This window comes from Podarcis liolepis (genome assembly GCF_965112155.1).
Source record: "Podarcis liolepis genome assembly, chromosome: 3".
In the NCBI taxonomy this organism is placed as follows: Eukaryota; Metazoa; Chordata; class Lepidosauria; order Squamata; family Lacertidae; genus Podarcis; species Podarcis liolepis.
The window spans coordinates 125,252,914-125,531,270 of record NC_139557.1 but is presented as its reverse complement, the minus strand read 5'-3'; the positions used below and the strand labels follow the sequence as shown (position 1 = coordinate 125,531,270).

General features: G+C 52.7%; 10 protein-coding genes and 1 long non-coding RNA gene across 25 annotated transcripts in view; 4 read left to right on the top strand and 7 right to left on the bottom strand.

Annotated features, from left to right (window-relative positions):
• Positions 1-3,620, top strand: part of GTF3C2 (general transcription factor IIIC subunit 2) — a 17,189-nt gene extending 13,569 nt beyond the window's left edge. For all 4 annotated transcript variants that reach the window (XM_083494249.1, XM_083494247.1, XM_083494246.1 and 1 more), the window contains exons 16-19: positions 123-251; positions 1,312-1,464; positions 1,762-1,872; positions 2,830-3,620. In XM_083494249.1, the coding sequence (XP_083350375.1) occupies positions 123-251; positions 1,312-1,464; positions 1,762-1,872; positions 2,830-3,045 (609 nt within the window). In that variant the 3' untranslated portion in view covers positions 3,046-3,620. The remainder of the gene's footprint in view (positions 1-122; positions 252-1,311; positions 1,465-1,761; positions 1,873-2,829) is intronic.
• Positions 3,621-3,922: 302 nt separating this feature from the next.
• On the bottom strand, positions 3,923-22,321 carry SLC30A3 (solute carrier family 30 member 3). Its single transcript, XM_083495014.1, has 8 exons — positions 19,880-22,321; positions 12,966-13,180; positions 11,672-11,818; positions 10,240-10,393; positions 9,068-9,275; positions 8,242-8,347; positions 6,033-6,167; positions 3,923-4,964 (listed from the first exon to the last, which is right to left on the bottom strand). Exons 1-8 carry the CDS (start codon positions 20,830-20,832, stop codon positions 4,819-4,821), a joined length of 2,064 nt encoding a protein of 687 aa, XP_083351140.1. The 5' UTR covers positions 20,833-22,321; the 3' UTR covers positions 3,923-4,818.
• Positions 22,322-22,334: 13 nt separating this feature from the next.
• Positions 22,335-24,740, bottom strand: LOC310703056. The gene is made up of 2 exons (XR_014523927.1): positions 23,595-24,740; positions 22,335-23,019 (listed from the first exon to the last, which is right to left on the bottom strand). It is a non-coding gene; the product is annotated as an uncharacterized lncRNA (long non-coding RNA).
• A 1,242-nt stretch (positions 24,741-25,982) lies between these two features.
• On the top strand, positions 25,983-37,578 carry LOC310702638 (uridine-cytidine kinase-like 1). Its single transcript, XM_083494517.1, has 15 exons — positions 25,983-26,083; positions 26,261-26,454; positions 27,070-27,176; positions 27,267-27,437; positions 28,966-29,037; positions 29,232-29,421; positions 30,564-30,625; positions 31,010-31,026; positions 32,794-32,892; positions 34,919-35,012; positions 35,280-35,342; positions 35,577-35,699; positions 35,793-35,900; positions 36,268-36,424; positions 36,897-37,578. Exons 1-15 carry the CDS (start codon positions 26,034-26,036, stop codon positions 36,971-36,973), a joined length of 1,584 nt encoding a protein of 527 aa, XP_083350643.1. The 5' UTR covers positions 25,983-26,033; the 3' UTR covers positions 36,974-37,578.
• Positions 37,579-40,586: 3,008 nt separating this feature from the next.
• DNAJC5G (DnaJ heat shock protein family (Hsp40) member C5 gamma) lies at positions 40,587-49,900 on the top strand. 3 transcript variants are annotated; one of them, XM_083494893.1, is made up of 6 exons: positions 40,587-40,695; positions 42,861-42,979; positions 43,946-44,159; positions 46,936-47,089; positions 47,984-48,075; positions 49,122-49,900. In XM_083494893.1, the coding sequence occupies exons 2-5, from the start codon at positions 42,867-42,869 to the stop codon at positions 48,070-48,072; spliced, it is 570 nt and encodes a 189-aa protein (XP_083351019.1). In that variant the 5' UTR covers positions 40,587-40,695; positions 42,861-42,866; the 3' UTR covers positions 48,073-48,075; positions 49,122-49,900. The 3 variants fall into 3 exon arrangements, with proteins under 3 accessions (XP_083351019.1, XP_083351020.1, XP_083351021.1); XM_083494894.1 differs by having other exon boundaries at positions 40,591-40,695; positions 47,987-48,075; XM_083494895.1 differs by lacking the exon at positions 40,587-40,695.
• Positions 49,901-56,428: 6,528 nt separating this feature from the next.
• Positions 56,429-72,881, top strand: TRIM54 (tripartite motif containing 54). 2 transcript variants are annotated; one of them, XM_083494683.1, is made up of 10 exons: positions 56,429-56,873; positions 63,117-63,289; positions 63,887-64,058; positions 65,775-65,870; positions 67,712-67,945; positions 68,143-68,165; positions 69,031-69,155; positions 70,596-70,703; positions 72,062-72,112; positions 72,751-72,881. In XM_083494683.1, the coding sequence occupies exons 1-10, from the start codon at positions 56,706-56,708 to the stop codon at positions 72,759-72,761; spliced, it is 1,161 nt and encodes a 386-aa protein (XP_083350809.1). In that variant the 5' UTR covers positions 56,429-56,705; the 3' UTR covers positions 72,762-72,881. The 2 variants fall into 2 exon arrangements, with proteins under 2 accessions (XP_083350809.1, XP_083350810.1); XM_083494684.1 differs by having other exon boundaries at positions 56,434-56,873; positions 72,748-72,881.
• A 2,002-nt stretch (positions 72,882-74,883) lies between these two features.
• On the bottom strand, positions 74,884-78,192 carry UCN (urocortin; the record flags this gene model as incomplete). The annotated part of the gene is made up of 2 exons (XM_083493939.1): positions 74,884-75,504; positions 77,835-78,192. The coding sequence occupies 2 exons, from the start codon at positions 78,190-78,192 to the stop codon at positions 75,065-75,067; spliced, it is 798 nt and encodes a 265-aa protein (XP_083350065.1). The 3' UTR covers positions 74,884-75,064.
• A 1,594-nt stretch (positions 78,193-79,786) lies between these two features.
• On the bottom strand, positions 79,787-91,028 carry MPV17 (mitochondrial inner membrane protein MPV17). 2 transcript variants are annotated; one of them, XM_083494905.1, is made up of 7 exons: positions 90,914-91,027; positions 84,536-84,651; positions 84,217-84,309; positions 83,618-83,713; positions 81,460-81,492; positions 81,061-81,113; positions 79,787-80,967 (listed from the first exon to the last, which is right to left on the bottom strand). In XM_083494905.1, the coding sequence occupies exons 1-7, from the start codon at positions 90,987-90,989 to the stop codon at positions 80,898-80,900; spliced, it is 537 nt and encodes a 178-aa protein (XP_083351031.1). In that variant the 5' UTR covers positions 90,990-91,027; the 3' UTR covers positions 79,787-80,897. The 2 variants fall into 2 exon arrangements, with proteins under 2 accessions (XP_083351031.1, XP_083351030.1); XM_083494904.1 differs by lacking the exons at positions 79,787-80,967; positions 81,061-81,113; positions 81,460-81,492; positions 83,618-83,713 and having other exon boundaries at positions 83,784-84,309; positions 90,914-91,028.
• Positions 91,029-96,248: 5,220 nt separating this feature from the next.
• On the bottom strand, positions 96,249-182,651 carry LOC310702553 (uncharacterized protein). Of its 7 annotated transcripts, none has more exons than XM_083494291.1 (6): positions 182,634-182,651; positions 179,022-179,526; positions 178,744-178,825; positions 100,443-100,522; positions 100,083-100,209; positions 96,249-99,596 (listed from the first exon to the last, which is right to left on the bottom strand). In XM_083494291.1, exons 2-6 carry the CDS (start codon positions 179,445-179,447, stop codon positions 97,633-97,635), a joined length of 2,679 nt encoding a protein of 892 aa, XP_083350417.1. In that variant the 5' UTR covers positions 179,448-179,526; positions 182,634-182,651; the 3' UTR covers positions 96,249-97,632. The 7 variants fall into 7 exon arrangements, with proteins under 7 accessions (XP_083350417.1, XP_083350418.1, XP_083350419.1 ...); XM_083494292.1 differs by lacking the exons at positions 178,744-178,825; positions 179,022-179,526; positions 182,634-182,651 and adding exons at positions 157,179-157,260; positions 157,456-159,129; positions 159,164-159,502; XM_083494293.1 differs by lacking the exons at positions 178,744-178,825; positions 179,022-179,526; positions 182,634-182,651 and adding exons at positions 100,758-100,839; positions 157,456-159,503.
• LOC310702585 (uncharacterized protein) lies at positions 168,457-277,735 on the bottom strand. Its single transcript, XM_083494383.1, has 6 exons — positions 277,494-277,735; positions 240,782-241,286; positions 240,505-240,586; positions 236,498-236,580; positions 177,183-177,309; positions 168,457-171,546 (listed from the first exon to the last, which is right to left on the bottom strand). The coding sequence occupies exons 2-6, from the start codon at positions 241,205-241,207 to the stop codon at positions 170,129-170,131; spliced, it is 2,136 nt and encodes a 711-aa protein (XP_083350509.1). The 5' UTR covers positions 241,208-241,286; positions 277,494-277,735; the 3' UTR covers positions 168,457-170,128.
• Positions 269,371-275,894, bottom strand: LOC310702577 (uncharacterized protein). Of its 2 annotated transcripts, none has more exons than XM_083494359.1 (6): positions 275,836-275,894; positions 274,060-274,564; positions 273,783-273,864; positions 273,245-273,327; positions 271,790-271,916; positions 269,371-271,028 (listed from the first exon to the last, which is right to left on the bottom strand). In XM_083494359.1, exons 2-6 carry the CDS (start codon positions 274,483-274,485, stop codon positions 269,503-269,505), a joined length of 2,244 nt encoding a protein of 747 aa, XP_083350485.1. In that variant the 5' UTR covers positions 274,486-274,564; positions 275,836-275,894; the 3' UTR covers positions 269,371-269,502. The 2 variants fall into 2 exon arrangements, with proteins under 2 accessions (XP_083350485.1, XP_083350486.1); XM_083494360.1 differs by lacking the exon at positions 275,836-275,894 and adding an exon at positions 275,090-275,114.
• Positions 277,736-278,357: the final 622 nt, after the last annotated feature.

Sequence of the window (278,357 nt, the reverse complement as noted above, 5' to 3'; positions counted from 1 at the left end):
CGTGCGTTGGAGGGCAACACGGGGGCAACCTTGGGGCGCTGGGGGCCCTCTTATTTCTGGGGAGGGGGGAATGAAGAAGGGGGTGGGCCCGGGTGACGTCCCTCCCTCCCTCCCTCTTCCAGAGCATCTCTGGATCCGACTGGCTCAACACGGTGGCTGCTGGAGACGTCACGGGGGAGCTGGTGGCGGCCATGATGCCTGACCTGTCTGTCAACCCGCACAACGTCAAGCGTCCGTCGGAGCGCCGATTTGTAGGTGTCGCTGCCGCTGAGCGGGAGGGAGGGAGGGAGGGGGGTCCGCAAGGGACTCACAAGCTTTGCCTTCGGTCCGGCAGGGGAGATAGCGAGGCCTGCCCCACCCGTCCATCCTCTAGATCCAGGGTGGGGGTCCCTGGGGATGAAGGGAGCAGCAGCCCCATGGGTGTAGCCACAGAATAGTCCAGGTTGGATCCAGTGGGTGGAGACCCTCTAGGCAGGTGGGTGCTTTCAGCCCCAATGCCCCCCCCCCCTCTTGAGCATCACAGGGCATCCCCTTCAAAGGTGGGCTTCTGTGCCCTCTGAGAGAAGGGCTGAGGTCCAAAGGAGCTCCGAGCCTTCATGACGTCCCTTTCCCCTCAGACGGGTTTGGGTGCAGGGGCTGCTCAGTTGGTAGACCAGGAGACTCTCTGTCTCGGCCGTGGGTCCAAGCCCCACACTGAGTGAAAGCCTCTGGCATTGCAGGGAGCTAGACTAGATGGCCCTTGAGGTCCCTTCCAGGGATGATTCCATGAGGCGCTTTGAGTTGGGACCAAAAAGGTCTCCTTCCCCTCCAGGCAGCAAAGGTGTCATCAGGAAAGGGGACTCCTTTGGGGTGGGTGGGAAGACTCTGGAGCTGGAAAATGTGGGGTGCCTGACGTGGGGCTTCTGGCTCCTGCTGCCTGCGGGGACATGAAACCTCCCACTTGGGGGGAGCCTTGCCTCTTAACAGCCCACCCGTAAGAACGTCAGGGGAGGCAGCTGGATCAGGCCCAAGGGTCCATCTGGGCCAGGCGGCTCTTCCCCACATGGCAAAATTCCCCAAAGACTCTAGGAATGTAGATGGACTGCCTTGGGACCTGGAGGCTCCACAGAAACAGAAGAAGAGCCCTGCTGGATCAGGCCAGTGGGAGTCCCGTCTAGTCCGGCGCCCTGTTCTCACGGTGGCCAACCTGGTGCCCACAGTGGGAAAGCTGCGCCAGGGATCTCCTTTGATTCTGAAGCTGGGCTGCCTTTGGGCAGGGCTGTTGTGCCTGGCCGTGCCCCCATGCCCTCCCCTCCTTCTCATCTTCCGCAGCCCGTCTACAAGGCCAGCCTGCTCCCCTGCGGCCTCCACAACCAGGAGGCGTCGACAGGAGCCCCCGGCGGAAGGCTCGTGGCCCCCGTGGAGGGCAGGACGTACCAGGAGTCCGTGGCCCAGAACTACATCCTCTTCCGAGACACAGACCTGGTGAGGCCTCGGAGGAAGCGGGGGGCAAGGGGCTGCTTGAACCCCTTATGTCTTCCTGGAGGGGCAACCTGGGTGTGCTGGGGGGTGGCAGGGTGTCCCCTCCCCAAGTGTCCAGGCTTCGTATCACTGATCCCCAGTGCGCTGCTGTTCTGTGGTGTGTTCCTGGCTGATAAGGCTCCTTCCCAAGCCCATCAATCGCCGGCTGTCAGCAGGAGGCCCCATGGGATGTAGCTGCAGCCCCCCCCCCCACTTGGCCTGGCCCCACCAACTCTCTCAGCCCCCCCCTTCCCTCTCCAGAGGAGCTTCAAGAACATCTTCAGGCGGAAAGGGAGGAAGAAGCCCCTCCCGGCGGAAGAGGAGAAGGAGGGGGACGGATTGGGGCGCCTGCAGCTGGAGGCCGTGCACAAGGTGAGCGGGGGGGGGGCTCTACCCCTGTGAACTCCAGAGTGGATTACAGTGGTACCTCGGGTTACAGACGCTTCAGGTTACAGACTCCACTTACCTAGAAATAGTGCTTCAGGTTAAGAACTTGGCTTCAGGATAAGAACAGAAATCGTGCTCCGGCGGCAGCGGGAGGCCCCATTAGCTAAAGTGGTGCTTCAGGTTAAGAACGGTTTCAGGTTAAGAACGGACCTCCAGAACAAATTAAGTACGTAACCAGAGGTACCACTGTAGTGAGATCAAGCCGTTGGGGGCCCTGTGAGTCCAGCCTCCTGTTCTCCCCGTGCCCCCAAGGGAAACCCACAAACGGAATCTGGCACAAGAGCAGTTCTGGCTTGTTTCCAACAACAGACATTTGGAAGCATCATGTACTGTCTCTGGCTTGCGGGGTCCCAGAGCAGCATCAGAGGAACCAGCTAGCGCAGCTTCCTGTCCTCCCAGTGCCCAGCCCAAGGCCTGGGGGGATCCCAAAGGCAGGGTCCAGGCAAGAGAGCGCTCTCCCGTCTTGGGGGTTCCAGCCACGGGGATTGGGGAGCCTTGCTGCCCTCAGCCCTGGAGGCAGAGCTGAGCCATCCTGGCCAGGAGCCCCCAGAACCCTCTCCTCCATGAATGGCAGCCGTTGCTGCCTCCTGTGGCAGGGAGTTCCACAGTTTAACTGCGCTGCGTGAAGAAGTTCTTTCTTTTATCTGTTTTGTATCCTCCAACCTTCTTCATGGGGAAACCCAGCCAGGTGGGTGGGGTGTAAATAATAATAAAATGATTGTGATGGCGCCCCTGCAAGTTCTCGCGTGGGGGGAGAGAGAGGAGAGTTTTCCCTTGGCCGCTTTCCTCAGGCCTCCCAGAGCTCAGGCTCTTGCTCTCTCTCAGCCCCCTGGATCTGTCCCCCTTTGCACTTCCCTGCCTGACGCCCTTCCTCTCCCGCAGGTGCGCTTCAGCCCCAACCTGGCCTGCCACACCTGGCTGCTGTCGGGGGGCCAGTCCGGCCTGGTGCGTCTGCACTGCCTCCAGGCCCTGGCCTCCCCCCCCAGCCGCAAGCTCCTCCGGGAGTGCCAGGCTCAGTTCAGCGCCATGTTCGACACGGAGGAGCAGGCGGGCAGCCCTGCAGCAGAGCCCCCGGGGGCACACCCCGCCGTCAGCTGAGCAACCCCCCCCCCAGCACCGGCAGAAATCGAGGAGGAGGAGGAGGCGGGGATCTCGTTCGAGGCGCCCAGAGCCAAGAGGGCATCTTGCAGGGCACTGACGGACTGGCTGGATCCTGGTTGCATTGTGAGGACGGACACGGAGGAGCCCAAGGGGGCCAGATCCCCAGGGAGCTTGTGGGTGCCTCCTTTCCCCTTGGGTGGGGCTGGGAGCGAGAAGCAGCCCCTGCCCCCCAACTGGACATCTCCCCATGACTGTGTGCTTTTGCCTCTGGGGCAGGAGGTGGGTGAGGGGTCTCTCCCAGCCTGCCCTATGTGTGACACACAGCTCCTGGGCAGGGAGGGGGTTTCTGCCTCCCTTTGGCTGGCCCAGTGGAAAACCCTTTGCTGCCCCCCCCCAATGGGCCGGCTGGGGTTGGCTAGCCACGTGGGGCCCAGACCAGCTCCCTGCTAGATGCATTTGGGGCATTTTGCCCCCGCCAGCTCTCGGGGGGGGGCACAGCAGCCTTGCTCACATTGAGCTCATTCCTTGTCTTTAACTGTTGTTCTTATTAAAGTGACTTGTTTTGTTTCAAAGGCCGGCTCTTTCTTCTGAGGACCCCCCCCCCCAAATCCCACAGCAGCTGCTGATTCTCCTGCCAGGAATCTGTCTTGGCATCTGCGCTGGTCAGTGCCAAGCTGGGGGAGAAGGTGGCGACCCCTCCTCCATTTTTAGGCAAGGGGTATCGGGGTTCCTGAGCTGGCATTCCTGCGCTGCAGGGGGCTGGGCTAGAGGACACTTGGGGATCCCTTCCGACTGGATGTAGGGGTTGCAGGCACAGCTCCCACCCCCACCCCCTTCCTCCTCTGCCCCAAGGACTGGCAGGCAGACTGGCAGGTTGGGCTGAGGCAGCTCACTTTATTGGAATCTCTGGGCACTCAGTTAAGACAACACTTGGACACTCGACACAGTCGAAACACACACACACAGACGTGAACTCCACAAGGTCACAGACACAAGGACACGTGAGTGTGGGGAGGGCGGGGCTGGCCCCCTCCATGGGGGGGATCTCCCAGCAGCAGCGCTTCCTAGTTGTCACTGGGGCTGGGGGGCTGACCTCTCCATGTGGGCCCCTCGCAGTGGAGGCATTCCTGATCAGGAGGGCTGGGGAACTGGTTTCTGCCCCCCAGGGCTCCCCCCTCCAGGGCTTGGTCCCCACTGATGAGCAAGGAGTTTGCTTCCCTGCCATGGCGTCCTTTTTGACCTCCTGGCCAGACCACTTTGCTTTCGGCCAAGCCGGGGAAGGCTCTGGCCTCGTCTGTCATGGCTGCTTCAGTTGGGATTCCTGCACTGCAGGGGGTTGGACTGGATGACCCTGGGGGGGGGAACCCTCCCAATTCTGTACAGCTGTTTAAACTCATAGGCTGCCTTGCAGACTCGACTCCAGGGCAGGGAGCTTGCTGGAAAGGGAACACACTCGTGCAAACACCGACAAATGGCAGGCCTCGCCTGGGGGGCTGGGTTGCATTGCACACCAAAGACACTGAGGCAGGCAATGGGGTGGGCAGTAGCAGAGGGGCCCCCGTGCCTGCCTGGAATGTGACACGAAGAAGAACAGGAAGCGCAGGGCCAGGGGCTCAGCCTCCTCCTCTGGCTGGGCAGCTGAGGCGGCCCTGGCGGTGGAGGTGGGCAGAAGAGACGCACACACCCCCGCCACCCCTGCTGGCCCCGGGATTCCCAGCGCCTCCCGGCTGAGGTTGGCAGTTGGAGGGCACCAAGGGGGCAGCGCTGGGCTCAGTCCTGCGGGTCCTGGCACTGGCGGCAGCTGGCCATGTCGTCCAGGTAGCGCTCCACCTGGATGGTGCAGGAGACGAAGCCAAACTTGCTCTGCAGGACGGCGGTGGCCTCTTGCAGCACCGCCTCCATGTCGGCACCAGAGTCTGCAAGGGGGAGAGACCCAGAAAGGGGTCAGCTGGGCAAAGGCTGCACACCCAAGGAGAGGCAGGAAGTCCCAGGTCCACAGCAAGAGCGGCAGGGAAGGGACTCTTCTCTGAGACCCAGAAGCAGTGCTGGGTAGCTTGGCCACAGAAGAGTTTGCAGGATCATCTAGCCCAGCATCCTCTTTGAACCAGCCAAATGCCTCTGAACCTGGGAGTCGAGATAGACTGCCTCTGCACCTGGAGGCTCCATGAGAACGAAAGAAGAGCTTCCTGGATCAGGCCAGTGGCCAGCCTCCTGTTCCCACAGTGACCAACCAGATGGCCATCAGGGGAAACCAGCAAACAGGATCTGAGCGCAAGAGCAACTCCTACAGTTTCCAGCCTGCGTCCAACTGCGGAGACAGCATAGCCATTGTGGCTGCAGCCATTGCTAGCCCTCTCCTCCTTGGATGGGTCTGATCCTCTCTACAGGGAGGGGCAGGAGCCGGGGGGGCGAGTATTGCTCACTTTTAAAGCAACTCTTGTCTCCCCAAAGGCCAGCTGCCCCCTTAGAGACCTGCTAAGCTCACTTCCATCCCCTGGGGGAAATTGTACAGAACATCATAGGGGGGTGACCTGAAAACAGGCATTTTCCACCATTGCCCCTGTATTATGGGATGCCCTTTGCTGTAGAGATCTTCTAAAGACATCCTCCCCACCCCCTAGGCTTTTCCTGATCCATAAGATTGGGCCCTGTTATTTGTTTATGTCAGTTCCCCAGATTCCTGATTTTATGCTGCTGTTTTACTGGTTCCGTGATGCATTTTTCTTTTAATGAAACTTTTTTAAGTGGTGCACCACTTTGAGTTTTTAAAATATCAAGTGGCTTATGAAATGCCTTTAAGTGAATAGATAACATTCCCAGCTATACCAACTGATTTTTGTCCTGGATAGATGTGTTTTGCTCTTGAGGCATTTTAAACTCAGGGTAGCATCCTGAAATGCAGTCCCCTCCCCCATCGCCTGGGGCTTTTGCCCTCTCAGGGGGTCCCGGGCACTCAGAGCCAGGGTGGGGTGGGGGTTGCTCACCAATTGCCAGGTGCACAGCCACCACGTGATGGCTGAGGGTCAAGGCCCAGAGGTGGAGGCTGTGAGCCCCCTTCACGCCCTTGACGGACAGCAGCACTTCCTTCACGGCTTTGAACTCCACACCCCGCGGAGATCCTGGAAGAGAGGGAGGCAGGGGGGTAACAGACTTGCCTGGGGTCCCTCCAAGCCCCCAGCTCCCACCCTCGGAGGAGCAGATGTGGTGCCATCTCCTTTCCTGACTGGCATACCTTGGAGCAGAGCAAGGGAGGGGCACCTCCTGCTGGAGATGGTCACTCAGTAGTGTAGTGGGGTGGGGGGCCACCAGGGCAGTTGCCCCGGGCAAAAAATGGTTAGGGAGTGAAAAATTTCAACACCCAGTGCAGCCTTAAAACAGCCATGGGCTTCCACAAGTGGACTCAGATGAAGACGGCTTCTCCATGCGAACCAGGAAGTGAGCTCTCTAGACAACGCAAAACCCTGGGCCCTGGCAACCCATGCTATGCCATGCGGCCACTGGCAGACAAGGCGGGTGTAGGGGTGCAAATATCCAGAGTGTGGGGGTCAGGTGGGATTGCTATGAGGAATTGTGAAAAATGGAGCAAGCCATTGTGTCCGCGATGAAAGCGTTGCGTTGACTGGGTTGGATTCATTGTCAATAGTTTCTGATCGAATCCCACAAGCCTCTGCACCTTTGCCATTTGCTTTCTCTACGCCTGACAGGCACATATAAGCATTCTAGGACACAGGCCAGTTGCTGCATCAGGCATCCTCAGTACATAAGGATAGTAGGTTACTCCGACATAGTTTGTGAATCTTTAGGTAGATCTTAAGGGCCAGGAAGAGAGTTCACAAGGAGGTGGTAAATACTGCCATCCTTCCACTCCTGTTTATGACCTCCAGGGTTTCCTAAAAACATTCCTCCTTGTTTCCTATTTTCTTTACTCTGAACTACGTATGCATGCTCACATTAGCTCTTTGTAGTTTTAACTTTAACTTTGTCCGCACGTTGGGTTTTTTGAAATGCTCAGAGGAAATCTGATTGGTTCTTACGAACACTGTGTAAAAAGTTCTTTTGTGAATAAAATGACCCGGGCCAAGGGGTGGAGAGGAATTATTATGCGCATCCCTCCCAGAGTCTTGCTGGTCAAGCCTTGTGTGTATTCTATTAATCAGAGTCCAATCCTTCCTTGCTTTGGGAACGCTACAGCGGGTGCCAGGAGAGGTAAGCTGGGCTGCCAGTTGCAGGCTCCAGACCAGTGGTGGACCAACATTTTGGGGGGCCCTGAAGATGAAACTGTCCTGGGGACCCCTTTGCAACCAGCAACAAGGTCTGGGTAGCCCCTATCCTCTTCAGTGGGTCTGTTCCACAACTGATCACCCCACCTTTGAAAGATCGGTGCTACTGACTCTTTGGACTTGTTGAAATGCATGCAACAAAAAGTAATCAAATTAGGTGAATCCAATTGTGTCTACAAGACCCAAGGTTTTTAAGCCATGTGGACTCAAGCCACTTCTGGGGCTCCTCTGGGACGAGGGGCCCTGAAGCTCCTTAGTTTCACAGCAGATCCGCCCCTGAGCAAGGCTGTCCATCAGGAACCCTGACCAGGAGTACGCCTGTTTGGAGTGGAGGATGTGCCGCAAGGCCTTCTTGGAGGGACATCTTGGAAGATGCAGCCCTGCATCCATGGCAGATCAGCAGCAGGATGACTTGGCTTGGCAAGCAGTGCCCTCTGGAGATTGCTGGAATACAACTCCCATCATCCCTGATGGGCTGATGGAAGTTGGAGTTCAGCCATACCCAGAGGGTCAGGTGAGCCGCCCCAGTGCCAGCCTTGGCTGTGTGAGTCTCCTGTTGCAGAATCTTGGAGACGGATGCTCCCTGGGCGATTTGTCTTTATGTCTGGAGTCTAAAGGTGCCTCGTGCCAAGGCTGTGCCAGTCCCTTGCCGAGGGACGTGGCCCCTGCCTCTTCCCCTCTGCCTTTTCCTGCCCCTTCCTGCTCCTCCTGCTTCCCTGATGGCTTTTGGGTTGTCTTGGGCACCCTTTGATGTTGGCGTTGCAACCAGTGCCCTGAGCATCCCCAGGCCTGGGGCAGGAAAGGGACAAGGAGCTCCGGCTGGAATTGCACCAGGATTTTATTCCTCAGACTTCCCTTAGCCGGCTAACGAGGTGGCCTCCTTTGACCCGAGAGGGTCGGGGTTGGAACTCACCTTCCATGAGCACCCGAAAGACATCACGGAGGATGGTCACAGTGGAGCCCACCACAAAGACCGAGAAGAGGAAAGTGCTGATGGGGTCTGCAATCTTGTACTGGGGCTGCAAAGCAGAGGAGGAGGAGAGGCAGGGATAGACACAGACAAGATCCCTGCACTGACACAGAGGACCCCCAGGACAGATTTAGGGGGCAGCCCCATTCCCCAGGCAGAAATCCTTGCACGGATGTGACACGCTCCTCAGCGCTACTTTGGATCCAACCCGATAGTTGCTTTGGTATGTATATTTTGTTAATTAATTAAGTCTAATAAGGGGAGGGGGACTAGCCTTCCAAGATCTCTGGCGTCAGAGATGCATCTGCCTTGCTCTCTGTGGTTCCAGCAGGGGGAACTGGACCCAGCGAGCGGAAGCTGCAGGGAAGCCAGTTTGCCTGGACATTCAGGGGAAGAGGCCCTCTTGGGCTGCAGACAGGCAGGGGAGTTGGCAGGGTGAACGTTAAGGGTTGGCTCCACCACCATTTGGCAGGACCAGGAAATGTCTAAATAAGAACCCCCATGGTGCTCTGATTCTTAATTTGTGCTGCTTTTTTAATTTGGCAATTTAAACTGATCTTCTGCATCGTTTGTATTTGATGCACTGTCCCTCTTAATTGCAAGGGGTGCTGGTCAATGCAAAAAAAGGAAAATCTCTTCAGGGTTGGACTAGATGACCCTCGGAGGTCCCTTCCTGCTCTACCATTCTATGATTCCATGGGAACAAGACAGTGCTTCAAGGAGGGAGGCTCTGGGTCCCTATCCAGAGCAGGAGGCCTGGTCCCCCTACCTTGAAGTAGATGACGGTTGCAGCCACAAAGACCCCGATGCTCTGGAGCAGATCCCCCACCACGTGCACAAAGGCGGCCCGGACGCTGGTGTTGCTGTGGGTGGGCACCGCAGGCGCACCGCAGGGGCTCTCCCCAATCCGCTCGTAGCCCCCCGTGCTCACCCCGTGGCTGTGGGGGGAGCCCGACTGGTGCAGAAGGTAGGCCATGCTGCAGAGAGGGGTGGCAAGAGCTATGAGCCAAGGCTTTGGGGGTGGGGACACACCCTTCCCCTCCCAGGGCAAGGCAGCCATTGGGGTCCCCCCCAGACCCTTCAAGTGTTTTTCAGGGACATCCCTGATTTAGAGAAGCCGTCCTGGTTTCTGATTTGATCCTGGAATGGCTCACTTTTCCTTAGGATCCCTATTTCCATTCCATTATGGAGTTATCTGACCCCCAAGCCGTCTGAAGGCAATCCTGTACAGGGAAGGGTCTTTTTAATGGTTAATGTTCTATTATGATTTTATATATGTTGGAAGCTGCCCAGAGTGGCTGGGGCAACCCAGTAAGATGTGTGGCGTACAAAGACTAAAATGATCATTATGGAATGGGGCGCCCTATTTTCATCCACCTCAGCAGCCTCTTGCCCACCACAGCTCTTGGGCCCTGCTTGGGGGCAGAATCCTGCCTTCTACAAAGATCTTAAGGGCTGCCGTGTGGACAACGGAGCGAGCGTGTTTCCCCTGCGCCAGAGGGGAGGACTCGAACCCATGGCTTCAAGTGACAAGAAAGGAGATTCCGACTAAACATTAGGAAGAACTTTCGGACAGTAAGAGCTGTTCAATAGTGGAATGGTCTCCCTCAGGAGATGGCGGACTCTCCTTCCTTGGAGGTTTCTAAGCAGAGGTTGGAGGCCATCTGTCAGGGATGCTTTAGCGGAGAGTCCTGCATTGCAGGGGGCTGGACTAGATGACCCCTGGGGTCCCTTCCAACTCTCCCATTCTGTAATACTATGGAGGTTTGTGAGCAGCGGTTGGCTGGCTACCTGGCAGGGATTCCTTAGCTGTGATTCCTGCGTGGTGTGGGGTTGGGCTGTAATTAAATGAACTGACCAGAGGCAGCCCCTGACAATGGGAGTGTGTTGTGCCTGAGAATCCGCCCTCCGCCTCCCTCAATGCCCCGCGCCAGGCCTCACATGATGTTCACGCCCACAGCGCAGGCCGAGGTGCCCAGCATGGCAGAGGCTTCGATCTCGTAGTCGTTGCTGATGATGCGGGCCGAGGCCAGGTAGACCAGCACTCCTGTGACGATCCAGATGGAGAGGACCGAGGCCAAGGCACCCAGTGTCTCTGGGGGGGGGAGTTGGGGGGAGAGAGGGAGATGCCAGTCAGGGGTGCCTTGCCAAAGTAGCCCTGTGCCCTCCCTCCAAGTTGGGGAGCACCAAGGCCAGCTCTGGGCCTTTTCCCTGAGGCTGCCTGGAACCCGAACCCGGATCGCAGGTTGGGAGATGTTCCTGGGTCTCTCAGACCTGCCTGCTTGTCCCCAAGGCCAGTTCCCAGAGGAGTCCTTTGCCCTGTCCCGAGAGGACAAGAAGGCTGGCATTGGGCCAGGAAGACCTGCTGCTGCCAGGTTCATGACTTAGCCCACCTCCCATTCTCACCCTAGCCTGCCTCACGAGGCTGGCGGGAAGCTGAAGCACCGCTCCAAGCTCTGTCGAATAAAGAGCAGGGTGGGGAATGTTTGGCCCGACAGGTGTTCCTGAACTACAACTCCCATCAGCCCCAGCAAGCAGGGCTGGTAGCCAGAGGTGGGTGGGATTTGTAGTTTGGCAATGCCTGGATGGTGCCCTGCAGCCAGAATAGGACATGATTGACTCCTGCAGGGAGTTCTTTCAGCTCCCCACAAAATGGGCAGCAGGGAGGAAGAAGATGGGTGGGGGGCAGAAGGGGAAATGGACCCCCCAGCAGGATCAGAGAAGAGGCGCAGAAAGGCTATGGGGCAGCCAAATCAAGCACTGGGAGCAGGGAAGGCCCCTTGGAGAGTCTGGGGGTCTTTCACTTTGTGGGGAAGGCATCAAAAAAGCCCTTTGATCTCTTTCAAGTGCTGAAGAGGCCAATTGAATCCATTTCTTCTTCTCTTTCATCCTCCATCAGTCTTCCCTCCACCCATTTGCCTTCTGCCTTTTTCAGAGAACAATTTGTGAGCCTCTCTGGCTCCTTGGCTGCCTGGCTCTATTCTCTCACCACTTCAGAGGGAAGCAAGAAGGGAAGGAGGGAGGGAGGGAGTCACCCCCCCACCAGCCTTTGAACTGTAATGGCAGAAGCATCTCGCTGCTGCTGCTGCTGCCGCCGCGCCCCAAATGGGGCACCCAGAGGCCAGTTGGCTTGGCAGGCCCTCCAAAGGCTTCCTTTCCGCACTGCCTGATGAAGGCTTTCCTGCTTTTTCTGGGACACAGTGCAATTGCTGCGAGCCACCAGGTGGCCTCTTGGGCTGAAGACTGTGGTGGCGAAGGGACAGTGGGAGAAGCGGGTAAGGCAGAAGCAGCAGCAGTGACCCTCGGCTGCCCCTTGGGAGAGCCCCCTCATGCCCCTGGCGAGGTTGGAACTGGGTGGAGGATCTGGAGGTACCTGAGCGGTGCCAGCCGAAGCTCATGATCTTGGTGGCCGGGCGCGTGGAGACCCAGAGGGAGAAGAGGCTGACGCCCATGCTGCCCATGTCTGTCAGCAGGTGGGCTGCGTCTGTCATGATGGCCAGGCTGTGAGCCAAGTACCCACCTGAAAGGCAAGCAGAGCTGTGTTGTGGAAGGAGGGGTGAAGGACTGTGGGGGGGGGAGGCCCTGACTCTAACCAGGATACCCTCTCAGCCCCTCTCAGGCAGACTTCCTGGGTCTTTGTAAGGATGAGCTGAGTCTAGTGCTGCTGCCGTGATTTATCTTCTCTGCCCTTTGAGGGTGTTTTTGCCATGTCAAGCGCTTTGCTGTCAACTGATTCCTGCTCATTGTCTTAATGAACACCTTGAAAGAGACCCCGGAAAGTCAGCAAAGAACTGCAAAACAGATAACATAAATGTGAATCAAATGGAAATTGAAGCATCCTCTCTCAGCCACAAAGTGGATTCAGGCACCAGGAGAGGGTGTATATATATATTTAGTTATTTTTCTTCTTTGCTCACATGAGCGAGATCAGCAGAGTACCACCCTTTGCAGCTTTAAACATGGAAGCTAAGGCAGGTATGATTTCTAGAAACAATAATCCAGGATGCTTTAAGACAGGCTCGATTTTCCTGGTCTTACCCCCTGAAAAACAACAATCACACCAACATTGTTTTGTGAAGAAGTAAAAGTAGTATTTACTTACATAATCTAAGTCTTGAGGCAGCCATTACAGTAGCAAAATGAAGGCAGGTTTATAACTACTATCTAAGTTACAAAAGTATAAAATGTAAATTCAAAAATGGTGTGTGTGTGTGTGTGTGTGTGTGTGTGGTCAGCTTGAAGAAAGAGAGGGCTTCCCAGGCAGGAAAGAAGCATGCCAAGACAACAAGGGAAGTGATCTCACAGAGTTCTCTCTAGCAAATTTTACGGGAAAAAGCTCTGTGAGCCTCAGCCCCTTCACGTGCCCATCTGACGAAACATGACTTGTTGGCTTGACTGCAATAATATCCCAGAGGGAGCTCCCTGGGTGCCTGGTCCTTTGTCTCTCAGATGACCCCCTCCACCTGGAAGGAGAGAAGCAGGTGGCCATCTGCGCTCCCACTCAACAGGTGTGTCGTCCTTGTTCCTTGAAGAAAGAAGAGAACCCCCGTGGCACCCCAGAGAGCTTTTCTGTGGCTCTGAGCCTCTCTCGGGTCCATGGAGGTGCCTGCCACTGGCTTGGTGATCCATGAACCTCCCTCCCAGAACCGCTTCCCAGCCCCACTGACCTATGACCTCTCCGATCATGAAGAGGAAGCAGACCCCGCAGGCGATGGTGAGCTTCCTCTGAGCCTGGAGCTTCAGCTGGCTCTGGCTGGGGGAGCAGGGCCCCTGGTGGCAGTGGGGGGCCAGGCGGCGCTCCATCTCCAGGCCCCCGGGCACTTCCGCATGCCCGTTCTCCAGGGGGAGGCTGGGGAAGGCATCCTTGGGGCCTGCAAACAGACTGGGAGAAGGCCGGAACATGAGGGAGGGGCAGCCCCTCAGTCCTGCTCAACCCCCACAGAATACACACGCAGAGAATTAGCCCCCTCCTTCCTCACGCCACCCACGGCTGCCTTGTGGAGTCACTCCCCCCCCCATTTAACATCTTTAATTTTTATGTAAAGCATGCAACCCAATAAAATATGAAACCAACGGGAACAAACACCCGACACGAACCAGAACAAATCACAGATTGGGTGTCTACCCACAAACTAAAGCGAAGGATTTAGAAGTAATTTTGCAGATTCAGGATAAAAATTAATAGCAGTGTAGAGTTGGGAATGTTTAGCCGGGGAAAGAGGAGGCTAGGAGGTGACCTGAGCCATCTTCAGATATCTAAAGATGGAGCGAGTTTGTTTTCTCCTGCTCTGGAAGGGACAACCCATGTCAAGGGAGTCCAATTTCAAGAAAGCCATTTCCGACTGAACGGTAGGAAGAACTTTCTAACGGTCAGAGCTGTTTGACGAGGGCTTGGAAGGCGGTGGACTCTCCCTTCTTGGCTGCCGGTCAGGGAGTCTTTTGCTGTGATTCTTGCATTGCAGCTGATTGGACTAGATGACCTGTCAAACTATACAATTCTATGATCCTATGATATCCTATGATAAAGCCCTAGTTTTCCCAGTCGTGATGTATGGAAGTGAGAGCTGGACCATCAAGAAGGCTGATCGCCGAAGAATGGATGCTTTTGAATTCTGGTGCTGGAGGAGACTCTTGAGAGTCCCATGGACTGCAAGAAGATCCAACCTCTCCATTCTGAAGGAAATCAGCCCTGAGTGCTCACTGGAAGGACAGATCCTGAAGCTGAGGCTCCAAGACTTTGGCCACCTCGTGAGAAGAGAAGACTCCCTGGAAAAGACCCTGATGTTGGGAAAGATGGAGGGCACAAGGAGAAGGGGATGACAGAGGACGAGATGGTGGGACAGTGTTCTCGAAGCTACCAGCATGAGTTCGACCAAACTACGGGAGGCAGTGGAAGACAGGAGGGCCTGGCGTGCTCTGGTCCAGGGGGTCACCAAGAGGCGGACACGACTAAATGGCTAAACAACAACAACAATGATATCAGTAAGTGGCGGACTCTCCTTCCTTGAAGGGCCATCTGCCTGAGACTCTCTAGCTGTGATTCCTACATTGCAATGCAGAGTCACTAGGAAAGGGATGTTAAAAAGACACCCAGATGCCAATGCTGGTCTCCTGGCTTGCCTAAGGGAGCAAATGCATCTTGATCTGTCAAGGTCTCTGTTTTAATCCACCCAGGGGATCCTGGGCAGTGGGCGCATTCCAGGCTGCACAGGGAAGCCACACAGGTCAATACCAAGCCCTGAATGAAGGGCGCTTTCTTGCAGAAGAATGCTCCTCTTCTGGGTTTGGCCGCCCCTGTCATGCCCCCCACACCCCCTTGGAGCAAGGCGAGGTCTTTTGTCAGCGCCTGGCCTGGTCAGACAGATGCCTGTCAAGTGCTCCCAAGAGCCTCGCTGGGGAGGGAATGAATAGCCAAGCCGGCTCCGTGACTGGGGCTCGTCTCCTGGGGCTGCGGGGAGATTTAATCATCTTCCGCCTGGCAGGAACCGGAGAACTGTGATGATGCCCCTGGACAGGTTGGCCACGGTGGCTGCCTTGCTGCCAGAAGGACCCATTCGGGGAGGCAGCTGGGCCCAGGAGCCGAGCTCGCGGGTGCTGGGCTGGCAGGAAGGAGGCAGCCCAGAAAGCCAGAGGCTGAATCCTGGAATGGGAGAGGATCGGCTGGGCCATATTCTTATGAAAACCTGCTTTTCTCCAAATAAGGAGACTAAAAAGAGGAAGGTCAGAAGTGCTGATCTGTTAGCAAGAGGTCTCAGTGTAGAGAAGCCATGGCCGGCCGGCCGAGAATCTCCCCCTCTTCTGGATGGCCTGGAAACCTGCACTTGAGTCGTCCTTTGAAATATCTCAAGGGTCCCCCAGTGGGGTTCAGGCCGAGGGCGTTCAGTTCAGTGGGTGGGGGCGCACGCCAGACACAAACGTGACTGGTACAGCGTCCATTTCTCCCACTGCACCTGATGACTTTCTGTCTGCTGCACCAAAGGAGTTCCCTTTGCTCGTCCCGATTTCCCAGGAACAGTCCTAGATTTACACAAGCTGCCCCGGTTTCTGATTTGATTCTGGAATGTCTTACTTTCCCTTAGGACATCCCTATTTTCATCAGAGAAATGTGGAGGATATGGAGTTCTGCTGCCCGAAAGCCAAGGAGAGAAGTAACTATAAAGTTGTTTTTTAAAAAATGGTTAATTATGTTTTACTATGTTTTTACATATGTTGGAATCCACCCAGAATGGCTGGGGCAAGCCAGTCAGATGGGCAGCGATTATTATTATTATTATTATTATTATTATTATTAGTCCCTATGTTGGTGGATATGGAATGGCTGCCATGAAAAACTCAGGAAGAATTATCCTCCATTCGTGTCCGTCCGTCCCCCCCCCCCCGAGTTTGCAGGCCTTTCTCTCCTCGATTATCTCACGCCTGGGAGCCTCCCAAGCGGCTCCCCCCCCCCTGCAGAGCAGTATCACGTGGTCCCCTCCGCCCCCTCCCACCCACGGACGGCTGCTGCTGCTCTTCTCTCCATCACTTGCCCCCGCAAAATCCTTTCTCCTTCTCCCGCCTCCCCCCGCAAAGACTGGCTCCCGCAGGCGGGAGAGAGAGAGAAAGGAGCCGTCGAGGGGCGCTGCGCCTCGTCTGAGCAGGGCCCCGATCCAGGGAGCGTAGCTCCTGCAGTCCAGACATTGGGGAGGGGCCTTTTCCTTCTCGTCTGGAGCAAGAGACAAGCTGGAGCAAGAGACCCCCATCAAGAACATGCGTGTCCGTGTTTCGAGTTTGTGTGAACGCGCGTGTTTTCCTTTTTGCGGCTCAGACGCCCCCTTGCTGAATTCAGACCGGCCCGACGGGACCCTGGGCTGAGACAGGAGCTCCAGAGCCGGGGCTGGAGCCATTGGCGGGGCCGCCCCGCTGCTCTTCCGGGGCAACCCCCAGGACGTCGCAGCCGGACTTGGAGGGAGGAAGCCGCGCTGGAGCAAAGAGTCCGTGGCGGAGCCCTCGAGGCTGCGGGGGGAACAGGGAGGGAAAAGGGCGGGGATCCCGTCGAGGCCTCGAGAGGAAAAAGCGATGGGGAGCGAGAGAGCGGTGCCCCCCATCCCACTCGAAGTTGGGGGTGCCCCCAGCCAGGAAAAGCGGAGGAGGCGCAGGCAGACCAAAGGAAGCCTAGGGCACGCGGAAGCACGACCTCCGAAGGCCAGAAATTGGGGGGGGGGGAGAGAGACATAATAAGAGCCTGGATCAGACCAACGGCCCATGAACCTCTTCTCACAGTGGCTCCCCAGGTAAGAAAGGGAGGATGGGAAACCCGCAAGCGGGCCCCGGCCGGGCCCCAAAGCAGCGCTCTCCTGTCCTGCAGCGGGTATTCAGAAGCCCCGCTGCCTCCAAGTCTAACCCGGCAACTTCTCCTCGCTCCAGATCCTGGATAACTGGGGCTGCCCTCTTCTGAACCTTCTCCAGCTCTGCAATGTCCCTTTTGAGGGGAGGCAGCCAGAGCAGGACCCCAGTCTTCCCACTTGCCTTTTTCAGCACCTTGGACTGGCATCTTCACTGAGCTCTCTGCATTGTTGTTTCGTCGTTGAGTCGTGTCCGCCTCTTCGTGACCCCCTGGACCAGAGCACGCCAGGCCCTCCTGTCTTCCACTGCCTCCCGCAGTTGGGTCTAACTCATGCTGGTAGCTTCGAGAACACTGTCCCACCATCTCGTCCTCTGTTTCCCCTTCTCCTTGTGCCCTCCATCTTTCCCAGCATCAGGGTCTTTTCCAGGGAGTCTTCTCTTCTCACGAGGTGGCCAAAGTCTTGGAGCCTCAGCTTCAGGATCTGTCCTTCCAGTGAGCACTCAGGGCTGTTTTCCTCCAGAATGGAGAGGTTTGATCTTCTTGCAGTCCATGGGAGCTCTCCTAGGACCCCAAAATCTCCTCACCAGTGTGTGTGAAATCATCATCATTTATTTTGTCCTGACATACATCATTTTACACTTGTTTCCACTGAAATGCATTTGACATTTTAACGCCCACTCGCTTTGTTGGGAGAAATCCTTTTAGAGCTCTTCACAATCTCTTTTGGTTTTGGTAATTTGGTATCCTCAGCGAAGGGAACATGCAGAGGTCCCAAGAGGATCCGGAGGTGGGTGGGACGACTCCACTTTCTCCATCCCTTCATTGTTCCTGCTCTCTGCTTCCTGCTATTGAATCCATTTCTGATCTACACGAGGAATATCCTCTTACTCCCTGACTGTTGAGCTTACTCACGAGTCACGGGCCAGGTATAGTGCTGAGATCCCACGTGCACTTTGTCAACTGGATCACCTCTATCAGCTTCTTGTCACTCTCAACCAATAGGTTGGTGAGATCGGGCTCGTCCTTGCGGAAGCCCTGCTGACTCGGCCTCAGCAGGGCTTGTTCTTCTCTTTGTGTGGTCATTTCATCTTTAACAATAGAATTCATCCCCTGCGCACTCCAAGTATTGGCCCTATCCGCCCACAAAAGACAGAGGCTGGGAATACCCAGAGAGATCAGGGAGGGAGAGGAGAGAAGGTAGAAAGGTTTTGCTTGTACCCCATCCGCCTCCGTCCTGTTCAGCTATGTCTCCCCACCCCCCACGACTCCCTCTTACTCAGTTTCCCCGTTGGAGGATATTTCACATTTTCCCCTGGATTTACTCACACTGAGGAAATGAGTTTAGGGATACAAGAACTCTCGATTTATGGTGGGAAATGCTAACTTGTCAGGAAAAACTCTCATTTTAACTAAGGAGAAGCAAGGAGGCCGGCTCCCTCTTGCATCTCAGAGGCTGAGAGATCCATCCTAGAGGTTTCCTCTCAGGATGGAGAAGGAGAACATGAGGCCGGAGACCTGAGGAGTCGCGGTCTAGCACAAGTTCAAAGGCAGTCTTGGAAGCAGGGCAGTTCCCCTCTCGAACTGTTCCTCCCCATGGCAGCCCCAGTGCAAGGCGAGTCCTGCGCCCCAGCCCTTCCCACAGGCAGCCAACCTCGCAGGGCAGAATGTCAACATTCCCACACAAAATAGCAGCTCCGAGCGTCTTGGCTGAAACCGTGACAGGCAGGCATTCGTCAGGGGTTGCTCCCCCGTTGCCGCAACGCTTCCAGGGCTCCAGACAGGCTGGGCTGGATTCCAGGGGAGGCGGCCTCCCCCCCTCCCCCCAGGCAGCATCTCAGCCTCCAGGCACTGTCCTTGCCGTTGACCTCGGTGACCTTCAAGGCGCCTTTCCTTTTCCAGGCTGCTCTGGAGGGCGGGGGGAAGCTGGGTTAGGGGCTGTCTGCACAGGGATGGGGAGCCTGCCCTCCATGTGTGCGCCCCCCCCATCTCCTCAAATGCAAGCCCCGGAAAACGAGGCAGCCACGCTCCCCCAGCGCAGATTTCGCCAGCCCACCGCTCAGCTGTCCCTCCCTGGCACCCGGCAGAGCCTTCTGGAGGCAGATGGGGGCACAGAAAACAAGCTGGCGCGTGCCAAGGAGGCAAGCTCGACGGCACAGGAAGCGCCTCGTGGGCTGGCAGCGAGGGCCAGGCACCCCCACCCCCTCCTCGGGGGGCTCTTTCCAGCCACAGCTGCCCTGCTCCCCCCAAGATGCAACGCCATCACTAGCGGCTGACCGCCGGCCCGTCCATGAGGCGCCCTCCCGGACAGGCGAAAGGCCGACGGGCCTCCTCAGCGATGCTTGGAGAGCCCGTTTCTCCCCCTCGGGCAGTGAGGCTTGGCTGACTGGTTGCCCCCTGAGCGGGCCCTGGAGCTGCGAGGTTTCCAACATGTTGCGCAGGCAAGGCGACCCCGACGTGGGTCTTGGGGGGGGGCAGAGAGGGGTTCTCCGGCTGCTAATTCTATTGAGAGACTCCCTGCCTTTGGTGCAGCAGCCCAGACGTGACGGATGAGGGAGGGGTGTCAATGCAGACGCCGCAAGGAAAGGCTCCTGGGGGCTCTCTGGGAGCAGGGAGCGCCCACCTCCGGCCAGGGGCGAGAGGGACCCCCGCCTCTCCCCCCCCCCAGTAAGAACTGAAACGCTCGACACCGGCAGCAGAGCGAAGGCAGAAGCGAAAGATGCCCCGCAAGGAACTGGGAAGGAGACCCCCCCCACCTCCACGATTCCCGCTTCCCCCCCTTTTGCGCCTCCCCCTCCCGCCGCTCACGTCCCACTGCCGTGAAATTCCCCATGAGCCGTGGGGGGGGGGGCAGGAATCCAAGGATGCCCCGGAAGGAGGAGGTGGAGGAGCGGCACAAGGGGACCCCCTCTGGCCGACCCCCTCGCAACGAACACAGGAAGTTCCCCAGAAAATGCGGGGATTCCCGAGCGGGGGGGGGTGCTGGGGGGAGGCAAGGCGGGGAACCTGCCGGGTGGGGCCCCGGGGACTGGGCAGGGAGGGGGCAAGAGGCGGCGGGGGTCCCTGGCTGTCCGGGGAGTGCGCTCGGCAGGAGCGTGGAAGATTAAAAACCTCAGGCCGCTTGTGCGGAAAAAGGCAGCCAGGGGGCATCTCAGAGGGGTCTTCGAGTGGGTCAGGGGGGCACCTGGCGGCGTCTCCGGAGGATTCCGGTGGAGGAGAGGAAGGGGCTTCTGCGCGTGGGGAGGCGGGGGACCCCCTTACCTCTTGAGGCGGACGCTGCTGGAGCTGCTGCTACTGCGGCTGCCCACCAGGCGAGCGCTCTCCGAGGGGTCCCTGCCGTCCCCCGAGGGGGGCTCCATCGCGTCCAGAAAAGGAGAAACCCCTGGCTGCGGCGCTCTGGGCCTCGGCCTCAGACAGAGGCGCGCCGGGCACTCTCCATGTGCTCTCCGGAGACTCCTCGTCCTGTTGCTGCAGCCGCCGCTGCCGGCGCCGTCGAGAGGTCCAAGCAGAGGCAACCCCCGGTGGGCGGGCAGGCGGAGGAAGGCCCCGCCCCCTTGCCACAGGCCCCGCCCCCTGCGGGCCGCGGGAAGATGCGCCTTCAGGCGCCCCTGCCTCGCCTCTTCACTGCCGCGCCGTCGTGGCGCCCGGGAAGGAGGCAGGCGCAGCGCCGAGCGCAGGAGATGTCCGATGGCGCCGGGCCTCCCGAGACGCTGCTCCCTGCTGCTTCGCCCGCATCCCCGGAGGTGCGAAGGCGCCTGGGCGGTCCTCTGGCTCGGCGCTCCGCTGTGGCCGGGCGTCGAACCCGGGGAGAGCTCGCCAGGCCCGAGGGGGTGGCCCGCAGCTCGGCTCCGGGCTGGGAGGCCAGGAAAGGCGCTTCGCTGGCGACGTCTCCCCAGCCCAGCCAAGAGGAACGGGGCCGGACCGCAGCCCCCGTCCGTCGGCGGGGCGGAGCTGCGGGAAGAGACCGGCCAGAGACGCCGCGCGCGGAGCGAGCCGGTTCCGCCTGGACGGGCGCGCGGGAGGCGCCGCGGGGCTGAGTCGGAGCGCCTTCTTCGCCTCGCGGGATCGATATTGATGGCAATCCAATGAAACGGTGATGGAGGTGATGATGGGGGGCCAAAGGAAAGGGTCTCTCCTCCCAAGGGGACAGGCAGGGACCATCGGCGATCTTCTGCCGGAGAAGGGATCTCAGGAGAGCCCCGCGGCAGATCCATTGTGCGGCAGGCGGGATTGCTCCCTCCAGCGCAGGGGGAAGAGGCAGCCGGATTTGGGCCTAACTGGGTCCCCCAATCCGGGGCCCGGCAGCCCCCCCCCGCACAGTGACCCCCCCAACAGAGAGTCTCAGCCCGTGGACCGGCGGGGCCCGTCAGGCTCCCCCACTTTCTTCTATCTTACCTGACAAGGAGGCGGCGGCTGCCTAGATCCAGGCACGGCTTGGATCGTTTTCGCTCGATCCCCGGCGCGCCTCTTCCCGCCCAGGAAACGGAGCTGGCTCTGCCCTCTGCCAGCCTCGCCCCTCTCCTCCCGAGGGGGCTCCGAGGTTGGAAAAATGCGGTCGCCCGTCGGAATCCATTTCTCCGGGGCCAAACCCTCTGCGCGGCCCAATTTCGTTTCTTTGTTTTTCCCTGTGAGGCGTCAGGGAAGCCGGAGGGAGGAAGGGATGGGAGACCGCAGGGGAGGCGCGTCCTTTGGACGCCTGCACACCTGAAGCCCCTCACCGGGATGGGGCAAAGGAAATCTGCAGTCCAGAGCCCGAGCGGGGGGGGGCACTGCGGCTGCCCCCCAAATCTCCCCGTCCGTCTTGAGGCTCCGCAGAAATGAGGGCGCCTCTCGACATCTTTCCGTGGGGCTCGGGGGACGGGACGGGGAGGCGGACTTTTCTAAGGGGGCGACTGGATTTTTTATTGGAACCGGCGCTGGGGTTTTGCCCAAGGAGGGGCGAACGAGGCGCCTCCTTCCCGGCCTTCCTTTATGGGGCCGGTGTGCGTTTTGCCCCAAAGGAGGCGCCGCGGGACGTTTTTACCGGCGCCGTTGGCCGGCTGGACGCCTTCCTGGAGAAGAAAGGCCGCGGGGAAAAGCCCCGAGAGGCGGGTTCCCGGCGCTGCTAGACGGTGCCGCGGACTCCCAGGCTCCTTTCCAGTTCGGTGCGCGGAAAGTCGCTGCGGCGCCCCGCAGGGCGCAAAAGAAAGAGATTGGGGGGCTGCGAACCGGTGCCAAGGCCCTGGCGGGGGTCTCTCTCTCCGCCCCTCCGTCGGGGAGACCTGGCAGTCCTGAGGAGGAGCAGGGCAGGAAGGACGGGTCGCCGCCGGTGGGCAGAGAGAGGCGGAGGGCTGGCCTTGCCTTTGTCTTCTGAAGCCGTAATGTCCCTGATTTAAAAACAAGAGTCCGCTCTGCCACGAGAAACTGTCCTTGTCGCAAATGAAAACCCCAGTTGGTGTTCAATATTATTTTTTGTTGGGGTGCCACACCCGGGGAGCGAGACTCCGAGAGGCCGTGCGGTGCTTGCTTGGCGCTGCCCCCAGTTACACTTTCCACCCGTCTCGATTGTGGACCCTCGGATAATGCGCTTGAGGTTTCCCTGCGAATGTGAGGAAATTGGCGCAACGGATGGGAAGCTGGTCCCTGGTGCCCTTCAGAATCGACCCCCCCCCCTTATCTCACACAAACCTTCTCACCTTCAAGCCCCTTCGCTACATTGATACAATGCGCATCACTATTAACATTTTGGTTTCGTTTTATAGTTTTTGTAAAAGGCTCTGCGGTTTGCTCTTTAAACAGTCAAGCGGTATATAAATCTTAGGAAAGAAATAAGAGGGCTTTCAAAATGCGAGGAGACGGGGAGAGATGCTTCTCCGTGGGCCGCGGAAGCGGGAAGAGCCTGCACCTGGCGCAGGAACCCCGAAAGCGAGGGGACTCTCCTGCCGCCCAGATTCTTCCCGAAGTCTCCGGGCTGCTGCTCCGCCTTTTTATTCGGAGTTGATAGTATTAATATTTCCAGATGGGAAGTAACCATTTCTATTTGGCTGAAGCGCCGTCTATTAAGAAAACCCAGGGATCCAATGTATCTGTGGAGTTTTTCATTGATGCTGAAAAACAATAAAATTCGATTATATCTAGATATCTCTATCGAGTGATTCTGTCGTCCCAGTCGCGAGTCTCCGGTCTTTGAGTCCCAGGCCGGACGTCCGCTCTCGGAGGGCTCCTCTCCAGATCCAAACCCACCAACATGGGGGCATCTGCCCCCCCCCAGATCATGTAAAACAATAGAAATACTTGACTAACTGACCAATCAAACCGGTTCTGCTCCCCCTAACAAAAATCCTGGCTACACGCTCTCTCCTCTTTCTCACACTGCAGGATCTAATAAACTCCTATCATGTCGCCTCTGACACCGCTTTTCCCTAAGCTAAAAAGTCCCAGTTACAGATAGGTAGCCGTGTTGGTCTGCCATAGTCAAAATAAAAAAAATTCCTTCCAGTAGCACCTTAAAGACCAACTAAGTTTTGGCTAAAAAGTCCCATCACCTTGCCAACAAAGGTCCATATAGTTAAAGCCATGGTTTTCCCAGTAGTGATGTATGGAAGTGAGAGCTGGACCATAAAGAAGGCTGATCGCCGAAGAATGGATGCTTTTGAATTCTGGTGCTGGAGGAGACTCTTGAGAGTCCCATGGACTGCAAGAAGATCCAACCAATCCATTCTGAAGGAAATCAGCCCCGAGTGCTCACTGGAAGGACAGATCCTGAAGCTGAGGCTCCAAGACTTTGGCCACCTCATGAGAAGAGAAGACTCCCTGGAAAAGACCCTGATGTTGGGGAAGATGGAGGTCACAAGGAGAAGGGGACGACAGAGGACGAGATGGTGGGACAGTGTTCTCGAAGCTACCAGGATGAGTTTGACCAAACTGCGGGAGGCAGTGGAAGACAGGAGGGCCTGGCGTGCTCTGGTCCAGGGGGTCACGAAGAGGAGGACACGACTAACAACAAAAAGTCCCAAACGCGGCAAATCTCTCCGTGACCCCCTGGAACATTTTGATTGCTGAGTCTTTTCCGTGTCTCCGATATCCTCTTTGAAGTGAGGCGACCAGAACCGCCCACAGCACCCCAATGTGTCCACACCACAGACTGGTATAAACGGCACTGTTAGCACAATATCTGATTTCCAATTCCTTTCCTCGTGATTCCGAGCGGGGCGCTGGCCTTTTTCACAGCTGTTAAGCAAGTGTCCTTCCTCTCCACCCACCGCCAGGTCAGACTCTGAATAGGTGAAATTAAGCACATTACATTTAATTAATAAAAAAAATTTACTCCGACATGCATCACTTTACACTTGTTTGTACTGCATTGCTTTGGACTTTTTACGCCCGTTCGCTCAGTTTGAAAAGGTCCTTTCGGAGCTCTCTTTTTCAGGACCCTGAACAATCTGGTAATTTCAGCAACGTTAAAATGTGCAGGTCCCTATAGCGTTGCCCTTTCTCCATCGCATTCTCCATTTATTTCTGCTCGCTTGCTCCTGCGACTTAACCCATTCCTGGCCCGCACGAGGAGGAGCTCTCCCCTGCGCTTGCCGGGGGGGGGGCACTTTAAGGAGACGCCCATGCGCTGCAAAGGGAGCTGTGTTTCGGGCGGCTTTCTTTGTGGCGGGAGAGTCTAACGCCCCCGCCGAACTGCAATGCTGTCAGCGGACTACCTTGCAGGCCTGTCCTGGGGCAAGATTTCCCAGCCACACACCCTCAACCTGCCATTTCTCCCAGCCGGCAATGTCCCTCCTCCGCTGCGCCAACGCGTAAAACCAAAACGCAGACCAAGAAAAAGGCACTAGAAATCATTTCATCATATACTTACCTGTATGCACACTTTGCCTTCACAACAGCCTTGCGAGGTAGGCGAGGCCAAGGCCTCCTTCGGCCACGAAGCACGCGCCCCCTCGCGAAAGAGGAAGGGAGGGAGAGGAATGGCCAAAAGAGAAAGGGGGGGTCTCTGCCCCCGTCCAGGGTGATGCCTGGCGCAAAAGGCGGCTTGTTCCCCCCCAAAAAAGTATCCAATTACAAACCATCTGATCAAAGATGAAACATTATGATAAGAAATTTAATTAAATATGATGCACGCTTCCAGAGAAAAAACCCGAAATGATCGTACAATGAAGTTATGCTACATGATACATACCAAATACGTGGATACATGACGATACCTGTCTTTTATTTATCTAGATGCGGTTTTGTTTTAATTGGTTTTAGTCTTTCTGTGGTATCTGCGCGTCGCTCTAAGTCATTTCCACAAGTAAAGCCACGAGGACTTTTAAATAATAATAAAAACAGCAACTATACATGAGATAGATAGATAGATATTATAAGGATCACATAGGAGGGTTTAAGGAGATCCCTGGGTTTGGCACCGCACACCCCAGAGGGTCGCCAGATGCGCCCCCCCCCAGCCTTGGAGCAGGGGATCGCTCTGCGTCAGCGCCGGAGGAACGAGAAGGTCGTGCGGGAGATACAAGGAAGTGAGCGAGCAGCGGAGAGGCGCCACCGCCAAGAAGGCCTTGCTGCGAGGCGGAGACAGCCTTCCTTCCAGGGCGGGAAGCAGCGTCGCCCTACAAAGGAACAAAGAAGTCCAATGCCAGGCAGACTTCCTGGACGCGCCTTGAAGAAGGACTTTTTGCGGGGAGGGGGAGGTTGTAAGCAGGAGGCCGATTTTCCTCCCCTGGGTCGGGAATCGCAGGAAGGGGCTCCTCTCCCGGCAGCTTCATTCATTTATTCATTCCTTCCTTTTATGTCCCTGGAGCTGGAGGTGGTGCACACGGTTCCCCCTCTCCTCAATTAATCCCTACAGCGGCCCTGTGAAGAATTATTATTATTATTAATAATTTTCTATTCCGTCCTCGCGGTATAGCATGCATTCCAGGATAACCAACAAGTGAGAACTCGCCTGCCCAGTTTGAAAGGCCAGGTCTCTCTCTCAGTGAGCGGGGATTCGAGCCCGCCCTCTTCTCCCAGGGCCTCGCCCCCCTGCAAAGGGAGCTCAGGCTGAGAGACAAGACGAGGACGGGCCTGTTGTGAGCCGCCCTGGGATCTTCGAGGGAAGGGCGGCATACAAATTAAATCAATAAGAGAATAACAATAATGGCCGAGGGGGGGATTCGAACCCTGATTTCCCCCAGACCGAGTCCGGCACTCTAACCATTAGGCCACACTCCCCCCCCCGGAATCGGATCCCCCGCAGGGAGCCCGGAATTGCCCCATGCGGTCCACGCGAGGGCCGCTCTATATCTCCGCGCGCGCGGTGCCTGCCGGGAATGGTAGTTTCGCGGAGGGAGGGAGAGCGGGCGCCGCCGATGACGTCCGCTACGTCGCCCTGCGCGCCTCCCGGCAGGCTTTGCGGCTGCCGGCGCTGGAAGAGCGGCGCGAGGCGGCCAAGATGGCGGCTGAGGAGGCGGCGGCTCGGGCGGGAGGGCGGCGAGGCAGCAGGTGAGGCGGGCGGGGGAGGGCGGCAGGTGAGGCGGGCGGGCGGGGGGCGGGCGGGGGAGGGCGGCAGGGGCCCGGGGCGCTCTGCCCGTGCTCAAAGGCACGCCGCCTGCTGCTCTGGCGAGGGAGGCGCTCTGCCCGTGCTCAGAGGCGGCCTTCTTCTCCTCCTTCCCGGCGCAGCGGAGCCCCCGCCCTGGACAGCCTGGGGTGCCGCCCGCCGCTGACGCCGTCGCTCTCGCCGCGGAAGCGGACCACGAGCCAGTCCAAGACGGAGCCGCCGCTGCTGCGGACCAGCAAGCGCACCATCTACACGGCCGGCCGCCCGCCCTGGTACAACGAGACCGGCACCCCCTTCAAGGAGGCCTTCGTCATCGGTGAGCGGGGGGGGGGGGCGCCCACGGAGACGGCGGGAGGGGGCTGCTGCCAAGCCCAAGCGGGCCGCCTGCTCCTCGGGCCGCCCTCGCAACTGCAGCACCTGCTGGGCTTTGGGCGCCGACTGTTGCGGGGGCGCCTTCCGCAGGGGGAGGGGGGCTGGGGCCGGCTGAGGACAAGGAGGCAGGCGGGGGACAAGCTGGAGGGATGGGGGACCCCACCCAGCGCTTCCTGCATTTGCCTGCAGGGTGCGGGGAAGGGGGGAGATCTTTTGGGGGGTCTCCCCCCTCCCTTTGTTCCCTCTTGCCTGCTGAGTCACCCGATTGCTTCCTGGCACAGACGACTTCAGACCGCCCTTTCCTTGGGTGGGAAAGATGCCTCCTGCATTGCAGAGAGTTGGGCGAGATGACCCTGGGGGGGGGGTCCTTCTAACACTACAGTTCTGTGATTCTGTGGGTGCAGCTCTCTCCCTCTTGCCTTGGGCTGAGATGTGGCTCTTGTGCCGCGGAAGAGCTGGCCTTGGAGCCTCTTGGCTTGCCCTCTGCAGGTGGGCCCCTCGGCTGAAGGGTCCCGGTATCTGGGGGATGGGTTGCCTCACGGTCCTCCCTCTCTCTCAGGCTTGTGTGGTGGAAGTGCCTCGGGCAAGACCACGGTGGCCAACAAGATCATCGAAGCCCTGGATGTGCCTTGGGTGGTGCTGCTCTCCATGGACAGCTTCTACAAGGTGGGTGGGGTCTCCTGCCCAGATCTGATGGGGGGGGGGGTTCCCCTCTGCCTCTCTGATCCGCCCCTCCCGCCCCCTGCGCTCTCCCAGGTGCTGAACAAGGACCAGCAGCAGCAGGCTGCCTGCAACGAGTACAACTTTGACCACCCCGATGCCTTTGACTTTGACCTGCTGATCAGCGTCTTACGGAAGCTCAAGGAGGGCAAAAGCGTCAAAGTGCCCGTCTACGACTTCACCACGCACAGCCGGAGCAAGGAGTGGGTATGTGGGGCGAGACTGGGAAGAGGGAACTGAGACCCCCGCCCTCAGTCTTTGCTGTGTCATTCCCTCAACGCCCAAAGGAGCCGTCCTCCGTGAGGCTGGGCGGGAGCCACAAAGGGACCTGCGCTGTATTCCTCAGCTGCAAGGAGTGGCGCAGTTTGCTTGCGTTTACCTGAGTCTGAAGTCAGTTTGCGAGGGGAAGCCGGGAGCAGAAGCAGCGTTTCTGCAGTCAGGGCTGTTTTGAACCAGAAGCCAGCTCTGCAGGTGGGTGGTGTCCCCGAGGCGCTGCCAAGGTGTGCTGCTGCCTTCCTGCTGCTCTGGTCCCTTACAGCCGTGTCCCCCGTCTGTGTCTGTCTGCTGTCACCTCTCTCAGCCTGTGAAAGAGACGCTGAAATGCATTTGTTAAAAACAGGCCACTGCTGCAGCCCTGCTTGGGCCCAGCTACAAAACGCTGAATTCCTAGACTTTGTGTTGCTTCTGAAGCCCACTTGGGGGGAGGAAGGGAGCTCTTCTTCTGGGCTGCGGCCTCTGGGAAGGCTCCTCTATGTGTGATCGTCATCCTGGCATTGCCCCTCACTCCTTTCACTGATCTGTGGTAATTTATTTATTTCCTGCCTTTGAGGATACAAATCTTTCCAAGGTGGCATATGTCTAAAGTGAAAATACGATGATAAAATCAAAGTGGCTGTCTTGAATTATAGTTCATTGTGGTCCCAAAGGAGTGTGGGTGTCTGTAGATCCTGGCTGGAGCTGGAGGTGTGTGTGTTAAACTGGTAGAAGAGGAGATTCTGGTCTGCAGAAAGTTGCTTTTTTGGTTGGATGGACAGCATATTATTGCGTGCTCAGCGGGAGGGTAAATGCTCAGCACCCAGAGATCCCTGAGGAGAACACAAAACAGGCCTTGTCTGTTGGTGTTGTAGGGACATCTTCTGGGGGTTTGAGAGCAGAGGACGGATCTGTCAGGCCTACGGAGGGAAGACATGCCAGGCAGAGCTGCTTTTGTTTTGAAGTCAGTAGCAGAGGCTGCCCACCCCTTTCAGTGAATATCTCCCCAAGGATGGTGCGCCAACTCTTTTTGTGTGTGTGTCTGTAGGGGTGAAGGAATGTGCACACTCCCATGTGCGGCTTTCCCGGGGGGGGGGGCTCTTTGGGACCCAGGTGTATGTGGGACGGCTAGGCCCAGGAGGCAGGCTGGTGGGACTGAGTCTGGGCTCTCTTGGGAATGAGAGGTTGCCTTCCAGCCTGGAAGAGGCCAGCTGACCATCTCCTGGGCAGGACAAATTCACGGAGGGGAGGGCTGTCCATGGCCACTAGCCAGGATGGAGGCGGCCGGCTTCTCAGTGGAAACCACAGGAGGGCCGTGTGCTGCTTGTGGGTTTCCCTCAGGCAGCTGTTGAGCCACAGTGAGAACCGGATGCTGCAGTCAATGGGCCCCCATTTGGTCTGATTCAGCAGGCTCTTCCGAGGTTCGTAGGGGTGCTGGGTGCTTCCCGGTTAGTCTGATGCATCCTTCCTCCTTCCTCTGCAGAAAACCATCTATGGGGCCAATGTGATTGTGTTTGAAGGGATCCTGGCCTTTGCCAATAAGGAGCTCCTACAGGTATGGAAAGAGGGGCTGTTCCAGGCAGGGGCTACCTTACAGGCCCTGCGGTGGCGGGAGAGGAGCTGGGTGGGGGTCTCTTCGGGTGTTTCGTGTGTGGGAGCCCCATGCAGGAGGCTGCCTCCCCAGGACCCACATTTGGGCTGGTCCACAGAGGCCTGAGCCTCCCGCCCTCTTCCTCGCGACTCCTGCAGCTCCTGGACATGAAGGTGTTTGTGGACACCGACTCGGACATTCGGCTGGTGCGGCGCCTGAAGAGGGACATCATGGAGCGCGGGCGAGAAGTGGCCGGCGTCATCAAGCAGTACAGCAAGTTTGTGAAGCCGGCCTTTGAGCAGTACATTGAGCCCACCATGCAGGCGGCGGACATTGTGGTGCCGCGAGGTGAGGAGGGGAGGCCCACAGGGTCTGCGCAGGAGGCGGCTCTGTTCCCTGTGTCCCGGGAGAGTGTTGGGGGATGCTGGGAGATTCCTCTGGAAAGGGGGGAGGTCTGGGTGGGCAGGATCCCTCTGTGTTCAGGCTGGCTGCTGCACTCCTTCCTGCTCTTGGTTCTTTGCACAGGAGTCACCAATCCCAGTTTGCAGCTGCCACCACTCAAACCTTAAAGGTGGAATTCAGAATTAAACCTCTGCTAGGTTTCTGCAAGGCGCGTTGAGGCCTCCAACTGGGGTGGCTCTAGATGAGGATCAAGCAAAGGCATGGGGGGGCAGGGCAGGCTCTCCGTGGCACCTAGATGAGTTGGCTGTGGAACAGAGGCCCCCTGCCCCTGAATACACCTTGGCTGGAGATCCGGGGGGGGGGGGTCATTCTCATCTCCTGCATGTGGGCGTCTCAAAGGCCCCTGGGAGAACAGAATGGGCCCCTGGCCCACTCTCTGTACCTGCAGGGTGGAGATAACTGCTGTAAAGGAGAGAGCTCTCAACTGCATTATATAAAGTATCTGCCAGTTGGGTACCGCAATACTTTACAAAACCATCCCCCCCCCCCCAATCATAGGAGACCTGAAAAATCTCTGGGAGCTTCACCAAGGATTGATCTAATATCTGAGCCAAACAGAATCGGTTCATGTACTGGGCAGGACCCTCTGGTGCGGCCAGCAGGTCTGGTGCGGCCAGAAGGTCACTGTAGGCATTTCAGAATATTTAGGAGCCCATCTGCAAAGCACCTTGGGATTGTGGAAGCAGGAACTCAAGATGTCCTGGTATCCCGGGGAGGAGAAGGGGCCGGGCCAAGATGCCACGTGGGCAAAGGAGCCGACCTCTCTCCCCTTTAGCCATTTCTCCATTGCTTCACACCACTTGGAAGCATGGGCTAAGCTGGTGCCCAAGGCCTCTCCTCTTTGAAAGCTGTCTAGGTTGGTAGCCATCGCTGCCTCCTGTGGAAGGGAGTTCCATGGTCTACTGTGCCCTGTGGGAAGGAGTCCTTTTCTTTTATCTGCCTTGGATCTCAGCGTCCCAGAGGAGGAAGGGCCAGAGCCAAAGTCTTTCTGACGGGCTCCTCCCCCCCCCCCCCCGCTCTTTCTCCAGGTGGGGAGAACTTCGTGGCCCTGGAGCTGATTGTCCAGCATGTCCACAGCCAGCTGGAGAAGGTGAGGAGGTCGGGGGGGGGCCTTTGGGGCAGCATGGGGGGGGGACCTGTCTCCACTGCTGCAGGGTGGTCCACAGCCCCGTGCAGTCACTCTTCCTTCTTCTCATCACCCGCTTCTTGGCACCTCGGTCTGCCCTGCTCTCCTCACCGGGTGACCCTCTGGTCTCGGCCTGGTCCCGAAACCCTGGGCAGGTGCCCCCTGGACGAGGCTCAGTCCCGCGCTGGGCTGCCCCCAGTGACTGGGCCTGGGAGGTGGGAAGCCTGGGGGGGGCAGAGCTGGGGGTGTGCAGTGACGGTTGTTCTGTGTTTCTCTCCACCTCCCCCCCGCCCCCCCCTGTAATGACTCTGCTGCCTCCCGCCGTGGGCCACTCCTGCCACCGCTCAGCGCGAAATCACGGTCAGGTATGACGGCGGCCCTGAAGGAGCAGAGCTTGGACCCTCGCCTCCCCCCCCCAAACCCCCCTTCCTGGTGCTTTCCCAGCCACTCAGCAAGCCAGCCAGCGAGGAAGCAGGGGGGAGGGCTGGGCCCTGCAGCTGGGGGGGGGAGAAGGCAAGGAGGGGGTGCAGGTTGTCTGGGGAGGGGGCTAGACCACTTACTGGGGCTGCCTTGTGCTGCCAGGCCTTTCTGGCTGGCTCCTGGGTTGAGCTGCCACCTCTGGCAAGTCCCCTCCGCCTGCTTGTCTTTGGTGGGGCTGCTGATAGGGGCAGGAGGGGCCCAGCAGCCCTTCTGCTTCCCCCTTGCATTCCTGGGGGAGCTCCAGCCCTCTTTGGGGCTTCACCAACCCCCTCCCTGCTTTTTGAACCCTGCTTGCTGGTGGCAGCATCTGTGTGGACCCTGCATTGCAGGGGACTGGGCTAGATTCTACGTTCGATTACCTGTTTGTTGGCTAAATTTCTTAGTCGCTTTATCTCGCCCAAGGCAACCCCAAGCGACCGGCAACCACCAGAGCAACGTTCTCCCCGGCCTTGCCTTGTCCTTCCTGGCTGCTGGAGGGGGGAGAGAGGGGGAGGAGCTGCTCTGGGCCTTCCTTCAGTGGGGGGCAGGGGGAGATGTCAGCTGCCCCCTCGCCCGCCTGGGCCCTGTGGGGCACTCCTCCTCCTCTCCCCCTCCTGCCACCCCCCTGCACCTGGCAGGAAGCCGCTGCCCTCGTTGCCCTCCTCCCTAACACCCTGTCTGTCTGTCTGTCTGTCTGTCTGTCTCTCTTCCTTCCCTCCCTGCTGGGCCGGGGCGTCTTCACCAGAGGAAGCTGCGCTGGCATATGTGAGGACACTTGGTCTCCTTTGGCTCTTCCCCGCTGCCCCTCCCGCCCCTCCCCTGTGTCTTGTGCTCGGTTTTGAGTGGGGTGGGGTGTGGGGAGAGGAGGGGCAGGGCAGAGCGGAGCTGGTGGAGAGGAAGAGGGACAAAGTGCGCCTGACTCTTCTGGGTGAGGACCCCAGGGATGGGGGGCAAGCGGGAGCCTTCACCCTCTGGCAGAGTAGTGCAGAGTGGCAAGGAGCCCCCTCCCTGCTGGGAGACGAGGGCAGCCCCCTTGGCCTGCTTGGGAGTGGGGGGGGGCAGTGCTGGAAACGCAAGATACATAAGCTAGGCGCTAAAAGGCTCCGTAAACTATATTGCAGTTGCCAAAACTGAATGTCTAGTTGCCATTTGGGGACCAGGCAGCTTGAAAGTTGTCTTTTTCAATATGTCTTTGGTTCCTGAAATTCATTCTCATTGTGCAGATAAAATATAGCTGGTAGAATTCTGCAGGATGTGTTGCTGGAGTGTGAAAGCAGTCCATAGCCAAGATTCCCCAGGGAGGCACCTCCGGGCAGTGGGGATGTCAGGCGGCATCCTGGTGCCCGGGCATCTTCACTTGGTCGCAGGTGGCCGACAGCCAGGTGCAAAATGCGCCTAGAGAAATTCTAGCGCTGGCACGGGGTGGAGGGGCTGGGAATTTGGACTTCCAGTGGTAGGGGGATTATCCAAGAACTCTCTAGAGTGGGACCAGTAAGGGGGGTTTCTTTGAGGCGCATTGGGGTGGCCCCACTTCCCCCCCTAGTCACGGCATTGAGGGATGTGAGCCAGGCGAGGCAGAACTGCATGGGGAGCAGCTACCCCTGTCCTGTAGCCAGCCAGCCGACCCCTTGCAGGTGAGCTCTCAACTTCCTCCTCCTCCTCCTCCTGCACAGAGCAGCCTTGGCGTCGGCCCACCAGGGACAGCCCTTGCCAAAGACCCTCAGTGTCCTGGACAGCACACCCCAGGTCCGCGGGATGCACACCATCATCAGGTACGGGGGGGGGGGCAAGGTCTGAGAGGGCTGGGGAATCTGCGCTTGCTCCTTCGATGGAGTTTTTGAAGCAGAGGTTGGATGTCATAGAATCATAGAGTTGGAAGAGACCACAAGGGCCATCGAGTCCAACCCCCTGCCAAGCAGGAAACACCATCAGAGCACTACTGACATATGGTTGTCCAGCCTCTGCTTAAAGACCTCCAAAGAAGGAGACTCCACCACACTCCTTGGCAGCAAATTCCACTGTCCAACAGCTCTTACTGTCAGGAAGTTCTTCCTAATGTTTAGGTGGAATCTTCTTTCTTGTAGTTTGGATCCATTGCTCCGTGTCCGCTTCTCTGGAGCAGCAGAAAACAACCTTTCTCCCTCCTCTATGTGGCATCCTTTTATATATTTGAACATGGCTATCATATCACTCCTTAACCTCCTCTTCTCCAGGCTAAACATGCCCAGCTCCCTTAGCCGTTCCTCATAAGGCATCGTTTCCAGGCCTTTGACCATTTTGGTTGCCCTCCTCTGGACACGTTCCAGTTTGTCAGTGTCCTTCTTGAACTGTGGTGCCCAGAACTGGACACAGTACTCCAGGTGAGGTCTGACCAGAGCAGAATACAGTGGCACTATTACTTCCCTTGATCTAGATGCTATGCTCCTATTGATGCAGCCCAGAATTGCATTGGCTTTTTTAGCTGCCGCGTCACACTGTTGGCTCATGTCAAGTTTGTGGTCAACCAAGACTCCTAGATCCTTTTCACATGTACTGCTCTCAAGCCAGGTGTCTCCCATCTTGTATTTGTGCCTCTCATTTTTTTTGCCCAAGTGCAATACTTTACATTTCTCCCTGTTAAAATTCATCTTGTTTGTTTTTGCCCAGTTCTCTAATCTGTCAAGGTCGTTTTGAAGTGTGATCCTGTCCTCTGGGGTGTTAGCCACCCCTCCCAGTTTGGTGTCATCTGCAAATTTGATCAGGATGCCCTTGAGTCCATCATCCAAGTCGTTGATAAGGATGTTGAATAAGACCGGGCCCAAGACAGAACCCTGTGGCACCCCACTAGTCACTCTTCTCCAGGATGAAGAGGAACCATTGATGAGCACCCTTTGGGTTCGGTCATCCACCCTTTGGGGTGGATGAGTAGGAGAGGATCTTTTATCTAGTAATGATCCTTTCACTTGTGAGAACACAAATACCTATTTCAGTAGAATTGAAAATCGCTATCTATCCGCCTCTGAAAACTATTAGAACACGCTTGCATAACTTTGTAGAACAACTATGATATCCAAGGATGCTTTAGGCAGATTTGGGTTATATTCTCCCTCTTAACAAAAAAAGAGTCACTCAGACTAAGTAAGAAAAAAATAAGGTTTACTCACATCATAGTCTTGCCAGGATTCAACAATTACAGTGACGAAAATCAGGCAGGGAGTAATCCTTAGACGCCTCAAATATCCAGATCCAACTGGAGGAGAGCAAAGAAACGTCATTGTGGTGTGGTGGTTAAGAGCGGTAGTCTCGTAATCTGGGGAACCGGGTTCGCTTCCCCGCTCCTCCACATGCAGCTGCTGGGTGACCTTGGGCCAGTCACACTTCTCTGAAGTCTCTCAGCCCCACTCACCTCACAGAGTGTTTGTTGTGGGGGAGGAAGGGAAAGGAGATTGTTAGCCGCTTTGAGACTCCTGAAAGGGAGTGAAAGGCGGGATATCAAATCCAAACTCTTCTTCTTCTTCTTCGTCCTTCTTCATCACAGGCAGGAAAAAGGGCACGTAGTGGAGATGGTTTCTATGGTTCCCCTTCCTGCCAGAAAGGTTTAGAGGAGATGCCCCCATAGAGACCCCTGTCTTGGACTATCTAGCCGTCATGAAACTTGCGATTTGATCCTCCCGCAAGATGGAAGCTTCAGCTGCCACTCTTAGCATTGTGGGGGGCTGGACTAGAGGATCTTTGGGGGTCCCTTACAGTTCTCTGATTCTGACGCTGTGCCAGTCCTGCCTTCTCCCCCCGCTGCCCCTTCCTCTGCTTCCCCCTCAGGAACAAGGAGACCACCCGGGACGAGTTCATCTTCTACTCCAAGCGCCTCATGCGCCTGCTGATTGAGCATGCCCTCTCCTTCCTGCCCCTCAAGGTGCGTACGCCTCCTGCTCCCATTGTGGCATGGCAGGGGTGGACTACATGGCCCTTGGGGGAACCCGTCCACTTCCGGTTCTGGCATTCAGCATGCCACAGGAGCCCCTGGAGGCGGTACAGCCACTCCCAGGGTGGGTGGGCCCGATGGCTGGCTGGCAGGTTGGCAGCTCCCCGGCGGGCAAAGCCCAAGAGCCCTGGTGCTCCTGCAGTGCCCGCCGGGCTCTCCTGCCTCCCGCCCACCCTTGTCTTCCGTGGCCTTTTGCAGCCGGTGACGGTCGAGACGCCGCAGGGGACGGTCTACGAGGGGAAGCGGTTCCATCGGCAGCGGGTGAGTCACGCTCTGCGCACGGAAGGGTCTCGGGCTCCGCTGGGTGGGAGATGACTCTGGCCGGCAGCCAATGCGCAGGGCCTTTCCGCAGGAGCTGCTGCTGCTGGGTCTTTGGCCCGAGCCCTTGCGCTGCCGAGCTGTGGGCTTCTCCCCATTGGACGTAGGGCAGGGGCAATCCTGTCCCGGGCGCTGAGGGCTGCCAGAGACGAGTTCCTCTGCTTCCTCCTCTCCCAGATCACAGGCGTCTCCATCCTGCGGGCGGGAGAGACGATGGAGCAGGCTCTGACGGCCGTCTGCAAGGACATTCGCCTGGGCAAAATCCTCATCCAGACCAACCACAACACGGGGGAGCCAGAGGTAGCGAAGGGGAGGGGGCTGGCGGGAGGGCAGGGGCCGCCTCTCCCCACGGCTAAGACTGACCTGCACCCCCTTCCCCCCCGCCTCTTGCAGCTGCACTACCTCCGGCTCCCCAAGGAGATCAGCGAGGACTACGTCATCCTGATGGACAGCACGGTCTCCACGGGGGCAGCAGCCATGATGGCCATCCGAGTGCTGCTGGTGTGTGGGGAGACCCTAGCGCAGGGGGGAGCTTGTGGGGTCGGGACCCCTGCGTGGGGCTACTCGGGGCCCAGGAACAAGCAGGCCTTGGTGTTTGCCTGTGTTGTTGTGGGAGGGCAGGCAGGCGACAGGGAGAGCGTTATGAATGCCAGCCTAGAATCAGAGTTGGCAGGGGCCCCCTTGAGGCATCTAGTCCAGCCCCCTGCCTTGCAGGACAGAGGTGTGCCTGTGGAAAGCAGTGGCTGCCAGACGCAGTTTGGGGCCCGCTTGGCTGCTGGCACTGCCCTCCAAGTGATGTTTGCACTGGAGGCAGCAGGTCTAGAGGACCCCTGGGGGTCCCTTTCAACTCGGTGTCTCTCTGCCTCAGGACCACGACGTCCAGGAGGACCGGATCTTCCTGCTCTCCCTACTGATGGCCGAGATGGGGGTCCACTCGGTCGCCTACGCCTTCCCCCGGGTGCGCATCATCACCACCGCCGTGGACAAGAGGGTCAGCGAGGAGTTCCACATCATTCCAGGCATTGGTGAGCAAGAGCTCTGCGGGGGGGGGGCAGGGGCATCACCTGCTGCTGAGCGGCCCCCACTTCCCGTGGAGGGGCAGAACCAGCTCAAGGTGGGGGGCTCTGTTCCCTGTCAGAGAAAGAAGCTGCTGCCCTGGGAGGGAGGTCTACAGTTCCCCGATGGACGGTGTTGCCAGATCCCTTGTGGGCTGGGAGGGGAGAGAACTCTTGTGCTCAGATCCTACTGGCTGGTTTGCTCCCATAACGGGTGTCTGGCCGGCTGCTGTAAGAACAGGATGTGGGACTGGTCTGATCCCAGCAGACTTCTCTTACGTTCTCATGGAACCTCCACATCGAGATTCCTTGGTTCTTGGGTGGCGTTTGGTGAGAACAAGAGGCTGGACTCGATGCCCCCCTTGGGCCTGATCCAGCAGCCTCTGCTGACGTTCTCCTCCCTTGCCTGCCTCTGTGACCCCTGCGGCTTGCCTTTCCTCAGGGAACTTCGGCGACAGATACTTTGGCACCGACAGCGCCCAGCCCTCCTGGTACGAGGGAGACTGCATGGATTGCTGAGCTGGCCTCGCTTTTCGACAGGGCTGGGGGGCGTGGAGGAAGCTGGGCCCCCTGCGCCGCCAGACCTTGTGGCCGCTGCTGTGACTGCATGCCTTTCTCCCGGGGAGGGGAGAGTGCTGCTGCCGCCGCCACTGCCCTCCATCTCCATATTTATTGGGGTCCTTTCTTCCTCGCCAGTGCTCTGGCTGCTGGCCCACCCGGGGCTAAAGTGGCTGCAGTGAGGTCCGCTGCGCTCCTCGGCAGGGACGCTCCCAGCTCGAAGGGACCCCCCCTGCTATACCCTGTCCTCGGGACAACACCCCCCCGCCCCGCCGTGACTCCCCCTGTGCTGCCGGGGCTCAGGGCCAGCCGGGCTGTGCAGGAAACATCCTTGGCCGCCTCTTGCCCTCGGAGCCAGCGGGCCATGGCGCCAGCCGCCCCCCTCCCTTTCTCATGCCTCCGCAGGCAGGTGGACCTGCACTCCAGAGGCCGGGGGGGGGGGTCCTCCTCTCCCACCTTTGCCTAAGGCCAGCCGGCCAGCCTTCCTGGACCTCCTTCTCCAAGTACTGTACGGATCTGCCTTCTTTGCTTTTGTACGTGATAATAAAGACCAAGAGTGGCTCCTGCTTCTCCCCTGTTTCCTTGGGGGAAGGGGGGTCTGTACAGGGGAACACACTGGGGGGTGGGGGACTCTGGGCTTGTTCAGATTTGCCCCGGCTGGGCAGATGGCGAGGGGGTCACTTCCTTCAGCACAGCATGTTCAAGGTGCCACTCTCAGCTTGAATGGCAGACTTCCCATTTAGAAGACCATGTCATAAAACAGGCGACTCCGGTATAGTATTATGGGATACCATATAATAATACAAGTGTGAAAATCGGAGAAGGGGGGGAGCACCCTTTGAATGCTCTCTCTGCCGCTCTCTCCAAGGATACACAGTACCAAAATTATCCACAACTCGAACTGAGGCTCGGGGGCTGGCTGGACTCTTCTTCCCTCACTGAAATCCCCTTCAGACTCTGGGGAGGGTCTCCTCAAGAGCCAAGAAGACTTTCTAGCTCTCTCCCTCCATTCTGGGTATGGATTATATTATTTAGTGATTTCCCAGTGCCGTGCATATCTTCTTCTTTGGCGATCCCTCGTAGCCGAGTAAGATTGGCTTCCATAAACATGGTTTTAACAAGGAGTCCGTAAGTGACTGGGGAGGCCAAGTCTGGATCCACATGTCCTTCCACAGTGGGGACATTGGTTTCTGGGCGGGAGTTGACCACGGTGAGGGATTGCCAAGCGTGCCTTCCTCTTAGCATGTTTCTCCCTTGCGTCCTGAGTTCGAGCATCTGCAAAGCCCATGGCCCCTTTGGTCAAGGCTGTTCTCCAACTGGAGCGCTTGCAGGCCACTGTTTCCCAATTGTTGGCGTTTATACTACATTTTTTAAAGATTTCCCTTGAGAGAGTCTTTAAACCTCTTTTGTTGACCACCAGCATTACGCTTCCCATTTTTAAGTTCAGAATAGAGTTGTTGCTTTGGAAGACGATAATCGGGCATCCGCACAACGTGACCAGTCCAACAAAGTTGATGTTGAAGAATCATTGCTTTGACACTGGTGATCTTTGCTTCTTCCAGGACACTGGTATGTTCATAGATGCAGCTGCACACAAGTGGGCAGACACCTGTGTACCAAAATCTGCAATGGGAAAATACCTTTTATTACAAGGAAGCTCAGCCTCCAGCCTGACGGAAGAGAAGAGCTTTTCTGGTGAAGGACTTGGATGATGCAGTCCTAAAAAAAACTTAAGTGCCCCATTGAAGTCAGGAAATCCCCCTGGTGGTGCTAGACTCCCACGGCCCCTGAGGACTGAGCAGATGGGAGTCCAGTAACCTCAGGCTCCACCCCGACCCCTGCATTAAAGACGGATTGGGCAAATGGGTGAAAGTGAATGTCCAGCAATGGTGGAGGGAAACCTCCAGGCGACCATTTCAATGTGTTGGGGCTGCCCTTGAAGACAACTCGGAAGATTCCTGCCTGGGGTTCCCTGCAGAGAGCCAGTGTGGTGTAGTGGTTAAGAGTGGTAGTCTCGTAATCTGAGGAATCAGGTTCGCGTCTCCGCTCCTCCACATGCAGCTGCTGGGTGACCTTGGGCCAGTCACACTTCTTTGAAGTCTCTCAGCCCCACTCACCTCACAGAGTGTTTGTTGTCGGGGAGGAAGGGAAAGGAGAATGTTAGCCGCTTTGAGACTCCTTAAAGGGCGTGAAAGGCGGGATATCAAATCCAAACTCTTCTTCTTCTTCTTCTTCAGAGCTCTCAGGACCCGTTTCAGTTCAAGGCCCAGTTCAAGGTGCTCAGTTTTAAAAAAGACATAATGCAAAAAACATCAGTCATACCAATACAAAAGGAAAACTATAATAGATTGGAGGGGAAGGAAAGACCCAACATTAATTCCTGGGGTTTTTATACTCACAATCGAAGGCATTGAGAAACTGCTTTATTATACAGTCGTATTTTCAAAGTCGAACGGAATCTTGTCCCAGAAGTCCATTTGACTTCCAAAACATTCAGAAACCAAAGTGCAGCTTCCGATTGGCTGCAAGAAGCTCCTGCAGCCACCTGGAAGCCCCGTCGGATGTTAGGCTTCCAAAAGAATGCAAATCAGAACACACTTCCGGGATTGTGGCGTTTAGGAGCAAAAACGTTTGAGAACTAGGCTGTTTGGCTTCCTATACCCATAGATCTTAGGGTGGTTAACAACACAAAATCACAATATAAAATACAGAAAATACTTTATGCTAATCTTGTAAAATATATCGTCTCCACGAACTTAATTGAACCCTATTTTTAAGGAGTGGGGAGTCTTATGTTCTATTTCTGTTCTGCTGACGTATAGCAAAAACAGAACAAATAGTGTAACAATTGTCTGCCTTAGGGTCCTCTACGCCAACCCCTTGCAATGCAAGAATCACAGCTAAAGAATCTCAGACAGGTGTCCTTCCAGCCTCTGCTGAAACATCTCCAGTGAAGCCCACCCCTCTCTCAGGTTGCTGGTTATCACTGCCGCTTGTGGGAGGGAGTTCCATAGTTCCTTCTTTTTGCCCTGAATCTCTCAATCTTTGGCTTTCCCCATTGCATCTGGCTGCAGCTGCCCCATAATATTCCATTTGTAAGAACTCTCTGGAACCCCCTGCCTGCTGAGATCAAGCAAGCACCTTCACGGCCCTCTCTTCAGCACCTGCTAAAAACGTTCTTGCTTGGCTAGGCCCACCCAGGTGCTTAGCAAGATGAGGTACTTTTCATCCGTTTTAGTATTTCAACTTTTGCATGTTTTCGCTTAAAGTAGCCAAATCTTTGAGTTAGGGATGCCTGGTGGTGAGTTTCTTGGCTTACCAAGAACTTGGGTAAACCAAAATACAAAATCGGTGTATAAATTTCATGACTCAAGAGTTTCATGACTCAAAAGTTTCATGACTCAAGGGAGCTCTTTCTCTTCTTCTTCTTCTTCCTCCTCCCTCCTCCTCCCCTTTCCTCGGCTGCTCCCCCCTCGCTCGGGCTCCTCCCCTCGGCGTCCGGCGCCGGCGAGGAAGGCGGGCCGCTCTCTCTTCGGGCCTGCCCTGAGTGCGCATGCTCGCTGGCGGCTTCCGGGCCTGCGCAGTGCGGGCGGGCGCCTGGTCCTGCTCGCTCGGGCGCCGACCGGGAAGAGGCGGAGGAGGAGGAGGAGGAAGCAGAGGCCGCGGCCCCGGAGAGCCGCCTGGTGAGCCCGGGGGGGGGGGCGGGCGGGGGGGGGACCCGGGCCTCGCCTCGCGCGCCTTCCTCGTGACGTCACGCCCCGGGCATTGCGTCACGCGGGGGCTTCCCGGGGGGGCCCGGGCGGGGAGGGGGCAGCCGGGGCAGAGGGGTCTCTCCCTCTCCCTCCCCGCTTGGAGGGCGGCCTGGCAGGGCAGGCAGGGGGGAGGGGGAGGGAGGGGTGGGGGGGTCCTCCCCTCCCCCCCCCGTGGCCTCGTTTCGGGCTAATCCGGCTCAGCCCTTCGGCCTCGCAAAGCCAGATCAGGCGGGCTTAGCCTGGCGGGGGAAAGGGGGGGGAGAGGGGGGGGAAAGGGCTCCTTCTCCCCTTCTGGGGGGCACAAGAGCCCCTAGGGAGGCCTAATGGGGGTTCCCTTGAGAAGCCAAGCAGCTCGGAAGCCGGATCTTTATGAAGTGCTGCAAGAGGGTCCTCAGGAGGGAGCAGGAACCCACAACATGGGTGGGCGAGGCCTTCCATAATAGACATTTGAAATTGCCCACCCTGAAGCTCAAGACCACCCCCAAAACAGCACCCGTACGTCACAGAAAGAGGGGGTCGCCAGCAGAAGTTGGCACAGCGGTCAACGTTTCCCTTTTTGAAAGGGGAATTTCCTTATTCTGAATAGGATTCCTGGCAAGAGAAGGGAAAAGTTGACAGCCATGGAACTTGGAGTGTGTTGCTTCTCTCCCATCTGGCAGGATACCGGATCCTGCCTTCCTTGGTTGCCTTTTCTGGGGAGCCTGGCCAGTTCTTGGGGACGGTCAAGACTTAGTTCCTGAAACTATACTGAGAGAGTGCTCAGCTTCACAGATGCTGCCAGGCTGCATTTGCAGAGAGAGAGGTGCAGGCCCAAAGTCCAAAGGCAGTCAGAAAGCTTTCCCCATTTCCTTCCTCCTGGCAGAGAAATACTTGCGGTCTCTTTCAGGCACATGGTTTATATGCTTATCTATGTGTTTGCCTTGTACATTTCTGAACATTTAATTTATATATATAAGACCTTAGTTGCCTGGCTGGAGGCAGCTGGGCTTGGCATGGGGGGAGCTTGGCATGGGGGGAGCTTGGCATGGGGGGAGCTTGGCATGGGGGGAGCTGCCCTTCTCCTCCCCCTCCACCCACACTTTAAAACCTCTTCAGGAAGAAGGCTTTCCGCCTGTGTCATCTCTGTTTATGGCACTTTTTCTCCAAGGAGCTCCAGGTGGGGGCGTGGTCAGTCTTCACGACAGCCCTGTGAGGTGGGCAAGACTGGGAGAGAGAAGGAAACTGGCCCCCCAGGGAGCTTTGCGGCTGAGTTGGGCCCTGGGCCCCAGTGACTCCTCCCCAGCCCCATTCTCTAACCACTACATCGCCAGAAAATGCTCCAACAGGGGTTGGAAGTTGTATATTATTACAAAGGCGCATGTAAACACAGAATGGTTTCTCAGTTCCTTTTTCATAGATTCACAGAGCTGGAAGGGATCCCAAGGGTCATCTAGCCCACCCCGTCCCCCAGCACAGGTGTTTTTTCACCCGATGTGGGGCTTGAACCCGTGACCCTTAGATCAAGAGTCCGATGCTCCACCAACTGAGCTGGTCTTGATTTTACCATCTTAAGCTTATCATCTTATACCACCACACTCCCTTTTTTATCCTCCTGTAACGGGGGAGTGTTTGATCTGCTGGCTGGGTGCCCCCCCCCGATCCTGCCCAGCCCCTTTTCCATGCCAGGGGCCCTTTCCAGAGCAACCAAGGCTCTGCCAGGCAGAGGGCATTTGCCAGCTTTCTGTCTGTCTGTCTGTCCTCATGCCTCACCCCAGACTGGGCCTGAGGTCTGCTCTTTTGGGGGGAGTGGGCAGGAACCCCCCTGCTCTTGAGAATTGGAGGGAGACCTGGCTGGGCATGCTTCCTGGGGGGGGGGTTAGGGTCTCTTCCTCACACCCCACCCAGAGCGAGGTGATGCTGTTTGTTGAGGTCACTTGGGCCCCACTGCCTCCCACCCCAGTGTGATCTCTGGAGCTTGTTGGGCCTTGGCCAGGGGTCTCCTGAGACCTGGGGCCAAGCCCAGCCCCTCGCTTGGGGAGTCAGAAGGGACCCCCGAGGGCAATCCAGTCCACTCCCTCGCAATCCCTGACCCAGTTCTTTTGTGCTACTCAATCTAGAGCAAGATGGCGGACGCCGGTCGGCCGCAGCGGAAGATGTCACGGGCCGGAGAGAGTTTGTACTGCATCCTGGGCCTGGAGAAAGGGGCTTCCTCCGAGGACATCAAGAAGGCGTACAGGTGGGCTTCTCTCCTCTGTGAGAACAGACTAACGGGGGTCTAGATGGTCCCCCTTTGACCCAACCCAGCGACAGGGCTCTCCACATGGATAGGCTAGCAGAGCCTCCACGCCCAGGGGCAGTCCACCCCGGAATACCAGGTGTGGGGGAACCGTAGAGTTGCAAGCAGGTCCTGCTTGGGGGGGGGGGCTTAGCCCTTGCCAGCACCTGCCCCCTTGCTTCCTGGTCACATCGGTGCAAACGTCCCAGTCATTGGGAGCACAGGATGAGGCCTTCCATTTCCCAGTTCCTTTTTTTCTAAAAAGGCAAACAGCCTTTGTGCATGTGCAGAGTGGGGGCCTTGGGAGGCGTCTGGTGACATCTCAGAAACGGAAGGGGGCGTCTTCTGCCCTCTCAGTGCTTAATTTGTGTGGGGCGTCCATTGGCCTCAGCACCCGGGTTTCCTTGACCTGGAAGCCTTCCGTCCCCCTGGGCATTGGGTCTCTTCTCCCTCCACCCCCTGAGCGCATCTGCTCCGAGTTCAAGGCAGCCTGTTGCTCCTTTCCAGCCCGGAGAGGTGAGGGGGACCCCAGAGGTGGGTTTCTTCCTGCCCCTTAGATTTGGACATCCAGGCTTTCTCTAGCCAGCTCTCTCCATGCCTCCGAGTTTCTGCAACCTTGTGAAGCTTTGTATTAGAATTCTAGAATTGTGGAGTTGGAAGGGACCCCCCCCCCAGGGTAGGGGCATCTAGTCCAACCCCCTGCAAGGCAGGAATCTCGGCCAAAGAATCCAGGACAGAGGGCCATCTGACCTCTGCACAAAAACCAAGGAAGGACAGTCTGTTCAACGATCACACGGCTCTTAATGTCAGAAAGTTATTCCTGGTGTGGAGTCGGAATTCCTGTTCTTGAATGGATTTGAACCGTTAATGCTTTTTATTTCCCCTCGGGCTCCGCTTGCCCCCAACCATGCCGCCTTCCCCTTTCAGGAAACTGGCTTTGAAGTACCACCCGGACAAGAACCCGGAGAATCCCGAAGCCGCGGAGAAGTTCAAGGAGATCAACAACGCCAACACCACCCTCAGCGACGAGAACAAGCGGCGGATCTACGACGAGTACGGCTCCATGGGGCTCTACGTCTCGGAGCAGTTCGGGGAGGAGAGCGTCAAGTACTACTTCCTCATGTCCAAATGGTGGTTCAAGGTGGGTGGCTGTACTCTGGGGGGGGGAACCAACCCCCCCCCCCGGGAAATGCAGCCGAGTGTGTGTGCGCGAGAGAGTGAGAGACTACCTCTATGGGTCCCCCCTCCATGTATTCCCACACACACCAGCCAGACGTTTAGGACCTTTTGCTGGAGTTCTGATGTGCGCTTGTTATGAATTTGTGCTTGCCTTATGCCCACTGGCCTGCGCGATCCTTTATTTCCCCTGCTCCTGATCACAGATTCATCTCTGCTTATAGGATTAATCTTAATGCCACTTCGTTTTAAACGCCCTTGCAATTGTTCCCTCTTGCTTGTTACTATCTGTCAGGGGTTCAGGAGCAGAGGCAAGGGCAAGGGAGGAAACAGAGAGCGAGGGGGAGGAGGCAGAAGAAAAGATGAGTGATGACGACGACCCGAGATCTCCGAGTCTTTCCAGTGAATCAGAAGAGTCACAGAAAGGAGCACCAGTGCCCAGGGCAAGGGGGGAGCCTAGGGGGACACCCCAGGAAGATAGAGCCAGAGGGGACTCAGAGGGGAGCAGTTGGAAATTGGGACCAGCGTCACCGCCAGAGAGCAGGGAAGAGGAAGGGCGCCATGGATCAAGCGCTGGCAGCTCACAACAGGGGGGAGGGCACGAGTCAGGAGTGGCCACACCTCCATCGGGGAGCGAAGAAACGGTCAGACGGAAAGTGGAAGGTTGGGCGCTATGGGTCGCGCGCCAAGTTCAAATGCACAGGAAAGTGACGCAGTAGGCAGCCCGGAAAGGGAGCCAGGTCCTAAAGCCCGGCGCAAGGAGACAGGAGGGTCCGGGGGGTCGGCGTCAGAAGAATCCCGGAAGGAAGAGACCCCGGGGGGCAGAGGGACCCAGAGGAGAACAGTCAGGCGGAAAAGGTGGAGCAGGGCTAGGATATTAAGTTGGTGTACAAGGGGCGGAGACTCAGACGGAGCTTCGCCGATCTAACGCATAAGACGTAGAGCTGCACGCAGCAGCTTGAGAATGGAAACTGTAACTCAATAAAGACTTTTACTTAATGATCGCTGGCTAGCGTGATCCTCTGTGAGCTAGGATCTGGGAGCAGCTCTGACACTATCTTTCAATCTATACAGTGGTACCTCGCAAGACGAATGCCTCGGAAGACGAAAAACTCGCAAGACGAAAGAGTTTTTCGTTTTTTGAGTTGCTCCGCAAGACAAATTTCCCTATGGGCTTGCTTCGCAAGACGAAAACGTCTTGCAAGTTTGTTTCCTTTTTCTTAAAGCCGCTTGAAGAGGTGCAGTTGCGACTTGACCGTGCTTCGCAAGACGAAAAATTCGCAAGACGAAAAAACTCGCAGAACGAATTAATTTCGCCTTGCGAGGCACCACTGTATTTCATCTTTTGGCCATCATACCTGCTAGTTCAAAGTATTCTATTAGCTTAAAGAGCCGTTGGTCCTTTGTCAGGAAGGATTTCTCTTCCCACATTTTGCTTATAGTATTTTTGTGGCTTCTATACGCAAGTATAGAAATAGGTTTTGAACTTTGTCTGATATTTCCTGACCTACTATTGCTAACAGGAATGCTTCTGGGTTGGTTTTTTGGGGGGGACGGACGGACATGTACTTAAGCATCTTTTAAAATTTGTCAGATACAGTGGAACCTCAGTGGAACATACAGTGGTACCTCGGGTTAAGTACTTAATTCGTTCCGGAGGTCCGTTCTTAACCTGAAACTGTTCTTAACTTGAAGCACCACTTTAGCTAATGGGGCCTCCTGCTGCTGCTGCGCCGCCGGAGGACAATTTCTGTTCTTATCCTGAAGCAAAGTTCTTAACCCGAGGTACTATTTCTTGGTTAGCGGATTACCACTGTAATCCATTCCGGAAGTCCATTCCAAAACATTCAAAAACCAAGGACCAAAGGGCTGGCAACAAAATCCATTGAAAAAATGGAGAAACGCGCCTCAGAAGCCATTCGACTTCCAAGGTCCGTTCGAAAACTGAAGCATTCACTTCTGGGTTTTCGGTGTTCGGCTTCTAAAACGTTTGGCAGCCGAGATGTTTGAAAACGAGATTTGACTGTACCATTTCCCATATTTTTTTGCGAATTTGCATTGCTGCCACATGTGAATTAAACAGCTCTCTGTATCTGAACATATCCAACATAAATTTGATCCTCTTTTATACATTTTGGTGAGTTTTTTGGGTATCAGATATCATTTTTACTGGGTGTCATGTACATAATTTTTTGAATGCTGAAAGTTCTATATTGTCCCTGAAATCTGATGCCCAGTGAATCATCGCTGCCCTCACAATTTCATCCTCAGTTTCCCTTTGCTTTGTCGTTTCTTTCCTAATATGGAAAGAGAATCCACCACCTTCTGAGGTTAGGGAATCGGGGAGTGGGAGCCGTCCGGGAAACTTTCATGATAAGGGTCTGTGCCAGGGTCCAGAAAGTTCACTGAGGGGTATAGATTATATACAGTGGTACCTCAGGTTACAGACGCTTCAGGTTAGACTCCGCTAACCCAGAAATAGCACCTCGGGTTAAGAACTTTGGTTCAGAATGAGAACGGAAATCACGCAGCAGGAGGCCCCATTAGCTAAAGTGGTACCTCAGGTTGAGGCTAGTTTCAGGTTAAGAACGGACCTCCAAAACGAATTAAGTTCTTAACCCGAGGTACCGCTATATTATGGTTGTGCCAACTGTATCGATGCCATGCTGTTTAGTAATAAGCCACGGGGCAAGTTCTGGTTGCCCTGCTCTCCTGACCGGCCGCTCTGCCCCTCTCCGCAGCCCCTGATGGTCTGCTGCAGTTTGATCACCTGTTGCTGCTGCTGCTGCTGCTGTTGCTTCTGCTGTGGGAAGTGCCGCCCCCCAGAGGAGGAGGAGCCCTACAAGTATGTCAACCCCGAAGACCTGGAGGCCCAGATCCGTGCTGAGAACGAAGGTATGACTTTGAAGGAGGGGTGGGCTTTCTTTTTCGCTGGCTATGGGTGCTGACCCTTTGAAGCTACAGCTAATCCAGAATGCGGCAGCCAGACTGGTGACTTGGAGCAGCCGCCGAGACCATATAACACCTGTCTTGAAAGACCTACATTGGCTCCCAGTATGTTTCCGAGCACAATTCAAAGTTGGTGCTGACCTTGAAAGCCCTAAACGGCCTCGGTCCAGTATACCTGAAGGAGCGTCTCCACCCCCATCATTCAGCCTGGACACTGAGGTCCAGCGCCGAAGGCCTTCTGGCGGTTCCCTCATTGCGAGAAGCCAAGTACAGGGAACCAGGCAGAGGGCCTTCTTGGTGGTGGCGCCCGCCCCGTGGAACACCCTCCCATCAGATGTCAAAGAGAAAAACAACTATCTGACTTTTAGAAGACATCTGAAGGCAGCCCTCTTTAGGGAAGCTTTTAAGTGTGGTGTAGTGGTTAAGAGCAGTAGACTCGTAATCTGGTGAACCGGGTTCGCGTCTCCACTCCTCCACCTGCAACTGCTGGGTGACCTTGGGCCAGTCACACCTCTGAAGTCTCTCAGCCCCACTCACCTCACGGAGTGTTTGTTATGGGGGAGGAAGGGAAAGGAGAATGTGAGCCGCTTTGAGACTACTGAAGGGGAGTGAAAGGCGGGATATCAAATCCAAACTCCTCTTATTCTTCTAATGTTTGATATTACTGCTTTTTTATTATTGTTCTTGGTGTTCTGTTGGGAACCACCCAGAGTGGTTTTATTTTACGGAGCAGAGTCTGTGGGGTCTGCATCTCTGCCGAGGGCCTGGAGGGGGAATTGCCTGCTCCTGGGCCAGCCTTTGGGGGTCTCTTGACGGCAGCTGTGCTTGTTTTCTTCCCAGCAGGCGGCGGAGAGGCCATCCGCATGCAGCCCACAGCCAGCGCCTCCTTGCACACCACAGACGAGACACAGCGGCCACACAAGCCCTGACCCGTAAGCAGAGCGGGCGCCCTTGCCGGGGGGGGGGCAGCTGCAGGGGGAGGCACTTCCTGGGAGGGGAGGTGGGTCACGTTGGAAAGGGACCCCAAGGGTCATCCATTCCAGCCCCCAGCAATGGCGGCAACCACAGCCGAAGGTGGCTTTTCCTGCAATCCCCGCTCAAGCTGCTACTTCCCAGGACTTGTGGGCAGAAACACCCCACACAGAAAGAGGCCTGACTTCGCCTGGCTCTAAGGGCAGAAGCCTCTGAAGCAGCTTTGAGAGGCGTGGGGTGGGGAGACGAGGAGAAGCCCCTGCCCAGCAAGAGGCTTGTCGGTGGGTCTCAGTTGGCCATTTCATGCCCAGCTCACATGGTTGGCATGCCTGGCACAGATCCTGGCGAATGACGCAGCCAAACTGGGTGGGCCAGTTGGGAATCTGCAGCAGGGGCTCCATAGTTTCGTAGGGACCCCAAAAGTCCTCTCAGCTAAAGACTCCCGAGCTTGCAGCCCCCTTCCTCCCCCACCAGGAGGGCTTGGGGGGCTGCTGGGGAGGGTGGTCTCTTGCCCGCTGCTTGGCAGGGGTTGCTGTGCCAGACAAGGCCTTCTCAGGTCCTGAGGGGTCCCTTGGGGTTGGCAGGCTCTCTGGGGTATGCCAGCCGTGGCTGGGAGCGTCAGAGGGCACCCCGGCCTCTCTCTGTGTGTCTCCTGCTCCCCCTCTTTTGCTTGCAGAGGAGAGGACTCGGGGGGACGCTGGGCTTTGGGGCTCCTGGGCAGGATGGCTCTTCTCTGGCTCGGCCTCCTCAGGCGGAGGAAGCGGCGCTTGTGCCACCAGTTACTGGAAACTGCAGGAGAGGAGAGTCTCTCTTGCGCCCAGATACTGCTTTGGGGCTTCCCAATGGGGCATCTGGGGGGGGCCCTGTGAGAACAGGGGACTCAGGGAGCCCTTTGGGCCTGATCCAGCCTCCAGGCTCCCCGCAGGTTCTGAGATCCAAGCTGCTTCTCCAGTCATTCTGCCAGGTGCCCCCCACCCCTCACCCCCCTCTTCTCTCTTCCCTGCAGAGTTCAGCTGACGGTCAGAGCACAGCCCCCCCTTTTCTGCAGCCATTCCAGAGACCACCCCCAGGCCCACATGGCTGAGTCAGGCCTGCCGCTGCACTCTGGGGCAGAGAGACCCCCACCCCCCACCCCGGGGGTCCTTGCCAAAGGCAGGGGGGCCACACGCCTGGCCGACCGCCCCACCGTCATTGGGAGTCTTCTCAAGGAATGCGGCTGAGGGCACAGCGGAGGAGGAGGAGGAGGAGGAGGAGAGCAACTTCCGGCCTCGCAGGCAGCTGGCGGGACCAGAGAAGTGGCCCCCCCTCCAGTTTAGGGCTGGCGGAAGATGTCGCCCGCTGCCAGCCCACCCGCTTTTCCCGGACGCTTTCTGACCCCCGGTTCTCTCCTTGGCCAACGGCTCCTGCTTCCCAAGGCAGCCAGGCAGCCCCTGTGGGCACGGCCGGGGGTTCCCTGTCGAAGTGGGGGGATTGTGGGGCTCGCCGGCCCTGCCCCCCTTCTGCCCCGTGCATCGGTGCCAAAGTGCATTTGTGGGGGCCAATGCAAGCGAGTCCCTGCCCCCCTCCCTGGCTGGTGGGTTGGGGGGCTCCCTCCCCCTCTGCCCTGAGCTGCAGCTGCTCTGGGTGGATTCAATCACTGTGCGGAGGGAGCCTGGTCCCCCCCCCAGCTCCCTCCCTGGCCCTGCTGTGGGGCAGCACCCTCTTGGGCAGGGCCCCTCTCTCCACACTGTGACAAGGAACTTCTCTAGGGTTTACGGACACAATTAAATGTTTCTGAAGGAAGAAGCTGCTCTTTCTATGCTGTCAGTCTGCCTCTGGGGCGCCTCACTCAAGGGCCCCCCCAGGGTCACCGAGCCCCCCCCCCACAACGCAGGAATCCCAGCTGAAGCAACCCCCACGGACCTCTGCTTGAAAACCTCCAAGGAGGGACAGCCTGCCGTCTCCTGAGGGAGCTGTGGCCGTCAGGAAGTCCTCCCTCAGAGCGCAGGGCTCCTCGAAAAGCCCAGGAAGAGGGGAAACGCAGGCGAGAGAGAAGGGACGCCTTCTCCACAGAGCCCACTTCCCCAGGAGGCTGGGGGACAGACGGGGTCGCAGGGCAGCAACTGCCCCCCTGGGGGCGCCTCTCTCCCAGCCTGCCAAATCCAGCTGTTGCCCCCCCCCATCCATCCCAGGAGGGCCGGGAGGCAAGGGCGGGAGTGGAAGGCGCTTGTGGAGCAGGGACAGGGGGAGGGCGGGGGGAGGCTTGGCAGCCCTGTCGTTGCCAAGGCTGAGCGTTCGACCCGTGAAGTCCTTTTGGAACCTTGAGTTAATGAGGAGAAGCGAGGACGGCCCTGGCAGCGATGCCGAGCGGGTGACTTGTCAGGGGCCCACGGCGTCTGGATGGCCTTGGTGGCCACCCAAGGGTGTCGCTGGTGGTGACAGCGGCCTGCAGGCCTTTCCCTGGACCAGGGAGAGGCCTCTTTCCCCTGGCCACCCTTCCCTGCAGCAGCCATACTTTTTAAAATTAAAAATAATAATACATAAATGCACAGTATTTAATTTCCAGCATCTCTGGCCTGGTTGTGGGGAGAGGTCCTCCAGCTGCTGTCTAGGCGGACGAGAGCCCCTCCCCCCCCCGCCGGCAGTTGGGGGAATTGCAAGGAGCCCCCCTTGCTGGCCACAAGCCCTCCTCTTGTGGGGTGGGGGGGAGCGGCCTTTCCTGAGGGTCCAGAAAGCGCAGGGAACCCCCAGAGGAATAGCAAAGTGAGCTGCGGGGGGGGGGGGGGCCTCTGGGGGAGCGCGTTGCATTGTCATTTTCACTTGACCCTGCCTGCTCCTCCAGCAGATGCCCAAGGCCGGTCTCATAGCCTCAATATAGAGGGAGCAGCCAAGGGGGCAGGGGGGGGGGGTCCCAGCCCCCTTGGAGCCAGGAGCTGCTTCTCCTGGGACAGACCAATACAGAGCAAGCTGCTGCCTGCAGTGTCGCCTTGGGGCTGCCTTGCACTCATTCACACGTACGCAGAATCCCAGCCCTCCTCCATGTTTCTTGCTCTAAACTGACTGGGATCCATTGGGTTTTGCCACTGGGTATCTTGTGCGGAAAGTTTGCCGTGTTTTGGACTTTTAGAGAAAAGGCAAGGAAGAGGTGACACAGTCGCAGCTTATAAAATTCTGTTCAGCTTGGAGAAAACGGTAAGAGAAAAATTATCATAACAGTAGGAACTCGTCAGCACCCAGTGAAGCCTTGTTACGGAAGAATTAAAGAAAGTCCGTCTACATGCAATTAACCTGTGGAACTCCCTCCCACAGTGGCTGGAAACCTTAGGAGGGGAGAGTTGCTCTTCTGGATGGATCCTGCTTACGGGTTTCCCCTTAAAGGCATCTGGTCAGCCACTGTGAGGCTGGACTCGATTGGCCTCCTGTGGCCGATCTGCCAGGACTCACCTTGCACTCTCATTAGGACTGGGTGATATATTGACATACCACCCCAAACCAGTTTGAAGCTCCTGTCATGATACCAGTTTCATACTTTTAGACCTGGCAATATATCACAAATCATGGTGTCCGTGTGCTGTGCAAAAATCACTGGGAGAAACTGAAGGCAGCCAGGGCTTCTCTCCATTCCTGCAGCCCTTGTTAGAGAGCAGGCACTGGCAGAAATCACGCTGTGGGGAGAACTGAAGGCAGCCAATATCTCTCCGTGGCTCCATCCTTCAGACGTCGTCACATATCAAGGTATCACAATGTTTAGCTGGTGATAAGTCTCAGTGTTGGGATCCAGACACGGGAGGAATCCTGTTGCTCCAGGGTGAGGCTTCCCCTGCAGACGACCCCCTGGATCAAAGGGTCTCGGGCAGCCGAGCTGGGAAAAGACCCCCTTCTGCCCAGTGCCCAGAAGCGTCGATGGCCTGAGTCTGTGGGAGGCGCCTCCTGCCGTGTCTGCAATGGCTTTCCCTTCCAGATGTTTTGGATCACAGCCCCCACCAACCTCAGGTAGGAGATGCAGGGGCTCCTGGGAGTTTTTTTTTAAAGTAATATTTATTGAAATTTTACAAACATTAAAAAATTTCAAAGTTTAAACTTAAAAAATAAGAACAAAGAATAACCCTAATAAAAGAAAAAAAAAACTACAAAAATACAAAGACAAAACACATGAAAAATACAAAATAGAGAACAGTTAACAAAAAGAAAAAAAGAAAAGAAAAAGATCAATAATTTCATATCTTATACTTCATTTACTAGTTTCCTGACCTCCTCACACCTCCCTTTTTGTATTCCAGTTCAGATATTTAATTCAGCAAGTCCTTACCCTCTATCATTTGTCCTTGCTCAGCATCTTAACCTATTATAAATATATATTTTCCACCATTGTCAAACCATATTTACATATTCTTGTTAATCTTTTTACCAATACCGCTTGTTTTCAATCCAACATCCCTTTAACATTCATTAATTTTACAGTATTTCTGCAAGTAGTCTTTAAATTTTTTCCAATCTTCTTCCACCGCCTCTTCTCCCTGATCTCGGATTCTGCCAGTCATTTCCGCCAATTCCATGTAGTCCATCACCTTCATCTGCCATTCTTCCAGGGTGGGTAAATCTTGTGTCTTCCAATACTTTGCGATGAGTAATCTTGCTGCTGTTGTGGCATACATAAAGAAAATTCTATCCTTCTTTGGCACCAATTGGCCGACTATGCCCAGGAGAAAGGCCTCTGGTTTCTTCAAGAAGGTATATTTAAATACCCTTTTCGTTTCATTATATATCATCTCCCAGAAAGCCTTAATCCTTGGGCACGTCCACCAAAGGTGAAAGAATGTACCTTCAGTTTCTTTACATTTCCAACATTTATTATCTGGCAAGTGATATATTTTTGCAAGCTTGACTGGTGTCATGTACCACCTGTATATCATTTTCATAATATTCTCTCTTAGGGCATTACATGCCGTAAATTTCATACCTGTGGTACACAACTGTTCTGCTCCTGGGAGTTTTAATTCAAAAAATCCGGAGGGCGCAGGATGGCAAAGGCAGGCTTAGCTAGTTCTCACCTATTGACATGATTCTCCCCTGAGGTTCAGGGTGGCGGGCGGTGACTCTCCTCGGCTGCTGCTCACAAAGCGGGACAATCAGTTGCATGGCAGCGACTCGGGGAGCTGTAGAGCTGGAAGGGGCTCCCGGGGTCATCTAGTCCAACCCCCTGCAATGCGGGAATCACATTGAACGCAACCGTTTGCTTTTGCAAAGTGTGGGGTGATCTCTGCATTCTCCACATCGATGTGTTGTTGTTTTTAGCTTTCCCGCCTTTGGATTATTCATTCTGGATCTGGGCCCACTGAGCTGCTCCTTCAGGTGAGCGTCAGCCTGAGCCCAGCAGGCTGTTGAGGCAGCCTGGAATCCCAGCTGCTGACTGAGCCTCCGCATCCCAGCACTGACTCACGCTTAGCCTGCGGTCGGTCGGCTGGAGATCTGTGGCTCCTCCTCACAAGCTCTGCTGCCGAGGCACAGGTGTCGCCCATCCCTCATTTGCACGTTGGATTCATCGTACCCAAATGCAGAACTTGGGAAATGCTTTATTCATTGCTGACACTGGTGGCTGTAGAGATGTGATGCCATGGCCTCCCCCGCACCTTGAGAGTATTATGGTGTAGCTGAGCAGTTGGGGGAGTGAGTGGGGCTGGCTTCCAGGGGCCCAGTTTCAAGTCAGCCTTAAGGAGCACAAGACAAAGGGGGGGCAGGGAGAGGAATAAAAGCGCAGCATTTTCCAACTTAAACCGAGGCTGGCATAGGAGTTGAGCTGGTGTGATGATGCCTGGAAGAGAAGGACCCTCAGCTCACCCGATTCTTCCACGATGGGGCTTGTCTTGGAGGAGAAACAGCCGAAATCCCCCCAGGTCAGTGAAGAGGGAAACCAAACATATTTGCAGGATGGCAGCATGATTTTCATGATGTTATTTATGGATAGGTGGAGAGGCAAGAATCCAGTTGGAGAGGATACACACACAACACAATGCTGAGCACATTGTTAAATTTGTGGAAGTGGCTTTAAGAGGCGTCTGCCTGCCTGCCTGTCCGTCCGTCCGTCCCTCTCTGGACCTGCTGCAAAAGCCCTGTCATGGGAGTGGGGTTTGTTGAACATTATGGGTGGAAGCAGAAAGAGGGGCACCGAAGGGAAGCTAGAGGGCTCATGACAGGGACAGATCACAGGGCAAAACGTTGGGCTGCAAAGGACTTGCTCTGATCAGACCCACAAGATCTTGGCAGGGGGCACCCCTTGCACCACACCTCTGATGCGTCTTTGCTTTAAAGCATTTCTAAACTCAATATTAAAAGGTGTCTTGAGCGCTGTACCAATATGCATATATGAAATCAGGGGGAAATATGATAAAAAAGATAAGAACAAACCACCTCTGAATAACAGGAGTCCAATTTTATGGGCCGGGGAAAACTGTGGGGTGGGTGGCTTAAATCCCTGCCTCCACAAGATGCCCGAAGTGACTGGCAGAGGGTGCTTCGCCTGCAGCAGGGGAAAGGGCGTTCCGTAATGCAGGAGCAATCGTGGGAAATGCCCATTTACAGGTCACAGTCCAGCCATGCCAGGAGTGACATTTCCCCAGATGGTCCTAAGTTCATAGAATCATATAATTGTAGAGTTGGAAGGAACCCCAGGGGTCATCCAGTCGTACCCCAGGCAAGGCAAGAATCTCAGCTAAAGCAGGTGGACAGCTAACCTCTGTTTAAGAACCTCCACGGAAGGAGAGTCCACAGCTTCCCGAGGGAGACCGTTCCACTGCCAAGCAGCTCTGACTGTCAGAAAGTTCAGCATTTGATGTAGCATGACTTTGTCCATGGTCTGATGGACAGCCAGTGCCGGTTCCCTCAGCACAGGTGGGATACCTGCAAGCCCAGGTGCTCCTCTCAGCAACCTGTTGTGAACAGCTCTGTGATCTTCAGATGAAGGGTGGGGCATATGAATTTAATTATTATTATTAATGATAACCTGACTGCCACATTCTGCATCTGATGCAGCTTCCAGACCAACCCTCAGGGAAGCCCCACACTGCGTGCATTGCAGTAGTCCAGCCATGAGGTTACCAACATGGGAATTGTGGCATTTCCCAGACAGGAAAGGGCATACTTGGGATACCAGCATGTTGCCACTCAGCACTTCTTACTGGAGATGTTACCTGGGCACCCCTAAACTACTTCCTGTTCCCTCTGAGGTGCCACAACCCTTTTTAGAACTGGTAAACTCTCCAGCACCTCACCCACAGAGTCTACAGAAATTCAGTTTACTCGCCCATATCCAGCCCCGCACTGCATTCAAGCCCCAGTTCAAAACAGTCACAGCCTCCTTTGTTTCAGACGTAACAAAGAAAGAGATCTCCTAATGACTGCTCCTTCTAGGGATGGCATGCTCCATTCAGGGACTGTGCCCCCACCCAGAGGCTGCCTGGCACCTCCCTGGTAACACTGGAGGAGGAGGAGATCTTCCTCTCACAAGGCACAAGGACAGGGACTTCTCCAAGCTGGCCCCTTTCCAATTCCCTCCAAAAGAGCTTGCTGGAACCTGGCTCCATGTCCCTGCCCTCAGACAGACATGCAAGATCTCCCTTTTCACAAAACTTTTAAAATAACTCAGTGGTACTTCCTCCACAAACTATATTTTTGCTATATATATATGTTCAATCCAGATTTCCTAACATTTTAAAAATAAGTGGATGGAATGCCCACAGAATTCTTGAGTGATCAAGCTCCACCACAAACTCTCTGCCGACGTTTACTGCTTGGATGCTTTCAAAGGTTTTGTGCAAAAGAATCTGAGCTGAAATCCAAAGGGATTTTGGGGTGGCGGATTGAATCGGTGTGTGTGTGTGTGTGTGTGTGTGTGTGTGTGTGTGTGTGTGTGTACGTACCCTGTGCGGTTTATGACAAAAGCCCATCTTCTGGCTCTGCTTGAGAGAAGCAGGCGGAGTCAAGGTTTTGATCTTGCCTGATACACAAACATGGACTCCACTAAATGTCACTATTTCAGTCTCTGAATGCAACCCCTGCTTTTCTCGCTACTATAAGGGAAAGAGGGGCGTTTCCAGGGCTGAACCCTGAGATGGAAAACATGGCCTGTATCAGAGGAGACCCCCTCTGGCCACCCCCCCCACCTCCGAGGCCAAAGATGTCATTGCCCTGTTGAGGAACAGTGACTAAGTGTCACCTGATGCCACTGACAGCTGCTGTTGCTTCTCCCCTCTCTGACCCCCCCCCCCAATTGCTGGGACAAAAATGGCAGCTGGGATGCCATTGGGATCATGTGACCCCCTAAAAATAGCCTGGTAGGCCCAGGACAGGGGTGGGTGGCCAGAAGCAGCTCCAGAGCGAGGCAGAGAGGACTTCCAGGAGCGAGGGCAGCCAGGCGGAGGCCCAAGGACCAGGCCAGGCGAGAGGGAGCCAGGCAGGGGCCAAGGGAGGAAGGGGCCAAGGCCGTCAGGCCGGCAGGGAGACGTGTGAGGGGCAGATAGGGGGCAGGGAGAGGAAGAGGGCAGAGGGAGGCCCGGGGTGTCTGTCCACAGTTGCCCACCGAGCCCCTTGGAGTGCGCAGGGGGCCACTGCGGGGATGAACTTTGCCGTGGGCTTCAAGCCGCTGTTGGGGACTTCGCAGAGCATGGACAACCTGGAGAAGCAGCTCATCTGCCCCATCTGCCTGGAGATGTTCACCAAGCCGGTGGTCATCCTGCCCTGCCAGCACAACCTCTGCCGCAAGTGCGCCAACGACATCTTCCAGGTGAGGGCCAGCGGCGTCTCCACACCTGCCCGGCCAGCTCTCGGCTCTGGGGTGGAAGTGGGTGGGTTTGGAGGGCACCCGAATTATCCAGCAGGGAGGGCGTCAGGGCCAGCGACTCTCCTCCTCTGCTCTTTGCTGTGAATCTGCCTGAGGTATCTCAGAACAACTTGAGCCAAACAAAAGTGGAACCGCCTGCCCCAAAGAAGACTTTGAGGTGTGGGGAGAGAGCAGGGGGGCAGGAGGATGAGTGGGCTAAGGAGGGTGGGGGGCTCTAGGAAGGGGGACATGATCAGGAGAGCAGCACTGGCTGGCGTTGCACAGAAGCAGGGTGGTGCAGTGGTCAGAGTGTCGGACTCGGACCTGGGAGAGACTCGGGTTCGAATCTCCCCCTGGCCATGAAGCTCAGTGGGTGGTCAGTCGTGGCCTAGCCTGCCCGGCAAGGGTGTTGGGCAGATTAAATGATGTCCTGGGAGAAAAAGGTGGGATAAAATGACAATAATTAAATAGCAAGCCACCTTCCCTTTTCCCTCAGGTGATCCTCAGGCATGAGGTGACTGCTTCCTATCTCCGTTGTGGTCCATCCCTGGTCCCCTAATGAGGAAAGGAGGGGAAATGGAGTTGAGGGGGAGGAGCAGCCAGGTGCAGGAAGGCAGATGGCCCTCCGGCAGATATTCTTGAGCTGTGATTCCTGTGTTGGGGGGGCTGGACTAGATGACCCTTGGGGGTCCCTTCCAACTCTACTGTTCTATGATTCTATATATGCAACCTGCATTGGGCTTCCTCCATCTTCAGCTGCTCTGATGCGTGTGTTCAGGCATTCGCACATCGACATCGTTGCTTCCTGCAAGTAATGAGGTCAGAGGAAAATGAAATGCAGGGCAGATTACGTTAACTAAGAACAAGTCATCAATAGCACAGACATTATTCAAAGCCTGGCTGCTGGATCAGGCCCACGTAGCTCAGCATCCTGTTTCCACAGATGCCCAAATGGGAAACCACCAGGCAGGATCTGAGCCCAGGAGCCCCCTCCCCGCTTGTGGAGTCCAGCAACTAGGATTTCTGTGGAAGCAGAGCCACCGAGAGCCTCTCCTCCCCCCTGAATTTGCCCAGTTCAAGTTGGTGTCCCTGGCTGTCTCCTGTGGGAGGGAGTTCCGTAGTTTAACTACACACGGCGGGAAGAAACTCTTTCACCCATTCTGAATCTTCCAATATTCAGCTTCCTTGGATATCCACATCTCCTAGCGTGATGAGAGAGGAAGAGAAACTTTTATTCATTCTCTTTCTCCAGGCCAGGCATCATTTTCTAAATTTCAGTGTCCTGATCCAATGCACACGGCTTTTAGCCTCTTGATAAATTGCAATTCTGTGGTTTCCTCTTGCAGCCTCCCTTCTGAAGTTCTTTTGTTCCAGGATCTGGTCACGTAAGGTCAGCTCCACTCTCCTGGGCGGTCAAAATGTTCCCTTGCGCTTCTTTTAATATTGCCATTTCTGATGACGGATTTGTATCCATTTATATTTTTGGGTTTGCAATGTGCAGAAGGCGAAGGCAGGCATTGCAATGCATGAATCCCAGATGCTGTAGGTGGCAGGATTAGGCCCTGTACAGTGTCTCTACTCTGGAGATACTAGTACAGGACCTAATCCCGCCAGGATGAGGACAAAGGGGGTCTCTGGGTCTCTGTTGTGTGGCCTGTTGTTAGCAGGAATTGTCCGTAAGAAAGTGGACTCCTACAGCCCAAGGCCTGTCAGAAGAGAGCGTCTGTCGTTGCCCAGGATGGTTTTAAATGGGACCTTTGGAAGACCCATGGAGCAACCTTCTTTTCTGCTGCTCCAGAGAGGAGGACCCAGGCCAAGAGATTCAAACGACAAGATGGGAGATTCCACCTAAACATTTGGAAGAACGTCTTGATGGAAAGAGCTGTTCAAGAGTAGAACGGTCTCCCTTGGAAGGTGGTGGACTCTCCTTCCTTGGCGGTTTTCAAGCAGATGTTGGAGGGCCATCTGTCAGGGATGCTTTAACTTAGACTCCTGCATCTCAGGGGGTTGGGCTGGATGACCCTTGAGGTCCCTTCCTACTCTATGACTCTTGAAGTGGGGGCAAGTGGCGACCTGTCATTCTCCTTCCACCTCTGCCCTGTGGTGCAACTGATTCTCCCTTCCTGGGACCCCCCTGTTCTGGAGTTCCCTCCACTTGTCGGGTGGGTATTCCAGTCTAAGGAATGCCTGGCGTACATTTTTTCGTTGTGAGCTTTCTGACGAGTCTGAACAGATGCCGTTCCCTGGGAGGGCTTGGCTGTGGACAATGGATTTTGGGATGTGCTTTGGGTGGGAGCCAAAAGCAGGTCAGCAGGCAGAGCAGGCAGCAGGTTTCCTATTTAAGGTGAGGTTTATTTGTCCATTATGTAGGCGGAGAAGAGTGGACCTCTTTTGTGGGACAGTCTAGGGAAGTAGTTCCCAAACCTTTTTCTTTTTGGAGGGGGCACCCCCTTGGTTCCATAGACCCCCTCCCCAGTGCTCCCCACCCTACCCTTGACTGGTTGATTGGAGGAGTAGGCCTTTGTGGTGAAGACAAAATGTTGGGAGGTTGCAGAGCCTGTTTTGGCTCTAGAGACCGATGCAGGAGAGACATATTTTGTTGCAGCTGAGGCAAGCCACTAAGGAAGATAATAACTTGAGGAAATTCAAAACAGGAAGAATTAATTGTATTCAAAATCCAGTATATCTGAAGGAGCGTCTCCACCCCCATCATTCTGCCCAGACGCTGAGGTCCAGCTCCGAGGGCCTTCAGGTGGTTCCCTCCCTGCAAGAAGCCAAGTTACAGGGAACCAGGCAGAGGGCCTTCTCAGTGGTGGCACCCGCCCTGTGGGACGCCCTCCCATCAGATGTCAGGGAGATAAAGAATCACACCACACAACTTTTAGGAAACATCTGAAGGCAGCCCTGTATTGGGAAGTTTTTAATGTCTGATGTTTTATCACATTATTATTATTATTATTATTATTATTATTATTATTATTATTATTATTATTCTGCAAGATGGATGAACTTGATCCAGTGATACTGGCTTTCCAAATTCTGATATTGACACTTCCAGAGACCCCTGCTGCCCCCTTGCCTCTTGGGGCCTTCCTAGTTAATCCCCCAGGAGGGGCAGCACTACCCACTTTGGACACCACCAGTTCAGGGGCTCAAGCCCCTCCTGCCTGTGAGTCCAGCTGATGGAAGACACGGTCAGTTTCTCCCAAGAGCAGGTCAGGAGCGGATTGTTCTGAGCCAGGCACTGAGATGCTGCCATTCAGCGGAAGATGCATGTTTCCCCCCAAAGCTGAAGTATTTCTGGGTTTCATAGCGCAAGGAGGAATTGTTTCAAGGATGCTCTGATGACCCTCCATATGGTGGGTGGGTGTTAAGGATGTCTTAATATCCACAGCAGGAAGGATGGCGTTTTCTGAGAGGCTGCCAATGGACTGTAGTTTTCTCAGAAAGTTAGTGGTGCTCCTCAAGGATCAGAGAGTCTGAGAAGGGGAGCCCATAGAACCAAGCACCCCAAATGTGATGGTACTGACCCCCAGAATCACGGGGCACCAAACGTTGTCTCCTTTGTATGTATTGTATCTATCCCATGCAGTAATTGATTTTACCAGAGATTGGCTGATTGACCTTTTAAATGTGTTGTGGGAGTATTGGATTGCCTTTGTTTTTATTATGCATTTTTTTATATTATGATTTTATGTTGAGAATATGGGTATAGGGTGGCATGCAAATTAATTAAATCATCTCCAGCCCAGATTTGCCTTCATGTGGCATAAGAACATTCAAAGAGCCCTGCAGGATCCAGCCATCTCACCCAGGACCCTGTTCCAGCAGTGGTCAGCCAGATGCCCATTATGGGGAACCCACAAGCAGGATCTGACCGCAAGAGCAACCCTCTCCCCCCCCCCTCCCCTCCAGGGCCTTCCAGCAAATTCGGAGGCATTTTCTGCCTTGGGCTGCGGAGGCAGAACAATGCCACCTATCAAATCATGATGTGAAATTTGGGGCCTTTGCCTCCTTGGCTTTCTCTCTCTCTGCCTTCCTCCCACCTTAACCTGCCGATGCCCCTTTCCCGAGACTCCAGGTTCAGGGAGCTGATAGAGGGGTCTGTGCAGGGCTATTTTTCTGGAAACTGAGATGCCTAAACTCACCATGAACACCTCCCTCATTCTCTGTGAATGGCAATGGCACTCACCTGAGAGGGGCTGGTCAGCAGTGGCATAGCAGGGACGGATGGACAGCTCTCCTCAGTCCCCCCCCCCGTCCCCCCTAAATCAAGCAAATAAATAAAAATACGTAACTAACTCGCCAATTGTGTCACAGATAACTCGGTTCTCTCCCCCCCCCCACGCATAGTGCCTGCCCCACCCAAAATAAATCCTGGCTACACCCGCGAGCTCTGGCTGAAAAAACCCCTTGTTCTACAGTCAGGTAACACAACACCCCCCAAAAAACACATTCATCCTTACAGGAAACTTAAACCGTCCAAGCATACCCAAGATTCAGATCTGGGGACCAGTCAAGAAGAGGTGCCACCCAGACCCCATGACGCAAATTGTGGGGGAAGAAGGCCTCTGAAGCGGAAGACATCTCTGTCCACCTGTGACCCCAAAAAACCCAGAGGGGTCATTTTGGAACACGCTGGCAAATCCTGCAACGAAACCCACAGTTGCAGGAGGGATTCATTTTGGTTTGGTGTGGAGCAGGGGTCAGCAAACTTTTTCAGCAGGGGGCCGGTCCACTGTCCCTCAGACCTTGTGGGGGGCCGGACTATATTTTGAAGGGAAGAAAGGAACAAATTCCTATGCCCCACAAATAACCCAGAGATGCATTTTAAATAAAAGGACACATTCTACTCATGTAAAAACACGCTGATTTCTGGATTGAGAAGGCGATTGGGCCGGATCCGGCCCTCGGGCCTTGGTTTGCCTGCCCATGGTGTGGAGGCTGCTGTTTCCAAGGGAGCAACTGTGTTCTCTGGAGGCTGGTCCTGGGGTGGGATGAGGGGGGGGGGCCGTTTTCCCAGGGGGGGCGGTGTCTCTCTATCCTCAGCAGCACCACCTTGTGGTCAAAGGAAAAACCATGAATGGAGAAAGACAGCGTGTCCCTTGTCACACCCACCCCAGATTCAAAATGTGGGGCTTTGCACACTCGGCTGGGTTGTGCTCCCTCGGCTCCTGAGGAGGGAAGTGAAGCTGCTTCTCTTCCAGCTATTTAACCAGGCAGGACAGACGTGTCTGAACTTGCTGCAAAGTACAGACCGCATGCTTAAGACTATAATCTATATTTTGCACACAAGACTATCCTACCTGGGTTCTCCTTGCTGCTGCATGGAATAATGCACGACTCCAATCTTGGAATTTAGTAAGTAAAGCTTTTAAAGTTACTTAAGAGTGGTCTGTTGCTGGAGGGGTAGAGAGAAGGGGCCATGAGCTTGAAAGCAGATTAAACAGGATATTCAAAAGGGTTTTCCAATCTACATTCCCACATTACACTGCTGCTTAATTTTGGGACTGTTTTAAACTTTGATGGGGGCTCTCTCCTGTTGGAGAGGGTGAAAAGCCCCATGTTTTGAATCTAGGCACCCCGTCAACTATTTTTTTTTTGTTGTTTAGTCGTTTAGTCGTGTCCGCCTCTTTGTGACCCCTTGGCCAGAGACCAGAAGAAGCCAGGCCTGGGCTGGGGAGGATGTGGCTTGGCAGAAATGGAGGCAGCCCTGCACCCCCTTTCCTCCTCCTTCCAACCCAGCAGTCTATAGTTTGCTTCTATTTTTGTTGTTGTTTAGTCGTGTCCGCCTCTTCGTGACCCCCTGGACCAGAGCACGCCAGGCCCTCCTGTCTTCCACTGCCTCCCTCATGCTGGTAGCTTCCAGAACACTGTCCCACCATCTCGTCCTCTGTCTCCCCTTCTCCTTGTGCCCTCCATCTTCCCCAGCATCAGGGTCTTTTCCAGGGAGTCTTCTCTTCTCATGAGGTGGCCAAAGTCTTGGAGCCTCAGCTTCAGGATCTGTCCTTCCAGTGAGCACTCAGGGTTGATTTCTTTCAGAATGGAGAGGTTGGATCTTCTTGCAGTCCATGGGACTCTCAAGAGTCTCCTCCAGCACCAGAATTCAAAAGCATCCATTCTTCGACTATTTTTTTAATTACCCACATGTGGGTCAGATCTATTTTCCGCCCCCCCCCACAGTGACCCCTCCTGCCTCCCCCACAGGCCTCCAACCCTCTCTGGCAGTCGCGCGGCTCCACGTCAGTGTCCTCAGGAGGTCGGTTCCGGTGCCCATCCTGCCGGCATGAAGTGGTGCTGGACCGGCACGGCGTTTATGGGCTGCAGCGCAACCTCCTTGTGGAAAACATCATTGACATCTACAAGCAGGAATCCTCTCGGTAAGCAGGGGGCAGGGAGGGGCGCTCAGCCCTCCCAGGGGCCCCCACCTCTGCTCACAGGCATGTCCACCCTGAAGCTTCCCTTCCGGCCAAATGAGGGAGCAGCTCTCAGATTTTGGCTGTATTATTTTACTGTTGTTAGCCGCTCTGAGCCCGGCTTCGGCTGAGGAAGGCGAGATATAAATAAAATTTTATTATTATTATTATTATCTCAAGGGAGCTCCAGGTGCTGCAACCTGGTTCTCCCTCTCCTCGTTTAACCCCCACAACACCCCTGCGAGGCGGGTTAGGCAGAGAGAGGCATTGACTGGCTGAAGGCCATGCCCAGTGGAGATGTTTAAAGCGTGGTCTCCCAGGTCCCAGTCTGACCCTCTGACCACTGGGCCACACTGCCTCTGAGGGTCGGGCACTTTGGCCTGCTGCCTCCCGGGTGAAGGCGGTGCCCCAGTTCTATTTGGTTTGAGGTGACCATGGCAAAAAACACCCTGCTCAGGTCCTTTCCTTTCGGGAACGTTTGTCTCAGGGGTGGGTTGAGGAGGAGGGGCAATGTCTGGGGGGCTCACCCAGCCTTTCCTTCTCCCTGCTGTGCCCCCCCAGACCCCTCCACGCCAAGGCGGAGCAGCAGCTGATGTGTGAGGAGCACGAGGACGAGAAGATCAACATCTACTGCCTCACCTGCGAGGTCCCCACCTGCTCCATGTGCAAGGTCTTTGGGGCCCACAAGGACTGCGAAGTGGCCCCTCTGACCAACATCTACAAGCGCCAGAAGGTACCAAGCAGCCCCACTGGCAATCTCTGCCCTGGGCAGGCAGGGGTGGGGCGGAGGGGGCAGGAGCTGCCTTTGGCTTTGGAGCCCTGGACACGGTGGTCCCTGAAGGAGACTCCAGGGGTCCCAGTCGCTGACGCAGGTTCTGTTTCCTTGGAATGAAGGTCAGCGGAGACTGTGTTGCCTTGAGGGTTTCATTTACCCATGTAACGGTAAAATCTGGGTCCCATATATACAAAGGATGGGACTTGGGTGGCGCTGTGGGTTAAACTACAGAGCCTAGGACTTGCCAATCAGAAGGTCGGTAGTTCAAATCCCCGCAACGGGGTGAGCTCCCATTGCTCAGTCCCTGCTCCTGCCAACCTAGCAGTTCGAAAGCACATCAAAGTGCAAGTAGATAAATAGGTACCACTCTGGTGGGAAGGTAAACGGCGTTTCCGTGCGCTGCTCTGGTTCGCCAGAAGCGGCTTAGTCATGCTGGCCACATGACCCGGAAGCTGTATGCCAGCTCCCTTGACCAGTAAAGCAAGATGAGCGCCAGAACCCCAGAGTCGGCCACGACTGGACCTAATGGTCAGGGGTCCCTTTACCTTTACAAAGGATGAGCGCAGGATGGAGGGGCTCCCAGCATCAGCACCCGGACAGGTCTTGCTTCCTCACTAGCTGTAGCTTTGGATTCAGCACAGAACAAGCGGGTCTCTGTGTCTCCAACTTCCAGCCTTCTCCCAACTCAGCTCAGCTCACCCACTTCACGCTGGTATCTGGGGGGGGGGTGCAGGAGAGGTCTCCCCCCATTAGCCTGGAGGGCCCCCTCACAGATCTTGCAACATGACGAGGACACTGGTGTGGTCAGCTGAGGTTGTCTTTGTGGGAATGTTCAGGGTGGCAGGAGAGGATATATTGTTTATTTATATCCTTCCAAACTTGTGCTAGCAAGTTTCTTTAAGTAGCAGAGTTACATTCCCCTTTCTTACATGCACAGTAGATAGCTGGTTGCAGGCTCGTGTGAGTATACAATTCAGTCTGTCTCAGATTGAAATGTAAATTCCTGGTAAGTTCTCTTAAAAGGATAAAGACATGGCAATCTTATTGTCAGCTGGATTCCTGAAGGCAGACTTAGTTACAAATATGTACATGTGGATCTACCCCACATGGGGGAATAATCCCAGTGCCTCTGCTGGCTGGCAGCTAGCAGAACATTCCTAGCTGAGAAGCGGGTTGAATGAAGAAGTGAAAGAGAGAGTCCTGCGTGATTCATCCTTTTGTTACCTGGACAGGTAAGGTCATGCCCACCTTCTATCACATGCAAAGGAAGAATGCTCCAGCCCAGGAGGAACAGGAAGTTTTGACTGGCTGGACCAAGGGTCAGCAAACTTTTTCAGCAGGGGGTCGGTCCACTGTCCCTCAGACCTTGTGGGGGGCCGGACTATATTTTGAAAAAAGATAATGAATCTTTTGCCCCACAAATAACCCAGAGATGCATTTTAAATAAAAGGACACATTCTACTCATATAAAAACACGCTGATTCCTGGACTGTCCACGGGCCGGATTTAGAAGGCAATTGGGCCGGATCCGGCCCCCAGGCCTTAATTTGCCTACCCATGGGCTGGACCAAACATCCCCTTGTATGTCCGCTCTAGGAAAACAAGGAATGTTGTATTTGACTGCTCCCAGTGGATTACATCCCACAGTCTTCCTCCCTCTTTCTGACTGGGCAGGGGGAGCTGAGCGATGGCATCGCCATGCTGGTGGCTGGGAACGACCGGATCCAGGCCATCATCACCCAGATGGAGGAGATCTGCAAAACCATTGAGGTGAGTGGGGAGGAGGCTCCATGCTCCCCCTGGGCGCCCGGCTGGGGCTCGTTTCTTCTAGTGGATCCCCTCCCCAAGTGTAATCTGGGGAGAAGAGCCCCCCCCCCCCGTAGAATTTGCAGGGAATTCTGAAGCCCCAGGAGATCTCTGAGCCGATTTAAAAACCTGCCATTATATAGCCTTAAACCTTCAAAGTTGCAGTTGCCTTCGAAACCCCCCCCCCGGGGCCAAAAGGTGACTCACAAATAAAGGAGACGGGTGAGTCCTGCTAAGGGGCCAACTGAGCCCTGGCCAGATGGTGGCAAGAAGCCTTTTCAAAACTTGGCAGGCTGGTGGTTTCTAAAGTGGGTGGTAGTGTCCCCTGGGGGGCAGTGGGATTACCTGGGGGGGGGGGCTAAGATGCAGTGGGGTGCTGGAGGTTCAAATTAATCTCTGGCTTCAGGGTCACTGGGTCAAGTTCATCCAATTTGGCATAATAATTAAACTTAATAGTTTTAATTGCATTTTGAATAAATGTGTGATTCATTGTTTTGAATTTTATTGTGCTGCTGTTGAACGATCCTTTCTATAGGGTGGGGCCTCTGGGTTCATGCGTTTATGGGGCCAAAGGGGCAGAGGCCCAGAAAGGTTTGGGAGCCCACCATTGTGGTAAACAAAATCTGCCCTTTTCCCCTTATGGGGTATCCAAGAGCCCATACAGAGTCCTTACATGGGTTCCCTATTGGTAGGAGAAAAGAACAGAGGCCAAGCAGAGAATATTGAGAAGCAAAGCAGCTAGTGAGCCTGATCTTTATTGATCTGTTGAAACAGGGTCCTCATTCACCACACGCAGGAGAGAGGAGGAACCCAGAACAATGGCACACAAGGCCTTATATGGACATTTTAAGTTCCCTGCCCTGGAGCTCGAGACCACCCCTCCATACATCATACATACATAACAGAAGGGGTGTAACCCAAGACTGCCCCCCAGATACATCATACCTACATCACAGAAAAGGCAGTTTACAGAAGAAATCTGAGTGGTTTGTTTACCTCCTGTCTGGCAGGTTACCTGTTAATGCTCACTTGACTGGATACCCTGGGGAGCCTGGCCAGTCTTTTGTAATGATAAATACTTAGTTCCTGAGCCAGGTCACAGGCTCACATCCTATTCAGATCTTAAATGTGCCCTTAAGACAGGATTTGTGAAGGAAAAGACAACGGGGAGGCTTTTCCATTTTCCTTTGACCTTGCAGAGAAAACATTTGCTCAGTTTGAGAATCAAAATGGTTTCATGTCAGTCTTCCTGTGCTGCAGTGGCGTAGCGTGGGGGGTGCCAGGGGGGCCGGCCGCACCGGGCGCAACATCTGGGGGGGGCGCGCTCGCTGCCTCCGGAGTCGCCGAAGAGCCTTGGGAGCAGGCTGTAGCGGAGCCGCATGTCTCGCGGAACCGACGAGCTGTGCGCGCGTCCAGGCTGAAGGCGCCCGGCAGGCAGCGGCTCTCAGCGCTCGCCGCGGAGGAGGCGCCAGGCAGCCCCTCCTCACAGCCCCACCTCCGCCGGTGCTGCTGCAGCTGCTGGGCCGTTGCATTTTCCTCGCCTCTCTGCCCCCCTCCTCCTCCGGGCAAGCGGCGTCGTTTGGGCAGCAGCGCCAGCGGCAACTCGCAGGTTAGGGGTTAGGGGGGGCGCAAATTACTTGCCTTGCCCCGGGTTGGGGGGGCGCAAATTACTTGCCTTGCCCCGGGTGCTGACAACTCACGCTGCTGTGCTCATGCTTGGTTGGTACACTTATGAACATTTAAGATATCTAAGACCTCAGAATTCCCATCACACGGTGCTAACCTGCTTCCCGCCTCCCTGGCAGGACAACGCCCGGCGGCAGAAGCAACACCTCTGCCTGCGCTTTGACTCCTTGTACAGCATCCTGGAAGAGCGCAAGAAGGAGCTTCTGCTGGAGATCGGGCGGGAGCAGGACGACAAGCTCCAGCGGGTGCGGGGCCTGATCCGCCAGTATGGGGACCACCTTGAGGTCTCCTCCAAGCTGGTGGAGTCGGCCATCCAGTCCATGGAGGAGCCCCAAATGGCCGTCTACCTCCAGGTACATGCAGGTGGGAGGGGGGACTGGGCAGGGCAGGATGCTTGAGGTGGGTGGGGGGCAGGGACCCACAGAAAATAGTGGGAGGGGCTGTGCAACCCTAGGAAAACCAGTGGTCCCCTTTTGGTTTGTGAAGGGGGTTGTTCAAAGGTTCTACCTGCCAGGGCTGGTGCTGAAACGCTCTCTTTCTTTTCCTGCAGCAGGCCAAGGAGCTGATCAAAAAGTGAGTAGCATGAGATGGGAAGCAACGAGCAGAGCCTCTCGCATCTTTCCCGGGGGGCCAGGGGCTCAGCACCACCCCACAGACCAGGGGCACAACGGTGGGCCAAGCCAACAATAGGGGGCAGCCCTCACCCAGGCACCAAAGTTTCACCCCCTGACTCAGCCACGTATTGGCTCTCCTGGATCCTCTTGACCTTGAGGGAGCCCCCCCCCCGACTCCACCCCCCCCAAGCAGCTGGGTCTCTCTCTGGGTTCAGAGTCATCCTTAGTGCAAGTCCAGCTGTGGAATCAGCTGGCTCTCCTTCATAAATAGTCTGGCAACAGCTAGGGAAGTAAGTTTAAAAATAACATTTACTTGGTTTATATTCATGCGTTGGATCACAGCAATGGCAGCAGTAAAAGCTTTGCAGGCAAAATACTTCCATGCCCAGGATAATAATAATAATAATAATAATAATAATAATAATAATAATAATAATAATAATAATAATAATATCTTTATTGTCATTGCCCCCTCTCGGGGACAACGAAATTACTTGCAGGATAACCTGCATCCAAAGCCCGTCAAAGGAAGAGGGGCAGGGACAGGAAGTGTCCTCCAGGAATGCAGGGGAAATGACCTCACACAGAGCCCTCTCTACCAATCGTACCTCTATGGTCTGAGTATCTGCCTACCGGCAAGACAGCCCTGTGTTGTGAGTCCCAGGAATATGCATTTGTTAAATTTGGCTGCTAATCTCCCACGCTATGGAAGGGAAGGGATATCGTGCTTCTTCACACACTTTGTGCTGCAACACAGGTGTAAAGTGGGCCTGCCTGCCTGGTGAATGAGCTCAGTCCCACCTCTCCCCTCCTTTTCCCCGCAGAATCACAGACATGTCCAAAGTCTCCATGAGCAGCCACCCAGAGCCTGGCTATGAAAGCATGGACCACTTCACGGTCAACATCGACCACGTGGCGGAAATGCTGAGGACAATTGAATTCCAGACAGGTGAGACTCACACCTGGACCAGAAGGGGGTGGGAAGAAGGGAAGGCTGCTGGCCATCTCCTTCCCTGGGCAGAGCTCAGGATCGCTGGCCTGCTGGGCTGAGCCACAGTCAGGGAAGGAAGTGGCATCACCTGGGACACAAGGAAGAGGGAGCCCCACTGAGCCCCCCCCCAATATCCTGGCAGACAGCGATGAAAAGCTGGCAGTTTTAGTCTGAAGAGCGTTTGCAGAATCCTAGAACTGTAAAGCCAGAAGAGACTCCAAGGGTCATCTAGTCCAGCCCCTGTGTTGCAGGTATGATTGTGTCTGTGTCTGCACAGAAGACGCCTAGAACCCTGCTTGCACCTGCCAGCACAGCAGACACTTGGGCTTCCAGAAAACCTTTGACAACAAATTATGCACGATTGATGCAGAGAGAGAAAATGTCCTATCCCCATCTCCATGGGATCCTGCAACTTTCCCTGAAGTGGTGGGTGGGCAACAGTGTGGGATGTGACATCACAGAAAGCAGTCAAGTACAACATTTCAACATTTCAAGTACATCACAAGAGACTAGGGCCCTGCGGGACCTGACATCTTTCCGCAGGGCCTGCAAGACAGAGTTGTTCCGCCTGGCCTTTTGTCAGGGCACAGCCTGACTCCCTCCTCTGGCAACCTGCACAGAATTTTGCTTAATTGGTTGCCTTCAATTTGATTTAATTAATTTTATAATGAAATATTTTTAGATTGTGTAACTATTTTACTGTTTTGAGTATTTGATTGTTGTTAGCCGCCCTGAGCCCGGCTTTGGCTGGGGAGGGCGGGATATAAATAAAATTTATTATTATTATTATTATTATTATTTCCTGTTTGGCCAGAGTGGACACACAGGGGGATGTTGCTCCAGCCAGGAGGACTTCCTGTCACACCTGGTCTGGAGCATCCTCCCCCTGCGTGTGACCAGGTAGATGGATGTGACCCTGGGAGACCCCCCACAAAGGGGCTGGTCACCCAGCCATCTTCCCTTTCCCACCTTATTCCATCCTGGTGTCTTTTGCTGTCTGCTGGCCCTCAGCCAGCAGCACGTAAGGGATGAACCCACACTCTCTTCTGTAACTACAAGCTAAAGCCTGCCTTCAGGATCATACTGTCAACTGGATGTAAGTAAACTTCTTATTACTTTAAGAGAAGACTGTTGTGTTTTTATTCTTTTTAAGAGGGAACAAAGGGGAATTTGCCAGGAACAACCCAATCTGGACAAGCCAGACTGGATTGCTTAACTCAAGAGATTCTAACGAATCTACCAACTAGTTTCCTGCAATATACAGGGGAATGTGCTCTGCTAGCATGAGTGCAGAAGGATAATATTCAATTAATATATCCTCTCCTACTATCCACAACATTTCCAGCTGAAGGAAGGGCTTTCTACACAAGCTGCCCCTTTCTCTCCTCTCCCTTTCAGATGCTGCTGGAGAAGACGCGGAGCAGGAGGGTCTTGGCCCAGAGGGGGGCCTGGAGGCAGAAGAGGGAGAACATCTGGAGGGGACAGATGCCCCCGAGGGGACAGAAGGTGAGCTGGGACTGGAAGGGAGAGGGGGCAAGGGGGGCTGGGCTGGGGCTGCTTGGTGGTGGGGCTGGGGTTGGCACAGCCATCAGGCACTGTGAGTTCTGGGTGGGTCCACAAGATCTGGGCTCCAGAAGAGTCCATCAATCTCACACCTGCAATTTACTCGGGAAGCCAGGAATGGATCTGTTGGAAGATGCATGGCGGATAAGAGAAAGAACTTCTTCATGCAGTCGAACTGTGGAACTCCCCTCCTCATGGGAATATCAAATTCATGGAGGAGGAGGAGGAGGAGGGGGCTATCAAGGGAAGCCGCAGGAGGGGAGGGGGCTCTTGGGATCAGATCCTGCTTGCTGGTTTCTTTGTGGAGCATCCAGCTCTGGCAGAGTTTGGGCTCTCAAATGTCAGCAGCACCCTGTGGGACACGAGAATTGCCCCCCTCCTCGTTCTCCATTCTACAGCATTGCTGTGGGGCCGTGGGGCCGCCAGTATGACTGCGCTGCGAAACTGCCTCTGCACCCAGGTGGCCCCCGTGAGAGAGGAGGCTGGGCTGGAGGGGACAATGGCTGCCGGACCCAGTCGGTTACTCTTCCGTTCTGAAAGCAAATCTGGTGGTGGTGGTGGGAGAGCTCTTCCTGCCCCTCTTCCAGCGATGGGTCTCTGTGGAACTGACTGCCTTTGCTGTTGTAGAAGCTTCTGTGTAGAACCATAGAATGGTAGAACTGGGAGGGACCCAAAGGCCATCTAGACCAACCCCAGAGGCGGATTTAGGGTGGCATGACTGGTTTGGCCACAATGGGCTCCTAGCTGCAGGGGGCAGCACCATGATGTTGTAGAGTGCGAGGGGGAGGGGGCATCAAATTTTAGCACCACACAGGGCACTGCTGAAATCGGAGAGCCCCAGATTGACCACTGCTAACCCCCTGAAATGCACGCGTCGCAGGTGAAGAAGACTGCTCAGCCGGCTTTGGCCGGAAGCATTCTCACTCCAGCAGGGTCCAGGCAGGCAGCAGCATAGGCCAGAGGTCACATCCCATAATAGAGGGAAGGGCCATTATGCTCTGCTTGCAGGTACGCTCCCCCATCCACCCCAGGGGCTTCCCAAGGTAGGGCTTCAGAGACCTTGGGGGGGGGCACTGTCCCCTAAGCTCAATGGACCAAGCAAGGGCCTCACTCTGCGCCAGGCAGCTGCTTCCTCTCTTTCTCTGAGCTTGGGCTCAGACACGGGGCCTCCCCACTGGCAGAGCCTGACGTGTGAACCAGAGAGTTGTTGTAGAGTTGAATGGGATCCACAGGGTCATCTAGTCCACCCCGGACAACGCCATGGGCTTCAGGGCTCTTGGGTCTCTCTTTTCTCTGCCTAGATGGAGAGAACCTGCCCCGCCTGAGGCCAAAGCCAGCGAGTGCCTCTCATGGTAAGTGCATCCTGGATGTGACCCTGGGAGACCCCATAAAAGGGCTGGTCACCCAGCCACCTTCCCTTTTCCGCCTTATTCCATCCTGGTGTCTTTTGCTGTCTGCTGGCCCTCAGCCAGCAGCACGTGGGCTCAACCCCCATAAGGGATGAACCCACACTCTCTTCTGTAACTACAAGCTCAAGCCTGCCTTCAGGATCATACTGTGAACTGAATGTAAGTAAACTTCCCCAGCACACCTGCCTCAGCCCAAATGAGGCTCCTGGGGGGGGGGGGGAGTCAGGAATGTGGATGTGGCTCCAGCTCCTCCCACCCCCACCCCCATTGTGGATCACCCTGGCTATGAGCTCCGTTGAGCATCCGCAGCCCATTGGTTCAGCACTGAGTGGGGCACAGTCTCCCCCTCCCCCTGCCTCCAGAAGTTTAAAAATCTGAGGTTTTTAAAGAAAACCTGGGGATTCCCAGATGTACAGTTTTCAGGGCTCCCACACCTTGCTTTTCTGCTCCGAGCTGGACGTCAAAGAGAAATTCTGCCTTCTTCTGCTGGGGGGGCGGGGGGCTGCCCTCTCTCTTCCCGGCCGATGAGCCCAGGCACCCCCTCCCCCAATGCTGACTGTGGCTCTTTCCCCCTCAAGCAGGTCAGCACTGAGGAGTCAAAGCAGCAGCGTCCCCCCCCCGCCGCCCCCGCCGAAGGACTCCCTCGCTTTCGCCTGCACTTGGCCGAGTTTTTAATCTGCCGAGAGAATAAAGTTGTGTCGCGTTTGCTAAAGCCGCCGGTTCCAGATCCCGTTTTCCTTTCGGTGGGAGGGGGCGCGCTCTCGGCCTGAGGCAGCGAAGCCACTTCGGAAGAAAGTGGAAGTGGTATTGGGGGGGGGGCAGGGAGGCCAAGGATCACCCGGAACTGTAGCCTTGGAAGGTAGCCCCAGGGGTCATCTAGTCCAACCCCGCTGCCGTGCCGGAATCGCCGCTAAAGAACCCCTTTAAAACTGCCCTGCGGCAGAGTCCGTCCCCAGGGTCTCTGGCCGCGAGGGGACGGCATGGCAGTCGCTTTGCTGGTCGAGGAGCCGAAGAGGCGGACTGAGACGGGGCGAATGGAAGAGGCTGGGCGAGGGCAGCGGGGAATCCGGAGGCAAGCGCTCCCGTTTCTCCAGCGCCCCAGCCGGGCTGCCGAGGAGGAGGAGGAGGAGAGGCGGGGAGGAGCCCCCAGCGTGGACCACCCGGAGACCCCGGGGGGAGGGGGGAGGGGCTGGAACAAGGGCAGAAACCCCCCCTTTCCCCCAAAGATAAAAAGATCCGAAAACTTTTCCAAATAGGCGAATCGCTCCAACCCCTTGAAGGACCTTTTCCAGCTCCACAAAATCATTTTTGCTCTGAGAGGAGGAAAACTTTCCCACGCCATGCGTCGTGTCATAAGCCTGGACTGCGTCGCCTCTTCCTCCCTTTTCCCTAAACTCAAAGGTCCCAAATGCTGCCGTCTTTCTACTCAGGGCAGCAGCCGCTCCACCCCCACCCCCCCGACCCTTTTGGTTGCGCTTTTCTGAACTCTGCAATATCCCTTTCGAGGCGAGGCGGCCAGAACTGCAGACAGTTAAATGTCGCCACACCACAGATTTGCATTTCTATAATCACGATACTGGCAGCTTTATTTCCAACGCCTTTCCTAAGGATCCCTCGCGTGAAATCTGCCTTTCCCGCACCTGCCGCGCGTGGCGTCCCCCTCCTCACTCAGCCTCCCCCTCCTCGGATCCCGGATCCTGTCGCTCCTGGCCCCTCAGCTCCAGTTCAGACCCCACAAAAGTCTATGTGAAATTAAGATTTTCCGCCCCAAAATATTGCATATCTTGACACTTGTTAACATTTGCGTTTGCCATTTTATTGCCCGTTCACTCAGTTCGGAGAGATCCCTTCGGAGCTACTAATATTAATACCGTCAACAACAACAGTAGTAGTCAATAGTGGAAAAGCATAAATCCATATATGTTCAGAGTGATGGCTGCCGCGTAATAACCAAAGTGGCGGCGAGAAGGGACGTGTCTCCATTTCCTCCTCTCAATGCAGCTCTTGTGGGGGGGGGGCGGGGGGGCGAGGGCGCTGTCCTTTGTGCTAATGGTCGCGGCCAAAGCCGGGATGGGCAGGAGCCTCCTTCGTTTGGGGAGGGAGCAATTTGGGTGGGATAATCCTGCACCGTCCCAGGACCAGGATCGGGGAGCCGCGTCTGCACGGACAACCCTGAGAGGTTCGAAAAGGTCTCTTCCTCCATCCCCCCTTGAGTTGGGCTATGGGGGGGGCAGGATTTCAGGAGAGGAGAGCCGCAACTTCTATCACCACCTCCCGCTGCGCTTGCCCGCCCCGTGACACGCTTCCTTGGAAGGAAGCCCCGCGGAAGGACCGTGGGACTGACTCCCGAAGACACAGAAGGAGCGGGATGAGAGCGCTTCAAGTTCGCCAGCCTCTCTCGGAGCGGCTTAGCGTGGTTGGGGGGGGTGTGTAACTTCAAGGGAGGAGAGAACTGCCTCTTCCCCCTCCATCCCACTGAGATTCTTCCCCCCCCGCAAAAAAATTCCCTCCCTTCTCAGCGCCCCCCGCAAGAGCATAAAGGGAGCGCATCCCGCTGGGCAGTTCAGTGGCCAATCCTCGGGGCGAATGGTTGCACTTCCACCCAGCGCTTCTCCTGGACTTCTGCGCTTCTCCCGCCGGGCAGCCTCCCCTCCCCAGGTTCACAGAGGAGGGATCCCCCCTCCAGCCTCCGTCCTCCCTTCCCGGTTCTCCCGGCCCTCCTCCTCCCCTCGCACGCCGAAAAAGGACCTCCGTCTCCCCCTTCAGCGCACCAAGAGCGCCCCGGTGTCTGCGCCTTCTCCTCCCGGGGCGGCTGGTCTGGGGCGGCCTCCTTCTGCGGGCGGGCCGGGCGGAGGAGACCGAAGACGGTCCGGGGCCGGCCGGCCTGTCCGGGTCTCACTTGCCCACCGAGTCGAAGAGGAGGCGGTTCTGCTCGGCCTGGGCTTGCTGGCTCTGCGCCCGGGAGATCTCCATCATCTGGCGGAGGAGGTGGAAAGTCAAGTCGATGGAGAGCGGCGGGTCGCGGCGCTTCAGGCGCTCGGCCAGGCGGCGGCGCAGCAGCTCCCCGTCGGGGCCCGAGCGCGGCAGCGAGCGCACCAGCAAGGCCACCCCGTCGGGCCCCGGAGCCGGCAGCGGGGGCGGGAGAGGCCAGGCGGCGGCGGCACGGTCTTCCCCCCGGAGCAGCAGCAGCAGCCGCAGCCGCAGGCTCAAGCCGCGCTCGGCGCTGCCGTCGAGGGCCGGCGCTGGCCTGACTCCGAGAGCCGCGTGTGACACCAGCAGGAGCGAGGCCACGACGATGGGCAGCGGCGCCCGCCTCAGGCTGGGGCGGTCCAGGCCTAGAGGGGGAGAGGAACAGAACGTCAGGAGGGCCCCGGAGCCGTCGGATCAGGCCCAAGGGGGCCCGTCGGGGCCCGCAGCCGCTTCTCGCAGCGAGAGAGCAACAGGGCTCAGTCGCAGCGCGCGAGGCAGAGGCTGAAGCAGCCCCCACGCCCACCTGTAGCGCAGCTCTTCAGCCCCCCACCGCCCCGTCCCTCCTCCAGCTCTTCTCCCCCCAGGTCCCCCGGGCAAACTCTAGGGCAGAGAAGACTACGCCCCCACCCACGTCCCTCACCAGCCATCTCTCGGCCGCTCCGGGTGTCCGATGCCAACAGGGGGCGGCACGGGGCAGCCCCGGACCAGGCTCCCTCCGCAGGAAAGAGGTTTTTCTCCGCCTCGGCGTGAGGAGATATTCCTCTTCCTCCTCCTCCTCTTCTTCCTCCTCCTCCTCCTCTTCTTCTTCCTCTTCTTCTTCTTCCTCTTCTTCTTCTTCTCTCTCTCTTTCTCCTTTTTTCCGCCCTGCGACGCCGGGGACTCTCTCCCCACGGTGTCCTTGCTAAGCCGGGAAGAAGGGTGCGCGAAGCCGCGGGAGGAATCTTTATATAGAGCAGGCCGGGAGATCCATTGACGTCAGCTCGGGACATGGACTGATTGCCGATGGAGCGGGCGGCGGCGGCCCCCGAAGGACCCTCCTGGCACCGGGCGGAGAAGAAGGAGTCGCGGCTCCCCCTGCGCGCGCCCCCGCCCCCGCCGGGAAGCGGGAGGGATTCTCGGCGCTTCTGCAGCTGAGCCCCGAGGCTGCGGGCAGGAACTCTGGACGTCTGTCCTGGACTCCACGGCACTCGCCCCCCCGCCCCGCTTGGCCTTCTCGCGCCCCCCGGTTACCCCTCCAGGCTCCGGGCTGCAGGACTCTGGCGGAGGGGCTGCGCCGACTGAGAGCGATAGACTGGAGAGGAGGGGCTGTGGGTGCGGGACAGCGATATCCCCCCGCCCCAATAAAACCACAGAATGAATGAATTCCAGGGTTGGAAGGGACCCCAAGGGTCATCTAGTCCAGCCCCCAGCTATGCAGGAATCACAGTTCAAGAATCACTGACATAGAACGGAATAGTTGCAAGGGACCCCGAGGGTCATCTAGCGCAACCCCGTCCAACGCAGGGAGGTGATGGCTGGGTGGAGCTCGGGCTGGAAGCGTCTGTGTCCGGAAAGGGGAGCAGAAGCAAGGCCGCGGGGTTTGTGTCTAGTGCACCGCGCTTCCCTGCGCATAAGGGTAAGAAAGTTGAAAGTGCAGGCGGCACACTGACCCTTCGGATGCCACAGAAGTCGTAGGCTGTTTCCCTAAGGAACCTGATCCTCAGGTAGTGTGGTGGGGTACGCGCCAGGATGGGGGGGGGGGAGTAGCACCTAGCAGTCGGCGCCCTCAAGGGAGAGTTCCGGGGGATTTATTGCCAGTTCGCCACTTGAAGGGGGTTTCTGCCCTCGAGGCAATATCTAATTTACTTTAGTTATTAATTAAAATAAACAACCACCACAAAACAACACAGCTGAAGAGGAGGACCATTTTGTCCCATCTCCGCCTTCCTTCACTAGGTGCCGTTTGGAGGGTGAGGTTCTGAAGTGTTGCTTCGGGCTCGAGCACGCAGAGGCCAAGAGGAAATCCAGACCTGGGCTGCGGGGAGCCCCAAAGTGAGGCTGTCAAAACTGGGCTCAAGGCCAGAGGGGGAAATCCCCGCAGGCAGAGCCAGGAAGCAGAGGCCGGCAGCCGAGCTGACCCAAGAGACTGGCCCTCCGGCCGCTGTCACGGTGGAGTGGGGGGGGGGGACTTGGCGGTGGGAGGGGGCGGAGGAAGCTGTGGTTTGGGAGAACCTCGGCTCCCCGCTCAGGCGAAATCTCCTCACAGGGCACAGACTGCCTTCCACGCCCACCGGGGAGAGACATGGCCACATGCTCAGGAACAGGGGGCTTCGGCGGGTTGGGCTAGATGGCCCTTTGAGGGCCCGGCAACTCTACAATTCGAAGATTCCAAGCGCGCCGAATTCGGCCGGGAGAAGCCGCTCTCCGTGGTGCTGAACAGGCGCGACCGCGACCGCTCTCCCTGCCTCCGGGTCCGGAGACGCGCCTCGCTCCCGCAGAGCGCAGCCCCGGGCGGTTGTCCTCTGCTACCCCGACTCCTCCTTGCTGGGATGTTGCCCAAACTGGCGCCCGCGAGCACTTCCGCCCAGTGCGCTCGGGCTCCCCAACCATCAATCCTATAGCCATTAAGGTCTCCCTCGAGGCCAGGGGCTGGGTTAAGGGAGGGGGCCAGGGAGGGGGCCTGCTTCCCGACCTCCACAGCGGAAGGAGGGCTCACAGTGGCTGGGCTCAGGGTGGGGGGGGGGAGAGAAGCAGATGCTCGGAGTGCAGAAGGGCCCAGGTCCAATCTTTGGGTCCTCAGTGAGGCTGGCAAAGACTTTGGAAACGCTGGAGAGCCTCTGCCGGGGAAGCGGACTGTCTGGGGTCAGAGGGGTCGCTTCGAAATGCCCTTTCCCTCCCCGTGGGATTTCAGCGTCCGGGGTTTCGGGAAGGGCTGGATAGGCTGCCACGGAAGGCTCGGCCCGGCTAACCTCACCGCGAGGCCCGCGAGCGCCTTTCTTCCCCCAGCCTCTTAGTGCGGCAGCCTGCTCCTCGCCTCGCAGCCGGAGCCCCGGAGGCCATTGCACTGACCGCATCCAAGTGCCTTTTAATTGAGCATTATTAGGGCTCCCGCTTCTGGAATGAGGGAGCGCAGGGGAGCGAGGCAGACTTTGAGCTGGGGGTGTCCCTGTAGGACAGGTCCTTGCAAATCGTGAGCCACGATGGGAAGCGGGACTCTGCGTGGCTCTCCAGGGAGGAAAGGCCCGAGGGGAGCTCACTCGCGCTTCGGAGAACTGGGTTTGGGGGTCTCTTAGCCAAGGATGGATGGGGAGCAGGCCGGCACGGGCTTGGGCCGCAGCGGGACTTGGAGCTGGAAGGGGGGGGTGCTGCCGCCCTTCTTGGGGTGTCCCCCCCAACGACGAGCTGTCTACCTTGCTGGGCCAAAGAGAGCGCCTGGGGGCTCTGGCTGACTGACAGGTTTATTTCCGACCGTCGCGCTGCCCGCCACCCACGCCCACCTTTTGGCCAAGCCGAGTGGAGAGCGGGCCTTGCGCCTGAAGCCCCCCTGGCCGGGGAGGGGGGTCCGGCCTCTGCGTCGCCTGGGGCTGAGGCTGCCTCGCTCACGAGGGAAGACGGCGCAGCGCGGGGCTCAGCTGGCGCGCTCGGCCGGCGGGAGACAAAGCAAACACCCCCGGCAATTGCTTGGCCTCTTGGCAAACACGCGCCGAGCGGGAGGCGAGCGAACAAGACCGGCCCGCAGGAAGGAGGCCGCGTCCCGCCATCGCAGGCAGGAGCCGAAGGAGCGGGCGGAGCAGGATCGGCCCTCGGAGCCGTCCTGACACCTTCGCCGGCAGGACGCTTTGCGTCCTTCTGCAGATGCCCGATTCCACTTTCCCGCAAGGCAGCAGTGCTTTAGGAGCCTGTAAGCGCACCAGTAGTGATGTATGGAAGTGAGAGCTGGACCATCAAGAAGGCTGGTCGCCGAAGAATGGATGCTTTTGAATTCTGGTGCTGGAGGAGACTCTGGAGAGTCCCATGGACTGCAAGAAGATCCAACCTCTCCATTCTGAAGGAAATCAGCCCTGAGTGCTCACTGGAAGGACAGATCCTGAAGCTGAGGCTCCAATACTTTGGCCACCTCATGAGAAGACTCCCTGGAAAAGACCCTGATGTTGGGAAAGATGGAGGGCACAAGGAGAAGGGGACGACAGAGGACGAGATGGTGGGACAGTGTTCTCGAAGCTACCAGCATGAGTTTGACCAAACTGGGGGAGGCAGTGGAAGACAGGAGTGCCTGGCGTGCTCTGGTCCAGGGGGTCCCGAGGAGTCGAACACGACTAAGCGACTAAAGAACAACAACAAAGCGCACCAGCTCAGGTGCACCCATCATGTCCACCCCCCCTCCCACCTGAAGGTAGACCCCTCCTGCCCACAGAGGCTCAATTTAGCCACGGATAGACATTTCCGCCACGTTTGCCTATTCCCCTTTCAAAGCCACCTTTGCAGCTTTCACCTTCGCCTGTTCCTCACTTCCTCTGGGGGCCACACAAACACCCTCCCCGTAGATCCTGCTGGGCACGTTGTCCACCTTTTCATCCAGAGGCTGAGTGGCACCTCCTGGGCCTGAGAGACCTTCGCCCCGAGACTCACGTTGAGTCTGTGTGCCGCCATCAAAGACAGAAGACACTGTTTTTCACAATGGATTTATTCGGCTCAGTAGCCTCCTTCACAGGAAGATCAGAGAAAGCCACAAAGGGGGCCCTTGCAGTCTGTCACAGTGGTATGCCAGATGCCCTCCCTTGCTTCCCTTCCCTAGCAATTAGGACTGTCCCTGTACATGGAAGCTCCATGCAGCCACCCCAACATGGCCCCCAATAGACCTTTCTCCTTCATACAGTTGCTGAATACTTTTTGGAAGCCACGTAAAGTGATGAGTGCAGTGAGGGTTGTGCCCAGTTGATAAAATCCTGGTCTCTCACGGGCTGCCCCCTCACTTGGCACGAGAGGCTGCCATGCATTCTGCCAGGGGAAAGAGCCAAGAGATGGGCTAGGTCATGGGTAGCCAAACTAAGCCCAAGGGCCGGATCCAGCTCAATCTCAGTCTGGCCCACGGACGGTCCTGGAATCAGCATGTTTTTACATGAGCAGAATGTGTCCTTTTATTTAAAATGCATCTCTGGGTTATTTGTGGGAGATAGGAATTCGTTCATTCTCCCCCCCCCCCCAAAAAAAATACAGTCCGCCCCCCCCCCAGGTCTGATGGACAGTGGACCGGCCCCCTGCTGAAAAAGTTTGCTGACCCCTGGGCTAGAGTCTGCCTGTTTCTCCCCACTGTGCTCTGACAAAGGAGGCAGGTGAGGAGCTTCCTGTGGGGCGCAGGGGTCACAGCACCCCTGGGGCCTCCCAATGACACAGAATGATGCCCTCAACCCTCGTGTGGGGCTGGCAAGCTGGGTGTCGAGGCAGAGGGGGCTTCCCTTGCCAGAGACCATCCAAAAGAGACACAGCAAGGAGCTCCAGGCGATACGGTCCATCAGGGGTTAACCTGTGGCTGGACTCCAGCTCCCACCATCCCTGACAACTGGGAGCAACTGGGGCCTGGAGCCCAACCATATCTCAGGTCTTCCGGGCTTCTCTCTGCCACTGGGGGGCCAGTATTGGGGAGGGGGTGCATGGAGCAGCCTGGCCTCTTGGTTGTGGGGCAGGCGGGTGCCCAGGGCCCAGATTGCCAGGCAGGCCGTAGTGGATGACAAGAGTCGGGAGCAGAGGGGCTGGAGTCAGGATGAGTCTCCTCCACCGGTCACAGCTGGTTGGCCTTCCAGGAGAGATAGGCGTTCCAGACAATGGCAACACACTGGACCACGGCCAGCCTGGGGGGGGGGGCAGAGAAAGAGCTGAGGGGCAGCGACTCTGCCAAGGGGGGCCGGGGGGGGGTCCCTGCAGGCAGGAAAGGGAGGTCTTACCTGTAGTTCAGGGGGACAAAGTAGAAGTTGGCCACTTGCACAGCCGGCCAGATCTGAAAGGGAGAGGGAGCGAGAGATGCGCCACTGGGGAAGCAGCGTGGCCGCCAAGCGCAGGGCCCCAGGAAGACCCCTCCCCAAACCCCCAGGCCCAAACATCTCAGGGGAAGGGGAGCTGCGATTCCTGCGTGACAATTGGGGGCCCCATCCAACTCCTGATGTGCTGAGCTTGGAGGCTGCCAGAGAGATGCTGCCGACCGACTGACCAGGCGATCCTGTAGGGCCTCTGGAAGGGCAGCCAAGGAGCCCCCTTTGCCAGGCAGGGCTGTGCGGGGGGGGGGGGGGGAGATGGCAGGTGGCACAGGGAGGCAGGTCCTGCCAGGGGGCAGCCGGAGGACTCACGTAATAGTTGGTGATCAGGGCATCCGTGTAGTCCTGCAAGAGAGCAACACAGAGAGGAAGCGGGGGTGAGGGCTGGCAGGGCCCCCCCATGGCTCAGTCAAACCCCCCCCCCCCGCCCTGAGAGGGACTTCTCCATGCCAGGCACCTCCTGGTGACTTCTGGGGAGGCTCAGAGCCAGGGAGCGTCTCCAGAAGTTTATCCCAGACTCCTCTCTCTCAGACAGAAACAGGTTCCCCTCCTTGCGCCTTGATCTTGTAACTGCCCTGAGATCTTGTGATCAAGGGTGGAATATAAATCTAACAAAGAATAACAACAACAATGTTGTTGGTCTCCCTTTCACAGACTTCGCCTCACCCCCTCCTCTTAGAAAACAACCCCCATTCCTTCCAAAACTTCCCCCTCCCAGGTCACCTTCACAGCACTCCTTGGAGGAGTTTTTTATTATTATTATTATTATTATTATTATTATTATTATTATTATTATTATTATTATTATTATTATAAAACCACCCTATACTCGGAGGTCCCACCTCCCTGAGGGACCCAGGGGGGGAGGGCCCCCTTCACAAAGGCTCAGCCACGCCCACCCCCCTGTACAGACCTGCCCTTGGGGCACCTGAAGCCAGCTGGGGCTCGCTCCTGGAAGAGTCCTGGTGGGGTGGGGGGAGCAGAAACCCTTCTGGTCCAGGGAACCCCACCATGGGGCCTCCCTCTATACTTCTGGCCCATGGGACCCCCAATTCTCTACTCCTGAGTGGGGCTCAGGCAAAGGCACAAGGGTGCTGGTGTGTTGATCCTGCTTGGCTCTCTCCCCCCCCCCCCCTTCTCTGAGACTTGGTGGCACATCCAGCTCCTCAGGAAGGAGGGGGTCACTGTGACATTTATCCTCCTGTGACTCATCTCTGGTGAGTAAAGCAGCCGACTCTTTCAGTCCACACTGAGATGAGATGGGAAGAAGAGGCTCTTGAAAGAGATGGGGAGGGGGCTGTGCGTGTGTCAGGCGGGCCAGATCCCTGCACCAGGCTGTCCAGGTGACGCGAGAGACATTGGCAGGGGTCATGCAGGGCCCTCGCAGGACAGAAGGCAGCAGAACGGCAGCCGGGGGGGGGGCGGATGCTGCAGCTCAAAGGGCAGAGGGGCTGGAGGGACGGGCAGGGGGCCTCTGTGGCAGGCCAGGACATCGGAGGGGGAGCAGGGCCAGAGCAAGGGGGACGGCCACCTCGTCCAGTGGCCCCTCCCCCCACCAGGCGAGGGCTCAAGCACTCAGATCCTGCTTGGCGGCACCTGGCCGGCCGCTGTGAGAAGAGGAGGCTGCCCCAGAAGGGCCACTGGCCTCATCCAGCAGGGGAAGAGCAGCAGCAGCAGCTTGCCTGTGACACCCCTCCCCAGCCTCTCCTTCGGCCATGAGGACTAGCAACTTCATCCTGGAGGAATTTCCCTTATCTAAAAGGGTAAAAGGGGTAAAGGGACCCCTGACCGTTAGGTCCAGTCGAGACCGACTCTGGGGTTGCGGCGCTCATCTCGCTTTATTGGCCGAGGGAGCCGGCATACAGCTTCCAGGTCATGTGGCCAACATGACTTAGCCGCTTCTGGCAAACCAGAGCAGCGCACGGAAACGCCATTCACCTTCCCGCCAGAGCAGTACCTATTTATCTACTTGCACTTCGTGCTTTCAAACTGCTAGGTGGGCAGGAGCAGGGACCAAGCAACAGGAGCTCACCCCGTCGCGGGGATTCGAACCACTGACCTTCTGATCGGCAAGTCCTAGGCTCTGTGGTTTAACCCACAGTGCCACCCGCGTCCCTTCCCTTATCTAAGAGCCATCCAAATGGGTGGCCGTGGCTGTCCCTTGTGGAAGGGAGTTCTGCTGCTTAACTAAGTGTTCTTGGGCCGAGAAGTCCTTCCTTTTGTCAGACCTGGATCCGGCCATGGAAGACGTCCCCAAACGCCTCTCCGAAGGCGGAATGGAAACCTCCAAGGAATAACTCTCTGGCACAGCAATCGCCTACAAGCACAGAGGCAGAGGGACCCCCAATACTGGCAGCATCAAGGAGGGAAATCAGGGATTCTTCAATGCGGGGGGGGGGTCCCCTTGCAACTCTGCCGCTCCAGAGATGGCTACACCCCTTCCCTGCCAGCTGCCCTGCGGCCAACTCACCCGCTTGATCTTGCCCCAGTTCTCCTCCAGGGACAGGCCGTTGAGCGCTCCTGCCACAGCCAGGAAAGAGCCCAGGAAGCAGGGGGCGAAGCCGGCCTGTGGGAGAGAAGAGAGGGGATCCATGGGGAGAAGGTGAAGACTTCAAGCAAGGAGCTGGGAAGGAAGAAGAGCTCCCTGGCCCCCAGGAACCAGGGTCCCCCAGGAAGCCCCCTCCCCACCCGCCCCGTGCAGCTGACGAAGAGAGGGGCCAAACCAAGCATCAGAACAAGTTGTCCTGGGGGCTGGAGCAGGGACAGGTGATATGGCAGCCTTCTTCAAATGCCCAAAGGAGAAGCCAGCTTCTTTTCTGCTGCTTCTCCAGAGGGGAGGACCCAAAACAACGGATTTAAATGCAAGAAAGGAGATGAACCACTAGGAAAAGCTTTGCTGTTTGACGGCGGAACAGAGACCCCTGTGAGGCGGTGGACTCTCCTTCCCGAGAGGTTTTTGAGTTGAGGTCGGATGCCCGCCTGCCAGGGATTCCTTAGCTGTGGAAGAGGAGGCTGCAAAGCCCTGGCCGGCCGGTTGGCTTGGGGATCCCACGGAGACAGCCCCCTGACCTGATCCAGCAGCATCTTCTGGAACGCAGCCACCCTGGTGGTGCCGGGCACCAGACGGTCAAGGACGTGGTACCAGCCTCCAATGACCGGACCCTGCAAGGGAGAGGGACAGTCGGGGTCACAACACAGCAACTGAGGCAGAGCCTCCCCCTACAGCCACAGAGGACCAGGGAGACCCAGCCCTGCCAGGTCAAGGCAGCCCCCCCCCGGCCCAGCCCCCTTGGTGAAGCAGTCTCCCCAGGAGCCAAGAGGAACGTCTCCCAGCCCGGAGGCCCTTCTGGCTTGGTGCTCCTGTGCCACCCAGTTTGCCCTGGCTCACCACAAAGCAGAAACCGATGGCCATCATCTTCAGGGTCCGCCGGCTGCTGTGCCCAGCCAGCCCCCTCCTCTCCACTGCCTGCTGGGAGATCACATCTCCCACGCCCACCAGGGTCCCTGTGCAAAAGCAACATCATCTTGTGGGTGGGGTGCAATGTCTGCCCAGCCCCAGAGGACAAGTCAAATGACTCACTTCCTGGCTTGGGCCAAAGCACAGTTGGCTCCTTGTTGCCTTGAAGATCCAGACTGAAAACTGGAATTAAACCTGAGTGTTTTGATCCTGGTTGGCAGGGCAAGCTCAACCCCCAGTTTGCCAGCCTGAAGGCAGCTCTGAGCTCGTTTGCTCCAGGCAGAAAAGGAGGGAGGGCTGTGCACGACCCCCCAGAGCCGAACCATGTTTGGCCTTACGGCGTGGAAAACCTCATGCACACACAAAACAATGTATTTCTTTCCTAAAATCCATACACCGCTTGATGGGGGGGGGGGAATCCCTCAAAGTGGTTTACAAAAAGAGAAAAGTTTGGGTGGCCGTCAGTCAGGGATCTTTTAGTTGTGATCTCTGTGTTGCAGAGGGTTGGACTAGATGACTCTCAGGGTCCCTTCCAACTCCACAATTTATGATGCTCCCTATAGAAGCAACCAATAGTGATGTGTGGAAGTGAGAGCTGGACCATCAAGAAGGCTGATCGCCAAAGAATTTTGAATTATGGTGCTGGAGGAGACTCTTGAGAGTCCCATGGACTCCAAGAAGATCCAACTTCTCCACTCTGAAGGAAATCAGCCCTGAGTGCTCACTGGAAGGACAGATCCTGAAGCTGAGGCTCCAAGACTTTGGCCATGAGAAGAGAAGACTCCCTGGAAAAGACCCTGATGTTGGGAAAGATGGAGGGCACAAGGAGAAGGGGATGACAGAGGATGAGATGGTGGGACAGTGTTCTCGAAGCTACCAGCATGAGTTTGACCAAACTGCGGGAGGCAGTGGAAGACAGGAGGGCCTGGCGTGCTCTGGTCCAGGGGGTCACCAAGAGGCAGACACGACTAAACAACAACAAAAATAGAAGCAAACTATAGACTGCTGGGTTGGAAGGAGGAGGAAAGGGGGTGCAGGGCTGCCTCCATTTCTGCCAAGCCACATCTTCCCCAGCCCAGGCCTGGCTTCTTCTGGTCTCTGGCCAAGGGGGCAGAGCCTCTGAGCCACTGCCTCCCCCAAAGTCCCTGCCAGCTATCTGTTGACGTCAAGCCTCCCTCCTTGGAGCGGATCCAGTGAGCTGGCAAAGGGAGAAGACTCAGCCCTGTGCCCAGAAGAAGAGAAGCCGCGTCTCTTCCCCCAGAGAGGGGGGACGGAAGGGGGCCATGGCCAAGCGAGGGAGGGGGCTCAGCCAGGGTCTCCAGAGCACCAAAGCTGCCTCCATTTCCTCTGCATGCTCTGACCTCCAGGTCCCAAGAAGGGGAGGGGCTCCCCTTCCTGGGAGGTTTTTACGCAGACTCTATGATTCCTGCACTGAAGGGGGTTAGACTGGATGGGCTTAGGGGGTCCCTTCCAATTCTACCATTCTAAGAATCTGCCAGAAATGCCAAATGTGACCCCTGTCTCAGTGACTGCTCTGCCCACCAGCTGTTTAACAGCCCCTGGCAGGAAGGCAAAAGAAAAGGAGTTGGGAAAGGGAAATCCAACGAGATGGCAAAGCGGAATGAACATCAAGATTTCACTCCGGCCTTGAGCATGAAATTGGGGCCCTGCAAAAGTATGCGCCAGCCCCGTGACTGGAAGGCGCCCCCCAGGGAGGGTCACAGAATCCTCCCTTCCTGAAGAACACCAGAGTCCCCAGGAAACAGGGGTGTTCCAGATCTGCAGCGGAGGAGGAAGAAGAGGAGAGTTTCTGTGAATCTGAAGGTTTGAAAAGAAGCAGCACACAGAACTGAGTTGAGATCAGGTCATGCTCTGGGCAAGGGGGGGGGCCTGTCATTCACTTGGGGGCACCTGGCTGGTCACTGTGAGAAGAGGACGTTTGGCTCTTCTCATGCAAGGGTCCCTTCCAAAACTAGTCCCAATGCCTGCTATCTAATGCCTCCCCCCTCCCAGCCCTTGCCTGTGCAGACTTTCCTTGGGTGGGATGTTCAGCCCCGAAGAGACAGGGACCCCCCCCTTTGGATTCCGTGTCAGAAACAGCGTGGTGTTGGCTCAGCTTCTCCACTTGCTCATTGACAAACTCACAGCTTCTGTCGCCAAAGGCTCCCTCCCAGCTCCATTCATTCATTCATTCATTCATTCATTCGCTCACCCAGATTGGCGGGAAGGGGAGAGGTGGCACCTGTATGACGCAGCTGGCAGCCGGGCCAAGTGTAATGGGATGAGAGTCGCTCTGTGCCAGCCGCACCACAGAGATTGACGACTCCCCGAGCGATGACTTCACCCGCAAGGAGCCTTGGGAGGCTGCCAGCGCCACTCCCCCCCCCAACACACACAGCAGACGGGCAGTTCCATGGCACCTGGTGGAAGGATGGACCCCCCCCCCAGGAGAAGTGAAGCAGGGGGAGGAGGAAGGAGATAAGAGAAGCCCTGCTGGATCTAGGCCAAGGCCCACCCTTTTACTTTATATTTCAGACTTTCATTTTTATACATTTCAATAATTTTACAATCATGTTAACATTTCAAAACTTGACTTCCTTCCCCCTCTTTCTGTGGCTCCTTAAATTTATTTTTAACATTTTTTGCATATACAAATTAACTTAATTTGCTCGTTTACTCATCTACTTTAAAAATATACTCTTATAAAACTGCAGATTACAACAACCCTGTCAATGTTCCTATCTGTTTACAGTTTGTTTGTAAATATTCCCTAAACCATTTCCATTCTTTTATAGAAAGTTTGCTATCTTGATTTCTTATTTTTCAAATATGTTTCGCCATTTCTGCATATTCCATAAGTTTTCGTATCTATTCTTCTTCTTCTGGGACTTCTTCTAGGCCAAGGGTCCACCTTGTTCAGCTTCCTGTCTCGCCCCCCCCCCTGCCCCCAGCCAGATGCCACAATGGGAAGCCCCCAAAATGGGCAGAAGCAAGAGAGCAGCAACTCTCCCCACTTGCAATGCCTGGAAACCCCTATCAGAAATGAACCAAATTAAAAGCTATGTTCAAGCTCTGGTTTTCCCAGGGGTGATGTATGGAAGTGAGAGCTGGACCATAAAGAAGGCTGATCGCCGAAGAATGGATGCTTTTGAATTCTGGTTTTAGAGGTGACTCTTGAGAGTCCCACGGACTGCAAGAAGATCAAACCTCTCCATTCTGAAGGAAATCAGCCCTGAGTGCTCACTGGAAGGACAGATCGTGAAGCTGAGGCTCCAAGACTTTGGCCACCTCCTGAGAAGAGAAGACTCCCTGGAAAAGACCCTGATGTTGGGAAAGATGGAGGGCACAAGGAGAAGGGGACGACGGAGGACGAGATGGTGGGACAGTGTTCTCGAAGCTACCAGCATGAGGTTGACGAAACTGCAGGAGGCAGTGGAAGACAGAAGTGCCTGGTGTGCTCTGGTCCAGGGGGTCACAAAGAGGCGGACATGACTAAAAGACTAAATAACAACAAGAAGAACCCAATAAGAAGCAACTGGATCAGGCCGATGGTGCCTCTAGCCCAGCATCCTGTTCTCACAGAGGTCAAAATAAAAAAATTCCTTCCAATAGCACCTTAAAGACCAACTAAGTAAGTTCTTGGTATGAGCTTTCGTGTGCATGCACACTTCTTCAGATGCACTGAAACAGAAGTTACCAGATCCTTCTATATAGTGAGAAGGTGGGGAGGGGTATTACTCAGAAGGGTGGTGGGAATGGGAGATAGGCAGATAGCTGAGATGAGCCTGTTGACGACTCTTAACGACTGTAATAGGTCTTACAGGAAAAGGCAAGGGGTGAGAAGGTGAAAAATGGCTTAGTCATGTATAATGAGATAAGAATCCAATGTCCCTGTTCAGACCCGGTCTCTCCATGGTTTTAAGTTTGATAATGAGTTGCAATTCAGCAGCTTCTCTTTCCAGTCTATTTCTGAAATTCCTTTGTAGTAAAACAGCTACTTTGAGATCTTGTATAGAATGTCCTGGGAGATTGAAGTGTACTCCTACTGGTTTCTCTGTTTTGTGATTCTTGATGTCAGATTTATGTCCGTTTATTCTTTGGCGTAAGGTCAGAGGTCAGTCAGAGGCCTGTGGGAACCCTGCAAGCAGGATCTGAGCACAAGAGCAACTCTCCCTTCTTGCGGTTCCCAGCACTATGCAGATATTCAGAAGATTGATATTCAGAAGCATTGCTGCCATCATGGCTAATATCCTTCCCTAGCCCCACCCCCAGGAATTTGTCTCATCCTCTTTTGAAGCCACCCAGGTTGGTGGCCAGGAGCTGGGGAGTCCGGGGTGGGAAGGACTGCTGCTTCAGAACTTGTCTGGGGCACAGAATCCAGAGTGGCAGCTGCTGCAGGGAGGGTCTGGCCCCATCCCAGGCAGAGGGTGCTATCCTGGCTGCACAAGGGGACTCAGCCCTCCTAAGCTACCAGGCGGGTCTTTCCTGGTTTGCAGGTGAGGCCTTCACCATTCACAGCTCAGGTAAAGGCAAAGTCGTCCCCCCCCCCCATATGGGCTGTGCATGGTCTGAGCTACAGCTAGACAGGCTTGTCACACTTACAGTCACATACAACATTCCACCCCCTTTGCTGTGGGGCAGGCATGAAGACGTTGGGGCGAGGGAGGGCTTTTGGACAGCGCTCTTTTATTTTTAAGTGCACTTATAAGCCATGAACTTGTAAAATATAGCAGTCTACACTAAAATCATTTTTGAAAACTATAAAAATGCAGAGCAATGACCAAGAGGGAATAAAATGAATTAGCTAAAAGCACTTGGCAAAACAAAAACATTTTCATCAGGCGGCCAAACATCGGCACTGTGGGCACCCGTCTGATTTCAAGAGAAATGGAATTCCTATTTCGTGGAGCCTGTGTGCAAAAGGCATTTGCTTGCGGATGAACTTGAAGGATAAAAGACGACCGTGAGGCACCTCAGGGAAAGACCTAAGGATGCTCCCATCTGGGCTTGGTCTCTGGCTGCTGCCCCCGTGATGGTGGACGGAAGGAGCCCACTTCCCTAGCTCCTGACTGGGGGGGGGGGGTCCTCCTCCCACCTGGGAAGAGCTGGGCAGCCCAACGTCCTTCAGGCAGGGGGGCGGCTAGTCAGAGCCATCTGCGGCCCCCCAACAATTCAGCAGAGCTCCCTGCACCACCCGCTCTCCAGGAGCCAGCCCAGCCGAGGGTCAAACAGTGGGCTTGTGACCCCCACTCAGCCACTGGGGGACTAGCCTACCTCACAGGGTTGTGGTGAAGATGGAGACTGGGCTGGATGAATCCCTTAGTGGAATCAAGATTGCCAGAAGAAATATCAACAACCTCAGATATGCAGATGACACAACCTTGATGGCAGAAAGTGAGGAGGAATTAAAGAACCTTTTAATGAGGGTGAAAGAGGAGAGCGCAAAATATGGTCTGAAGCTCAACATCAAAAAAACGAAGATCTTGGCCACTGGTCCCATCACCTCCTGGCAAATAGAAGGCGAAGAAATGGAGGTAGTGAGAGATTTTACTTCCTTGGGCTCCATGATCACTGCAGATGGTGACAGCAGCCACGAAATTAAAAGACGCCTGCTTCTTGGGAGAAAAGCAATGACAAACCTAGACAGCATCTTAAAAAGCAGAGACATCACCTTGACAACAAAGGTCCGCATAGTTAAAGCTCTGGTTTTCCCAGTAGCGATGTATGGAAGTGAGAGCTGGACCATAAAGAAGGCTGATCGCCGAAGAATTGATGCTTTTGAATTCTGGTGCTGGAGGAGACTCTTGAGAGTCCCATGGACTGCAAGAAGATCAAACCGATCCATTCTTAAGGAAATCAGCCCTGAGTGCTCACTAGAAGGACAGATTGTGAAGCTGAGGCTCCAGTACTTTGGCCACCTCATGAGAAGACAAGACTCCCTGGAAAAGACCCTGATGTTGGGAGAGATGGAGGGCACAAGGAGAAGGGGACGACAGAGGACGAGATGGTTGGACGGTGTTCAGCATGAGGGAGGCAGTGGAAGACAGGAGGGCCTGGCCTGCTCTGGTCCAGGGGGGCACAAAGAGGCGGACACGACTCAACAACAAGAACGCCTACACCGGCTACTTTGAGGCGGGAACAAATGCAACGAGGAGAGGAGGTTAGCTTCCCCTTTCCCGGAAAGGAGATTCCTGCCCTGGAGGAGGCCGCCCCGGAGCCATCCCTCTCCAAGCCCCGAGCCCTCCCCGCCCCGCCGGGGTGAATCCGGAGCAGGCGAGGGAAGCAGGGCGGGCGCGGCCTCCCTCTTACCGGCGGTGCCGATCTGCACCTTCCAGGGGTGCCGGGCCATCAGTCTCTGGTAGCCTCTCCACAGGGCCGCCGCCATGCCGCCAAAGGGACTTCCGGCGCCCGGAGATGACGTGGCAGGCGCCTCCGAAGCCGCGCACGCCGATTGGCAGGGAGGGAGGCGCCAAGGATTACGTGAGCCATAGACGACGGGTAGAGGTGCACGTGGGAGTCCGCTGCCTGCTCTTCTGAGAAAGGAGAAAACACGGCGGGGTCCGGAGCTGCGCGTGCAGGTGGAGGGGGGTTGTGGTTTAGTCGTGTCCGCCTCTTCGTGACCCCCTGGACCAGAGCATGCCAGGCACTCCTGTCTTCCACTGCTTCCCGCAGTTTGGTCAAACTCACGCTGGTAGCTTCGAGAACACTGTCCAACCATCTCGTCCTCTGTCGTCCCCTTCTCCTTGTGCCCTCCATCTTTCCCAACATCAGGGTCTTTTCCAGGGAGTCTTCTCTTCTCAGGAGGTGGCCAAAGTCTTGGAGCCTCAGCTTCAGGATCTGTCCTTCCAGGGAGCACTCTGCAATGAAATGGAAAACTGCAGCCCAGACATAAATCGCAGGTCTTTCCCCAAATGCTCACATCTGCAACCACCAGACTGAAGAGGAAGCCTTGGGGAGAAGCCTAAAATCGTAGCCTTGGAAGGTGCCCAAGGGACATTTAGTCCTGTCCTTTAGTCCTTTAGTCGTGTCCGCCTCTTGGTGACCCCCTGGACCAGAGCATGCCAGGCCCTCCTGTCTTCCACTGCCTCCCATACTTTGGTCAAACTCATGCTGGTAGCTTCGAGAACACTGTCCCTCCATCTCGTCCCCTGTCATCCCCTTCTCCTTGTGCCCTCCATCTTCCCCAACATCAAGGTCTTTTCCAGGGAGTCTTCTCTTCTCAGGAGGTGGCCAAAGTCTTGGAGCCTCAGCTTCAGGATCTGTCCTTCCAGGGAGCACTCAGCATCCATTCTTCGGATATCAGCCTTCTTTATGGTCCAGCTCTCACTTCCATACATCACTACTGGGAAAACCATAGCTTTAACTATACGGACCTTTGTTGGCAAGGTGATGTCTCTGCTTTTTAAGATGCTTTCTAGGTTTGTCATTGCTTTTCTCCCAAGAACCAGGCATCTTTTTAATTTCGTGGCTGCTGTCACCATCTGCAGTGAGGAGATGGAGGGAGGGAGCCCCAAGTTCAGCTCTGTTTCTGGCGCCCCGAAGCCAAGCGAAGCTCCTTCTGTCATTCTACAAACTGCTCAGGATCCTTGTGGGCGTCCGCATTAAAAAAACCCCGCTAGGCATGGAGGATGTGGACCATTTGTTGTGTTGTTTTAAGGGGATTCTTTCTGGAGGAAGGAATTGAGGGGATGCTTCTCCAATTTGCGGATGACACCAAACTGGGAGGGGTGGCTGATGCCGCAGAAGACAGAATCAGGATTCAAAATGATCTTAACGGGTGCAAGCTAACAAAATGAATTGCAATAGGGACAGATGTAAGGCTGTGCACTTAGGCAGGAACAACCAGGTTGGCAAAGGGGCCTCTTAGTAGTTTCCCCACCCTCAGAGTTTTGGGTGGAGGCCATCCTGGGGGCGGTTCCTCAACTGGGGGAATGCCCTCCCCACAGAAGCACACCTGGGCCTCTTGTCCATGCTTCAGGCATCAAGAGATTTGTGTTTTGCGCCGCCACCCCCTTCCTGTGACATCTGAAATAATGAATTACAGATGTAGTAGTAATCATAGTAAAAAGGCTTAACACTCAGAACAACAGTCACATAAAGTGTCAAACGTGGTGGTGGAGGGGAATTAAGCCTCAGGATACACATGGAGCCTGTTGGAATTTGCAGAGGCTTCCTTCCCCCTGAGATTTTGGCCTAACTAGGTGCACCCACACTAGAGCATCACGTGGAGGTGAAAGCAAAGCCTCCAGAAAACATGCTCATCCCCATCAGCATATGGCTCAGTTGGGTTGTTCCAAGTTTAAATTTAAAGACAGTATCTTCATTTTGGGAAAACGCCCCCCACCCCGCGTTCATCCATAGACCAACACTTCATGCTGTTTCACTGGTAGTGTTACTGGAATTTATAGAAAGGTGTTGGGGGGTTGGCCCTTCAGCGGACATCATACACCCCCCCAACTACCAAAATCAACACAATCACTCCTGCAAATGTCCCCACAAAACACTTCATCACAGTTTTTTCCTATTGCTATTCAAAAGGGCCTCCGCTGCTCATTACCAAATGTAACAATTCACTGATAAATGTATCTATGTGCTGGCTCAATGGGAAAGCTTTAGAAAGTCATATAAAATCAATAGTGTACTCAAAATCAAGAGAGTGTACAGTGGTACCTTTGGTTCACAAACCAAAACCTACTTCCAGGTTTGCAGTGTTCTTAATCCAAGTTATTCATAAACGAAGCTGTTCTTAAACCAAGGTACCACTGTTCTCAACATGGCTGAGAAACAGGATCATGTATATACCGGTATTTCCTTTTGTTTTTACTTAAGGGGTGTGAGGTGGAGGTCAGGGGAGGGATAGGGGCAAACTGCTGGAAAACCCTCCCAGATTGTGACATAACTTGTGTCTTTGAGGTGGCCTCTTGCCTGGCACTCTGGGGCCAGGGTGCCAGCAATTAACACCTGGGAAAAGGGTTGCTGGGTACGTGAATTGTAGCATGGGTGGAGAGGGCTGGTGGAAGAGGGTTTCCCAACTATTCCGAGCACTGGGGAGGGGGGACTCTTTCAGGGAGCCCCCCGAGGAAGTGGGGAAGGGGGCTGGGTACATGCTGTTCTCTGGGGCCGCAGGAGCCAGGTGCCCAGGCTAAGGGACGAGTTTTGCCCGTGTGGTGGCTGCCTGGTTGGTGTTTATTCTCTTGGAGGGAGGAGAACTGGTCTTGGGTCTGTTGAGGGAGGGGGGGCCAGGGGTCCCGCTTTTTTGCCCACCTTTCTTCCATTTCTTATACATGCCCTTCTTAACTCTCAGCTCATCTGTAAGCTCCTTATGCAGCCACAACAGTTTCCTTAGATGTACTTTTGGGTGGCACTTTTTCTTTTATGAGCCAACCCCCCCTTTAATACTGATACTTTACTGAAGGTTTCGGTAGAGAAATGAAGTTAAAAAGGTGGAGAAAGGTCACAACAAAGCAAAATGAACTGCTTGAAACACGATACAATACAATATAGGGGTAAATAAGTAGACCGGTTATTTTTATAAATGCATTCAAGATATTATATTTGCCATAGGCAAATATAGACGAGAACATGGTTGTTCTAGTCGTACTGCCAGTGAAGAAGAGGACTGCCATGAGGCACATCAGAACAAAGCTCAAACAAGAGTTTCAAACACAGCACACACAGAGCCATAAAATACAGGATCATAAACATCAAAACATCCTACTACGCACATTGGAAAGACTGCAGGTCATGGGATGTAAACACGCATGGCTCTATACTGATATCATTTCCCTTATTTATCTGGCATCCTGACGGTCCGTTAGGTCTTAACTTACAACTCATCATAGAGTTTTCTTAGCAACCAGACCATCTGTGAGAAGGGACGAGGGCCAGAATTTTCTCTCCTCTTTCTGGGCCTCACATAGCTTCCAGGAGAAATACTAGTTCTTCCCCGGATGCTAACTCCACACGTAACCCTTTGGCAAAACATCCATTTCCCTCCTAGAAGCCCATGCAATGTTCACACAGCATAGGTAGAAAGCACGAGGGTTACAAAATACAGGCACACAGGAATCATTCACTGATGCATTCTATCGGAAGGTTAAATGCAATTACTACAGTGGTGCCTCGCAAGACGAAATTAATTCGTTCCGCAATTCTCTTCGTCTTGCGGTTTTTTCGTCTTGCGATGCACGGTTTCCCATAGGAATGCATTGAAAATCAATTAATGCGTTCCTAGGGAAACCGCCTTCAGACCAGGTCCGGGGACAGTCTGTCCCCGGACCTCTTCTGAAGGCTGGGGGGGGGGGGACAAGGGCTTTTCTTCCCACCCCCAGCATTTTAAAAAACCCCGGGACAGCGGAGGGCTTCTCCGCTGTCCGGGCGATCTTAAAATGCTGGCGGGCGGCATTTTAAAATCGCCCCGGACAGCGGAGGACTTCTCCGCTGTCCGGGGCGATTTAAAAGCCCCTGGGAAGGCAGGCAGGGGGGACAAAGACTTTTGCCCCCCGCCAGCCTTCAGAAGAGGTCCTGGACCTCTTCTGAAGGCGGGCGGGGGGCCAAAGTCTTTGCTCCCCCCGCCTGCCTTCAAAAGGTGTCCCCGCAGCGGCGGGAGGTGTCCCCTGCCCCCCGCCCGGCTTCGGAGCACCGGGAGAAGCGATCTCCCCGCAGCCCCTTGCTGCAAAAGACGTCGGGGGAAGCGGGGAAGCGAAGCGCTTCGCTTCCCGCTTCCCCTGACCTCTTTTGAAGCAAGGGGCTGGGGGGAGATAGCGATCTCCCTGCAGCCCCTTGCTGCAAAAGACGTCCGGGGGAAGCGGGGAAGCGAAGCGCTTCGCTTCCCGCTTCCCCCGGACCTCTTCTGAAGCAAGGGGCTGGGGGGAGATAGCGATCTCCCTGCAGCCCCTTGCCGCAAAAGACGTCCGGGGGAAGCGGGGAAGCGAAGCGCTTCGCTTCCCGCTTCCCCCGGACCTCTTCTGAAGCAAGGGGCTGGGGGGAGATAGCGATCTCCCTGCAGCCCCTTGCCGCAAAAGACGTCCGGGGGAAGCGGGGAAGCGAAGCGCTTCGCTTCCCGCTTCCCCCGGACCTCTTCTGAAGCAAGGGGCTGGGGGGAGATAGCGATCTCCCTGCAGCCCCTTGCCGCAAAAGACGTCCGGGGGAAGCGGGGAAGCGAAGCGCTTCGCTTCCCGCTTCCCCCGGACCTCTTCTGAAGCAAGGGGCTGGGGGGAGATAGCGATTTCCCTGCAGCCCCTTGCTGCAAAAGATGTCGGGGGAAGCGGGGAAGCGAAGCGCTTCGCTTCCCCGCTTCCCCCGGATGTCTTTTGCGGCAAGGGGCTGCAGGGAGATCGCTATCTCCCCCCAGCCCCTTGCTTCAGAAGAGGTCCGGGGGAAGCGAAGCGCTTCGCTTCCCCGCTTCCCCCGGACGTCTTTTGCGGCAAGGGGCTGCAGGGAGATCGCTATCTCCCCCCAGCCCCTTGCTTCAAAAGAGAAGACCCGCTGTCCCCGGGGCAAGCTTCGTTTTGCGAAGCAAGCCCATAGGGAAATTCGTCTTGCGAGGCAACTCGAAAACGAAAAAACCTTTCGTTTTGCGAGTTTTTCGTCTCGCGAGGCGTTCGTCTTGCGGGGTACCACTGTACTGGAACAGTTAGAACAAAGTCAAACGTTATATCTAATCTCTAATTAAATATCCACATTTAATCCACATTAGAATCAATTTCAGTCTTTCAGCAGAAGGAAGGGCGTTAGTCGTCCACATATAGTTGTTGGTATGTGGTTTAGGGTAATATTATCCCCTGACAATTTCAATTCCCTGCCCCAAAGTAGTATTTATACAGCATAATACTTCCCTCCCAAAATGTGCAAGTGTCAGACATTGCATCCAATAAATTATAAACATTATTTTTTTGTTGTATAAGACATGATTCATAATCTAATGAAACATGAGCTACTGAAGTTAAAACTTTGTCCCACTGATGGGGCGAGACAGGAACCTCCAGTTCTTTATTCTGTTCGTTTCTCAGGTTTTGTATGTCAAATTGAATGACTGAAACCAGGTATCTATAGAAAACAATCCCTTGCTTTTTAGTCTCAAAGGATTTAGCCAATTGTTCTAATATCTCAGGTGTCTTAGATTCTGTAAAAGCTGCTGGTCCAAATAAAGATGTTACAGCGTGTTGCAGCTGCAAGTATTGCCATTGATCCAGCCTCTCTCCTAAACCATGGTGGACACCTGGTTGGCCAATGTGGAAACAGCGGGGCCCTTCTGATGTTCTCAGCCTCCTCTGGATTGGTACTTCCTTTCATAAAACACCCTCCTGCCTGCTGAGTCTGTTCTCTATTCCTGCATTTCAAGGGATTGGGCTGGATGCGCCTTGGGGTCCCTTACAATTCTACTGTTCTATGATCCAATGAAGATGATCTCCTCAGCTCCCACCTTTGGGTGCAAGATCACCTGAGGCTGCTGGCAAGCTGTCTTACATTCAACAGGGATCCAAGGCTCTTACTCAACATCACCCTGGGCTCCCACATCCAAGACAGATCGTTCAACAGCACAACGACTTCTGGTGTCATGCTACTGGTGGAGAAGACAACATTCCGGACTACACTGGTGGAGAATGGAATAAACTGTTGGCTGTTCCTGAAGGAGCCAATCCTGAATTCTCCAACCAGATATCAAGCACATAGAGCATGCTGACTGGGGTCCTCCTCTGAGGGTCTTCTGCTGGTTCCCTCACAGCAAGAGGGAAATTACAGGGAACCTGGCAGAACGCTTTCTTGGTAGTGGTGCCCACCCTGTGGAACGCCCTCCCTTCAGATCTCAAGGAGATAAAGAACTACATAACTTTTAGAAGACATTGGAAAGTCTTTAATGTTTGATATTTTACTATGGTATATATGCTGTAAGCTGCCAAGAGTATTTGGGGAAACCCAGTCAGATGGGTGGGCTATAAATATTATTATTTTTAATCCTAGATGTTCCTTATGAGGAATGTTTGAGGGATTTCCATATGTTTAGCCTGGAAATTCAAAGGATATGTTCAAATAATATGATCTTCCTTGCTGTGAGTTCCTTGATGGAAACTGAGACTTTTTTTCCATTTGAAGCTCTTTTCACATTCCAAGCACTGGTATGGTCTCTCCTCACTGTGAATTCTTTGATGGGAAATAAGATGTTCCTTTCTACTGAAGCAATTTCCACATTCCAAGCACTCATATGGTTTCTCCCCTGTATGTATTCTTTGATGGGAAGTGAGTGTAGCCCTCCAAATGAAGCTCTTCCCACATTCCAAGCACTTATGTGGTTTCTCTCCTGTATGAATCGTTTGATGGGTTGTGAGCTTAGATTTCTGACTGAAGCTCTTCCCACATTCTAAGCACTGATATGGTTTCTCCCCTGTATGAATTCTTTGATGATCTGTGAGCTTAGCTTTCTGACTGAAGCTCTTTCCACATTCCAAGCACTTATAGGGTTTCTCTCCTGTATGAATTATTTGGTGGGCTGTGAGCTTAGCCCTCTGACCAAAGCTCTTTCCACATTCCAAGCATTCATAAGGTTTCTCCCCTGTATGAATTCTTTGATGGGCTGTGAGCTTAGCCTTTTGAATGAAGCCTTTCCCACATTCAAGGCATTTATGGGGTTTCTCCCCGCTGTGAGTTATTTGATGGGAAGTGAGACGTTCCTTCCTAGTGAAGCACTTTCCACATTCCAGGCATGGGTATGGTTTCTCCCCTGTATGAATTCTTTGATGGAAAAAGAGAGAGCTGCTGTGACTGAAGCTCTTTCCACACTCTAAGCACTTATGGGGTTTCTCCCCGCTGTGAGTTCTTAGATGGCAACTGAGATTGGAGCTGTGATTGAAGCCCTTTCCACATTCGGGGCACGGATATGGTTTCTCCCCTGTATGAACACTTAGATGAGCTGTGAGCTTGGCTTTCTGACTGAAGTTCTTTCCACATTCAAAGCACTGATAAGGTTTCACCCCTGTATGAATTCTTTGATGGGAAGTGAGACTTTCCTTATGGGTGAATCTCTTCCCACATTCCAAGCACTGATATGGTTTCTCCCCTGTGTGAATTCTTAGATGGGAAGTGAGACTTTCCTTATGGGTGAATCTCTTTCCACATTCCAAGCACTGATATGGTTTCTCCCCTGTATGAATTCTTTGATGGGATGCAAGACTTTCCTTATGGGTGAATCTCTTCCCACATTCCAAGCACTGATATGGTTTCTCCCCTGTATGAATTCTTTGATGAGAAGTGAGCTTAGCCCTTTGACAGAAGCTCTTTTCACATTCCAAGCACTGATAGGGTTTCTTACTTGTATGAATTTTCTGATGGGAAGTGAGATGGGACCTCCGACTGAAGCTCTTTTCACATTCCAAGCACTGATATGGTTTCTCCCCTTTATGAATTATTTGATGAGATGTGAGTTTAGCCTTTTGAGAGAAGCTCACTCCACATTCCAAGCACTCATATGGTTTCTCCCTTGTATGAATTCTTTGATGGGCCATGAGGTTAGAACTTTGCCTGAAGCTCTTTCCACATTCCAAGCACTGATATGGTTTTTCTCCTGTATGTATTCTTTGATGGAGAGTGAGCGAGCCGCTGAAACGGAATCTCTTCCCACATTCCAAGCACTGATATGGTTTCTCCCCACTGTGAGTTCTTCGATGAGAACTGAGATTGAAGCTGTGACTGAAGCTCTTTCCACATTCCAAGCACTGATATGGTCTCTCCCTTGTATGAATTTTCTGATGCGACGCCAGATTGCACCTCTGACTGAAGCTTTTTCCACATTCCAAGCATTGATGGGGTTTTTCCCCACTGTGTGTTCTTTGATGGGATGTGAGACTATCCTTCCGACTAAAAGTCTTTCCACATTCCAAGCACTGATAGTGATTCTTCCCAATGGGATTTACTTGATGGGATGTGGAATAGGAGTTATCTCCTGTGTCAATTTTGTAATGGTCTCCTTTGCTCATGATTTCCAATCCATCAGCACCTGCATCAAAGAGAGAAATGGATTAGAACCTCAGGAAGAAATGGAGCCCCAAATTATTGAACAATATCATTACTACAAGCTTTACTGCCTTTGTTTATGCTCATTAACATACACACTGATGGGGACCAGAGCCTGGCACCTTCCAGGATAGATTATGTTTGCCCCAATCATGGAATCCCTGCCATCTGCAAAGTCAGTTGTCAAAAAAGCCAACAGAAGCAGAGACAAAAAACCTGATAGAAGCTATTTTAACTTCCCTCACCACTGTGAAGACCAGCATGAACATGGTTTAAGAAGAATATTGGAAGAAGAATATTGTCAGACCAAATGGTAGATAGCGCTCCATTCAAGGTGAGCTGTGGGGGAATTAGAATCCCAGATGTTGGTGGTGGTGCTGTTGTGCTCCATCAAAATATTGAAAATTCCTCACATATAGATATGTATTGGATTTCAAAACAGATACTATGATCCATCAGGAATCCTTACTGAGAGAGTCCACAATCCTACGATTCTCCTCCATGACTTCCTTATGCAGAGCTCTCTGGTCAGGATCCAGCAACGCCCACTCCTCCTCTGTGAAATACACAGCGACATCTTCAAAGCACAGAGGACCCTGAAGGAAAAGGAAAAAGGTCCTCTTCTGAGACAGCATAAAGATTATCTACTATACATTGCTCAGTTGTTTTTTGTGCGCTAATTGTTGTGTTGTTACAATGGGATTATTTTCCTACATATTTTAATTATGTATGCTTCTTATAATGTTTTTTATGGAATTCTTTTATTGTGCATTTTAATGGGCCCAGAGGCTCCCTGATTCTTTCCCCACAAAGCTCCTGATCACAATACCTGATCGGTTTCCACAGTTGCTGCTTTTCCTCCACTACCATGAAAAGATGGATGAGATCTTGGGGGCATCCTTCTGTCACCTGAGAGAGACAAAAGTCAATGGGAAGCACTTCATCTCTAACTACAGATAGGCCTTATTAAAAGTTTTCCTTGCTGAGTGCATTTAGACATTTGTACCCATTTCAAATTTTAGTTGTGTCAAAATACATCTCCCCCCCCCCCTCTTGGGGCTTTCAGCCTCCCCTCAAAAGATGAACACAACCCACAGATTAGTTTCAAAATCCACAGAATGAGAAAAAACTCCTTCCTCCTTACCCAGCGGCCTCCCTCTGGCATCCAACGGAGTCTTCTCTGCCTCACAGGAATCAGGGCCCATTTCTGCAAATAGATCCTTTGCCTGAAATAGGATTCAAACAGAGAATGGGGATAAGAGTTGGAAAAGAAATGGCAGAGGCAAAACCTTTGGGCGTATCAGATCTAACTCACTGAATGTTTTCCAAAAAATGATGAGCCATTAATAGAGAATTTGGGAATACTCTCCCTCATGTTGGGAGCCCCTTGGGAGTTTCCAGAGGAAAGTCTCTCTCACCTGCTGCTCTGCTTGCTTTCTCTCCTCTGCCTGACTCAGGAGGAAACCTTCGACCAGGGATACAGCCTGCGAACTGTTCTCTGCTCCACATTCCCTCACCCAGCTCTCCATCTCCAGCGGAAGGACAGCCAGGAACTGCTCCAAGATCACCAGGTCCAGCATCTGAGCTTTCGTATGACTTTCTGGCTTCAGCCACCGACAGTCAAGGTGGTGGAGTCGGCCGCAAGCCTCTCGGGGTCCTTTGGCTTCCTGAGAGCAGAACTGCGTCAACTGCTGGCTCTGCACCTCTGAGCAGAGGGTGTCCTCCTCACCCGGGATCTTTTGCACTGAGTTTTCCCATAATCCCCCACTGCTCCCAGTTTGGAGGGCAGGGCCTCCTCCTGCCTCAGGGCCAGCTGAGTCTTGCTCATGCATTGATGTTCTCAGGAAGCCTCCAAGAGATCGGAAGGAATCCTTTAGTTTTCTGCCAAGTTCTGATTGTCCAATTTAGCAGATCCTACAAAGCAGATCCTACAAAGCAAACATATTGGTCTGTCAGGAGAAGAGAAATGTTTCCTGAGCAAGCGTGGCTGAGTCTTGCTAGGAACCAGGGCTGGACTGCACCACTGCCCTGACTCTGAACCTTCATTAACAGGAAAAAAGGAAGAAGAAAGAGAAGGAAGCCTCTAGCCCTGGTCTAAGGAAAGCGACCATGGAGAATTGCCTCACTGACAATTTCATGACCCAGAAGGTGGAAGCAGCAGCAAGGGGAACATCTATCTTGGACCTGAGACAGGGACAAAGTGATTGACACAGTGGAAGTACAGTGGTACCTCGGGTTGAGAACTTAATTCGTTCTGGAGGTCCGTTCTTAACCTGAAACTGTTCTTAACCTGAAGCACCACTTTAGCTAATGGGGTCTCCTGGTGCCGCTGGAGCACGATTTCTGTTCTCATCCTGAAGCAAAGTTTTTATCCCGAGGTACTATTTCTGGGTTACCGGAGTCTGTAACCTGAAGTATCTGTAACCCGAGGTACCACTGTACTGTGAAACATGGGAGGAACCAAGCCAGATGGGTGGTGTATAAATAATAAATCATCATCATCATCATCATCATCATGTCCCCCTGGGTTTCATGATTCACAGGCATGGGGAAGCTGAGTACAGTCAGACTCACACTCTGGACTTTAAAAAGGCCAATTTCAGAAAGCTTAAGGAGCTACTGGGTGAGGTCCCAGGGTCAGAATTACTGAATGAGTCCAAGATGGTTGGGACTTTCTTAAAGGTGAAATATTGCAGGCCCAAATGCAGACAGTTGTAACAGGAAAGGAAAGTGGGAGGCATCTCTGGAAAAGTGTGGATGCCCAACAAGGTAATAAAATAATAAATGATGTGAGGAGGAGCAGCACTTCTTCCCCTGGCCAGAGACCAGCTTCTCCTCCGAGAGGCTCCATCCAGAGCCACTTCTCCCTCCGTCCAGGCCTGGGTCCCGATCCCTCTTTCTGCCTCTCTCTCTCCCAAGGAGCCCTGTCTCACTTGAAGGCCCTCTTTGGGGAAGCTTCGCTTTTCAGGCTCGACGCTTTATTATGGCTTTATATGAGCTGGAAGCTGCCCAGAGTGGCTGGGGGAGCCCAGCCAGACAGGAGGGGTAGAAATGACAATCACAATCATCATCATCATCATCATCATCATCCCTGACTAAAAACTCCCTCAGAAACGGCTCCTTTTCTTTTCCCGCCCAAAGTGCTGGCTCCGCCCCCCTCTGGCTGGCTGGGGAGCCAATCAGAGAGAGAGGCCCCGGCCCCCTGGTGGCCTTTCGGGGGAACTGCACCCCCACTCCGGCCTGGCTGGGCTGTCAATCACCGGCTCCTCCCGCCTTCCCCCAGAGACTTCAGAGGCAGAGGAGGAAAATGACTCTCGAGGAGGCTGCATCTCCGCCCAGCCAGAGGCGCTCCTGACCTGGCGCTTGGGGGGCCTTCCCCTTTGTTCCTGGCTTGGTTTCAACCGATTCACACAAACCCAGAGCCCCCATCCTGACCCCGGGCTGCGGAGATCTCTGCCCATTTTGTGCACGTCTGAATGGGGGGCGAAAGGCAGCTGAGGCGTCGCCTGCATCCGGAGGAGCTCTGCGCCAGAGGCGAGGGAAGTTCTCACTCTCGGGGGTTTTGTGGATTTCTGAAAATATGTTCTGGAAGGCGCCCAGAGTGGCTGGGGAAAGCCGGCCAGGGGGGCGGGGGTGAAGAAAGAAATTATTATTATTATTATTATTATTATTATTTACAGTGGTCCCTCGGGTTAAGAGCTTAATTCGTTGCGGAGGTCCGTTCTGAACCTGAACCTGTTCTGAACCTGAAGCACGATTTCTGTTCTCCTCCTGAAGCCGAGTTCTGAACCCGAGGTACCATTTCTGGGTTAGCGGAAGGGGTTCTGGAAGACCCGCCCCTTCCTGTCCTGTCCTCTCTAGGCGTGCGGCTCAGCTGCTCTTAACCCTTGGCCCGCGGGCGCGCCCAGCTGGTCTCCTTTGGGGGGGCCGGAGGGGGAGAAGGTCCCACTGTCTTCTTGGGAGCCGCTCTGAGCCCGGCTTTGGCTCCCTCCTGTCCTGCCGAGGGCCAAGCAGGGCTGCCTCCCCTCGGCCTCCTTCCCCCTGATACGGACCGGGAAGGGGGGGTACCTCCTTTCCCCTTCTCCTTTGAACAACCGAGGCGATGACCTCAAGGGTACCCACAGTACACCCACCCTCAGTCCCCCCACCATTGCACAAGCACCACACTTCTCCCGTAACCCCCCTTTTTACTCCTTCCTTTCACGAGCGAAATAAGCTCGCTTATAAATATATGCTCCTATCTTTCCCTATACCTGTTTGCGCTCTATACTTAGAACGAATAGACCGGGTGTCCCTGTATCCCCGTCTATTCCTATGCCTGCGTTTTAGCCAATCACAGCCATGCATTCATCCTGCAGAGGCGAGCTCAGGGAGCTCTTGCACGCCTCATTTAACCTCCTGACGAGCTGCTGACGGCCCCCCACGGCGAGAACAATGGAACTGAAACTCCTGACCTCGTAAAACTGTCAAACCCTTGTTACAATGTATCCATTTTTACAAGAATGGATACATTCTGTTTCCGCTTTTGATCTAAGCTACGGAATAGGTTGGAAGTCATCGGAACCTTTCAAAAATCATATAAAATCAACCACAACTCCGATTTTCTTGCTCTTGGTGTCATTCGGCTCAGTTTCCCCAGGACTCCATGGTGCTACCCGGACTCCATAATCCCCGAGACGGCAAGTCACGTACACAGGAACTCCTTAATCCCGTCAGATCGTTCTGCCCAGCCCTTCCTCCGGGCAATGCCAGGTGGCAGACGGTGCATATCAGTAACCCATTGTCCCACCGCCACCGGTACTCAGGAAATGTATATTTGTGTACAACCCTCACTCTGCATATTCCACCCCTCCCTTGCCTCAAATGTAAATTAGTGTAACCCCACCTTTCTCTGAGATATTCATGACGTGTGTAATGTATTCATGATGTAATCCATGAAACCCAACCTTCCCATAATGTATTCATGACGTTTCGTGCACTGTATTCTGGGACTTGGAGGGAACTTTTAAAAGTTTATGTCGCCCCATTCTCGGGGTTCAATCCCACTTTGAACCTGTTGCGCAATAAACTTGGATCTTCGTATTTTGCTCCTGCGTCCGGCTGAGCTTCCTTTTCTTCCGCTAGAATCCACGGACTTGGTCCGATTGGCTGGGTGGCAGGGTAAATACGCACCCAGATTTTCCGTAACACCCTGAATGGGGGGTCCCTCCTTGACCCAGCCCCACCCGGCATCCCGGGGACCCCGAGACGAGAGAGGAGACTCACCGGAGGAGACAAGAGGGGGGCCAGGGAGGGGACCGGAAGATCCGCCCCGCCATTTCCTGTCCTCTCTAGGAAAGGGGCTCAGCTGCTCTTAACCCTTGCCTAGCCTGGCGCACCCAGCTGGTCTCCTTTGGGGGGCCGGAGAGGGAAAAGGAGCCGAGAAGGAGAAAGAGGAGCCCCCTCCCCCCCCCGGGATGGGCAGGGCAGAAGAAAGGGCGGGGGGGCCTGGAGGGGATGCAGTTTCCGGCCTCTGGGGCCAGGGCTCAAGTCAGGCAGGGCCAGAGCGGACAAGGGACCAGCAGCCTCCCCGGTCCCAGGGACAGTCTAGGGGATGTCTAACAATCCGGCACCCAGGCAGGAGGAGAGCGCCTTGTGCCCGCTAAGGTAGACTGGCTCTGGCCCTGAAGAGCTCTGAGGCAGGGGCATTGCGCCAAAGGGGACCCATCCGGCCCAGGACCCTGCGCCCCCAAGCAGGAAGAGAGCATCTTCCTCCCTGCCTTGTGCTCTGCCACTCTAAGGTAGACTGGCTCTGTCCATGGAGGCTCCATGCAAGAAGAGCCCAGGGGCAGGTGCATCGCGCCAAAGGGGACCCATCCGGCCCAGGATCCTGCGCCCAGAGTGGCACCCAGGAGGAGAGCGCCTTGTGCCCTCTAAGGTAGACTGGCTCTGGCCCTGGAGGCTCCATGCAAGAAGAGCCCTGAGGCAGGTACATCACACCAAAGGGGACCCATCCGGCCCAGGATCCTGCCATAGCTGTCCACTTTCAGATTTGAAAATGAGGGATCAGCAGCCTCCCCTGTCCCGGGGACAGTCTAGGGGATGTCTAGGAATCCGGCACTCAGGCGCCTCAAGCAGGAGGAGAGCGCCTTGTGCCCTCTAAGGTAGACTGGCTCTGGCCCTGGAGGCTCCATGCAGGACTCCTCAGAAACCAGGAAGAGCCCTGGGGCAGCTGCCTCGCACCAAAGGGGACCCATCCGGCCCAGGATCCTGCCATAGCTGTCCACTTTCAGATTTGAAAAGAAGGGATCAGCAGTCTATGGGAGATCTAACAATCCGAGATAGTAGTGGGAAGTGGCGCTGGAATAGGGGAATTTCCTGCAAAAAAGGGAAGGTTGACAACTATGGACAGGTTGTGGGGTGCAGCGGGTTCTGTGGTCTATAAGCCACTGAGACTTGGGCTGCCCAGTGGAAGGTCTGTGGTTCCAGTCCCCATGACTGAGCTCCCCTTGCTCTGTCCCAGCTCCTGCCAACCTAGCAGTTCAAAAGCACACCAGTGCAAGAAGAGAAATAGGTACCACTGTGGTGTTTCTGTGCGCTCTGGCCAGAAGCGGTTTAGTTCCTGCTGCCTAAATCACCCGGAAAGCTGTCTGCAGACCAACATGGGCTCCCTCAGCCCAAAGCGAGATGAGCTCTGCGCCCCAGTCGCCTTTGACGGGACTTGACCGTCCAGCGGCCCTTCCTCACCCAACAGAGGAAGGGAAGGTCCACGTGTTGGACTGAGCAGGAAAGGGGGGGCTGCCTTGGCATCCCCTTCCCCTTCAGAGCAAGCGCCTCTGGGGCGCAAGAGGGGGGTGCTGGGTCTGCTACTGCCGCTCTCGCTGCCCCCCTGCAACTTCAGCAGGAGCTGTTTATCCAGAGGGGGAAACAAGCCTGGGAGGAGACATTCTACTTATTTGCAGTGGTACCTCAGGTTAAGAACTTAATTCGTTCTGGAGGTCCGTTCTTAACCTGAGGTACCACTTTAGCTAATGGGGCCTCCTGCTGCTGCCGCGCCACCAGAACACGATTTCTGTTCTCATCCTGAAACAAAGTTCTTAACCCAAGGTACTTGTCAGGGGTTCAGGAGCAGAGGCGAGGGCAAGGGAGGAAACAGAGAGCGAGGGGGAGGAGTTCGAAGAAAAGATGAGTGATGACGACGACCCGAGATCTCCGAGTCTTTCCAGTGAATCGGAAGATTCACAGAAAGGAGCGCCAGTGGCCAGAGCAAGGGGGGAGCCTAGGGGGACACCCCAGGAAGAAGGGTCCAGAGGGGGTTCAGAGGGCAGCAGTTGGAAATCGGGGCCAGCGTCCCAAATAGAGCACAGTGAACGCTGGCTAGCGTGATCCTCTGTGAGCTAGGATCTGGGAGCAGCTACTACACGTCAACCCCAGCAGACCGATGAGGGTGGAGACGGACGCCTCGGACAGAGCCGTGGGAGCAGTTCTCTTGCAGCAAGACCCGCAGGGGGCTTGGAGACCGGGAGCGTTCTACTCCAGGAAGCTCACCAAGTCAGAACAGAACTACACCATCTGGGACAGGGAGTTGTTGGCCATTCATGCAGCCTTCAAGGCGTGGAGGCACTTCCTGATCGGAGCCAAGCACACAGTGCAGGTCCGCACGGACCACAAGAATCTGGAGCACTGGCGCACGGCGCGGTTCCTGAACCAGAGGCAGATACGTTGGGCAGAGTTCTTTGCGGACTTCGACTTCCGTATAGAGTATGTCCCGGGGGACACCAACATCATGGCGGACGCCCTCTCCCGTAAACCACAGTACCTGGAGGAGGCGACGCCAGCGGCGGCCATGCACATCTTCGCACCGACAGCGTGGGCATGCGCTTCGGCGACTGTTGACTTGGAGGCGGTACGTTGCAGGACGACTCCTTCGCGCGAGCCAAGATGGCAGAGGCGCACAGGGGCACGACGGCGACCGGCGAGTTCCAGGTTCGCGATGGGTTACTCCTCCGTAAAGGGGCCATCTACGTGCCGGGGGACGATCTTCGCGCCAAGGTACTGCAGCAGTTGCACGACGCGCCCACTGCCGGGCACTTTGGCACAGAGAAGACGATGGAATTAGTCGCCAGAGACTTCTGGTGGCCCAGAATGAGAGGGGAAGTCGCGGACTACGTGGCGAGGTGCGACACCTGCCAGAGGGCCAAACCAGTACACAGACCGCCGGCGGGACTCCTGGAACCGCTGCAAACCCCGTTCGAACCATGGGAGAGAGTGGCCCTGGACTTTGTCACGGATCTGCCCAGCTCGAGGGGCAAGACGGCAGTGCTAGTGGTGGTGGACTTGTTCTCCAAGATGGCGCATTTCATTCCGTGTGCGAAGGTGGCCACGGCGGAACAAACCGCCAAACTGTTCATAAATCACGTGTTCAAGGTTCACGGTCTGCCGCGGTCTATACTGTCTGACCGGGGGCGGCAGTTCATCTCGAACTTCTGGCAGAAGCTGATGGGCTTCCTGAACGTCAAGATCAACCTGGCTTCGGCTAGACACCCGCAGACCAACGGGCAAGCGGAGCGGGTCAATGCCATCATGCAGCAGTACCTGAGATGTTATGCGAATCAACAGCCTGCGACGTGGGTGGATTACCTGCCTCTCGCCGAGTTCGCCTACAACAACACGAAGCACGTGTCCACGGGGGTCACGCCGTTCTTCGCCAACAACGGGAGGCACCCCAGAACCTTCCCGGGACTGGAAAGAATGGGGGAGGGGGAGCCGCAGACAGCAGATGCATTCGCGTCGGAGTTGCAGGAGGTCCACGATCAGCTTCGGCGGCACCTGGAGCTGGCTAAACACGCATACAAGGTGCAAGCGGACAAACACAGGAGGGTTGGCGAAGAGATCCATGTGGGAGACTGGGTCTGGTTGGCAGCCCACGCAGTGCCGGCGAGGTCGTTAGCGAAGAAGAAACTAGGGCATAAACAACTAGGGCCCTACCAAGTCGAAGAGCAGGTCAACCCGGTGGCCTTCAGGCTGACGCTTCCGGAGGGCTCCAGGATGCATCCGGTATTCCACAGATTGGTGCTCACTCCCTACAAGGCACCGCACAGATTTCAGGAACCAGGAACGGCACCGAGTCCGCTCCGAGAGGGAACCGAGCAAGGGGGAGTGCCACAGGAGGAGCCCATCAATGAGGTCACAGAGATTTTGGACTCTAGATGGGGAGAAGAAGGAGTAGAATACCTTCTCGCCAAGGAGGGCACCCCGGCCAGTGCCAACAGCTGGGTGCCGGGCTACGCTTTGGAGGAACCTCTGCTCAAGGACGAGTTTCATGCCCTCTTCCCACACAGGCCCGTGCCAGCGGACTTTTTCGACGATTGGCTTTTCACACCGACGCTTTCAGCCAGCACGTTCCACGGGTTTGACTCGGACGAGGAACCGACACTGGACACGCGTTCCCCGGAGGGGTCACCCTCGGGATCTGCCTCAGAACCCTCGTATTGGTGAGATGATCGACCAGAGGAGCAGTGGCGCAGGAAGTGGCTGGAGGTTCCAGGTCGAGCGACGGACCCGGGAACGACTGAGGCGGAGACGGACGTGGACATGTACGGGGAGGATCTTGGGTTCGAGCACGGAGGCACAGAGATGGAAGCGGAGGTGACCGTTGTCGACGAGCGCAGGGAGGAAGAACCGGAAGTCTTCAGATGGAGGCCCGCCACGGGAAGCGAACTGTATCCGACATTCGTCCCCCTGACACGGCAGCACCCAGCTCCCGCACTGGAAGGAGGGGAGGGGGGAAGAGGGGGCTTCGAGGGGGGGATGGATGTCAGGGGTTCAGGAGCAGAGGCAAGGGCAAGGGAGGAAACAGAGAGCGAGGGGGAGGAGGCAGAAGAAAAGATGAGTGATGACGACGACCCGAGATCTCCGAGTCTTTCCAGTGAATCAGAAGATTCACAGGAAGGAGCACCAGTGGCCAGGGCAAGGGGGGAGCCTAGGGAGACACCCCAGGAAGAAGGGTCCAGAGGGGGTTCAGAGGGCAGCAGTTGGAAATCGGGGCCAGCGTCCCCAATAGAGCGCAGTGGAGACGAAGGGCGCCAGGTATCGAGCTCTGGCAGCTCGCAGCAGGGGGGAGGACATGAGTCAGGAGTGGCCACACCTCCATCGGGGAGCGAAGAAACGGTCAAGCGGAAAGTGGAAGGTTGGGCGCGCGCGCCAAGTTCAAATGCACAGGAAGGTGGCGCAGTAAGCAGCCCGGAAAGGGAACCAGGTCCTAAAGCCCGACGCAAGGAGACAGAAGGGTCCGGGGGGTCGGCGTCAGAAGAGTCCAGGAAGGAAGAGACCACGGGGGGCAGAGGGACCCAGAGAAGAACAGTCAGGCGGAAAAGGTGGAGTAAGGCTAGGGTATTAAGTTGGTGTACAGGGGGCGGAGATTCAGACGGAGCTTCGCCGGTCTAGCTTATAAGACGTAGAGCTGCATGCGGCAACTTGGAAATGGAAACTGTAACTCAATAAAGACTTTTATAAAGTGAACGCTGGCTAGCGTGATCCTCTGTGAGCTAGGATCTGGGAGCAGCTCTGACAGTACTATTTCTGGGTTGGCGGAGTCTGTAACCTGAAGCGTATGTAACCCGAAGTGAGGTACCACTGAATTAAATTTATATACCGCCCTATGCCTGCAGGCTTTCAGGGCAATTCACAGAATAAAACCAGAATATAAAACCACAGAATAATCAAAATAAAAACAACAACCACCACCTGATAAACCCTCCCCCCCCAAACACATTTTAAAAGGCCATAGGATGTCAGTCAAATCAACCAAAGGCCTGGTTAAAAAGGAACATTTTTGCCCGGTGCCTAAAGGTGTATATCGAAGGCGCTTGGGGGAACCTCCCTGGGGAGAGCATTCTTCACATGGGGAGCCACTGCAGAGAAGGCCCCGTTCCTGTGCTGCCACCCTCCGGACCTCTCAAGGAGGAGGGACACGAAGAGGGGCCTCAGAAGATGATCTCAGGGTCCGGGGAGGTTCATAGGGAGAGAGCCGGTCCTTGAGGAATTGCGGTCCTGAGCTGTTTAAGGCTTTATAGGTCAAAACCAGCACACTGAATGGGCACCCAGTGCAGTCGGACCAGGATTGTTATAATATGTTCAAACCGTCTTGCTCCGGTGAGCAACCTGGCCGCTGAATTCTTCACCAGCTGAAGTTTCCGAACCGTCTTCAGAGGCAGCCCTACGTAGAACGCATTGCAGTAATCTAACCTTGAGGTTGCCAGAGCATAAACAGCAGTAGTTAGGTGATCCCTGTCCAGACTGGGGCGTAGTTGGGCCACCAGCCGAAGCTGATGGAAGGCACTCTGGGCCACGGAGGCCACCTGAGCCTGGAGCGACAGGAAAGGATCCAGGAAGACCCCCAAGCTATGAAGTGTAACCCCATCAAGAGCAGGCGATCTCCCTAGAATGGTATACTAAAAATGATGAAGTTAAAGCAGTGATGGGCAAGAGACTTTGGTTGGGATACTGCCAGGGAGATAACGTCCATCTGAGCCCCCAAGCCGGCTGCCAGACGATCCATCGACCTCCCATAGTCACGTAGTCACGCAGTATCAGCAATTAGCGGCACGAAGCCTTAGAAATAGATTTCCACATTCCTAGGCTGGTGCACACTCTTTCAGCAGAATCCACACAGCAAAAGATGCACAGCAGGAGAGCATATTTACAGTTTATTCAACGTTGGTCAGAACAAAGAAAAGACATGACCGTCTGCTTCAGCGTTCAAGCACAGACAGAGAAAACGAAAGCAATAGCAAACATAAACATCCTGTGACAGGAAATACGCAGACTCTGTGACTCACAGCTTGCTCCCTTTTAAGATGGAATGGAAATATCCTAACATCCTCCCCCTTTCCGTGTAACCTGTAGTACCTGTGGTTCAACCCAATTGCAACCTTTGTACGTAAACCTTAAGTTCTCTGTTAACAACCTTAGACAACAGATCAGCAGGAATTTCATTTCCTGGCATGTAGGACACCTGAATGAGTCCTTTCTGAATACACTCTCTTGCACGATGTAGCTTAATCTGCAAGTACTTGGTCCTTTGCTTGCAACCCTCCAAGTTCAGCAAAGTCAAACAGGATCTATTGTCTTGATACACTTGTATAGGACATTTCACAGAAACCCCGATGTCCTTAAACAGTTGCATCAACCATTCACAATCCATGAGTGAAAATGACAGAGCATTGAGTTCTGCTTCACAGGAACTTAGGCTCACTGTCGTCTGCTTCTTGCACAACCAGTCAAACAGGCAGTGGTTGTACATGTAGCATACTCCAGAAGTGCTCGTACCATCCGTGGTGTCACTTCCAAAACTTGCATCTGCAAAGATTTCAAGACCTCCAGTCTTCTGACTGGTGAACCTCAGCCTGTAGTGCATAGTCCCTTTCAAATAGCGGGCTATGCGCTTCAGAGCTTTTCAATCCTGAACAGTAGGATTGTTAGCATGTCTGCTAATCAGGTTAGTGCTTACAGCAATGTCAGGTCTTGAGCATCTAGCAATGAAATTCAACTTGCCTAGAATGCATCTGTACAGCGTTGCGTCAGAAAACACTTCAGCAGTACTGTCTACCTGGTAACCTGTCACCATCGGTGTGTCTGCTGGGTTTGCATCAACCAAATTCAACCTGGTTAATACATCAGCAGTTTTCTGTGTTTGGTGTACCAGAAAATTACCTGCTTGGTCCCTCTCCACCTGCAGAGAAAGATAGTTGGATACCTCACCAAGATCCTTCATGTCAAAGTGCTCCTTCAGCTGAGCTAGGGTGCTTTGGTAAAAAGCCTGATTCTTCTAAAACATCAGAAGATCATCAACAAAACATAAACAATACAGTTTGTTTTGCCTCTCCTCCTTGACAAACACACACGGATCAGCTTTGCCCTGGTGAAAACCTAGAGAAAGCAATGTCTCAGTGAGCTTTGTGTTCCAACACCTGGCACTCTGCTTGAGACCATATAAGGATTTCCGCAGTTTACAGACCATTCCCTTCTGTATCTGCATCCCATCAGGTGGAAGCATAAACAGCTCCTCGTTCAAAATCCCGTACAAAAAAGCTGTATTAATGTCATGATGGGAAACATGCAGTTTCTCCTCCGCAGCGATCTTGAGCATCAGCCGAATGCTCTCATATTTGACGGTGGGTGAGTAGGTCTCGTGGTAATCCTGTCCTGGTACCTGTGAAAAACCTCTGGCAACCAATCTGGCTTTGTGTCTGACAACCTTGTCAGAAGACCCATTTGCTGCCAACCAGTCTCATTCCTGGGACTACCAGTACCAGTTCCCAAGTTTGGTTCCTGTTCAAGGAATCAACTTCAGCCTTCATGGCATTAAGCCAAGGCTCAGCATCTTTTGAGGTTAACTCCTGAACCTCTTTGAAGCTTGAAGGTTCCCACACCTTCTCTGAGCTACTAAGAACAGCAGTTGCCGTCTTAGCAAACTCATCAGCAAATCTCTTTGGAGGTCTGCCTTTGGTCGCCCTTTCAGACCTACGTACTAGACGCAAGTCTTCTGGACTCATCTCCTCTTTCTTAGGAGAAAAGTGACCAATGGTGAGCAGTGGTTCTTCCAGTCCATTGTCAGACGCATCAGATGGTCTGACTGAGGCCTTTGCGCTCTTGTAGTCTGCTGTGTCATCACTGTCACTGACACCAGCAGCAGCACCGCCCACTGAACTGGAATCCGAACTCTGATCATCATCATCCTCAGTTTCCTCAGCTTTCTCAGCATGATCTGCTTTCTTCACATCACCTTCATCCTCCTCTGGGTAACTCTGGAAAATTCCCACATTTCCCCCCCACTTAGGATTATACTCAACACTCCTTGTGAACTTTATGGATTTAGAGTCAGTCATCCATACCCTGTATGCACCTTTTTCGTACCCCATGAACAAACCATGTGCCCCACGGTTCCCAAGCTTGTTGCTCTGTGGGGTGTGTACCCACATGTCAGAACCAAAGATTCTCATGTGCTTGACGTTCAGTTTCTTACCAAACATATTCTCGTACGGAGTACAACCAATAGGTGATGACAGTCTGCGATTAACGGTATAAACTACCGTTGACAGTGCTTCCCCCCAAAACTTCTCAGGGAGGTTGGCATCATGCAACAAGGTTTTCATTCCTTGCAGCAACGTTTGATTTGCTCGCTCCGCAAGCCCATTCATCCATGGCGATCTAGGCGTTGTCAAGTCATGCTGGATTCCCTTCTCAGTCAGGAAAGCTTCAAACTGCTGAGAAATGAACTCCCCGCCTCGATCAGTAAACAGACAGCCAATACGTTTACTGTGAGCATTCTCCAGCCAAGCACAGAATGCTTTGAACCTAGGAAACGCTTGCAATTTTTGCTCGAGCATAAATACATGAATGTACCTGGAAAAAGAATCAATTAGAACCATGAAGTACCTTGCTCCTCCCAAAGAGGGCGCAAGAGGACCAACCAGGTCTGCATGAACTAGCTGGTAGGGTTTGGAAGCCTCCCTGCTAGACTCCTTGCCTTTTGGAGCAACCTTCACCTTGTTCTCTGCACAAGATACACATTTCATGTGAAATTTGATTTATTAATAGCAGTCTGTTGCAGTCTTACTCTCCTGTAAGTGCCGTGAATCTGGGCCCGAAACCCGTTGTTGGGATACTGCCAGGGAGATAACGTCCATCTGAGCCCCAAGCCGGCTGCCGGACGATCCATCGACCTCCCGTAGTCACGCAGTCACGCAGTATCAGCAATTAGGGAAGCTTTTAATGTTTGATGTATCACAGTATTTTAATATTCTTTTGGAAGCCGCCCAGAGTGGCTGGGGAAACCCAGCCAGATGGGCGGGGTATACATAATAAATTAAAATCAAATTTCACATGATTAATACGCAGACTCTGTGACTCACAGCCTGCTCCCTTTTAAGGTGGAACGGAAATATCCTAACAATAATATACAATTTTTATCATGGGAAAAGTTATGGAATGAGGATATGAAGTTTACGGCTTGCGGTTCTGTTGAAAGAAACCTATATTGTCAGGGGTTTAGGAGCAGAGGCAAGGGCAAGGGAGGAAACAGAGAGCGAAGGGGAGGAGGCAGAAGAAAAGATGAGTGATGACGACGACCCGAGATCTCCGAGTCTCTCCAGTGAATCAGAGGATTCACAGAAAGGAGCACCAGTGGCCAGGGCAAGGGGGGAGTCTAGGGGGGCACCCCAGGAAGATAGAGCCACAGGGGACTCAGAGGAGAGCAGTTGGAAATCGGGACCAGCGTCACCGCCAGAGAGCAGGGAAGAGGAAGGGAGCCAGGGGGCAAGCGCCGGCAGCTCACAACAGGAGGGAGGGCACGAGTCAGGAGTGGCCACACCTCCATCGGGGAGCGAAGAGACGGTTAAACGGAAGGTGGAGGGTTGGGCGCGCGCGCCAAGTTCAAATGCACAGGAAGGCGGCGCAGGAGGCAGCCCGGAAAGGGAGCCAGGTCCTAAAGCCCGGCGCAAGGAGACAGGAGGGTCCGGGGGGTCAGCGTCAGAAGAATCCCGGAGGGAGGAGACCCCGGGGGGCAGAGGGACCCAGAGGAGAATAGTCAGGCGGAAAAGGTGGAGCAGGGCGAGGATATTAAGTTGGTGTACAAGGGGCGGAGATTCAGACGGAGTTTCGCCGATCTAGCTACTAGACGTAGAGTTGCACGCAGCAGCTTGGGAATGGAAACTGTAACCCAATAAAGACTTTTACTTAATGATCGCTGGCTAGCGTGATCCTCTGTGAGCTGGGATCTTGAAGTAACTCTGACATATATGAAAATGATGTACTGTTGGTACCTAACACTGAGTAAAATTGCACAAATGTATAGAACCAGCTCAAATTTGTGCTGGAAATGTAAAAGGAAAGAAGGTACCTGTCAGAGCTGCTTGAAGATCCTAGCTCACAGAGGATCACGCTAGCCAGCGATCATTAAGTAAAAGTCTTTATTGAACTACAGTTTCCATTCTCACGCTGCTGCGCGCAACTCTACGTCTAGTAGCTAGATCGGCGAAGCTCCGTCTGAGTCTCCGCCCCGTGTGCACCAACTTAATATCCTAGCCCGGCTCCACCTTTTCCGCCTGACTGTCCTCCTCTGGGTCCCTCTACCCCCCGGGGCTTCTTCCTTCCGGGATTCTTCTGACGCTGACCCGGACCCTCCTGCCTCCTTGCGCCGGGCTTTAGGACCTGGCTCCCTTTCGGGGCTGCTTACTGCGCCGCCTTCCTCTGCATTTGAACTTGGCGCGCGCGCCCAACCTTCCACTTTCCTCTTAACCGTTTCTTCGCTCCCCGATGGAGGTGTGGCCACTCCTGACTCATGCCCTCCCTCCTGTGGTGAGCTGCCAGCGCTTCCCCCCTGGCTCCCTTCCTCTTCCCTGCTTCCTGGCGGTGACGCTGGTCCCGATTTCCAGCTGCTCCCCCCTGAGTCCCCTCTGGCTCTATCTTCCTGGGGTGCCCCCCTAGACTCCCCCCTTGCCCTGGCCACTGGTGCTCCTTTCTGTGAATCCTCTGATTCACTGGAAAGACTGGGAGATCTCGGGTCGTCGTCATCACTCATCTTTTCTTCTGCCTCCTCCCCTTCGCTCTCTGTTTCCTCCCTTGCCCGTGCCTCTGCTCCTAAACCCCTGACATCCATCCCCCCCTCGAAGCCCCCCATTCCCCCCTCCCCTCCTTCCGGTGCTGGAGCTGGGGGCTGCTGTTGCAAAGGGACGAACGTCGGATATCGGTCGCTTCCCGTGGCGGGTCTCCATCTGAAGTCTCGCGGGTCTTCCTCCCTGCTCTCGTCGACAACGGTCACCTCCGCTTCCATCTCTGTGCCGCCGTGCTCGAAACCAGGGTCGTCCCCGAAAACGTCCATGTCCGTCTCTCCCTCACTTCCTCCTGGCGGTGTTGCTCGTCCTGGGCCTTCCAGCCACCGTCTGCGGAACTGCTCCTCTGGTCTATCGTCCCACCAATACGAGGGTTCTGATGCAGATCCCGAGGGTGACCCCTCCGGGGAACGGACGTCTTGTGTCGGGTCCTCGTCCGAGTCGAACCCCCGGAAAGTGCTGGCCGAAAGCGTGGGCGTGAAAAGCCAGTCGTCGAAAAAGTCTGCTGGCATAGGTCTATGGGGGAAGAGGGCATGAAACTCGTCTTTGAGGAGAGGTTCGTCCAAGGCGTAGCCCGGCACCCAGCTGTTCGCACTGGCCGGGGTGCCCTCCTTGGCGAGAAAGTATTCTACCCCCTCTTCCCCCCATCTGGAGTCCAAAATCTCCGTGACTTCGTTGATGCGCTCCCTCTGTGCCACTCCCGCGTGCCCTGTTCTGTCTCTGACCGGACTCAGCGCCGTTCCGGGTTCCTGGAACCTGTGCGGTGCCTTGTAGGGAGTGAGCACCGATCTGTGGAATACCGGATGCATTCTGGAACCCTCCGGAAGTGCCAGTCTGAAAGCTACCGGGTTGACCTGCTCTTCGACTTGGTAGGGCCCCAGTTGTTTATGCCCTAGTTTCTTCTTGGCCAACGACCTGGCCGGCACTGCGTGGGCTGCTAACCAAACCCAGTCTCCCACGTGGAGCTCTTCGCCAACCCTTCTGTGCTTGTCCGCTTGTACCTTGTATGCGTGCTTGGCCAGCTCCAGGTGGCGCCTCAGCTGATCGTGGACTTCCTGCAGCTCCGACGCGAACGCATCTGCTGTCTGCGGCTCCCCCTCCCCCATTCTTTCCAGTCCCGGGAAGGTTCTGGGGTGCCTCCCGTTGTTGGCGAAGAACGGCGTGACCCCCGTGGACACGTGGTTCGTGTTGTTGTAGGCGAACTCGGCAAGCGGCAGGTAATCCACCCACGTCGCAGGCTGTTGATTTGCATAACATCTCAGGTACTGCTGCATGATGGCATTGACCCGCTCCGCTTGCCCGTTGGTCTGCGGGTGTCTCGCCGACGCCAGGTTGATCTTGACGTTCAGGAAGCCCATCAGCTTCTGCCAGAAATTCGAGATGAACTGCCGCCCCCGGTCGGACAGAATAGACCGTGGCAGACCGTGAACCTTGAACACGTGGTCTATGAACAGTTTGGCGGTTTGCTCCGCCGTGGCCACCTTAGCACACGGAATGAAATGCGCCATCTTGGAAAACAGGTCCACCACCACCAGCACTGCCGTCTTGCCCCTCGAGCTGGGCAGATCCGTGACAAAGTCCAGGGCCACCCTTTCCCAAGGTTTGACTGGAGTTTGCAGCGGTTCCAACAGTCCGGCCGGCGGTTTGTGCACTGGTTTGGCCCTCTGGCAGGTGTCACACCTCGCCACGTAGTCTGCGACCTCCCCTCTCATTCCAGGCCACCAGAAATCCCTGGCTACTAATTCCACCGTCTTCTCCTTGCCAAAGTGCCCGGCCGTGGGCGCGTCGTGCAGCTGCTGCAGCACCTTGGCGCGAAGGTCGTCTCCCGGCACGTAGATGGCCCCTTTACGGATGAGCAATCCATCTCGTAGCTGGAAACCGTCGGCCGCAGCCGTGCCCCTTTGCACCTCTGCCATCTTTGCTTGCACGAAGGAGTCATCCTGCAACGCTCGTCGCACCGCCTCCAGGTCCACGGTGGCCGCGGCGCACGCCCATACTGTTGGTGCGAAGATGTGCATGGCGCCCGCTGGCGTTGCGTCCTCCAGATACTGTGGCTTACGGGAGAGGGCGTCCGCCATGATGTTAGTGTCCCCCGGGACATACTCTATGCGGAAGTCGAAGTTCGCAAAAAACTCAGCCCAACGTATCTGCCTCTGGTTTAGGAACTGTGCCGTGCGCCAGTGCTCCAGATTCTTGTGGTCCGTGCAAACCTGCACCGTGTGCTTGGCGCCGATCAGGAAGTGCCTCCACGCTTTGAACGCTGCATGAATGGCCAGCAACTCCCTGTCCCAGATGGTGTAGTTCTGCTCGGACTTGCTGAGCTTCCTGGAGTAAAACGCTGCCGGTCGCCACACCCCCTGCTGGTCCTTTTGCAGCAGGACCGCCCCCACGGCTCTGTCCGAGGCGTCTGTCTCCACCCTCATCGGCCTGCTGGGGTTGACGTGAAGCAGCTGCTCTTCCGACGCGAAGAGACGCTTGAGTGCCTGAAAGGACTGCTCCGCCTCCTCTGTCCAAACGAACTTCTTTTTCTTGGAGCTAAGCGTGTCTGTGATGGCCGCTGTCTGCATAGCGAAGCCCTTGATAAACTTGCGATAGAAGTTCGCAAAGCCGACAAACCTCTGGACCTCCTTCCGGTTGCGTGGACTCTTCCAATCCAATACCGCGCGAACCTTGGCGCTGTCCATGGCGAGCCCCTTGTCAGACAACTTGTAGCCCAGAAAATCCACCTCCGTCACGTCAAATTGGCACTTCTCCAGCTTGGCGTAGAGCCTATGTTGCTTTAGTCTGGTCAGCACTTCCTTGACGTGTCTGTCATGCTCCTGCTGCGATTCCGAAAAGATCAGGATGTCATCTAAGAAACAGACGCACGTCTTGTAGAGAAGTCCCGCCAACACGTGATGCATGAAAGCTTGAAAAACGTGGGAGCCATTTTGCAATCCAAAGGGCATAACTCTGTATTCGTAGGTACCCAGTGGCGTCAACATGGCCGTCTTCCACTCATCTCCCTCCCGCATACGAATGAGGTTGTACGCCCCTCGCAGGTCTAACTTGGTGAACACTTTCCCCTTCCGCACCTTCACCAGGAGGTCGTCGATTCGGGGCATGGGGAAGTCCGACGGCTTGGTCCCATTGTTTAAAATGCGATAGTCCACGACCAGTCTTTTTGGGGGCGTGTCTCGCTTTTTAACAAAGAATACTGGACTGCCCCCCGCTGCCTTGGACTCTCGGATGAAACCGCGCTCCAAATTATGATCTATGAACTGTTTGAGTTCCTGCAGCTCGTCCTCTGACATGGAATACAGTTTCCCCTTAGGCAGCGCCACCCCCGGCAGCAGGTCAATCTTGCAGTCATATGGTCTGTGAGGGGGCAGCCTGTCCGCCTCCTTCTCGCAGAAAACTTCCAAAAATTCTGCGTACTTGTGGGGAATCGCTTGCAGCGTGCCTAGCAGCAGCTGTGACTCCTCTTCCTCTCCTTCCTGCCGGGGCACGATGCAGTGTTCAGCACAAAAGGAAGAGCCGAAGATCAGCTGCCTCTGGTACCAAGCCAGCGTTGGGCTGTGCTTGTCCAGCCAACTCATTCCCAATACAATGGGCGTATCCGATAGTTGAGTGACATTGAAGCTGATGATTTCTTTGTGATTTCCAAGTCGCATCGCCATGGGCGGCGTCTGCTTCACCACTTGCCCCCCTAGCAACTCCCTGCCATCCACCGTGACAACCTGCAGGGGCAGTGTGGCCGGCAGCAACTGTATAGCGTGCTTGTCGACAAAGTCCTGCCCTATAAAGTCCGCGTTGCTGCCCGAGTCAACTGTGATGGGCACGTCAGTGGTGATTACATTGGGCAGCTGGAGAGATGCGGTGAGCCTCACCACTGGTTTGGGCGGGAGGGGGTTCACGGGCTGTAAAACCTCTGGGGACTTCTTCACTGACACGTCTGGCTGGGCCCCAGGGCCTCTTCCTCCAGCCAGACTGCGTCGTTTCCCTGCTGTGGTCCCCCTTGCTGCGTTGCTGCAGTCACCATTGCCGAGGCTGCAGTAAGCTTGTGGAGCCTCTGGGGACACTCTTTTGCCATATGCCCTGGCTCCTCACAGACGTAACACTTCCTGTTCCCTCTAGGAGGCTTCGCTTTCACTGCTGCCGGTGCTAGGGCTCTGGTTGCTGACTGAGCCCTTGCACCTCCAACCTCCATAGGTTCGACTCCTCCTCCTGGCGGAGGCGTGGATTGCGCCCGCGCTGCTTCTCTGGGAAGGAAGGAGGGGCCCCTGGCTGGCTCGCGTCCTCCACGCCCTTCGTCCCTGCACCACGGACGTTCTTCCAGCCTCACCCCCACTGCCAGTGCCCTCTGAACGACCTCCTGGGTGGTTCGGGGTCTCTCCCCCCTGGCGATCTCATCTTTAATCGAGTTATGCAGCCCCTCCCAAAAGAGGTCTCTTACAGGAGCCGAATCTCTGTCCCATTCCAGGGCACTGACCAAGGCGAAAAAGCGGGCATGATACTGCCTGACGCTGGCCCTCCCTTGTCTCAGCCCATGCACCTCCTTCCGTGCAAGATCCACGTCAATACTTGATAAAAAACACCCATCCATCGCTTTGATAAAGGCATCTGCATTCTGGAGCGCCGGATCCTTATCTCTCCATAAATTGCGTAGCCATGCTTTAGCATCCCCATGCAAATGGGACATGATGAATCCCACTCTCTCTTGCTCATCTCTAAAGTCTTTATGCAGCAGTTGCAGTGCGCACAGTACGTCTGCTCTAAAGTTGGGATACTGTTGCAGGTTCCCATCGAAGTGAGAGACCAGCCCGCCTGTCCGTCTCGCCAACCCAATTCCCTCCTGCCGGGGTGTCTGCTTTGTCAGCACGTCTAACCTGACCTGGAGATCCCTGCAGGCGGCAGCTGCCTCCTCCTCTCTCTTCCTGGATGCGAGAGCCTCGGCATTCAGTTGTGACACTGCTTCTCTGAGTTCCTCTAACTGCTGCTCAGCCGTCATGTCGTCTGCCGTTCGTGAGCTCGCTAGTAGGCACCTGTTTCTCTCCCCTCCTCGAGGCTGTAGATGCCCACAATCGAGAGATGGAGCTTACTGTCAGAGCTGCTTGAAGATCCTAGCTCACAGAGGATCACGCTAGCCAGCGATCATTAAATAAAAGTCTTTATTGAACTACAGTTTCCATTCTCACGCTGCTGCGCGCAACTCTACGTCTAGTAGCTAGATCGGCGAAGCTCCGTCTGAGTCTCCGCCCCGTGTGCACCAACTTAATATCCTAGCCTTGTTCCACCTTTTCCGCCTGACTGTCCTCCTCTGGGTCCCTCTACCCCCCGGGGCTTCTTCCTTCCGGGATTCTTCTGACGCTGACCCGGACCCTCCTGCCTCCTTGCGCCGGGCTTTAGGACCTGGCTCCCTTTCGGGGCTGCTTACTGCGCCGCCTTCCTCTGCATTTGAACTTGGCGCGCGCGCCCAACCTTCCACTTTCCTCTTAACCGTTTCTTCGCTCCCCGATGGAGGTGTGGCCACTCCTGACTCATGCCCTCCCTCCTGTGGTGAGCTGCCAGCGCTTCCCCCCTGGCTCCCTTCCTCTTCCCTGCTTCCTGGCGGTGACGCTGGTCCCGATTTCCAGCTGCTCCCCCCTGAGTCCCCTCTGGCTCTATCTTCCTGGGGTGCCCCCCTAGACTCCCCCCTTGCCCTGGCCACTGGTGCTCCTTTCTGTGAATCCTCTGATTCACTGGAAAGACTGGGAGATCTCGGGTTGTCGTCATCACTCATCTTTTCTTCTGCCTCCTCCCCTTCGCTCTCTGTTTCCTCCCTTGCCCGTGCCTCTGCTCCTAAACCCCTGACAGTACCTGTCAGAGCTGCTCTCAGATCCTAGCTCACAGAGGATCACGCTAGCCAGCGTTCACTTTATAAAAGTCTTTATTGAGTTACAGTTTCCATTTCCAAGCTGCTGCGTGCAGCTCTACGTCTTATAGCTAGACCGGCGAAGCTCCGTCTGAGTCTCCGCCCCCTGTACACCAACTTAATACCCTAGCCTTACTCCACCTTTTCCGCCTGACTGTTCTTCTCTGGGTCCCTCTGCCCCCCGGGGTCTCTTCCTTCCGGGATTCTTCTGACGCCGACTCCCCGGACCCTCCTGTCTCCTTGCGCCGGGCTTTAGGACCTGGCTCCCTTTCCGGGCTGCCTACTGCGCCACTTTCCTGTGCATTTGAACTTGGCGCGCGCGCCCAACCTTCCACTTTCCGTCTGACCATTTCTTCGCTCCCCGATGGAGGTGTGGCCACTCCTGACTCGTGCCCTCCCTCCTGTTGTGAGCTTCCAGCGCTTGATACCTGGCGCCCTTCCTCTCCCCTGCTCTCTGTTGGTGACGCTGGTCCCGATTTCCAACTGCTCCCCTCTGAGCCCCCTCTGGCCCTTTCTTCCTGGGGTGTCTCCCTAGGCTCCCCCCTTGCCCTGGCCACTGGTGCTCCTTCCTGTGAATCTTCTGATTCACTGGAAAGACTCGGGGATCTCGGGTCGCCGTCATCACTCATCTTTTCTTCTGCCTCCTCCCCCTCGCTCTCTGTTTCCTCCCTTGCCCTTGCCTCTGCTCCTGAACCCCTGACATCCATCCCCCCCTCGAAGCCCCCTCTTCCCCCCTCCCCTCCTTCCAGTGCGGGAGCTGGGTGCTGCCGTGTCAGGGGGACGAATGTCGGATACAGTTCGCTTCCCGTGGCGGGCCTCCATCTGAAGGCTTCCGGTTCTTCCTCCCTGCTCTCGTCGACGACGGTCACCTCCGCTTCCATCTCTGTGCCGCCGTGCTCGAAACCCGGGTCGTCCCCGAATACGTCCATGTCCGTCTCTCCCTCGTTTCCTTCTGGGGACGTTGCTCGTCCTGGACCCTCCAGCCACTTTCTGCGCCACTGCTCCTCTGGTCTATCGTCCCACCAATACGAGGGTTCTGAGGCAGATCCCGAGGGTGACCCCTCCGGGGAACGGGCGTCTCGTGTCGGTTCATCGTCCGAGTCGAACCCCTGGAACGTGCTGGCTGAAAGCGTGGGCGTGAAAAGCCAGTCGTCGAAAAAGTCTGCTGGCATTGGCCTATGTGGGAAGAGGGCATGAAACTCTTCTTTGAGCAGAGGTTCGTCTAAAGTGTAGCCCGGCACCCAGCTGTTGGCACTGGCCGGGGTGCCCTCCTTGGCGAGAAGGTATTCTACCCCCTCTTCCCCCCATCTGGAGTCCAAAATCTCTGTGACTTCGTTGATGGGCTCCTCCTGTGGCACTCCCCCTTGCTCGGTTCTCCCTCGGAGTGGACTCGGTGCCGTTCCTGGTTCCTGAAACCTGTGAGGTGCCTTGTAGGGAGTGAGCACCGATCTGTGGAACACCGGATGCATCCTGGAGCCCTCCGGAAGCGCCAGCCTGAAAGCCACCGGGTTGACCTGCTCTTCGACTTGGTAGGGCCCCAGTTGTTTATGCCCTAGTTTCTTCTTCGCCAATGACCTGGCTGGCACTGCGTGGGCTGCTAACCAGACCCAGTCTCCTACATGGATCTCTTCGCCAACCCTCCTGTGTTTGTCCGCTTGTACCTTGTATGCGTGTTTAGCCAGCTCCAGGTGCCGCCGAAGCTGATCGTGGACTTCCTGCAACTCCGACGCAAACGCATCTGCTGTCTGCGGCTCCCCCTCCCCCATTCTTTCCAGTCCCGGGAAGGTTCTGGGGTGCCTCCCGTTGTTGGCGAAGAACGGCGTGACCCCCGTGGACACGTGCTTCGTGTTGTTGTAGGCGAACTCGGCGAGAGGCAGGTAATCCACCCACGTCGCAGGCTGTTGATTCGCATAACATCTCAGGTACTGCTGCATGATGGCATTGACCCGCTCCGCTTGCCCGTTGGTCTGCGGGTGTCTAGCCGAAGCCAGGTTGATCTTGACGTTCAGGAAGCCCATCAGCTTCTGCCAGAAGTTCGAGATGAACTGCCGCCCCCGGTCGGACAGTATAGACCGCGGCAGACCGTGAACCCTGAACACGTGATCTATGAACAGTTTGGCGGTTTGTTCTGTCGTGGCCACCTTCGCACACGGAATGAAATGTGCCATCTTGGAGAACAAGTCCACCACCACTAGCACTGCCGTCTTGCCCCTCGAGCTGGGCAGATCCGTGACAAAGTCCAGGGCCACTCTCTCCCAAGGTTCGAACGGGGTTTGCAGCGGTTCCAGCAGTCCCGCCGGCGGTCTGTGTACTGGTTTGGCCCTTTGGCAGGTGTCGCACCTCACCACGTAGTCCGCGACCTCCCCTCTCATTCTGGGCCACCAGAAGTCCCTGGCGACTAATTCCATCGTCTTCTCTGTGCCAAAGTGCCCGGCAGTGGGTGCGTCGTGCAGCTGCTGCAGTACCTTGGCGCGAAGATCGTCCCCCGGCACGTAGATGGCCCCTTTACGGAGGAGTAATCCATCGCAAACGTGGAACTCGCCGGTCGCTGCCGTACCCCTTTGCGCCTCTGCCATCTTGGCTCGCGCGAAGGTGTCATCCTGCAGCGCTCTCCTCACCGCATCCAGGTCAACTGTCGCCGAAGCGCACGCCCACACCGTCGGTGTGAAGATGTGCATGGCAGCCGCTGGCGTCGCCTCCTCCAGGTACTGTGGTTTACGGGATAGGGCATCCGCCATGACGTTGGTGTCCCCCGGGACATACTCTATTCGGAAGTCGAAGTTCGCAAAGAACTCTGCCCAACGTATCTGCCTCTGGTTCAGGAACCGCGCCGTGCGCCAGTGCTCCAGATTCTTGTGGTCCGTGCAGACCTGCACCGTGTGCTTGGCGCCGATCAGGAAGTGCCTACACGCCTTGAAAGCTGCATGAATGGCAAGCAACTCCCTGTCCCAGATGGTGTAGTTCTGTCCAGACTTGCTGAGCTTCCTGGAGTAAAACGCTCCTGGCCTCCAGCCCCCCTGCGGGTCTTGCTGCAACAGGACTGCTCCCACGGCTCTGTCTGAAGCGTCCGTCTCCACCCTCATAGGCCTGCTGGGGTTGACATGCAACAGCTGCTCTTCCGACGCGAAGAGACGCTTGAGTGCCTGAAAAGACTGCTCCGCCTGCTCCGTCCAGATGAACTTCTTCTTCTTGGAACTGAGCGTGTCTGTGATGGCCGCTGTTTGCATAGTGAACCCCTTGATAAACTTGCGATAGAAGTTCGCAAAGCCAACAAACCTCTGGACCTCCTTCCGGTTGCGCGGGCTCTTCCAGTCCAACACGGCACGAACCTTGGCGCTGTCCATGGCGAGCCCCTTGTCTGACAACCTGTAGCCCAGGAAATCCACCTCCGTCACGTCGAACTGGCACTTTTCCAGCTTGGCGTAAAGCCTATGCTGCTGTAGTCTGCTCAGCACTTCCTTGACGTGTCTGTCGTGATCCTGCTGCGATTCAGAAAATATCAGGATGTCATCCAAGAAGCAGACGCACGTCTTGTAGAGGAGCCCCGCCAGCACGTGATGCATGAAAGCTTGAAAACAGTGGGAGCCATTTTGCAATCCAAAAGGCATAACTCTGTATTCGTAGGTGCCCAGGGGCGTGAACATGGCTGTCTTCCACTCATCACCCTCCCGCATGCGAATGAGGTTGTACGCCCCACGCAGGTCCAACTTGGTGAACACGCGGCCCTTGCGTACCGTCGCGAGGAGGTCGTCGATCCTGGGCATGGGGAAGTCCGATGGCTTGGTCACACTGTTCAAGATCCGGTAGTCCACTACAAGTCTTTTTTGGGGCGTGTCCTTCTTCTTAACAAAGAATACAGGACTGCCTCCCACCGCCTTGGACTCTCGGATGAAACCGCGCTCCAAATTATGATCTATGAACTCCTTGAGTTCCTGTAGTTCATCCTCAGACATGGAATACAGCTTCCCCTTGGGCAGCGCCGCCCCTGGCAGTAGGTCAATCTTGCAGTCATATGATCTGTGGGGGGGTAGCTTATCCGCTTCCTTCTCGCAGAAGACCTCCAAAAATCCCACGTATTTGTGGGGGATTGCTTGCAGCGTCCCCAGCTGCAGCTGCGCTTCCTCCTCCTCTCCCTCCTACCGGGGCAGAATGCAGTGTTCAGTGCAGTATGATGAGCCAAAGACTAGCTGCTGCTGGTACCAAGCCAACGTCGGACTGTGTCTGTCCAGCCAACTCATGCCCAAGACAATAGGCATGTCCGACAGTCTGGTGACATTAAAACTGATGATTTCCCTGTGATTTCCAAGTCGCATCACCATTGGTGGCGTTTGCTTCACCACCTGCCCCCCTAGCAGCTCCCTGCCATCCACCGTGACGACCTGCAGGGGCAGCGTGGCAGGCAGCAGCTGTATAGCGTGTTTATCGACAAAGTCCTGCCCTATAAAGTCCGCATTGCTTCCTGAGTCAATGGTGATTGGCACGTCCATGGTGAGTCCATCGGGTAGCTGGAGCGATGCGGTGAGCCTCACCACTGGTTTGGGTGGGAGGGGGTCTGTGGGCTGCAAAATCTCTGGGGACTGCTTCACTGACACGTCTGGCTGGGCCCCAGTGCCTCTCTCTCCAGCCAGACTCCGTTGTTTCCCTGCTGTGGTTCCCCTTGCTGAGTTGCTGCAGTTACCATTGCTGAGGCTGCAGTGTGCTTGTGGAGCCTCTGGGGACACTCTTTCGCCATGTGCTGCGGACTTTCGCAGATGTAACACTTCCTGTTCCCTCTAGGAGGCTTCGCTTTGACTGCTCCCGGTGCTGTGGCTCTGGTTGCTGACTGAGCCCTGGCACCGCCAACCTCCATCGGTTCCGCTCCCCCTCCTGGCGGAGGCGTGGATTGCGCACGCGCAGCTTCCCTGGGAACGAAGGAGAACCCTCACGCTGGTTCGCGCCCTCCACGCCCTTCGTCCCTGCTCCACGGACGTTCCTCCAGCCGCACTCCCACCGCCAGCGCCCTCTGAATGACCTCCTGCGTGGTCCGGGGTCTCTCCCCCCTTGCAATTTCGTCTTTAACCGGACTGTTCAAGCCTTCCCAAAAAAGATCTCTGACTGGAGCTGAATCTCTGTCCCATTCCAAGGCACTGACTAATGCAAAAAAGCGGGCATGGTACTGTCTTACGCTGGCCCTCCCTTGCTTCAGCCCATGCACCTCCTTCCGGGCAAGATCCACGTCTATGCTAGATAAAAAGCAGCCATCCATCGCTTTAATAAAGGCATCCGCGGTTTGGAGCGCTGGATCCTTATCTCTCCACAAATTGCGCAGCCATGCTTTAGCATCTCCATGCAAATGGGAAATGATAAATCCCACCTTCTCTTGCTCATCTCTAAAGTCTTTGTCCAGCAGTTGCAGTGCACACTGTACATCTGCTCTAAAGTTGGGGTACAGTTGTAAATTCCCATCGAAGTGAGAGACTAGACCGCCTGTTCTTCTCCCCAACCCAATCCCCTCCGGTTTGGGTGTCAGTTGCCCTTGCTTCGTAAGCACTTCCAACCTGACCTGGAGATCCCTGTAGGCGGCAGCTGCGTCCTCCTCTCTCTTCCTGGATGCAAGTATTTCGGCATTCAGACGTGTCACTGCTTCTCTGAGTTCTCCTATCTGCTGTTCGGCCGTCATATTGTCTGCCGTTCGTGAGCTGAGTCGTAGGCACCCTCCTTCTCCTCTGTCCACGAGGCTGTAGATGCCCACAACGTGTGACGGAGCTTACTGTCAGAGCTGCTTCCAGATCCTAGCTCACAGAGGATCACGCTAGCCAGCGGTCACTTGTAAAAGTCTTTTATTGAGTTAGTTTCCATTCTCAAGCTGCTGCGCGCAACTCTACGTCTTAAGGGTTAGACCGGCGAAGCTCCGTCTGAGTCTCCGCCCCCTGTACACCAACTTAATACCCTAGCCTTACTCCACCTTTTCCGCCTGTTCTTCTCTGGGTCCCTCTGCCCCCCGGGGTCTCTTCCTTCCGGGATTCTTCTGACGCTGACCCCCCGGACCCTCCTGTCTCCTTGCGCCGGGCTTTAGGACCTGGCTCCCTTTCCGGGCTGCTTACTGCGCCACTTTCCTGTGCATTTGAACTTGGCGCGCGCGCCCAACCTTCCACTTTCCGTCTGACCGTTTCTTCGCTCCCCGATGGAGGTGTGGCCACTCCTGACTCGTGCCCTCCCTCCTGTTGTGAGCTTCCAGCGCTTGATACCTGGCGCCCTTCCTCTCCCCTGCTCTCTGTTGGTGACACTGGTCCCGATTTCCAACTGCTCCCCTCTGAGCCCCCTCTGGCCCTTTCTTCCTGGGGTGTCTCCCTAGGCTCCCCCCTTGCCCTGGCCACTGGTGCTCCTTCCTGTGAATCTTCTGATTCACTGGAAAGACTCGGGGATCTCGGGTCGTCGTCATCACTCATCTTTTCTTCTGCCTCCTCCCCCTCGCTCTCTGTTTCCTCCCTTGCCCTTGCCTCTGCTCCTGAACCCCTGACAGTACCTTTTATCATATGTGGTGGTCCTGTGGAGTGGTAAAAGCGTTCTGGGAAATGATATATACTGAATTAAAGAAAGCGTTTAAGAAAACTTTTGTCATCATCAACATCATCAAGGAGTGTGGTGGAGTCTCCTTCTTTGGAGGTCTTTAAGCAGAGGCTTGACAACCATATGTCAGGAGTGCTCTGATGGTGTTTCCTGCTTGGCAGGGGGTTGGACTCGATGGCCCTTGTGGTCTATTCCAACTCTAGGATTCTAGGATTCTATGATCATCAATTTTAATTTGTATACTGCCTTTCTATCTTACAATACTCAAGGCGGTTTACAAGCTGAAGAAACAGAAAATGTACATCTTCTAACAATCTAATGCAATACAAAGCATAACTTTAAAATAGGCAGCCTACATCAAAATAGCAACATTCAACCGTTACTTAGAATAGTATAACATAATAATAACATATAAAAGTTAAACAGAAATCCACTCAACAGATACAATAATATCTAAAGTATAACACTGGGCAACAATTTTTTACTTTTTGAATGTTGTCTAGATTTCTACAACTGATTTAGGGTATTTTTGCACTGCTGAATCAGGAAATGGCAGCCGTTTCTCTCCATCAGGTCAGGTTTTTGTGCTACATTGATTTGAAAAAAAATCAGATCTTGTGACAAAATCGATTACATTTTTGTGGCATTATCAGCTGATTTTTGTCAACACATATCATCCTAAATATGTTTTTAAGAGAAAAAAATGTTTTTTCCAACAACATATATTGATTACCTGATAGAAACATCAATTACTGTAAACTGAATGGTGGGCATTGATAAAGGTAAGTACACATAAATTGCATGTTGCTTCACCATTTTTCAAACTTGAGGGCTTGAACTTCCGTTTCTTGGAACTCCTGGAATGCTCAGCGGCAGGGAGGTCTCTCTTCAGAGTCCAACAGTAGTCAGCCATCATGACTGCATCCCAGCGACCCTGATACCTGGTCTCCATCTCTTTCATGTCCTGATGGAATCTCTCCCCCTGCTCGTCACTCATTGAACCCAGGTTCTCAGGAAACCGGTCCATATGTGAAAATAGGTAGTGCATCTTGACGCTCATGTTGCAGCCCAGGTTTCTGAAAGCAGTCAGCATGTTGTTGACAAGTTCTGCGTAGTTTCTGGCCTTATTGTTGCCAAGAAAGTTCTTCACTGCCAGAACAAATGCCTTTGACGCTTCCAGTTCCATTTCGTTCATTGAGTTTCCGAACTCTGGATCTCTGATGAGCTGACGGATCTGAGGACCGTCAAAGATGCCAGCTTTCAAGTTCTCCATGGTCAATCCTGGAAAAGCCTGGCACAAGTAAGTGAAGCAGTCACCATCCTTGTCCAGAGCCTTGGTGAACTGCTTGATTAAGCCGAGCTTGATGTGCAGCGGTGGGAAGAGTATTCTGTCTCTGTCCACCAGAGGGTTGTTGATGACGTTCCTTTTGCTGCAAGGCACCAATTCCTCCCGCACAGGCCAGTCCTTCTTCGTGTAATGCTGAGCACGGTCCCTACTATCCCACATGCACAGAAAACATGGGAACTTGGTGAAGCCAGACTGTTGTCCCAACAGTTCACCATCTTCAGGTCAACACAAATAAACTACCTATGCTGATCATAACCAATTTTCTCCAGCACATACTTCACCCCTTCATAGTTCTCCTTCAATGTACTCGAGTGAGCCAGGGGTTTTGATCCCCCAACTTTATGCTTTGCCGCACCAATTTATGGTAGATTTCGAGGCTTTATGACTTCAAACTGATCCCTTTTCGACATAATCACCCAGAACTATTGGACCTGAATACTTCTTGTCATTAAAATAATCATTTCCAATCAAAACAATTATTCGACATGGCATTTTACCCCCAGCAACTTCTTCTAAAATGCTCCACACAAGCATACATGTGAACAAAAACGTAAAAAAACGACATGTGGCCATAGCTCAAAAACCTGACCTGATTGAGCAAAACCAATGTGATTTTTGGATTCGGTGCATCAGATTCATCCTAAATCAGCTGAAAAAACGCAGACAACAAATTTGTTGTTGACCAGTGTAATCAATAAAACAACGACAAGCCACAGTACATACAATACACATTGAGAAGCAGAGGGTGGGGCAAGGCAGGTGGAAGGAGGCCTTGCCTGATGGAGTCTCTCCCCTCACCCTTTGTCAGAAAACCAGAGGCTTCTCTGTTATAATATAATATATGTGATGAATTACCAAAGAAAATAAGAGACTGTTTACGTATGGAATGACGGCAGCGGGAATGTTTTTGGCCCAGAGATGGAAAGAAGGTGAAGTACCGACTAAGGAAGAGCGGCAGACCAAACTGATGGAATGCGCAGAAATGGCGAGACTAAGGGGAAAGATCAGAAACCAGGAAGAACAAGTATTTTTAAAAGACTAGAATAATTTTATTGTATACTTGACAGTATACTTGACAGATACTGTAGACAGTTAAAATCACGGGCAGGGATGCAATGACACTTGCAATGTGAACTGAACTTTGGTTACTATAGTTACATAAGAGATGGATAATGGTAAAAGATGCAGGAAAAAGGGAAAACATCTTTAGAACTGGAACCCATGTGGGGGAAGGTCTGAAAGAACCTTGTTACTGTTTATGTTTTGGAAAGGTTACAGGTATCGTGTATAACTTTATGTAAAACCAATTTAATTTTTTTTAAGAGCAGGCCATCTCCCACCCATCTGGTCTAGGGCACCACCCACTAACTGCCTCAGTCTTATCTGGATTGAGTTTCAGTTTGACATTGAGTTTCAGACATCCACTCAGCCTTCCTCCCAGGGAAGGCAAAAAGAGCAGAGACTGCTATAGACTACTAAAAATGCTGAAAAACGGAGGCACACCTTCCATGCTGGATGCCATCAGACGGTTGACTCATGCTCAGCTTGTGGTCCACTAAGACCATTAGACCTCTACAATTCTATGATTCTATGGGAAACACCACATGTAAAAGGATCTAAGGGTCTTAGGACACCAAAAGCTTAACATGAGTCAACAAGGTGAGTCAGTAGAAAAATAAGCTAATGCTATTTCAGGGTATCTCAACAGATGTCTAATGTCCAGGTCATGGGAAGTAATACTATGTTCCCTTCTGCCTTGGTCAGACCACACCTGGAGTCCTGTGCTCAATTCTGGATGTCACAATCAAAGGAGGATATTGAGAAGTTGGAATCTGTGCAGAGAATGGTGACCAATATAATCAAGCATTTGGAAACCAAGCCTTTTAAGGAATGATAGAAGGAGTTGGGTAGGCTTAGCCTGCCAAAGAGGAGATTGAGAGGACATATGAGACCCATCTTCAAATACCATGATTCTCCTTGCTGTGAGTTCCTTGATGGTAAGTGAGACTTTTCTTCCATTTGAAGCTCTTTCCACATTCCAAGCACTGATATGGTCTCTCCTAACGGTGATTTGTTTGATGGGAAGTAAGTTGTCCCTTCTGACTGAAGTTCTTTCCACATTCTAAGCACTGATATGGTTTCTCCACTCGGTGAATTCTCTCATGTGAAGTAAGGTTATCCTTCCGACTATAATTCTTCCCACACTCCAAGCACTGATATGGTCTCTCCCCTGTATGAATTCTTTGATGGGATATGAGACGGTCCTTCCGATTGAAGCTCTTGCCACATTCTAAACACTGATATGGTTTCTCCTCTATATGAATTCTTTGATGGGAAGTGAGTTTATCCTTGCGACTAAAGCTCTTCCCACATTCCAAGCACTGATATGGTTTCTCCCCTGTATGAATACTTTGATGAGCTGTGAGCTTAGCTTTCTGCCTGAAGCTCTTCCCACACTCCAAGCACTGATATGGTTTCTCCCCTGTATGAATACTTTGATCGGATATGAGATGGTCCTTCCGACTGAAGCTCTTCCCACATTCTAAGCACTGATATGGTTTCTCCTCTATATGAATTCTTTGATGGGAAGTGAGTCTATCCTTGCGACTAAAGCTCTTCCCACATTCCAAGCACTGGTATGGTTTCTCCCCTGTATGAATTCTTTGATGATCTGTGAGCTTAGCTTTCCGCCTGAAGCTCTTCCCACATTCCAAGCACTGATAGGGTTTCTCTCCTGTATGAATTCTTTGATGGGCCTTGAGCACAGCCCTGTGACTGAAGCTCTTTCCACATTCCAAGCACTTATGTGGTTTCTCCCCTGTATGAATTCTTTGATGGAAAGTGAGACTATTCTTTTGACTGAAGCTCTTCCCACACTCCAAGCACTGATATGGTTTCTCCCCTATATGAATGCTTTGATGAGCTGTGAGATTAGCTTTCTGCCTGAAGCTCTTCCCACATTCCAAGCACTGATATGGTTTCTCTCCTGTATGAATTCTTTGATGATCTGTGAGCTTAGCTTTCCGCCTGAAGCTCTTCCCACATTCCAAGCACTGATATGGTTTCTCTCCTGTATGAATTCTTTGATGATCTGTAAGCTTAGCTTTCTGCCTGAAGCTCTTTCCACATTCCAAGCACTTATAGGGTTTCTCCCCTGTATGAATTCTTTGATGGGCTTTGAGCACAGCCCTGTGACTGAACCTCTTCCCACATTCCAAACACTGATGGGGTTTCTCCCTGCTGTGAGTTCTTTTGGGGAAAGTGAGAAATGTCTTCTGACGAAACGTCTTACCATCTTTCAAGTACCGATAACGATTTTTCCCAATAGGATATATTTTATGGGAAGTAGAATGGGAGCTCAGACTATAACTCTTTCCACACTCCAAATATTTATACAACTTCCCCACTGTGTGAATGTTGTCACGGTTCCCCTTGTTCATAATTTCCAATCCATCACCACCTGCATCAAAGAGAGAAACACATTAGAGCCTCAGGAAGAAATGGAGCCCCAAATTATGGAAGTCTGCTAATTAAAATTTGTGATAGATGAAGAACGGAAGGGAGTTAGATCTGAGGCCTTACTACAGGGTTCACTGCCTTTGTTGACTCTCATTGACGCACAGATTGATGGGAACCTGAGATTCAAACAGACTGGCATCTTCCGGGAAGGATCTTGTTTGGCCTAATCATGGAATCTCCTCCATCTGCAAGGCCAGTTGTCTCTTTGGTCAACCAGAAAGTGACCAAAGCAAAAACAGAAAACCTCACAGAAGCTGCTACTTCTTCAGCCACCACACAGAAAGTTACATTCAAGAAGGTCTGGGCAGCTCAGACCAGCCTGGTCATGGTTTAAAAAGGCATATGTGGGGCAAGAATATTCGCAGACAGAACAGTAGATTCAAGGTGAGCTGTGGGGAAGGAGAATCCCAGATGCTGTCAAGCGCCATCAAAATATGGCAGGATTCTCACAGGTGGAGGTAGGGGTGTGTGGGTATGGGTGGGTGGGTGGGTGTATTTCAAAACATATATTATGGTCCAGCAGGAATCCTTACTGAGAGAGTCCACAATCCTACGATTCTCCTCCATGACTTCCTTATGCAGAGCTCTCTGGTCAGGATCCAGCAACGCCCACTCCTCCTCTGTGAAATACACAGCGACATCTTCAAAGCACAGAGGACCCTGAAGGAAAAGGAAAAAGGTCCTCTTCTGAGACAGCATAAAGATTATCCACTATACATTGCTTGGTTGTTTTCTGCCCATTCCTTGTTGTGTTCTTTTCATGGGATTATTTGGCTGCACGTTTTAGGTCTGGATGCCTATTTTAGCATTTCAACTGATTTATTTTACTGTGCATTCTAATGATGGGTATTAATCTTTGTGTGAATGGGTGGAACTCTGCATGCTGTTCTTCAAATTATTCTGTCTGTGGAAGTATTCCTGTCTGCCAGACAGAACGATCCCTTCTCTACTCCCGCTGTGCGATGCTTGGGGGGCGATGGGACCCTCCCTCTGCCCTACAGCCAACTTCAAGGGGCTCATGGGGGCACAAAGAGGGGGAGGAGGGGATTCCCCTTCTTCAGCTGATGGGGCTGCTGAGGTGAATCCCGGCCACGGTTTGTTATGGCTTCTCAACTTCTTGGAAGCTTCTCAACTGCTTAGAAGCCGGATTAGATCAATATAGAAATATAACTGCAGCTACTGATAAATCATAATAATAAAAGTGACATTCCGAATCCCAGTTAAGGAGAGATGGCTGTTCATTCCTGTCAGCACATAAACCTTCTTGAATGGCATTGTCCATCTTTGTTCAGGACAGAGGCTTTGACAGAAGCCAAGAGGAGGAGAAATTCTTTCCGGCCCAGAGGCTCCCTGGCTGCCCCACTCCTCTGACTCTTTCCCCACAAAGCTCTTTCCCCATACCAGATCTGTTTCCACAGCTGCTGCTTCTCCTCCGTTCTCATGAAAAGATGGATGAGGAGGTCTGGGGGGCATCCGTCTGTCACCTGCGAGAGACAAAAGTCAAAGGGAAGCCATCAGCTCCTGCGTCTCTCACTTCTTCAGACACACTGAAACAGAAGTCTCTTTCAGAAACCTGTTTCAGTGTATCTAAAGAAGTGTGCATGCACACGAAAGCTCATACCAATAACAAACTGGTCTCTAAGGTGCTACAGGAAGGATTTTTTTAATATTGTTTCGCCTATGGCAGACCAACACGTCTACCTACCTGTAACTAGAGGTTCAGCACTTAGAGATAAGTGCCATAGATGTGTCAGGGAGAGGCAAACGGGAAAAGAGGAAAGGACAGAAATCAGCAGTTACAGGGAGCCTAGAGAGATTATCAGCAGCCAGTCGTCAGAGAGTCAGTCTGAAGAAGAGGGGGAGGAGGAGTGTGAGCCTGGGACAAGTCATGCTGTACACAGAGGAAGTAAGGGGAGGAGTCTTCGCAGGTTTGCATGCTGGGTAAAGAAAAGAAGGAAATAACTTTAGTGGGAGCAACTGCGCTCAAGGGGAAGGAGGTTGATGGAAACGCTGGAGATGTACGTTTGAACTTTGTCAAATAAATCAATTGTTTGGAACTGGACTTCCGGAGGCGGCGCGAAACAGCAATGGCGGTCCTCTTCGGTCTCTGAAGAGGGGCTCCGCGGAAAAGGGACGTTCGCTGCGGCACAGCGACGACCCATTAAGAAGAACCACGGGTAGAGTGAGCCCGTGGCCGTGGGACCCGGCGGGCACCAGGAGCGACCCCAGAAGCGGGGAAGGAGCCTCGTAAGAGGTGCCGGAACGTGAAAGGGGAAGCGGTGCTGTGGGTTCATCGCTCTTTCTGCGGATGTGAAGCCGCGCGGCTGCTGCTGATGAGCGCTGTCCTTTCTTCCTGAAACATTCGGCGACAGAACTTAACACTCGTGAGTAAGGATTTACAAATGTTTATTTGAGCCTAAATTTTAAAAGAAAAATCGGCTGAAAACGGGAGGTGAAAACAGGAAGTCCGCCTTCCGACTTTGCTAAGATCAAAGCAAAAACTTTTGCAAGCTGGGAGCGCTGTGAAAAGGATGTTAAAAGGAAGCTGCTAAGACTGTGCAAATTGGAATTTACCTATCTGAAAGGGGACAAAGATTAGGAGGCTGGGAAGTGATTGATTTGAACGGAAACCTTTCCTCCTTTTGACTAAGTGGATTACAAAGCAACCAAATGCTGGGGTTGCCAGGACAATAGGAACTGTCAAACTGCAGAAACTGTAACTAAAAGTGGACTTGTCACTGTTAAGCATTATTGGATACAAATAAGAAAGAAACTGTTTCTTGCACCTACTATTGAAACTTTGTTGGCATTTCGGAAAAGCTCTTCAAGTATAAAGGACACTGAAGGTAACTCTTTAAATTTTTCCATTTTGGACTTCTGCTTAAGGGTGGAAAATTTTATTTTCCCATTGAGCTACAGGGAAGCTCCCCCTAGTGGATTCAGGGTTAACTAATCTCTGGGAACTGCTTTTTATTTGGTCTATCTTCTTGGTGTGTGTTTTCTTTTTCCTGGATTATTTTTCCCATGGGACTTACAATTTGACCTTGACGCCTAGACAGCTGTGGAATGAGTGGCACAAGGAAAAGGGCAGCTAAAACAAAAGCAGAACAGCTACTGCTACAAACAACATTGCCTGTACAATCTGTACAGCTACGCAGATCATCTGTCCCTACGGTTTTAACACTGAAAGAAGGACAAGGCCCTCAACCAGCTCAACCAGCCCAAGAGCCAGCTTTAAAAGATATGGCTTCAGGAGGGATTGACCCAGTTTCACAGAAAATTCTGGACCAACTTGCTGCTTTAAGCACAAAGTTTGACCAAGTTACAACTACTATTAACAAGCTGACTGACCAAGTTTCTCAAAACACACAAGCAATTGGGAACCTCCAAACAACAACTCAAGAAAGTCGGAAACTGGCTGAACAAGCCAATCAGAAAGCAGAGGAGGCCAATAAGAAGGTGGAGGAAGTAAGAAGGGAAGTAAGGCCACTTTGCAGACAACTCACTGAACAGCAGGCCTATCTGTCTATGGTGGAACTGAAAAATAGGGAAAATAATCTTCGGTTACGCTCAATTCCAGAACTTGAACAAGACAATTTGATTGGCTTTCTGACTTCAGAATTATCAAAGTTCTGGGCCATAGAAGAAGATAAGGAATTTAAAATTGTCACCGCTTTTAGACTGGGAAGAGTGGTGAGAAAGGACAGAGCTAGAGATTGCCTGATCATTTTGAGATCTAGGCAAGAAAGTGACAAAATACTCGGCCTACATTTCAAAAAAGCATTGGTGATCCAGGGTAAAAAAGCAGAAATCTACAGAGATATTCCGAAACAATTATTGGACTTAAGAGCTACATATAAGGATTTAACAGGACTACTGAGGAACAATACAATCCCTTACAGGTGGGAATTCCCTCAAGGATTATCTTTTACTATCAAAGGGAAAAAAATAAAAATCAGATCAGCAGAAGACCAACTAAAATTCTTGAATGACTACGGAGAGGACCTTCGGAAGGGAGTAGCAGGAGCCGGACCAGCACCTCTATCTGAACCAACACCTGATCTACCACCGGGTCTGAACGAAGAAGACGCACCCCAAGAGGACCCTTAAATTGATCCAGGATGTCTCTGCAACTTCTAAGCTGGAACATAAATGGCGGGAATTCCCCGGAAAAAAGAAGGAGGATCTTTCATATATTGAAAAAAGAAAAATTGGACATTATCTGTTTGCAGGAAACTCATGTGACTAGGCTCCATAGAAAAGTATTAATTAACAAAAGATTAGGTCAAGAATTTATTTCATCAGATAAAGTTAAGAAAAGAGGCGTTGTGATCTACGCAAAGGAGAACCTGTCACCGAAATTGTTATTTAAAGATGAGCATGGAAGAATTTTGGCAATTGAGATACAAACACAAGGAGAAAAGTTTTTAATAGTAGGAATTTATGCTCCAAATGAAGGGAAATCAGAATTCTACAAGAAGCTGCATGAGACACTGTTGGATTACCTGGACTACTCTAACGTCTTTTTGATGGGAGATATGAATGGGGTGGTTTCTACCTACATGGATAAGTCGCAAAACCAAAATCTAACCAAAGATGGCAGACTACCTAAAACCTTTTTTGAACTGACTGACAATATGGACTTGATTGACATTTGGAGGACAAAGAACCCTCTAGGTAAAGAAGGAACATTCTTTTCCGAAGCTCATTTGTCATGGACAAGAATAGAGCAAATTTGGACATCTAGAGGACTGGCACCTAAGACCATGAAAGTGGAAATCTGCCCAAAAACCTGCTCCGACCATAACGCTTTGAAAGTGGAATTGAGACTTACTTCAGCCAGTTCCTTCAGATGGAGAATGAATGACACTCTGTTAAGAGACCAAGAGATTGTTAAAAAGGCCCAAAAAGCTTTAAAGGACTACTTTGAAATAAATTTGAACACTTCGGTGGAAAAGAGAATAATCTGGGACGCAAGCAAAGCTGTAATGAGAGGGTTTCTGATACAACAGAATACGATCAAGAAAAAACTCTGGAATGGAAAAAAGGACAAGATATTAGAGAAGATAAGAGATGGAGAGGAAAAATTGAGATCAAAACCAAAATCTAAAGAGATTCTCAGAGAAATTAAGTTTTACCAAGCACAATATGCGAAATTAATAAATCAAGAAGTGGAATGGAAAATCAAACAAATGAAACAAAGATCTTTTGAATCGGCCAATAAATGTGGAAAACTGCTAGCGTGGCAGTTGAAAAGGAGACAAAAATTGAACTTTGTAACCAATCTGGAGGTGGAGGGTAAAAACATACAGAAACCGGAAGAAATAAGAAAGTGTTTCCAGAAATACTTCAAAAAACTCTACACGCAAGGGCCCCAGGAAATGACTGAGATAGAACAATTTCTAAAAGCTAAGGGATTACCAAAACTATCTCAAGAAAAGAGGACAATCTTAAACCACCAAATAACACAACAGGAAATTGAGAGTGCCATCCAGAATATGCAACTTGGTAAATCTCCAGGCCCAGATGGACTTACCTCCAAGTATTATAAGACTTTAAAAGACTACTTGATACAGCCATTAATGGAGGTTTGTAACCAGATTATGGAGGGGAAGAAGACACCGGAAACGTGGAAAGAAGCTTTCATCACATTGATTCCCAAATTGGAAGCTGAAAAGACTCAACTAAAGAACTACCGTCCCATCTCTCTTCTAAATGTGGATTATAAAATCTTTGCAGACATTTTGGCAAGTAGGTTTAAAAGAGTGCTAAATGAAGTAATTCACAAGGACCAGGCAGGCTTTCTCCCAGGCAGACATCTGTTTGATAACACTAGGAACATTGTTGATATTTTGGAACTTTTGCAAACAAATATCAATACAAAAGCAGTGTTAATTTTTATTGATGCGGAGAAAGCCTTTGACAATATTTCTTGGAAGTTTATGAAGAAAAATTTGGAAGGGTTGGGAGTGGGACAGGGGTTCGAAAATGGTATAGATGCAATTTACTCAGAACAAAAAGCTAAACTGATAGTGAACAATGTGGTGACGGATGAGTTTAAAATTGAAAAAGGAACACGACAGGGGTGTCCCCTATCCCCTCTTTTATTTATCTCAGTCCTGGAGGTGTTTTTGAATATGATAAGGGAGGACCGGTTGATAAAAGGAATACAGGTCGGAGAGAAACAATATAAACTGAAAGCTTTTGCAGATGACTTGGTTTTAACATTACAGGAGCCAGAATCTAGCACAAAAAGAGTTTTAGAATTGATCCAAGAGTTTGGTCGGGTGGCGGGATTCAAGCTGAATAAGCAAAAAACCAAGGTCCTGGTTAAAAACTTGACACCCTTAGAAACAGATGAATTTCGGAAGGAAACAGAATTATCTGTGGTTAAAAAAGTGAAATACCTGGGAATTAATTTGTCTTCCAGAAACTTGAATTTGTTTAAGGACAATTATGAAAAAAGTTGGTTAGAAGTTAAAAAAGACCTAGAAATTTGGTCAAGATTGAAACTTTCCTTGTTGGGCAGAATTGCAGCAGTAAAAATGAATGTATTGCCAAAGATGTTGTTTTTGTTCCAAGCCCTTCAGATTGTGGACAGACCTGAATGTTTTGGCAAATGGCAGAAGGACATTTCGAAGTTTGTTTGGCAGGGCAAAAAGCCCCGAATAAAATTTAAAATACTAACTGATGCAAAAGAAAGAGGGGGGTTTGCCCTGCCAGACTTAAGGTTATATTATGAAGCTGCAGCCTTCTGCTGGTTGAAAGATTGGTTGCTTTTAGAAAATACCGATGTCCTGGATCTAGAAGGGTTTGACAACGCTTTTGGGTGGCATGCATATTTGTGGTACGACAAGGTTAAGATTCATAAAACATTCAAAAACCATATTGTCAGAAAAGCAATATTTATGGTCTGGATAAAATACAAAGACTTATTGGAAAGTAAGACCCCGAGGTGGCTATCACCAGTGGAGGCCAAGGCCCGAAAAAAACCCAATATGGAGACCGGCTGGTTGAAATATTGGGAAATGCTAGAAAAAATAGGTGATAATTGGAGGTTACAGAGCTATGAAAAAGTAAAGCATAAGGTGCAAGACTGGTTTCATTATGCTCAAATTCAAGAGATTTTTAAATTGGATAAAAAAACAGGATTCCAGGTGGAAAAATCGAAATTAGAGACAGAACTGTTAGAACCAAAGACAAAGGTACTTTCGAGAATGTACAACTTGCTGCTCAAATGGAACACTCAGGATGAGACAGTCAAATCCGCCATGATAAAATGGGCTCAAGACATTGGGCACAACATCATGTTTGATGACTGGGAAAGGTTATGGACCACCGGTATGAAATTTACGGCATGTAGTGCATTGAAAGAAAATATTTTGAAAATGACATACAGGTGGTACATGACCCCAGTTAAACTTGCTAAAATATACCATTTGTCTGATAACAGATGTTGGAAATGTAAGGAGGCGGAAGGGACATTCTTTCACCTCTGGTGGACATGCCCAAGGGTAAAGGCCTTCTGGGAAATAATTTACAATGAGTTAAAAAAGGTATTTAAGTATACCTTTCTCAAGAAACCAGAGGCATTCCTTTTGGGCATTGTCGGCCAGAATGTGTTAAAGAACGACAGAACTTTTTTTATGTATGCAACAACAGCAGCAAGAATACTTATTGCAAAGCACTGGAAGACACAAGATTTGCCCACACTGGAAGAGTGGCAGACGCAATTGATGGACTATATGGAACTGGACGAAATGACTGGCAGAATCCGAGATTTGGGAGAAGAGACAACGGAGGAGAACTGGAAAAAATTTAAGGACTATTTACAAAAACATTACAAGTTATATGATTGTCAATAATTTGCATAAATTGAAAAACCAAGCTTCCGCAATAAGATTTTCTATATTGGAAATTAAGATATGACTAAGAGAGGACTAAAGTTTAAAACAAATATTGTGTTTAGATTAAAGTAAAAGTAAATTGATATTAAGTATTTTGAACTTAAAAGATAATTATTCGAAAGTATTAATAACACACGAAACAAGATGCTAATTTGCTGACATTTTATTGTTAAGAAAGCAGAGTGAGGGAGGCGTGGGGAAGTCCGACAAGTTAAGGGAAAATGTAATTGAAAGGTGGATTCTATTTGTTTTTTTTCCTGTTCTTCTTTTTTTTGTGTGTTTTTCTTTTGTTGTTTGATATGATACCTGGAAAAAAGCAATAAAAACATATTAAAAAAAAAACAATTGTTTGGAACTGGCTGGGAGCCCGGAGTCTTATCTATGGCCAGCTGGACAGCACAAAGCCTCTGACAGCTTGCTCCCACTCAACTATTTTTTCTGCTGGAAAGCTGGTGGAATAAGGGAACAGCTTCGACATGGAGAAGGAGCTGTTGGAATTGAAAAAGCGAAATGTCGCTCTGGAACAAAGATCCCAAGACCTGCAGAGCCGTTTGGAGGAAGCCCGTACTGCTCAGAGAGGAACCCAAGGTGGGCTATCGGCAGATGGGGGCGGGTGCGTGTGGGTGGAAAGGTTCCAGGGAGACACGGAAAGTTACTTGGATTTCAAGACTGAGATGAAATATTTTCTGGAACTGGAAGGAGATAAGTTTCAGAACAATGCAGCAAAGGTTGCTCACATCATTAGACATCTGGGAGGAGGGGCTCGAAGCTGGATCAGGCCGTTAATAGCCTCGGGGAATGAAGCCCTCAGAAATGAAGCCAAATTTTGGCAAGCAATGGATTTTATCTATGCAGATCAGAGTTTAATTGACAGAATGCAGGAGGAGCTGCTGGCTTTGAGACAAGGCAAATCCACCGTACGCAGTTACTGGTCTGAGTTTGCTAGGCTGGTTCAGAAACTGGGGTGGGATTTAGAGGCGGACCCAGTACAAGCAATATTTAAAAATGGACTTAATCCAGAAATTAAGGACGAGCTGGCAAGGGGGCCACGGCCTAAAAATATGGACGAATTAACAAAGGCGGCTCTTGGGCGGGGTTTGAGACAAGAAGCCAGATGGCGGGAAAGGAAGCAAGGCAGAGAGCGGAGTTTCCATGGTGACCGCATTCCTGAGATGCCTGCAGCTGCCTCGGAATGTCAACAAGCGCCGGAGCCTATGGAGATAGGCACAGCCAGGGCACGGGAGAGTTTGAAAGCCCAACGGTCTGGCGGGAAGGAAAAAAAAGACTGGCAAGCAGGAAAAAGATGTTTTGTGTGTCAGAAGACTGGGCACTTTGCCAGAGTGTGCCCAGAGCGTCATAACTGGCAGGGAATGGTGGGGGCCACCCAGCAGGCAGAGGGAGAGGAGCCCCAGCATTCGGGAAACGAAGAGGCCTGGCTGGTGGGGAACCGGGGCAACAGCCAGGCGGGAGCAGCACAGAAAGTCCCCGGCTTGGACCCCCCAAAGGAAGCCTAGTGGTGGACTATAGAATTTTGAACAGCCAGGCGGAACCGGTGGCCTTCCCGGTGCCGAGGATCGACGAGGTTTTGGCACGGGTGCGGAAGGGGAAGATTTTCACCAAACTGGATCTCCGAGGGGCTTACAACCTGATCAGAGTAAGAGAAGGCGATGAGTGGAAGACCACCATGTTCACCCCGATGGGGGCGTTTGAGTATTTAGTCATGTCCTCCGGTTTGCAGTGCGGAAGCCACTGTTTCCAAGCCTTCATGCACCACGTGTTAGGACCCTTGCTCTACAAGAACTGTGTCTGTTTTTTACATGATCTCCTTGTGTTCTCGGAAGACGAAAAACAGCACGTGAAGGATGTACGTCAAGTCCTGAGCAAACTCAAGGAGAACCGCTTGTGGGTCAAGCTGGAGAAGTGTCAGTTCCACGCAAAGCAAGTCGAATTCCTGGGGTACAGGCTGTCGGACCAGGGGTTGGCTATGGACCCGGGGAAGGTGAAGGCAGTGGTGGAATGGGAGTGTCCCAAAACCAGGAAAGATGTTCAGCGTTTCCTGGGTTTCAGCAATTTCTACAGGAAATTCATAAAGAATTTTGCAGAATTGACCGCACCAATCACGGACTGTCTCAGTGTTAAGAAAAAGTTTCAGTGGACGCAGGCGGCCCAAGAGGGGTTTGAGAAACTAAAGAGGGCTTTCGCTTCCGAGGAGCAGCTGATTCACGTCGACCCGGCTCAACCACTACGGGTGGAAACAGATGCATCAGATCGAGCGATAGGGGCGGTGCTGCTGCAGCCAGATCGAAAAGGGGAATGGCGTCCGTGTGCTTTCTTTTCGCGGAAGCTCAACAAATCAGAGCAGAACTACACCATCTATGATAAGGAATTGCTTTCGATCGTGGCTGCTTTTAAACAATGGCGGCACTTCCTGGTTGGGGCAAAGCACCAAATTTTGGTGTGCACTGACCATAAAAACTTGGAGTATTGGTGCACGGCACGGGTGTTGTGCCAGAGACAGATAAGGTGGGCAGAGTTCTTTGCCAACTTCAACTTCAAGATCCAATACGTGCCGGGAGAGCAGAATGTGAGGGCGGATGCACTCTCCCGGAAACCTGAGTATATGTTGGGGGAAGGGCCACCTGTAGCAAGACTGATGTTCCCGGAGAGCAAATGTGCTGGTCCCGGGGGTAAGGTACCTTGGGTGTAGCAGAGTCCACACGAAGAGGGGCAAGGTCCGAGGCAGAGAGCCGGGCGGGGAACAGGTACGCTGGAACAGGAGGCTGTGCAGGGAACAGGAACACCGGATGGTCGGGAACAGGAGGCCGAGCAGGGAACAGGAGTACCGGATAGTCAGGAACAGGAAGCCGAGCAGGGAACAGGAGTACCGGATAGTCAGGAACAGGAGGCCGAGCAGGGATCAGGAACACAGGAAGGTCCGAAGCCAACAACGACGTTGCTCCCGCAACCTGGGGCCGGGCTGACTGGGCTTTTATCCTCTTCTAAGGCCAGGGGCGGTCCCGGCCCCCAGGAGCCCCGCCTCCTCTGGCCTTAAGGCGAGCACTCCTCCTGGGGGCAACCAGTTCCCTTCGCCTCTCTGCCCTAAGCCTCTGCAGATCAGGAGAGGCCGAAGGGTTACTGGGCCCTGGAGGAGGCTCACCTGTGGCCACTGAGTCGTCAAGCCTCTCTGGGGCCAGAAGGGTTTCACCTGGGGCCAGCTCCTGATGCACTGCCACAGGTGCAGGTTCTTCAGCATCTAGGCCTTGCCCCAGTTCAGCCGGCCCTGGAGGCAGGGACTCTTGTGCAGGCTGGGATTCCTCTGTTTCATCCTCCGAATCGGAATCCCAGGCCATCACACCATCCCCCCTCCCAGGCCCCCCCCTCAACCGAGGGTCCGGACCCGGCTTGCCGGGGTACGTCGCATGGAACTCTCGGAGGCAGGCAGGTGCGTGGACGTTGGCTGCTGGTTCCCAGGAACGGTCCTCCGGTCCGTACCCCTTCCAGTCAATGAGATACTGCAGCTTTCCCCTGCGGTATCGGGAGTCCAGGATGCGTTCCACCTCGTACTCAGGCTCTCCCTGAACCAACACTGGCTGCGGTCGGGGACGGTTCGGGTGGAACTCGTCGGGTGGGGCCACCGGACTCAAAAGGGACCTGTGGAAGACCGGGTGAACCTTCAGGGTTGCGGGTAACCGGAGACGAAATGCCACAGGAGAGACTTGGTCTACGATAGGGAACGGGCCGGTGAAGCGGGCGTCCAACTTCCGCGAAGGTCGAGAGGGGTGGAGGTGGCGAGTGGAGAGCCAAACCAGGTCACCGACGCGAAGTTCCGGCCCCACCTGGCGGTGGCGGTCGGCCTGGGCTTTGTACGCTTCCTTGGCCTGGTGCAGTTGCTCCACCAAAAGCTGTTGCTGGGACTGGAGCTCTTGAAGCCACTCCGTCACCGCCGGGACCGCGGACGCCGGCAGCACCTCTGGAAACAGCCGTGGATGATAACCATAACTGGCCTGGAACGGGGTCTGCTGGGTGGACGCATTCACCGCGTTGTTATAGGCGAACTCTGCCAATGCCAGGTGGTCGACCCAGTCATCCTGCTGGTAGCTGCAGTAACACCGGAGGTACTGCTCCAGCACCGCGTTCGCCCGTTCCGTCTGGCCATCGGTCTGTGGGTGGTAGGCTGACGAGAGGCAGACCTCTGTCCCGAGGGTCTGGTGTAATGCTCGCCAGAACCGGGATGTGAACTGAACGCCCCGGTCGGACACCACACGCTCAGGTAGGCCATGCAAGCGGAAGACATGCTGAAGGTACAGCTGAGCAGTTTCCTTGGCTGTGGGTACAGATGGACAGGGAGCGCAGTGCACCATCTTGGTGAAATGGTCGGAGAAAACCAGAAGCCACGAGACGAGGGTAAGTCCACTATAAAGTCCAATGAAACCGTGTGCCAAGGACGCGGTGGAACTGGCAATGGCTGAAGTAGGCCGGGGGGTCGCCCGGTAGGTCCCTTGGCGCGCCGGCAGACATCACAACCAGCAACGTAGCGAGCCACGTCAGCCTTCAGGCGGGGCCACCAAAACTCTCGACTGACCAGATGGGTGGTCCGATACCGTCCAAAGTGCCCCGCTGCTGGGGCATCATGGGCCATCTGGAGAACCTCCAGCCGTAGTGGCCCTGGCGGGATGTACAGACGACCGTGATGTAGCAGAAGGCCCTGATGCAGGACCAGTCCCGGATACTGTGGGCTGGACCCTTCAGCCAGCTCCCGGAGCCGATCCTGGGCCCAAGCGTCGACCCGCTGCTGTTCCCGCACCCGAACCTGCAGTGGCTGCGCCTCCTGGGTGGCCAGGAATGCAGCCGGAGGTAGGATCGTGGTGGGTTCTGCTTGCTGTACTGTGTCTGCGTTGTCTTCAGGTTTCCGGGACAGGGCATCCGCCTTCTGATTCTGAGAGCTAGGGATGTAGCGGATCCGGAACTGGAACCGGGAAAAGAACAACGCCCACCGGATCTGTCTTTGGTTCAGCTTGCGGGTGGTCTGGAGGTACTCCAGGTTCCGGTGGTCGGTTCTCACCTCCACCGGATGTCGTGCCCCCTCAAGATGGTGGCGCCAGACCTCAAAGGCTACCTTGATGGCCAGTAGTTCCCGCTCCCACACAGTATAGTTACGCTCCGCTGGTAGGAGCTGGCGGGAATAGAAGGCACAGGGTAAGAGTGGCGCTTCAGGCCCAATCTGTTGAGACAAGACGGCACCGAGAGCCGTACTGGAGGCGTCGGTCTCCACCACAAAAGGTCGAGAGGGGTCAGGATGTTGTAAGATTGGTGCCCTCTGGAAACAGACCTTCAACCCCTGAAACGCCTCCTCTGCCTCCTTGTCCCAGGAAAACGGCGTCTTTGGGCGCAGTAGCCGGGTCAACGGGGTGGTGCGATGAGCATAATCAGCGATGAAGGTCCGGTAGTAATTGGCGAACCCCAGGAAACGCTGTAGGTCCTTGCGGTTCCGGGGTGCCGCCCATTCTCGAACCGCTGTCACCTTCCCCGGGTCCATTTGCACCCCATCTGGAGAGAGCCGGTGACCAAGGAAGTCCACAGTCCGCTGATGGAACTCGCACTTGCTGAGCTTTGCGTACAAACGGTGCTCACGCAAGCGCTGCAGCACGGTCCGGACATGTCCCTCATGGTGAGCTGGGTCACGGGAGTAAATCAGTATGTCGTCCAAATACACCACCACGTACTTGTCTAACAAGTCCTGAAACACGTGGTTGATGTAGCGTTGGAACACAGCAGGCGCGTTGCACAAACCGAAAGGCATAACCAAATATTCGAACTGCCCGTACCGGGTCCCAAACGCTGTCTTCCACTCATCCCCGGCTCGGATCCGAATCAAGTTGTAGGCCCCTCGGAGGTCCAGCTTGGTGAACACCTGTGCCCCTTGCACCCGCTCCAGCAGCTCCGAGATAAGGGGTAAGGGGTACCGGTCTGGGACGGTAATTTTGTTCAGGGCTCGGTAATCATGGCAAGGGCGGAGTTCCCCACATTTCTTCTTAACGAAAAGCACTGGTGCCGCGGTAGGCGAGGTGGAAGGCCTAATGAACCCACGCTCCAGGTTCTTGCGCAAGAAGTCCTGCAAAGCCTCGCGCTCTGGCTCTGTTAGGGAATATAAGCGACTCACTGGTAAAGGCGCTCCGGGTTGGAGGTCTATGCCGCAGTCAAAAGGCCGATGCGGCGGCAGCTGGTCTGCCCCCCGTTCCTCGAACACGTCCTGGTAGTCCTGGTACACGGCTGGGAGCGTGGGTGCTGCCTCCTCTGAGGGCGCGGCCGCCAGCGTTCCGGATTGAGCATGGGAACATGGGTCTGGGAAGTGCACGGTCCGTTTGACCCAGTCAATCTGAACGTTGTGGGCTTCCAGCCAGTCCATCCCGAGCACCAGGGGGAAGCGGGGCATAGAAGCAATGTCCAAAGTTCGCAACTCCCGGTGCTGCTGGAGACACAGGACCAGGGGCTGGGTCTCCTGAGTAACAGCACCTGAACGCAGAAGTCGTCCGTCAATCGCTTCCACCTGGATTGGTACTGGCTTGTTCCGAAGTGGCACCTGATGATGGGTGGCAAAAGCAGCGTCCATATAGGAGCGGGTTGCCCCTGAATCTACCAAAGCATGGGTGAGGATCCAGGGCCCCCCTGGAGGGTATAAACGTACCGAAACCATAAGATGTTGCAAGTCCATTGGTGCGGGCCCATTCTGTACGGTTTGGGACCCCCGGTAGCTAGGGCCATCAGCTACTGGGGTTGGCGGTTTCCCTGCGGCTGGCGTTTCTCAGGGCAGGACCGAGCGAAGTGTCCACTTCCGCCACAGTAAAGACAGAGATTTCCCTCCCGACGCCGCGCCTTCTCTGCGGGGGAAAGGCGTGGCCGCACTGCCCCGAGCTGCATAGGCTCCTCTGTTAAATCAGTTGTGACCGTGGGGCTGCCGGAAAAAGCTGGTGCCGTGAACTGGGAGTGTCGGCGACCCCGGGCCTGACGACGATCCTCCAACCGGTCGTCTATTTGTAGACTCCGTTGAATGAGAGTGTCCAGCGTGGTGGGGCGTTCCATTGTGGCCAACTGGTCCAGTACCTCGTCCGAAAGCCCTTCGAGATACTGGTCCCGCAGTGCCGAGTCATTCCAGGTCAAGTCCTGTGCCAACAGCCGAAACTCCGTGGTATATGTGGCCACCGTGGACTTGCCCTGTTTCAAACGCCGAATCGCCCGGTTGGCTTGACTCTCTTTCTGGGGGTTGCCGAACGCGGCCTCCAAACGATTGCAAAACCCCGTATAGTCTGCCAGCAAGGGGGAGTCTTGCCTGAGTAGCGGCAACGCCCACTTGGCCGCCTGGTCCTTTAACAAACTAATCAAAAAGTGCACCTTGGTGCGGTCGTCAGGAAAGTTCCGGGCTCGCCCCTGAATATACAGCTTGGCCTGGGCCAGGAACATGGGAAAGCTGGCCGGGGCTCCATCAAATTTCTCAGGCAAAGCCACTGGGTACTTGCCCGGAGCCGGGGCGTCGGCCCCAGGAGCCGGTAGGGCTTCCAAGCGTTGCTGAAGTGCCACAACCGCGTCGCTGAGCTGCTGCACGGTGTGAGTCAAGGCCTGGTTCTCCTGGGCCAAAGCCACCAGTGCAGCCGCCTGTTCAGCCATGGCCTCTGGCTCTTCCCGAACGCACCCCTACGAAGGGGGAGTGCGGGTGGGGCGGGAGCAAACTGTGCTGGTCCCGGGGGTAAGGTACCTTGGGTGTAGCAGAGTCCACACGAAGAGGGGCAAGGTCCGAGGCAGAGAGCCGGGCGGGGAACAGGTACGCTGGAACAGGAGGCTGTGCAGGGAACAGGAACACCGGATGGTCGGGAACAGGAGGCCGAGCAGGGAACAGGAGTACCGGATAGTCAGGAACAGGAAGCCGAGCAGGGAACAGGAGTACCGGATAGTCAGGAACAGGAGGCCGAGCAGGGATCAGGAACACAGGAAGGTCCGAAGCCAACAACGACGTTGCTCCCGCAACCTGGGGCCGGGCTGACTGGGCTTTTATCCTCTTCTAAGGCCAGGGGCGGTCCCGGCCCCCAGGAGCCCCGCCTCCTCTGGCCTTAAGGCGAGCACTCCTCCTGGGGGCAACCAGTTCCCTTCGCCTCTCTGCCCTAAGCCTCTGCAGATCAGGAGAGGCCGAAGGGTTACTGGGCCCTGGAGGAGGCTCACCTGTGGCCACTGAGTCGTCAAGCCTCTCTGGGGCCAGAAGGGTTTCACCTGGGGCCAGCTCCTGATGCACTGCCACAGGTGCAGGTTCTTCAGCATCTAGGCCTTGCCCCAGTTCAGCCGGCCCTGGAGGCAGGGACTCTTGTGCAGGCTGGGATTCCTCTGTTTCATCCTCCGAATCGGAATCCCAGGCCATCACACCATCCCCCCTCCCAGGCCCCCCCTCAACCGAGGGTCCGGACCCGGCTTGCCGGGGTACGTCGCATGGAACTCTCGGAGGCAGGCAGGTGCGTGGACGTTGGCTGCTGGTTCCCAGGAACGGTCCTCCGGTCCGTACCCCTTCCAGTCAATGAGATACTGCAGCTTTCCCCTGCGGTATCGGGAGTCCAGGATGCGTTCCACCTCGTACTCAGGCTCTCCCTGAACCAACACTGGCTGCGGTCGGGGACGGTTCGGGTGGAACTCGTCGGGTGGGGCCACCGGACTCAAAAGGGACCTGTGGAAGACCGGGTGAACCTTCAGGGTTGCGGGTAACCGGAGACGAAATGCCACAGGAGAGACTTGGTCTACGATAGGGAACGGGCCGGTGAAGCGGGCGTCCAACTTCCGCGAAGGTCGAGAGGGGTGGAGGTGGCGAGTGGAGAGCCAAACCAGGTCACCGACGCGAAGTTCCGGCCCCACCTGGCGGTGGCGGTCGGCCTGGGCTTTGTACGCTTCCTTGGCCTGGTGCAGTTGCTCCACCAAAAGCTGTTGCTGGGACTGGAGCTCTTGAAGCCACTCCGTCACCGCCGGGACCGCGGACGCCGGCAGCACCTCTGGAAACAGCCGTGGATGATAACCATAACTGGCCTGGAACGGGGTCTGCTGGGTGGACGCATTCACCGCGTTGTTATAGGCGAACTCTGCCAATGCCAGGTGGTCGACCCAGTTATCCTGCTGGTAGCTGCAGTAACACCGGAGGTACTGCTCCAGCACCGCGTTCGCCCGTTCCGTCTGGCCATCGGTCTGTGGGTGGTAGGCTGACGAGAGGCAGACCTCTGTCCCGAGGGTCTGGTGTAATGCTCGCCAGAACCGGGATGTGAACTGAACGCCCCGGTCGGACACCACACGCTCAGGTAGGCCATGCAAGCGGAAGACATGCTGAAGGTACAGCTGAGCAGTTTCCTTGGCTGTGGGTACAGATGGACAGGGAGCGCAGTGCACCATCTTGGTGAAATGGTCGGAGAAAACCAGAAGGCAGGTACAGCCACGAGACGAGGGTAAGTCCACTATAAAGTCCAATGAAACCGTGTGCCAAGGACGCGGTGGAACTGGCAATGGCTGAAGTAGGCCGGGGGGTCGCCCGGTAGGTCCCTTGGCGCGCCGGCAGACATCACAACCAGCAACGTAGCGAGCCACGTCAGCCTTCAGGCGGGGCCACCAAAACTCTCGACTGACCAGATGGGTGGTCCGATACCGTCCAAAGTGCCCCGCTGCTGGGGCATCATGGGCCATCTGGAGAACCTCCAGCCGTAGTGGCCCTGGCGGGATGTACAGACGACCGTGATGTAGCAGAAGGCCCTGATGCAGGACCAGTCCCGGATACTGTGGGCTGGACCCTTCAGCCAGCTCCCGGAGCCGATCCTGGGCCCAAGCGTCGACCCGCTGCTGTTCCCGCACCCGAACCTGCAGTGGCTGCGCCTCCTGGGTGGCCAGGAATGCAGCCGGAGGTAGGATCGTGGTGGGTTCTGCTTGCTGTACTGTGTCTGCGTTGTCTTCAGGTTTCCGGGACAGGGCATCCGCCTTCTGATTCTGAGAGCTAGGGATGTAGCGGATCCGGAACTGGAACCGGGAAAAGAACAACGCCCACCGGATCTGTCTTTGGTTCAGCTTGCGGGTGGTCTGGAGGTACTCCAGGTTCCGGTGGTCGGTTCTCACCTCCACCGGATGTCGTGCCCCCTCAAGATGGTGGCGCCAGACCTCAAAGGCTACCTTGATGGCCAGTAGTTCCCGCTCCCACACAGTATAGTTACGCTCCGCTGGTAGGAGCTGGCGGGAATAGAAGGCACAGGGTAAGAGTGGCGCTTCAGGCCCAATCTGTTGAGACAAGACGGCACCGAGAGCCGTACTGGAGGCGTCGGTCTCCACCACAAAAGGTCGAGAGGGGTCAGGATGTTGTAAGATTGGTGCCCTCTGGAAACAGACCTTCAACCCCTGAAACGCCTCCTCTGCCTCCTTGTCCCAGGAAAACGGCGTCTTTGGGCGCAGTAGCCGGGTCAACGGGGTGGTGCGATGAGCATAATCAGCGATGAAGGTCCGGTAGTAATTGGCGAACCCCAGGAAACGCTGTAGGTCCTTGCGGTTCCGGGGTGCCGCCCATTCTCGAACCGCTGTCACCTTCCCCGGGTCCATTTGCACCCCATCTGGAGAGAGCCGGTGACCAAGGAAGTCCACAGTCCGCTGATGGAACTCGCACTTGCTGAGCTTTGCGTACAAACGGTGCTCACGCAAGCGCTGCAGCACGGTCCGGACATGTCCCTCATGGTGAGCTGGGTCACGGGAGTAAATCAGTATGTCGTCCAAATACACCACCACGTACTTGTCTAACAAGTCCTGAAACACGTGGTTGATGTAGCGTTGGAACACAGCAGGCGCGTTGCACAAACCGAAAGGCATAGCCAAATATTCGAACTGCCCGTACCGGGTCCCAAACGCTGTCTTCCACTCATCCCCGGCTCGGATCCGAATCAAGTTGTAGGCCCCTCGGAGGTCCAGCTTGGTGAACACCTGTGCCCCTTGCACCCGCTCCAGCAGCTCCGAGATAAGGGGTAAGGGGTACCGGTCTGGGACGGTAATTTTGTTCAGGGCTCGGTAATCATGGCAAGGGCGGAGTTCCCCACATTTCTTCTTAACGAAAAGCACTGGTGCCGCGGTAGGCGAGGTGGAAGGCCTAATGAACCCACGCTCCAGGTTCTTGCGCAAGAAGTCCTGCAAAGCCTCGCGCTCTGGCTCTGTTAGGGAATATAAGCGACTCACTGGTAAAGGCGCTCCGGGTTGGAGGTCTATGCCGCAGTCAAAAGGCCGATGCGGCGGCAGCTGGTCTGCCCCCCGTTCCTCGAACACGTCCTGGTAGTCCTGGTACACGGCTGGGAGCGTGGGTGCTGCCTCCTCTGAGGGCGCGGCCGCCAGCGTTCCGGATTGAGCATGGGAACATGGGTCTGGGAAGTGCACGGTCCGTTTGACCCAGTCAATCTGAACGTTGTGGGCTTCCAGCCAGTCCATCCCGAGCACCAGGGGGAAGCGGGGCATAGAAGCAATGTCCAAAGTTCGCAACTCCCGGTGCTGCTGGAGACACAGGACCAGGGGCTGGGTCTCCTGAGTAACAGCACCTGAACGCAGAAGTCGTCCGTCAATCGCTTCCACCTGGATTGGTACTGGCTTGTTCCGAAGTGGCACCTGATGATGGGTGGCAAAAGCAGCGTCCATATAGGAGCGGGTTGCCCCTGAATCTACCAAAGCATGGGTGAGGATCCAGGGCCCCCCTGGAGGGTATAAACGTACCGAAACCATAAGATGTTGCAAGTCCATTGGTGCGGGCCCATTCTGTACGGTTTGGGACCCCCGGTAGCTAGGGCCATCAGCTACTGGGGTTGGCGGTTTCCCTGCGGCTGGCGTTTCTCAGGGCAGGACCGAGCGAAGTGTCCACTTCCGCCACAGTAAAGACAGAGATTTCCCTCCCGACGCCGCGCCTTCTCTGCGGGGGAAAGGCGTGGCCGCACTGCCCCGAGCTGCATAGGCTCCTCCGTTAAATCAGTTGTGACCGTGGGGCTGCCGGAAAAAGCTGGTGCCGTGAACTGGGAGTGTCGGCGACCCCGGGCCTGACGACGATCCTCCAACCGGTCGTCTATTTGTAGACTCCGTTGAATGAGAGTGTCCAGCGTGGTGGGGCGTTCCATTGTGGCCAACTGGTCCAGTACCTCGTCCGAAAGCCCTTCGAGATACTGGTCCCGCAGTGCCGAGTCATTCCAGGTCAAGTCCTGTGCCAACAGCCGAAACTCCGTGGTATATGTGGCCACCGTGGACTTGCCCTGTTTCAAACGCCGAATCGCCCGGTTGGCTTGACTCTCTTTCTGGGGGTTGCCGAACGCGGCCTCCAAACGATTGCAAAACCCCGTATAGTCTGCCAGCAAGGGGGAGTCTTGCCTGAGTAGCGGCAACGCCCACTTGGCCGCCTGGTCCTTTAACAAACTAATCAAAAAGTGCACCTTGGTGCGGTCGTCAGGAAAGTTCTGGGCTCGCCCCTGAATATACAGCTTGGCCTGGGCCAGGAACATGGGAAAGCTGGCCGGGGCTCCATCAAATTTCTCAGGCAAAGCCACTGGGTACTTGCCCGGAGCCGGGGCGTCGGCCCCAGGAGCCGGTAGGGCGTCCAAACGCTGCTGCAGTGCCGTAATCGCGTTACTGAGCTGCTGCACGGTGTGCCTCAAAGCCTGGTTCTCCTGGGCCAAAGCCACCAGTGCAGCCGCCTGTTCAGCCATGGCCTCTGGCTCTTCCCGAACGCACCCCTACGAAGGGGGAGTGCGGGTGGGGCGGGAGCAAACTGTGCTGGTCCCGGGGGTAAGGTACCTTGGGTGTAGCAGAGTCCACACGAAGAGGGGCAAGGTCCGAGGCAGAGAGCCGGGCGGGGAACAGGTACGCTGGAACAGGAGGCTGTGCAGGGAACAGGAACACCGGATGGTCGGGAACAGGAGGCCGAGCAGGGAACAGGAGTACCGGATAGTCAGGAACAGGAAGCCGAGCAGGGAACAGGAGTACCGGATAGTCAGGAACAGGAGGCCGAGCAGGGATCAGGAACACAGGAAGGTCCGAAGCCAACAACGACGTTGCTCCCGCAACCTGGGGCCGGGCTGACTGGGCTTTTATCCTCTTCTAAGGCCAGGGGCGGTCCCGGCCCCCAGGAGCCCCGCCTCCTCTGGCCTTAAGGCGAGCACTCCTCCTGGGGGCAACCAGTTCCCTTCGCCTCTCTGCCCTAAGCCTCTGCAGATCAGGAGAGGCCGAAGGGTTACTGGGCCCTGGAGGAGGCTCACCTGTGGCCACTGAGTCGTCAAGCCTCTCTGGGGCCAGAAGGGTTTCACCTGGGGCCAGCTCCTGATGCACTGCCACAGGTGCAGGTTCTTCAGCATCTAGGCCTTGCCCCAGTTCAGCCGGCCCTGGAGGCGGGGACTCTTGTGCAGGCTGGGATTCCTCTGTTTCATCCTCCGAATCGGAATCCCAGGCCATCACAGCAAATGGTTATGCGGGGAGACGTTGGTCAAGGACGACGAACTGATGCAAATGGTCAGAGACGATGCCTTTGCCAGACAAAAGATGGAGGAGTTAAGAGGAAGAGGGGGTGCCGAGGGTGCTTTTGAGGTGAAAGGGGGGTTACTGTACCACAAAGGGGCCTTGTATGTTCCAGGAGAAGACCTTCGGGGACGAATACTCAAGCAACTCCATGACAGTTGTACGGCGGGGCATTTTGGACAGCATAAGGCCATGCTACTGGTCACGAGGGAATTTTGGTGGCCAAGGGTGAGAGAGGATGTAAAGGAATATGTGCGAGGTTGTGACACATGTCAGAGGGCCAAAGGGGAAAGGGCGGCACCAGCGGGATTGCTGGAACCATTGCCTACACCTGAGAAGCCGTGGGAGGTGGTGGGTGTAGATTTTATCACTGATCTGCCCAGATGTAAGGGGAAGACAGCGGTCATGGTTGATCACTTAACCAAAATGTGCCATTTTGTGCCCTGTTCGCACGCCGTAGCGGCGGAGGAAACAGCTAGGCTCTTTGTAGAGCACGTGTTTAGGTTACATGGGGTACCTGCAAGGGTGGTGTCGGACCGGGGGGCTCAATTTACCTCACGATTTTGGCGCAAGCTCATGGGGCTGCTCCAGGTGGAAGTGAGCTTTACAACGGCAAGACACCTCGAGACCAATGGGCAAGCGGAGAGGGCGAATGCTGTTTTACAACAGTATTTGAGGTGTTACGTAAGTCAGAAGCAGAACGATTGGGTGGACAAACTAGCCCTAGCAGAGTTTGCTTATAACAATGCGGAGAATGTATCCACAGGGATGACACCGTTCTTTGCCAATCATGGGCGCCATCCAAGGGCCTTCCCCGGGAGGGGGGAGGAGTCGTGGAGTGTTCCAGCGGCCGAACAGTTTGTGGAGGAAATGGAAGCGATCCACAGACAGCTGCAGTTAAATTTGGAAAGGGCTAAGGAGTTATACAAGAAGGAAGCCGACAAACATCGGCGATCAGGGGAGGTCATCAAGATTGGGGACAAGGTGTGGTTGTCCACGCAAGGATTGCCTTGGAAAGGGGGCTGTAAGAAACTCAAGCCCAGGAAGGTGGGGCCCTTTGAGGTTATCCAGCAAATAAATCCGGTGGCGTTTAAGCTCAGGTTGCCGGAAAGCATGAGAATCCATCCGATGTTCCATAGGTCACTGCTGTTCCCCTACAGGGAGGGGGGGAAGGAGAGCGGGTAGTGGGGGAGTGGAAGGCTCACCACCCGAAATGGAGGAAAGGGAGCAGTGCAACGAGGTCACGGAAATACTGGACTCTCGTTGGAGAGGGGGGAATGTGGAATATTTGGTGGCTTGGGAAGGGGCCCCGGCATCAGAGAATAACTGGGTCCCGGAAGATAGTATGTCTAACAATGAGCTGGTAGAGGAGTTCCACAATTTCTTTCCGGACAAACCAAAAAGCAAGGTGAGGTCCTTACAAGAGGTGTTCGAAACAACAGATGACGAAGAGGAATTCGAAGGTTTCCCAGCGTCGGATGAGGAGGAAGAAGAAGACAAAGACGTAGACTGGGGAACACCCGGACTTGAGGGTTGGATGAGTGTTTGAAGAGACAGATGAGGAAGAGGGTAGTTTTGAGGGGTTCTCCCCGACCACCTCTGAGGAAAGAGAAGGGGACGTAGTCGGGTCTCCTGAGTGGGAGGGGGCCTTTGAGGAGGGGGTGGATGTCAGGGAGAGGCAAACGGGGAAAGAGGAAAGGACAGAAATCAGCAGTTACAGGGAGCCTAGAGAGATTATCAGCAGCCAGTCGTCAGAGAGTCAGTCTGAAGAAGAGGGGGAGGAGGAGTGTGAGCCTGGGACAAGTCATGCTGTACACAGAGGAAGTAAGGGGAGGAGTCTTCGCAGGTTTGCATGCTGGGTAAAGAAAAGAAGGAAATAACTTTAGTGGGAGCAACTGCGCTCAAGGGGAAGGAGGTTGATGGAAATGCTGGAGATGTACGTTTGAACTTTGTCAAATAAATCAATTGTTTGGAACTGGCTGGGAGCCCGGAGTCTTATCTATGGCCAGCTGGACAGCACAAAGCCTCTGACAAGATGTGCCATGGAAAAGGTCTTGCTTGTTGAGTGCATTTTGACATTGTACCCATTTCAATTTTGTGTTCTTCAAAATACATCTGCCCTCCTTTGGGCTCTTGGCCCCAAGTGCCTCCCCCCCTAAAGATGAACAGAACCCAAAGATTAGTTTCAAGATCCACAGAATGAGAAGAAAGACGAGTTCCTCCTTACCCAGTGGCCTCCCTCTGGCGTCCAACGGAGTCTTCTCTGCCTCACAGGAATCTAGGCCCATTTCCGCAAAGAGATCCTTTCTCTGAAAGAGTAACAAGGGTTCAAAACAGAGAATGGGGAGAAGGATTAGAAAAGGAATGATCGGAGCAAACACTTTAGGGGAGCAGATCTCATGCCTTGCTTCTCCAAAGAGGGCGAGCCGTTAGGAGAGCATCTTGGAAGGCTCCCTGTCTTGCTTGGAGCCCCTTGGGAGTTTCCAGAGGAAAGTCTCTCTCACCTGCTGCTCTGCCTGCTTTCTCTCCTCTGCCTGACTCAGGAGGAAACCTTCGGCCAGGGCTACAGCCTGGGAACTGGTCTCTGCTCCACATTCCCTCACCCAGCTCTCCATCTCCAGCGGAAGGACAGCCAGGAACTGCTCCAAGATCACCAGGTCCAACATCTGAGCTTTCGTATGACTTTCTGGCTTCAGCCACTGACAGTCAAGGTGGTGGAGTCGGCCGCAAGCCTCTCGGGGTCCTTTGGCCTCCTGAGAGCCGGACTGCGTCAACTGCTGGCTCTGCACCTCTGAGCAGAGGGTGTCCTCCTCACCCGGGATCTTCTGCACTGAGTTTTCCCATAATCTCCCGCTGCTCCCAGTTTGGAGGGCAGGGCCTCCTCCTGCTTCAGGGCCAGCTGAGTCTTGCTCATCCATCTGGGCTCTCATGAAGCCTCCAAGAGATGGAAAGTGATCCTTTAGTTTTCTGCCAAGTTCTGATTGTCCAATTTAGAGGTGCTAGCAGATCCTACAAAGCAAACATATTGGTCTGTTATCAGACTGATACATGGTCAGGAGAAGAGAAATGTTTCCTGAGCAAGCGTGGCTGAGTCTTGCTAGGAGCCAGGGCTGGACTGCACCACTGCCCTGACTCTGAACCTTCATTAACAGGAAAAAAGGAAGAAGAGAGAGAAGGAAGCGTCTAGCCCTGGTCTAAGGAAAGCGACCATGCAGAATTGCCTCACTGACAATTTCATGACCCAGAAGGTGGAAGAAACAAGAAGGGGATCATCTGTCTTGGACCTAGTCCTCAACAACAGATGGGAACTGATCAACCAAGTGGAAGTACTGGGAAACTTGGGAGGAAGTGATCATGTCTTCCCCTGAGACAGAGGGAAACAAAAGCTGAGTGTAGTCAGGAATTCACTTTAAGGCGGCCAATTAAAAGAAACTTAAGGAGATACTGGGCGAGATCCTATGTTCTGAAATACTGAAAGAAATGGGAGCTTCTTCAAGGTGAAATATTGAAGGCCCAAATGCAGGCAGTCCCAACCGGAAAGAAAAGTGAGAGGCATCTAAGGAAAACAGTGTGGCTGCATAAGGAAAGTGATGCCCAGCCTAGTAATCAAAGAAGAAATGATGTAAGGAGGGAGCTGCAGTCCAGGATCGGAAAAGAGGGAGGAACTGGACACCTGGCTTCTTCAAGTGAATTCAGATCTCCAGGACCGGCTGAGCTGCATCCAAGGGACTGAAGGAGCTTGGGGATGTAATCTCAGAGCCTTCATCTAGAGCTCTGAGGATTCTTGGAGAACAGGAGAGGCTCCTGCAGACTGGAGGGGGGCAAATGTTGTCCCCATCTTCAAAAACAGGAAAAACTACCGACCGGTGAGCTTGAGATTGATACCAGGCAACCAGGGAAGGTCCTAGAACAGATCATTAAACCGTCAGTCTGTGAGGACTGAGAAAAGGATGCTGTGATTACTAAGACCCAGCAGGGGTTTCTCGAAAACACGTCATGCCAGACCCACCTGGCAGCTCCCAGGTGATTGGCTGGGCTCCCTTTATTAATGGCATTTCTACCCCTCCTCACTGAGTCCCCACAACAATGGGGCTCCGTTCAAGGTGCTGACATGAGGGGTTCACTGGGACCCCAATCTTTGAGGAGCCTCTGGAGCAGAGCCCACCGCTAAGCACCAACTCATATGTCGCAGACTCACTCATTATCGTTGACCCACCAAATTTCTACCCTTTGCCACAGGATGCTGGGGGGGGGGGTCTTGCGTGAGGGAAGACCTAGTGATTTGCAGTCTCAGGCTGAAAGAAAGTTGGGTCAGGAGAGGCATTCTTTCAGGTAGAATAAACGGAAATATGTCACAGGCCTAAACACAGTAGTACAGGCACAGCGTCTCTCCAAATCGGTTCTTCCACTTGAGGGAGATGTTGGGGGGGGGGGGGCAAAGAGGGGGCCAAATGCTTCCCGGCCTTGCTGCTCCTTTCCCTAGTAATGAAGGGGAACAGTTAGGGTTACTCCAAAAAGCCCTAAAACTGTCTGTGAATATCCCCCCCCCCAGCCAGGCCTCAAGAGCCTCGCCTCTAGCATTTTAAAAAACTGCATTTTCCTCTAAGACAAAAAGCCTTAGCTAAGCATTCCGCTTGCTGGAACTGAAAAAGATGGCAACCAGGGAGAGAACAGAGTCCCTTGTCTGAAACCCTTTCACCCCCTTTCTGGGAAAAGTCCAAAAATGGTCCCAAGACAGGAGCTTTCTGTTCATGCTCAGAGGAACTCATGGGCAGGACTCTTGAAGAAGGAGGAGGAAAGGGGAGGGAACTGGAAGGGGATATAAAAACTATGTGCAATGGCTGTGAACTTTGGGCTTGTTTTGTGACTTATCACACTTGCTCCTCTGCCCACCCGGGTTGGCAGAATTAAAACTCTTTCCCTTGGTGTCCTTTGGCTCCTTTTCGTCCCGGCTCGGGTGCAACATTTTCCTACCCATGGTTTAAAAGGCCTAGAAAGGCTACAGTAATGGCAAGCATTTCCGTGAAAAGCTTTGGGCGCCGCCTCTTTCTTTGCCTCCAGAGAAGGAAGCTTTTCGTCCTTGACCCGACTCTCTTAGCAATGCCACTGCGGAGCTGTTTCCCAATAAGATCACCGACCTCGGGGTCCCCTTCTCCTTCGGGATCCCCTTCTCCCCTCCTGACGGGAAGAAGGAGACCCCGGTCAGACCATAGCTGCCAACCTCCCCCTTTTTTGCAGGAAATTCCCTTATTCCAGCGCCGCTTCCCGCTGCCATCCTGGATTGTTAGATCTCCCGTCGACCGTCCCTGGGACAGGGGAGGCTGCGGATCCCTTCTTTTCGAGGCTGCAGATCCCTTCTTTTCCCATCTGAAAGTGGGCAGCTCTGGTTCAGAGGCTCTTCCCCCGGCTTCTCCTCTCCTGCCCCAGACTCAGCCCCCCATGGGACGCCCGTCCGTCCATCCGCCTGCCTGCCTGCCTGCCTTCCCCACAGGCTCCACCAGCTCTTTCTCTGGCCAGAGACCAGCTTCTCCTCCGAGAGGCTCCATCCAGAGCCACTTCTCCCTCCGTCCAGGCCTGGGTCCCAATCCCTCTTTCTGCCTCTCTCTCTCTCTCCCAAGGAGCCCTGTCTCACTTGAAGGCCCTCTTTGGGGAAGCTTCGCTTTTCAGGCTCGACGCTTTATTATGGCTTTATATGAGCTGGAAGCTGCCCAGAGTGGCTGGGGGAGCCCAGCCAGACAAGAGGGGGAGAAATGACCAAATAATAGCCATAATAATCCCTGACTCAAAACTCCCTCAGAAACGGCTCCTTTTCTTTTCCCGCCCAAGGTGCTGGCTCCGCCCCTTTGACTGGCTGGGCAGCCAATCAGAGAGAGAGGCTCCGGCCCCCTGGTGGCCTTTCGGGGGAACTGCACCCCCACTCCGGCCTGGCTGGGCTGTCAATCACCGGCTCCTCCCGCCTTCCCCCAGAGGAGGAAAATGACTCTCGAGGAGGCTGCATCTCCGCCCAGCCAGAGGCGCTCCTGACCTGGCGCTTGGGGGGTCACAGGGACTGCTCTCACTCCCTTCTGGCCTCTTTCCCCTTTGTTCCTGGCTTGGTTTGAACCCATTCACACGAACCAAGAGCCCCCATCCTGACCCCGGGCTGCGGAGATCTCGGCCCATCTTGTGCACGTCTGAATGGGGGGCGAAAGGCAGCTGAGGCGTCGCCTGCATCCGGAGGAGCTCTGCGCGAGAGGCGAGGGAAGTTTTGTGGATTTCTGAAACTATGTTCTGGAAGGCGCCCAGAGTGGCTGGGGAAAGCCGGCCAGGGGGGCGGGGGGTGAAGAAAGAAATGATGATGATGATGATGATGATTTACAGTGGTCCCTCGGGTTAAGAGTTCCGGAGGTCCGTTCTGAACCTGAACCTGTTCTGAACCTGAAGCACGATTTCTGTTCTCCTCCTGAAGCCGAGTTCTGAACCCGAGGTACAGCTGGTCTCCTTTGGGGGGAGCCGGGGGGGGCCGGAGGGGGAGAAGGAGCCTGGGCAGGAGCCGAGAGGGGGAAAGAGGAGCCCCCTGCCCCCCCGGGATGGGCAGGGTGTTGCAGGAATTTAGGTATAGGTGGGGGGGGGGTTTGCCCCTCCAGCAGATATCATGCACATGCAGCCCACTACCAAAACCAGCACAATCACTTTTGTGACTTGTCCCCGCAAAACACTTCATCACAGTTTCTTCCTGTCTCTTCAAAGGGCCTTTGCTGCACAATACCAAATGTAGGAATCCACTGATAAATGGATCTCTGTACTGGCTCACTGGGGAAACTTCAGAAATTCCTATAGACCTGTGAGCTCAGCTCCTCAGCAGCCCCTCTGCCTGAGGGATAATCCCTGGCATCCTGAGACCTGAGTGCCAGACAGGTAGCCATTCCAGGAATAACAAACCCAGGTGAAGACAAAAGGGTGGGATGAACTTGGCTGGGAAACAGGGAAATAAAATATCTTTTTTTTGTTCCACTTGATGGGTGTTTGGTGGAGGGCAATGGGAACCATGGGGCAGGGTCCAGGATGCTCAGATACTGCCACCAGACCTCCCCTTTCATGATGTACCCATGATGGAGTTTGGGAGGTGTAACATGGGGATTAGTGGCTAATAAAAGTTTGGGGTCTTTTTTTGTTCTGGGCTTCCATCTTGTTCCACCTGGTGGCAGGTGGGAGTCCTGTGGCAACAGTCTTCAGTCAAGACCAAGCCTGCTGTGGTGGCTCCCTGTCTGTGGTATGCTCACCCCAGGTAGCCTGGCTTGTTAGGCGACCAGAGCAGCACCACAAATATATCCTAATATCCTTACCTTCTAAAGTCTCTCTCTCTGTCTCTTACTCTTTCTCCTCTTTCTCTCTTACTAGTCGTGGCTGACTCTGGGGTTGCAGCGCTCATCTCGCTTTATTGGCCGAGGGAGCCGGCACACAGCTTCTGGGTCATGTGGCCAGCAGGAGTAAGCCGCTTCTGGCAAACCAGAGCAGCGCAGGGAAACGCCTTTTACCTTCCCGCCGGAGTGGTAGCTATTTATCTACTTGCACTTTGACGTGCTTTTGAACTGCTAGGTTGGCAGGAGCTGGGACTGAGCAACGGGAGCTCACCCCGTCGCGGGGATTCGAACCGCCAACCTTCTCATTGGCAGAAGAAGAAGAGTTTGGATTTGATATCCCGCCTTTCACTCCCTTTAAGGAGTCTCAAAGCGGTTCACAATCTCCTTTCCCTTCCTCCCCCACAACAAACACTCTGTGAGGTGAGTGGGGCTGATCAGCAGCCTCCCCTGTCCCAGGGACAGTCTATGGGATGTCTAACAATCCGGGATAGCAGCGGGAAACGGCGCTGGAATAAGGGAATTTCCCGCAAAAAAAGGGAAGGTTGTGGGGCACAGGGTCTATAAGCCACTGAGACTTGGGCTGCCCAGCAGGTCTGTGGTTCCAGTCCCCATGACTGAGCTCCCCTTCCTCTGTCCCAGCTCCTGCCAACCTAGCAGTTCAAAAGCACACCAGCGCAAGTAGAGAAATAGGTACCACTGTGGTGTTTCTGTGCGCTCTGGCACTTCTCACAGTGTCCCGTTGCTCCAGAAGCGGTTCAGTCCTGCTGCCCATATGACCCGGAAAGCTGTCTGCGGACCAACATGGGCTCCCTCAGCCCAAAGCGAGATGAGCTCTGCGCCCCAGTCGCCTTTGACGGGACTTGACCGTCCAGCGGCCCTTGCTCACCCAACAGAGGAAGGGAAGGTCCACGTGTTGGACTGAGCAGGAAAAGGGGGGCTGCCTTGGCCTCCCCTTCCCCTTCAGAGCAAGCGCCTCTGGGGCGCAAGAGGGGGGTGCTGGGTCTGCTACTGCCGCTCTCGCTGCCCCCCTGCAACTTCAGCAGGAGCTGTTTATCCAGAGGGGGAAACAAGCCTGGGAGGAGACATTTTACTTCTTTATTAAATTTATATACCGCCCTATGCCTGCAGGCTTTCAGGGCAATTCACAAAATAAAAGCAGAATATAAAACCGCAGAATAATCAAAATAAAAACAACCACCACCTGATAAACCCTCCCCCCAAACACATTTTAAAAGGCCATAGGATGTCAATCAAATCAACCAAAGGCCTGGTTAAAAAGGAACATTTTTGCCCAGTGCCTAAAGGTGTATATCGAAGGCGCTTGGGGGAACTTCCCTGGGGAGAGCATTCTTCACATGGGGAGCCACTGCAGAGAAGGCCCCGTTCCTGTGCTGCCACCCTCTGGGCCTCTCAAGGAGGAGGGACATGATGAAAGGCCTCAGAATATGATCTCAGGGTCCGGGGAGGTTCATAGGGAGAGAGGCGGTCCTTGAGGAATTGCGGTCCTGAGCTGTTTAAGGCTTTATAGGTCAAACCAGCACACTGAATTGGCACCCAGTGCAGTCGGACCAGGATTGGTGCAATATGCTCAAACCGTCTTGCTCCGGTGAGCAACCTGGCCGCTGAATTCTGCACCAGCTGAAGTTTCCTAACCGTCTTCAGAGGAAGCCCAACGTGTAACGCATTGCAGTAATCTAACCTTGAGGTTGCCAGAGCATAGACAACAGTAGTTGGGTGATCCCTGTCCAGACGGGGGCGTAGTTGGGCCACCAGCCGAAGCTGATGGAAGGCACTCTGGGCCACGGAGGCCACTTGAGCCTGGAGCGACAGGAAAGGATCCAGGAGGACCCCAAGCTATGAAGCTGCTCCTTCAGAGGAAGGGTCACCCCATCAATAATAATAATAATAATAATAAATTTTATTTATATCCCGCCCTCCCCAGCCGAAGCCGGGCTCAGGGCGGCTAACAACACTAAAATAGTGCACCATTATAAAACATCATAAGAATTAATTAAAATCAAAATTGATGGCAACCATAGACTAAAGTATTGTAAAGATTGCCAAAGGAGGGAGTCAGGCTGTGCCCTAACCAAAGGCCTGGTGGAACAGCTCTGTCTTGCAGGCCCTGCGGAAAGATGTCAAGTCCTGCAGGGCCCTTGTCTCTTGTGACAGAGCGTTCCACCAGGTTGGAGCCGCAGCCGAAAAAGCCCTGGCTCTAGTTGAGGCCAGCCTAACCTCTCTGTGGCCTGGGACCTTCAAGATGTTTTTATTTGAGGACCGTAAGTTCCTCTGTGGGGCATACCAGGAGAGGCGGTCCCGTAGATACGAGGGTCCTAGGCCGTGTAGGGCTTTGAAGGTTAAAACCAGCACCTTAAACCTGATCCTGTACTCCACCGGGAGCCAGTGCAGCTGGTATAGCACCGGATGAATGTGATCCCGCAGCGAAGACCCCGTAAGGAGTCTCGCTGCGGCATTCTGCACCCGCTGGAGTTTCTGGGTCAGTCTCAAGGGCAGCCCCACGTAGAGCGAGTTACAATAATCCAGTCTGGAGGTGACCGTCGCGTGGATCACAGTGGCTAGGTCAGGGCGAGAGAGATAAGGGGCCAACTGCTTAGCTTGGCGGAGATGGAAAAATGCCGCCTTTGTTATAGCTGCAATCTGCGCCTCCATGGAGAGGGAGGTATCGAAGATTACACCCAAACTCTTAACGGACGGTGCTGGCACTAATTGCACCCCCGCAAGAGATGGGAGTTGCCCCCTCAATCCCATATCATCCCGTCCCAGCCAGAGGACCTCTGTCTTCGAAGGATTTAACTTCAACCGGCTCCCACGTAACCATCCAGCCACAGCTTCCAAGCATCTGATCAGTGTGTCTGGGGCCGAGTCAGGATGGCCATCCATCAACAGATAGAGTTGGGTGTCATCAGCATACTGATGGCAGCCCAGCCCAAAACTCCGGACAAGCTGGGCGAGGGGGCGCATAAAGATGTTAAAAAGCATCGGGGAGAGAATCGCACCCTGAGGCACTCCAAACACCAAGGAGTGGCGGGATGACAGTTCCCCCCCAAGCGCCACCCTCTGTCCCCGACCAGAGAGAAACGAGCGCAGCCATTGAAGGACTGTGCCCTGGATCCCCACGTCGGCGAGGCGGTGGTCCAGAAGTTCGTGATCAACCATGTCGAAAGCTGCTGACAGATCTAGAAGAATCAGCAGCCCCGACCCGCCTCGATCCAGCTGTCTACGAAGATCATCTGTTAGGGCGACCAGAGCCGTCTCGGTCCCATGACCAGCGCGGAAGCCGGACTGGAATGGATCCAGAGCAGATGTTTCATCCAGAAACCTACCAAGCTGTTCAGCAACCGCTCTCTCAATAACCTTACCCAGGAATGGAAGATTCGAAACTGGGCGGTAATTGGGTAGATCTAAGGGATCTAATGATGTTTTCTTTAAGAGCGGACGCACCACTGCCTCCTTCAGTTCCCCTGGGAATGTCCCGGTGCCAAGGGACAAATTGATGATATCCCCCAGGGGGGCCCGCACCTCGTCTGGACACGCTCTAATCAGCCAAGACGGGCACGGGTCGAGAGGACAAGTGGTGGGCTTTCCAGCTCGGAGGAGTCTGTCCACATCGGCTGGGGATATCCGGTCAAAGTGGTCCAATACTGGACCCGAGGACAGTCGAGGGGCCTCCAGTTCCTTTATTGTATCCAAATTGGCAGGGAGGTCATGGCGGAGCGACAGGACCTTCTCCGCAAAAAAGCTCGCAAATGCCTCACAGCTGTGTGTCGAATTGTTATTTAAATTTGGCTGTCCTTCGAGGGACGTTAAAGACCGAATTATACTAAATAATTGTGCCGGGCGAGAGCTAGCGGATGCAATGGAGGCCGAGAAGTAAGACTTCTTAGCAGCCTTCACTGCCATCTCGTAGGTTTTCATAAAAACCCTATAAGATGTTCTTGAGGCTCCGTCACGGGCACCCCGCCATACTCGCTCTAGCCGTCTGAGGTCCCGCTTCATTTTCCGGAGCTCCTCAGTAAACCAGGGAGCCCGGTTTCTGCGGGGTCGCAGAGGGCGCTTAGGTGCGATCTCATTGATGGCTGCCAGGAGCTGGGTATTCCAGCCCTCAACAAGCTCAGTCAATGAGTCGCCAGGGGGAGAAAGGTCCCGCAAGGCTTGACGGAATCTATCAGGGTCCATCAGCCTCCGCGGGCGAGCCCAAATCGGCTCACCACCTAAGCAGGGTGGGGGTGGAACGTCAATCCTGGCTTTCAGAGCGTAGTGATCAGACCATGGCACCTTCGTCGAAGGAAACATGATCACATCTATACCGACGCCAAAGATCAGATCCAGCGTGTGGCCTGCTTGATGTGTGGCGCCCGAAACAAACTGGGAGAGCCCTAGTGTCGCCATGGAAGACACCAGGTCCAGAGCCTGTGAGGAGGGAGTGGCATCGGCATGGATGTTGAAGTCCCCCAATACCAATAGGTTAGGGAACTCCAAGGCCCAGCCGGCCACCGCCTCCAGCAGGCCTGACAGGGTGGCTGCTGGTGCGCTAGGTGGCCGGTACACCAGCCAGACAGCCAAGCTCACCTCGGAGCCCCACACTAGGCCAACACATTCAATGCTGGGGATCGATGGCGGTGGTAGAGCCCTGAAAGAACAATCTTCCCGGATTAATAGTGCCACCCCTCCCCCCCGGCCCACAGTCCGTGACTGGTGGAGGACGGAAAAACCCGGGGGCGCCATCTCTCGTAAGGTAACAGTATCCCCTTCGCGCACCCAGGTCTCCGTCACACAAGCCAGGTCGACCCCCTGCGAGATGATGAAATCTCGCAGGGTGGCGGTTTTGTTGCCTATAGACCTGGCATTGCACAACACCAGTGACGGAGGTGAGTAATCCTTGCTCACCCTACCCTCGTCTCTCGGGATGGGGCGCAGATTGGAAGGGGTACGAGCATATCCGTATCTCGATCCCCTTCGCCTATGACATCTGCCCCCACCGCCATACCTCCCTCGCCCCTCCACAAGAGCAGGCCATCTCCCTAGAATGGTATACTAAAAATGAAGAAGTAAAATCAGTGATGGGCAAGAGACTTTGGTTATAATATACAATTTCTATCATGGGAAAAGTTATGGAAAGAGGATTTGAAGTTTATGGCTTGCTGTTCCGTTGAAAGAAACCTATATCAAAATGATGTACTGTTGGTACCTAACACTGAGTAAAATTGCAAAAATGTATAGAACCAGCTCAAATTTGTGCTGGAAATGTAAAAGGAAAGAAGGTACCTGTCAGAGGCTGCCTCAGGTCTCAGCTCACAAAAGACCAACGCCAAGCTCTTCTTATATACAAGGATGTTTATTGCAGTTCATTATTGGTTCCACAACCGAGGCGCGCAGCCCCGCGTCTCTAACGTCAGACATTTGAAGTCCCCTCTGAGTCGGTCCCGCCTCTACACCAACTTAAGAGGCTTGTGCTAGACCACCTCTTCCTGTCTTTCCTTTTCCGCAGGGTCTTTCTGCCCCCCTGGGTTCCTTCCCTCCTGCTCTCTCCTGAAGCGGATCCCTCAGATGCCTGTTCCCCCCTCCTTCGTGCTTTGGGGCTAGGCTCCTCCTCCGGGCTTTCTCCATTTCCGCGTGCCTCCACATTTGAACTTGGCGCGCGTTCGCTACCCCTGACCTTCCTCTTGACACTTACACTACTCCCTGTACTACTCTCCGCCTCTTCCGGCAGGACGTCCTGCCCCGATCTCCTTCCCCTGTCTCTTTCCTGCTCCGCTCCGTGTGTCACACTGGGAACTCCCCTCTCTTCCCTCCGTTCCTGCTGGGAAGCCGGCCCCGATCTCCCACTCCCACTCGGGATTTCCCTGCTGCTTCCCTGCTCCTGGCAGGTCCCCCCTGTGACCCCCCTTGTCCTGACTAGGGGCGCCCCCTCCTGAGAATCCTCCGATTCACTTGAGAGACTCATGGAAGATCTCAAGTCATTGTCATCCTCTTCCTCACTGTCCTGGGATTCTTCCTCGTCGCTCTCCGTCTCCTCCCTCACCTGTGCCTCTGTCTCTGAACCCCTGACAGTTCCTTTTATCATATGTGGTGGTCCTGTGGAGTGGTAAAAGTGTTCTGGGGAATGATATATACTGAATTAAAGAAAGCGTTTAAGAAAACTTTTGTCATCATCAACATCATCAATTTTAATTTGTATACTGCCTTTCTATCTTACAATCCTCAAGACGGTTTACAAGCTGAAGAAACAGAAAATGTACATCTTCTAACAATCTAATGCATTACAAAAATGTGATAATAAAACATAACTTTAAAATGGGTAGCGTACATCAAAATAGCAACATTCAACCATTAATTAGAATAGTATAACATAATAATAACATATAAAAGTTAAACAGAAATCCACCTAACAGTTACAATAATATCTAAAGTATAATCAATAAAACAACGGCAAGCCACAGTAGACAAAACAATACAATACACATTGAGAAGCAGAGGGTGGGCAAGGCAGGTGGAAGGAGGCCTTGCCTGATGGAGTCTCTCCCCTCACCCTTTGTCAGAAAACCAGAGGCTTCTCTCTTATAATATCATATATGTGATGAATTCCCAAAGGAAATAAGAGACTGTTTACGTATGGAATGACGGCAGCGGGAATGTTTTTGGCCCAGAGATGGAAAGAAGGTGAAGTACCGACTAAGGAAGAGCGGCAGACCAAACTGATGGAATGCGCAGAAATGGCGAGACTAAGGGGAAAGATCAGAAACCAGGAAGAACAAGTATTTTTAAAAGACTGGAATAATTTTATTGTATACTTGACAGTATACTTGACAGATACTGTAGACAGTTAAAATCACGGGCAGGGATGCAATGACACTTGCAATGTGAACTGAACTTTGGTTACTATGGTTACATAAGAGATGGATAATGGTAAAAGATGCAGGGAAAAGGGAAAAGATAACATCTTTAGAACTGGAACCCATGTGGGGGAAGGTCTGAAGGTGTGAAAGAACCTTGATATTTTGTATGTTTTGGAAAGGTTACAGTTATTATGTATAACTTTATGTAAAACCAATTTAATTTCTTTTAAGAGCAGGCCATCTCCCACCCATCTGGTCTAGGGCACCACCCACTAACTGCCTCAGTCTTATCTGGACTGAGTTTCACTTTGACATTGAGTTTCAGACATCCACTCAGCCTTCCTCCCAGGGAAGGCAAAAAGAGCAGAGACTGCTTGTTGTTTAGTCGTTGAGTCGTGTCCGCCTCTTCGTGACCCCCTGGACCAGAGCACGCCAGGCCCTCCTGTCTTCCACTGCCTCCCGCAGTGGAACCCTAACCCTAAAAATGCTAAAAAACGGAGGCACTCCTTCCATGCTGGATGCCATCAGACGATTGAATCATGTTTAGCTTGTGGTCCACTAAGACCATTAGACCTCTACAATTCTATGATTTTATGGGAAACACCACGCTTGCCAGCAGCATATGTGAAAAGGATCTAAGGGTCTTAGGACACCAAAAGCTTAACGTGAGTCAACAAGGTGAGTCAGTAGCAAATTAAGGTAATGCTATTTTAGGCTATCTCAACAGGCGTCTAATGTCCAGATCATGGGAAGTAAGACTATGTTCCCTTCTGCCTTGGTCAGACCACACCTGGAGTCCTGTGCTCAATTCTGGATGTCACAATCAAAGGAGGATATTGAGAAGTTGGAATCTGTGCAGAGAATGGTGACCAATATAATCAAGCATTTGGAAACCTAGCCTTTTAAGGAACGATAGAAGGAGCTGGGTAGGCTTAGTCTGCAAAAGAGGAGATTGAGAGGAGATAGGAGACCCATCTTCAAATAACATGATTCTCCCTGCTGTGAGTTCCTTGATGGTAAGTGAGACTTTTCTTCCATTTGAAGCTCTTTCCACATTCCAAGCACTGATGGGGTTTCTCCCCAGTGTGAATTGTTTGATGGGAAGTGAGCTGGCAGCCCCTAAAGAAGCCCCTTCCACATTCAAAGCATTTATATGGTTTCTCCACTCGGTGAATTCTTTCATGTGAAGTAAGGGTATCCTTCCGACTAAAATTCTTTCCACATTCCATGCACTGATATGGTTTCTCGCCTGTATGACTTCTTTGATGGGCTGTGAGCTTAGCTTTCTGCCTGAAGCTCTTTCCACATTCCAAGCACTTATAGGGTTTCTCCCCTGTATGACTTATTTGATGGGAAGTGAAACTATTCTTGCTAGTGAAGTTCTTCCCACATTCTAAGCACTGATGGGGTTTCTCCCCTGTATGAATTCTTTGATGGGAAGTGAGCTTAGATTTCTCCCTGAAGCTCTTCCCACATTCCAAGCACTGATATGGTTTCTCCCCTGTATGAATTCTTTGATGGGAAGTGAGCTTAGATTTCTCCCTGAAGCTCTTCCCACATTCTAAGCACTGATATGGTTTCTCCCCTGTATGAATGCTCTGATGGGAAGTGAGATGGGCCCGTTTCCTGAAGCTCTTTCCGCATTCCAAGCACTGATATGGTTTCTCCCCTGTATGAATTCTTTGATGGAAAGTGAGACTATTCTTGCGAGTGAAGGTCTTCCCACATTCTAAGCACTGATATGGTTTCTCCCCAGTGTGAATTTTTTGATGGGAAGTGAGCTGGCAGCCCTTAATGAAGCCCCTTCCACATTCCAAGCATTTATATGGTTTCTCTCCTCTGTGAATTCTTTCATGTGAAGTAAGGGTACCCTTCCGACTAAAATTCTTTCCACATTCCAAGCACTGATATGGTTTCTCCCCTGTATGAATTCTTTGATGATCTGTGAGCTTAGCTTTCCGCCTGAAGCTCTTTCCACATTCCAAGCACTGATATGGTTTCTCCCCTGTATGAATTCTTTGATGATCTGTGAGCTTAGCTTTCCGCCTGAAGCTCTTTCCACATTCCAAGCACTTATAGGGTTTCTCCCCTGTATGAATTCTTTGATGGGCTTTGAGCACAGCCCTGTGACTGAACCTCTTCCCACATTCCAAACACTGATGGGGTTTCTCCCTGCTGTGAGTTCTTTTAGGGAAAGTGAGAAATGTCTTCTGACGAACCGTCTTACCATCTTCCAAGTACCGATAACGATTTTTCCCAATAGGGTATATTTTATGTGAAGTAGACTGGGAGCTCTGACTATAACTCTCTTCACACTCCAAATATTTATACAACTTCCCCACTCTGTGAATGTTGTCACGGTTCCCCTTGTTCATAATTTCCAATCCATCACCACCTGCATCAAAGAGAGAAACAGATTAGAGCCTCAGGAAGAAATAGAGCCCCAAATTATGGAAGACTGCTAATGAATGTTTTGTTGGTTTCTGCTTTCCTTCACTGTGCAGCGAAAGGGCTTGTCACGAGACAGGTGTTTACATTCCACAGTCTGTACTGTTGGAGTTTCTCACGGGAAAGGGAGACTGGATGTGACGTACACTGGTTTCCTGTTTTTCACTGTTCTTTGCAGTTTCACTGAGTGATTCTCTCCGAGCTGTCGAGGAGAGAGGATGCATTTTCTGCTCCGGAAGAGGCAAGATGTCTTTCTGTAATATACCAGCTTTGAACTATAAATAAAGCAATATAGAGTATGCAGCACGTACTCCTCATCCTTCCGCTGGGCACGGGACTCTGCTTTAAACCAACACGTGGTTATGGGCTCCAGAAGTCGAATCGGAGTGCCGGCAAAGGATCGGAATGCAGAGGGACAGATCGGATCGGAATCTGCTCTGCGCGTAAAGGTGATTGATGAGGTATGTGCTACTGCTCCGGGCAGCCTGCCAGCTTCTAGTTAATGGCTTTATGGCTGGACTTTGAACTTTTAAAGCCGTTTTTGCCGGGAATAGGCAAAAGGCTCCCAGGCACAAGTTACTATGCTGGGGAAATCGAAAGTAACTTTTAAGTGCGCTTTTGGAATGAAGCAGCTGCAGCAGTGACGCAGCAAGATTTAAAGCAGCATATATGACGCTGAAGGCTAATGCCAGAGTCATGATGGCCCTTCAGGATGCTTGTGGGATTCCTAAGCTCAACAAGAAAAATTATGCGGACTGGGTTCTGTATGCAGAGGCAATTCTGCGGAAAGAGGGTTTGTTTGAGGTGATTACAGAAACCCCCCCAGCTCCAGTTACAGATGCATGGGAAGCTAAGGATTCCAAAGCAAGGGGTACTCTTACATTGATAGTATCCCCGGAAGAGCTCTGTCTATTGCGTGATAAGACCTCAGCCAGAGAAATTTGGGACGCTTTGAGAGAGGCTCACTTAAGGACAGAAGCTGGATCCACTATGTTTTACTTTAACAAGCTGCATAATATGGCTCTTGCTGAAGGTGGAGATGTGCGTTTACATCTGATGGAGATGCAAAATCTGAGACATGAGCTGCAACAGAGAGGACTCAACTTTCCAGAGGCTGTGTATTCTTTCATGATACTACAATCTTTGGGTTCAGGTTGGGAGTCTGTTGCAACCCAGATTGCTGTGCAGCCAACTGCTCAGCTGACAGTGGACTATGTTACTGCCGTGATTCAAAATGAAGCAGATCGCCGGGGTGCTAGCTGCATGGGCAAGGGGGAGTCTTCACAGACGTCATCCCATAGTGCAGTGGAACCACCAGATGGCGCCAAAGCTTTGAAGGCAGTGAAATGCTACTCGTGTGGACGTCTAGGCCATATGAAGAGGGAATGCAGATATCCCAGGGCCAAGACAGAGCAGCGCAGCGAAAGCTCATCGCGTGGAAAAGGCCGAGGCAAAGGCAAAGGTCCGGTGTCTAGGACAACGCAGCACAAGGCTATGGTTTCACGCTTCACTCCAAAGGTTGCAGAGGTCCAGAAGACGTCTAGATCTTTCTTCGTTGTTGATTCAGTGGCAACCCACCACATGTGCAACGATAAGAGACTGTTTATGTCTTTTACACCGCAGGAAGGTGCGATTCACCAGGCGGATGACCACACTATTCCGAGTAAAGGCTACGGAACTGTTGTTCTTCACAGTTTGGACTTATCGATACAGAATGTGCTTTACGTGCCAGACGCCAAACATAATCTGCTCAGCGTTGGACAGCTGATTGAGCGGAACATTGACGTGTCCTTCAAGAACAAGAAGTGCATCATCACCAAGAAAAATGATTATGTATTGCATGCTGAATATGTTGATCGTTTGTTTGTTTTGTATTATGATGATGTTGTGCAGGATGACACTTGTTGCATTGCAGGTTCTAACAAAAGTTTGCATGCAGAATGTATTCACGATTTTCATAGAAAATTTGGTCATTTGCATTTTGAGGCAGTATCTAAAATGCCTGCCTTGGTTGAAGGTATGACTATTAAACCCTGCAGGTACCACATGAAGTGCAAAGCATGCGCAGCAAACAAGGTGAAAATGGCTGCGAAAGGTAAGGTGTCTAGTAGGCAAGCTACGGAACCATACCAGGTTGTTCATGCTGATTTGGTTGGACCACTAGCGCCCTCTTTGGGTGGAAATAGGTACTTCATGGTTCTCATTGATGCATTTTCTAGATATATTTTTGTGTATAATCTCAAGCAGAAATCAGAGGCTTTTCCTAGGTTCAAGGAATTCTGTGCTTGGTTGGAAAATGTGCATGGTAAGAAGATAAAGACTCTTTTCAGTGATCGCGGGGGAGAATTCACTTCTCAGCAGTTTGAAGCTTTTCTAACTGAGAAAGGAATTCAACACGATTTGTCTAGTCCTCGCTCGCCATGGCAGAATGGACTTGCGGAACGGGCAAATCAGACATTGCTTCAAGGGTTAAAAACCTTGCTGCATGATGCCAATCTTCCAGAGAGTTATTGGGCCGAATCTCTCTCGTGTTTTGTTAACAGTTACAATCGCAGGTTATCTTCAGCGATTGGTTGTACCCCCTATGAGAAGATGTTTGGCAAGAAGCCATACATCAAACACATGAAAATTTTTGGTTCTGACATGTGGGTTCACTAACCACAAAGCTCCAAGTTAGACAAGCGTGGATTGCATGGTATCTTTCTAGGTTATCAGAAAGGGTCTTACAGAATAATGATGACTGACTCTAAGACAATTAAGCTCACGAGAAGTGTTGAGTACAATGCAAAGTGGGGGGAGAATGTGGGAATTTTCCAATGTTATCCTGATGACGGTGACGAGACTGAGGATAGTCAAAAGCAACCACAACAACCCACACCCACTGATGAAGGTTCTGAGTCTGAATCTGAAACTGAATCGGGTGATTCGGAGGATTTCAAGAGTGCAAAAGCCTCTATGCGACCCTCTGAAAGCTCTGATCAAGAATTGGAGGAACCATTGTTCACAATAGGTCGTTTTTCTCCTAAGAAGGGAGAGTGTTGAAGACTTAAGGCTAATTCGCAGGTCACAGAGAGCCACAAAAGGCAGACCTCCAAAGAGATTTGCTGATGAGTTTGCTACGATAGCAGTAACAGCTGTTAAAAGCTCCAAGAAGGTATTTGAACCTTCAGGTTTCCAAGAAATCCAGGGTTTGGATTCAAAGGAAGCTGAGCCATGGTTAAATGCCATGAAGGCTGAGCTTGATTCCTTAGAAAGGAACAAAACATGGGAGCTAGTTCCAGTAGTTCCAGGAATGAAACTGCTTGGAAGTAAATGGGTTTTCAAAGCGAAGACAGATCAAAATGGCAAGATAGTCAGACACAAAGCCAGATTGGTAGCCAGAGGTTTTGCACAGGTACCAGGTGAAGACTATCATGAGACCTACTCACCCACAGTGAGGTATGAAAGCATTAGGCTTATGCTCAAGCTAGCTGCAGAGGAAAATCTACACATTAGTCACCATGATATTAATACAGCTTTTCTGTACGGATCTCTAGATGAATCACTTTATATGCTTCCACCTGATGGCGTACAGGTAAAACAGGGATTTGTTTGTGCTCTGAAGAAATCCCTTTATGGTCTCAAACAAAGTGCACGGTGTTGGCACACAAAACTCACTGAAGTATTGTTTTCTCTAGGTTTTCAGCAAGGGAAAGCTGATCCATGTGTATTTGTCAAAGAGGAGGGGCAAAAGAAACTGTACTGTTTGTTTTATGTTGATGATTTATTATTCTTTTGGAAAGATGTCGCAATGTACAATAACGCCCTAGCTCAACTGAAAGAGCACTTTGACATGAAAGATCTTGGTGAGGTAAACAACTACCTATCTCTGGAAATAGAGAGAGATCAAGATGGTAACATTCTAGTACACCAGTCACGGAAAATTGCTGATGTGTTAAGCAAACTAAACCTGATGGATGCTAACCCTGTAGACACACCGATGACAACAGGTTATCAGGTAGATGACACTGAAGAAGCATTTTCTGACACTACACTGTACAGAAGTGTGCTAGGCAAGCTAAACTTCATTGCCAGATGTTCAAGACCAGACATTGCTGTTAGCTGTAATTTGCTAAGCAGACAAGTCAACAATCCTAGTGTCAAGGATTGGAAAGCTCTGAAACGCATAGCGCGGTATTTGAAAGGCACTATGCATTACAGACTGAGATTTAACAATCAGAAGTCTGGTGGTCTTGAGATATTTGCAGATGCAAGTTTTGGAAGTGACACTACAGACAGGAAAAGTACGCCTGGAGTTTGCTACATGTACAATCAGGGTCTGTTTGATTGGTCATGCAAGAAGCAAACAACAGTTAGCTTAAGTACTTGTGAAGCTGAACTGAATGCACTGTCTTATTCACTTAAGGATTGTGAATGGTTAGTACAATTGTGCAAATATATGAAAATTCCTGTCAAATGTCCAATCCAGGTTTACCAGGACAACAAAGCATGTTTGGCTTTGCTGAAGTCTGAAGGTTGTAAGCAAAGCACGAAGCACTTGCAATTAAAGTTGCAGCATGCTAGGGAATGTATTCAGAAGGGACTCGTAACGGTGTCCTATATGCCAGGTAATGAAATTCCTGCTGATGTATTGTCCAAGATTGTATCAAGGGATCAACACTGTATCTATGTGCAGAAGTTGGGTTTGTACTGATATTGTACGAACACGCTGCCCAGTGATGTTCACAGAAAGGGGGAGGATGTTGGTTTCTGCTTTCCTTCACTGTGCAGCGAAAGGGCTTGTCACGAGACAGGTGTTTACATTCCACAGTCTGTACTGTTGGAGTTTCTCACGGGAAAGGGAGACTGGATGTGACGTACACTGGTTTCCTGTTTTTCACTGTTCTTTGCAGTTTCACTGAGTGATTCTCTCCGAGCTGTCGAGGAGAGAGGATGCATTTTCTGCTCCGGCAGAGGCAAGATGTCTTTCTGTAATATACCAGCTTTGAACTATAAATAAAGCAATATAGAGTATGCAGCACGTACTCCTCATCCTTCCGCTGGGCACGGGACTCTGCTTTAAACCAACATGTTTGTGATCGATGAAGAACGGAAGGGACTTAGATCTGAGGTCTTACTACAGGGTTCACTGCCTTTGTTGACTCTCCTTGACACACAGATTGATGGGAACCTGAGATTCAAACAGCCTGGCATCTTCCGGCAAGGATCTTGTTTGGCCTAATCATGGAATCTCCTCCATCTGCAAGGCCAGTTGTCTCTTTGGTCAACCAGAAAGTGACCAAAGCAAAAACAGAAAACCTCACAGAAGCTGCTACTTCTTCTGCCAACACATGGAAGGTTACATTCAAGAAGCTCTGGGCAGCTCAGACCAGCCTGGTCATGGTTTAAAAAGGCATATGTGGGGCAAGAATATTTGTAGACAGAACAGTAGATTCAAGGTGAGCTGTGGGGAAGGAGAATCCCAGATGCTGTCAAGCGCCATCAAAATATTGCAGGATTCTCACAGGTGGAGGTAGGGGTCTGTGGGTTTGGGTGTGTGGGTGTATTTCAAAACATATATTATAGTCCAGCAGGAATCCTTACTGAGAGAATCCACAGTCGCACGATTGTCCTCCATGACGTCCTTATGCAGAGCTCTCTGGTCAGGATCCAGCAACGCCCACTCCTCCTCTGTGAAATACACAGCGACATCTTCAAAGCACAGAGGACCCTGAAGGAAAAGGAAAAAGGTCCTCTTCTGAGACAGCATAAAGATTATCCACTATACATTGCTCAGTTGTTTTCTGCCCATTCCTTGTTGTGTTCTTTCATGGGGTTATTTAGCTGCACGTTTTAGGTCTGGATGCCTATTTTAGCATTTCAATTGAATTATTTTACTGTGCATTCTAATGATGGGTATTAATCCTTGTGTGAATGGGTGGAACTCCGCATGCTGTTCTTCAAATCATTCTGTCTGTGGAAGTATTCCTGTCTGCCAGACAGAACGATCCCTTCTCTACTCCCGCTGTGCGATGCTTGGGGGGCGATGGGACCCTCCCTCTGCCCTACAGCCAACTTCAAGGGGCTCATGGGGGCACAAAGAGGGGGAGAAGGGGGATTCCCCTTCTTCAGCTGATGGGGCTGCTGAGGTGAATCCCGGCCACTGTTTGTTATGGCTTCTCAACTTCTTGGAAGCTTCTCAACTGCTTAGAAGCCTGATTAGTTCAATATAGAAATATAACTGCAGCTACTGATAAATCATAAAAATAGTGACATTCCGAAGCCCAGTTAAGGAGAGATGGCTGTTCATTCCTGTCAGCACATAAACCTTCCTGAATGGCATTGTCCATCTTTGTTCAGGACAGAGGCTTTGACAGAAGCCCAGAGGAGGAGAAATTCTTTCCGGCCCACAGGCTCCCTGGCTGCCCCACTCCTCTGACTCTTTCCCCACAAAGCTCTTTCCCCATACCAGATCTGTTTCCACAGCTACTGCTTCTCCTCCGTTCTCATGAAAAGATGGATGAGGAGGTCTGGGGGGCATCCGTCTGTCACCTGCGAGAGACAAAAGTCAAAGGGAAGCCATCAGCTCCTGCGTCTCTCAGAGGTTCAGCATAAAAAAATTCCTTCCAGTAGCACCTTAGAGACCAACTAAGTTTGTTATGGGTATGAGCTTTCGTGTGCGGGGGGCATCCTTTGGTCACCTGCAAGAGACGAGAGACAAAAGTCAAAGGGAAGCCATCAGGTCCTGCGTCTCTCACTTCTTCAGACACACTGAAACAGAAGTCTCTTTCAGAAACCTGTTTCAGTGTATCTGAAGAAGTGTGCATGCACATGAAAGCTCATACCAATAACAAACTTAATTAGTCTATGAGGTGCTACTAGAATGAATTTTTTTATATTGTTTCAACCACGGCAGACCAAGACGGCTACCTACCTGTAACTAGAGGTTCAGCACTTAGAGATAAGTGCCATAGATGTGCCATGGAAAAGGTCTTGCTTGTGGAGTGCATTTTGACATTGTACCCATTTCAATTTTGTGTTCTTCAAAATACATCTGCCCTCCTTTGGGCTCTTGGCCCCAAGTGCCTCCCCCCCAAAGATGAACAGAACCCAAAGATTAGTTTCAAGATGCACAGAATGAGAAGAAAGACGAGTTCCTCCTTACCCAGTGGCCTCCCTCTGGCGTCCAACGGAGTCTTTTCTGCCTCACAGGAATCCAGGCCCATTTCTGCAAAGAGATCCTTTTCCTGAAAGAGTGACAAGGATTTAAAACAGAGAATGGGGAGAAGGATTAGAAAAGGAATGATTGGAGCAAACACTTTAGGGGATCAGATCTCATCCCTTGCTTCTCCAAAGAGGACGAGCCGTTAGGAGAGCATCTTGGAAGGCTCCCTTGTCTTGCTTGGAGCCCCTTGGGAGTTTCCAGAGGAAAGTCTCTCTCACCTGCTGCTCTGCCTGCTTTCTCTCCTCTGCCTGACTCAGGAGGAAACCTTCGGCCAGGGCTACAGCCTGGGAACTGGTCTCTGCTCCACAGTCCCTCACCCAGCTCTCCATCTCCAGCGGAAGGACAGCCAGGAACTGCTCCAAGATCACCAGGTCCAGCATCTGAGCTTTCGTATGACTTTCTGGCTTCAGCCACCGACAGTTGAGGTGGTGGAGTCGGCCGCAAGCCTCTCGGGGTCCTTTGGCCTCCTGAGAGCAGAACTGTGTCAACTGCTGGCTCTGCACCTCTGAGCAGAGGGTGTCCTCCTCACCCAGGATCTTCTGCACTGAGTTTTCCCATAATTCCCCACTGCTCCCAGTTTGGAGGGCAGGGCCTCCTCCTGCTTCAGGGCCAGCTGAGTCTTGCTCATCCATCTGGGCTCTCATGAAGCCTCCAAGAGATCCGAAGGAATCCTTTCGTCTTCTTCCAAGTTCCGATGGTCCGATCTAGAGGTGCTAGCAAATTCTACAAAGCAAACATATTGGTCTGTTATCAGACTGATACATGGTCAGGAGAAGAGAAATGTTTCCTGAGCAAGCGTGGCTGAGTCTTGCTAGGAACCAGGGCTGGACTGCACCACTGCCCTGACTCTGAACCTTCATTAACAGGAAAAAAGGAAGAAGAAAGAGAAGGAAGCGTCTAGCCCTGGTCTAAGGAAAGCGACCATGCAGAATTGCCTCACTGACAATTTCATGACCCAGAAGGTGGAAGAAACAAGAAGGGGATCATCTGTCTTGGATCTAGTCCTCAACCACAGATGGGAACTGATCAACCAAGTGGAACTACTGGGAAACTTGGGAGGAAGTGATCATGTCCTCCCCTGAGACAGAGGGAAACGCAAGCTGAGTGTAGTCAGGAATTCACTTTAAGGTGGGCAATTAAAAGAAACTTAAGGAGATACTGGGCGAGATCCTATGTTCTGCAATACTGAAATAAATGGGAGCTTCTTCAAGGTGAAATATTGAAGGCCCAAATGTGGGCAGTGCCAACAGGAAAGAAAAGTGAGAGGCATCTAAGGAAAACAGTGTGGCTGCATAAGGAAAGTGATGCCCAGCCTAGTAATCAAAGAATAAATGATGCAAGGAGCTGCAGTCCAGCAGTCCAGGAAAAGAGGGAGGAACTGGACACCTGGCTTCTTCAAGTGAATTCAGATCTCCAGGACCTGCTGAGATGCATCCAAGGTAGTGAAGGAGCTTGTGGATGTAAGCTCAGAGCCTTCATCTAGAGCTCTGAAGATTCTTGGAGAACAGGAGAGGCTCCTGCAGACTGGAGGGGGGCAAATGTTGTCCCCCATCTTCAAAAACAGGAAAAACTACTGACCGGTGAGCTTGAGATTGATACCAGGCAACCAGGGAAGGTCCTAGAACAGATCATTAAACCGTCAGTCTGTGAGGACTGAGAAAAGGATGCTGTGATTACTAAGACCCAGCAGGGGTTTCTCGAAAACACGTCATGCCAGACCCATCTGGCGGCTCCCAGATGATTGGCTGGGCTCCCTTTATTAATGGCATTTCTACCCCTCCTCACTGAGTCCCCACAACAATGGGGCTCCGTTCAAGGTGCTGACATGAGGGGTTCACTTGGACCCCAATCTCTGAGGAGCCTCTGGAGCAGAGCCCACCGCTAAGCACCAACTCATATGTCGCAGACTCATTATCGTGGCCCCACCAAATTTCTACCCTTTGCCACAGGCTGTCGGGGGGGGGGGTTTCTGAGGGAAGACCTAGTGATTTGCAGTCTGAGGCTGAAAGAAAGTTGGGTCAGGAGAGGCATTCTTTCAGGTAGAATAAACGGAAATATGTCACAGGCCTAAACACAGTAGTACAGGCACAGCGTCTCTCCAAATCGGTTCTTCCACTTGAGGGAGATGTTGGGGGGGGGCAAAGAGGGGGCCAAATGCTTCCCGGCGTTGCTGCTCCTTTCCCTAGTAATGAAGGGGAACAGTTAGGGTTACTCCAAAAAGCCCTAAAACTGTCTGTGAATCCCCCCCCCCCCAGCCAGGCCTCAAGAGCCTCGCCTCTAGCATTTTAAAAAACTGCATTTTCCTCTAAGACAAAACGCCTTAGCTAAGCATTCCGCTTGCTGGAACTGAAAAAGATGGCAACCAGGGAGAGAACAGAGTCCCTTGTCTGAAACCCTTTCACCCCCTTTCTGGGAAAAGTCCAAAAATGGTCCCAAGACAGGAGCTTTCTGTTCATGCTCAGAGGAACTCATGGGCAGGACTCTGGAAGGAGGAGGAGGAAAGGGGAGGGAACTGGAAGGGGATATAAAAACTATGTGCAATGGCTGTGAACTTTGGGCTTGTTTTGTGACTTGCTCCTCTGCCCACCCGGGTTGGCAGAATAAAAACTCTTTCCCTTGGTGTCCTTTGGCTCCTTTTCGTCCCGGCTCGGGTGCAACATTTTCCTACCCATGGTTTAAAAGGCCTAGAAAGGCTACAGTAATGGCAAGCATTTCCGTGAAAAGCTTTGGGCGCCGCCTCATTCTTTGCCTCCAGAGAAGGGAGCTATTCGTCCTTGACCCGACTCTCTCAGGTCTTTCCCAATAAGATCACCGACCTCGGGGTCCCCTTCTCCTTCGGGATCCCCTTCTCCCCTCCTGACGGGAAGAAGGAGACCCCGGTCAGACCATAGCTGTCAACCTCCCCTTTTTTGGAGGGAAATTCCCTTATTCCAGCGCCGCTTCCCGCTGCGATCCCGGATTGTTAGATCTCCCGTCGACTGTCCCTGGGACAGGGGAGGCTGCGGATCCCTTCTTTTCGAGGCTGCGGATCCCTTCATTTCGAGGCTGCGGATCCCTTCTTTTCGAGGCTGCGGATCCCTTCTTTTCGAGGCTGCGGATCCCTTCTTTTCGAGGCTGCGGATCCCTTCTTTTCGAGGCTGCGGATCCCCCCTTCTTTTCCAATCTGAAAGTGGGCAGCTCTGGTTCAGAGGCTCTTCCCCCGGCTTCTCCTCTCCTGCCCCAGACTCAGCCCCCCATGGGACGCCCGTCCGTCCATCCGCCTGCCTGCCTGCCTGCCTGCCTTCCCCACAGGCTCCACCAGCTCTTTCTCTGGCCAGAGACCAGCTTCTCCTCCTCCGAGAGGCTCCATCCAGAGCCACTTCTCCCTCCGTCCAGGCCTGGGTCCCAATCCCTCTTTCTGCCTCTCTCTCTCTCTCCCAAGGAGCCCTGTCTCACTTGAAGGCCCTCTTTGGGGAAGCTTCGCTTTTCAGGCTCGACGCTTTATTATGGCTTTATATGAGCTGGAAGCTGCCCAGAGTGGCTGGGGGAGCCCAGCCAGACAAGAGGGGGAGAAATGACCAAATAATAGCCATAATAATCCCTGACTCAAAACTCCCTCAGAAACGGCGCCTTTTCTTTTCCCGCCCAAAGTGCTGGCTCCGCCCCTTTGACTGGCTGGGCAGCCAATCAGAGAGAGAGAGGCTCCGGCCCCCTGGTGGCCTTTCGGGGGAACTGCACCCCCACTCCGGCCTGGCTGGGCTGTCAATCACCGGCTCCTCCCGCCTTCCCCCAGAGGAGGAAAATGACTCTCGAGGAGGCTGCATCTCCGCCCAGCCAGAGGCGCTCCTGACCTGGCGCTTGGGGGGCCTTGGGAACTGCTCTCACTCCCTTCTGGCCTCTTTCCCCTTTGTTCCTGGCTTGGTTTGAACCCATTCACACGAACCAAGAGCCCCCATCCTGACCCCGGGCTGCGGAGATCTCGGCCCATCTTGTGCACGTCTGAATGGGGGGCGAAAGGCAGCTGAGGCGTCGCCTGCATCCGGAGGAGCTCTGCGCGAGAGGCGAGGGAAGTTTTGTGGATTTCTGAAACTATGTTCTGGAAGGCGCCCAGAGTGGCTGGGGAAAGCCGGCCAGGGGGGCGGGGGGTGAAGAAGGAAATTATTACGATTATTATTAATTACAGTGGTACCTCGGGTTTTATAATAATAATAATAATAATATCTTTATTGTCATTGCCCCCTCTCGGGGACAACGAAATTACTTGGGTTAAGAGCTTAATTCGTTCCGGAGGTCCGTTCTGAACCTGAACCTGTTCTGAACCTGAAGCACGATTTCTGTTCTCCTCCTGAAGCCGAGTTCTGAACCCGAGGTACAGCTGGTCTCCTTTGGGGGGGGGGCCGGAGGGGGAGCAGGTCCCACTGTCTTCTTGGGAGCCGCTCTGAGCCCGGCTTGGGCTCCCTCCCGTCCTGCCGAGGGCCAAGCAGGGCTGCCTCCCCTCGGCCTCCTTCCCCCTGAATGGGGGTCCCTCCTTGACCCAGCCCCGCCCGGCATCCCGGGACCCCGAGACGAGAGAGGAGACTCACCGGAGGAGACAAGAGGGGGCCGGGGAGGGGATACGGAAGACCCGCCTCCGTCACTTCCTGTCCTCTCTAGGAAAGGGGCGCAGCTGCTCTTAACCCTTGCCTGGCCTGGCGAGAAGGAGAAAGAGGAGCCCCCTCCCCCCCCCCCGGGATGGGCAGGGCAGAAGAAAGGGCGGGGGGGGCCTGGAGGGGGTGCAGTGTCCGGCCTCGGGGGCCAGGGCTCCAGTCAGGAGGGCCAGAGCGGACAAGGGAGCAGCAGCCTCCCCTGTCCCGGGGACAGGCTAGGGGAGGTCTAGCAATCCGGCACCAAGGCGCCCCAAGCAGGGGCATTGTGCCAAAGGGGACCCATCCGGCCCAGGACCCTGCGCCCCCAAGCAGGAGGAGAGCATCTTCCTCCCTGCCTTGTGCTCTGCCACTCTAAGGTAGACTGGCTCTGTCCATGGAGGCTCCATGCAAGAAGAGCTCTGAGGAAGCTGCATCGTGCCAAGGGGGACCCATCCGGCCCAGGATCCTGCGCCCACAGTGGCACCCAGGAGGAGAGCGCCTTTTGCCCGCTAAGGTAGACTGGCTCTGGCCCTGGAGGCTCCATGCAGGACTCCTCAGAAACCAGGAAGAGCCCCGAGGCAGGTGCCTCGCGCTAAAGGGGACCCATCCGGCCCAGGATCCTGCGCCCACAGTGGCACCCAGGCGCCCCAAGCAGGAGGAGAGCGCCTTTTGCCCTCTAAGATAGACTGGCTCTGTCCATGGAGGCTCCATGCAGGACTCCTCGGAAACCAGGAAGATCTCTGAGGCAGGTGCATTGCGCCAAGGGGGACACATCCGGCCCAGGATCCTGTGCCCAGAATGGCACCCAGGAGGAGAGCGCCTTTTGCCACTCTAAGGTAGACTGGCTCTGGCCCTGGAGGCTCCATGCAGGACTCCTCAGAAACCAGGAAGAGCCCTGGGGCAGGTGCCTCGCGCCAAAGGGGACCCATCCGGCCCGGGATCCTGCCATAGCTGTCAACTTTCTGATTTGAAAAGAAGGGATCCGCAGCCTCCCCTGTCCCAGGGACAGTCTATGGGAGATCTAACAATCCGAGATAGTAGTGGGAAGTGGCGCTGGAATAGGGGAATTTCCTGCAAAAAAGGGAAGGTTGACAACTATGGACAGGTTGTGGGGTGCAGCGGGTTCTGTGGTCTATAAGCCACTGAGACTTGGGCTGCCCAGCGGAAGGTCTGTGGTTCCAGTCCCCATGACTGAGCTCCCCTTGCTCTGTCCCAGCTCCTGCCAACCTAGCAGTTCGAAAGCACACCAGCGCAAGAAGAGAAATAGGTACCACTGTGGTGTTTCTGTGCGCTCTGGCCAGAAGCGGTTCAGTCCTGCTGCCCATATGACCCGAAAACCTGTCTGCGGACCAACATGGGCTCCCTCAGCCCAAAGCGAGATGAGCTCTGCGCCCCAGTCGCCTTTGATGGGACTTGACCGTCCAGCGGTCCTTCCTCACCCAACAGAGGAAGGGAAGGTCCACGTGTTGGACTGAGCAGGAAAAGGGGGGCTGCCTTGGCCTCCCCTTCCCCTTCAGAGCAAGCGCCTCTGGGGCGCAAGAGGGGGGTGCTGGGTCTGCTACTGCCACTCTCGCTGCCCCCCTGCAACTTCAGCAGGAGCTGTTTATCCAGAGGGGGAAAGAATCCTGGGAGGAGACATTCTACTTATTTGCAGTGGTACCTCAGGTTAAGAACTTAATTCGTTCTGGAGGTCCGTTCTTAACCTGAAACTGTTCTTAACCTGAGGTACCACTTTAGCTAATGGGGCCTCCTGCTGCTGCCGCGCCACCAGAACACGATTTCTGTTCTCATCCTGAAGCAAAGTTCTTAACCCAAGGTACTATTTCTGGGTTAGCGGAGTCTGTAACCTGAAGCGTATGTAACCCGAGCTACCACTGAATTAAATTTACATACCGCCCTATGCCTGCAGGCTTTCAGGGCAATTCACAGAATAAAACCAGAATATAAAACCACAGAATAATCAAAATAAAAACAATAACCACCCAATAAACCCTCCCCCCAAACACATTTTAAAAGGCCATAGGATGTCAGACAAATCAACCAAAGGCCTGGTTAAAAAGGAACATTTTTGCCCGGTGCCTAAAGGTGTATATCGAAGGCGCTTGGGGGAACCTCCCTGGGGAGAGCATTCTTCACATGGGGAGCCACTGCAGAGAAGGCCCCGTTCCTGTGCTGCCACCCTCCGGACCTCTCAAGGAGGAGGGACACGAAGAGGGGCCTCAGAAGATGATCTCAGGGTCCGGGTAGGTTCATAGGGAGAGAGGCGGTCCTTGAGGAATTGCGGTCCTGAGCTATTTAAGGCTTTATAGGTCAAACCAGCACACTGAATTGGCACCCAGTGCAGTCGGACCAGGATTGTTATAATATGTTCAAGCCGTCTTGCTCCGGTGAGCAACCTGGCTGCTGAATTCTGCACCAGCTGAAGTTTCCGAACCGTCTTCAGAGGCAGCCCTACGTAGAACGCATTGCAGTAATCTAACCTTGAGGTTGCCAGAGCATAAACAGCAGTAGTTAGGTGATCCCTGTCCAGACTGGGGTGTAGTTGGGCCACCAGCCGAAGCTGATGGAAGGCACTCTGGGCCACGGAGGCCACCTGAGCCTGGAGCGACAGGAAAGGATCCAGGAAGACCCCCAAGCTATGAAGTGTAACCCCATCAAGAGCAGGCGATCTCCCTAGAATGGTATACTAAAAATGATGAAGTTAAAGCAGTGATGGGCAAGAGACTTTGGTTGGGATAATGCCAGGGAGATAACGTCCATCTGAGCCCCCAAGCCGGCTGCCGGACGATCCATCGACCTCCCGTAGTCACGCAGTATCAGCAATTAGCGGCACGAAGCCTTAGAAACAGATTGCCACATTCCTAGGCTGGTGCACACTCTTTCAGCAGAATCCACACAGCAAAAGATGCATAGCAGGAGAGCATATTTACAGTTTATTCAACATTGGTCAGAACAAAGAAAAGACATGACCGTCTGCTTCAGCGTTCAAGCACAGACAGAGAAAACGAAAGCAATAGCAAACATAAACATCCTGTGACAGGAAATACGCAGACTCTGTGACTCACAGCTTGCTCCCTTTTAAGGTGGAATGGAAATATCCTAACATCCTCCCCCTTTCCGTGTAACCTGTAGTACCTGTGGTTCAACCCAATTGCAACCTTTGTACGTAAACCTTAAGTTCTCTGTTAACAACCTTAGACAACAGATCAGCAGGAATTTCATTTCCTGGCATGTAGGACACCTGAATGAGTCCTTTCTGAATACACTCTCTTGCACGATGTAGCTTAATCTGCAAGTACTTGGTCCTTTGCTTGCAACCCTCCAAGTTCAGCAAAGTCAAACAGGATCTATTGTCTTGATACACTTGTATAGGACATTTCACAGAAACCCCGATGTCCTTAAACAGTTGCATCAACCATTCACAATCCATGAGTGAAAATGACAGAGCATTGAGTTCTGCTTCACAGGAACTTAGGCTCACTGTCGTCTGCTTCTTGCACAACAAGTCAAACAGGCAGTGGTTGTACATGTAGCATACTCCAGAAGTGCTCGTACCATCCGTGGTGTCACTTCCAAAACCTGCATCTGCAGATTTCAAGACCTCCAGTCTTCTGACTGGTGAACCTCAGCCTGTAGTGCATAGTCCCTTTCAAATAGCGGGCTATGCGCTTCAGAGCTTTTCAATCCTGAACAGTAGGATTGTTAGCATGTCTGCTAATCAGGTTAGTGCTTACAGCAATGTCAGGTCTTGAGCATCTAGCAATGAAATTCAACTTGCCTAGAATGCATCTGTACAGCGTTGCGTCAGAAAACACTTCAGCAGTACTGTATACCTGGTAACCTGTCACCATCGGTGTGTCTGCTGGGTTTGCATCAACCAAATTCAACCTGGTTAATACATCAGCAGTTTTCTGTGTTTGGTGTACCAGAAAATTACCTGCTTGGTCCCTCTCCACCTGCAGAGAAAGATAGTTGGATACCTCACCAAGATCCTTCATGTCAAAGTGCTCCTTCAGTTGAGCTAGGGTGCTTTGGTAAAAAGCCTGATTCTTCTAAAACATCAGAAGATCATCAACAAAACATAAACAATACAGTTTGTTTTGCCCCTCCTCCTTGACAAACACACACGGATCAGCTTTGCCCTGGTGAAAACCTAGAGAAAGCAATGTCTCAGTGAGCTTTGTGTTCCAACACCTGGCACTCTGCTTGAGACCATATAAGGATTTCCGCAGTTTACAGACCATTCCCTTCTGTATCTGCATCCCATCAGGTGGAAGCATAAACAGCTCCTCGTTCAAAATCCCGTACAAAAAAGCTGTATTAATGTCATGATGGGAAACATGCAGTTTCTCCTCCGCAGCGATCTTGAGCATCAGCCGAATGCTCTCATATTTGACGGTGGGTGAGTAGGTCTCGTGGTAATCCTGTCCTGGTACCTGTGAAAAACCTCTGGCAACCAATCTGGCTTTGTGTCTGACAACCTTGTCAGAAGACCCATTTGCTGCCAACCAGTCTCATTCCTGGGACTACCGGTACCAGTTCCCAAGTTTGGTTCCTGTTCAAGGAATCAACTTCAGCCTTCATGGCATTAAGCCAAGGCTCAGCATCTTTTGAGGTTAACTCCTGAACCTCTTTGAAGCTTGAAGGTTCCCACACCTTCTCTGAGCTACTAAGAACAGCAGTTGCCGTCTTAGCAAACTCATCAGCAAATCTCTTTGGAGGTCTGCCTTTGGTCGCCCTTTCATACCTATGTACTAGACGCAAGTCTTCTGGACTCATCTCCTCTTTCTTAGGAGAAAAGTGACCAATGGTGAGCAGTGGTTCTTCCAGTCCATTGTCAGACGCATCAGATGGTCTGACTGAGGCCTTTGCGCTCTTGTAGTCTGCTGTGTCATCACTGTCACTGACACCAGCAGCAGCGCCGCCCACTGAACTGGAATCCGAACTCTGATCATCATCATCATCCTCAGTTTCCTCAGCTTTCTCAGCATGATCTGCTTTCTTCACATCACCTTCATCCTCCTCTGGGTAACTCTGGAAAATTCCCACATTTCCCCCCCACTTAGGATTATACTCAACACTCCTTGTGAACTTTATGGATTTAGAGTCAGTCATCCATACCCTGTATGCACCTTTTTCGTACCCCATGAACAAACCATGTGCCCCACGCTTCCCAAGCTTGTTGCTCTGTGGGGTGTGTACCCACATGTCAGAACCAAAGATTCTCATGTGCTTGACGTTCGGTTTCTTACCAAACATCTTCTCGTACGGAGTACAACCAATAGGTATGACAGTCTGCGATTAACGGTATAAACTACCGTTGACAGTGCTTCCCCCCAAAACTTCTCAGGGAGGTTGGCATCATGCAACAAGGTTTTCATTCCTTGCAGCAACGTTTGATTTGCTCGCTCCGCAAGCCCATTCATCCATGGCGATCTAGGCGTTGTCAAGTCATGCTGGATTCCCTTCTCAGTCAGGAAAGCTTCAAACTGCTGAGAAATGAACTCCCCGCCTCGATCAGTAAACAGACAGCCAATACGTTTACTGTGAGCATTCTCCAGCCAAGCACAGAATGCTTTGAACCTAGGAAACGCTTGCAATTTTTGCTCGAGCATAAATACATGAATGTACCTGGAAAAAGAATCAATTAGAACCATGAAGTACCTTGCTCCTCCCAAAGAGGGCGCAAGAGGACCAACCAGGTCTGCATGAACTAGCTGGTAGGGTTTGGAAGCCTCCCTGCTAGACTCCTTGCCTTTTGGAGCAACCTTCACCTTGTTCTCTGCACAAGATACACATTTCATGTGAAATTTGATTTATTAATAGCAGTCTGTTGCAGTCTTACTCTCCTGTAAGTGCCGTGAATCTGGGCCCGAAACCCGTTGTTGGGATACTGCCAGGGAGATAACGTCCATCTGAGCCCCCAAGCCGGCTGCCGGACGATCCATCGACCTCCCGTAGTCACACAGTCACGCAGTATCAGCAATTAGGGAAGCTTTTAATGTTTGATGTATCACAGTAATTTAATATTCTTTTGGAAGCCGCCCAGAGTGGCTGGGGAAACCCAGCCAGATGGGCGGGGTATACATAATAAATTAAAATCAAATTTCACATGATTAATACGCAGACTCTGTGACTCACAGCCTGCTCCCTTTTAAGGTGGAACGGAAATATCCTAACAATAATATACAATTTTTATCATGGGAAAAGTTATGGAATGAGGATATGAAGTTTACGGCTTGCGGTTCTGTTGAAAGAAACCTATATGAAAATGATGTACTGTTGGTACCTAACACTGAGTAAAATTGCACAAATGTATAGAACCAGCTCAAATTTGTGCTGGAAATGTAAAAGGAAAGAAGGTACCTTTTATCATATGTGGTGGTCCTGTGGAGTGGTAAAAGCGTTCTGGGAAATGATATATACTGAATTAAAGAAAGCGTTTAAGAAAACTTTTGTCATCATCAACATCATCAAGGAGTGTGGTGGAGTCTCCTTCTTTGGAGGTCTTTAAGCAGAGGCTTGACAACCATATGTCAGGAGTGCTCTGCTGGTGTTTCCTGCTTGGCAGGGGGTTGGACTCAATGGCCCTTGTGGTCTATTCCAACTCTAGGATTCTAGGATTCTATGATCATCAATTTTAATTTGTATACTGCCTTTCTATCTTACAATACTCAAGGCGGTTTACAAGCTGAAGAAACAGAAAATGTACATCTTCTAAGAATCTAATGCAATACAAAGCATAACTTTAAAATAGGCAGCCTACATCAAAATAGCAACATTCAACCATTACTTAGAATAGTATAACATAATAATAACATATAAAAGTTAAACAGAAATCCACTCAACAGATACAATAATATCTAAAGTATAACACTGGGCAACAATTTTTTACTTTTTGAATGTTGTCTAGTTTTCTACAACTGATTTAGGGTATTTTTGCACTGCTGAATCAGGAAATGGCATCCGTTTCTCTCCATCAGGTCAGGTTTTTGTGCTACATTGATTTGAAAAAAAATCAGATCTTGTGACAAAACCGATTACATTTTTGTGGCATTATCAGCTGATTTTTGTCAACACATATCATCCTAAATATGTTTTTAAGAGAAAAAAATGTTTTTTCCAACAACATATATTGATTACCTGATAGAAACATCGATTACTGTAAACTGAATGGTGGGCATTGATAAAGCTAAGTACACGTAAATTGCATGTTGCTTCACCATTTTTCAAACTTGAGGGCTTGAACTTCCGTTTCTTGGAACTCCTGGAATGCTCAGCGGCAGGGAGGTCTCTCTTCAGAGTCCAACAGTAGTCAGCCATCATGACTGCGTCCCAGCGACCCTGATACCTGGTCTCCATCTCTTTCATGTCCTAGAATCATAGAATCATAGAGTTGGAAGAGACCACAAGGGCCATTGAGTCCAACCCCCTGCCAAGCAGGAAACACCATCAGAGCACTCCTGACATATGGTTGTCAAGCCTCTGCTTAAAGACCTCCAAAGTAGGAGACTCCACCACACTCCTTGGCAGCAAATTCCACTGTCAAACAGCTCTTACTGTCAGGAAGTTCTGCCTAATGTTTAGGTGGAATCTTCTTTCTTGTAGTTTGGATCCATTGCTCCATGTCCGCTTCTCCGGAGCAGCAGAAAACAACCTTTCTCCCTCCTCTATGTGACATCCTTTTATATATTTGAACATGGCTATCATATCACCCCTTAACCTCCTCTTCTCCAGGCTAAACATGCCCAGCTCCCTTAGCCGTTCCTCATAAGGCATCGTTTCCAGGCCTTTGACCATTTTGGTTGCCCTCCTCTGGACACGTTCCAGTTTGTCAGTGTCCTTCTTGAATTGTGGTGCCCAGAACTGGACACAGTACTCCAGGTGTGGTCTGACCAGAGCAGAATACAGTGGCACTATTACTTCCCTTGATCTAGATGCTATACTCCTATTGATGCAGCCCAGAATTGCATTGGCTTTTTTAGCTGCCGCGTCACACTGTTGGCTCATGTCAAGTTTGTGGTCAACCAAGACTCCTAGATCCTTTTCTTTTTTTATATATATAAAATTTTTATTGGTTTTACAGATTTTTTAAACACAAACAAACACATAAAAAACCAACAAACACGTATAATTTCATAACATTTTTTCATAAACTTCTTTTCCGGGACTCCCCCATACCCCCCCTTTCTGCATCCCAATGTCCAAAGTATTTTTTAGCAACTTCTAAATAAACCTTTCCAACCTCTGTCATCTTGGTTATCTCTATAATCTGACCTTATATCGCTGTATCCCTTTGTTCCTGAAAACCACAACACTCTAACATTCATCAAGTTTATAATAGTCCTTAAGATAACTTTTGAATTTTCTCCATTCTTCTTCCACCGTCTCTTTTCCTTGGTCACGGATTCTGCCTGTCATCTCGGCCAGCGTCATGTAGTCCATCACTTTCATCTGCCATTCTTCCAGAGTGGGTAGATCTTGTGTCTTCCAATACTTTGCGATGAGTATTCTTGCTGCTGTTGTGGCATACATAAAGAAAGTTCTATCCTTCTTTGACACCAATTGGCCGACAATGCCCAAGAGAAAGGCCTCTGGTTTTTTATAGAAAGTACTTTTAAGTACCTTTTTCATTTCATTATAGATCAATTCCCAGAAAGCCTTAATCTTTGGACATGTCCACCAAAGGTGATAGAAGGTACCTTCAGTCTCCTTACATTTCCAACATTTGTTATCGGGCAAGTGATAAATTTTTGCCAGCTTGACTGGGGTCATGTACCACCTGTAAACCATTTTCATAATGTTTTCCTTTAAGGCATTACATGCCGTAAATTTAATACCGGTGTTCCATAACCATTCCCAGTCAGCTGACACAATGTTATGACCCACGTCCTGTGCCCATTTGATCATAGCCGATTTGACTGTTTCGTCCTGTGTATTCCATTTCAGCAACAAATTATACATTCTTGATAAATTCTTAGTATTGGGTTCTAACAATTCAGTCTCTAGTTTTGATTTTTCCACCTGGAAACCAATTTTCCTGTCTTGTTTAAAAAATTCCATTATTTGATGGTATTGAAACCAATTTTGTACTTTATGTTTCAATTTCTCATGACTTTGTAATTTCAACTTATCTCCATCCTGTTCTAAAATTTCCCAATACTTCGGCCATCCGACCTCCATATTGAGTTTCTTCACTGCTTTGGCCTCCACTGGTGACACCCATCTAGGGGTTTTGTTTTCCAACAGATCTTTATATCTTATCCAAACATTAAACAGTGCTTTTCTAACAATGTGATTTTTAAAGGCACTATTGACTTTGTCATACCATAAGTATGCATGCCAACCGAAAGCATTGTTAAAACCTTCCAGGTCCAAAATGTCTGTGTTCTCGAGGAGCATCCATTCTTTCAGCCAGCAAAAAGCTGCTGCCTCATAGTACAATTTTAAGTCCGGCAGGGCAAAACCCCCTCTTTCTTTAGCGTCTGTCAATATTTTAAATTTAATTCTGGGCTTTTTGCCCTGCCAGACAAATTTCGAAATATCTTTCTGCCACCTCTTGAAACATTCCATCTTGTCGAGAATCTGCAAGGTCTGAAACAAAAATAACATTCTAGGCAATACATTCATTTTAATCACAGCAATTCGGCCTAACATTGACAATTTCAAATTTGACCATATTTCTAGATCTTTTTTAATTTCTGACCAACATTTTTCATAATTGTCCTTATACAAATTCACATTTTTAGATGTCAAATAAACCCCTAGGTATTTCACCTTCTTGACCACCGTCAACCCTGTCTCCTCTTGGAATTTCTCCTTTTCCAAATCTGTTAAATTTTTTCCTAAAACTTTAGTTTTTTGTTTATTCAACATAAATCCAGCTACCTGGCCAAACTGTTGTATTATTTCTAATACCTTTTTCGTGCTAGTGTTTGGCTCTTGCAAAGTCAATACTAAGTCATCTGCGAATGCTCTTAACTTGTAATGTTTAGCTCCGACCTGTACACCTTTAACCTGCTGGTCATTTCTAATCATGTTCAGCAAAACCTCCAGAACAGAAATAAAAAGCAATGGGGAAATTGGGCACCCCTGTCGTGTTCCCTTTTCTATCTTAAGTTCCTCAGTTAGTACGTTATTTACAATCAACTTCGCTTTTTGTTCTGAGTATATTGCACCCAAACCATTCTCAAAACCTTGGCCTACCCCCATCCCATGAAGATTCTTTATCATAAAACTCCAAGAAATATTGTCAAAGGCTTTCTCCGCGTCCACAAAAATCAATACTGCTTTAGTATTTATATTCACCTCTAGCTTTTCCAAAATGTCTATTATATTCCTTACATTATCTGATAGGTGTCTTTTTGGGAGAAAGCCTGCTTGGTCCTTATGAATCTTCTCCATCAACACTCTTTTAAGTCTTTTTGCCAAAATGTCTGCAAAAATTTTGTAATCCACATTAAGTAGTGATATTGGGCGGTAGTTCTTAAGTTGAGTCTTTTCAGTCTCTGTCTTTGGTATGAGAGAAATATACGCTTCTTTCCACGATTCAGGTGCCTTTTTTCCCTCTAAAATTTCATTACAGACTTCTTTTAACGGTTGGATCAACCATTCCTTCAAAGACTTGTAGTATCTAGAAGTCAGTCCATCTGGTCCTGGAGATTTGCCCAGTTGCATTTTCTGAATGGCAGCCTCTATCTCTTGTTCTGATATTCTCTGATTCAGATCCAGCTTACTCTGATGAGAGATTTTTTGTAATCCATATTTGTCAAGGAATTTGTCTATATCTTCTTCATTTTGCGGTCCTTGAGTATAGAGCTTTTTAAAATAACTTAAGAAGCAATTTCTGATTTCATTAGGTTTAGATATGTTCATTCCATCCAGTTCTAGACTTGTAACTGTATTTAGTTTCTGCCTTTTCTTCAATTGCCATGCCAGGAGTTTGCCACACTTATCTGCCGATTCAAATGTCTTTTGTTTCATTTGCTTTATCTTCCACTCAATCTGTTGGTTCATCAATTCCATATATTGTACTTGATATAACTTAATCTCTCTTAGTATTTCCTCTCCTAGATCCTTTTCACATGTACTGCTCTCAAGCCAGGTGTCACCCATCTTGTATTTGTGCCTCTCATTTTTTTTGCCCAAGTGCAATACTTTACATTTCTCCCTGTTAAAATTCATCTTGTTTATTTTTGCCCAGTTCTCTAATCTGTCAAGGTCGTTTTGAAGTGTGATCCTGTCCTCTGGGGTGTTAGCCACCCCTCCCAGTTTGGTGTCATCTGCAAATTTGATCAGGATGCCCTTGAGTCCATCATCCAAGTCGTTGATAAAGATGTTGAATAAGACCGGGCCCAAGACAGAACCCTGTGGCACCCCACTAGTCACTCTTCTCCAGGATGAAGAGGAACCATTGATGAGCACCCTTTGGGTTCGGTCAGTCAGCCAGTTACAAATCCACTGAGTGGTAGCATAGTCAAGACCACATTTTACCAGCTTCTTTACAAGAATATCATGGGGCACCTTGTCAAATGCCTTGCTGAAATCAAGGTAGGCTACATCCACTGCGTTCCCTTCATCTACCAGGCTTGTAATTCTGTCAAAAAACGAGATCAGGTTAGTCTGACATGACTTATTTTTCAGAAATCCATGCTGACTATTGGTGATCACAGCATTCCTTTCTAGGTGCTCACAGACTGTTTGCTTAATGATCTGCTCCAGAATCTTCCCTGCTATTGATGTCAGACTGACTGGGCGGTAATTATTTGGGTCCTCTCTTTTCCCCTTTTTGAAAATAGGGACAACATTTGCCCTCCTCCAGTCTGCCGGGACTTCACCTGTTCTCCAGGAATTCTCAAAGATGACTGCCAGTGGTTCTGAGATCACATCTGCCAGTTCTTTTAATACTCTTGGATGCAGTTCATCTGGCCCTGGAGACTTGAATACATCTAAACTAGCCAAATATTCTTGTACTATCTCCTTAGTTATTCTGGGCTGTGTTTCCTTTGCTGAATCATTTGCTCCAAATTCTTCAGGTCGGGCATTGTTTTCTTTATCGGAGAAGACTGAGGCAAAGAAGGCATTGAGGAGTTCAGCCCTTTCTGTGTCCCCTGTTTGCGTTTCACCATCTTCTCCTCTGAGTGACCCCACTGTTTCTTTGTTCTTCCTTTTGCTACGAACATACCCATAAAAGCCTTTTTTTGTTGCTTTTAACCTCTCTAGCAAGCCTGAGTTCATTCTGTGCTTTAGCTTTTCTGATTTTGTGTCTACACGTGCTGGCTATTTGTTTGAATTCCTCTTTGGTGGTTTCCCCCCTTTTCCATTTTTTGTACACATCCTTTTTTAATCTTAATTCAGTTAAAAGTTCTTTAGATAGCCACCCTGGCTTCTTTAGGCACCTTCCATGTTTCCGTCTCATTGGTATTGCCTGACGTTGTGCTTTTAGTATCTCCCTCTTAACAAACTCCCAGCCATCATGAACTCCCTTTCCTTTTAGTATTGTTGTCCATGGGATCTCACCCAGCAGTTCCCTAAGTTTTATGAAGTCGGCTTTCTTAAAGTCAAGAAATTGAGTCCTAGTATGCTTGGCTGCTCCTTTCCGCTGTATAGTAAACTTCAGAAGAGCATGATCACTCGCGCCTAATGATCCTTCCACTTCTACCCCACTAACCAGGTCATCAACATTGGTTAGGACCAGATCTAAAATGGCTGTTCCTCTTGTTGCTTCTCCCACTTTCTGGACAATGAAGTTGTCTGCAAGGCCAGTGAGGAATCTGTTTGACCTTATGCTCTTGGCTGAGTTTGACGTCCAACAAATATCCGGGTAATTGAAGTCCCCCATTACTACTATCTCCCTTCCTTTTGCATGCTTGGCCATCTGTTCCAGGAAGGCATCATCTATGTCCTCCGTTTGGCTTGGGGATCTATAGTAAACTCCCACAATGAGGTCTCTGTTATTCTTCTCTCCCTTAATTTTGACCCAAATGCTCTCACTTTGGCTTTGAGGATCTAAATCTTGGATCTCTTCACAGGTATACACATCCCTGACATATAACGCCACTCCTCCTCCTTTCTTGTCTGGTCTGTTTCTCTGAAATAGATTGTATCCCCCCATTATTACATTCCAAACGTGGGACTTATCCCACCAGGTTTCAGTGATGCCTATTGTCAGGGAACTGCCATCGGAGGGACAGGTGGTGGAGGGGCTCAGGGAGGAAGGAAGAGACTCAACAGCTGAAGCAGGAACCAGCAGGGGGAGGAGTGGATCTCTGAGGGAATGCGAGCAGGAGGGAGGGCTCAGAGACGCTTCCAGCGAGAACAGTGGGGAGGTATCTGAAGCTCCCATAGGGAGACCCACACCTCGCCGGAAACTGTCACGCCGTGAGTCCAGAAGGCGGGTTTCCGTTAAGGAGCTCTTATGTTGGAGACGATTCCGAAAACAACCACTGTCGGAATCTACAAGTGACTAGGGCAGACATGTTTGTGGAGCTCTGTCACACACAGAGGTTTGTGAAGTGGCACAAACTCTGAGGGAGCACGATTTTACGCACAAGCAGCTAATCATCCCATCACAGCATTCCGACAGTCTTTGTAAGCTGTTTGTGCAGGAGCAGGCATCATGAGCGACCCAGCCGGAACCGAAGGAGCAGGGGTTGGAGCTGGTCCAAGCTTGGAAGAAAGGTACCGAGCGTTGGAAATCCAACTTGCGCTGCAGACGGCGAGGCTTGAGGAGAGAAGGGCTCAGGATGCAGACAAGAAGGGGAGAGCCACCCAGTTCCCCAGAAAGGTACCAGGATTGGTGCAGAAGTTTGGGGGGGACCCCAAGGACTACCATGCCTTTAGGACAGAGATGCAATATGCCCTTAATGTGCAGTTTGATGAATTCCCTGATGAGGAATCGCGAGTTGCTTTCGTGATTGGGCATCTTGAGAGGGGGGCAAGGGACTGGGTTCGACCCCTGATGGCAACGCACAATGACGTCCTAAAGGACACCATGAAGTTCTTTCGTGCAATGGATATCATGTTTTCCAGTGATATTGAGGAGGGAGTGGTGAGCAGACAGCTAATGGCTTGCAAGCAGGGGAGCAGATCTGTCCGTGAGTACTGGACTGAGTTTACCATGCTGGTTCACCGATTGGGGTGGGATTTATCGGCGGCACCCATTCAGATGCTATTTGAAGAAGGTCTTTCTTCGGCTGTGAAAGACGAATTGTCCCGGAGCCCCAGGGCGGTGTCTATGGATCAGCTGACCAAATCTGCGCTGACCATAGGAGCGCGCCAGGAGGCAAGAGCCTTGGAGAGGCGGGAAGGTAAAGGGGAACGTTGGAAGGAGTTCCGCATTCCAGACATTCCTGAGCCAGCTTTCCCGCCGGCAGAGCCGATGGAAATCGGAACAGCGCGCGCGCGCGCAGTTTCAAAGCCCAGCGAAGGGGGTAGGAAGGAGGGAAAAGGCGCCCGGAAATGCTATCTCTGCCAACAGCCAGGTCACTTTGCCAGAGTCTGCCCCCAGAGGAAGGAATGGCAAGGAATGGTGGGAGCTGTTGAGGGAGGAGTGGAAGAGATATCGGAGCAAGTAAAAGCCAACGCCTGGCTGCCACCGTCAGGGCACAGCAGCCAGGCCAAGGAGCAGTGAAAGTGCCCACGCCAGAACCCCCCAAACCTGCCCTAGTGATAGAGGTGTCACTAGAGTTGCAAAACGGATACCCTCTGAAGATTAAGGCGCTGTTGGACTCAGGCAGCTCCTGCAATTTCATGAGCAAGGAGTTTGCAGCTGAACACCAGATACAGACGATCCCTTTAAGCAACCCCTTGCAGGTGACCACGATCGATGGCAGGGAGCTGTTGGGAGGGGAAGTCAGCTTGCAGACCGTCCCAATGACAATGAAGGTGGCAAGGCACACGGAACTGATAGCGTTTAATGTGGCTACCTTGGGAGGGGCTCCCATTATTTTGGGGATGAGCTGGCTGGCGTTACATGATCCACTGGTAGGCTGGCATCAGAGAGTGGTTTCCTTTGGTTCCGCACATTGCTTAGAACACTGCAGGGAGGGAAAGGGTTCAGCAGGGGCCCAAGCCACCCTAGCAGGGACGGAAGTAACGGAGAAAGTGAAGGTGCCACAACAATACGCAGATCTCAGCGACGTGTTCAGCGAAAGGGAAGCTGACCAACTACCCCCGCATAGACCCTTTGATTGTCAAATCAATTTACTCCCTGGGGCACAGCTCCCTGTAGGCAAGTTGTATGCCATGTCGGACAGAGAAATGCAGGAGTTACGAGAATTCATCGACAAGAACCTGAAGAGGGGTTTCATCAGAGTCAAGGGCAGTGGGGGGGAGTCCAGTGTTTTTTGTGGATAAAAAAAACACGAACAAGCCGAGGCTTGTGTGTGATTTCAGGGCCTTAAACGCAGTGTCAGAACCATTGGCCTTTCCCATGCCTAGAATAGATGACATTTTGAACAGGGTGCGGAAGGGAAAGATTTTTACCAAGCTGGACCTAAGGGGGGCGTACAATCTGATACGTATAAGGAAAGGGGATGAATGGAAAACCACCATGTTCACCCCTTTGGGGGCATTTGAATATCTCGTTATGCCATTTGGATTACAAGCAGGCTCAGCGTGCTTTCAATCGCTGATGAACCACGTACTAGGGCCTTTGCTTTACAAGAATTGTGTGGCCTTCCTGGATGACGTGTTGGTGTATTCTGAGAATGAGGAGCAGCATGTGAGAGACGTCAGAGAAGTGTTGCGCAGACTGCTAGACAACCGGCTGTGGGTGAAACTGGAGAAGTGTCAGTTTCATACCAAGGAGGTGGAGTTCCTGGGGTACCGCCTGTCAGACAAGGGATTGGCTATGGATCCCGGCAAGGTCCAGGCAGTGCTGGAATGGAAAACTCCCAAAACAAAGAAGGATGTGCAGAGGTTCCTAGGGTTTGGGAACTTTTACCGTAAGTTCATCCGAAACTTTGCCCACTTGACGGCGCCCATAACGGACTGTCTCAGCAGTAAGAAGAAATTTGTTTGGACTGAGGAGGCGGAGCGAGCTTTTGAGGAGCTAAAAAGGGCCTTCGCCTCTGAAGAACAACTTCTGCATGTGGATTTACAAAAAAAGATGAGAGTCGAAACAGACGCATCAGACAGAGCCATTGGGGCGGTGCTTCTCCTGCAGCCAGGGGGGGAGGAGTCAGAGTGGAGACCGTGTGCCTTTTTTTCACGAAAACTGAACAAATCCGAGAGGAACTACACGGTGTACGATCGAGAACTTCTTGCTATCCATGAGGCTTTTCGGAGATGGAGGCACCTGCTAATTGGCGCACAACATAAGGTGCAAGTGTGCACTGACCACAAGAACCTAGAGTATTGGAGAACGGCACGAGTGCTCAACCAACGGCAGTTGAGATGGGCATAGGAGTTCTCCAGATTTAACTTTGAGATTTGTTATGTGCCAGGCCCAGAGAACGTTAGGACGGACGCTCTCTCACGTAAACCTGAATATTTGGAGGGGGAGGGAGCACCCGAAGAGAGACATGTCATTCCAGAGGACCGCTGGGTGTGTGGGGCGGCATTGGTGGGGCAAAGAGAACTGGTAGAGGGAACGGAGAACGATGAATACGCACAGGACAAACTCAGGGGACTCAGGAGGGAGGGAGATAAACCCGGAGGTTTTGAGGAGAGAAACGGGGCGTTGTACTACAAGGGAGCGTTATATATACCTGAAGGAGAGTTGAGGGGGAAGGTACTCAAGCAGCTGCACGATAGCCCCACAGCGGGGCATTTTGGGCAACACAGAACCATGTGGCTGGTGACCAGGGAATTTTGGTGGCCTAAGGTCAGGGAAGACGTGCGGGAGTATGTGAGGAGTTGTGAACAATGCCAGCGAGCCAAAGGGGAAAGGCGGGCGCCGGCAGGGTTATTAGAACCGCTACCCACACCAGAAAGACCATGGGAAGCAGTAGCTGTAGATTTCATGACTGATCTGCCAAGGTCCAGAGGGAAAACAGCCATCATGGTTGTGGTAGACCTGTTAACCAAAATGGCACACTTTATAGCCTGCTCGCATGCGGTCACGGCAGAAGAAACCGCTAAATTGTTTGTAGAAAATGTGTTTAGGTTGCATGGCGCCCCCTTGAGGGTGGTTTCAGACCGGGGGAAACAATTTACTTCCAGGTTCTGGAGGAAGCTCATGAGCTTACTGCATGTAGAGGTAAATTTCTCGACGGCCCGGCATCCTGAAACCAATGGGCAGGCGGAAAGAGCCAATGGCATCCTCCAACAATATTTGAGGTGTTACGTCAATGACAGAGAGAATGATTGGGTGGAGAAGTTGGCATTGGCGGAATTTGCCTACAACAATGCGGAGAACGTGTCCACGGGGATGAGCCCCTTTTTGGCAAATTACGGGTGCCATCCCAGGGCTTTCCCAGGGGGGGAAGGGGAGAGATGGAGCGTTCCAGCTGCCGAACAGTTTGTAGAAGAAATGGAAGCTATCCATCGCCAGCTCCAACTTAACTTAGACAGGGCCAAGGAGGAATATAAGAGGCAGGCAGACAAACACAGGAGAGAAGGTGAAACCATTAGGGTGGGGGACCAAGTGTGGCTGTCAACCCAAGGGTTACCCTTCAAAGGGGGTTGTAAGAAGTTAAGACCCAAAAGACTGGGACCATTTGAAATCACAACAGGTCAATCCAGTGGCTTTCAGACTCCGGTTACCGAACCACATGAAGCTGCACCCAGTTTTCCACAGGTCATTGCTGTCACTGTATAAAGGGGACAGAGAAGGGAGGGTCACTCGGGGACCAGCAATGGAGGAAAGGGAACAAAGCTACAATGTAGCGGAGATCCTCGATTCCAGGTGGAAGGGAGATCAAGTAGAGTATTTGGTAATGTGGGAAGGGGAACCGGAGTCGGAAAACACCTGGGTTAGGGCAGAGGATGTCAATGACGAAGTTTTAATAGAAACTTTTCATCAGAGGTTCCCACGTAAACCTCAGCCTGTAGCGAGGTTCCGGAGGGAATACTTTGCCACCACCGACGAAGAAGAGGAGTTGGAGGGGTTCACAGATTCCGAGGAGGAGGAGGAGTCAGCGAGCCAGGACGGCGATCGATGGAGGGAATTGTTCGAGACGTCTGAAGATGAAGAAGATTCTTTTCGGGGTTTTACCTCTTCACCTCCCAGAGGAGAGGAAATGGGAGGGGGTGAGGGGGGCCCTGGAGGGGAGGTGGATGTCAGGGAACTGCCATCGGAGGGACAGGTGGTGGAGGGGCTCAGGGAGGAAGGAAGAGACTCAACAGCTGAAGCAGGAACCAGCAGGGGGAGGAGTGGATCTCTGAGGGAATGCGAGCAGGAGGGAGGGCTCAGAGACGCTTCCAGCGAGAACAGTGGGGAGGTATCTGAAGCTCCCATAGGGAGACCCACACCTCGCCGGAAACTGTCACACCGTGAGTCCAGAAGGCGGGTTTCCGTTAAGGAGCTCTTATGTTGGAGACGATTCCGAAAACAACCACTGTCGGAATCTACAAGTGACTAGGGCAGACATGTTTGTGGAGCTCTGTCACACACAGAGGTTTGTGAAGTGGCACAAACTCTGAGGGAGCACGATTTTACGCACAAGCAGCTAATCATCCCATCACACCTATTATGTCATATTTAGTTTGCTGTACCAAGAGCTCAAGCTCATCTTGTTTATTTCCCATGCTTTGCGCATTAGTGTACAGACATTGAAGTCCATTAATCATTCCCCCGTGTCTCTTATTTAAGGATTTTTTCCTCCCACCACTAGGTCCGCGTGCTGTTTGCTCCATTTGGTCTATGACATTTGGATGATCATCTTCATTAATTGATAGACTCCTACCTTCAGGAGCACTGTCTCCCTCCCCCACATTAGTCAGTTTAAAGCCCTCCTGATGAGGTTTCTGAGATTTTTGGCAAAAACATTTCTCCCAACCGTTGTGAGGTGCAGCCCATCACTTGCCAGAAGTCCATCTTCAAGAAACTGCAGTCCGTGATCTAAGAATCCAAACCGTTCCTGTTTACACCATTTGCGAAGCCAGCTGTTCACTTCCACTATTTTCCCCTCTCTCCCTGGGCCACGTCGTTCAACTGGGAGGACAGATGAGATGACAATTTGTGCATTTAGTTGCTTCAATTTCCTGCCGAGAGCCTCATAGTCTCTTTTGATCTTCTGGAGGCTATTGCTTGCAGTGTCATTGGTTCCCACATGAACCAAGAGGAAGGGGTATTTGTCAGTGGGTTTTATGATTCCTTGCAGTCGTTCAGTTACATCTTGGATCTTAGCCCCGGGGAGACAGCACACTTCCCGAGACATCTTGTCAGGCCCACAGATCACTGCTTCTGTTCCCCTCAGTAGGGAATCCCCTATCACCACTACACGCCTCCTCTTGGGTTTGGTCGGGGTTCTTCCGTGAGCTGTCCGTTCCAAGGTCGCCTGCACATTCCCTGAGGACTGACTTTGCTGCTCGTCTTCATATACCTGATCGACTGTAATGAGGGAGAGATCCTCAAATGGAGTCTGCTCTTCGTCTTCCATGCTAGGGGAGAGGACCTCAAAGCGATTGTGTATTTCTAAACAATCAGAGCGACCCCTGGGCCTCCTACTTCTTTGAGTCACGTTTCTCCATATATCTGGCTCCTGTGTTGGTGAACTAGCCTCCTTCTCAGGGGAGTCCCCTGTCTCCTTCTTGGTGGAGACGGTGTGCTCTGTTGCTTCCAAGAAGAGCTCCAGCTCTCTAATTCTTTGGAGCGTAGCTACACGTTCCTCCAGTTGCTGGACTTTGTCTACACGTTCCTCCAGTTGCTGGACTTTGCTGGACATCATGTCCTGATGGAATCTCTCCCCCTGCTCGTCACTCATTGAACCCAGGTTCTCAGGAAACCGGTCCATATGTGAAAATAGGTAGTGCATCTTGACGCTCATGTTGCAGCCCAGGTTTCTGAAAGCAGTCAGCATGTTGTTGACAAGTTCTGCGTAGTTTCTGGCCTTATTGTTGCCAAGAAAGTTCTTCACTGCCAGAACAAATGCCTTCGACGCTTCCAGTTCCATTTCGTTCATTGAGTTTCCGAACTCTGGATCTCTGATGAGCTGACGGATCTGAGGACCGTCAAAGATGCCAGCTTTCAACTTCTCCATGGTCAATCCTGGAAAAGCCTGGCACAAGTAAGTGAAGCAGTCACCATCCTTGTCCAGAGCCTTGGTGAACTGCTTGATTAAGCCGAGCTTGATGTGCAGCGGTGGGAAGAGTATTCTGTCTCTGTCCACCAGAGGGTTGTTGATGACGTTCCTTTTGCTGCAAGGCACCAATTCCTCCCGCACAGGCCAGTCCTTCTTCGTGTAATGCTGAGCACGGTCCCTACTATCCCACATGCACAGAAAACATGGGAACTTGGTGAAGCCAGACTGTTGTCCCAACAGTTCACCATCTTCAGGTCAACACAAATAAACTACTTATGCTGATCATAACCAATTTTCTCCAGCACATACTTCACCCCTTCATAGTTCTCCTTCAATGTACTCGAGTGAGCCAGGGGTTTTGATCCCCCAACTTTATGCTTTGCCGCACCAATTTATGGTAGATTTCGAGGCTTTATGACTTCAAACTGATCCCTTTTCGACATAATCACCCAGAACTATTGGACCTGAATACTTGTCATTAAAATAATCATTTCCCATCAAAACAATTATTCGACATGGCATTTTACCCCCAGCAACTTCTTCTAAAATGCTCCACACAAGCATACATGTGAACAAAAACGTAAAAAAATGACATGTGGCCATAGCTCAAAAACTTGACCTGATTGAGCAAAACCAATGTGATTTTTGGATTCAGTGCATCAGATTCATCCTAAATCAGCTGAAAAAACGCAGACAAATTTGTTGTTGACCAGTGTAATCAATAAAACAACGACAAGCCACAGTACATACAATACACATTGAGAAGCAGAGGGTGGGGCAAGGCAGGTGGAAGGAGGCCTTGCCTGATGGAGTCTCTCCCCTCCCCCTTTGTCAGAAAACCAGAGGCTTCTCTGTTATAATATAATATATGTGATGAATTACCAAAGGAAATAAGAGACTGTTTACGTACACAATGACGGCAGCGGGAATGTTTTTGGCCCAGAGATGGAAAGAAGGTGAAGTACCGACTAAGGAAGAGCGGCCGACCAAACTGATGGAATGCGCAGAAATGGCGAGACTAAGGGGAAAGATCAGAAACCAGGAAGAACAAGTATTTTTAAAAGACTGGAATAATTTTATTGTATACTTGACAGTATACTTGACAGATACTGTAGACAGTTAAAATCACGGGCAGGGATGCAATGACACTTGCAATGTGAACTGAACTTTGGTTACTATGGTGTCATAAGAGATGGATAATGGTAAAAGATGCAGGGAAAAGGGAAAAGGTAACATCTTTGGAACTGGAACCCATGGGGGGAAGGTCTGAAAGAACCTTGTTACTGTTTATGTTTTGGAAAGGTTACAGGTATCGTGTATAACTTTATGTAAAACCAATTTAATTTTTTTTAAGAGCAGGCCATCTCCCACCCATCTGGTCTAGGGCACCACCCACTAACTGCCTCAGTCTTATCTGGACTGAGTTTCAGTTTGACATTGAGTTTCAGACATCCACTCAGCCTTCCTCCCAGGGAAGGCAAAAAGAGCAGAGACTGCTATAGACTACTAAAAATGCTGAAAAACGGAGGCACACCTTCCATGCTGGATGCCATCAGACGGTTGACTCATGTTCAGCTTGTGGTCCACTAAGACCATTAGACCTCTACAATTCTATGATTCTATGGGAAACAACACATGTAAAAGGATCTAAAGGTCTTAGGACACCAAAAGCTTAACATGAGTCAACAAGGTGAGTCAGTAGCAAAATAAGCTAATGCTATTTCAGGCTATCTCAACAGATGTCTAATGTCCAGGTCATGGGAAGTAATACTATGTTCCCTTCTGCCTTGGTCAGACCTGTGCTCAATTCTGGATGTCACAATCAAAGGAGGATATTGAGAAGTTGGAATCTGTGCAGAGAATGGTGACCAATATAATCAAGCATTTGGAAACCAAGCCTTTTAAGGAACGATAGAAGGAGCTGGGAAGGCTTAGCCCGGAAAAGAGGAGATTGAGAGGACATATGAGACCCATCTTCAAATAACATGATTCTCTCCATCAAGGAAGTGAGACTTTTCTTCCATTTGAAGCTCTTTCCACATTCCAAGCACTGATATGGTCTCTCCTAACGGTGATTTGTTTGATGGGAAGTAAGTTGTCCCTTCTGACTGAAGTTCTTTCCACATTCTAAGCACTGATATGGTTTCTCCACTCGGTGAATTCTCTCATGTGAAGTAAGGTTATCCTTCCGACTATAATTCTTCCCACACTCCAAGCACTGATATGGTCTCTCCCCTATATGAATTCTTTGGTGGGATATGAGACGGTCCTTCCGATTGAAGCTCTTCCCACATTCTAAGCACTGATATGGTTTCTCCTCTATATGAATTCTTTGATGGGAAGTGAGTTTATCCTTGCGACTAAAGCTCTTCCCACATTCCAAGCACTGATATGGTTTCTCCCCTGTATGAATACTTTGATGAGCTGTGAGCTTAGCTTTCTGCCTGAAGCTCTTCCCACACTCCAAGCACTGATATGGTTTCTCCCCTGTATGAATACTTTGATCGGATATGAGATGGTCCTTCCGACTGAAGCTCTTCCCACATTCTAAGCACTGATATGGTTTCTCCTCTATATGAATTCTTTGATGGGAAGTGAGTCTATCCTTGCGACTAAAGCTCTTCCCACATTCCAAGCACTGATATGGTTTCTCCCCTGTATGAATACTTTGATGAGCTGTGAGCTTAGCTTTCTGCCTGAAGCTCTTCCCACACTCCAAGCACTGATATGGTTTCTCCCCTGTATGAATTCTTTGATGGGCCTTGAGCACAGCCCTGTGACAGAAGCTCTTTCCACATTCCAAGCACTTATGTGGTTTCTCCCCTGTATGAATTCTTTGATGGAAAGTGAGACTATTCTTTTGACTGAAGCTCTTCCCACACTCCAAGCACTGATATGGTTTCTCCTCTTTATGAATGCTTTGATGAGCTGTGAGATTAGCTTTCTGCCTGAAGCTCTTCCCACATTCCAAGCACTGATATGGTTTCTCTCCTGTATGAATTCTTTGATGATCTGTGAGCTTAGCTTTCCGCCTGAAGCTCTTCCCACATTCCAAGCACTGATATGGTTTCTCTCCTGTATGAATTCTTTGATGATCTGTAAGCTTAGCTTTCTGCCTGAAGCTCTTTCCACATTCCAAGCACTTATAGGGTTTCTCCCCTGTATGAATTCTTTGATGGGCTTTGAGCACAGCCCTGTGACTGAACCTCTTCCCACATTCCAAACACTGATGGGGTTTCTCCCTGCTGTGACTTCTTTTAGGGAAAGTGAGAAATGTCTTCTGACGAAACGTCTTACCATCTTTCAAGTACCGATAAGAATGGGAGCTCAGACTATAACTCTTTCCACACTCCAAATATTTATACAACTTCCCCACTGTGTGAATGTTGTCACGGTTCCCCTTGTTCATAATTTCCAATCCATCCCCACCTGCATCAAAGAGAGAAACACATTAGAGCCTCAGGAAGAAATGGAGCCCCAAATTATGGAAGACTGCTAATGAATGTTTGTGATCGATGAAGAACGGAAGGGACTTAGATCTGAGGTCTTACTACAGGGTTCACTGCCTTCGTTGACTCTCCTTGACGCACAGATTGATGGGAACCTGAGATTCAAACAGACTGGCATCTTCCGGGAAGGATCTTGTTTGGCCTAATCATGGAATCTCCTCCATCTGCAAGGCCAGTTGTCTCTTTGGTCAACCAGAAAGTGACCAAAGCAAAAACAGAAAACCTCACAGAAGCTGCTACTTCTTCTGCCACCACACAGAAAGTTACATTCAAGAAGGTCTGGGCAGCTCAGACCAGCCTGGTCATGGTTTAAAAAGGCATATGTGGGGCAAAAATATTCGCAGACAGAACAGTAGATTCAAGGTGAGCTGCGGGGAAGGAGAATCCCAGATGCTGTCAAGCGCCCTCAAAATATTGCAGGATTCTCACAGGTGGAGGTAGGGGTCTGTGGGTTTGCGTGGGTGGGTGAGTGTATTTCAAAACATATATTATAGTCCAGCAGGAATCCTTACTGAGAGAGTCCACAATCCTACGATTCTCCTCCATGACTTCCTTATGCAGAGCTCTCTGGTCAGGATCCAGCAACGCCCACTCCTCCTCTGTGAAATACACAGCAACATCTTCAAAGCACAGAGGACCCTGAAGGAAAAGGAAAAAGGTCCCCTTCTTAGACAGCATAAAGATTATCCACTATACATTGCTCAGTTGTTTTCTGCCCATTCCTTTTTGTGTTGTTTTAATGGGATTATTTTGCTGCACATTTTAGGTCTGGATGCCTATTTTAGCATTTCAACTGATTTATTTTACTGTGCATTCTAATGATGGGTAATAATCTTTGTGTGCATGGGTGGAACTCCGCATGCTGTTCTTCAAATCATTCTGTCTGTGGAAGTATTCCTGTCTGCCAGACAGAATGCTCCCTTCTCTACTCCCGCTGTGTGATGCTTGGGGGGCGATGGGACCCTCCCTCTGCCCTACAGCCAACTTCAAGGGGCTCATGGGGGCACAAAGAGGGGGAGGAGGGGATTCCCCTTCTTCAGCTGATGGGGCTGCTGAGGTGAATCCCGGCCACGGTTTGTTATGGCTTCTCAACTTCTTGGAAGCTTCTCAACTGCTTAGAAGCCTGATTAGATCAATATAGAAATATAACTGCAGCTACTGATAAATCATAATAATAAAAGTGACATTCCGAAGCCCAGTTAAGGAGAGATGGCTGTTCATTCCTGTCAGCACATAAACCTTCCTGAATGGCACTGTCCATCTTTGTTCAGGACAGAGGCTTTGACAGAAGCCAAGAAGAGGAGAAATTCTTTCCGGCCCAGAGGCTCCCTGGCTGCCCCACTCCTCTGACTCTTTCCCCACAAAGCTCTTTCCCCATACCAGATCTGTTTCCACAGCTGTTGCTTCTCCTCCGTTCTCATGAAAAGATGGATGAGGAGGTCTGGGGGGCATCCTTCGGTGACCTGCGAGAGACAAAAGTCAAAGGGAAGCCATCAGTTTCTGCGTCTCTCACTTCTTCAGACACACTGAAACAGAAGTCTCTTTCAGAAACCTGTTTCAGTGTATCTAAAGAAGTGTGCATGCACACGAAAGCTCATACCAATAACAAACTGGTCTCTAAGGTGCTACAGGAAGAAATTTTTTAATACTGTTTCGCCTATGGCAGACCAACACGGCTACCTACCTGTAACTAGAGGTTCAGCACTTAGAGATAAGTGCCATAGATGTGTCAGGGAGAGGCAAACGGGAAAAGAGGAAAGGACAGAAATCAGCAGTTACAGGGAGCCTAGAGAGATTATCAGCAGCCAGTCGTCAGAGAGTCAGTCTGAAGAAGAGGGGGAGGAGGAGTGTGAGCCTGGGACAAGTCATGCTGTACACAGAGGAAGTAAGGGGAGGAGTCTTCGCAGGTTTGCATGCTGGGTAAAGAAAAGAAGGAAATAACTTTAGTGGGAGCAACTGCGCTCAAGGGGAAGGAGGTTGATGGAAACGCTAGAGATGTACTGTCAGAGCTGCTCTCAGATCCTAGCTCACAGAGGATCACGCTAGCCAGCGTTCACTTTATAAAAGTCTTTATTGAGTTACAGTTTCCATTTCCAAGCTGCCGCGTGCAGCTCTACGTCTTATAAGCTAGACCGGCGAAGCTCCGTCTGAGTCTCCGCCCCCTGTACACCAGCTTAATACCCTAGCCTTACTCCACCTTTTCCGCCTGACCGTTCTTCTCTGGGTCCCTCTGCCCCCCGTGGTCTCTTCCTTCCTGGACTCTTCTGACGCTGACCCCCCGGACCCTCCTGTCTCCTTGCGTCGGGCTTTAGGACCTGGCTCCCTTTCCGGGCTGCTCACTGCGCCGCCTTCTGGTGCATTTGAACTTGGCGCACGCGCCCAACCTTCCACTTTCCGCTTGACCGTTTCTTCGCTCTCCGATGGAGGTGTGGCCACTCCTGACTCATGCCCTCCCCCCTGCTGCGAGCTGCCAGAGCTCGATACCTGGCGCCTTTCCTCCCCACTGCGCTCTGTTGGTGACGCTGGCCCCGATTTCCAACTGCTGCCCTCTGAACCCTCTCTGGACCCTTCTTCCTGGGGTGTCCCCCTAAGCTCCCCCCTTGCTCTGGCCACTGGCGCTCCTTTCTGTGAATCTTCTGATTCACTGGACAGGCTCGGAGATCTCGGGTCGTCGTCGTCACTCATCTTTTCTTCGGACTCCTCCCCCTCGCTCTCTGTTTCCTCCCTTGCCCTCGCCTCTGCTCCTGAACCCCTGACATCCATCCCCCCCTCGAAGCCCCCCCTTCCCCCCTCGCCTCCTTCCGGTGCGGGAGCTGGGTGCTGCAGTGTCATGGGGACGAATGCCGGATACAGTTCGCTCCCCTTGGCGGGCCTCCAACTGAAGACTTCCGGTTCTTCCTCCTTGCGCTCGTCGACAACGGTCACCTCCGCTTCCATCTCTGTGCCTCCGTGCTCGAACCCAAAATCCTCCCCGTACATGTCCACGTCCGTCTCCGCCTCAGTCGTTCCCGGGTCCGTCGCTCGACCTGGAACCTCCAGCCACTTCCTGCGCCACTGCTCCTCTGGTCGATCATCCCACCAATACGAGGGTTCTGAGGCAGATCCCGAGGGTGACCCCTCCGGGGAACGTGTGTCCAGTGTTGGTTCCTCGTCCGAGTCAAACCCGTGGAACGTGCTGGCTGAAAGCGTCGGTGTGAAAAGCCAATCGTCGAAAAAGTCCGCTGGCATGGGTCTGTGTGGGAAGAGGGCATGAAACTCGTCTTTGAGCAGAGGTTCCTCCAAAGCGTAGTCCGGCACCCAGCTGTTGTCGCTGGCCGGGGTGCCCTCCTTGGCGAGAAGGTATTCTACTCCCTCTTCTCCCCATCTAGAGTCCAAAATCTCTGTGACCTCGTTGATGGGCTCCTCCTGTGGCACTCCCCCTTGCTGCGTTCCCTCTCGGAGCGGACTCGGTGCCGTTCCTGGTTCCTGAAATCTGTGAGGTGTCTTGTAGGGAGTGAGCACCGATCTGTGGAACACCGGATGCATCCTGGATCCCTCCGGAAGCGTCAGCCTGAAGGCCACCGGGTTGACCTGCTCTTCGACTTGGTAGAGTCCTAGTTGTTTATGCCCTAGTTTCTTTTTCACTAACGACCTGGCCGGCACTGCGTGGGCTGCCAACCAGACCCAGTCTCCCACATGGATCTCTTCGCCAACCCTCCTGTGTTTGTCCGCTTGCACCTTGTATGCGTGTTTAGCCAGCTCCAGGTGCCGCCGAAGCTGATCGTGGACCTCCTGCAACTCCGACGCGAACGCGTCCGCTGTCTGCGGCTCCCCCTCCCCCATTCTTTCCAGTCCTGGGAAGGTTCTGGGGTGCCTTCCGTTGTTGGCGAAGAACGGCGTCACCCCCGTTGACACGTGCTTCGTGTTGTTGTAGGCGAACTCGGCGAGAGGCAGGTAATCCACCCACGTCGCAGGCTGTTGATTCGCATAACATCTCAGGTACTGCTGCATGATGGCATTGACCCGCTCCGCTTGCCCGTTGGTCTGCGGGTGTCTAGCCGAAGCCAGGTTGATCTTGACGTTCAGGAAGCCCATCAGCTTCTGCCAGAAGTTCGAGATGAACTGCCGCCCCCAGTCAGACAGTATAGACCGCGGCAGACCGTGAACCTTGAACACGTGGTCTATGAACAGTTTGGCGGTTTGTTCCGCCGTGGCCACCTTCGCACACGGAATGAAATGCGCCATCTTGGAGAACAAGTCCACCACCACTAGCACTGCCGTCTTGCCCCTCGAGCTGGGCAGATCCGTGACAAAGTCCAGGGCCACTCTCTCCCAAGGTTCGAACGGGGTTTGCAACGGTTCCAGCAGTCCCGCCGGCGGCCTGTGTACTGGTTTGGCCCTCTGGCAGGTGTCGCACCTCGCTACGTAGTCCGCGACTTCCCCTCTCCTCCTGGGCCACCAGAAGTCTCTGGCAACTAATTCTATCGTCTTCTCTGTGCCAAAGTGCCCGGCAGTGGGCACGTCGTGCAACTGCTGCAGTACCTTGGCGCGAAGATCGTCCCCCGGCACGTAGATGGCCCCTTTACGGAGGAGTAATCCATCGCGAACCTGGAACTCGCCGGTCGCCGCCGTGCCCCTTTGCGCCTCTGCCATCTTGGCTCGCGCGAAGGAGTCGTCCTGCAACGCACGTCGTACCGCCTCCAAGTCAACAGTCGCCGAAGCGCACGCCCACGCTGTCGGTGCGAAGATGTGCATGGCCGCCGCTGGCGTCGCCTCCTCGAGGTATTGCGGTTTACGGGAGAGGGCGTCCGCCATGATGTTGGTGTCCCCCGGGACATACTCTATACGGAAGTCGAAGTCTGCAAAGAACTCTGCCCAACGTATCTGCCTCTGGTTCAGGAACTGCGCCGTGCGCCAGTGCTCCAGATTCTTGTGGTCCGTGCGGACCTGCACTGTGTGCTTGGCTCTGATGAGGAAGTGCCTCCACGCCTTGAAGGCTGCATGAATGGCCAACAACTCCCTGTCCCAGATGGTGTAGTTCTGTTCTGACTTGGTGAGCTTCCTGGAGTAGAACGCTCCCGGTCTCCAAGCCCCCTGCGGGTCTTGCTGCAACAAAACTGCTCCCACGGCTCTGTCCGAAGCGTCCGTCTCCACCCTCATCGGTCTGCTGGGGTTGACGTGTAGTAACTGCTCCTCCGACGCGAAGAGACGCTTGAGTGCCTGAAAGGACTGCTCCGCCTGCTCCGTCCAGATGAACTTCTTTTTCTTGGAGCTGAGCGTGTCTGTGATGGCCGCCGTCTGCATCGCAAACCCCTTGATAAACTTGCGATAGAAGTTCGCAAAGCCGACAAACCGCTGGACCTCCTTCCGGCTGCGCGGACTTTTCCAATCCAAAACCGCGCGAACCTTGGCGCTGTCCATGGCGAGCCCCTTGTCGGACAACCTGTAGCCCAGGAAGTCCACCTCCGACACGTCGAACTGGCATTTTTCCAGCTTGGCGTAGAGCCTATGCTGCCGCAGTCTGCTCAGCACTTCCTTGACGTCTCTGTCGTGATCCTGCTGCGATTCAGAAAAGATGAGTATGTCATCTAGGAAACAGACACACTTCTTGTAGAGGAGCCCCGCCAACACGTGATGCATGAAAGCTTGAAAACAGTGGGAGCCATTTTGCAATCCAAAAGGCATAACTCTGTATTCGTAGGTGCCCAGGGGCGTGAACATGGCTGTCTTCCACTCATCGCCTTCCCGCATGCGAATGAGGTTGTATGCCCCTCGCAGGTCCAACTTGGTGAACACGCTGCCCTTGCGTACCTTTGCGAGGAGGTCGTCGATTTGGGGCATGGGGAAGTCCGATGGCTTGGTCACACTGTTCAAAATGCGGTAGTCCACTACGAGTCTTTTTTGGGGCGTGTCCCGCTTCTTAACAAAGAATACCGGACTGCCCCCCGCTGCCTTGGACTCTCGGATGAAACCGCGCTCCAAATTATGATCTATGAACTCCTTGAGTTCCTGCAGTTCGTCCTCAGACATGGAATACAGCTTCCCTTTGGGCAGCGCCGCCCCCGGCAGCAGGTCAATTTTGCAGTCATATGGTCTGTGAGGGGGTAGCCTGTCTGCCTCCTTCTCGCAGAAAACCTCCAAAAATTCTGCGTACTTGTGGGGAACTGCTTGCAGCGTCCCCAGCTGCAGCTGTGACTCCTCTTCCTCTCCTTCCTGCCGGGGCAGGATGCAGTGTTCAGCACAATAGGAAGAGCCGAAGGTCAGCTGCCTCTGGTACCAAGCCAGCGTCGGGCTGTGCTTGTCCAGCCAACTCATGCCCAATACAATAGGCATGTCCGAAAGTTGAGTGACATTGAAGCTAATAACTTCCCTGTGATTCCCAAGTCGCATCACCATTGGTGGTGTTTGCTTCACCACTTGCCCCCCTAGCAGCTCCCTGCCATCCACCGTGACGACCTGCAGGGGCAGTGTGGCAGGCAGCAGCTGTATAGCGTGCCGGTCGACAAAGTCTTGCCCTATAAAGTCCGCATTGCTTCCTGAGTCAATGGTGATTGGCACGTCCATGGTGAGTCCATTGGGTAGCTGGAGCGATGCGGTGAGCCTCACCACTGGTTTGGGTGGGAGGGGGTCTGTGGGCTGCAAAATCTCTGGGGACTGCTTCACTGACACGTCTGGCTGGGCCCCAGTGCCTCTCTCTCCAGCCAGACTCCGTCGTTTCCCTGCTGTGGTTCCCCTTGCTGAGTTGCTGCAGTTACCATTGCTGAGGCTGCAGTGTGCTTGTGGAGCCTCTGGGGACACTCTTTCGCCATGTGCTGGGGATCTTCGCAGATGTAACACTTCCGGTTCCCTCTAGGAGGCTTCGCTTTCGCTGCTCCCGGTGCTGGGGCTCTGATAGTTGACTGAGCCCTTGCACCTCCAATCTCCATAGGTTCCGCTCCTCCTCCTGGCGGAGGTGTGGATTGCGCACGCGCTGCTTCTCTGGGAACGAAGGAGTAGCCTCTGGCAGGTTCGCGCCCTCCACGCCCTTCGTCCCTGCTCCATGGACGTTCTTCCAGACGCACCCCAACCGCCAGCGCCCTCTGAACGATCTCCTGCGTGCTCCGGGGTCTCTCCCCCCTCGCAATTTCGTCTTTAACCGCTCCGTTCAATCCTTCCCAAAACAGGTCTCTGACTGGAGCCGAATCTCTGTCCCATTCCAGGGCACTGACCAATGCAAAAAAGCGGGCATGATACTGTCTTACACTGGCCCTCCCTTGCTTCAGTCCATGTACCTCCTTCCAGGCAAGATCCACGTCTATGCTTGATAAAAAGCACCCATCCATCGCTTTAATAAAGGCATCTGCATTTTGGAGCGCCGGATCCTTATCTCTCCACAAATTGCGCAGCCATGCTTTAGCATCTCCATGCAAATGGGACATGATGAATCCCACTTTCTCTTGCTCATCTCTAAAGTCCTTGTCCAGCAGTTGCAGGGCACACTTTATGTCTGCTCTAAAGGTGGGGTACTGTTGTAAATTCCCATCGAAGTGAGAGACTAGACCGCCTGCTCGTCTCCCCAACCCAATCCCCTCCGGTCTGGGTGTCAGTTGCCCTTGCTTCGTAAGCATTTCCAACCTGACCTGGAGATCTCTGTAGGCGGCAGCTGTTTCCTCCTCTCTCTTCCTGGATGCAAGTATCTCGGCATTCAGTTGTGTCACTGCTTCTCTGAGATCCGCTATCTGCTGTTCAGCCGTCATCTTGTCTGCCGTTCGTGAGCTCGCTAGTAGGCACCAGCCTTCTCTCCTCTCCGCGAGGATTTAGATGCCCACAACTTGAGACGGAGCTTACTGTCAGAGCTGCTTCCAGATCCTAGCTCACAGAGGATCACGCTAGCCAGCGTTCACTTTATAAAAGTCTTTATTGAGTTACAGTTTCCATTTCCAAGCTGCTGCGTGCAGCTCTACGTCTTATAAGCTAGACCGGCGAAGCTCCGTCTGAGTCTCCGCCCCTTGTACACCAACTTAATACCCTAGCCTTACTCCACCTTTTCCGCCTGACCGTTCTCCTCTGGGTCCCTCTGCCCCCGTGGTCTCTTCCTTCCTGGACTCTTCTGACGCTGACCCCCCGGACCCTCCTGTCTCCTTGCGTCGGGTTTTAGGACCGGGCTCCCTTTCCGGGCTGCTTACTAAGCCGCCTTCCTGTGCATTTGAACTTGGCGCGCGCGCCCAACCTTCCACTTTCCGCTTGACCGTTTCTTCACTCTCCGATGGAGGTGTGGCCACTCCTGACTCATGCCCTCCCCCCTGCTGCGAGCTGCCAGAGCTCGATACCTGGCGCCTTTTCCTCAACACTGCGCTCTGTTGGTGACGCTGGCCCCGATTTCCAACTGCTGCCCTCTGAACCCTCTCTGGACCCTTCTTCCTGGGGTGTCCCCCTAAGCTCCCCCCTTGCTCTGGCCACTGGCGCTCCTTTCTGTGAATCTTCTGATTCACTGGACAGGCTCGGAGATCTTGGGTCGTCGTCGTCACTCATCTTTTCTTCGGACTCCTCCCCCTCGCTCTCTGTTTCCTCCCTTGCCCTCGCCTCTGCTCCTGAACCCCTGACATGTACGTTTGAACTTTGTCAAATAAATCAATTGTTTGGAACTGGCTGGGAGCCCGGAGTCTTATCTATGGCCAGTTGGACAGCACAAAGCCTCTGACAAGATGTGCCATGGAAAAGGTCTTGCTTGTTGAGTGCATTTTGACATTGTACCCATTTCAATATTGTGTTCTTCAAAATACATCTGCCCTCCTTTGGGCTCTTGGCCCCAAGTGCCTCCCCCCCTAAAGATGAACAGAACCCAAAGATTAGTTTCAAGATCCACAGAATGAGAAGAAAGACGAGTTCCTCCTTACCCAGTGGCCTCCCTCTGGCGTCCAACGGAGTCTTCTCTGCCTCACAGGAATCCAGGCCCATTTCCGCAAAGAGATCCTTTTCCTGAAAGAGTGACAAGGATTTAAAACAGAGAATGGGGAGAAGGATTAGAAAAGGAATGATTGGAGCAAACACTTTAGGGGATTAGATCTCATCCCTTGCTTCTCCAAAGAGGACGAGCCGTTAGGAGAGCATCTTGGAAGGCTCCCTTGTCTTGCTTGGAGCCCCTTGGGAGTTTCCAGAGGAAAGTCTCTCTCACCTGCTGCTCTGCCTGCTTCCTCTCCTCTGCCTGACTCAGGAGGAAACCTTCGGCCAGGGCTACAGCCTAGGAACTGGTCTCTGCTCCACATTCCCTCACCCAGCTCTCCATCTCCAGCGGAAGGACAGCCAGGAACTGCTCCAAGATCACCAGGTCCAACATCTGAGCTTTCGTATGACTTTCTGGCTTCAGCCACTGACAGTCAAGGTGGTGGAGTCGGCCGCAAGCCTCTCGGGGTCCTTTGGCCTCCTGAGAGCCGGACTGCGTCAACTGCTGGCTCTGCACCTCTGAGCAGAGGGTGTCCTCCTCACCCAGGATCTTCTGCACTGAGTTTTCCCATAATTCCCCACTGCTCCCAGTTTGGAGGGCAGGGCCTCCTCCTGCTTCAGGGCCAGCTGAGTCTTGCTCATCCATCTGGGCTCTCATGAAGCCTCCAAGAGATGGAAAGGAATCCTTTAGTTTTCTGCCAAGTTCTGATGGTCCAATCTAGAGGTGCTAGCAAAGCCTACAAAGCAAACATATTGGTCTGTTATCAGACTGATACATGGTCAGGAGAAGAGAAATGTTTCCTGAGCAAGCGTGGCTGAGTCTTGCTAGGAGCCAGGGCTGGACTGCACCACTGCCCTGACTCTGAACCTTCATTAACAGGAAAAAAGGAAGAAGGAAGAGAAGGAAGCGTCTAGCCCTGGTCTAAGGAAAGCGACCATGCAGAATTGCCTCACTGACAATTTCATGACCCAGAAGGTGGAAGAAACAAGAAGGGGATCATCTGTCTTGGATCTAGTCCTCAACCACAGATGGGAACTGATCAACCAAGTGGAACTACTGGGAAACTTGGGAGGAAGTGATCATGTCCTCCCCTGAGACAAAGGGAAACGCAAGCTGAGTGTAGTCAGGAATTCACTTTAAGGCGGCCAATTAAAAGAAACTTAAGGAGATACTGGGCGAGATCCTATGTTCTGCAATACTGAAATAAATGGGAGCTTCTCAAAGGTGAAATATTGAAGGCCCAAATGCGGGCAGTCCCAACCGGAAAGAAAAGTGAGAGGCATCTAAGGAAAACAGTGTGGCTGCATAAGGAAAGTGATGCCCAGCCTAGTAATCAAAGAATAAATGATGTAAGGAGGGAGCTGCAGTCCAGGATCGGAAAAGAGGGAGGAACTGGACACCTGGCTTCTTCAAGTGAATTCAGATCTCCAGGACCTGCTGAGCTGCATCCAAGGGACTGAAGGAGCTTGGGGATGTAATCTCAGAGCCTTCATCTAGAGCTCTGAGGATTCTTGGAGAACAGGAGAGGCTCCTGCAGACTGGAGGGGGGCAAATGTTGTCCCCCATCTTCAAAAACAGGAAAAACTACCGGCCGGTGAGCTTGAGGTTGATACCAGGCAACCAGGGAAGGTCCTAGAACAGATCATTAAACCGTCAGTCTGTGAGGACTGAGAAAAGGATGCTGTGATTACTAAGACCCAGCAGGGGTTTCTCGAAAACACGTCATGCCAGACCCATCTGGCAGCTCCCAGATGATTGGCTGGGCTCCCTTTATTAATGGCATTTCTACCCCTCCTCACTGAGTCCCCACAACAATGGGGCTCCGTTCAAGGTGCTGACATGAGGGGTTCACTTGGACCCCAATCTCTGAGGAGCCTCTGGAGCAGAGCCCACCGCTAAGCACCAACTCATATGTCGCAGACTCATTATCGTGGCCCCACCAAATTTCTACCCTTTGCCACAGGCTGTCGGGGGGGGGGGTTCTGAGGGAAGACCTAGTGATTTGCAGTCTGAGGCTGAAAGAAAGTTGGGTCAGGAGAGGCATTCTTTCAGGTAGAATAAACGGAAATATGTCACAGGCCTAAACACAGTAGTACAGGCACAGCGTCTCTCCAAATCGGTTCTTCCACTTGAGGGAGATGTTGGGGGGGGGCAAAGAGGGGGCCAAATGCTTCCCGGCGTTGCTGCTCCTTTCCCTAGTAATGAAGGGGAACAGTTAGGGTTACTCCAAAAAGCCCTAAAACTGTCTGTGAATCCCCCCCCCCAGCCAGGCCTCAAGAGCCTCGCCTCTAGCATTTTAAAAACTGCATTTTCCTCTAAGACAAAAAGCCTTAGCTAAGCATTCCGCTTGCTGGAACTGAAAAAGATGGCAACCAGGGAGAGAACAGAGTCCCTTGTCTGAAACCCTTTCACCCCCTTTCTGGGAAAAGTCCAAAAATGGTCCCAAGACAGGAGCTTTCTGTTCATGCTCAGAGGAACTCATGGGCAGGACTCTTGAAGAAGGAGGAGGAAAGGGGAGGGAACTGGAAGGGGATATAAAAACTATGTGCAATGGCTGTGAACTTTGGGCTTGTTTTGTGACTTATCACACTTGCTCCTCTGCCCACCCGGGTTGGCAGAATTAAAACTCTTTCCCTTGGTGTCCTTTGGCTCCTTTTCGTCCCGGCTCGGGTGCAACATTTTCCTACCCATGGTTTAAAAGGCCTAGAAAGGCTACAGTAATGGCAAGCATTTCCGTGAAAAGCTTTGGGCGCCGCCTCTTTCTTTGCCTCCAGAGAAGGGAGCTTTTCGTCCTTGACCCGACTCTCTTAGCAATGCCACTGCGGAGCTGTTTCCCAATAAGATCACCGACCTCGGGGTCCCCTTCTCCTTCGGGAAGACCTCTCCCCTCCTGACGGGAAGAAGGAGACCCCGGTCAGACCATAGCTGTCAACCTCCCCCTTTTTGCAGGAAATTCCCTTATTCCAGCGCCGCTTCCCACTGCCATCCCGGATTGTCAGATCTCCCGTCGACCGTCCCTGGGACAGGGGAGGCTGCGGATCCCTTCTTTCGAGGCTGCGGATCCCTTCTTTTCGAGGCTGTGGATCCCTTCTTTTCGAGGCTGCGGATCCCTTCTTTTCGAGGCTGCGGATCCCTTCTTTTCGAGGCTGCGGATCCCTTCATTTCGAGGCTGCGGATCCCTTCTTTTCGAGGCTGCGGATCCCTTCTTTTCGAGGCTGCGGATCCCTTCATTTCGAGGCTGCGGATCCCTTCTTTTCGAGGCTGCGGATCCCTTCTTTTCGAGGCTGCGGGTCCCTTCTTTTCGAGGCTGTGGATCCCTTCTTTTCGAGGCTGCGGATCCCTTCTTTTCGAGGCTGCGGATCCCTTCTTTTCGAGGCTGCGGATCCCTTCATTTCGAGGCTGCGGATCCCTTCATTTCGAGGCTGCGGATCCCTTCTTTTCGAGGCTGCGGATCCCTTCTTTTCGAGGCTGCGGATCCCTTCTTTTCGAGGCTGCGGATCCCTTCTTTTCGAGGCTGCGGATCCCCCCTTCTTTTCCCATCTGAAAGTGGGCAGCTCTGGTTCAGAGGCTCTTCCCCCGGCTTCTCCTCTCCTGCCCCAGACTCAGCCCCCCATGGGACGCCTGTCCGTCCATCCATCCGCCTGCCTGCCTGCCTGCCTGCCTGCCCCACAGGCCAGGGCTCAGGGATGAGGGGAGTTGTAGTCTGGGACCCCCAGCTGGAGAAACCCCCTCGCCCCCCCTTTGCCAAGCCCTGCCTGCCCCTCCCTGCAGGAGCCCCCCCCCATAGGACCCCCTGCATCCCGGGACCCCGAGGGGGGAGAGGAGACTCACCGGAGGAGACAAGAGGGGGCCGGGGAGGGGCTCCGGAAGACCCGCCCCCGCCCCTTCCTGTCCTCTCTAGGAAAGGGGCTCAGCTGCTCTTAACCCTTGCCTAGCCTGGCGAGAAGGAGAAAGAGGACCCCCCTCCCCCCCCGGGATGGGCAGGGCAGAAGAAAGGGCGGGGGGGGCCTGGAGGGGGTGCAGCTTCCGGCCTCGGGGGCCAGGGCTCCAGTCAGGAGGGCCAGAGCGGACAAGGGAGCTGGGTTACTAGTGGAATGGCTCCAAAGATTAAGAAAGTGGAAATCTGCCCAAAAACTTGCTCCGACCATAACGCCGTGAAGATGGAGATGAAGCTTACAATAACTGGTCAATTTAGATGGAGAATGAATGACACCCTCTTTCGTGATAAGGAGATTCTCACGAAGGCCCAAAAGACTCTAAAAGACTATTTTGAAATAAATTTGAGGACCGACGTGGAGAAAAGAGTGATCTGGGATGCAAGCAAAGCGGTTATGAGAGGATTTTTGATTCAACAAAATTCAATAAAGAGGAAAAAACAAAATGAGAAAAAAGAGAAGATTTTGGAAATGATAAAGGAAGGAGAGAGGAAATTAAGAACAAAACCAAAGTCTCAAGACATTTTAAGAGAGATCAAGTTATATCAAACACAATACATGGAATTGATGAACCAAGAGATTGAATGGAAGATAAAGCAAATGAAGCAAAAGACCTTTGAATCAGCAAATAAATGTGGTAAACTTTTAGCATGGCAACTGAAGAAAAGGCAGAAACTAAATACAGTTACAAGCCTTGAGGTGGATGGAAAGAATATATCTAAGCCCAATGAAATCAGAAATTGCTTCTTAAGTTATTTCAAAAAACTCTACACTCAAGGCCCGCAAAATGAAGAAGATATAGACAAATTCCTTGGAAAATATGGATTACAAAACATCTCTCATCAAAGTAAGATGGATTTGAACCAGAGAATCTCAGAACAAGAGATAGAGGCTGCCATTCAGAATATGCAACTGGGCAAATCTCCGGGACCAGATGGACTGACTTCCAGATACTACAAATCGCTGAAGGAATGGTTGACTCAACCACTAAGAGAAGTTTGTAATGAGATCCTTGAGGGAAAAAGGGCGCCTGAATCGTGGAAAGAGGCATATATTTCACTCATACCAAAGTCAGAGACTGAAAAGACCCAACTCAAGAACTACCGCCCAATATCACTCCTTAATGTGGATTACAAAATTTTTGCAGACATTTTGGCAAAAAGACTTAAAAGAGTTTTGATGGAGAAGATTCATAAGGACCAAGCAGGCTTTCTCCCTAAAAGACACCTGGCAGACAATGTAAGGAATGTAATAGACATTTTGGAAAAGCTAGAGGTGAATATAAACACTAAGGCAGTATTGATCTTTGTGGATGCGGAGAAAGCCTTTGACAATATTTCTTGGAGTTTTATGAAGAAGAATCTTCATGGGATGGGGGTAGGCCGGGGTTTTGAGAATGGTATGGCTGCAATATATTCTGAACAAAAAGCTAAACTGATTGTAAACAATGTTGTGACTGAGGAACTTAAGATAGAGAAAGGAACACGACAGGGGTGCCCGATTTCCCCATTACTTTTTATTTCAGTTCTGGAGGTGTTGCTGAACATGATAAGAAATGACCAGCAGGTTAAAGGTGTGCAGGTCGGAGCTAAACATTATAAGTTAAGAGCGTTCGCAGATGACCTAGTATTGACTTTGCAAGAGCCAAACACTAGTACGAAAAAGGTATTAGAAATAATACAACAGTTTGGCCAGGTAGCTGGATTTAAGTTGAACAAGCAAAAAACCAAAGTTTTAGGGAAAAACCTAACAGATATGGAAAAGGAGAAATTTCAAGAGGAAACAGGTTTGACTGTGGTCAAGAAGGTTAAATACCTAGGGGTTTACTTAACATCTAAGAATCAGAATTTGTACAAGGACAATTATGAAAAATGTTGGTTAGAAATCAAAAATGATTTAGAAATATGGTCAAATTTGAAATTGTCAATGTTAGGCCGAATTGCAGTAATCAAAATGAATGTATTGCCTAGAATGTTATTTTTGTTTCAGACCTTGCAGATTATTGATAAGATGGAATGTTTTAAGAGGTGGCACAAAGATATTTCGAAATTTGTCTGGCAGGGCAAAAAGCCCCGAATTAAATTTAAAATATTGACAGACGCTAAAGAAAGAGGGGGGTTTGCCCTGCCGGACCTGAAACTGTACTATGAGGCAGCAGCTTTTTGCTGGCTCAAAGAATGGATGCTCCTCGAGAACACGGACATTTTGGATCTGGAAGGTTTCAATAACGCTTTTGGTTGGCATGCATATCTTTGGTATGATAAAGCTAACAGTGCCTTTAAAAATCACATTGTCAGAAAAGCATTGTTTAATGTTTGGATAAGATATAAAGATCTATTGGAAAACAAAACCCCTAGATGGGTGTCACCAGTGGAGGCTAAAGCAGTGAAGAAACTCAATATGGAGGTCGGATGGCCGAAGTATTGGGAAATTTTAGAACAGGATGGAGATAAGTTCAAACTACAAAGTCAGGAGAAATTGAAGTATAAAGTAGAAAATTGGTTTCAATATCGCCAAATAATGGAATTTTTTAAACAGGACAGGAAAGTCGGCTTCCAGGTGGAAAAATCAAAATTAGAAACCGAACTGTTAGAACCCAATACTAAGAATCTATCTAGAATGTACAACTTGTTGTTGAAATGGAACACACAGGATGAAACAGTTAAATCGGCTATGATTAAGTGGGCTCAGGATGTTGGACATAACATTATGTCAGCTGACTGGGAATGGTTATGGAACACCGGTATAAAATTTACGGCATGTAATGCCTTAAAGGAAAACATTATGAAAATGGTATACAGGTGGTACATGACCCCAGTCAAGCTAGCAAAAATCTATCACTTGCCCGATAACAAATGTTGGAAGTGTAAAGAGACTGAAGGTACCTTTTATCACCTTTGGTGGACATGCCCGAAGATTAAGGCCTTCTGGGAAACGATCTATAATGAAATGAAAAAGGTACTTAAATGTACCTTCCCTAAAAAACCAGAGGCCTTTCTCTTGGGCATTGTCGGCCAACTGGTGACAAAGAAAGATAGAGCCTTTTTCATGTATGCCACAACAGCAGCAAGAATACTCATCGCAAAGTATTGGAAGACACAAGATTTACCCACTGTGGAAGAATGGCAGATGAAAGTGATGGACTATATGACACTGGCCGAGATGACAGGCAGAATCCGTGACCAACGAAAAGAGACGGTGGAAGAAGAGTGGAAAAAATTTAAAAGTTATCTTAAGGACTACTATAAACTTAATGAATGCTAAAATGTTGTGGTTTTCAGAAGCAAAAGGGTACAGGGATACAAGGTTAGACTATAAAAGAGGACTAAGATGATAAAGATTGGAAAGTAACAATTGGAAGTTGCTAGTTGAATTTTGGACATTGGGATGCAGAGAGGGGGGGTATGGGGAAGTCCAAGAAAAGAGGTTTATGAAAATATGTTTGAAACTATACGTGTATGTTTGTCATTTTTAGTGTTTGTCTGTTTTTCTTAAAAATTTTGTAAAACCAATAAAAATTTTATAAAAAAAAAACAGAGCGGACAAGGGAGCAGCAGCCTCCCCGGACCCGGGGACAGGCTAGGGGAGGTCTAAGAATCCGGGATAGCAGTGGGAAATGGTGCTGGAATAAGGGAATTTCCCCCCCAAAAAAGGGAAGGTTGACAGCTATGGATCCTGCGCCCACAGTGGCACCCAGGCGCCCCAAGCAGGAGGAGAGCACCTTTTGCCATTCTAAGGTAGACTGGCTCTGGCCCTGGAGGCTCCATGCAGGAAGAGCCCTGAGGAAGCTGCATCGTGCCAAGGGGGACCCATCCGGCCCAGGACCCTGCGCCCCCAAGCAGGAGGAGAGCATCTTCCTCCCTGCCTTGTGCTCTGCCACTCTAAGGTAGACTGGCTCTGGCCCTGGAGGCTCCATGTAGGAAGACCCTGAGGAAGCTGCATCGTGCCAAGGGGGACCCATCCGGCCCAGGATCCTGCGCCCACAGTGGCACCCAGGAGGAGAGCGCCAGCAGCCTCCCCTGTCCTGGGGACAGGCTAGGGGATGTCTAACAATCTGGGATCGCAGCGGGAAATGGCGCTGGAATAAGGGAATACCCCCCCCCCAAAAAAAGGGAAGGTTGACAGCTATGGATCCCGCGCCCACAGTGGCACCCAGGCGCCCCAAGCAGGAGGAGAGCGCCTTGTGCCCTCTAAGGTAGACTGGCTCTGGTCCTGGAGGCTCCGTGCAAGAAGAGCCCCGAGGCACCTGCATTGCGCCAAGGGGGACCATGCAGGACTCCTCAGAAACCAGGAAGAGCCCTGGGGCAGGTGCATCACGCCAAAGGGGACCCATCCGGCCCAGGATCCTGTGCCCACAGTGGCACCCAGGAGGAGAGCGCCTTTTGCCACTCTAAGGTAGACTGGCTCTGTCCATGGAGGCTCCATGCAAGAAGAGCCCCAAGGCGGCTGCATCGCGCCAAAGGGGACCCATCCGGCCCAGGATCCTGCGCCCACAGTGGCACCCAGGTGCCCCAAGCAGGAGGAGAGCGCCTTTTGCCACTCTAAGGTAGACTGGCTCTGTCCATGGAGGCTCCATGCAGGACTCCTCTGAAAGCAGGAAGAGCCCCGATGCACCTGCATTGCGCCAAGGGGGACCCATCCGGCCCAGGATCCTGCCCTAGCTGTCCACTTTCAGATTTGAAAATGAGGGATCAGCAGCCTCCCCTGTCCCGGGGACAGTCTATGGCAGGGGTCTGCAACCTGTGGCTCTGGAGCTGCATGTGGCTCTTTTACATCTTTGCTGCGGCTCCGGGGCGGATACTAGCGAGGGGAGGAGGCGCATTGTGCGCCCCGACACTCCCCACTGTGGCGGGCGCTGTACTGGCTGTGACGTCGCATGGGGGCAGTGCGTGCGTTAGTCACGCACTGTCCCGACGTCACCTTCCTGCCCGCTGTCAGATCGTGGCTCCGGAGATATATTTGTTTTAAATGTCGCAATGGTTTTGCGGCTCCCAGTTGTTGTTTTTTCTTCGGAAACGGGTCCAAGTGGCTCTTTTTGTCTTAAAGGTTGCAGACCCCTGGTCTATGGGATGTCTAACAATCCGGCACTCAGGCGCGCCAAGCAGGAGGAGAGCGCCTTGTGCCCGCTAAGGTAGACTGGCTCTGGCCCTGGAGGCTCCATGCAGGAAGAGCCCTGGGGCAGGTGCATCGCGCCAAAGGGGACCCATCCGGCCCAGGATCCTGCGCCCCCAAGCAGGAGGAGAGCGCCTTTTGCCACTCTGAGGTAGACTGACTCTGGCCCTGGAGGCTCCGTGCAAGAAGAGCTCTGAGGCAGGTGCATCGCGCCAAAGGAGACCCATCCGGCCCAGGATCCTGCGCCCACAGTGGCACCCAGGCGCCCCAAGCAGGAGGAGAGTGCCTTCCTCCCCCCTTGTGCTCTGCCGCTCTAAGGTAGACTGGCTCTGGCCCTGGAGGCTCCATGCAGGACTCCTCAGAAACCAGGAAGAGCCCTGGGGCAGCTGCATCGTGCCAAGGGGGACACATCCGGCCCAGGATCCTGCGCCCACAGTGGCACCCAGGCACCCCATGCAGGAAGAGGGCACCCTCTCCCCACCTTGTGCTCTGCCACTCTAAGGTAGACTGGCTCTGGCCCTGGAGGCTCCATGCAGGAAGAGCCCCGAGGCAGGGGCATCGCGCCAAAGGGGACCCATCCGGCCCAGGATCCTGCGCCCACAATGGCACCCAGGAGGAGAGCGCCTTTGGCCCGCTAAGGTAGACTGGCTCTGGTCCTGGAGGCTCCATGCAGGACTCTTCAGAAACCAGGAAGAGCCCTGGGGCAGGTGCATCGCGCCAAAGGGGACCCATCCGGCCCGGGATCCTGCGCCCACAATGGCACCCAGGAGGAGAGCGCCTTTGGCCCTCTAAGGTAGACTGGCTCTGGCCCTGGAGGCTCCATGCAGGACTCCTCAGAAACCAGGAAGAGCCCTGGGGCAGGTGCATCGCGCCAAAGGGGACCCATCCGGCCCGGGATCCTGCGCCCACAATGGCACCCAGGAGGAGAGCGCCTTTGGCCCTCTAAGGTAGACTGGCTCTGGCCCTGGAGGCTCCATGCAGGACTCCTCAGAAACCAGGAAGAGCCCTGAGGCAGGGGCATCGCGCCAAAGGGGACCCATCCGGCCCAGGATCCTGCCATAGCTGTCCACTTTCAGATTTGAAATTGAGGGATCAGCAGCCTCCCCTGTCCCAGGGACAGTCTATGGGAGATCTAGCAATCTGGGATAGCAGCGGGAAATGGCGCTGGAATAAGGGAATTTCCCCCCAAAAAAAGGGAAGGTTGACAGTTATGGATCCTGCGCCCACAGTGGCACTCAGGCGCCCCAAGCAGGAGGAGAGCACCTTTTGCCCTCTAAGGTGGACTGGCTCTGGCCCTGGAGGTTCCATGCAGGACTCCTCAGAAACCAGGAAGAGCCCTGGGGCACCTGCATTGCGCCAAAGGGGACCCATCCGGCCCAGGATCCTGCGCCCAGAGTGGCACCCAGGAGGAGAGCGCCCCAAGCAGGAGGAGAGCACCTTTTGCCCTCTAAGGTGGACTGGCTCTGGCCCTGGAGGCTCCATGCAAGAAGAGCTCTGAGGCAGGGGCATCGCACCAAAGGGGACACATCCGGCCCAGGATCCTGCGCCCACAGTGGCACCCAGGCGCCCCAAGCAGGAGGAGAGCACCTTCCTCCCCCCTTGTGCTCTGCCGCTCTAAGGTAGACTGGCTCTGGCCCTGGAGGCTCCATGCAGGACTCCTCAGAAACCAGGAAGAGCCCTGGGGCAGCTGCATCGTGCCAAGGGGGACACATCCGGCCCAGGATCCTGCGCCCACAATGGCACCCAGGCGCCCCAAGCAGGAGGAGAGCGCCTTGTGCCCTCTAAGGTAGACTGGCTCTGGCCCTGGAGGCTCCATGCAAGAAGAGCTCTGAGGCAGGTGCATCGCGCCAAAGGAGACCCATCCGGCCCAGGATCCTGCGCCCACAATGGCGCGCCCAGCTGTTCCCTCGTTTCGGGGGAGCCTGGGGGCCGGAGGAGGAAAAGGAGCCTGGCCAGGAGCCGAGAGGGGGAAAGAGGAGCCCCCTGCCCCCCCCCCCAGGATGTGCAGGGTGTTGCAGGAATTTAGGTATAGGTGGGGGGGGGTCCCCCTCCAGCAGATCTCATGCACATGCAGCCCACTACCAAAACCAGCACAATCACTTTTGTGACTTGTCCCCACAAAACACTTTGTCGCAGTTTCTTCCTGTCTCTTCAAAGGGCCTTTGCTGCACGATACCAAATGTAGGAATCCACTGATCAATGTATCTCTGTACTGGCTCACTGGGAAAACTTCAGAAATTCCTATAGACCTGTGAGCTCAGCTCCTCAGCAGCCCCTCTGCCTGAGGGATAATCCCTGGCCTCCTGATACCTGAGGGCCAGACAGGTAGCCATTCCAGAAATAACAAACCCAGATGGAGACAAAAGGGTGTGATGAACTTGGCTGGGAAACAGGGAAATGTAAATATCTCATTTGTTACACTTGAGGGGTGTTTGGTGGAGGGCAAGGGGAACCATGGGGCAGGGTCCAGGATGCTCAGATTATGGCCACCAGACCTCCCCTTTCATGATGTACCCATGATGTAGTTTGGGGGGTGTAACATGGGGATTAGTGGCTAATAAAAGTTTGGGGTTCTCTTTTGTTTGGGGCTTCCATCTTGTTGCAGCTTGTGGCAGGTGGGAGTCCTGTGACAACAGTCTTCAATCAAGACCAAGCCTGCTGGCTGCTCTTTTGCTCTGGTATTCCGGGCTGGGGTCCTTGTTTTTTATCCAAGGGAGCCCTCAGATTTCTCCATTCACAAGGGCAGGAGGCAAAGCGAGGGCGGCTCCCGGCCCGGAAGATGCCGCCTGCTTGGGACTCCTGTTTTGTAGAATACAGGATTATCCCGAATTTCCATGTAAAATTCAATAGGGAGTGATCCAAGAGAGTCTGGGAGAATCTGATGCTAACTGCCAGTACCAAGATGAAAGTCGGCCAGGTTTGCATGTACACACGCCTGTCTCAGAGGATGGGAAAGGAGCAGAGCTCTTAAGACAGGATGGCAGATTTGACCACATAGGCCAGGGGTAGGCAACCTAAGGCATTATATATAAAGGATGTGTACACTTGTGAAGAAATCCATGACCTGGAGCATGAAAATCAGATTAAGAGTATGTGGGCAAAAATGGTTGAGAGAGAAACCACAGTGGGCGTCTGTCATAGAGCATCAAGCCAGACTGAAGGCTTGGGTGATGCCTTCCAAGAGAAGATGAACTCTCCTCAAAGGAGAGAGATAGTAGTCCTGGGAGGCTTCGATTTCCCCAGCATCTGTGGGAACTCAGAATCTGCCTCCCTGACAATTTCATTTCCCAACACTAGGATCACCCGAGGCCCTTCTCTATGTCCCCTCTCCCCGAGAGGATCAGAGCAGTGGCGTAGCGTGGTGGGTGCAGGGGGGGGCCGGCCGCACCGGGCGCAACATCGGGGGGGGGGGCGCTCGCACTCGCAGCTCTCTGCCCCTACCTGGCTCACTCACTCTAGGGTGCGCAAATCACTTGCCTTGCCCCGGGTGCTGACAACCCACGCTACGCCACTGGTTCAGAGGGTGACAAGATGAGAACCAGCCTTTTCTGTGGTGGCTCCCTGTCTGTGGTATGCTCACCCCAGGTAGCCTGGCTTGTTAGGCGACCAGAGCAGCACCACAAATATATCCTGATATCCTTACCTTCTAAAGTCTCTCTCTCCGTCTCTTACTCTTTCTCCTCTTTCTCTTTTACTAGTCGTGGCTGACTCTGGGGTTGCGGCGCTCATCTCGCTTTATTGGCCGAGGGAGCCGGCACACAGCTTCCGGGTCATGTGGCCAGCAGGAGTAAGCCGCTTCTGGCAAACTAGAGCAGCGCACGGAAACGCCTTTTACCTTCCTGCCGGAGTGGTACCTATTTATCTACTTGCACTTTGACGTGCTTTTGAACTGCTAGGTTGGCAGGAGCTGGGACCGAGCAACGGGAGCTCAACCCATCGCGGGGATTCGAACCGCCGACCTTCTCATTGGCAGAAGAAGAAGAAGAGTTTGGATTTGATATCCCGCCTTTCACTCCCTTTAAGGAGCCTCAAAGCGGTTCACAATCTCCTTTCCCTTCCTCCCCCACAACAAACACTCTGTGAGGTGAGTGGGGCTGAGAGACTTCAGAGAAGTGTGACTAGCCCAAGGTCACCCAGCAGCTGCATGTGGAGGAGCGGGGAAGCGAACCCGGTTCCCCAGATTACGAGTCCACTGCTCTTAACCACTACACCACACTGGCTCTCTAAGTCCTAGCAAGTCCTAGGCTCTGTGGTTTAACCCACAGTGCCACCTGCGTCCCATATATACGGTGTGTTTGTGTGTGTGTGTGTGTGTATGTATGTATGTATATATATATATATATTCTCCATATTCTTGTTACCACCTTTGATGACTCACTTTTTTAGCAACAGCCCCAGAAGGGAAAGAAATTAAATAAAGGTTTTGCTTCCATGTAAATAAATGGCAAGAAAAGCCTTCCGTGCCCACATCTGGACAATTTTGCACAATTAGAAATAAATGGGTGACATTTTTTTCTTTTATGGATCTCCCCACGGGGTAAAAAACCAGAAGGAAATACCCCATCCAACTTCTCTCTTTTTAATATTTATATTTTAATGAACATTTTGGGAAGAGAAATGAAGTGGAAAAAGTCAGAGAAAGGTCAAAACAAAACAAAGCAAACTGCTTGAAACTGATACTTTGCAATATAGAAGTAGTCCAATTATTGCAATAGTAGAAAACTATGAGCAAGTCACTGTGCTTTATAGCAATGCATTCCAAACACCATTCTATTTGTCCGCACACAATCTACGTCTAAAAGCAATCTGTTCATATATTGCAAGAGTAGTCCTATCTTCTCCCTATTATTCCAAGGGAGTCGCAGATTTAGCTTTCCAGTGAATTGTGGCAAGGATTTACTTCTACACCACTTGGCTGATACCCAGCAGAGGGAAGACCTTTAAATAAAACACAGAGCCAAGGGAATAAGAGCAAGTCCAGTTAGTGTCAGGGTCAGGGTTTGCAGTCTGACCTATTTTCCTTTGTATAAGAAGCAGCATGAAGGAGGCCTCCCAGCCTGTTCTCAGGTCCTTAGATGTGAAAACAGTTGGTCCTGGCAAGTATTAACTGCTCTCAGTCTTAACCTGTCAACTGCCGTTCGTCCAGATTTTAATTTGTCAGAATTAAGTTTAAGATGTATTTTAATTAACTGATGCCTGTTTTTATGTATGCTGTGTTATTTATATGATGTTAGCCGCTCTGAGCCCGGCTCTGGCCGGGGAGGGCGGGGTACAAATACAATTTATTATTATTATTATTATTATTTGTCAGAGCTGCTTCCAGATCCTAGCTCACAGAGGATCACGCTAGCCAGCGTTCACTTTATAAAAGTCTTTATTGAGTTACAGTTTCCATTTCCAAGCTGCAGCGTGCAGCCCTACGTCTTATAAGCTAGACCGGCGAAGCTCCGTCTGAGTCCCCGCCTCCTGTACACAAACTTAATACCCTAGCCTTACTCCACCTTTTCCGCCTTTCCTTTCTTCTCTGGGTCCCTCTGCCCCCCATGGTTTCTTCCTTCCGGGACTCTTCTGACGCTGACCCCCCGGACCCTTCTGTCTCCTTGCGGCGGGCTTTAGGACCTGGCTCCCTTTCCGGGCTGCTTACTGTGCCGCCTTCCTGTGCATTTGAACTTGGCGCGTGCGCCCAACCTTCCACTTTCCGCTTGACCGTTTCTTCGCTCTCCGATGGAGGTGTGGCCACTCCTGACTCATGCCCTCCCCCCTGTGGCGAGCCGCCGGATCCCGATACCTGGCGCCCTTCCTCCCCACTGCGCTCTGTTGGGGACGTTGGCCCCGATTTCCAACTGCTGCTCTCTGAACCCCCTTTTGTCCCTTCTTCCTGGGGTGTCCCCCTAAGCTCCCCCCTTGCTCTGACCACTGGCGCTCCTTTCTGTGAATCTTCCGATTCACTGGAAAGACTCGGAGATCTCGGGTCGTCGTCATCGCTCATCTTTCCTTCGGACTCCTCCCCCTCGCTCTCTGTTTCCTCCCTTGCCCTCGCCTCTGCTCCTGAACCCCTGACATTATTCTTCAAAGATTTTAAAGTTTAGAGGACTCTGCCACTGCTTGTAGGCAGGGTTTGCAGTGAATCTTGCCTGATGTGTTTGGGATTCATGTCTCCTCTTGGAAGTCCAACAGGCAAGATAGCTATGCAAATAGCGACGATGATTAGCAGAATAGCTCACCATCTGATGATTTAGTTTAGTGTTAGGGCTGAGCGATACTTTCTTTTCAACATTGTGATACTTTCTTTTCAACACTTGCAAGTTAGAGACACAATTGCTTTTTTAAAAAATTTCAGTTGTAGTGCAGCAATGGAGACAGGTTTTTCCTACTGTCTGGGGATAGGCAATTTGTGGCAATATCACAAATTTTACGGTATTCTTTTATAGCATATCTAAAATCCGTTGCTTTTTAGGGGCTAATTAGCTAACAGGGAACCACTGTGCTAGAGGCTTGGTTGGTTGCAGGCCTGAGGGTGTGGCTCCTGGGAGGAATGAGCAGAGGAAGGAGTTAGCAACCAGCAGCAGTCAAACTTAGCTCATTGCAGCTTCTGGGAGCTCACGAAGAGGCCTCCCAAACATAGGCATTTGCGAGGGCATTTAAGGGGGAGGCCCAGAGTATTGTCCCCTGGCGTGCATAGGACCAAGAGACATGCAGGGCGAGGGAGCGGCTGCAGTGACCTGCAACCCCTGTGCCATGCTTGTCTTTCTGCCGGAGAACATACACTTGTATACCTGCAGCAAGTGCAAACTGGTTGTCTTGCTGGAAGAGAAGCTACAGCAACTTGAGGCCTTCCTAGCCATGCTTTGAGCTACAGGACAACATGCCGAGTTTCTGGATAGAGCTGGGTTGACTGTCATGCAACAGCAACACAGATGGGGTGGCCCCAGGCTGGAGGAAGATCGCCCACTGCAAAAGACCAACCCCTGGAGGAATGTGAAACACAGAGGTAGGACAGTCACGAACCACGCTTTGTCACTGGAGCTGGAGAATGGCTTCCATGCTCTCACCTTGGACACCAGTTCTGGGCCAGAGGAGCTAGGACAGCAGTTGCCGACCTGAGAATACACCAAGGTGGCTGTGAAAGGTGCAGAGCCCAGAATGATTTCGGCCACCCCCCAGAGGTGGAAGAGACAAGAGGAGATGGACTTCCCTGTTTAGGGAAGTTTTTAATGATTGATGTCATAATGTATTTTTACTCTTTTGTTGGAAGCTGCTCAGAGTGGCTGGGGCAGGGTAAAAATAATAAATTGTCATGTAATATTAGCATTAGTATTATTAGAGGAGTCCTTTTTCATTCTTGACCTAACTCCTTCAGATCCGCGGCTACTGATCATGGATGAGTATGCTGATAACCCACTTGCTATCTTCCAAGGAAATGAACTAGGCAACTCCAACAGACAAGAACTCAAGAACAGCACTTGTAGACCATAGAATACTCCAAGGAGGTCTTGGAAGGTACAGCATATCAAACAATTCCTGCCACTCCCCAGAGGAGGAGACGTGATAGGTGACTCCCTACTGAGGGGGCAGAAGAAGTAGTGTGTGGAGAAAAGAGGATGTCCCAGACGGTCTGCAGATTCACAATGTGACAGAGAAGTTGCCATGTCTTTTAAAGCCAACTGACCCCTACTCCTTCCTTCTGATTCATGTGGGTACAAATAATACTAACACGGACAATGTATATCATGGGACTGCGAGACTCTGGGAGGAAGCTGAAGAGATGTGGGCCACAGGTGCTCTCTTCACCACCAGTCCTTCCTGTTGAAGGTCAGAGCTGGGGAAGAGAAAGGAAAATACTGGGCATAAACCAGTTTGAGGGGATTGGCCATGTTTTGCCTAGAAAAGAGGAGATTAAGAGATGTGATGGCCATCTTCAAATACTGTGATTCTCCTTGCTGTGAGTTCTTTGATGGAAAGTGAGAAGTTTCTTCCATTTGAAGCTCTTTCCACATTCCAAGCTCTGATCAGGTTTCTCCCCTGTATGAATTCTTTGATGGGAAGGGAGACTTCCTTTCCTACTGAATCTCTTTCCACATTCCAAGCATTGATATGGTTTCTCTCCCGTATGAATTGTCTGATGGGAAGTGAGACTTATCTTCCAGATGAATCTCTCCACATTCCAAGCACTGATATGGTTTCTCCCCGCTGTGAGTTCTTTGATGGCAGGTGAGATGAGACCTCCTACTGAAGCTCTTTCCACATTCCAAGCATTGATATGGTTTCTCTCCTGTATGAATTGTATGATGGGAAGTGAGACTTATCTTCCAGATGAATCTCTCCACATTCCTAGCACTGATATGGTTTCTCCCCGCTGTGAGTTCTTTGATGGCAGGTGAGATGAGACCTCCTATTGAAGCTCTTTCCACATTCCAAGCATTGATGTGGATTCTTCCCCTCATGAATACTTAGATGGGAAGTGAGTTGGGCCCTTTGCCTGAAGTTCTTTCCACATTCCATGCACTGATATGGTTTCTCCCCTGTATGAATTCTTTGATGATCTGTGAGCTGAGCTTTCTGCCTGAAGCTCTTTCCACATTCCAAGCACTTATAGGGTTTCTCCCCTGTATGAATTCTTTGATGGGAAGTGAGATTAGATCTGCTACTGAAGCTTTTTCCACATTCCAAGCACTGATGTGGTTTCTCTCCTGTATGAATATTTCGATGGGCTACCAGATTAGCCCTCTCACTGAAGCTTTTCCCACATTCCAAGCACTGATGGGGTTTCTCCCCGCTATGTGTTCTTCGATGGGAAGTGAGAATGCAGCTCCTATGGAAGCTCTTTCCGCATTCCAAGCACTGATAGGGTTTCTCCCCTGTATGAATTCTTTGATGGGAAGTGAGACTTTCCTTATGGGTAAAACTCTTTCCACATTCCAAACACTGATACGGTTTCTCCCCGCTGTGAGTTCTTTGATGGCAAGTAAGTTTGGAGATGTGATTGTAGCTCTTTCCGCATTCCAAGCACTGATACGGTTTCTCCCCTGTATGAATTCTGTGATGGTAAGTGAGCTTAGCTCTCTGAGAGAAGCTCTTTCCGCATTCCAAGCACTTATAGGGTTTCTCTCCTGTATGAATTACTTGATGGGCCAAGAGGTGAGCCCTCACACTGAAGCTCTTTCCACATTCGAGGCACTGATATGGTTTCTCCCCTGTATGAATTATTTGATGGCGAGTGAGATGGGTCCTTTTTCTGAAGCTCTTTCCACATTGCAAGCACTGATATGGTTTCTCCCCTGTATGAATTATTTGATGGCGAGTGAGATGGGTCCTTTGTCTGAAGCTCTTTCCACATTGCAAGCACTGATATGGTTTCTCTCCTGTATGAATTCTTTGATGGGAAGTGAGACTACCCTTCCGACTAAAAGTCTTTTGACATTCTAAGCACTGATAGTGATTCTTTCCAATGGGATTTATTTCATAGGAAGTGGAATCGGAGCTGCGATTGATGCTCTCTCCAAATTCCAAATATTCATACAACTTCCCCACTGTGTGTAATTTGTCGTGGTCTCCCTTGTTCATAACTTCCAATCCATCACCACCTGCAAAAATGAGGGAAGATTGGAGTCTCAGGAAGAAATGGAGCCCCAACTTATTAAACAATGCTAATAAACACTTGTGACAGACAAATAACAGAAGGGAGTTAGATTTGCGGTTTTACTACAGGGTTAATGAATGCCTTTGTTGACTGGCATTAAGAGAGAGACATATTGATGGAAACCTGAGATTCAAAAGGCCTGGCACTTTCCAGGATGGATTTTGTTTGGCTCAATGTAATCTGCACCATTTGCAAGTTCAGTCTTCTCTTTGGTAAACCAATAAGTTGCAGAAGAAAAACTAATAAACCTGATAGAAGCAGGTTCATCTTCTGTCCCCATGATGAAGTCTACATTCAAAAAGAAGAATCATAGAATCATAGAGTTGGAAGAGACCACAAGGGCCATCGAGTCCAACCCCCTGCCAAGCAGGAAACAAAGAAGAGTTTGGATTTGATATCCTGCCTTTCACTCCCTTTAAGGAGTCTCAAAGCGGCTAACATTCTCCTTTCCCTTCCTCCCCCACAACAAACACTCTGTGAGGTGAGTGGGGCTGAGAGACTTCAGAGAAGTGTGACTGGCCCAAGGTCACCCAGCAGCTGCAGGTGGAGGAGCAGGGAAGCGAACCCAGTTCACCAGATTATGAGACTACCGCTCTTAACCACTACACCACACTGGCTCTCAAGGGCAGCTGAGATCAGCCTGATCATGGTTTTAAAAGGCAAATGTGGAGGAAGAAAAGATTATGATCCAGCTGGAAGCCTTACTGAGAGTCCACAATCCTATGATTCTCCTCCATGACTTCCTTATGCAGAGCTCTCTGGTCAGGATCCAGCAACGCCCACTCCTCCTCTGTGAAATACACAGCGACATCTTTAAAACACAGAGGACCCTGAAGGAAAAAGGAAAAGGTCCTCCACTTAGACAGCATAAAGATTCTCTACTACACATTGCTTGATTGTTTTCTGCCCATTCATTGTTGTGTTGTTTCAATGGGGTTACTTTGCTGCACATTCTAATTACAGACACTTACTTGAACATTTTAATTGTCTTCTTTTATTGTGCATTTTAATGATGGGTGTCAGGGGAGGGATGCAGGGGGGCCATTGGGCTACAGAGAGCCTCCGAAACTCCTGAGGAGCAGCGCCTCACCTCGCCAGGCTGGCCAGGAGGGACGCACGCCACTTCTGTCGCCCAGCTTGCGCAGAGGGGTGAAACGCAAGGAGGTGAGGAGGAGGCTTGGGGTGTCAAAGTTCTTATGTTGGGGGAGAAGCCGGAAGGGGCCACTCCCAGATTCTGCAAGTGACTGAGACGGACATGAACTTTGTAGATCTGCACTGTAAAGAGTCCTGACTGGTTACTCACGAGCAACCACCAGCAGCATCTGACAATGGGTATAAATATTTGTGTGCATGGGTGGAACTCCACATGGTGTTCTTCAAATTATTCTGTCTGTGGAAGCATTCCTGTTTGATAGACAGAATGATCCCTTCTCTACTCCCGCTGTGCGATGCTTGGGGGGCGATGGAACTCTCCGTGTGCCCTACAGCCAACTTCATGGAGCTCATGGGGGCACAGGGGGGGGGTCTCCAGCAGCTGATGGGGCTACTTAATTCTGACCACAGCTTAGAAGCCTTTTTTGATAAATATAGAAATATGACTGCAGCTACTGATAAATACAGAGAAATTAAGAAGGATAGCTGAGGTGAGGTGGCTGTTCATTCCTGTCAGCACATAGAGCTTCTTGAATGGCATTGTCCATCTTTATTCAGGACAGAGGCTTTGACGGAAGCCAAGAGGAGGAGAAATTCTTTCCGGCCCAGAGGCTCCCTGGCTGCCCCACTCCTCTGACTCTTTCCCCATACCAGATCTGTTTCCACAGCTGCTGCTTCTCCTCCGTTCTCATGAAAAGATGGATGAGGAGGTCTGGGGGGCATCCTTCGGTCACCTGCGAGAGACAAAAGTCAAAGGGAAGCCATCAGCTCCTGCGTCTCTCACTTAGAATAGAATCATAGAATCATAGAGTTGGAAGAGACCACAAGGGCCATCGAGTCCAACCCCCTGCCAAGCAGGAAACACCATCAGAGCACTCCTGACATATGGTTGTCAAGCCTCTGCTTAAAGACCTCCAAAGTAGGAGACTCCACCACACTCCTTGGCAGCAAATTCCACTGTCGAACAGCTCTTACTGTCAGGAAGTTCTTCCTAATGTTTAGGTGGAATCTTCTTTCTTGTAGTTTGGATCCATTGCTCCGTGTCCGCTTCTCTGGAGCAGCAGAAAACAACCTTTCTCCCTCCTCTATGTGACATCCTTTTATATATTTGAACATGGCTATCATATCACCCCTTAACCTCCTCTTCTCCAGGCTAAACATGCCCAGCTCCCTTAGCCGTTCCTCATAAGGCATCGTTTCCAGGCCTTTGACCATTTTGGTTGCCCTCCTCTGGACACGTTCCAGTTTGTCAGTGTCCTTCTTGAATTGTGGTGCCCAGAACTGGACACAGTACTCCAGATGTGGTCTGACCAGAGCAGAATACAGTGGCACTATTACTTCCCTTGATCTAGATGCTATACTCCTATTGATGCAGCCCAGAATTGCATTGGCTTTTTTAGCTGCCGCGTCACACTGTTGGCTCATGTCAAGTTTGTGGTCAACCAAGACTCCTAGATCCTTTTCACATGTACTGCTCTCAAGCCAGGTGTCACCCATCTTGTATTTGTGCCTCTCATTTTTTTTGCCCAAGTGCAATACTTTACATTTCTCCCTGTTAAAATTCATCTTGTTTGCTTTTGCCCAGTTCTCTAATCTGTCAAGGTCGTTTTGAAGTGTGATCCTGTCCTCTGGGGTGTTAGCCACCCCTCCCAGTTTGGTGTCATCTGCAAATTTGATCAGGATGCCCTTGAGTCCATCATCCAAGTCGTTGATAAAGATGTTGAATAAGACCGGGCCCAAGACAGAACCCTGTGGCACCCCACTAGTCACTCTTCTCCAGGATGAAGAGGAACCATTGATGAGCACCCTTTGGGTTCGGTCAGTCAGCCAGTTACAAATCCACTGAGTGGTAGCATAGTCAAGACCGCATTTTACCAGCTTCTTTACAAGAATATCATGGGGCACCTTGTCAAATGCCTTGCTGAAATCAAGGTAGGCTACATCCACTGCGTTCCCTTCATCTACCAGGCTTGTAATTCTGTCAAAAAACGAGATCAGGTTAGTCTGACATGACTTATTTTTCAGAAATCCATGCTGACTATTGGTGATCACAGCATTCCTTTCTAGGTGCTCACAGACTGTTTGCTTAATGATCTGTTCCAGAATCTTCCCTGCTATTGATGTCAGACTGACTGGGCGGTAATTATTTGGGTCCTCTCTTTTCCCCTTTTTGAAAATAGGGACAACATTTGCCCTCCTCCAGTCTGCCGGGACTTCGCCTGTTCTCCAGGAATTCTCAAAGATGACTGCCAGTGGTTCTGAGATCACATCTGCCAGTTCTTTTAATACTCTTGGATGCAGTTCATCTGGCCCTGGAGACTTGAATACATCTAATCTAGCCAAATATTCTTGTACTATCTCCTTAGTTATTCTGGGCTGTGTTTCCTTTGCTGAATCATTTGCTCCAAATTCTTCAGGTCGGGCATTGTTTTCTTTATCGGAGAAGACTGAGGCAAAGAAGGCATTGAGGAGTTCAGCCCTTTCTGTGTCCCCTGTTTGCATTTCACCATCTTCTCCTCTGAGTGACCCCACTGTTTCTTTGTTCTTCCTTTTGCTACGAACATACCCATAAAAGCCTTTTTTGTTGCTTTTAACCTCTCTAGCAAGCTTGAGTTCATTCTGTGCTTTAGCTTTTCTGACTTTGTGTCTACACATGCTGGCTATTTGTTTGAATTCCTCTTTGGTGGTTTCCCCCCTTTTCCATTTTTTGTACACATCCTTTTTTAATCTTAATTCAGTTAAAAGTTCTTTAGATAGCCACCCTGGTTTCTTTAGGCACCTTCCATGTTTTCGTCTCATTGGTATTGCCTGACGTTGTGCTTTTACTATCTCCCTCTTAACAAACTCCCAGCCATCATGAACTCCCTTTCCTTTTAGTATTGCTGTCCATGGGATCTCACCCAGCACTTCCCTAAGTTTTATGAAGTCGGCTTTCTTAAAGTCAAGAAATTGAGTCCTAGTATGCTTGGCTGCTACTTTCCGCTGTATAGTAAACTTCAGAAGAGCATGATCACTCGCGCCTAATGATCCTTCCACATCTACCCCACTAACCAGGTCATCAACATTGGTTAGGACCAGATCTAAAATGGCTGTTCCTCTTGTTGCTTCTCCCACTTTCTGGACAATGAAGTTGTCTGCAAGGCCAGTGAGGAATCTGTTTGACCTTATGCTCTTGGCTGAGTTTGACGTCCAACAAATATCCGGGTAATTGAAGTCCCCCATTACTACTATCTCCCTTCCTTTTGCATGCTTGGCCATCTGTTCCAGGAAGGCAGCATCTATGTCCTCCGTTTGGCTTGGGGATCTATAGTAAACTCCCACAATGAGGTCTCTGTTATTCTTCTCTCCCTTAATTTTGACCCAAATGCTCTCACTTTGGCTTTGAGGTTCTAAATCTTGGATCTCTTCACAGGTATACACATCCCTGACATATAACGCCACTCCTCCTCCTTTCTTGTCTGGTCTGTTTCTCTGAAATAGATTGTATCCCCCCATTATTACATTCCAATCGTGGGACTTATCCCACCAGGTTTCAGTGATGCCTATTATGTCATATTTAGTTTGCTGTACCAAGAGCTCAAGCTCATCTTGTTTATTTCCCATGCTTTGCGCATTAGTGTACAGACATTGAAGTCCATTAATCATTCCCCCGTGTCTCTTATTTAAGGATTTTTTCCTCCCTCCACTAGGTCCGCGTGCTGTTTGCTCCATTTGGTCTATGACATTTGGATGATCATCTTCATTAATTGATAGACTCCTACCTTCAGGAGCACTGTCTCCCTCCCCCACATTAGTCAGTTTAAAGCCCTCCTGATGAGGTTTCTGAGATTTTTGGCAAAAACATTTCTCCCAACCGTTGTGAGGTGCAGCCCATCACTTGCCAGAAGTCCATCTTCAAGAAACTGCAGTCCGTGATCTAAGAATCCAAACCGTTCCTGTTTACACCATTTGCGAAGCCAGCTGTTCACTTCCACTATTTTCCCCTCTCTCCCTGGGCCACGTCGTTCAACTTTAAAGCACATTTCCTCCCTGTTGCCTTGTGAAAGCACTCCATTACTTTGCCATTGATGCCAAGGCCCAGCACCCGCTTAGAGATTTTGTAGTCATCTGTGACTGCATGTTTCTTTATTTCCCCCTTGACAGGGACAGCTCCAGCAGGCAAAGGTCTTGTGTTGCTTTTGCTGTCCTCCTGGTCCTCGGGTGGGGGTCCCTGCTGACTCTCGCCTTGCTCCATGGTAGGCAGAAGCAACTTCTTCAGACACACTGAAACAGAAGTCTCTTTCAGAAGTCAGCGTCAGTGTGTCTGAAGAAGTGTGCATGCACATGAAAGCTCATACCAATAACAAACTTAATTAGTCTATGAGGTGCTACTAGAATGATTTTTTTTATATTGTTTCAACTACGGCAGACCAAGACGGCTACCTACCTATAACTAGAGGTTCAGCACTTAGAGATAAGTGCCATAGATGTGCCATGGAAAAGGTCTTGCTTGTTGAGTGCATTTTGACATTGTACCCATTTCAATTTTGTGTTCTTCAAAATACATCTGCCCTCCTTTGGGCTCTTGGCCCCAAGTGCCTCCCCCCCTAAAGATGAACAGACCCCAAAGATTAGTTTCAAGATCCACAGAATGAGAAGAAAGACGAGTTCCTCCTTACCCAGTGGCCTCCCTCTGGCGTCCAACGGAGTCTTCTCTGCCTCACAGGAATCCAGGCCCATTTCCGCAAAGAGATCCTTTCTCTGAAAGAGTAACAAGGGTTCAAAACAGAGAATGGGGAGAAGGATTAGAAAAGGAATGATCGGAGCAAACACTTTAGGGGAGCAGATCTCATCCCTTGCTTCTCCAAAGAGGGCGAGCCGTTAGGAGAGCATCTTGGAAGGCTCCCTGTCTTGCTTGGAGCCCCTTGGGAGTTTCCAGAGGAAAGTCTCTCTCACCTGCTGCTCTGCCTGCTTCCTCTCCTCTGCCTGACTCAGGAGGAAACCTTCGGCCAGGGATACAGCCTGGGAACTGGTCTCTGCTCCACATTCCCTCACCCAGCTCTCCATCTCCAGCGGAAGGACAGCCAGGAACTGCTCCAAGATCACCAGGTCCAGCATCTGAGCTTTCGTATGACTTTCTGGCTTCAGCCACCGACAGTCAAGGTGGTGGAGTCGGCCGCAAGCCTCTCGGGGTCCTCTGGCCTCCTGAGAGCAGAACTGCGTCAACTGCTGGCTCTGCACCTCTGAGCAGAGGGTGTCCTCCTCACCCGGGATCTTCTGCACTGAGTTTTCCCATAATCCCCCACTGCTCCCAGTTTGGAGGGCAGGGCCTCCTCCTGCTTCAGGGCCAGCTGAGTCTTGCTCATCCATCTGGGCTCTCATGAAGCCTCCAAGAGATCGGAAGGAATCCTTTCGTTTTCTGCCAAGTTCTGATGGTCCGAGTTAGAGGTGCTAGCAAATCCTACAAAGCAAACATATTGGTCTGTTATCAGACTGATACATGGCCAGGAGAAGAGAAATGTTTCCTGAGCAAGCGTGGCTGAGTCTTGCTAGGAGCCAGGGCTGGACTGCACCACTGCCCTGACTCTGAACCTTCATTGACAGGAAAAAAGGAAGAGGAAAGAGAAGGAAGCCTCTAGCCCTGGTCTAAGGAAAGCGACCATGCAGAATTGCCTCACTGACAATTTCATGACCCAGAAGGTGGAAGAAACAAGAAGGGGATCATCTGTCTTGGACCTAGTCCTCAACAACAGATGGGATCTGATCAACCAAGTGGAACTACTGGGAAACTTGGGAGGAAGTGAAAACAGTGTGGCTGCATAAGGAAAGTGATGCCCAACTGTCGCCGGAAATCGCCCCCCCCCCACACTAACACGTGTTCGCACAAGCACCACACTCTCACATACACGCATCTTCCCTCCCCAGCCCAGAGGTGTCCCTTTAGAGGGCCATCCCTTAAAGGCCTTCCGTAAATAAGGAAGCGCCGGCTTGACAGCTTCACACCACAGCACTCCGCGAACGCCTATCCTTATTGTGAGTAGACCGGACGACCGAGATCTGCTGTCAATCGGCGGCCGCCTCAGCCAATCAGCATTATCGGACAGCGCCCCTTGCGGCGGCCACGCTGGTACTGCAGGCTGCGAGCGTCTGTTCCCTCACCTTTTGACAGCTCCCGATTCATTGTTTCCGAGTTCAATGGACCATGACTGATTTAATCAAAATGTTGCAAGTTGTTTCCGAAAGAGGAAAGTACTTTGAACTTCAGTGACTATATTCTTTATAAATTCACCAAAAATCAGCCGTACAATGGATTTTCACCGGACCACTTTTATTTCACTACATATTACAAGAACTATCAAAGGGGGGTGAGCTGGGTTTGATCGGCCATAAGCCTTGAACCGTGCAGTCACGTACACAGCGGCCCTTCTCCGGATGGCGGGGCTGCCTTGATAACCATCGGGAAGGGCTCAGACGAAAAGCTATCAGAAACACAATAAACTGCATACGGTAGTGTATTCAATACGGACTCCAACAAAGGACCCCGACCGGATTCCCCTCAGGGGGCAGGGAAACTTCGCCCATTCCTTTGTTCATGGAAATGACTCTTGTGGGGAGGGGGAGAGGTGGTCTCCGCCAGGTGTCAGGATACTCGGATTACCTGGGAAACTCCTCCTTGACTCCTCCTGTCCTTTAATAAAATCATGATGTATATATGATGTAATTCTGGGGGTGTAGTCAAGGGGATTAGTGGTTAATAAAAGTTGGGGTCTCCCATTGTTCGGGGCTTCCATCTTGCTTCACCTCGTGGGCGGTGGGAGTCCTGTCGCGACAGTCTTTTCCTTAATAAAGACCGAGCCTACTGGCTGCTGTTTTGCTCTGATTGCTCTAGTCTGTGTCTTCATTTGTCCAAGAGAACCCTCGGATTTTCCGGTAACAGTTTTTGGCGACCAGACTCAGGGACACTTGGTTCTCCTGCAAAGGTGAGAGGGGAGATAGAGGGGATCGGGCGCCACCGGGCAACCTTAGCCCGGGGATCCTTTTTTCCTCTCCCTGCCTCCTCTTTGCGGGCGGTAATCAACCGTCACCAGAAGCCCGACCAGGGAGAGCAAAGGCGAGGTATAGCCGGCTAAGGGGAAGGATCCCGGGATCCGCGAGGGACACCTTCGAACGTGAGTATGGTTTGAAGTAAAACACATTGGGAGGGGGTGGAAAGTTAAACGTCCCACGACAGCCAGACTTTCCTTCCTTCATTTCTGACGTTTCCCTTTCTCTCCCCACAAATTCTTACGCGGTGTTGGGCCGGGGAAATTGTGGCACCTTTTACTGTTTTCCGGCGTTACCTTTCGGAGTCGTCCAGGAGCGCCTTGGTCTCTCTATCTCCTTTTCTCCCCCGTTTTCCGTCTTGGAGTCGAGTCCGGGAAAGCGTGGCTCTTTACTGTTTTCTCTGACGTCCCTCTTTCGGAGTCGTCCAGAGGCGTCCTTCTAAGCATTTTTACCCTCATTCTCTCCTGACTATGCAAACGAAGCCGCCCCTCCTGCTCGGCGACCTTTGTTAGGGATGACCCGAGTACGTGAGAACGCAAGGTCGTTTGTTTTCCTTTCTAAGCTTTCATTTTCTCGGACCTTGATCTGGCATTGCACTGCGCAAGCGTCCAGTAGGGAGTTCCGAACTTAGTCTCAAAGGCTAGGCAGGAGGCTGTCGTGGAGGGTAGAAGGGGCGGTTCACGAAGTGGGCCCCACACTAGGACCAGTTGCGTGAGAAGTACTGCAGTAGAAAAAAAATTAGGATCCGTGGTTGTGTATCGGGTGAAAAGAGAGACCCGTAGGATTGAGGTAACTGTTTGGGATAAATTGAACATAGTTCAGTGGTAGGCAAAGCTACGTTAAAGGAAGGGAAAATAGAGATAAACAAAGGTACCTTAAAATTACTGAAAGAATACTATTTTTCTCTACCCCCCCCTCTTTCTGTACCGTATTCCTTGTCTCTTTTTCTTTGTCTACCCATCTTTACACTCTAGTGTGCATCGCTTACGAACCACCCTTTAAATTCACAGAGTAATGGGAGCCCACGCTTCCCGACACTCTGATTGGACTCCTCCTGGCGATAAAGCTTCCATGAAGCTTTCCCGTCCTGGAGAGGACTCCGATACCCCTCTGCAGTTCGTTCTTCATAGCTGGAAGGAATTGAGAGGGAGGAAAGGACTCTCTAAGTCTAAGCTGAGAGACCTCTGCAATACCTCGTGGGTCGCCTTCACTCACCATCTAGACCCGGCCCAGAGATGGCCACCTCATGGCTCCTTTAACGCCACAAGGATGCAAGCACTTAAGTCTTATTTAGCCGATGAGAAGCCCCGCCAACTTTATTATCTGAATGCCTTTGCTGAGGCCCGTGAATTGTTCCAACAACAACAAGCTAGAATAGTTCGGCAGATGGCTGTCTTAAAACCAACAAGACCCCCTCCATATGACGAGATCAGGGCTCAAGAGGAACAGCTGAATAGGACCCTCGTCCCTTTCTACTACCCAGAACCGCGAGCCCCCCCTTCACCGGGACCCGGAGCAAGGACTGGAGGGGGAGGCGCGGGACCCAGGGAAGGCACCACGAGCGCCACCCCAGCCCCTTCTCCGAATGCATCAGATACACAGCCGATAGTTACCCAACCGACTAACCCCCTCCCAAGTATACCCAACTTAACCGAAGACCAGGCAAATCTAGACGTGGGACCTTTACTTAATGGACAACTTCTAAGCGGGGAAAGAGAGGGACCTGTCGCCAGCAGAACACGAAACAGGGATAATCTGCCAAATGGAGAAGCAGAGGGTATTTTTCCCCTGCGAGCATTACCCATACCTCCGGAGAGGGCAGGAGGTCCACCCCGTATGGTCTTCACACACCAACCCTTTCTTACATCGGACTTAATGAATTGGTCCGACAAAATGCCGTCCTTGCGGGATGACCCTGACAAATGCCACCGCCAGGTGGCCACCATTTTTTCAACCCACAACCCCACGTGGGCAGATGTACACATGCTCTTAGGGGCTCTCTTTAATGAGGCAGAGAAAAGAGAAATCTTAGCCAAGGCAGGGGAAGCCCTGACTCGAGAGGGCTACCAACCAAATCGACCGGCATCTATGACCCCTCTAACTACTCAGTCGATCCTTAACGACCCGGAATGGGACTATAACACAACGGACGGGATATGGGGTTTAAAGATCTTCAAAAAAGCCATCCTAGATGGAATCAAAGCTGCTGGTCAGCGAACTGTAAACTGGACAAAAGTCCAAGCTGTCCTTCAAGGACCTGAAGAACACCCATCCGACTATTACTCCCGTCTAGTTTCTGCCATCAAAACCTGGGGCGGAATAGACCCAGAGAGTCCACAGCATGAAGTAATAGTTAAAGGTTTCTTTAAGAACCAAGCGTCAGCCGACATCAGGAAAGCTCTAAATGCACACCTCGGCTATGACGGAAAGACTATAACCGAAATTCTTTCCATTGCTAAGTCAGTCTTTAATTCAAGAGACGAACGGAGAAAGAAAGACCAAAAACCCGATTCTCCGAGAGTTTTAGCCTATGCGGGGGCAGCCCCCCCTTACAAGGACAAGGGCAAATCAAGGGGACCCGACTACCGAGACCCGCGCATTTGCTACAACTGTGAAGGGGTAGGGCACATAAAGAGATTCTGCCCCCTCCTGGCCGAAAATGTAAGATCCGAATTCAGAGACTTGGACCCCTACAGACCGGATTACCGGGAATCTACTAGACCCAGGGAACCTAACCCCTCATACGGACCCATCAAACCTACAACTCAAACGACATATCGTGCAGGTCCTCCCCCGCAACCGAAACCCAGAAACCCCACTCAAGACCGCCTAAACCCCTTTAACCCGATCGCCCATGCTGCAACCCCCGCTCATGAAATGGTAATCGACGAATACCCACAACATTGACAACCAGAAGCAGATCCCGCCTCCTTCTCTTTTCTTTGTCCTGTCTTGCAATTATCACCCTCTGATCCGATTTGCACAATGCAAATCGACGGGCAGTCCTACGACTGCCTTCTGGATACAGGAGCCACCTATTCAACTCTCACTAACAGCCACTTGAACCCCGGGGAAGAAACCAGAACCGTAATGGGACTGGATGGGATTCCTCGAAACTGCCCTCTCTCCAAACCAGCAAAGGTCTCGGTTGGACCTTTATCCGTCAAACACACCTTCCTATTGACATCTAGTCCTGTAAACCTCCTGGGGAGGGATCTGCTTTGTAAATTGAATGCAACTATACAATGTGGCCAAGAAGGAATTTATTTGCATATGCCAGACGAATCCATCTTTAGATTTCAAGGAGTCTTGCAAGAAGCCCATAACACTGCCATCGATCTCCCGTCAGAATTGCTCAATAGTGTTTCCCCTTCCCTATGGGGGACTGAATCTACTTCTGTGGGGCTCTTGAAGTCCGCAACGCCAGTAAAGATCAACTACAGAAGGGACCTACCCTTCCCTTGCACAAAGCAATACCCTCTTCCTCCGGATGCAATAGACGGACTGACCCCGATGATTGATGAATTCCTGAGAATGGGAGTCTTAGTCCCGTGTGCCTCTCCATGTAATACCCCTCTTCTTCCTGTCAAAAAGCCCAATACAAACCCCGTGAAATGGCGCCTAGTCCAAGATCTCAGGCTCGTTAACTCTTTTGTCATCCCCAGACACGCGGTAGTTGCCAACCCTCATCACCTCCTAAGCACTATACCGGAAGGAACTGTAGTCTATTCTGTTATAGATTTATGCTCCGCTTTCTTCAGCATCCCTGTAGACCCAGAAAGTCAATTCCTCTTCGCTTTCACTTGGCAGACGGGGCAGTTAACGTGGACCCGATTGCCCCAAGGATACGTAGAATCCCCGGCAATTTTCTCATCTATACTACACCAAGACCTATCAGACGTGGATCTGCCTAGGGGCTCAGCCCTGAGGCTTTACGTTGACGACATCTTACTTTGTGCGAGGGACCTAGAATCCTGCAAAGAGGACACTATAGCCCTCCTGAACACACTAGCACAAAAGGGACATAAAGTGTCCCCAAAAAAGATCCAATATTGCAAACAGGAAGTTAAATATCTTGGTCACATCTTAGGAAAGGGCACCCGCGCACTAACAACAGACAGGATTGAAGCAATAACTAAATTGCCCCTACCAAAAACTAAAAGACAGCTCCGTGGCTTCATTGGAATGAGTGGATTCTGCCGAGCCTGGATCCCGCGCTACGGGGAATTCTCCCGTCCCCTCACAGCTATGACTCACGACAAGGCCCCTGACCAATTGCAATGGTCTGCAGAGGCGCTGGAAGCCTTCGAATCTATTAAGAGAGAGTTAAGGACTTCACCCGCCCTCGGACTTCCAGACTATAGATTACCCTTTTCTCTATATGTACACGAAAACAAAGGAATAGCTTCTGGCGTCCTCACTCAGCCATTTCAAGGGAAAAATAGACCTATCGCCTATTACAGCCTCCAGCTAGACACTACCGTACTCGGGAATGTGGGGTGTCTCAGGGCTGTAGCAGCGGCAGCCCTCCTTTTAGAGAAGGCGCAAGAAACTGTCCTAGGACATGACCTGACCGTTAACGTTCCTCACGCTGTCGCTACTCTTCTTAGTTTGCAAGGGTGCCAACGGTTCACAATACAACGCTTAAACAGGTATGAGGCCATTCTCCTAAGCCCCTCAAACGTAACCATAAGAAGGGTGAACTCACTTAATCCTGCAACACTCCTACCCCTCCCCGAAGACGGCACCCCACATCATGACTGCTCTCAAATAGTCCGCCATGTAGAAAAACCACGCGAGGACCTTGACTACCTACCTTTAGTGGACCCGGACCTAATCCTGTATACTGACGGGAGTTCAAAAGTTGTAGAAGGGGAACGTAAAAGTGGATACGCCATAGTTTCCGATGCCGAGACCTTAGAAGCACGACCCGTCCACCCAAAATACAGTGCACAAGCAGCAGAACTCATCGCCCTTATCAGAGCCTGTGAACTAGGGGCAGGACGGAAAGTCACTATCTATACGGATTCTAAATATTGCTTCGGGTTAGTGCATGCAACCGGACAAATCTGGTTACAGAGGGGTTTCCTGACAGCAGCAGGTACCCAGGTAGCACATGCTCCCCTAGTACGGCGCCTTATGGAATCTATACACCTTCCCGAAGCCATTGCCGTAGTACATTGCAAAGCACATACGAAAGGGAGAGATGCAGTCTCAATAGGAAACCGACGTGCTGACCGCGCAGCTCAAGAGGCAGCCCTTCAGCCCTTCCCCGCAGACAGCGAATTCCAAGGGCCACAAATCTTATCAGATGTAGATTTCACAGAGATGTATAAAACAGCGACCCCAGAAGAGATAAAAGGATGGGAGGAACAAGGGGCACAATTAGACAATGGCATTTGGTATTTTCCAGACAAACGACTCATAATGCCCAGGCTATGGGTACCCAAGCATCTGAGAGTCCTACACCAATGTACTCATTGGGGGAGAGACAAACTAATTGACACAATTCAACGCTGTTGGTATGCCCCAGGCCTTGCCCTTGCCGCTAAGGCTGCCGTTAAGAACTGTCATACTTGTCAAAGCTTCAACCCAAAACATACCGCCAGATGCCCACCAGGGGCCAGGCCATGGGCTTTCGTTCCATTCGAAAGTCTTCAGATAGATTTCATAGATCTACCACCCTGCCAAGGATATAAGCATGCCCTAGTGATTATTGACCAGTTGACCGGGTGGGTGGAATGCTTCCCAACACGTAAAGCGACCGCACACATCGTTGCGAAGATCCTATTACAAGAGATTATACCCCGCTTCGGAATCCCACGACACATAGACAGCGACAGAGGCTCACACTTCACTTCGGATGTAATACAACAAGTAGCTACTGCCCTTGGCATTAAATGGAAACTACATACCCCATATCACCCCCCTTCCTCGGGACAGGTTGAGAGAATGAACCAGCAACTAAAATCGCAACTTGGGAAACTTTGTAAAGACTCTGACATCAAATGGGTTAATGCTCTTCCATTAGTCCTTCACAACCTTAGAGCATGCCCCCGCGGCAATCTCAAACTGTCCCCCTATGAACTATTGTTTGGGCGACCCTCTCCAGTGTATAATACCCAATACCCAACATCAGAACTAGAGGTGGGCGAGTCAGAATTAACAAAATATGTAATACAACTCCAGAGGCAGCTAATCCTTCTCCACAAATACGCTGCCTCAAGCCAAAACATCCCCCTCGACGAAAATGTCCACCCTTACCAACCAGGGGACTGGATACTAGCGAAAACCTATCATAAGATACCCCTACAGCCCACCTGGGAGGGCCCCTACCAAATACTTTTAACCACTCCGACTTCCGTTAAGGTAGCAGAAAAGACAGCCTGGTTACATCATACCCACTGTAAACCTGCCTCCGTACCTGAACCCGCCGCGGACGACTCACCATACAGCACCCCGCGCCGGCCGCCGGACAACGACTCCGATACAGAGGGCGCCCAACAGACCGGACCAGATCGGGGCACGAATCGAGCCCAACAGACCGGACCAGATCGGGGCACGAATCGAGCCCAACAGACCGGACCAGCTCGGGGCACGAATCGAGCCCAACAGACCGGACCAGATCGGGGCACGAATCGAGCCCAACAGACCGGACCCGACCAACCGTTTTCATCAACCCATTGGACCTCCGAAATCATCTCAGCGCCCGACCACAACAACCAAACCCCAATTCGCCTCAAACTCCGTAAAACGCGTGCAGTTTGACAGCTCCACCGCTCCCCATTTGACAGCTCTCCGTTTGACAGCTCCACCGCTCCCTATTTGACAGCTCTTCCCTTGACAGCTCCACCGCTCCCCATTTGACAGCTCTCCGTTTGACAGCTCCACCGCTCCCCATTTGACAGCTCTCCGTTTGACAGCTCCACCGCTCCCCATTTGACAGCTCTCCGTTTGACAGCTCGACTACCTCTGCTACGATGTCGGCCATCACCATACTCACCTTGCCAATCCTTCTTCTCAACACCGTTTCCTCTCAAAGCACCAAGATCACACATGCTTCTTGCCCTGGATTACAAACTGAACACAAATATCTAGACTTTGGAATAGTTGATATGGTAAAGAGAGGAACATTGGACCGCCTTGGAGATTTTGAGTTCTGCTTGCCTGAGACTCGAGTCCTCCTTCGACACTCCATATCACCGGTCCTTGCAGCACACCAAGCATGGGAACTTTTTATTCGCTCACCCTCTTACACGCCTCTTGGCAAACTAATCCTCACCAGAGACGGCCCTTGGAACCGTGCACACTGCCTCAACGGTTCCTATGTACTCTTCTCCGATGGTACACCACAGCAAACACTTAACTGGACTCTCCTTGACAATGGTGGCGGTGAGTCAGTTTATACTGACCAGAACCACCAAACAGACCGCTTAATCCACGGATTCTACTGTCAAAGGGTAGATTCCGCCCCCCGCCAAACCATCTTACAAGGAGTCTGCCTCCGACGATACTGCTGCATTTGGGATATTGGACTAGCCTCCAACTGGGACGGCAAGGCGTACCTGGAAGGCTGGCATTATTCCACTACACCCCCAACTGAATGGGACACCACCGGACCTCAACGTTGTGGCGGACTCACTACAAACCTCACTTATCTACTTCGTCAAGATCCACTACACCCCGCAGGCACCGCACCTCGACAAAGGGGGGAACTGTCAATATCCGAAAACCCCACAAATAATGACCTTTTGTCCACATGGCACTCCAACACCTATGTGAAACTAATTTCTCAGATCGCAAAGCAAACAGCCGCCAGTGAATGCTGGATCTGTGCCAATGCTCCTGCTCATCTCCACAGCGGCCTGCCCTTCCTCGGAGTGCCCCTTACCCTTCAACAACACCTCTCCGCTGATGTACAGTCCTGGAACCTGACTGCCGTCAATTTCACTCACCAGTACATCTACCTAACTGGACCTACAACAGGTGATCTCTGCCGGAGGTTCAGCGGCACTGACAAAGTCATCGGCGAGAGCACCTGTAAGTACACTATTGACATTACCTTGACCGGAAAAGTTACCCTATGGTACCAAGGCAACCCCTCCTCCCATCCCAACCTACTGTCTGCATGGAAACGTGTAATGGGCTTACCCGAACTCTGGGACCCGTCCCCAACTTCCCAATGTCTCTTCCGCACCTTCCTCACTGGTCGTATAGACCCGTGCCTCCAAGGGTTGTTCTGGATTTGCGGCCACCGTGGCTACGTATGGGCCAGCCCCCACTCCCAGGGCACCTGCTACCTTGGACTAATTCTTCCGGGGATCCGAGTAACCCAAAAACTCCCCCCCGGAAGGATGCGTAATAAAAGGGCAAAAGAGTTGTCAGAACTCTCCGATGTGGCGGCAAACGGAGAGACCTACGGGCGAGCCCTTTTCCCCGCGTACGGAGCAGGCTCCAACCATGTCGACATCCTCAAATTAACAGACATACTACTGAACTTTATGGAAGAATCCAATGCAGCCACCCAATCTATCCTGACGGAACTGACAGAGGTCAGGCAAAATTCGATACAGAACCGCCTTGCTTTAGACTACATCCTTGCGTCGACTGGAGGCGTATGTGCTCTTGTCGGAACCGAGTGCTGCACACACGTCTCTGACCAGACCTTGAACATCACCGGTCATCTCAATAACATCCATAAACTAACGGAAGGGCTTCGGGACATCCAGCATGAGGGCTTGTCGGACACACAGTTCTGGAGCTGGCTACCCGGATCCGCTTGGATAAAACAACTATTAGGAAACGGCCTTTTAATACTAATCGCTGTCGCCATCTGCATTGCTTTCCTCTGCTGTGCAATCCACTGCTTCCCGATGTGCTGTCAAACTTGCGGCTCCTGTCTTCCTACCCTTCACCCGCGATCGACCACCACCTACAGATCATCGGCCCCAGGAATTTCACCGACTCCCATCGAAATGGGACCCTTGCAGGACTTCCAGAACCAGGACTCTAGGTACGGCATGTCAGATTTCTATTGATTTGTGCGGAGAGAAGGATTGCGCGGTTTCCCTACCTTCGCAATCTTATCTCCGAAGGGGGGAACTGTCGCCGGAAATCGCCCCCCCCCACACTAACACGTGTTCGCACAAGCACCACACTCTCACATACACGCATCTTCCCTCCCCAGCCCAGAGGTGTCCCTTTAGAGGGCCATCCCTTAAAGGCCTTCCGTAAATAAGGAAGCGCCGGCTTGACAGCTTCACACCACAGCACTCCGCGAACGCCTATCCTTATTGTGAGTAGACCGGACGACCGAGATCTGCTGTCAATCGGCGGCCGCCTCAGCCAATCAGCATTATCGGACAGCGCCCCTTGCGGCGGCCACGCTGGTACTGCAGGCTGCGAGCGTCTGTTCCCTCACCTTTTGACAGCTCCCGATTCATTGTTTCCGAGTTCAATGGACCATGACTGATTTAATCAAAATGTTGCAAGTTGTTTCCGAAAGAGGAAAGTACTTTGAACTTCAGTGACTATATTCTTTATAAATTCACCAAAAATCAGCCGTACAATGGATTTTCACCGGACCACTTTTATTTCACTACATATTACAAGAACTATCAAAGGGGGGTGAGCTGGGTTTGATCGGCCATAAGCCTTGAACCGTGCAGTCACGTACACAGCGGCCCTTCTCCGGATGGCGGGGCTGCCTTGATAACCATCGGGAAGGGCTCAGACGAAAAGCTATCAGAAACACAATAAACTGCATACGGTAGTGTATTCAATACGGACTCCAACAAAGGACCCCGACCGGATTCCCCTCAGGGGGCAGGGAAACTTCGCCCATTCCTTTGTTCATGGAAATGACTCTTGTGGGGAGGGGGAGAGGTGGTCTCCGCCAGGTGTCAGGATACTCGGATTACCTGGGAAACTCCTCCTTGACTCCTCCTGTCCTTTAATAAAATCATGATGTATATATGATGTAATTCTGGGGGTGTAGTCAAGGGGATTAGTGGTTAATAAAAGTTGGGGTCTCCCATTGTTCGGGGCTTCCATCTTGCTTCACCTCGTGGGCGGTGGGAGTCCTGTCGCGACAGTCTTTTCCTTAATAAAGACCGAGCCTACTGGCTGCTGTTTTGCTCTGATTGCTCTAGTCGGTGTCTTCATTTGTCCAAGAGAACCCTCGGATTTTCCGGTAACACAGCCTAGTAATCAAAGAATAAATGATGTAAGGAGGGAGCTGCAGTCCAGGATCGGAAAAGAGGGAGGAACTGGACACCTGGCTTCTTCAAGTGAATTCAGATCTCCAGGACCTGCTGAGATGCATCCAAGGTAGTGAAGGAGCTTGTGGATGTAAGCTCAGAGCCTTCATCTAGAGCTCTGAAGATTCTTGGAGAACAGGAGAGGCTCCTGCAGACTGGAGGGGGGCAAATGTTGTCCCCCATCTTCAAAAACAGGAAAAACTACTGACTGGTGAGCTTGAGGTTGATACCAGGCAACCAGGGAAGGTCCTAGAACAGATCATTAAACCGTCAGTCTGTGAGGACTGAGAAAAGGATGCTGTGATTACTAAGACCCAGCAGGGGTTTCTCGAAAACAAGTCATGCCAGACCCATCTGGCAGCTCCCGGATGATTGGCTGGGCTCCCTTTATTAATGGCATTTCTACCCCTCCTCACTGAGTCCCCACAACAATGGGGCTCCGTTCAAGGTGCTGACATGAGGGGTTCACTGGGACCCCAATCTCTGAGGAGCCTCTGGAGCAGAGCCCACCGCTAAGCACCAACTCATATGTCACAGACTCACTCATTATCGTGGCCCCACCAAATTTCTACCCTTTGCCACAGGATGCTGGGGGGGGGGGTCTTGCGTGAGGGAAGACCTAGTGATTTGCAGTCTGAGGCAGGAGTTGGTCAAACCAGAAAAGCTTTTTTTTATAACACAAAATGTTGGTGAGAGAAAGTTGGGTCAGGAGAGGCATTCTTTCAGGTAGAAGTTAAGTTATTATTCAACTAAACGGAAAGATGTCAGAGGCCTAAACACAGTAGTACAGGCACAGCGTCTCTCCAAATCGGTTCTTCCCCTTGAGGGAGATGTTGAGGGGGGGCAAAGAGGGGGCCAAATGCTTCCCGGCCTTGCTGCTCCTTTCCCTAGTAATGGCAGACGTTTCCGTGAAAAGCTTTGGGCGCCGCCTCATTCTTTGCCTCCAGAGAAGGGAGCTTTTCGTCCTTGACCCGACTCTCTCAGGTCTTTCCAAATAAGATCCCCGACCTCGGGATCCCCTTCTCCTTCGGGAAGACCTCTCCCCTCCTGATGGGAAGAAGGAGACCCCGGTCAGACCATAGCTGTCAACCTCCCCTTTTTTGCAGGAAATTTCCTTATTCCAGCGCCGCTTCCCGCTGCCATCCTGGATTGTTAGATATCCCGTCGGCTGTCCCTGGGACAGGGGAGGCTGCGGATCCCTTCTTTTCGAGGCTGCGGATCCCTTCTTTTCGAGGCTGCGGATCCCTTCATTTCGAGGCTGCGGATCCCTTCTTTTCGAGGCTGCTGATCCCTTCTTTTCGAGGCTGCAGATCCCTTCTTTTCGAGGCTGCGGATCCCTTCATTTCGAGGCTGCAGATCCCTTCTTTTCGAGGCTGCGGATCCCTTCTTTTCGAGGCTGCGGATCCCTTCTTTTCGAGGCTGCGGATCCCTTCATTTCGAGGCTGCGGATCCCTTCATTTCGAGGCTGCAGATCCCTTCATTTCGAGGCTGCGGATCCCTTCATTTCGAGGCTGCGGATCCCTTCATTTCGAGGCTGCGGATCCCTTCATTTCGAGGCTGCGGATCCCTTCTTTTCGAGGCTGCGGATCCCTTCATTTCGAGGCTGCGGATCCCTTCTTTTCGAGGCTGCGGATCCCTTCATTTCGAGGCTGCGGATCCCTTCATTTCGAGGCTGCGGATCCCTTCATTTCGAGGCTGCGGATCCCTTCATTTCGAGGCTGCGGATCCCTTCATTTCGAGGCTGCGGATCCCTTCATTTCGAGGCTGCGGATCCCTTCTTTTCGAGGCTGCGGATCCCTTCTTTTCGAGGCTGCGGATCCCTTCTTTTCGAGGCTGTGGATCCCTTCTTTTCGAGGCTGCGGATCCCTTCTTTTCGAGGCTGCGGATCCCTTCTTTTCGAGGCTGCGGATCCCTTCATTTCGAGGCTGCGGATCCCTTCATTTCGAGGCTGCGGATCCCTTCTTTTCGAGGCTGCGGATCCCTTCTTTTCGAGGCTGCGGATCCCTTCTTTTCGAGGCTGCGGATCCCTTCTTTTCAAGGCTGCGGATCCCCCCTTCTTTTCCCATCTGAAAGTGGGCAGCTCTGGTTCAGAGGGTCTTCCCCCGGCTTCTCCTCTCCTGCCCCGGACTCAGCCCCCCATGGGACGCCTGTCCGTCCATCCATCCGCCTGCCTGCCTGCCTGCCTGCCTTCCCCACAGGCCAGGGCTCAGGGATGAGGGGAGTTGTAGTCTGGGACCCCCAGCTGGAGAAACCCCCTCGCCCCCCCTTTGCCAAGCCCTGCCTGCCCCTCCCTGCAGGAGCCCCCCCCCATAGGACCCCCTGCATCCCGGGACCCCGAGGGGACTCACCGGAGGAGACAAGAGGGGGCCGGGGAGGGGATACGGAAGACCCGCCTCCGTCACTTCCTGTCCTCTCTAGGCATGCGGCTCAGCTGCTCTTAACCCTTGCCTAGCCTGACGAGAAGGAGAAAGGGGAGCCCCCTGCCCCCCCCCGGGATGGGCAGGGCAGAAGGAAGGGCGGGGGGGGGCTGGAGGGGATGCAGTGTCCGGCCTCGGGGGCCAGGGCTCCAGTCAGGAGGGCCAGAGCTGGCCAGGGAGCAGCAGCCTCCCCGGTCCCGGGACAGGCTAACAAGCCTCTAAGGTAGACTGGCTCTGGCCCTGGAGGCTCCATGCAGGAAGAGCCCCGAGGCAGGGGCATCGCGCCAAAGGGGACCCATCCGGCCCAGGACCCTGTGCCCACAGTGGCACCCAGGCGCCCCAAGCAGGAGGAGAGCGCCTTTGGCCCGCTAAGGTAGACTGGCTCTGGCCCTGGAGGCTCCATGCAGGACTCCTCAGAAACCAGGAAGAGCCCCGAGGCAGGTGCATCATGCCAAGGGGGACCCATCCGGCCCAGGACCCTGCGCCCCCAAGCAGGAGGAGAGCATCTTCCTCCCTGCCTTGTGCTCTGCCATTCTAAGGTAGACTGGCTCTGGCCCTGGAGGCTCCATGCAGGACTCCTCAGAAACCAGGAAGAGCCCTGAGGCAGGTGCATTGCGCCAAGGGGGACCCATCCGGCCCAGGATCCTGCGCCCACAGTGGCACCCAGGCACCCCAAGCAGGAAGAGGGCACCCTCTCCCCACCTTGTGCTTTGCCACTCTAAGGTAGACTGGCTCTGGCCCTGGAGGCTCCATGCAGGGAGAGCCCTGAGGCAGGGGCATCGCGCCAAGGGGGACCCATCCGGCCCAGGATCCTGCGCCCACAGTGGCACCCAGGCACCCCAAGCAGGAGGAGAGCGCCTTGTGCCACTCTAAGGTAGACTGGCTCTGGCCCTGGAGGCTCCATGCAGGACTCCTCAGAAACCAGGAAGAGCCCCGAGGCAGGTGCCTCGCGCTAAAGGGGACCCATCCGGCCCAGGATCCTGCGCCCACAGTGGCACCCAGGCGCCCCAAGCCCTCCCCACAAAAACCGACACCAGAACCAGAGGCACACAGAACGCCATCACCAATCAACCACACCAGACCCAAACCCAGACCCTCTCCACAGATAAATTACAGACACCATCCAGTAGCCAAACCATAGTGGCACCTCCGGATGCTGCACCTCCCTGCAATCCCTACACAGATCTGGCTGGCACAGGGCACAAAACCACAGCTCGCCCCTATACACGAAGCCAAGCCAGAGCACAACTAAGTGCAGTACAGCCATCTTCTCAGAAAAACTCTTCACAAGCTCAAGAGGTCAAGACACGAAAGCTTTAGCAACTAACCCACACTTAATGACCCACCTAAGTGGTACTCAGAATATCACTCAAGAAATCACTCAAGATATCCCTCAAGTAATTAAGGAACAAAAGAAGAAAAGGCACACTAACCTGGGAACTTCCTCTCTGCCCAGAACGTTGGAGGCTATACACCACACCCCCTCAACAGTATTTATAGGAACTCAAACACTGAGATCCTGCTCTGTTCCAGTAACAAGAAGCCGAAAGCACCAGCCTGAAGATGACGAGTGAGACCTCGTCGAAACGTCGCCTAGACACCCCAACTCTTACACGGGAAGACACCCGAAGACACCAAAACCTGCATATATATATATATATATATATATATATATATATTCTCCATATTCTTGTTACCACCTTTGATGACTCACTTTTTAGCAACAGCCCCAGAAGGGAAAGAAATTAAATAAAGGTTTTGCTTCCATGTAAATAAATGGCAAGAAAAGCCTTCCGTGCCCACATCTGGACAATTTTGCACAATTAGAAATAAATGGGTGACATTTTTTTCTTTTATGGATCTCCCCACGGGGTAAAAAACCAGAAGGAAATACCCCACCCAACTTCTCTCTTTTTAATAATTATATTTTATTGAACATTTTGGGAAGAGAAATGAAGTGGAAAAAGTCAGAGAAACAAAGCAAACTGCTTGAAACTGATACTTTGCAATATAGAAGAAACCTATGAGCAAGTCACTGTGCTTTATAGCAATGTATTCCAAACACCATTCTATTTCAAGTTTTTTATGCAGGCGTTACCAAGGGTCCAGCTACAAGGGAAGTGGGGAGCAATGCTACACAGCTGAAATTCACCCTCTGATCCCTGATTTGGAATGGAAAGTTAGTTTTAAAACTTCCCTGTTCCTGTATTATCGATTAATATTCTTTATTTAATTTTGGAGTTCAGTCTCTGGCATCTCCACGTAGGAGTGGAGAGAAGCCTATCCGAAACTCTGGAGAACCAATGCCTGTCATTTCAAACAGTACAGAGTTAGGTGGACCCAATGGTTTGAGTATAAAACAGCATCCTCTATTCCTAAGCAATTTCTTTTCTCATTAGCTGATAGAAAATGCAGTAGATTTTTTTGAGCCCAACACTAGTTTCTGCTCTCCGTCTTCTTCCCCACAAGCAATTTCTTAGCTGGGAGCCTTTAAAGGCATGGATTGAGGCAGGCAGCCCAAATTATGTCTTCATTTCTTCCCTTTTAATGAAGCAAGGCTCTCCAGAGCAGGAATTCATCCCCCTAATAAGGAGCAGCTGGAGGACCTTGAAAGCATGGATTGGATAACTGTCCTGCATGGTTTTTTTTTGTTTTTTTTAATAGTAATTTTTTTGTTATGTTTTAATTACAGTCCAATGAAAGCCACATTATAACAATCCCAATTTATAATACAGTTATTAATACCAATTGTTCAAATACCAAATTACGTAATTTAGATGAAGTGGTGCCCTGCATGCTAGATTTGATGGTTTGGTGATTTTCTTTATTTCTGTGTTCCAAAATTAATTTCAATTACATTCTGGTCATCCCTTATACAACAACTGCAATATTAATAACTTCTATTCATGTTGACACATTAAATGATTTATAAAGCTACAAGTGAAGAACTCAAACTATATCCTTGTTCTTCCTTTGTGTGGCAATTATTTTGTCCGTGGTGTTTCTTCCTGTCCTTGTAAGATGTAATGTCCGTACACAATCTACGTCTAAAAGCAATCTGTTCATATATTGCAAGAGTAGTCCTATCTTCTCCCTATTATTCCAAGGGAGTCGCAGATTTAGCTTTCCAGTGAATTGTGGCAAGGATTTACTTCTACACCGACTTCCGGGGTTGACGCGATCTGGGAATGGCGGATTCCCTCCGAGCTGCGGAGGGAATCAGCTCCACTGAGGACGGGTCTTTGCCGCGCCGGCGACGCGGGGACCCTTAAAAACCGCAGGCGCAGATGCCTGCGGACTGAAGACTCGGCGGGTGCCTTAAGCGCCCCCCCGATTCGCAAAGAGCCTTTTTAAAGGCTGCGGAGGGGATACGGGGGTGGCGTGGCACTGAGAGTCGATCGCTACCTCGGTGGAGCGAAGCCGCGAGCCATGACCAGTGAGCGCTGACTTCCTTCCTTGAAAATCTGGATTGAAAGAACTACCCGTGAGTAAGATGGATTGGGACTCTAAAAATTTTTAACCTGAATTAGAGACGACCGGGGGTGTGCTAAAAGGAAGTCCGCACCCCCCCCCTTGCAGAAGATCTAAGCAACGACATAAGAGCTAAGCTGGAGAGCCTACCCTTGGTGGGGTGAGTTAAAAAGGACATTAACTTTCAAGATTTGGCTAAGGGAAATTTTATGCTGGAGAGTGGAGTTTCGGAAGCCTTTTTTGTGTTTTAAACAACCCCCCCTCCCGGGCTCGGGAACGTCCTGCCTTTGTGCCTGTGTAAGAACTGCGGAGTTTGACAGCTGTCAAAGCTGTCAAACGGGCAATTTAAAGTGAAAAATCCTTATTTAAGATCCCTTTGGACTAAGATGAGCTACAATTGAGTCAAAATTGTTGGAAACAAAGTAAAAATAAGAAGTTAAAGGGTTGTTGAGTAAAAAGATTAATAAGTAACCAGATTCCCCCTAGGGGGAATTCTGTGATACTACAATGGATACAATGGCTGTGGATGGAAAGTTACTAGTGGAAATCGAAAGGATGTTTCAATTGGTGGGAATCTTACAAGAGCAGAGTTTGGCCATTGTCAGGGGTTCAGGAGCAGAGACGCAGAGAAGGGAGGAGACAGAGAGCGAGGGGGAGGAATACGAAGGAAGGATGAGCGGGGATGACGACCCGAGATCACCGAGCCTGTCTAGCGAGTCCGAGGATTCCCAGAAGGGAGCGCCAGCAGCCAGAGCAAGGGGGGAGAGCAGGGGGACACCCCAGGAAGAAGGGTCCAGAGAGGGATCAGAAAGCAGCAGTTGGAGATCGGGACCCACGTGCCCAGCCGGGAGCAGCGGGGAGAAAGGGGACCAGATATCGGGTTCCGGAGACTTTCAGAAAGAGGGAGGGCATGAGTCAGGAGTAGTCACGCCCACCTCGGGGAGCGATGAAACGATCAAGAGGAAAGTGGAGAGTTGGGCGCGCGCGCCAAGTTCAAATGTAGCGGAAGCTGGCGCAGTCAGCAGCCCAGAGAGTGAGCCGGGTCCTAAAGCCCGCCGCAAGGAGGCGGAAGGGTCAGGGGGGTCCGCGTCTGAAGAGAGTAGGAAGGGAGAGACCCAGGGGGGCAGAAGGACCCAGAGACGGAAGAAAAGGCGCAGGAGGTGGAGCAAGGCTAGGGTATTAAGCTGGTGCGCAAGAGGCGGAGACTCAGACGGGTCTTCGTCGTTCTGACCTAGAAGAAGTAGGGCTGCACATTGCAGTTTGGAAATGGAACCTGTAATCCAATAAAGACTCTTTGAAACTAAGCACTGGCTGACTTGGTCCTATGTGAGCTGGGACTGGGCGGCAGCCCTGACAGTAAGACCCGTCTCTGAAGCTTCTGACACCTGATACCTCGCAGCGGAGACAGAAGCAGCTGGAGGAGGGGATCGGTGTTTGGGAGCAAGCTCACGACGGTTGGCAGAGATGACGGAAGCGGAGACAGTTTCAGCGCTGCAACAGGCAGTTACCCAATTGAATGCGGAGGTACCGGCATCCAAGAAAAGGGAGGAGGATGCGGCAGCCGCCTACCGAGATCTCCACGCCAGGTTTGAAGCATGGGTTAAGCACGGGCAGCCAGGACCCAGACCGGAGGGGGTTGGGTTGGCACGGAGAGCAGGAGGGCTTGTGGCTCACTTCGATGGGAATTTACAACAGTACCCCAATTTTCGAGCAGATGTAATGTGCGCACTGCAACTGCTGGCAAAAGACTTTAGAGATGAGGAAGAGAAAGTGGGGTTTATACTATCCCATTTGCATGGGGATGCTAAAGCGTGGCTACGCAATTTGTGGAGGGATAAAGATCCGGCGCTTCAGAGTGCAGATGCCTTTATCAAAGCGATGGATGCGTGTTTTTTGTCTACCATTGATGTGGATCTTGCCCGACGGGAGATTCATGGACTGAAACAAGGGAGGGTGAGCGTCCGGCAGTACCACGCCCGATTTTTTGCGCTGGTCAGTGCATTGGAATGGGACCGGGATTCGCCCCCAGTCAGGGACCTGTTCTGGGAGGGTCTGAGCTCTGCTGTGAAGGATGAAATTGCGAGGGGGGAGAGGCCCCGAAGCACGCAGGAAGTGGTCCAAAGGGCACTGACCGTGGGGGTGAGGCTGGAAGAACGTCCATGGTGCAGAGATGAAGGACGTGGAGGGCGCGAAGCAGCGAGAAGTTTCTCTTTCGTACCAAGGGAAGCAGCGCGTGCGCAATCCACACCTCCGCCAGGAGGGGGGGTGGAACAGATGGAGGTGGGAGGCGCCAGGGCTCAGTCAGCTACCAGAGCCTCTGCACCGACGGCAGTCAAGACTAAACCTCCTAGAGGGACCAGGAAGTGTTACATATGCGACAGCCCTCAACACTTGGCGAAAGAGTGTCCCCAGAGGAGCTCCAAGCACACTGCAGCCTCCGCAACGGTGAAAGCGGCCATGCAATGCAGCGAAGCCCAGCAGGGAAACGACGATGTCTGGCTGGAGACAGAGGCACTGGGGCCCAGCCAGACGCATCAGTGAAGCAGTCCCCAGCGATATTGCAACCCACGGACCCCCTCCCACCCAAACCAGTGGTGCAGCTCACAGCGTCTCTCCAGCTACCCAATGGCGTCACTATCGAAGTGCCGCTTTCTGTGGATTCTGGAAGCAACGCAGACTTTATAGCACAGGATTTTGTGGAGCAGCACGCTATAAAGCTACTGCCTGCCACTCTGCCCCTGCAAGTCGTCACAGTAGATGGCAGAGAGTTGCTAGGGGGGCAGGTGGTGAAGCAGACGCCACCAATGGTGATGCAACTTGGCAACCACAGGGAAGTCATCAGTTTTAATGTCACCCGACTGTCGGACACGCCCATTGTGTTGGGCATGAGTTGGCTGGACAGGCACAGTCCAACGCTGGCTTGGTACCAGAGACAGCTGATCTTCGGCTCCTCTTACTGCGCAGAACACTGCATCCTGCCCAGACAGGAGGCGGAGGAGGAGGACTCACACCTGCAGTTGGGAACGTTGCAAGCAGTCCCCCACAAATACGCGGACTTTCTGGAGGTCTTCTGCGAGAAAGAGGCAGACAAGCTACCACCGCACAGGCAATATGACTGCAAGATTGACCTCCTGCCAGGGGCGACGCTGCCGAAGGGGAAGCTATATTCCATGTCTGAGGACGAACTACAGGAACTCAAACAGTTCATAGATCACAATTTGCAGCGCGGTTTCATCCGGGAGTCCAGCGCAGTAGGGGGCAGTCCTGTTTTCTTCGTGAAGAAGAAGGACACGCCCCAAAAAAGATTGGTCGTGGATTACCGCCTCTTAAACAGGATGACCAAGCCCTCCGATTTCCCCATGCCCAGGATTGACGACCTGCTGGCGACGGTGCGCAAGGGACGCGTGTTTACCAAGTTGGACCTGCGAGGAGCGTACAATCTCGTCCGCATGAGGGAGGGCGATGAGTGGAAGACGGCCATGTTCACGCCTCTGGGCACCTACGAATACAGAGTGATGCCGTTTGGTTTGCAAAACGGTTCTCACTGTTTTCAAGCTTTCATGCATCACGTGTTGGCGGGACTCCTCTACAAGAAGTGCGTCTGCTTTCTGGATGACATCCTGATATTCTCTGACTCGCAGCAAGCACACGACCAGGACGTTCGGGAGGTGCTGAAGAGGCTGCAGCAGCATAGACTGTACGCCAAACTGGAGAAGTGCCAGTTCGACACGACGGAGGTGGATTTCTTGGGTTACAAGCTGTCGGACAAGGGGCTAGCCATGGACAGCGCCAAGGTTCGTGCGGTGTTGGATTGGAAGAGCCCGCGCAACCGGAAAGAGGTCCAGAGGTTTGTCGGATTCGCCAATTTCTATCGCAAGTTTATCAAGGGGTTCGCGATGCAGACGGCAGCTATTACGGACACGCTAAGCTCCAAGAAAAAGAAATTCATCTGGACGGAGCAGGCGGAGCGGTCCTTTCAGACACTCAAGCGTCTCTTCGCGTCGGAAGAGCAACTGCTGCATATCGACCCCAGCAGACCGCTGCGAGTAGAAACAGACGCGTCCGATAGAGCAGTGGGAGCGGTCCTGCTGCAGAGGGACCCACAGGGGGTCTGGAGGCCGGGGGCGTTCTACTCCAGAAAGCTCAGCAAGTCGGAGCAGAACTACACCATCTGGGATAGGGAGTTGCTTGCCATTCATGCAGCTTTCAAGGCGTGGAGGCACTTCCTGATTGGCGCCAAGCACACGGTGCAGGTCTGCACGGACCACAAGAATCTGGAGCACTGGCGCACGGCTCGGTTCCTGAACCAGAGGCAGATACGTTGGGCGGAGTTCTTTGCTGACTTCAATTTCCGAATTGAGTACGTCCCGGGCGACACCAACATCATGGCGGATGCACTGTCCCGAAAACCGCAATACCTCGAAGAGGCGACGCCAGCGGCAGCCATGCACATCTTCGCGCCGACAGCGTGGGCGTGCGCTTCTGCCACAGTAGACCTGGATGCGGTGCGACGGGCGTTGCAGGACGACTCATTCGCGCAGGCGAAGATGGCAGAGGTGCACAAGGGCACGGCAAAGGGCGACGAGTTCCAGATACGAGACGGCTTGCTCTTACGTAAGGGGGCCATCTACGTGCCGGGAGACGAACTTCGCGCCCGGGTACTGCAGCAGCTGCACGACGCACCCACGGCCGGGCACTTTGGCACAGAAAAAACAGTGGAATTGGTCGCAAGAGACTTTTGGTGGCCCAAACTGAGGGGGGAGGTCGCGGACTACGTCGCGAGGTGCGACACCTGCCAGAGGGCCAAGCCGGTGCACAGACCACCGGCGGGACTGCTGGAACCGCTGCAAACGCCGTTTGAACCATGGGAGAGAGTGGCCCTGGACTTTGTCACGGATCTACCCAGCTCGAGAGGCAAGACAGCTGTACTAGTGGTGGTGGACTTGTTCACCAAGATGGCACATTTCATACCGTGTGTGAAGGTGGCCACGGCAGAACAAACAGCCAAACTGTTCATAGATCACGTGTTCAAAGTGCACGGGCTGCCGCGGTCTATACTGTCCGACCGCGGACGCCAGTTCATCTCGAATTTCTGGCAAAAGCTGATGGGCTTCCTGAACGTCAAGATCAACCTGACATCAGCAAGACACCCGCAGACCAACGGGCAAGCGGAGAGGGTCAATGCCATCATGCAGCAGTACCTGAGATGCTATGCCAATCAACAGCCTGCGACGTGGGTGGATTACCTGCCGCTCGCCGAATTCGCCTACAACAACACGAAACACGTATCTACAGGGGTGACGCCGTTCTTCGCCAACAATGGGAGGAATCCCAGAACCTTCCCGGGACTGGACAGAGTGGGGGAAGGGGAACCACAGACGGCGGACGCTTTCGCATCTGAGTTGCAAGAGGTCCACGATCAACTCAGACGGCAGCTGGAGCTGGCGAAGCACGCATACAAAGTCCAAGCTGACAAGCACAGGCGAGTGGGCGAGGAGATCCGAGTGGGAGACTGGGTCTGGTTGGCAGCCCACGCGGTGCCGACCCGATCGTTAGCCAAGAGGAAGCTGGGGCACAAGCAACTCGGTCCATACCGAGTCGAAGCGCAGATCAACCCGGTGGCTTTCCGGCTGGTGCTACCGGAGGGTTCCAGGATGCATCCGGTGTTCCACAGGTCGGTGCTCACTCCCTACAGGGCACCGCACAGGTTCCAGGAACCAGGAACGGCACCGAGTCAGTCCCCGGAGCGGACGGAGGCGGGAAGATTGCCACAGCAGGACCCCATCAACGAAGTCATGGAGATTTTGGACTCCAGATGGGGGGAAGACGGAGTAGAATATCTCCTTGCAAGAGAGGGCACCCGGGCCAGTGCTAACAGCTGGGTGCCGGACTACGCCTTGGAGGAACCCCTGCTCAAGGACGAGTTTCACGCCCTTTTCCCACACAGACCTATGCCAGCGGGCTTCTTCGACGACTGGTTGTTCACGCCCACGCTTTCCTCCAGCACGTTCCATGGCTTCGACTCGGAAGGGGAACCCGCACCGCGCACACGTTCCCCAGAGGGGTCGCCGGAGGGTTCGGCGTCCGACAACTCGTATTGGTGGGACGATCGGCCAGAGGAGCAGTGGCGCCGGAAGTGGCAGGAGATACCAGGTCCAGCGACAGACGCAGAGACTGACATGGACGTTTGCGGGGAGGATCTTGGTTTCGAGCACGGCGGCACCGAAATGGAGGCGGAGGAGATCACCGTTGACGAACGCGGGGAGGAAGACTCGGAGGTCTTCAGTTGGCGGCCAGCAACGGGGAGCGAACTGTATCCGACATTCACTCCCGTGATGACGGAGCACCCACCAACCACCCTTGAGAGCGGGGAGGGGGGAAGGGGGGGCTTCGAGGGGGGGATGGATGTCAGGGGTTCAGGAGCAGAGACGCAGAGAAGGGAGGAGACAGAGAGCGAGGGGGAGGAATACGAAGGAAGGATGAGCGGGGATGACGACCCGAGATCACCGAGCCTGTCTAGCGAGTCCGAGGATTCCCAGAAGGGAGCGCCAGCAGCCAGAGCAAGGGGGGAGAGCAGGGGGACACCCCAGGAAGAAGGGTCCAGAGAGGGATCAGAAAGCAGCAGTTGGAGATCGGGACCCACGTGCCCAGCCGGGAGCAGCGGGGAGAAAGGGGACCAGATATCGGGTTCCGGAGACTTTCAGAAAGAGGGAGGGCATGAGTCAGGAGTAGTCACGCCCACCTCGGGGAGCGATGAAACGATCAAGAGGAAAGTGGAGAGTTGGGCGCGCGCGCCAAGTTCAAATGTAGCGGAAGCTGGCGCAGTCAGCAGCCCAGAGAGTGAGCCGGGTCCTAAAGCCCGCCGCAAGGAGGCGGAAGGGTCAGGGGGGTCCGCGTCTGAAGAGAGTAGGAAGGGAGAGACCCAGGGGGGCAGAAGGACCCAGAGACGGAAGGAAAGGCGCAGGAGGTGGAGCAAGGCTAGGGTATTAAGCTGGTGCGCAAGAGGCGGAGACTCAGACGGGTCTTCGTCGTTCTGACCTAGAAGAAGTAGGGCTGCACATTGCAGTTTGGAAATGGAACCTGTAATCCAATAAAGACTCTTTGAAACTAAGCACTGGCTGACTTGGTCCTATGTGAGCTGGGACTGGGCGGCAGCCCTGACAGCCATGAATAAACAACTTATGACTATGACCTTGGGAACAGGCAACTCTGCTGTTTGTGTTGAGGATCTCAATGAGAAAGAATCCACAGCTGAAGGGGAAATAACATCTGCAGAGGTGGAAGAGACTAAACAAGAAAAAGAGAAAGTAACTTTGGGAAGCAACATCCAAAAGCTGACATTTGTGGAATACAAACAAGGAGACTTTGGGAACACGCTTACCACAAGTCTGCGAAAGATGCAGAAGAAGAAGGAGGAGGCCCTGGGACAATATGGAATACAGAAACTTAAAATAAAGAGATATGACTGGGGCCTACATTTGGACTTTGGTTTTGAGGAGACAGACTTTGTGGAAACTTTCCAGCAATTGATTGCAAATCTCCTTGTGGGAAGAGAATACATTTGGATGCTGAAAGAACTTTTTTCAGACTCGACGACTGACATAAAGGACTACCAACAAGACCGGCGGAGAGGGACTGAAAGAGACTTGAAAGCCTTGGACGTGAGGAACCCAGGCTGAGAATCTCGACTTTGGACCTTCATTGGGAAGGGACAAAAACCGGGAATGGGAGGGAGGGAAGAGGAGACTTTCAGAAACTCTTAAGACTTTTGGGTTTGGTTTATATGACTTCTAATTAAGACAAAATGAAAAATCGATGGAAGAGAACTTATGTCCAACTTAGGAATATCAATTTTAATTATAAAAGAGGTAATAAGAAGAACAAAATGGTTAAGAGGAGAAATACCAACTTGCTGATGCAACTTTGGGAATTGGGATGCATGAGGGGGGGTGGGGGGAAGTCAGGGAACAAGGTTATGAAAAAAGGATCTGCTGAATTTGCATATGTGTTGTTATGTGTTATTTTTTTTGTGTGTTTTGTCTTATAAAAGCGGAAAACCCAATAAAAATTTTATATATATAAAAAAAAAGGATTTACTTCTACACCACTTGGCTGATACCCAGCAGAGGGAAGACCTTTAAATAAAACACAGAGCCAAGGGAATAAGAGCAAGTCCAGTTAGTGTCAGGGTCAGGGTTTGCAGTCTGACCTATTTTCCTTTGTATAAGAAGCAGCATGAAGGAGGCCTCCCAGCCTGTTCTCAGGTCCTTAGATGTGAAAACAGTTGGTCCTGGCAAGTATTAACTGCTCTCAGTCTTAACCTGTCAACTGCCGTTCGTCCAGATTTTAATTTGTCTGAATTAAGTTTAAGATGTATTTTAATTAATTGATGCCTGTTTTTATGTATGCTGTGTTATTTATATGATGTTAGCCGCTCTGAGCCCGGCTCTGGCCGGGGAGGGCGGGGTACAAATACAATTTCTTCTTCTTCTTCTTCAAAGATTTTAAAGTTTAGAGGACTCTGCCACTGCTTGTAGGCAGGGTTTGCAGTGAATCTTGCCTGATGTGTTTGGGATTCATGTCTCCTCTTGGAAGTCCAACAGGCAAGATAGCTATGCAAATAGCGACGATGATTAGCAGAATAGCTCACCATCTGATGATTTAGTTTAGTGTTAGGGCTGAGCGATACTTTCTTTTCAACAATGTGATACCTTCTTTTCAACACTTGCAAGTTAGAGACACAATTGCTTTTTTAAAAAATTTCAGTTGTAGTGCAGCAATGGAGACAGGTTTTTCCTACTGTCTGGGGATAGGCAATTTGTGGCAATATCACTAATTTTACGGTATTTTTTTATAGCATATCTAAAATCCGTTGCTTTTTAGGGGCTAATTAGCTAATAGGGAACCACTGTGCTAGAGGCTTGGTTGGTTGCAGGCCTGAGGATGTGGCTCCTGGGAGGAATGAGCAGAGGAAGGAGTTAGCAACCAGCAGCAGTCAAACTCAGCTCATTGCAGCTTCTGGGAGCTCACGAAGAGGCCTCCCAAACATAGGCATTTGCGAGGGCATTTAAGGGGGAGGCCCAGAGTATTGTCCCATGGCGCGCATAGGACCAAGAGACATGCAGGGCGAGGGAGCTGCTACAGTGACCTGCAACCCCTGTGCCATGCTTGTCTTTCTGCCGGAGAACATACACTTGTATACCTGCAGCAAGTGCAAACTGGTTGTCTTGCTGGAAGAGAAGGTACAGCAACTTGAGGCCTTCCTAGCCATGCTTTGAGCTACAGGACAACATGCCGAGTTTCTGGATAGAGCTGGGTTGACTGTCATGCAACAGCAACACAGATGGGGTGGCCCCAGGCTGGAGGAAGATCGCCCACTGCAAAAGACCAACCCCTGGAGGAATGTGAAACACAGAGGTAGGACAGTCACGAACCACGCTTTGTCACTGGAGCTGGAGAATGGCTTCCATGCTCTCACCTTGGACACCAGTTCTGGGCCAGAGGAGCTAGGACAGCAGTTGCCGACCTGAGAATACACCAAGGTGGCTGTGAAAGGTGCAGAGCCCAGAATGATTTCGGCCACCCCCCAGAGGTGGAAGAGACAAGAGGAGATGGACTTCCCTGTTTAGGGAAGTTTTTAATGATTGATGTCATAATGTATTTTTACTCTTTTGTTGGAAGCTGCTCAGAGTGGCTGGGGCAGGGTAAAAATAATAAATTGTCATGTAATATTAGCATTAGTATTATTAGAGGAGTCCTTTTTCATTCTTGACCTAACTCCTTCAGATCCGCGGCTACTGATCATGGATGAGTATGCTGATAACCCACTTGCTATCTTCCAAGGAAATGAACTAGGCAACTCCAACAGACAAGAACTCAAGAACAGCACTTGTAGACCATAGAATACTCCAAGGAGGTCTTGGAAGGTACAGCATATCAAACAATTCCTGCCACTCCCCAGAGGAGGAGACGTGATAGGTGACTCCCTACTGAGGGGGCAGAAGAAGTAGTGTGTGGAGAAAAGAGGATGTCCCAGACGGTCTGCAGATTCACAATGTGACAGAGAAGTTGCCATGTCTTTTAAAGCCAACTGACCCCTACTCCTTCCTTCTGATTCATGTGGGTACAAATAATACTAACACGGACAATGTATATCAAGGGACTGTGAGACTCTGGGAGGAAGCTGAAGAGATGTGGGGCACAGGTGCTCTCTTCACCACCAGTCCTTCCTGTTGAAGGTCGGAGCTGGGGAAGGGAAAGGAAAATACTGGGCATAAACCAGTTTGAGGGAATTGGGCATGTTTTGCCTAGAAAAGAGGAGATTAAGAGATGTGATGGCCATCTTCAAATACTGTGATTCTCCTTGCTGTGAGTTCTTTGATGGAAAGTGAGAAGTTTCTTCCATTTGAAGCTCTTTCCACATTCCAAGCACTGATAAGGTTTCTCCCCTGTATGAATTCTTTGATGGGAAGGGAGACTTCCTTTCCTACTGAATCTCTTTCCACGTTCCAAGCATTGATATGGTTTCTCTCCTGTATGAATTGTCTGATGGGAAGTGAGACTTATCTTCCAGATGAATCTCTCCACATTCCAAGCACTGATATGATTTCTCCCCGCTGTGAGTTCTTTGATGGCAGGTGAGATGAGACCTCCTATTGAAGCTCTTTCCACATTCCGAGCATTGATGTGGATTCTTCCCCTCATGAATACTTAGATGGGAAGTGAGTTGGGCCCTTTGTCTGAAGCTCTTTCCACATTCCAAGCACTTATAGGGTTTCTCCCCTGTATGAATTCTTTGATGGGGTATGAGCTGAGCTTTCTGCCTGAAGCTCTTTCCACATTCCAAGCACTTACAGGGTTTCTCCCCTGTATGAATTCTTTGATGGGAAGTGAGATTAGATCTCCTACTGAAGCTTTTCCCACATTCCAAACACTGATATGGTTTCTCTCCTGTATGAATACTTCGATGGGCTACCAGCTTAGCCCTCTCACTGAAGCTTTTCCCACATTCCAAGCACTGATATGGTTTCCCCCCTATATGAATTCTTTTATGGTAAGTGAGATTTAACATCCAGGCATAGCTCTTTCCGCATTCCAAGCACTTATAGGGTTTCTCTCCTGTATGAATTACTTGATGGGCCAAGAGGTGAGCCCTCACACTGAAGCTCTTTCCACATTCCAAGCACTGATGGGGTTTCTCCCCGCTATGTGTTCTTCGATGGGAAGTGAGATTGAAGCTCCTATGGAAGCTCTTTCCGCATTCCAAGCACTGATATGGTTTCTCCCCTGTATGAATTCTTTGATGGGAAGTGAGACTTTCCTTATGGGTAAAACTCTTTCCACATTCCAAACACTGATACGGTTTCTCCCCGCTGTGAGTTCTTTGATGGCAAGTAAGTTTGGAGATGTGATTGTAGCTCTTTCCACATTCCAAGCACTGATATGGTTTCTCCCCTGTGTGAATTTTCTGATGGGAAATGAGATAGGACCTCTGACAGAAGCTCTTTCCGCATTCCAAGCACTGATATGGTTTCTCCCCTGTATGAATTCTGTGATGGTAAGTGAGCTTAGCCCTCTGAGAGAAGCTTTTTCCACATTCCAAGCACTGATATGGTTTCTCCGCTGTATGAATTTTCTGATGGGAAATGACATCGGACCTCCGACTGAAGCTCTTTCGACATTCGAGGCACTCATATGGTTTCTCCCCTGTATGAATTATTTGATGGCGAGTGAGATGGGTCCTTTGTCTGAAGCTCTTTCCACATTGCAAGCACTGATATGGTTTCTCTCCTGTATGAATTCTTTGATGGGAAGTGAGATTACCCTTCCGACTAAAAGTCTTTTGACATTCTAAGCACTGATAGTGATTCTTTCCAATGGGATTTATTTCATAGGAAGTGGAATCGGAGCTGCGATTGATGCTCTCTCCAAATTCCAAATATTCATACAACTTCCCCACTGTGTGTAATTTGTCGTGGTCTCCCTTGTTCATAACTTCCAATCCATCACCACCTGCAAAAATGAGGGAAGATTGGAGTCTCAGGAAGAAATGGAGCCCCAACTTATTAAACAATGCTAATAAACACTTGTGACAGACAAATAACAGAAGGGAGTTTGATTTGCGGTTTTACTACAGGGTTAATGAATGCCTTTGTTGACTGGCATTAAGAGAGAGACATATTGATGGAAACCTGAGATTCAAAAGGCCTGGCACTTTCCAGGATGGATTTTGTTTGGCTCAATGTAATCTGCACCATTTGCAAGTTCAGTCTTCTCTTTGGTAAACCAATAAGTTGCAGAAGAAAAACTAATAAACCTGATAGAAGCAGGTTCATCTTCTGTCCCCATGATGAAGTCTACATTCAAAAAGAAGAATCATAGAATCATAGAGTTGGAAGAGACCACAAGGGCCATCGAGTCCAACCCCCTGCCAAGCAGGAAACAAAGAAGAGTTTGGATTTGATATCCTGCCTTTCACTCCCTTTAAGGAGTCTCAAAGCGGCTAACATTCTCCTTTCCCTTCCTCCCCCACAACAAACACTCTGTGAGGTGAGTGGGGCTGAGAGACTTCAGAGAAGTGTGACTGGCCCAAGGTCACCCAGCAGCTGCAGGTGGAGGAGCAGGGAAGCGAACCCAGTTCACCAGATTATGAGACTACCGCTCTTAACCACTACACCACACTGGCTCTCAAGGGCAGCTGAGATCAGCCTGATCATGGTTTTAAAAGGCAAATGTGGAGGAAGAAAAGATTATGATCCAGCAGGAATCCTTACTGAGAGAGTCCACAGTCCTACGATTCTCCTCCATGACTTCCTTATGCAGAGCTCTCTGGTCAGGATCCAGCAACGCCCACTCCTCCTCTGTGAAATACACAGCGACATCTTTAAAACACAGAGGACCCTGAAGGAAAAAGGAAAAGGTCCTCCACTTAGACAGCATAAAGATTATCTACTACACATTGCTTGATTTTTTTCTGCCCATTCATTGTTGTGTTGTTTCAATGGGGTTACTTTGCTGCACATTCTAATTACAGACACTTACTTGAACATTTTAATTGTTTTCTTTTATTGTGCATTTTAATGATGACTGCCATCGGAACAGGGGAGGGAGGCAGGGGGGGCCATTGGGCTACAGAGAGCCTCCGAAACTCCTGAGGAGCAGGGCCTCACCTCGCCAGGCTGGCCAGGAGGGACGCACGCCACTTCCGTCGCCCAGCTTGCGCAGAGGGGTGATTCTTGATGTCAGATTTATGTCCGTTAATCACAAAAATCACAAAACAGAGAAACCAGTAGGAGAACATTTCAATCTCCCAGGACATTCTATACAAGATCTCAAAGTAGCTGTTTTACTACAAAGGAATTTCAGATATAGACTGGAAAGAGAAGCTGCTGAATTGCAACTCATTACCAAACTCAAAACCATGGAGAGACCTGGTTTGAACAAAGACATTGGATTCTTATCTCATTATACATGACTAAGCCATTTCTCACCTTCTCACCCCTTGCCTTTTCCTGGAAGACCTATTGCAGTCGTTAAGAGTCGTCAACAGGCTCATCTCAGCCATCTGCCAATCTCCCATTCCCACCACCCTTCTGAGTAACACCCCTCCCCACCTTCTCACTATATAGAAGGATCTGGCAACTTCTGTTTCAGTGTATCTGAAGAAGTGTGCATGCACACGAAAGCTCATACCAAGAACTAACTTAGTTGGTCTTTAAGGTGCTACTGGAAGGAATTTTTTTATTTTGACTATGGCAGACCAACACGGCTACCTACCTGTAATTCAAATTATTCTGTCTGTGGAAGCATTCCTGTTTGACAGACAGAATGATCCCTTCCCTACTCCCACTGTGTGATGCTTGGGGGACTATGGGACTCTCCCTGTGCCCTACAGTCAACTTCATGGAGCTCATGGGGGCACAGGAGGGGGGGATCCCCATCAGGTGATGGGGCTATTTAACCCTGACCACTGCTTAGAAGCCTTTTTTGATCAATATAGTAATATGACTGCAGCTACTGATAAATACAGAGAAATTCAGAAGGATAGTTGAGGTGAGGTGGCTGTTCATTCCTGTCAGCACATAAACCTTCTTGAATGGCATTGTCCATCTTTGTTCAGGACAGAGGCTTTGACAGAAGCCAAGAGGAGGAGAAATTCTTTCCGGCCCAGAGGCTCCCTGGCTGCCCCACTCCTCTGACTCTTTCCCCACAAAGCTCTTTCCCCATACCAGATCTGTTTCCACAGCTGCTGCTTCTCCTCTGTTCTCATGAAAAGATGGATGAGGAGGTCTGGGGGGCATCCGTCTGTCACCTGCGAGAGACAAAAGTCAAAGGGAAGCCATCAGCTCCTGCGTCTCTCACTTCTTCAGACACACTGAAACAGAAGTCTCTTTCAGAAGTCAGCGTCAGTGTGTCTGAAGAAGTGTGCATGCACATGAAAGCTCATACCAATAACAAACTGGTCTCTAAGGTGCTACAGGAAAGAATTTTTTTCCTTTTCCAACCACGGCAGACCAACACGGCTACCTACCTGTAACTAGAGGTTCAGCACTTAGAGATAAGCGCCACAGATGTGCCATGGAAAAGGTCTTGCTTGTTGAGTGCATTTTGACATTGTACCCATTTCAAATTTTGGTTCTTCAAAATATATCTCCCCCCCCCCCTTTGGGCTCTTGGCCCCAAGTGCCTCCCCCCCTAAAGATGAACAGAACCCAAAGATTAGTTTCAAGATCCACAGAATGAGAAGAAAGACGAGTTCCTCCTTACCCAGTGGCCTCCCTCTGGCGTCCAACGGAGTCTTCTCTGCCTCACAGGAATCCAGGCCCATTTCCGCAAAGAGATCCTTTCTCTGAAAGAGTAACAAGGGTTCAAAACAGAGAATGGGAAGAAGGATTAGAAAAGGAATGATCGGAGCAAACACTTTAGGGGAGCAGATCTCATCCCTTGCTTCTCCAAAGAGGGCGAGCCGTTAGGAGAGCATCTTGGAAGGCTCCCTGTCTTGCTTGGAGCCCCTTGGGAGTTTCCAGAGGAAAGTCTCTCTCACCTGCTGCTCTGCCTGCTTCCTCTCCTCTGCCTGACTCAGGAGGAAACCTTCGGCCAGGGCTACAGCCTGCGAACTGGTCTCTGCTCCACATTCCCTCACCCAGCTCTCCATCTCCAGCGGAAGGACAGCCAGGAACTGCTCCAAGATCACCAGGTCCAGCATCTGAGCTTTCGTATGACTTTCTGGCTTCAGCCACCGACAGTCAAGGTGGTGGAGTCGGCCGCAAGCCTCTCGGGGTCCTTTGGCCTCCTGAGAGCCGGACTGCGTCAACTGCTGGCTCTGCACCTCTGAGCAGAGGGTGTCCTCCTCACCCGGGATCTTCTGCACTGAGTTTTCCCATAATCTCCCGCTGCTCCCAGTTTGGAGGGCAGGGCCTCCTCCTGCTTCAGGGCCAGCTGAGTCTTGCTCATCCATCTGGGCTCTCATGAAGCCTCCAAGAGATCCGAAGGAATCCTTTCGTTTTCTGCCAAGTTCTGATGGTCCAATTTAGAGGTGCTAGCAACGCCTACAAAGCAAACATATGGGTCTGTTATCAGACTGATACATGGTCAGGAGAAGAGAAATGTTTCCTGAGCAAGCGTGGCTGAGTCTTGCTAGGAACCAGGGCTGGACTGCACCACTGCCCTGACTCTGAACCTTCATTAACAGGAAAAAAGGAAGAAGGAAGAGAAGGAAGCGTCTAGCCCTGGCCTAAGGAAAGCGACCATGCAGAATTGCCTCACTGACAATTTCATGACCCAGAAGGTGGAAGAAACAAGAAGGGGATCATCTGTCTTGGACCTAGTCCTCAACAACAGATGGGAACTGATCAACCAAGTGGAAGTACTGGGAAACTTGGGAGGAAGTGATCATGTCCTCCCCTGAGACAGAGGGAAAGGCAAGCTGAGTGTAGTCAGGAATTCACTTTAAGGCGGGCAATTTAAAAAAACTTAAGGAGATACTGGGTGAGATCCTATGTTCTGAAATGCTAAAAGAAATGGGAGCTTCTTCAAGGTGAAATATTGAAGGCCCAAATGCAGGCAGTCCCAACCGGAAAGAAAAGTGAGAGGCTTCCTCCTCGGTCTGGGGGAGGCAGATCTGAGCATTTGGGGAAAGACCTGTGATTTAGGTCTGGGCTGCAGTTTTCCATTTCATTGCAGAGTGCTCACTGGAAGGACAGATCCTGAAGCTGAGGCTCCAAGACTTTGGCCACCTCCTGAGAAGAGAAGACTCCCTGGAGAAGGGGACGACAGAGGACGAGGTGGTGGGACAGTGTTCTCGAAGCTACCAGCATGAGTTTGACCAAACAGGGAGGCAGTGGAGGACAGGAGGGCCTGGCCTGCTCTGGTCCAGGGGGTCATGAAGAGGCGGACACCACTAAAGGACTCAAGAGCAGGACTAGATGTCCTTTGGGTCCCTTCCAAGTCTGAGATTCTAGGCTTCTCCCCAAGGCTTCCTCCTCGGTCTGGGGGAGGCAGATCTGAGCAATGAGGTCTGGGCTGCAGTTTCCCGTCTCATGGCGGAGCTGGAAGGGCCCCGCGGGGTCCTCAGTCCAGCATCTGGACCTGCCTTTCTCCTGCTGGGGCCCCAGATGTGGCTGGACTACAACTCCCATCACCCCCCGCTAGCCAGGCCAGGGCTCAGGGATGAGGGGAGTTGCAGTCTGGGACCCCCAGCTGGAGAAACCCCCTCGCCCGCCCCCCCTTTGCAAAGCCCTGCCTGCCCCTCCCTGCAGGAGCCCCCCCCCCCATAGGACCCCCTGCATCCCGGGACCCCGAGACGGGAGAGGAGACTCACCGGAGGAGACAAGAGGGGGCCGGGGAGGGGCTCCGGAAGACCCGCCCCTTCCTGTCCTGTCCTCTCTAGGCGTGCGGCTCAGCTGCTCTTAACCCTTGGCTCGCCGGCGCGCCCAGCTGGTCTCCTTGGGGGGGGAGAAGGTCCCACTGTCTTCTTGGGAGCCGCTCTGAGCCCGGCTTGGGCTCCCTCCTGTCCTGCCGAGGGCCAAGCAGGGCTGCCTCCCCTCGGCCTCCTTCCCCCTGAATGGGGGTCCCTCCTTGACCCAGCCCCGCCCGGCATCCCGGGACCCCGAGACGAGAGAGGAGACTCACCGGAGGAGACAAGAGGGGGCCGGGGAGGGGATACGGAAGACCCGCCTCCGTCACTTCCTGTCCTCTCTAGGAAAGGGGCGCAGCTGCTCTTAACCCTTGCCTAGCCTGACGAGAAGGAGAAAGGGGAGCCCCCTGCCCCCCCCCGGGATGGGCAGGGCAGAAGGAAGGGCGGGGGGGGGCTGGAGGGGATGCAGTGTCCGGCCTCGGGGGCCAGGGCTCCAGTCAGGAGGGCCAGAGCGGACAAGGGAGCAGCAGCCTCCCCGGGCCCGGGGACAGGCTAGGGGAGGGCTAACAATCCGGGATAGCAGCGGGAGGCTCCATGCAGGAGGAGAGCGCCTTTGGCCCTCTCAGGTAGACTGGCTCTGGCCCTGGAGGCTCCATGCAGGAAGAGCCCTGAGGAAGCTGCATCGTGCCAAGGGGGACCCATCCGGCCCGGGACCCTGCGCCCCCAAGCAGGAGGAGAGCATCTTCCTAGTCCTGCCTTGTGCTCTGCCATTCTAAGGTAGACTGGCTCTGTCCATGGAGGCTCCATGCAGGAAGAGCTCTGAGGCAGGTGCCTCGCGCCAAAGGAGACCCATCCGGCCCAGGATCCTGTGCCCACAATGGCGCGCCCAGCTGTTCCCTCGTTTGGGGGGAGCCTGGGGGCCAGAGGAGGAAAAGGAGCCTGGCCAGGAGCCGAGAGGGGGAAAGAGGAGCCCCCTGCCCCCCCCCCGGGATGGGCAGGGCAGAAGAAAGGGCGGAAGGGGGGACCTGGAGGGGATGCAGTTTCCGGCCTCGGGGGCCAGGGCTCCAGTCAGGAGGGCCAGAGCGGACAAGGGAGCAGCAGCCTCCCCGGACCCGGGGACAGGCTAGGGGAGGTCTAAGAATCCGGCACCCAGGCGCCCCAAGCAGGAGGAGAGCGCCTTTGGCCCGCTAAGGTAGACTGGCTCTGGCCCTGGAGGCTCCATGCAGGAAGAGCCCTGAGGAAGCTGCATCGTGCCAAGGGGGACCCATCCGGCCCAGGATCCTGCCATAGCTGTCCACTTTCAGATTTGAAAAGAAGGGATCAGCAGCCTCCCCTGTCCCAGGGACAGTCTATGGGAGGTCTAACAATCCAGGATAGCAGCGGGAAACGGCGCTGGAATAAGGGAACTTCCCCCCCAAAAAGGGAAGGTTGACAGCTATGGATCCTGCGCCCACAGTGGCACCCAGGCAGGGGGTTCTGTGGTCTATAAGCCACTGAGACTTGGGCTGCCCAGCGGAAGGTCTGTGGTTCCAGTCCCCATGACTGAGCTCCCCTTGCTCTGTCCCAGCTCCTGCCAACCTAGCAGTTCGAAAGCACACCAGCGCAAGAAGAGAAATAGGTACCACTGTGGTGTTTCTGTGCGCTCTGGCACTTCTCACGGTGTCCCGTTGCACCAGAAGCGGTTCAGTCCTGCTGCCCATATGACCCGGAAACCTGTCTGTGGACCAACATGGGCTCCCTCAGCCCAAAGCGAGATGAGCTCTGCGCCCCAGTCGCCCTTGACGGGACTTGACCGTCCAGCGGTCCTTACCTCACCCAACAGAGGAAGGGAAGGTCCACGTGTTGGACTGAGCAGGAAAAGGGGGGCTGCGCGGTGCCTTAAGGTGTGTAACAAAGGCGCTTGGGGGAACTTCCCTGGGGAGAGCATTCTTCACATAGGGAGCCACTGCAGAGAAGGCCCCGTTCCTGTGCTGCCACCCTCTGGACCTCTCAAGGGGGAGGGACACGAAGAAGGGCCTCAGAAGATGATCTCAGGGTCCGGGGACATTCATAGGGAGAGAGGCGGTCCTTGAGGAATTGCGGTCCTGAGCTGTTTAAGGCTTAATAGGTCAAACCAGCACACTGAATGGGCACCCAGTGCAGTCGGACCAGGATTGGTGCAAGATGTTCAAAACGTCTTGCTCTGGTGAGCAACCTGGCCGCTGAATTCTGCACCAGCTGAAGTTTCCGAACCGTCTTCAGAGGCAGCCCTACGTAGAACGCATTGCAGTAATCTAACCTTGAGGTTGCCTGAGCATAGACAACAGTAGTTGGGTGATCCCTGTCCAGACTGGGGCGTAGTTGGGCCACCAGCCGAAGCTGATGGAAGGCACTCTGGGCCATGGAGGCCACCTGAGGCTGGAGCGACAGAAAGGATCCAGGAGGACCCCAAGCTATGAAGCTGCTCCTTCAGAGGAAGGGTAACCCCATCAAGAGCAGGAGATCTC

Coding starts and splice junctions, on each gene's coding strand:
- SLC30A3 (XM_083495014.1), bottom strand. CDS start 20,832: ATGGATCTGCCGCGGGGCTCTCCTGAGATCCCTTCTCCGGCAGAAGAT. Junction 11,819..12,965: donor CATGATCGGAGAGGTCATAG/GTCAGTGGGGCT, acceptor CTTGCCTTTCAG/GTGGGTACTTGGCTCACAGC. Junction 9,276..10,239: donor GCTGTGGGCGTGAACATCAT/GTGAGGCCTGGC, acceptor CCCTCTCTGCAG/CATGGCCTACCTTCTGCACC.
- LOC310702638 (XM_083494517.1), top strand. CDS start 26,034: ATGGCGGCTGAGGAGGCGGCGGCTCGGGCGGGAGGGCGGCGAGGCAGC. Junction 26,084..26,260: donor GGAGGGCGGCGAGGCAGCAG/GTGAGGCGGGCG, acceptor TTCCCGGCGCAG/CGGAGCCCCCGCCCTGGACA. Junction 29,422..30,563: donor GGACATTGTGGTGCCGCGAG/GTGAGGAGGGGA, acceptor CTCTTTCTCCAG/GTGGGGAGAACTTCGTGGCC.
- DNAJC5G (XM_083494893.1), top strand. CDS start 42,867: ATGGCGGACGCCGGTCGGCCGCAGCGGAAGATGTCACGGGCCGGAGAG. Junction 42,980..43,945: donor GACATCAAGAAGGCGTACAG/GTGGGCTTCTCT, acceptor TTCCCCTTTCAG/GAAACTGGCTTTGAAGTACC. Junction 47,090..47,983: donor GATCCGTGCTGAGAACGAAG/GTATGACTTTGA, acceptor TTTTCTTCCCAG/CAGGCGGCGGAGAGGCCATC.
- TRIM54 (XM_083494684.1), top strand. CDS start 56,706: ATGAACTTTGCCGTGGGCTTCAAGCCGCTGTTGGGGACTTCGCAGAGC. Junction 63,290..63,886: donor TACAAGCAGGAATCCTCTCG/GTAAGCAGGGGG, acceptor GTGCCCCCCCAG/ACCCCTCCACGCCAAGGCGG. Junction 70,704..72,061: donor TGCCCCCGAGGGGACAGAAG/GTGAGCTGGGAC, acceptor TTCTCTGCCTAG/ATGGAGAGAACCTGCCCCGC.
- MPV17 (XM_083494904.1), bottom strand. CDS start 90,989: ATGGCGGCGGCCCTGTGGAGAGGCTACCAGAGACTGATGGCCCGGCAC. Junction 84,652..90,913: donor GGTGCAGATCGGCACCGCCG/GTAAGAGGGAGG, acceptor GCTTTTGCACAG/GGACCCTGGTGGGCGTGGGA. Junction 84,310..84,535: donor CCATCGGTTTCTGCTTTGTG/GTGAGCCAGGGC, acceptor TCTCCCTTGCAG/GGTCCGGTCATTGGAGGCTG.
- LOC310702553 (XM_083494291.1), bottom strand. CDS start 179,447: ATGAGAGCCCAGATGGATGAGCAAGACTCAGCTGGCCCTGAAGCAGGA. Junction 178,826..179,021: donor GAAAGCAGGCAGAGCAGCAG/GTGAGAGAGACT, acceptor TCACTCTTTCAG/GAAAAGGATCTCTTTGCAGA. Junction 100,210..100,442: donor CAACTGTGGAAACCGATCAG/GTATTGTGATCA, acceptor CTTTTCCTTCAG/GGTCCTCTGTGCTTTGAAGA.
- LOC310702585 (XM_083494383.1), bottom strand. CDS start 241,207: ATGAGAGCCCAGATGGATGAGCAAGACTCAGCTGGCCCTGAAGCAGGA. Junction 240,587..240,781: donor GGAAGCAGGCAGAGCAGCAG/GTGAGAGAGACT, acceptor TTACTCTTTCAG/AGAAAGGATCTCTTTGCGGA. Junction 236,581..240,504: donor CGCCAGAGGGAGGCCACTGG/GTAAGGAGGAAC, acceptor TGTCTCTCGCAG/GTGACCGAAGGATGCCCCCC.
- LOC310702577 (XM_083494359.1), bottom strand. CDS start 274,485: ATGAGAGCCCAGATGGATGAGCAAGACTCAGCTGGCCCTGAAGCAGGA. Junction 273,865..274,059: donor GGAAGCAGGCAGAGCAGCAG/GTGAGAGAGACT, acceptor TTACTCTTTCAG/AGAAAGGATCTCTTTGCGGA. Junction 273,328..273,782: donor CGCCAGAGGGAGGCCACTGG/GTAAGGAGGAAC, acceptor TGTCTCTCGCAG/GTGACAGACGGATGCCCCCC.